The sequence below is a fragment of the Esox lucius genome, chromosome 7 (genome assembly GCF_011004845.1).
Source record: "Esox lucius isolate fEsoLuc1 chromosome 7, fEsoLuc1.pri, whole genome shotgun sequence".
In the NCBI taxonomy this organism is placed as follows: domain Eukaryota; kingdom Metazoa; phylum Chordata; class Actinopteri; order Esociformes; family Esocidae; genus Esox; species Esox lucius.
Window position 1 is genome coordinate 44,470,072 of NC_047575.1, and position 266,878 is coordinate 44,736,949.

The window sequence follows — 266,878 nt, forward strand, 5'->3', positions numbered from 1 at the left end:
AGTGTCACCACCCCCCACCCCCACCCCCACCCCCCCCGGCCAGCCCAGCCAGCCACCTTTGTGAGGCAGAGACACAGGGAGAGTGAAGCCCCATTCTTCCCTGCCTGCCTGCCTGCCTACCCAGCAACCCACCCCCACCCGGGATAAACGTAGCCTCTGCCCCCCCCCCCCCGGCCGTGGGGCCTTCACCCCTCGTCCTCTTCCTCCCGCTGCCATTCGGGCCACGTCAGGCCCCATCGGCTTCTGGGTCGTTGTGGGCGGGGACAGTTTGTGATGTGCTACTGACAGAAGCGGAGTCAGCCAGTCATTTCTCATCCCCTGTGGACAGTGGCTCTGTGACCAGCTGACCTGGAACTTGATTCATTAATAAATCCTGCTGTTAATCTAGTGATGTGCGTTGTCGATGTGTGTGTGTGTGTCTTCAAAACTCGTAAGTCATAACTTCCATTTATAATGGAAAAGGGTTGTCATGGAAAGGAGCTGTTATTTTTGTGTAACTCCACATATCTCACCAATGTTTTGATGTGAATCTATATATAGATAAATAGAGAGAGAGAGAGAGAGAGAGAGAGAGAGAGAAAGCAAGAGAGAAAGTGAGAAGCAGGCTAACTTATTGAATGAAGTTAACCAGGAACTGAAGGAGCTTGCTAATGTACTTTACTGTAAGGCAATACTCTCCTCTCCTTAGTCACTAAACAGTTAATTTCCCCATGGAAATACAGAGATAACATGGAGGCCATCAGGGTGAGATGGCCATCTCAGGATGTTTTCAGAATATGACTGTGTGATTTACGGTCATCTGAGACAGACGAGGCTTCGTAGCCGTCATATGGAGACAACATAAACAAAGAAGAAGGGAAAGGGAATCCACCCAAACAAAACAGGTTGCTTATCAAACTGGTTTAACAGAGAAGTAAGTGTCAGTGGTGCCTGTACAGAAATGTGTTTTGGATACATTTCGAGTTGAACTCTCTCGAATGTGAAAGTGCTGTTTTCTTTTTGCAATTAACTTTTCTTTTTAGTGGCCAGCTTCATTTTTATCCCAAACATGAAATTTTTTTGGAAACTGACACTCAGACTGTAAGTCTCACACAGGCTCAGTACACCAAAAATCCTCCATCTGCCCTGACCTAACAGCCGGCCCAAGAGGAGTTGGCCCAACCATTGTTGAAACCGTGTCTTGGATAACTAACCATCTAAAAAGAGCCTTGTGTGAACCACATCCTGGTGAAACACAGTCCCCGGGCACGTCTTTTGCGAGAGCCTTTTATTTTCTTTCCCATTCACTGACGTCCTCTTCGGCACAGCTCAGGTGGACGGGACAGAACAGAACAGGAGCATGGGAACAGGCTAATGGCAGCAGGTAATGGACCTCTGTCAACGGGCCGGCCCGTGGGGCCCTGCCCGGCCTGGCATGGGCAGATGGAGAGCCCACAGCAGGCCCTTTGATGGGCCAGGGGACAGTGCGACACGGGACACTTCCTGGACTGAATGGCTCCCCGTAACCCTACACCTGGGTTGTGGGGCTGCAGCTTGGCCCTGCGCCAGCCCAGCCAGCCACCTTTGTGAGGCAGAGACACAGGGAGAGTGGAGTCATCCGGACAGGTCCGTTCCCCGGAGGTTTCCCCAGGCACCCCTTCGCACCGCCACTCCACACCCCTTTTGTTCTCCCCCCTGCCCGGTCCGGCTCTCTCACCTCACAGAGGCCGCGCTTCATTAATGCCCCCCCCCCTCCCCATCTCCACCCCCACCCCACGAAGATATGGATGGGATCGTTAACGAGGACCTTCTCGGTTCCTTTCCTTTGGCTAATGATCAACAGCTGCGCTGCATAATAGCATATACATGTAAAAACGGAACAAAACTAACGTCAAAGCTGTTAAAGATTACCCAAAATATTATGTATCCCATTAACATAGACGATTCCTTAAAATGTTGTCATGGTAACAGCTGGTCAAAAAGACAATACATCAGTGTGTAATGAATGGCTCTTGTCCAGGCTGAGGTCACTAAAGCTACGATCACACAGGCTGCCTAATTAAGTTGGTGTTGCTGTAAACAAACAAAAGGAGGGGTTCAGCTTGGAATGTCCTACTTCTTTACTCTTTTATGGCTTTGTGATAAATATTTTGGGGTTATACTGGTGACAGTTGAAAGAAATATATATACAGTATCTCACAAAAGTGTGTAGAGTCCTCACATTTCTGCAAATAGAGGATTGTATATTTCATGTGACAACAATGTAAAGTAGTGAGTGTACAGCTTGTATAACAGTGTACATTTGCTGTCCCCTCAACACAACACAACAGCCATTAATGTCTAGACAGCTGGCAACAAAAGTGAGTACACCCCTAAGTGAAAATGTCCAAATTGGACCCAAGTAACCATTTTCCCTCCCCGGTGTCATGTGACTCGTTAGTGTTACAAGGTCTCAGGTGTGAATGGGGAGCAGGTGTGTTACATTTGGTGTTATCACTCTAACACTCTTTCATACTGGTCTCTGGAAGTTCAACATGGCACCTCATGGCAAAGAACTCTCTGAGGAATCAGAAAAAAATATATGTTGCTCTACATAAAGATGTCCTAGGCTATAAGAAGATTGCCAAGACCCTGAAACTGAGCTGCAGCACGGTGGCCAAGACCATTCAGTGTTTTAACAGGACCGGTTCCAATCAGAACAGGCCTCACCATGGTCGACCAAAGAAGTTGAGTGCACATGCTCAGCGTCATATCCAGAGGTTGTCTTTGGGAAATAGACGTATGAGTGCTGCCAGCATTGCTGCAGAGGTTGAAGGGGTGAGGGGTCAGCCTGTCAGTGCTCAGACCATACACCGCACACTGCATCAAACTGGTCTGCATGGCTGTCATCCCAGAAGGAAGCCTCTTCTAAAGATGATGCACAAGAAAGCCAGCAAACTGTTTGCTGAAGACAAGCAGACTAAGGACATGGATTACTGGAACCATGTCCTGTGGTCTGATGAGACCAAGATAAACGTATTTGGTTCAGATGGTGTCAAGCATGTGTGGCGACAACCAGGTGAGGAGTACAAAGACAAGTGTGTCTTGTCTACAGTCAAGCATGGTGGTGGGAGTGTCATGGTCTGGGGCTGCATGAGTGCTGCCGGCACTGGAACCATGAATGCCAACATGTACTGTGACATACTCAAGCAGAGGATGATCCCCTCCCTTTGGAGACTGGGCCGCAGGGCAGTATTCCAACATGATAACGACCCCAAACACACCTCCAAGACGAGGGTAAAGGTGATGGACTGGCCAAGCATGTCTCCTGACCTAAACCCTACTGAGCATTTGTGGGGAATCCTCAAATGGAAGGTGGAGGAGCACAAGGTCTCTAACATCTACCAGTTTCATAATGTCATCCTGGAGGAGTGGAAGAGGACTCCAGTGGCAACCTGTGAAGCTCTGTTGAACTCCATACCCAAGAAGGTTAAGGTAGTGGTGAAAAATAATGGTGGCCACACAAAATATTAACACTTTGGGCCCAATTTGGAAATTTTCACTTAGGGGTGTACTCACTTTTGTTGCCAGCAGTTTGGACATTAATGGCTCTGTGTTGTATTATTTTGAAGGGACTGCAAATGTACACTGTTATACATGCTGTACACTCACTACTTTACATTGTAGCAAAGTGTCATTTCTTCAGTGTTGTCACATGAAAAGAAATAATCAAATATTTACAAAAATGTGAGGGGTGTACTGTATATAGATGGTAGAGCTTTATTGTGAAAGCAACATTTGTAATATTGTATGATATTCTTTTTTTATGCATTGAAAAGTGTCTTGAATCAAAACCTTCTACTCATTTGAATCATGTGAATAATATGCAGATACAGAGGGGAAAGCTCACCTCATCCACAACCAGTGTGACACCCACATGGGAGACCAATTCATCGTGACCAATTCATGCCAGAACGTCTATCACACATCAGCTATGAGATAATAATACTACGTATTGGCTTTCTCACCCTGCAAGCAGTCCACTCTATTTGCTTGTGCTTTATTGTGATAGTTCCAGTGGTGAACAACTGAGAAGAGAGTTTTTGCTGAGAGAGCAATGGGCCAGATACAAATCCACTGAGAACATATTCACCCAAGGCGACGGCTATGACCTATAGACCAACCAATTCCATATACAGCTACTTTTTGTAAAAAATGTTAAACACTTTTGGTAATTGAGCAAAGCACTTCCAGAACGACATGCAATGGATAGTGATAGCATACATTTCCATACTGAACCCCCATGGGAAACACAACCATTGAAAACATTAATGGTTTCCACAATGTCGAGTTAACAACTTGTCTGACTAGATTTCAATGATTGTGCCCACAACTGTTGTTTCCATCATTACTTTCCTATCATTAAATGCATCAAGCTATTAATCTGTATGTGGTTTTTGGATTAATGGTAGCTTGCTATACCATCCTAAAGTGTGTAAAAAATGCATTGTTTAATTCAGTGGAGTTACTTAAAGATGATTTGAACATGAAACAGCAGTACAGTGCAAAATCTTGCGTTAGAATGAAATAAACACATGAAATATGTACAAAACTTACAGCTCTCTGTTTAAGCTGCCTTATGGTTGCATGGCAACCACAGAACCCATGGAGGTCTTAAAGTCACAGCACAGATTGGACAGTTGAGAGGATGTGGGAAGAATGGGAAGAACTCGTCTCCCGAACTTTCAGTATCAGAAATGTCAACAAGTGCCAGAAATTAGATGTTCCTTCAGGACCCAAAGAAAAATCCTTGAACACAGTCGGCTCTTGACTGAGAAACGATAACAGGGGAGCGAGAGAGTAAAAACAAGAGTAAAACAAAGCAGCTATGATTAAAGTGAGTGGAACTGAGTAGAAAGTGACAGGAGACAGATGAGGTGTGATTTACAGTGAGCAACCACAACACAGGGCCTAGCGGTGAACATGTGTGCTGGTGGAGGTTGGCGCCGTCCCCTGCCTCTAACCCGGAACGAGCAGCCAGGTCCTGGGTTTTCAGCTGCCTCTGCTTCTGGGGTCAGTGCTGGTCGGCGTGTCTTGCTCCTATCCCATTCTCTGGTCTACATTGCCAGACACACAGCGCAGTCTTCCTCTGCATGGGAAGGAAGGTTCACGGTATTGTACAAGTGACAAACCCATCAAAGTGGCTGGCTATGCCTGAATAAAAGGCCTTTTTATGACTTCCCTTCAAAGAGCAGTTAGGAGTTCAAAGCACACACAGAGAGAGAGGGAGAGGGAGAGAGAGAGAGAGAGAGAGAGTGGATAGAAAGTTCAGAATCATTCTGGGTGGGGTGGGGGGCTGAAGGGGTATTCGATATCTCTCGTGAAAGGTTTGGCCTAACCTGCCACACTCTGCCTTCCCCTGTGCAGTAAATCTTTGACCCCGACACGTCCGCATGAACGAGGCGGACACCTCGAATGCAAAAAAAAACAAACATAGGAAGAGGACATTCCCAGACGTTTCTTAAGAACCATTGTGCGCTGGCATCAACTGGACATTAACGCAAGTCCATGATAAGGCCTCAGTGTGACAGGGTCCATCCAGTTCGCTCCCGCCCTCCATTCTGAGGCTTTAATGGCAGGCTAATTTAGAATCAGATGGGGGGCCACATCCTTCCACTCTTTATACGGACAGGGGAATGTTGCCAGCATTGCATGGGGACCAGTGCAGATGTTCAACAACAACATCCCCAGACAACAAAGCAGGCCCTCAAGACATTACCTAATGTCCAGAAGACGTCAACAGCATAGCATGTGCCTGCAGAGCGCCCTTCCTGCGAGGATCTGTCTATAGTTGTACTGGTTCACACCATTTTCTTTTGCCACGATTCCCTCTCCAACTTAAATGTCCATAAACGACATCCCTTACTGTGTCACAAAGCTCTTCTGTCCACGTTTGCTCATTACCAAAAGACAGTGTGGAAGTAAAGCACTGAAATGATTGAATAAATAATATCTGTTGGTTATGACTGTGTGTTACGGTCAGATCAGAGCACAGTCACAGAACAACAGTGCTCATAGGTGTTCTTTTTCCTGTTGACAGCCTACTGATAATGACAGATCTGTTCAATTTTAAGATCATTCCTCACCCTGATCTAACACGTTGCAGTCCATACTAATGGATTCTCCCATTTGACTGGAGCATTGGAGAAACTAGAGTGTACTCACGCTTCCTACACAAATCAGTGTGTGTTTTCATTGGCTAAGGAGGCTGTAGATGATAGCCACAGCCTGATCCATTAGCCAGCTGAAGACAAGGGGCTGCATCCCCAAAAACATAGCCATGTTCACTAGGTAGTGTCTTCTTCTTTGACCAGGACCCTCCAAGGCAGTGAGCTGTCAATGGAATAGAGAGCTGTTTGGTCCTTATGGATGGCCGTGCGACCTGATGCGTTGGATTGGGTGTCACTGGTTCCTCGTCCAGTTCGCAGAGATGTCACGTCACCCCTGCCACCGTATAAATAGGGTGTTATTTCAGCCCAGAGATATATAATGCAGGTATCTCTTTACAGAGGCTCCACTTCAGGCCGGCTGAATTTCCTTCCTTCACTCGCTGTGCCTCTGAGCGAAATCCCTCAACCCTTAATCCCCTCAGCAACAAAGGTCTGTTTCTCTGCTTAGCATGAAGTAGGCCTCAGAGGCTGCGTGTACGCCTCGGCGTGTGGGCCAAAAGCCTCCTGTTTACAATTTCCCTATTCCTGTTTTTAATGTTGCTCCGAGAGCGGCCACAAAGGGCCAGGTCTGTCCAGCAAGAACAAGGGAGCTATTAGAGGAGAGATGGAGGAAGGAAGGAAGGAAGTTAGGAAGGGAGATTTGGCGAAGGGGTGCAGGAGGGATTAACAAACTCAGCAGCTGGTCCCCTGAGCCCAGGACATGAGAGACACCTAATACCAGGAGAGGGGAATACCTTTGAACATCACAGGAAAGATGCTGCGACTGGTACCATCACCGGTTAACTGGGACCAACACTGGTCAACTGGTACCAGTGCTGCTCAACTGGGGCCTACACCGGTAAACTGGTACAGACGCTGGTCATCTGGTACCAAGGCCAGTCAACTGGGACCAATGGCGGTCATCTGGTACCAACGCTGGTCAACTGGGACCAACACTGATTGGTCAACTAGTACCAACGGCGGTCAACTGGTGCCAACGCAGGTTGGTCAACTGGTACCGACGCTGGTCAACTGGGACCAACACTGGTCAAATGGGACCAACTTCGGTCAACAGGTGCCAACACCGGTCAACTAGTGCCAACGCTGGTCAACTGATACCAAGGCTGGTCAACTGGTACCAACGGCGATCAACTGCGACCAACGCCGGTTGGTCAACTAGTGCCAACGCTGGTCAACTGGGACCAACACTGGTTGGTCAACTGATACCAACGCTGGTCAACTGGAACCAACGCCAGTCAACTGGTACCAACGGCGATCAACTGCGACCAACACCGGTTGGTCAACTGGTGCCAAAGCCAGTCAGCTGGTACCAACACCGGTCAACTGGTACCAACGCCGGTTAACTGGGACCAACGCCAGTCACTTGGCCCTCGTATGAGGGGGCATGTCACTGGGCAGGACGTTTAACCTGATGTACCACTCAGCCGCTCAGTTCATATCCATCTCACTGTAGTGGCAGCCCGGGCAGATTATCCCCTAGGTGTGGTCGCTTGGTAGGGGGTGGAGTTAACAGGGTGTATCTAGGATAAGGGAACATAAAAAAGACCCTCAGACTGGAAGAGTATAAGATAACGTGTGGTACATCTAGAAAGACAAGGAAGTATAATGGACAAAACTGGACCTATTAGACTTTATTTACTGTCCTTTATAGATCAATTCTTGAAATGTGAATTTAAATCTTCAGTGGAATGATGTATGTTGATAAAGCAAGGATTATGCATGACAATCCTGGACCACAGATTGGCACCTAATCTTCTCCACACTATAAGTCCTTTAACATCATGAAAGCGCACACTTCTCAAACGCCCTGCAGGAAGCAAAAAATCCTCAACGCACCAAAAGTCACGCTCAGAGAAGTTATTAAAATTTAAAAAACTTAAAACACAAAAAAAATATGGGATGGAGAGTTTTCCATTTCTCCATGTGGCTGCCATTTCTCTAAGGAAGGCCTGACAGACATAAATTATATGTTTGGGGGGGGGGGGGGGAGAAGCAAAGAGCATTTCTTCTTCCACAGGGACAAGATCTCCAGGGGCCGGGTGTCCTTCACGTCAGAGACTAGGGGGAGAGAGGGAGGGGGAGAGAGGAAAGGAGGAACAGAGGGAGGGAGAGAGCGAGGAAGGGAGAGAGAGAGACGAAAGCAAGGAGGGAGCTAGGGTAAGTAAGCGATCACAGAGGTCTGGAGAACTCATGTACCCCTCAGTGGAACAGCACCAGAAAACCAAATCCATGTGTTTGTTTGGAGTTGACACCGTGGACTCCGGTCAGGAAATGACAGGAAGAACAGAGGGAGGAGGAAAGCAGGATAAAGTCGGGAATATTAAGACAGCCAGGGTGCTTTCTCCTTCCACCCAAACCTTTTGCCATTATGGATCATCTGAAACCAATCAGCTGTAAGCTAGGGAGACAACACTGAAGCCCAGTTACAAAACAAAACCAAAGAAAAAAAAACTCCCTCCTCCTCCTCCTCCTCCTCCTCCTCTCTCTGTCTCCTCCTGCATGTGCCTGGCCTGGCGGTTATGCAGCCTGGAGCAGAGCAAGGCCTCGACCGGGCCCTTCCGTGTGTGCAAAAGGCATCGTGATTAACATTCACCCAATTCTCTGAGGGACATGCATTCTAAGCCCTTCCTTCCTGCTGCAAGTGGAATTCTCATTAAGTCATAACTACTTTTCAAGTGCAGCATTCCTCGGCAGAATACCAGATCCTTCCAAGAAACCCCAGCCCCAATACGTTTGACTTAAATGGAAATTAATTACATACAATAAAAGAAAAAGAAAAACACGCACGGAGCATCGGTTTAGAGATTTGTCTTGAGATACGAGATTCACGCACACACGCACGCACGCACACACACACACACACATATACAGTTTGAAGGCTGAGCTCGTTCGAGAGCCAACAGAACGGGAGTTATTTTTGCTTACTGTGGGTGAGGGCTTTACACAGACAGCAGTTAGCCCTGATATCTTTCTGGATATCCTTCTTTCCTGCGTAATAGTAAACCATCTCTTCTATTAGATTTCAACAGAGGTGTATGATATCTGTTTGCATTGAAAGCCAATCTGTCAGGCCAACTCTCTCCAATGTCGCACTCAGAGTTCAGCACACACTCTCAGGGTCCGACTGTATTTTCCCTGGGTTGCCAAGCAGGAGAAAGGCTCACTTGAGTTTATTCCCTCTGGACTCTGAGCGATTAGCCTCATTGTGTTGTCTGAGAGGGGGTGCCGGGGCCACCTGGTGATCAGTTTCCCTCTCGGCGTATATGGATATGAGAGCAAGCTCACTCTCTTGTTCTGCCTTTCTCTTTCTCTCGTTTTGTCTCTTTCTCCACGGCTCCGTTTTTCTCCTTCTCTCTTGCGGTCTCCCTCCTACCTGCTGGTGAATGGGAGCAACAGGCGTAATTTTGATATGGTGCCACCCACTTGGTTCTCTCATTTAGTAATTTGTCTGGCTCCTTTCCTCCTCCCGGACGCTTCCTCTTGCCCTGTAAATTGATCACGCTTCCCCTCGCAACTTGATTTCAGCCTTCCCAAAAATGGATGACAATCCCACAGGAATCATTAGCAGAAAGGTAGGAAGCCTGGAGCCACTTAAACCAACCCGGTAACCAAAACAGTGAACCCCCCGAGCCTCGTCTAAAACGGCCTTTAATTAACAGGAAAACCCACAATGTGGCATGAATGGGCACAAATGACAGAGGAATGCACAGTCAGTCTGCAAGTACTGCAACACGGTCAACAAAAAAGAAATATATAGGCGAACGAAACTGACACGCTGATACGGATGGTGTACGGTAAACTCACGGCATGCAGGCAACACCTGAGATGAGACAGGCTGTCCAGAGCCAATGTCCTCCGACGTGTTCAGTGTCGTCGGCGTGAGCCACGGCTCTAACGTGATCCGAGCGGCTGTTCGGGGGCCTCTGTCTCAGTGGCTGCGTCCTCTCCTTTCATGGGGTCTTCCGCCGTCTCATTCAGAGGCATGTCCCCATCCACCCACGGGCAGGTTGGCACGGCAGCACGGGGGGGGGGGGGGCTTGGAGCGGAGGCACGCTTCCAGACTTGTGGATGAGGCGGAAAAACCATTATGGATTGTTTCGGTTGGTTGATCGCTCCCATTGAAAGGCTGAGCTGCTCACAAAAGGGTCCGGGCAGAAGCTAAAATAATGGGTCTCTTTTTCCCCACTCGCTTGCCCCATTTATATGATCACAAGGCACATTTTGAGGCGGGGAGGAATGTGTGTGCCCCCCAAACCCTGTCACTCCGTTCGCAGCAGTGATCAACAACAGCATTGGGGCGGCCTGCTACTTCCTGGGGTACACTTTCACTGTTGCTGACCAATCAGTAGTCAGCACAGAAAATAAGCAGTCAGCACAGAAAATAAGCAGCCAGCACGCATATGAATGAAGACCAAAATATAACTCCTGTTTTCCGTTACTAGGTCAAGAGGGTGACGATGAAGACAGAGGTATAGTCAGAGTGTATAAAGAGAGAGAGAGACAGAGAGCAAAAGATGGAGAGCAAGAGACAGAGAACGAGAGACATAGAGATAGACTGAGAGACAAAAAGTGAGAGACAGAGACACAGAAAGAGAGACACACAGAGAGACACAGAGAGAGACAGAGAGTGAGAGACAGAGAGAGAGACACACACAGAGAGACACAGAGAGACAGGGAGAAAAAGACAGAGAGTGAGAGACAAGGAGATGACAAGAGAAAACAAGAGAGTTATCAGTTTAGGATCTTAAGATACAATACATTTCTAGCCACACGTTTATTTAGGGTGTTTTAAATCATGCTATTGCATTGATTCTAACCATATCTACATTTCTTTATTTATTGCACTTATCTCTCAATCCCACTAATATAAAATTATTGTCACATTTTTCTAGTTTTGTTATACAACATGCATCTACTGTTTTAAGAAACTTGAAATGCGTTTATTCATAAGAAATATGCTATATAACTCAATCTTGGTTCATTGACAGAACAAAATACATCATGAAACACGTAGATGACCACAAACCAGATGTTGGGCAGATGAACATGGCAGCAAATGTTAACATTGTAAAGGCTTCTAACAATGTCTTGTTGAATCCTCACTCCTACCAAAATGTATCTGTGCTGGCAAGGGAAAGGAGCCATTATCTGTTAGAATACCTTATCCATTCTGTGTGTCCCGCTTATGTAATGTCTGTGATTACACACATCAACCTTGGTTGTTTCTGAGCTGATGAACAGACTTCTATAAACAGACCGGACCTATGTGTTATCATAATGTATTGTCATCCAGTAGTGAGAGTACGCCTGTGTCCTAATTGCCAGCCTATTCCCCTAAAACGGCTAGTGTACACTACTCTGCATCAGCACCATAGGAATGATGGGAAGAGAAGACTGATAAGAAATGGGGTTCAATTTGGGACAGAGTGTAATTAGGGTTAGGTACTCTCTGGATGACTCTCTGGGTGAAATGTATTACCGAAGCGTATTTACACGCACTCAGAATGGTGCTGTGGTACTGGTGATAACGGAGGAGACTGACTCACAGGCCTGACTAGCATTTCCCCCGTTTGCACGTAAAGGGAGCAAGTTGGATTTTCCACTGAGCAGTCGAAACTCACCGGCGTTGTCACCCGAACTGAAACTGATCCATTCGGGCTGTTCTTACATCTTTCGGGCATGAACTCAAACTGCCTGGCAGTAACTTCAGTTAACTCGATTTGTAACTGGAAAAACTAGACACCTCACGTCAATTCTCACAAACAAAAAAACGACTTTGTAGACCAGGCGTAGGTCGACATTGGTGACACTGAAATAACCCAGCCTTTTACTGGGCCTTTCCCCGCGATGTGCTCCACTCCACCATGTGCAAGGGTCGGCGCTCTGCCTGTGAGTGATTATGGCCCGGGGAAGGTAAATGAAGCTGTTGCTCCTTTTGGCTGAACCTTTGGCCCAGCTGGGAGACGATGCACAGCGTAGAGCCCAGTGCTCCGGTCCAGCCTCCGCCTCTCAGTAACAAGAGAACAGTGAGTGCTCATCAGCTGGACATGGCATACTGGACCGATAACACGTGAACCTGATTCCCTCCCTCTCTCCTTCTCTCTCTCCTTCTCTCTCTCCCTAGTTCTCTCTCTGTATCTTTTTGTCTCTCTATTTCCTCTCTCTACACAGTAGCACCGATAGCTTTTGGATTTCTGAATGGGGTGTCCAGTGTCGACACCGAAACTGTTGTGGGGTGCTGGGGGCGTGGCCAGTGTCGACACCGAAACTGTTGTGGGGTGCTGGGGGCGTGGCCAGTGTCGACGTCGAAACTGTTGTGGGGTGCAGGGGGCGTGGCCAGTGTCGACATCGAAACTGTTGTGGGGTGCTGGGGGCGTGGCCAGTGTCGACATTGAAACTGTTGTGGGGTGCTGGGGGCGTGGCCAGTGTCGACATCGAAACTGCTGCGGGGTGCTGGGGGGCGTGGCCAGCGTGACGTTGGGTCACAGCCCATTGGCAGGTCGTGTGTAGATGAAATATGCCAGCGCCCTGTTTGTTTTCACACAATGACAGGTTCACATAGTACAGTTGTTGCTTCCCAGGTGAAAGAAGGGGTTGTTTTGAGTGGTGCCCCTTCTAACACAAGCCCCTTACTGTGACTGTGGGAATACATATAAACAGTAAGCGGTATATGACAAAGGAGATACTACACAGAGATTTGTTTTCGCTACATGGTGAGATACTGTTAATCTGGTCATCAAGCCTGTAATTGTGTTTTAATGACTTTTGTCAAACACTTTGGATGTATGTAATGTGGTATATACAGAAACAAATCAACCATCCCATCTTGCTTTTAACATTCTCTCTCCCCATCTCCCTTTCTCACCCTGCCTCTCTCCTCCCTCAGTTTCTTTCTCTCCCTCGCTCCGTATCGCTGCCCTCCCAGTCTCTCCTCCCTCAGTTTCTTTCTCTCCCTCGCTCCGTATCGCTGCCCTCCCAGTCTCTCCTCCCTCAGTTTCTTTCTCTCCCTCGCTCCGTATCGCTGCCCTCCCAGTCTCTCCTCCCTCAGTTTCTTTCTCTCCCTCGCTCCGTATCGCTGCCCTCCCAGTCTCTCCTCCCTCAGTTTCTTTCTCTCCCTCGCTCCGTATCGCTGCCCTCCCAGTCTCTCCTCCCTCAGTTTCTTTCTCTCCCTCGCTCCGTATCGCTGCCCTCCCCGTCTCTCCTCCTTCCTCTGTCTGCCCAGATGAGGGGGTGACCTAGTAGATGATAGGGGTGATGTTATGTCTCCCCTTCCTGGTGATGTACACTCTGTTGGGGGTGGGATTAGAAGCGAGGGTACGGGGTGCTTGTGTTGGTGTTGAGGGGTAGTGGGTGCACTGCGGGTTACTGCCATCCACCTGGCTGCTCCACCTGGAGTGACCGGCTCGGGACGAGGGGAGATACTGTACCGGACGAAGACAATGAGGAGAGATACCATACCGGACCAAGGCAATGAGGGGAGATACTATACCGGACCAAGACAATCAGGGGAGATACCGTACCAGACCCAGGCATTGAGGAGAGATACCGTACTGTTTATATGTAAATCACCTTTCTGTCCCATTCTGACATTCAGTTTGGAATTCAGGAGATTGTCTTGACCAGGACCAAACGCCTAAATGCATTGAAGCAACTGCCATGTGATTGGTTGATTAGATAATTGCAGTAATGAGAAATTGAACAGGTGTTCCTAATAATCCTTTAGGTGAGTGTATATGTGCATGTGTTTTGGATGAGTTTTCCGTGTGGGAATCCCCAAAGTTCAGCCCGGGAGGGATGTCGCTGTTTTTAATGATGTGAATAACACAGCGGGTGATGTATGTGGGTCACAAGTACCTAAGACTTGCAGTTTATTTGCGTACCTTTGTTTTTCATGCTTTGTGTGGTAATCTAAACACTCATGGGCTGTAAAAGTAGAACACTTAACCAGCTTTAGCAGTAGTTCCATAGAATTCCCAGTGTTAGCCGCCATGTTTTAACAATGTTTTGACCGCCAGGCTGTCAGAGCAACCACGTAAACAAAACTATGAATACCCAACCACACCACAGCCCACCATCACTGCTCTGACCACCTGAGGACTCTGCATCTTGGCTGGGAAGTATCTGTTCTCACCCTGTGCCCTCTCTCTCGCTGCCTCTATCTGTCTCTGTTTCTCAGTCAAAAAGTTTGAATAGCAGACAGCAGTCCAACACCACAGCTGCTCTAATGGCCTTGGCGCGCCCCTGCCCTCCTCTGTACACAGGACGTCTGTGTCTCTATCTGCGGTCCGGTCTGTGGTTGGTCACGTGACTGCCATGTCTGCCAATTTGAAGGGGATTTACATGCTGGTACCTCCCCACCGGACAGCTGGACGGCCCGTGTTCAGAACTCTGGCGCATTGCTGTTCTGATCCATAGGTGCTGTGTCATGTTATGTTCTGGGGTCCGCTTCAGGCCGTAACTGATGGGGAGCCTAACAAAATACTGACATACTAAGAACATTAACGTCAATCTGAAAAGTGTTTTCCATTCTGACCTGATGTTTTCACATTAAGTCTCAGTTTCACATTAAATGTCAGCATGGGGAAACATGTGAGAGACATGCTTTTGTTATGTAGGCTAGATTTTCAAGATTACTCATTCTCTCTGTGTACTGGGAAAGGAAATGAGAAATTAGATATAGATCTGTTGAACTGAGGTAGACTCTAAGTGTATGGGCCATGGGCCCACAGTATACATGCATTCTCTCCTACGGTAGGTAATGATTTTTCAAATTAGATTGAACTGAAGGCTATCCAGCTAAAGTAAATATGCCCACCATGAAGAATGTCTGAGGGCAATCAGTATGTATATTATGGACATCAGATCACTCAGGACCGGAAGTGCGGGTCAAAAGAAAAACAAGAACATGTCTTACTGGGAGAACCTGTACACATGGCCCCTCTCTGCCTGACTGTCTGTCTGCATGTCTCTTTGCCTTTCTGCCATTCTGTCTCATTGTCTCTCTGCCTGCCCGGACTGGCCTGAGTCCAAGAGCTGTTGTCCTTTTCAATTCTAGCGTGGTGATTTTTCCTTGTAGCTGAACACTGAGCCCCCATCCAGGTGATTATGGCATCTCCTGAACACACCACCCGTCTCTGGACCTATCCCAGAGCCCCGTTCGACAGATATCTGATCCTACACAAACATGGCTGCCTCTTTCTTTCACTGGGATGTAGAAACGAGAAAATCTCTCGGTGCCGGCCCAACGGGGGTGGAAGTTAAAAGCCAGTCTTAAATAGTTTTGAGAAGGGGAAACGCGTCCGCCCAACACACACACACGCACACGCAAACACGCGCTCACACACGAGCACACTTGCAGGCCTCAACCTGCCCCATTATGGGTCAGCTCATGCCTCACGCAGATCCACTTCAAGGCCTGCGATTCTGCAGGAGGCCCGGACCGTCTCAGTCCACTTCCGGACCGGAAGCCCGCCCCTCCCCTGTCGGCTGCTTAGAGGCAACGAAACGGCAAATAAGGCCAGAAATCCCTCTCCCAGGGCCTGGATCTCTCCGCCTGCACTTGGCTCAGGAAACCATGGCAGGGAAAAGAACTATGGGAATGCCTGTTGTATCTGACAAGACCTCCATCACGCCTGTTCCCCTGACATGTTCTGGAGCTCTTTGTTTTTCGACCTCACTGAGACAGTTGACATTATACTTATACTTTTCCGGCGCGCACAAGGAGATGACAAATTATTACGACCTATTGTAGCATTTTGAAAACCTCTTCATCATCAATACCCTGTATTCAGAACACTGTCAGAAGTTCCTTGAGTTGAACGAAACTTTCTTTGAATATGACTATGTAATGATTAAATTTTTGGGTGAAATAATACAGCTGAAGACCTGGTGGTAAAAAAAAAGTCTGAAAATAACAAAAATGGGAAAAAATGGTTTCCACCTTCTTCGAGGCTCGCCTGCCTACACAGGTTTGCCTGAACCGGCTGTCTCACAAATCTAACGGACGAGGCAGTGGAGTTAAAGCCCCTCTCCAGAACGGCACTTAAAGCCTTTCACGTGGGTCCACTAATTCACACAGAGGATTCCGATTCCGCAGCGTTGTGCCTCAGAACCAAAAGCTCCGGCTGAAAGCTCCGACCTGGTCACGGAGGATGTGGGTGTGCAGGGCCCGTGTCAATGGGCATTGAGCTTGCACACACAAGACAGGAAGCACCGCTGAGAACCGCTAGCTCCCACCTCCTCCGCCCCTGTGCTGAGACAATGGCACACTTCAAAAGGCAGATTTGTTTGGACATTCCTGTTGAGGAGGGAATAATTATAGGAGCTCTCCTCTCCTTCGGGGTGAGGGGGGGGAGGAGGAAACTTAAAAACAGAAAGAAAAGAAGGTTGGAGAGAGAAAGGAAAGGCCTCCCGTGAAACGTTACCGTCATTGTCGTAAGAAAAGAAAAAGAAAATACTAAAAATATCCAAGATATCTGACATGTGGAATGCGAGGTATTTGCCAGAAATAGTCAAAGCCCAGACTGTTTGTTCTAAGTTGTACCTATTTTCTGCCCAGGGGGTTTTGACCAGAGAGAATGACAGGAAGGGGAAATATAAGAGGAAGAGATAACTTCACTAAGAAGGCCCTGCTTCCCAGAAATATTGTGCGGAAGAGTATGCAACACCATGGATAGATGGGGGCGTTTGCGTCTGCATACGCACCTGCCTTAAATAGACTGGTTCCATGACCACCTCAGAGGAAATGAAAACGCGCCCCCCCCTGAAAAAAGGATGTGACAGGAAAGTGATGAACTAGGTGGTTTTCCTCGGTTTATTCCAAGGTCCCAGTCTTGTATTCTGCGCTGTCTGTTGCTTAAATTAGGTTCCTTTCATTAACAGTTATTGAAAAAAATACCACATTTCCAGCCTTAGAAAAACAGGGTGAGAATGAACGACTTTGGTCTTTCATCCAATCGTGATGCTTTGTGCCAAATGAAAGCCAGAAAGCCTGGAAGCATTACTGCCCAAAAGTGAACTGCGCTTTGTGAGTGAAATATAATGGCTTTTGCCCATCTGAAATCTGGGAATATACCCACAAAGCCGTAGCTTTAGTTTGATATTGTTATGGTATGGTATGACGCACACACAGGCCTAAGAAAAGCACAGCACGTCAGGTTTCTTTGGCTCTGCAAGAATTTTATTTTCTCCCATTTTAGGCGTCATCAGTGTGGTCATTGGTGTGAGTAAGCACTAAGCAGGAAGTGTGATGTCAGAGCTGAGACGACAGGCGGTTCCGGTCACAGCAGCTAGATACTAACATATGTGATATGGAACGATAATGGATTGGAGTTCTCACGGATCTGACCCATAACGGAGACGCTACATCTATAACTCACACACAGTATGAGACCGACAGGACGAACAGACTCTTTGTTTTACGTCAGTCCTACTGGATGATAACATCTCACAGGTCCTTTACACCCAACTCTTCTAGTGTATCTGACATAATTTCACTGACGGTAGAATCCTTTAGTTGCTAAATCTATGACCGACACAAATGGGAGATTGGGGATTAATTATTATTAGCAACTGTCACCCAAAGTATCCTCTTGTTTTACTCTAATGTGGTAAAATAACATAAACAAACGATACATAGCCTTAAAATGTGGTTGAAAGTGTATATTCAATAAAAAAGTGTGATGTCGTAAGCAGCAGGCAGGGGACACAGACGCCTGGAGAGCGGATTACTTTAATAAAATAACAATGGGGAGAAACAAACGTGAAAACTATACACGAAAAACATGGGTGGCACAAGAATCCAACAATGACCAACAAGATACACTAGGGAAAGAGGAGCTGAAATAAAGACAGTGCTGAGAATCCCAGGTGAGGGCCATAACAACAAACAGGTGTCTGCGCTCCAAATCAGGGGGAGAGGGCGTTGGATCTCCTGCCGTGACGGGACAGGACACACTCTGTCATTATGGTTCATCCACTCACTGCTCTGTCTGAGATCTACTGCTCTGCTCTGTCTAAGATCCTCTGATCTAAGATCCTCTGATCTAAGATCCTCTGATCTAAGATCCTCTGATCTAAGATCCTCTAAACTAAGATCCTCTGAACTAAGATCCTCTGATCTAAGATACTCTGCTCTGTCTAAGATCCTCTGCTCTGTCTAAGATCCTCTGCTCTGTCTAAGACCCACTGCTCTGTCAAAGATCAACAGCACTGTCTAAGATCCACTGGCCTGTTGTTTTGTCTTTTACCAAAAGAGAGACAGGTATATGTTTTTTTTTATCATTTATTTGAATGGCTTTACCTTTAAGAGGAACTGTGCGCAACTCCCTACTGACCCTACCCAAAAATAGTGCGCTAGGTAGGACACATGGTGTCATTCAGGACATGCAATGGTGGGGCGAGAATTCTAAAATACCTGACCTCATTTAGAATACAACCGACCTGGCTAATGTAACATCTCACAGAGCACCATGCAGATGATCAGATTCCAACACCATGTGTTATGACCAAAACCATTTTTCAAGTATATCTTATTGATTAAATGTATCACGCGGAAACTAGTTCCAACCTCTGCCCTGCTGAAATGCCACAAAAAAAAACTCCCATGCAAACAAAAGGACACTTGGCCTGTATCCCAGTGTGGCAGTAGTTTCATTTTGTTTCCTTATAACTTCACTGTTATAAACATTGCTCTCTTCAGGATGTCTTGCAAAAAAAAAGGAGGAGGTGCACAAATCAACTATCAGCTGCCACAGTGATGAGGTTTCACAATCCATTAAAACACGTCTGTGCTGCACAAATCATCTGGGTAAAAAAAGAGTTGCCGAAAAGCTCAGTATGTGAGAGGTCCAACACAAGCCTCCTAGACAAACCATGGAGAATTCTCCGGCCTGTTAGAATGCTGCTCGCCTGGGGTCCCTGCCCCCCCCCCTCGCTCGCTCTCTCTCTCAATCCCTCTCTCCATCCATTTGCTTTTGCAGTTGCTGGGAACTTGGCAAAGTGCTAGAGCAGATGGAAAGCAGTGTCTTTAATTACAGTGCCATCAGCTAGTCAGCCTGTTCTCGTCCTGACCGGCTTCGGTAACAAGGAAAAGCATCCACACACAAATGTCAACAAGGCACCTCTGTTTTCATAACGAGAGCCTGGAGAGGAGACAAGAGGGGTCCACAGAGGTCCTCCAGGGGGAAATAATGGCTGGATTTCAGGGAGAAACTTAGAGAGAGAGAGAAAGAGACAGAGAGAGGAAAAGAGAGAGAGACAGAGAGAGGAAAAGAGAGAGAGACAGAGAGAGAAAGAGAGAGAGAGACAGACAGAGAGACAGAGAGAGAAAGAGAGAGAGAGAGACAGACAGAGAGAGAAAGAGAGAGAGGGAGAGAGAGAGACAGACAGAGAAAGAGAGAGAGAGCGACAGCACAGCAGGGGCAAGGTTACGGAGGACTGCTTAGGTGTTGAGTGGTTTTCCAGTGGACTTGTCCGCTGTCGTGACAGGAGTCCGTCAAAGTGTTTTATGGTGGCAGTCTGCAGGCTTCAGACTGTCTGGGGGGGTCCCAGAGGAAGCTATCGCTTGTTCATGTTACAGTGAAGGGCTCCCTTCCTGCTCCTGCACGGCCCTGGAGGCTAGAGGCCAGGGCGCACGGCTGTGTGTGTGTGTGTGTGTGTGTGAGGGACAAGAGAGGGGAAGGGGCCTGCTTGACCAGCCTGCCTGGGTTGTGTCTCATTGTCCAGTGAAGCTGTCATCAGCCACAGCCTTTAGCACATGGAGCTAACAGCAGGGATCCTGCTAAGCCATTTGGCCCAGCTGCTTGCTCTCACCGCCCAGCCCACACCACCTACCGGAGACAGTGCAGAAAGTCAGAGAGAAGACACGCCCCCCCCCGGAATGACCCAAACAGGGCAGCTCTGGTCCGCCTACTGGCCCCGCCCCATGGAGGGGGGCGCACATGAGCTAGACATCTCACTTCTCAGAGAGGAGGCGCTAAGTAGAACTGGAGTGCTGTCCCGTCCTGGTCGCCCCACCCCACCATGTCCCAACCTGACAATAATACGCCACTGAGGTGTCTCGTTCAGCGCAGGCTGGGGTCAACAGGAAGGGAAGAGTAGCCGTCTGGGTAAAAAAAAAAGAGTCGGACGTCTCTTAGTGGGATGTTTCCTTTCTGTCCTCTCTCTGCTCTCTACGCTGGGCAGTCATTCAGGGCAATACACACCTTACTGTTTTATTAACAGTGAACTTCTAGTCAAGTAGATGTTTTAGAATATTAGCTTTGTATGGTTAGACAAGACAGACAAACTCTGGACAACAACACGTTGTTAATGCAGCCGCAGATCCATTAAATCTTGAGTTATTGCAGTAAAGTTGCTGCATGGTGGTGATTGGATGACCATGTTATTGTCTCTCTGGCTCTTGTTGCCTAAAAAACTCACAGACATAGAAGACCTTTGCTTTATATTAATGGGAATGTACTAGGGGGGTTCTCCTATTACCTGTGTAATGGAAATCACTAAATGGGAAAGGCATAGAGACTGTAGATTATTTTCACAAGTAGAGATTTATTCAAGATTTGCAATCCTGGAGCAGTTAACAATTTCATTGTACTGTGGAAATTGAAACACACTACTATTACCAAACATTTTAATTTCATCACTGTTATGTACCAACAGGTATGTACTAACCATTGTGTATTTCAGTTGCAAGCGTCTTTCCTGAAAAAGCAGCATGAATTAAGAAAGATGCAATGCTGTCACCTTGTGGCCATAGTCGACATGTCAGTGTCCATAATCACCATGGCAACGCTGTTCCGGCCAGAATAGCTTCTTCCTATGTTCAATGAAAGAAATAGTTCTCCAGTTGAATATGTAGAACACCCCTATTTTGATTTCAGGAGGGGGAAAAAATTGTGTTCCAGGGAGAAAGTTATTCTTCCTGACAGAAACACCCCTCTCTTAGTGTCATGCTGTTTCTGACACCATTGTTGACACCATTCACTCTGACATTCATACATTGGACATCATTTAAAACATTTCTGTATAACATGAGATGCTTAAAAATGCAATAAAAAGTTTTTGCCAAAATGTAAACAAATAAAATCGTTTAAATCTGTCAGGGGACCTGGTACCAGTGCAATTGAGAAATAAAGTATTTAAAATAATTCCAGCCACAACTTCTTTTGTCTCTGTGAACTAACTCTTGTCGTAAAAAATAAAAATGGGACCATTGTATTCTCAAAACAAGAATGACAACCTTATTTAGCAACATTTTATTAATAAACATTAACAAGCATACATAGGCGAAACTAGACTACAGATAAGACTATCAATCTGATACAAAATGAATAAATTAAGTTCCATTAGGTCCATTGAACATAACATAACAACACGGTTATCACAAACACATCGTTTTCACATAGTTCTTGTTGACATTGGTTATCTTCGGTCTTCACATGGCGGTGCTGTCTACAGGCCGTGGTAGAAAATAGATGGCCTTCTGTCCTATCCTTGTGCTTGGGCCAGCTTTAGGTTGCCCGTTCCTCTTCAGACCCAGGAACCAGTTTTTATCCTGGTACTTCTGAGACCTGTATGTGTTGTAATGGTTCTCCTCCATCTTCTCCAGGAAGTAACATTCGTCTGTAAAGTTTTTCTGGAATACATAACAGCACATTTAAAACATGTGGGGGAGGATTCCCTGGACACAGATTAAACACGTTCTGGGCTAAAATTGAAAAACACTCAACATTCCTTCTTTCCTTCAGCATACCCCGTAAAGTTCTAGAAACCATTACACTAAAATCGAGACATCAAGACAAACAACACAAAGCAACCCATCTTAAAACCTCTGAACATATACGCTGTTTTATGTTTCGGTTCTCTTGATGATTGGAACTAACACAGCTGATTTGTTACAACAATTGTTAAGCTACATGGTCAAGTTGCCTAGCTCCAGCAGTGCAAGCTACATGGTATTTTCCCACCCTTTCATTAAGAGCTCTTTATTTCATTCAGTATTTTCCAAATGTTAGTAAGAGGGACTCACTGATCCGTAGAGATGACCTTCTTTATTCATTGCCAGGTAATGGCCCATCTCATGGCTCTTAATGGCCACCACACCGATCCCCCCAGCTTTCACCTTCAGGACATCTGGATCACAAACACACAGGAGTTGTTTCAAAACTAACAGGTTTCCATGGTGCCAGGTTCTCCCGAAAGCATAGAATGAAATAATAATGATAAAAGTCATGAAAATGAGGCTGCTCATTCTGAATCCTTCCTAAAGCAACGTGGATTTAGAATGATTTTAATGAAGAATAAAACAAACGAGGAAAAAAACATATCGACTTATTTATTATTTGTGAAATCTGTAGCCTATAATAGGCTATCCTAAATAAGTAATATAGTCAGTGTAAACAAGATAATTAGTCTGCGTGACAATCACCAACCAACACAAACAGGAATCAAAAGCATTTGTTTAGGGAGACAACTACAGCGCAGAATACCTCCCTAAAACAAATCTCACCATATTTATTTTCATCTCTGCCCCCCTGGACAGTTCCGTCTGGTAGGATCTGCAGGTGATGTCCTCCGTTCATACAGTAGAGCCGTCTGAGGTGTGTGTAGTCCGGCCGTATCGTTGGCTCCAAAGCGAGAAGAGTAATGTCCCCCTCTTTCATCCTACAGTGTTTAGCTGGATGCGATGTGGCAGCTAAATGCCCCCGTGGCTGGGAAGAGTCACAGGAAAATTGTTAATTCAGGAACTGCGAGTAATCTAGGGCATGCACTCTCATTTTATTCAAGGAAGTGAAAAAACTTGGGCCTAACTGGAATCCGGGATAAGACCGCCTCGTAATTTGATTACGAGAAACAGCTGTCTGCCTTAAATGGCCCTCCGGTTTGCGTATGAAATGGTGTGTGTAGATCTGGAAAAAATTAAGAGACCACTCCACCTTTTTCTTTCCTTTCCAGAAAAGTCAAAAAAGAAGGAGGAACAGAAGGGTTAAAATTAAGAGACCGCTGCAAATTGAACGCTTCTGTTCCTCACTCAAAACATTCCTTTTCAACTTTTTCGGTCTCTTAATTATTTCCAGAGCTGTATAACGATTCAGATAAGCGTTGTTTTTCACACTATTGTAGCAGAAAAATAAAGAAGCACCTCTTTAAAGTGACTTGAAAGGCATCAGAGTCATGTGTTTAAGGATATCAACATGCGTCTGTCTTCATCCAGGATGTAAAGACCACCACTCCAGGTGATGTCTAGTTCCAGCCAAATGAGTACAGGAGCCAACCTCTTTAGATGAACCAAGCACAGGAGCCAACCTCTTTAGATGAACCAAGCACAGGTGCCAACCTCTTTAGATGAACCAAGCACAGGAGCCAACCTCTTTAGATGAACCAAGCTGTGATCAAATCACCTTGCTGGTGTCCTGGTGTGGATCAGTTGGTGTCACCTTCATGACATCAGGCGTCAGTAGGAGTGACGACCAACAGTGAAAACCTTCATGATATCACGCGTCAGTAGGAGAGTGCTCCTCAGCACAAGGAGCCGGCGTCTGGCCTTTTTTATCGGTGGCCAGTAGTATCCCGCTTGTCATTAGCATCCTCATGAGCTAGCTACAGCCAGACTCCCAGTCCGGAATGTCTTGGAAATCTATCAGGAATGTGAGGTCTGTCCACGTGGAGCTGGTTTTTCCAGGCAGCAGCAAGGGAGGGAGGACAGGCAGTCACCCACTGAATTATGGGAAGTATAGCCGTGGTGTCAGACACTTCCCAGAGGTGCCCGGGACTAAACCGTAGGTGCGAATGACGTCCAGAGACAGGCCACGGAGTGGGCCAGGCCCGGAGCCCGCCCAGACAGAACTTACCTGTGAGAACGCCACGCAGCGGTGCTCCAGAGGGGCCAACATGTCTGCCTGCTTGCTTCTAGTTGAGTGTGAAGTGGATGAGTCTCTCGGGCGTCTCAGGCACGCCTCGGTGGTCAGTGTCCTGGCCGTCCGGGTGACCCTGTCTGTATTTGTAGTCCAGGGCCCCGCCCAGTGTCATTGGATCCAGCTGAGGCGTCCGTTGTCAGGTCTATATTTGCACCACCAGCTCAGGCAGTGACGTGGGGCCCAGTGTCTGCATCGAGAGGCGACTGGCTGTGCCAAATTCCAACTGGGTCTCGTAGAGACACAAAGGAGAGAAAAACGTCACATAAACAAGATCCACTTAAGCAGGAAGTGAGTGAGCAACCTCTTTATAACTCCCTCCATGGCATCTCACGGAGAGTAAAGCAAAGCTCATTAGTTCTATTTCGACCGTGCAAGGCCAAGCGGGGCAGTGATGGTTGCCGTGGAGCCACGCTGTCACAAACACAGCGCGGGGTGGATGAATAATTCACTCTGCCTCATGTGGACGGCGGCTTTTAGTATCGAAAGTGTGGCCTTTCCATAATTCATAAAGTGTCTTCATGTTCAATAATTGACCACAGCCTAAGTGAAAGAATGTTAAAATACAGCAGGCAACTTTACAGGCTTGCATAACAGGCAGGATGAATGGAGTAATTATGACCACAACACCACTGGTTGTTGATTTGAAATGTTGATTTTATAGTTGTAGACATGGATCCAGATTGACTAACTTGGTTCAGAGGGATCTTTTCTAGGAGCATGGGAATTGTATTCATTGTGATCATCACATTTTTACCACATACACACCTCTACATTTCTGCTTCACCTGTTCATTTACCACAGGACCTTTGCCGGGCCCCTTGCAGTACTTAGTTCAGCCAGCAGGCGGAACACAACACCAATGACAACACGGTCTCCTTATAACGCCTCAGAAATAGATTCAGTTCCAGGCACGTGCGACTGCACTTGCTCAGAAAGTGTTCTGTGACGGCATCATGTAGTGGCAAACCGAGACGTCCTATGGCGCCATTCATACGGGAATGTGTACAGGTCGAGCGGAATGACAGCTGTGAGCCACTAGCCTCTGCAGTGAGGAGAGCAGGGCAGGTTCATAAGGCTTCTTCCCATCTAGTCCTTGGAGCCTTGCCAAAATATTCCAGCTGTGAGATCACCCTCGGTGTGTGAGAGAGTTCCTGTGAATACTTTGAATACTTCCTGACTGGTTCTTTTAATCTCCTTTTCTCTGGAACCTACCAGGGTTATTTAGCTGTCCCTGTAGGAGAACGCTTTTGGGGTCCAGTTCTAACTTTTTTTTTTTGCTCCATGTACAACCATTTCTACAGAGGATTCAGCAGAGAATTATTCTACTTAGAACCCAAGTTGTTCTTCCTGGAATCATAAAGGGTTTTTCTTTGGGGACAGCCAAACAACCCTTTTGAAACCCTTTTCTTTAAGAGCCAAGAACAGATTTCTGACCCTACCAGCCTTCTGGGGGAACTGAAAGGCCCACTGTGAATTTCATAGTGGGCCAGAGCAGGATTACCCAGCCTTGCGGATGCCAGTCCTGCTTAGACAGAGGGAGAAAGGAGGACTTTCCCTCCCCAGCACATCAACCAGAGGGGGGACACTATCTGTGTGAGTCACTGGTTCAGTCCTCGGGGGGTGATGTACATGCTACACGGTCCCACATGGCTGATTACACACCACTCATTCAACAGGGAATTCAAAACAGTCTGGATCCTGGCTGATGAGTGCTTTCCGAGCTGGGCCGCGTTGGCTGTCACAGACATATGGTTGATTACACACCGCTCGTTCAACACGGGATACAACTGTGGATGAACCGTCTCGATGTTCAAAGTCGGCAATTACATTTTCAACTGATAGTGACTCCCATATATTGTAGGATGTTACGTTACGTCACATTTGGCGTAAAGGCTTGTTTTTGGTTCAGCTGAAATCCTCTGAACCAAACCGATTTATAAGACAGTCCTGTAGACTACGGTACTACACTTGGCTGTCCTTTAAGTCCCTTGACTGTCAGATCCCGTCGTGGTGTGTGTCACTGCTATGGGGATGACACAGCTGTTTTTCTCATTCACCTTCTGACACCCAGGTGGCGCCATGTGTCTCTGTCTGCCTGGTTGGGAGCTTCACAAAGTCCCCCTCCCAGGGTGCAAAGAACACTTACGTGACCCTGGCCAAAGCACACTATCACTTTTATTTATTTTTTTACTTCAAACTAGAGATTAGAGTACAAACTTCTTCATCACCCAGGAAGTGGTGCAGGTCCTCTACCAATCCCATCTATTACAACTCTCTGTGGGCAGGACTCAACGCTTGTGCCATGAAAGCCCTGCAGCTTACCCAGAAGGCTTCAGCACGCTGAGTGTTTCCACCCGGCTTCCACTTGAAGCTTGCATCCCCTACAAGACCATGGTGCTTGTCTAAAGAGCAGCGAGTGGCAGCCTCCACCTTCCTCCAGGTCACGCTCACACCCTGCATCCCAACACCCCACCCTGCCTCCTCCGGTCTCCTCCGGCCTCCTCCGGTCTCCTCCTGTCCCACCCTCAGCTTCGGAAGGGCCAGTTAAAAGCACCTTAATGCTGCGACGTGATGTGCTTGATTCTAAACGCCTTTCAAACCCCTTTGGGTGTAACAGAACCCAAACGACACACTGTTTGTTAACCCCTTTTCGTCTTGTGTATGACTCATGCAATATCTAAAGTGGTAGGTATGAAAGCGTTATATTGAAGTTGCAAAAAGGTCCTGCAAAGCCTTATTTGCACGCATCACAGAATTCTCCTTGTGACTGAGGAAGTTACATCTAAGTCTACAGCTTCCAATACAGTAACCACACAACAAAGGGCAACATGTATTTCCCTAATCTGCTAAAAATGTGAAAGAACACTATTCCCAGACATTCAGTTACAATTTATTACATATATGACTCTGCCAACTTGTATAAACAGTGCTTTTTTTAAACGTAGTTACCATTTAATTCAAATGTATTTGACATTATTGAAAGCACTGCTGTTTTGGTTAACGGTTTGTGTCTAGAACGCATGAGATCAGGTGATAAAAACGAATTGAGTTTTGAATGTTGTGTGTTGCTTGTCAGTGTTCAGAATGCTGTGTCTAAAAATGGAAATGAATAACAATTAACATTTTGGGGAAAACATTATGAACTGTCCCCTAAGACTTATGAACAGCCTTTTTTTTTTTAACTACTTTGACACACGTATCAGCGGGGATTAGAAGTGAATACGGGAGATGTCGACTGAGACCTAAATTGGTAAGCAGGGTACACAAGACGCAGGAAGTCACATCTAAGTCTAGAGCTGCCAAAACGTTAACCACACAACAAGCGGGGACATGTTTTTTCATTGCCCTGCTAAAGTCTTAAAAGAACATCAAGGACGCATGAAATTATGATTTCATTTACATGGACAAAAAGCACACGCGCACGCGCGTGCACACACACACGCGCGTGCACACACACGTACTCCCTCTTTCTATTCGTCTCTTTGTTTTATGTATAGTTTAAAGCTGTAATAAACAGTTAAGTATTTTTTTGGGGAAATTATTGATACCATTTCCATTTGCGTCTGCGCAGGTTAAAGTTCGGTGCGGAATTTGCCAAGGCTAAACTGGCTCTTAATTTAAACAGTTATAGATTAAACAACAACTTGCCCCCGCTAATCCTAGCCTGAGCAGGTTGATTTAGAAACCCCCCACCGAAATTCCCCGGTCTTCAGTGACATCACTGAGGCTGGTGCGTTTTATTAGGTTACTGACCAACCAACCCTTCATGTACCCACCCATCTCGTGCAACTGTATCAAAGTGCGCCTTGTCTCCTCCGACCGTTTTGGAACGCAGCAATACTATTGGTCTAGAGCCGCGTCCATCTAAAGATTATCCGTTTCGCGGTAGGTTGGTACGGACGCCAAGCTTGAGAGAAAGATCTTCATTTAAAACGCCCAGAAGAAGAATCCGCAACTACCGTGCCTCGTTTTTCTACTTTCCTCCCCTTTTCCTACCAGTGTGACGTTGTCATGAGGAATGCACAGGTTTACCTGGGAACTTTGACAGCCAAGAAGTGAATATTCTTTCAGCACTTCCCTCCGGTTCAAGCCCAGTTTTTCGAGTGCTAGTTTTAATGGGGATGCCGTTAGGATCCTATGCTAAAAGACGCCAGATTGAAGTCTATCTGAATGCATGTTGCCAGCGAGATTATTGGGTATGTAGTGTAATGTAGTCAAATACCTACATAGCATTGGCCACTGTGTTCTTCTACACGTATATAATTGGTTGCACATCAGTCAACGATTTCTTCCTCTACCGACCTCGGGTGCTGCGGACTGGAAAGAAACATGGGACTGCCCGCTCTGGAGTTTAGTGACTGCTATCTGGACAGTCCCCATTTCCGAGACAGATTGAAGTCTCACGAGCTGGAATTGGACAAGACCAATAAGTTCATCAAAGAGCTGATCAAAGATGGGAAGGCGCTCATCCAGGCGTTGAAAAGTAAGTCCACTTGCTCTTTGTGAGGGGAAACTGCCACACAGTCGCAGTGGTGTTGCACTTCATTGTGATGTTGCCTGTCAGCTAAATTCCTAAACTTAGAATGAAGACATTACCCATTATCCCTTTGTTTTTAAGCCTAGAGCTCTTAGAGAAAACGGATTTGAGATATAGTCCGCTACACATCGTTCCGTCTGCCTTGATCTTTTCATGTTGCTGGTGAGGCGAAGGATTTAGCCTGGTACTCGAACGTCATCAGTGACAGTTCTGATAGACTCGACTGCTTCCAGGTGCTGCACCAAGCCCTAAGTTGTAACTCCCATGTTCACTGGACATGATGTTTACCTTTAGCCGTGGTTGCCTCACGCTGAAACTGCATCACAATACGTCACTTTTTTTGTATTTCTCCTAATAGATGTTTAAAAGAGGCCAACGAACAGGGAGACCAATCCATGCTGCCATGCACAGTGCTCAGTCAGCTGACGTTGCCTTTGTGCACAGTTCCTCTTTTGTCAACTGGGGGACTTTTAGAAGTCCGACAGAATGACTTGTAGTAACCCTGAGTCCCAGAACTGAGGTTATGGATCGTCGGTTTTTGTCTTTGCCCGGTTGTGTAGTTGCTGAACCACAGGCTATAGAACTTGTTTTAATTGTATATTACAGGTCCATTATACTGTAGGCCTATAGTTCAGTTCTCCTTTCACATTATTTTTAAACTCCAATTTTTTTTTTCTCTGTGTGAATTAAATCCAGAAGTAACTCTCTGGGACAACTCCCTCTCTGCTGCCCTTGTTCTGGTTGCCTGGGGAGATTGCACAACAACCAGGACATGTTTTCAACCACTACATGTGTCACCTTTCATGACAGAGAGTAGAGCAGAAACTTCAGCAGGAGGGTCTCCAGGCTACTCTTCAGCCCCAGTTAACACTTGTGTCTGTCGCGTCCGAAACACCAGTGTCGTTTAGTTGGGTTGGTTGGCGTTTGGTTTCCGTGGCCAAGCCTGTACAGTCAGTTGCTGACTTCAGGCAGCCGTAGAGTACAGCCAGGCCCGGAGCAAGACAGATGTTCTGTAAGCAAAGGGCAACCTGTCATTAGTGATCCAGATGAAAAGTCTTGCCCTCAACTTCAAAACATGACATTACCGTAATCACTCCGTTGAACCCAAATTAGGGTTTTGCAAATGGGACAGCTGCGTATTTTGATATCTTAATTGAAATTAAAGGAAGTCTGTGTCCCTGAGTAAAGAGGTTACAATGAAAACCAGGGCCGCATTCACTTGCAAACAATTCTCAAACGTTACGGATAAACTACGCCGATAGAGCTGACATGATTACTACATGTTCAGTAGGCATGTAGGGTCTACATGTCATATTTCTATCAGAATGATTTGAACCCAATGGCTGCATGTGTGCTGTCCATTCTGCATTAGGTTGTCCTCTTCTAGAATGACACGGCGTAAAATAGCTTTGAGGATTTTTAATGCCGATTTCCAACCACCGACACGACTCCCAAGAAGGGATTGCAAATGAATGTGTCCGATTGCAGGTTTTTATGGACTGTCTTCTGGAGGAGGATTTGTCTTAATGTGGATCCATTTCTTATGGGACCTCTGTTGACCTATTCGGTTTCTGTCCTATAGCAGGATGCTGATGTGAGATCAGGGTGTTCATCTGCGTTTCCCCCTCACAAGCTCAGCCGTGGGATGTTTCTCATATCCAACCCTGTCCCCCTCGACTTACTCGTGATTATGTGCTCCTCTCATCCTGTCAACAAGCGGGGCACTCCGGTCAGATGACCACATCGAACAGCTATGGGATTTGGTGGTAACAGAGTAGTTACAGTTATAATCGAAACATCTGGGCTGTAGGTAACTAGGTGTTACCTTTTTTCATTTGTCTCATTTTCTCACAAAGCACTTTGTCCAGCAAGTACTGACTAATGGCTAACATTGGTACCTTAAAACAGAAGGAAGGGAGCCAGTGTTTGTGAAAGCTGTTGTGAAATGGATGCCTCTAGGAGGACGTGAAATGGGTGCCTCTAGGAGGACGTGAAATGGGTGCCTCTAGGAGGATGTGAAATGGGTGCCTCCAGGAGGACGTGAAATGGGTGCCTCTAGGAGGACGTGAAATGGGTGCCTCTAGGAGGACGTGAAATGGGTGCCTCCAGGAGGACGTGAAATGGGTGCCTCTAGGAGGATGTGAAATGGGTGCCTCCAGGAGGACGTGAAATGGGTGCCTCTAGGAGGACGTGAAATGGGTGCCTCTAGGAGGACGTGAAATGGGTGCCTCCAGGAGGACGTGAAATGGGTGCCTCCAGGAGGATGTGAAATGGGTGCCTCCAGGAGGACGTGAAATGGGTGCCTCCAGGAGGACGTGAAATGGGTGCCTCCAGGATGACGTGAAATGGGTGCCTCTAGGAGGACGTGAAATGGGTGCCTCTAGGAGGACGTTAAATGGGTGATGTTCCCGATGAAAGGGGAACCTTTTGGGAATCACAGAGCTATAGAAACATGTCCGAGGGGCCAAATCACACAAGCCCCACTCACCCTGTAAAAAAACGACGGCATATCCTTTTTTACAGATTTTTGTAGGTAATTGGTAAATTGATAAATTGATGTAAAACCTAATGATGTACTTCTTTAAGTATATCAACACCAATTTTGGTATAATTTAGGGCAATATTCAAACAGAATATAAATGATAATCCACACAGATTATCTGTGTTACAAATGTGTGAAATAGCATATTGTAATTTGATGATCTCTCTCGCTGTATAATGATCTTCTGGGAATATTTGTAATTGCTGGAATGAAAATAGTGGAGCCATTTGTGAGTCATAAAATGCATCAGAATGATGTAAGCTTAACAAACACTGATCACATTTATTTTAGGATATATTTATGTTTAGGCATTATACTGTGAGAATATAACTCCATTAGCACATGGCTAAACTAGTGTCACAAATGTGGACAGCACAGAGGAGTTGTGCTTGTCAAACCTCTTCTTATCAATTGTCTTTCGTATTTGATCTATTCCGGAGCTAGCGCACTGTGTTCAACTTGTCAGTTTAATTATCAAGCCCTTGACTAGGTTTGAGAGACACAGCAGAAGTCCACAATATAACAATAAAGTACAGAACTGTGTAAAGGACTGGGTCAGTAATGTAGAGTTTAGTGCAGTAGAGAACACAAAAGTAGATTGCATTATAGTTTACTGTGCTCTGCTGTACTGTATTACACTGCACTCTACTGAAAGTACTGGAATCACTGTTCTGCACTGTATTGATCTCCACTGTACTGTTTTAGTGAATAGTGTAGGATACTGCTTTAAACAACTCAAATACTGTGCTGTATTGAACTGCATTGTAATATACAGTACTACTACTATTTAAATGAATATTTACTGATTGTTGTTAGACAGTCCTCATCTTTCCGTGTAATAACAGCTCTGCCATGGATGATCAATATTTTTATATTTTCTGCATACTCTATATTTTTCCATGTGAATTAGAACAAGTGGAGGAAGGCACAACAATGCAAAGTCTCACTCTAGGTTGGAATCACCATAACTATCAAAATAATACATTTTCAAACAAAGTAGGCTTGACTTACCATGTCTACCTTTACCATGTCCACACTTACCATGTCTACCTTTACCATGTCCACACTTACCATGTCCACACTTACCATGTCTACCTTTACCATGTCTACATTTACCATGTCTACCTTTACCATGTCCACACTTACCATGTCCACACTTACCATGTCTACCTTTACCATGTCTACCTTTACCATGTCTACCTTTACCATGTCTACCTTTACCATGTCTACATTTACCATGTCTACCTTTACCATGTCTACCTTTACCATGTCTACATTTACCATGTCTACCTTTACCATGTCTACATTTACCATGTCCACCTATACCATGTCCACCTATACCATGTCTACCTTTACCATGTCTACCTTTACCATGTCTACATTTACCATGTCTACATTTACCATGTCTACATTTACCATGTCTACACTTACCATGTCCACCTATACCATGTCCATCTATACCATGTCTACCTTTACCATGTCTACCTTTACCATGTCTACCTTTACCATGTCTACACTTTACCATGTCTACACTTTACCATGTCCACACTTTACCATGTCCACACTTTACCATGTCCACACTTTACCATGTCTACACTTTACCATGTCTACACTTTACCATGTCCACACTTTACCATGTCCACACTTTACCATGTCCACACTTTACCATGTCTACATTTACCATGTCTACACTTACCATGTCCACACTTTACCATGTCTACCTTTACCATGTCTTGTCTTGACTAACCATGTCTTGTTGTGCCATGTCTTGACTTACCATGGCTAGAACTTTGTTGTTACCAATGAAAGTGACCAATGATTTGCTGCCTGACTATGAGCGTTGTAATGTCCAGTGTTGCATGTCATTTCAGAGGTGATGTGGGACACTTTTTTGATAAAGGCTCCTGCGGATACTGACGTTTAAAAACGATGTCTTGCTTGACGTGTTTTGGAGTGAAATAACCATTGATGAAGTTAGTTTGGTTCTGTAAGCTCCAACAACAAAATCAGGAAAAAAAATAATTTTGCTTTTGGGAAGGAACTCAAACTGGCACGAAACATTTCTTCTATTACCAGCAACAGCAGTTATTTGACAGGGAGCGCTGTGGGTCTGACGAAAGCAGCGTGGTAATATGTCGTGCCTTACCGTGCAGTGAAGTCCTCTGCTAGTCCTCTTGCTAGTGTGAATATGCAACAGTATGTTAATGATATGTGAATGAAATGTTTTTCACAACAATTGTTGTGGTCAAATAGGCTCTTACTTCCCTTGTAGAGGCATCTCTCTCCTCTAACAAGCATACTGGGAATCCCCCAGCCAGAGCTTGGATCTGCCTGTAGCATGCCCTGCTCGGGGGTCTCCTGGCGGGTTTTATGGGTAGCACTCACAGTAATTCAACAGATGAGCCCCACCTAATCACACTCTGACTGTGACCAATCTGCACTCCACTGACCCAGGGACTCTGCTTTCTCTGTAGGCCCTTTCAGAGGTGTCTGTCTGTGTGTGTGTGTGTGTGTGTGTGTGTGCGTCTTGCCTTTCACAACAGATTCTCCGTAAAGAAAAACCCAAGCACATTATTCCAGTCTGTATGTGAGAGAGGGAGGGAAGGAGGATCGGAGGAGTGTCACTGCATCTTGGGGCATTCCACTGAATGCATTGGAGGAGAACAAAGGACAACGTATATGTGTGTGTGTGTGAGTGTGTGTACAGTATTTCGGTGTGTCCAGTGTGTGTGTGTGTTCGTGTGGAAGGCGGTCGTAGGAGTTTGCATGGGCGGTGATCCTTAAGTTATGACGTTCAGAAGGAGGATTTAGGGCAGCTCTCTGATTCTTACCATGTCTTTGTCCCTGAGGCACGAGCGGTGGCAGCTCTGCGCTTCATTATCTAACCTCTGATGGGCCAGTCATGTGTTTGAGTTATTTTGGCATCTAATACAGCCAAGATGAGCTAACAAAAGAAATCCAGTTGGACATAGGTCTTTGAGCTTTAGAAGCTTTATTCAGTTACACGCTTGCTAATTGCACAGTAACCCAGCCACTCAGCATTTCGTATTCCAGCTTATTCTTTCGTGTGTTTTCACTAACGAAGCGTCACAGAGCTCCTTTCCTTCATGTGCGGCAGGTCTGATTCTCTCTATGGCCTGTCTGCATGTATGCGCATGTTGGGTTAACTTTAGCATTGAAACACAGTGGCTTTTTCCAGCACATTCCAAAGCTGTTCATTTTCTCTCCAGGCTAATGTTAATGAAACTCTAAACCATTAGCCAGCCCAGGACCCTTCTGATTCGTGCTGGTTGACGTCCTCCATAAATGTTGTGAGGGACACACTGGCTTCTCTCTCTCTGTCCAGGAGAGCACACTTGCTGCAGGCTCTGAAAGCGGCCTGGTGATAACGCCACTAAGCTCTATAGTTCAAGAGGAAATGTGCAGAGAGCTGAGAAAGACTGAAAAATGGGGAACTGAAACAAATTGATAAGCCCAGTTTGGTTAATTTTTAGGGCCTTGGTGTCCGTGTGGTTAAAGGGTGGCACAGAGATTTCAGTTTCTGGACGGACTTCCACATTCTACTTCAAACCTTAAAATATGAAATGAGATTAACATGTGACACATGGGGACCGGGGAGATTTACAGGGCTGACACCCATTTCACTTCTAAGGAAAGAAGTCCTATTTCTCTGTATTGGCTTAAATAATGTCAGTTCCCCATTTGGTTATAAACCAGAAAAGGAACCAGGCAAGCCTAGTTCAGCTGGCCAGCAATTAAATGAAATATGTTATTGCCCTCACTGGATTCGAACCCAGGTTTCCCACATGAGTGGCTGTGTCTTTAACCACTAAACCACAGTGCTATACAGTGGCCTTGTGTCGGTATAGCATCTTGACATTAACAACACCTCAAGTTTGAATATTTTGCTAGGCACCATTGAGCAATGTTAAACTGACTTTACCTCCCCCACAAATATCATCTATGAACTGTATGGCTTTTGCCACTTTAACAGCTTATTAGCCAGTAATAGGCCTACTAGTATCTAACTTACTACTTGGAACAGTCATAAGAATTGTGCCATTGCTAGCGAGACTGAATATGAATTTTACACTGCCAAAGCTATTTCAAGGCACTAAAACGTTTTTCTTTCATTCGTGAATGACATCGATACAATAACTATCAATACAGGGGGCAATAACTGACCTTTTCATCAAGTGAAAAGACGAGAGAATGGTGGAAACCGCTATTCTTTTACTGGCCAAGGGGTTTTGAGCTAGCCTATATTACCCCAAAAATGATGCACGGATGCGTACTTCAAAAATCCACCGGAAATAGTCACAATATAAACAGTTTTATTTTAGGCTTACTATAACGTATCTACTGAAGGGTGTAGCCAGCAACGTTTTTCTCTATTGGGAACAAATCCTAATGCATCATTTGCTCTGACGAGATTTAAACACGGGACCTATTAGTTTCAGGTCTGTGTATCTAACCGCAACGCTATTTAACCAGGGAGTCAGTCAGTCAGTCTACGTAGTCCGGCAAAAAGCTGTGTCCTTCAACTAGTGTGTTCACACGTACCTTACACACCCACACAAGCGTCGCCCACCGGCATCCATCCACAACAACAGTATAAGCCTTCTTTTGCATTTTAGAAATCCCACTATCGACAGCATGTGAACCAGGCTTCTGGTGGGTGTGTGCTGTGGTTGAGTCCAGCTGCCTGACCTCAGTAGTTGTCAGGATCCACATGGTGGTTCTGTCTGGCACTGTACAAGTCCTTATGTGAAAGGCAACCGCTAACGATATTATCACCATACTTAGTGTGGAAATGTGATCAGTCATGGAAGTGAAATCAGGCCCCTGTTTGAAAAGGCCTGTTGGGCACACTAGAGAGTGGAGAGGATGAAATTTGGGGCAAAAACGAGCGAGTTAAATGAAGAATCATGCTTGACTTTTCCTCATTGTTTTGTTCCTAAATAAAACAAGATTTAAATTCAAAATAAGAAATCCCCATTGTCGTTTTTGCAATATTCAGAACTCCGTGACCGTTATATGTTTTATTTGGGTACGTATTTCCTCATCAGGCGTAAAAAAAAAAAAATGCATGCGTCATATAATTGTTTCCTTATGCTACATTTTAGGTTTTAGGGTATATTAGTTTTTGTGTCTGTCAGTGACATTATATATGTGTAGTGTAGCACCGTCCAGCTGTTGTGAAGGACCGTGTTTTACTCAGGTGCTCTCCACACTCCCTGGTCTTTTGATTCTACCTCATTTCCACGGGGAGAATCACATTGAGGTTGGAGTCGGATGTTCAGGTGAGCCCTGCAGTAAAGCGCATCACAAACCACCAATATAAAAACGCAAATTAAAACAAAATGCTTACAGACACGTTGTCATTATAATGCATGTTAGGGCGCTGGACTGACTGCCCGGGTCTCACTGTTGACTTTGTCCTCTGTTACACATTGATTCCATCTGTGTGCTGATTTCTATCAGTCTCGCTGTGCGGGCCTATCATAAAAGGGAATTGAACAGGTCTCGAGACGGTTTACAGTGTTCCGGAGCTTATCTGGCTCATACTGTAAGATCATGAAGAGAGAACCAGGTGGCGGTCCTTTACTGCCCCAATGTCCAAAAGTTATATACAGGACAAAATACTCAATGTCAGTTATACGCTCCATTTAAAATACATTGAAACATCTCATTTTAAAAGGGGGTATAATGGCAAGACATAAAGAAACAACCAAAGTATGATCTGTGTCCTTCGTATTCTTACAGCACTCTTGAATTAGAGCTGTAGGAAGTGGACTGTTACGTTGATACTATGTTTAAGTAAAGGTCAAAATGTAATCTGTGTTGCTTTTATTCTTTTATGGAATCTAAACAACAGTCACAAGACTTTAAGAGGTAATAATTAAGATTATGAAGATAATCTTGTTAAGTAAGAGAGATTCCATGTGACTCATTCCCTGGCCTTGTGATGCTAAGAGGCGCACTGGTCCTTTTAAGAAACGTCATTATGGACATACCGGGGGATTTAACCGTTATCAAACTGGTACTCCGATGGTTACTGTCTACGGTATTGCTATATACAGATTGTAAAATATAAAAAGTTAGTTGTAATAAGTTATATTGTTGTGAAATCATAATTATTTGTGTTTCTGGGGGTAGTTTGACCCTTTAACAATAGAAAAGCCAACTGGGTCATGAAGAATGATTTGCCCCTGGTCTGGATTTATGAATTTGTGGCCCATTCCTTCATGCAGAACAGTCTTAACTCAGTGATTTGTGGAATTTTGAGCGACTGCTCATTTAAGGTCCTGCCAAATATCTCACTGACAGTTAGGTCTGGAATTTGACTTATTTTTGACGTTCTGATGTAGACTTTGTGTGTTTCACTGTCTTGCACCATGACCCAGCTTCATGCCTTCAGTTTCAGCTCACAGAAGGTAGAATGGAGGGCAGGGGAAGGGTTAAACGAGGGACACTACGGGCCTAACCTTTTCACACCTGAAGACCGCAAAGCTGTGGGGAACACAAATGGTCACTGACGGTTATAAGCAAAATAAGACCGTGGAGCGGAAAAGATCCCCATTAAATGATATCACTTTTCATCTTCCAGGATGTTTGTCTATGAGGAGTGCCTGTTGTCTGGGCTCGGGGGCAGGTGTCATGTTCAGCGACGCTGCTAGCAGAACAAGGCGTGGGCGGGGCCGGCAGCAGGTGCTGTTGCAAAATTGTCAAACAGATGTTGCTCATAAAGTACAGATCCGAGCAGGTTTTGTGTCAGGGCGAGCCGCGCTCTGTGGAACAGTAGCCTTTTCATTTGGGCGACTGTAGAAACGTGGTCAGTTCTCCCTCTGTGTCCGGCTCCAGGCCTTCACCTTGAAATATATCTGCGTTGGACGACCGAAGCCTTGACAGTCCGTGATAATGGCAGGGTGTAACACGCACACTCTCACGGATGAGTGGGATGCAGCTGTTAACCTCCGCGCTCATGTAAGAAATATCGACCTTGTTAAACAAAGGCATCCAGTGGCACGGCTAACTGTTGGCCAAGCGTTGGTCCTTCGGAATGATTCACAATCACTGTCGCGCCTGTCATCCTCGCCATCGCCACTATCGTCATAATCATCGTCTTCGTCACCACACTGAGAATGTGTTCTGCCTCGCTTCCCCCCCCCTCCTCTGAAGGCCCGCGGGTCAGCGTGGTTCCCTTCTCTGTCCCGTGGATGAATAGTGGGCTCTGTATGGGCAGGCCTTTTCACCCACTGCCATCTCATTGGGCTCTGTGTCTGCCCTGCTCTGTCTGCTTGAGATGGGCCTGCTGCCTCGGTCCAGTCCGTGAGGGCCGGGGGGGGGGGGGGGGGGGTTGTTGGCGGAGAGGGGGTGGATGGAGCCGAGAGAGAGACGGAGAGAGAGAGAGAGAGAGAGAGCGCTGAAGGCAACGACACAGACAGCCAGTGTTCCAGTCTGCCAGGGGGACAGAGAGGTGACAGACCCTGAGCTCTGCTGTCATGGCAGGCCAGCTTCTGGTTTTCTCTCTTTCTTTGCCTCTTGGTCCCTTTCAGTCTTGCTCTTTGGCTCACTCTCTTATTTCTCTAATTTTCTCTCCATCCCCTCCAGCCCATTGGTCCCTTTCCATGTCTCTAGTGTGGCAAACCTAGAAGTCGGTCTTTACCTCTTATTACGTCCTGCATTTTCAAAACCCTTGTAATACCAGAGAGGACAAGCCTGTAAATGTTTACTGTGTTCTCCTTTATAACCCTGAGACACGAGGAGCACTGTGGTAAAACCCACTGCCCTGTGCACTCCTACCTTCAACCCCTGCTGAAGGGACAGAACGCCTCCTCCTCCCAGCAGAGAATCCTGCAGCATCAGGCCACAGTTTGGTTTATACTCCATTAATGAACAACTCTCACTGTCCTATGACACCCCCCTAAACCCCTCTATAGAGCTAGCGTCTTGGGACGGTCTGGAGGACTGCTGCACGTGGTCTTGCATGTGGTGACCACGGTGTAGGCGAGTGGTGACTTTAAGGGGCTGAACAGGACGGTGATATGGAGGGAGGAAAGACAGAGCGTGTATTGATGTTGTTGAATAATTAACCAGAGGCCTCAAGTTCTTCCACGCTGCACTCTGAAATGTCAAGGTTATTGGAAGTATCCTTTTAGGGGTTCTTGACATTAAAACTGTGGGGGAACCCTTATTAGTTCTTGGAGAACAACTGAAAGGTTTTTGAAAGAACATGAAAACATCTGGTTGTTTTTTTGATGGGGGCAGGCTGTCAAAGTGAATATTAGAGGAGTTATTGAAAGGCGTTCTTAAACTACTGGAGGTTCCCCCAGGGTTCTATTGTGAAGGATCCTCCAAAATGACCAGAACTTCTTCAGAGGTCGTCTTATTCTGAAGATATTTCTCTCCCTATGTGTGCATGCGTGGGTGCGCGCGTGGTTGGGTGCACGTGTGTGCGCGCGTGTGTGGGGGTGTGTGTGTGTGTGTGTGTGGGGGTGTGTGTGTGGGGGTGTGCACCATGGGGGGGCTAAGGGAAGAGCCGTCTCTAGTGCTGCCCCGGCCAACTCAAACAAACCACAACACGCTGGCAGCCAAAGAGCGAGAGTGAGTGACTGGGCGTGTGTGTTTGTGTGTGTGTGCGTACGGGTGTGCATGAACTACTGGCAGTTTCCTCCAGCCAGCTCCAAAAATAACCCCCGCTAACAATATTTAATCCCCGGGCTGCCCTCTCTTTGCGGGGGTGAGTGGGGAGGTGCAGACTGAGATATTGTTAAAATTTAGGCTTAGCGGGTAATCTGTGTGGTGGGCCTAGCAGTGGCCCAATGTAGCCCAAGGGCTGATGGGTAAAGAAGGGGGAGGGGGATGCTAATGGGGTGAGGAGGTTAAAATGTCTCCTACATGTTAGACTGTCTGATCCTCAACATCTTTCTAACCACCATGTTAAACCTTTAATCTCCCAGTCAGTGTGACGAAACAGATCGGCCTCTAAAGTTTCCCTCTTCTACTGGCCTTGGCCTGGCCTAGCCTGGGTTCTGCTTTTAAGCCTTCATCTGGCCTTGGCCTGGCCTAGCCTGGGTTCTGATTTTAAGCCTTCATCCGACTGCTTCCCACAATTTCGTTTGTTTCTAGAATGGAGGACTGTAGCATTCGGCATTGTGGTGAAAAAAGGGAATTACAGTACATTATTCTGATCTGTCAAGGTGCAAGTTGCAAAAACCTGTGGCCACAGTTTGAAGTAACTTCTTCGTTGTTGTAAAATCACCAACGGATGTGGAAGTTTCCCCATTACGGAATTCAGCATGAAGCCGACTTCGTTATCTGTGGTTGTCATATAGTGTTTACACGGAGGCTTGGGATACAGCTAGGTTCACTGTTGATGTGGAACCTGTTAGACACTTCTTACACATTCTATTTTACAGCGTTAACCGTCTTGCTCAGGGACAGAACAATGCTGTTTTTCGTCGTGTTCAATCGGGGGGATTAAAGCCAGTGACCTTCCGTTTGTTAGTCCAACGCTGTTAACCACATGACCCTGCTGCCCCAACTGCACTGTCTGTAGCTGAGATAGTAGCCCTGTCTGTAGCTGAGATAGTAGCCCTGTCTGTAGCTGAGATAGTAGCCCTGTCTGTAGCTGAGATAGTAGCCCTGTCTGTAGCTGAGATAGTAGCCCTGTCTGTAGCTGAGATAGTAGCCCTGTCTGTAGCTGAGATAGTAGCCCTGTCTGTAGCTGAGATAGTAGCCCTGTCTGTAGCTGAGATATCTCTGCAGTGTACATTGTAGCTGTCTACGTTCAACGTGATACTGAGGTCACAGAGTGTCCATCTAGATTGCTGCGAAAGCCGTATACAAACTCTGTGGGTGGATATGTGTATACATTTGTTTTGCTCTTGGTAAAAACCATGAAAGCTTTTAAGATCTGATTGGGTTTGTGTTTTCGTTGAAGATGAATGACGTCCAAACTAAATATGGGCGATTGAATATCACCACAACTTGGATGTATCATAGTTTCTTGATGTAACAGTCTTGCTGTGACTTTGGGAATTGGTTTAGTCTTTCATATTCTGTGGTTTACCAATCAACGGTTAATGAGCGCTGTTGTATGGATGATTTAAATCTGGTTTACGTGCTTGGAATGTCTTTCTAATAATGAGTGACAGGAATTCTTCATAAAGGCACATATAAGGCACGTATAAAGGCATGTATAAGCACAGTGACATAATCACGATACTGGAAGGTAGTTAGGGCTCACCAACCGTTTGTTTTAGTGTGTGTGATGTGTTATAAGTGTCTGCTATCCTGTTCTTTTACTTCTATCCCCCCTTGTGTTTAGTATATTCTGTCTGACTAACTTACCTTTCTCTCTCCCAAGTTTGCACATGCATGACAGGTCTCAGTTAATGGTGAAGGTCTTTGGCCTCACTACACCTCTTTTAAAACCAGTGGTCATAAAATCACAGAATTCATCTTTAATGGTTTGACATATTGCTTAATCTGCTGATGCTGCGTAGTTTCTAGCTGAGAGAGGCACTGAGCTCGGTCCGGTCTGTAACACAGCCGCTGGGCTCTGACCCGAGCTGAAGGCTTCTAAGAGCGCACGCTAACTTCGCCACGTCCTGCCCGCTTTCATTTTCTCTCCCAGAGTGCTCGCCACAGTTCCTGTCCGTCTCAACGTCAGTACAGTAGGCGTTTTCCCCGGAACCCGAACGGCAGGTGTGTTGTCCAGCCAGGTGGGTAATGTTTTCGGTGTCTCTCCTTGGACCTACCCTGGCAACCTCCGCGGCGTCCAGCAGGCAGGGTTTGGAGCGCAGTGGGCTACGTGTGGCGTCGGTACAGACTGAGGCAGTGCGGAGAGGCGTGACACAGCATATGGTCTGGTGATGCAGTGGTTTCCAACACAGGCAGGCGGGTCACGTGCAGGGGAACGACGGCTACGGAGTGGGAGGCCCCCCCCAACATTGTCTGTTCCAGGCCAGATAACAGACCAGCCTGTAACACCGGCTGCTTAGCTCGAACGGCTCAACGCACAGGGCAAAGTCACGTGGTAACAGAGTTATAGTCAACTCAAGAGTTATTGGCACCCTTCATGGAATTCAGTAAAAGTGAATGCATAAAATTGAACAAGACAAACAATGTGTCATACATTGGGATCAAATGAGATCAAACATAAGGGGAAGCCCTGTACTTTTATTTCAGCACAATAATCAAATGGCAACGGCAACCAGGTTCTGCCCTAAAATATCCCAGTACTACCTGGAATTGATTATGCCATTTATCAACCATTTTTTACCATTTAAGTCCATGTGGATTAATAACAGGAAAACAGACCCAAAACATTTATGCCCTGCCACCATATTTTACTGTGGGTAGCAGGGGCTTTTTCTTGTATGCTGTCCCCTTATGTCGCCAAACATGCTGATGATGTGCATGGCCAAAAAGCAGAGGCGGCCAAGAAGAGCGAAGAGCGTTTCTTAATGACTGACTGACTACCCATTGTTAAGTAGCGTAGTGGTTAGAGACGTGGACTGCCACACAGGCGATCAGTGCTCGATCCTCGCCACGGACAAAGCAAATTAGGCATTAGGGTTTGTTCAGCATCGACTAAAACTTTGCTGGCTACAAGCTTCAGTAGCTACATTATAGTAAGTCTCAAATAAAACTGTTAATGGTTATATTGCAATGGATGTGCTGTACTGGCAACAAACACATTCCTCTTGATTTTGATCATGGAGTGACTGGAGTCATTGTTTTTATTAATGTATAGCTATTAGCTAGCCATCTACAGTAATCACTTATTAATTTAACACATTGAATGCAGTGTAGCGACCCTGTTATACCTGTTCTTGGTTTGCATGTTAGCTAATATAGGGAACTAGTTTTGAGAACTGTGGAATAATTTGTTTCTCAATGAGGAAGTAAACAGATACCACATCTCTGCACACACATCTCATGCAACAACGCCCGCTGTTTAAATAGCATAGTGGTTAAAGACAGTCTGTAGTCGCTATTTTAGTAGCGTAGTGGTTAAAGACACTGTCTGCAGTCGCTGTTCTAATAGCGTAGAGGTTAAAGACACAGACTGCAGACTGTTTCTTTAACCAATACGTTATTAAAACAGCGACTGCAGACTGTGTCTTTAACCTATACGTTATTAAAACAGCGACTGCAGACTGTGTCTTTAACCTATACGTTATTAAAACAGCGACTGCAGACTGTCTTTAACCTATACGTTATTAAAACAGCGACTGCAGACTGTGTCTTTAACCTATACGTTATTAAAACAGCGACTGCAGACTGTGTCTTTAACCTATACGTTATTAAAACAGCGACTGCAGACTGTGTCTTTAACCTATACGTTATTAAAACAGCGACTGCAGACTGTCTTTAACCTATACGTTATTAAAACAGCGACTGCAGACTGTGTCTTTAACCTATACGTTATTAAAACAGCGACTGCGGACTGTGTCTTTAACCTATACGCTATTAAAACAGCGACTGCGGACTCTGTTTTAATAGCGTAGTACTCTGCCACATAGAAAACCGCAAATCGAAACCAGCCTGGACAACAACATTCGTCCCTTCTAATCGTAGGCCGGCAAAACTGGGCTTGCCTGGTTCCTTTTCTTGTTTTTTCACATTATCTGTTGATACAAGTAGATAGAAGAGAAGATACAGTAGATGTCCATTAGAGAAATTCATATTTGGTGTATTTTGTTCTAGGTAATATTTTTCTAACTTTTGATGATTAGGCCTACCTGATCAGATGATAATATTTCTTTAAATCGCCCTGGATAAGATTGTCTGCTAAATGACTAAAATGTAAATTTACATGTCAAATAACAGTATGTCAAATGCTGTAGATAAGAAGGGAACACAGCCATGTTTGATTTTGTACAAAGTAAAACCATCTTTAAACCATCATAACTGTTAATTCAATCTAGTTACAATTACAAATATAACAACATCCATTAATGACCAGGCTGCTCTCATTTTATAGCAAGCAAGTTTATTTATATAGCACAATTCATACATCAAGCAATTCAATGTGCTTTACAAAGAAAGATATATGAAAACAATAACATAAAAACAAATACTCAAATGAAACCATCATAGCAAATGAATACATCATAATAATATATACACAACATCGACTGACTAAGAATGTATTTTATGTATTGCATCAAGTGACAAATACACACGCGATAAGTCGACGTAGACAAGTCGACGTAGACAAGTCGTCGTAGACAAGTCGTCGTAGACAAGTCGTCGTAGACAAGTCGTCGTAGACAAGTCAAAAACCGATTTCCCCCCCCCCCCGTGACTGTCACTTTGACAGTCTCTGCTTCTGGGTATCCCTTCCCCCATGTGTGCCCTCTGTTTGTCTCTCACACACACACACACACACACACACACACAAACACACACAAGTGAACGCTTAGGGGTTTAAAGTTAACCATCATGGCTTGCTGTAATAATGGGATTTCCCTGCTGACCTACTGTCCTCCCTGGCAGCCCCAAGCACATAGGGGGGAGGGGGGAGGGGGGGGGAGGATACACAGGCATTATTAGGAAATCCCAATCCAGTCCCCTGCAGCATCCATCCTTCTGGAAGTGAGATATGTTCTAGTGTTCTGTTCTTCTGGGAAGTGTGATATGTTCTAGTGTTCTGTTCTTCTGGGAAGTGTGATATGTTCTAGTGTTCTGTTCTTCTGGGAAGTGTGATATGTTCTAGTGTTCTGGTCCTCTGGGAAGTGTGATATGTTCTAGTGTTCTGTTCTTCTGGGAAGTGTGATATGTTCTAGTGTTCTGGTCCTCTGGGAAGTGTGATATGTTCTAGTGTTCTGTTCTTCTGGGAAGTGTGATATGTTCTAGTGTTCTGGTCCTCTGGGAAGTGTGATATGTTCTAGTGTTCTGTTCTTCTGGGAAGTGTGATATGTTCTAGTGTTCTGGTCCTCTGGGAAGTGTGATATATTCTAGTGTTCTGGGAAGTGTGATATGTTCTAATGTTCAAGTCCTCTGGGAAGTGTGACATGTTCTAGTGTTCTGGTCCTCTGGGAAGTGTGATTATATTCTAGTGTTCTGTTCGTCTGGGAAAAGTGATATGTTCTGGTGTTCTGGTCCTCTGGGACCACCGTGCCTGGCATCGCCTCAGAGACCTGCTGTTCCAGTGGAATTATGGCCTAGAGATGCAGTGAGTGAATAATTTGAATGTTAATGTCATCTCTCTGGCGCTCCCCCTGCTGTGAGAGAGGCGTGGCCCAACGGGTTTGAAGAGGATCAAAGTGCATTCTGATTTAGGCTATGTACTCAGGATCTGTTTGAAGTGGGATTCACCATCATTATCTCCTTAACAACTAATCATTTGCTGCTTCAGTAGAATTGAATCAATGAGCCATGGTGCCAGGGCTGGGTACCGCTGGAGATTGGAAACATACCAAAATGATTCCTTGGTTTCCATACCCCAGAGCAGTCATGTGATGCTGCTGGTTTAATCAGCTTCAGAGTGAGACAACTTTGTTGTCGTGGAGCTTAAGCAATAACAGTATTAGCTAAAGGTAGCATCTTAAATGGCATCGTGTTTTCTTAACAGTACATTACATTTGACCCTTAATAGAGTCACATAGGGAGTGGGGCATTCCGAATACATATGTAGACCCAGCGTGTTGGTCTCTGGACGATTATGATGTTTTATAGGAAGCCAGGACTTAAGACAAGATTGAGTTTGTGAATTTTCACCGAATTTACTTCATGTACCTTGTACGATTGTCACATTTATTTGAAATGTTTTATCCAATCCAGCATCAGTTAAATATCTTTTAGATTTTGGCCAATACCCAGGCTTTCTTTAATACTGTAATACTTCATATTTTGGTGTAACAAAGCCAAATGTGTATAGCTTGCCGCTCAACTAATGCTAGTCTGTTTATAATGATAGCATAAAATATTATTTCATTCCTGTAACATTCTTTACATTTATCTCCTGTGCTTCTGATAATGTTTCCTATTTATAAACAGTCTCTCTAAAGCTTGCTGCTGACAGTTGACTGGACGTCTGTTCTGATTGGCTGTGAGTGAAGAAATCACTTCCTGTGGTGTTTTTCCTGCTCTGGGGTGTAACATCCTGAGATTTTCGAGAACAGGTCTGATTAAATATCCCTGCATTGACTGCCTTGGATCTCATTTTAGTTTTGTAAATCTCCCACTCCCTCCCTCCCTCCCTCCCAAACCCTTACCCCTGGCTGTCTCCAGAACAGTGCTGGCTCCAGGATTTGAATATTAACTGGGCAGGACGCAATCACTGATGGGCAAAAAAAGACAAAACAAAATCTGAGGGACCTGGACCACTGAGACGCAATAACAGAAACCTATCGGCTATATTTTAAAATGCATCTAGGGCTGCAAAATCAATGTAATGTTTATCGCTTTCAGAATTTTGCTATACTAATAATTGACCGGCTTGATGTTGAGGGCAAATGAAGGGCTCAAAGTACATAAGTGAAGGCAATTCAATCAATTCTCTTCATGGTTTAAGCAGTATGTGGGCATTATGTAATGGCAATTACTTATAACATGAATCCCAATGCCGTGTAAAAAAATTTAATAATAAACTTAAAATGGCAGGTCCCTCGATGGTGAGCGGGTTAATCGCTCCGTTTGTCCCGGTATTTTCACCCTTTTGTTCCACCGATGATTGGGTTTCTAATCCCTCATGGGCAAGATGTGCCGCGGCAGTATGGGGAGGTTTTACCTGCACTGTCTGCTGTGTTCCCTCAGGTCGAGGTCCAGGGTGGCCTGGCAATGGGCTGCTCAGTGCATGCTCTTTTTACAGATTGAAATTGGCTCGTCTGTTTTGACAGCCTCGCGACGATTCAGGTTCATATTGTCAGAATAACGCGATTCGTGAGGGAAAATGCTCGGTAATTCGATGCTGAATACTAAATCACTGATATTCATATTCGCGGTGCCTTTGGTCTTCAGCCTCGCCCTGCTCTCTTAACCACTCCGACTCTCGGCTCTCTCTAATGTCAGTCGGCCTGACTCCTCCCCTGACTCCTCCCCTGACTCCTCCCCTCGGCCTGCTCTCCCCAGCGCACAGACCCTTTACAGGGACCGTCACACAGGGTCAGCCCACAATGAGAGCTGACGGATTGGGGTCAGGGGATGGCGTTGGCAGCCAATCAGCCTGGAAACGGATGCTCTCTTTTCAGGTCAAGTGTCACACAAAGGGCCATGGATGTCTGTGTGGGAATGCTGAGTAGTAGTACACCCGCACTGTTTCAGACTGGATCTTACAGCAGGTCAGGAGAAGCAAGTACTGTATGTGACAGAAGGTTCCGCAGTTGTATTGGATGCGCACACAGATGGAGCAAAATGATTGCGTCTCATCTCCTAAAGAAGCACACGATGACGAATTGCAAATGTCAAAGTGCAGCAGGTCAAAGTGCAGCCCAGAAGTTTAAACAGTCTGAAGGCTTAGAGGTAGAATCTTTTTTCCCCCCAGTCTTTTTGTCCTGGTTCTGATGCTCCTGAACGTCTCTGACTTTAGCAGTGTGTTGGCTGACGTCCATGATCTTCTAGGCCTTTCTCCTGCACTGTTTGGAGAAAATTTCCTGGAGCGCATGCAGCATTCCCTCGTTGCCACCCTGCAAATCGCCATATGGTTGCTTTGTGGGGCGGTAGTTGTGCCAGTCGTGCCAGGCAGGGATGCATCCCGAAGAGAACCGATTATTGTCACGGATTTTGTGTCATCATAAGACGTTGGAACCATCCACCAGGCATTTTCTTGCTGAGTATCTGTTTTTACACCATGCTTCTCACTTTTGACCCGGTCCATGTCCCCACTTTAATGACCCGATCCATGTCCCTACTTTAATGACCCGGTCAATGTCCCCCTCGTAATGACCCGGTCCATGTCCCCCCTGTTATGACCCGGTCCATGTCCCCACTTTAATGACCCGGTCCATGTCCCCACTCTTATGACCCGGTCCATGCCCCCCTGTTTTGACCCGGTCCATGTCCCCTCTGTTATGATCCGGTCCATGTCCCCACTGATATGACCCGGTTCATATCACCACTGATATGACCCGGTCCATGTCCCCACTGTTATGACCCGGTCCATATCACCACTGTAATGACCCGGTCCATATCACCACTGTAATGACCCGGTCCATATCACCACTGTAATGACCCGGTCCATGTCCCCACTGATATGACCCGGTCCATGTCCCCACTGATATGACCCGGTCCATGTCCCCACTGATATGACCCGGTCCATGTCCCCACTGTTATGACCCGGTCCATGTCCCCACTGTTATGACCCGGTCCATATCACCACTGATATGACCCGGTCCATGTCCCCACTGATATGACCCGGTCCATGTCCCCACTGATATGACCCGGTCCATGTCCCCACTGTTATGACCCGGTCCATATCACCACTGATATGACCCGGTCCATGTCCCCACTGATATGACCCGGTCCATGTCCCCACTGTTATGACGCGGTCCATATCACCACTGATATGACCTGGTCCATGTCCCCACTGATATGACCCGGTTCATGTCCCCACTGTTATGACCCAGTCCCACTCTGCATGTGTCAACAGCAAACTGAGAAGCCCTCCTGTATCCTTCTCCAATGTCCTAGAGTAATGCTTGAATGGAGATGCACAATGTGATGTGGAATGTGGTCTTTTCCTTTGTCTTTAGCACAGATGCATTTGCACTTTTTCCCCCACCTGGACTATTAGGCCTAGTCTGTTCGTGGTAGCTGGTGGAGATTGGCTCTTTGGGAATAATCTAATTTGTGAAATGCATCAGCTCATCTTTTGGCACATCTATTTTGTTGAGCGCCCAGTAGAGCCCCACAGTGCTCAACACAAGGAAAATCACTTTGACTGATGTTCCTCAACAGACATGCTTTGGCTCTGGAAGCTGTGTCGCGCTTTGAGAGATTTGGTTTTCCTCTCTTTAGTCTCTCTCCCGCGCGTCTCTCTCTCTTTTCTGTCTCTCTATGTTTTTGTGTCTTTCACAAGCTCTCCGCTGTCCTGGAACTGAACAACCTTTCTGACTTCCTGTTTTCAAGAGTGGAGGGGGGGTGGGGGGGGGTCATTGTTAAATGACGGCATTACCACATGAAACGCCATGGACGCACTGAGGAAATGGTCTGGCACTTTCTGTGGATCCCATGTTGAATGTTAATGTGCTGCTTTCTGCAGCGCCGTGTCTACAGGAGCTGCTGGATGATTTCATTGGTTTCCCTGCTTGCTGTGTCAGCGTCAGGCGTGGCAGAGCCAAGAACCCGGGGAGAAGAATTCCTGCTGCTTTGGGTTAGAAAATGAAAACGCCGTCCTGCTCTTCACGGTAGCACTTTTGTGCCCTGTTGCTAGGCGATGGGACGAGCTATGTGGCTGAACATTGTGCCCCATTTTGGAGAAAAGATTGTTCTACTGTGTTCTTGTCTTTCACTTCTGTCGTCCCCCTGCAACACTGAACTGGCTCCACCTTTTTGCTCCGTTCCAGTAACTGTCAGAAATTCTCCCCAGATATCTGGGCTTTCTAGCAAGCCATTTATGGTACCGTTTTGGTTTGGCCGTTGTCGAAAATCTTTGTTTGGTAACAATAAAGATTCAGTCTTTGATGAGGCTTTTGATTCTGTTTGTGATGTTTCAGTTTTTTTTCGGGCAACAGTAGCTGCTAATGGGGCAAACCTGACTGACTTCACAGATCACAGCCAATGCGTGTGTTTTGGCTCCTAAACAACGCACTTGATTAATTAAAATAAATTCCACATAATTTGTTTATATGGAGCCAAAATGATAACCCCAATGGGAGTCTGTGTGTATATTCCAGTTAAAGTAGCACTCTGGTCAGCACCATCTGTTTCCTGTTTGGGCAATGTTCAGCACCGGTGTTCAATACATTTCCAGCAGCAGCGTGGATTGACGCGGGTGGATGAATTTGAGTATGTGAGTGTCCTTGGAGAGTGGGTGTGTTAGTTAACCTCCTCCCTGTAGGCGGTCTCTAACCTCCTCCCTGTAGGCCGTCCCTGACCTCCTCCCTGTAGGCCGTCCCGGACCTCCTCCCTGTAGGCCGTCCCGGACCTCCTCCCTGTAGGCCGTCCCGGACCTCCTCCCTGTAGGCCGTCCCGGACCTCCTCCCTGTAGGCCGTCCCGGACCTCCTCCCTGTAGGCCCTCCCTGACCTCCTCCCTGTAGGCCGTCCCTGACCTCCTCCCTGTAGGCCGTCCCGGACCTCCTCCCTGTAGGCCCTCCCTGACCTCCTCCCTGTAGGCCGTCCCTGACCTCCTCCCTGTAGGCCGTCCCTGACCTCCTCCCTGTAGGCCGTCCCTGACCTCCTCCCTGTAGGCCGTCCCTGACCTCCTCCCTGTAGGCCGTCCCTGACCTCCACAGGCCAATGGCTGTGATGTTTGGGAGCCTCACCAGGCTGGCCTGGCAGGAAGCATAGGAACCAGTGGCTCAGGTTTTCATGCTTTCTGTTGATGGTGATAAGGTGAGCAGGGCGTGACCACGTCTTCCCACAGCCCTCTTTCATCACTCATCCATGTTTCAACAGATAATCACACACGCACATACGCACACACGCACGCCCAGATGCAGACAGAGACACGCGTGCTTTCTTTCTCGGTGCTGACACGTGCATTCGCGATGAAAGCCAGCTGTTTGGAGAGACACAGTGTGTGTTTCCAGTGTGTGTTCAGGGGCTCTCCTTTGTCAGCCACAGTGCTGTGTCATGAGCTGCGTTGGCTGCCATGGTAACCAATCCGACCTGTAGGTCACTGTGTTCCTGCCAGAGGTCCTGCTTTAGTCTGCATGTGTGGAACTACTGTCTGTGTGGGTTTACAGGTTTACAGGTTTAGTAACCAATGGCAAATCAGTAAACATGAGGGTATTTCGCCGGTTCTCTGTTGGATAAATTGGCTGTTTTAGGCTTTGGGTTAGGGTCAAGTTTGGGGTCATGATTAGTTTTAGGGTCAGAGATTAAGGAAATAGAGGACCCAAAAGGTCCAAGTATACTAAGACAAGCATATGTGTGAGCGTTTGTGCGTGTGTCCGTGTGTGTGCATGCGCATGTGTGTGCACCCGTGTGTGTGTGTGTTTTTGTGTGTGCGTGTGTGTGTTTGTGTGTGCGCAAACCAAGAGCCCATATGTGCCCGACCCTTAGAAACAACTTCTACAGTGAATCCACGCCCCCGGCACAGCCGTTCCATCACAGCCGTTCCATCACAGCCGTTCCATCACAGCCGTTCCATCTCCGGCATTTAGTTGACCGTTGATAACATTCCAGCCCTTTTCTTGCACCGGCTTGCATGTGGGACCTGTCGGGATGACATTCCGTACGGGAGAACCTGGATCCAACTGGACCGTGACGATCCGACAGGAGATCCTACACATGGTCTGCAGGAACGTTGGGGCCATTTTTCTGTGGTCTGTACTGCTCTCCCTCCCTGGCGTGGTTCTGCCCTCCCTCCCTGGCGTGGTTCTGCCCTCCCTCCCTGGCGTGGTTCTGCTCTCCCTCCCTGGCGTGGTTCTGATCTCCCTCCCTGGCGTGGTTCTGCCCTCCCTCCCTGGCGTGGTTCTGCCCTCCCTCCCTGGCGTGGTTCTGATCTCCCTCCCTGGCGTGGTTCTGATCTCCCTCCCTGGCGTGGTTCTCCACACGGCCTGCGGATGGGTCAGCGTGTCAGACGCCGCAGTCCAACCGCCAACGGGCGTGTTTACACAACTGCAGGCGATTAGCGTGTGATTGAGAGGTATGTGGAAATCCCACGCGTGGATCTGGGTCTGCGTGTGTCAGCCACACAGTTAGCTCCCATCCAGTTTGGCGAGGCCATGTGGTGAGGTTACTGATCCCCCCCCCACACACACACACACCACACCCCCCAACGCTGGACTGGGGTTCCGGAGGGGAAGGGGAGTTGGGCACACGAGGTTTTGGCAAGACCGGAGATGTTGAAACACGCTGCCCTGTACGTGGACCCTGGCAGGGGTTGATGGGAAATATGACTCTTTTATTCCATCTACTTCCTCTTTCCCTGGAGTCTGGGGTTAGAGTTACAGTGTGCTGTGGTTTTGCAGACAGGATCCGCTCAAGCAGGACCACAGGGAGAGCGTGGTGCCCTGGGTGTGATAGGGTGGAATGCAAAGGTCAGTCAGTGACACAAACCGGTCTTCTTCCGGGTCATTTCAGTACAAATAAGTCAATGTAATGATGTTGAATCAACTTTTATGATGTTGAATCAAAACAATACAGAGCAACGGAGGGATTTCTTTTCTCTCCTCAATCCAGTGATTCAGTGACATTTTGTCGTTGATTTCTCTTCTAAGTCAAATGAAACAGAACATCCAAATGACCGCTGCTCCCCCACTGGCCAGTTAGCGTGGATTGTTTGCATCAGGAAGTCAGATACTAAAGAGAGGGAGAATACAGAGCATGGCTGCTGTCACAGACTGGAGACTAGATTCGATTTTAGGATCAGAAAATCAACCCAGATACATTTAACTGCGAGTCTGAATGTGTATCATCAATGTGTCTCATGATAGGCTGAGATGGCCTACAGACATCACGCTACAGGAAGAGAAAAGCTCACCGGGTGGCCAGTGTGTTATATTGTCATTCAATGACACTTTGACCTGAGTCATCCTGGGGTCATTCAGGGGGATCTTCCTGTCCTTCACTGCTGGGGTAAGGAGAAGGTCGCAGGGCCTATAGAAAGAGAGCAGCGCAGAGCTGCTGGCTGTCTCTCTGACATATAGAGCTGACCAAGCAGGAGAGGAAAATAACCCCTAACCTCTAGCTTCCTGTTGACACTGGGTCATTGGCACATCCAGGAAGTGGAATATGGTCATTTCCACCCCGATTACCTCCCATTTGCCTCTGAGACGCGTCACAGGACCATATGTTGTCTGCCTCCACAACAGCGTTCTTTCCACATAGTTTTTTTTTAAACCATTACCTTATTTTGCAAGGAACAATTGATTCACAGCAACAACCTGTGAAGCAGGTCAAGGGCCTTGCTCAAGGACAGAACCACAGATACTTTCAACTTGCCGGCTCCGGTATTTGACCTAATCTTTCGTTTACCTGTCACCATTCTGAGAAACAGATACAGACCAAAGAATTTAAAACATGATGTTCTGCAGATGGAGGGGAAACGTCCTTAACTGTATCTCAAGCATCTCTGCTGTTTTCTTTCTTTCTCTCTCATTGTCCTGTTGGCTCTCTATTCCTCCCTCTTCTCTGCCCTCCCTAATTGGCCACAGTGGCTGGTGTTGTTTTTGAGTCAATTTCACAGCGCTGCAGTTTCTGCTTAGTTGGTTTGAAGTCAGCAAGATAAAAATAGCCTGGGTTCTGTCGATGATCATGTTTAGTAATGGACTTGAACTTTAGACCTGACTGGTGATAATAATCACGATGCATTATGGTCCTTTGTTTGACGGGACACAGGGGAGGGTTGGGTCAGTGAAAGGTGACGTTCAGAGAACCATCTGACAGATCAGTCCTCATTTTGGTTCATGTTGTACCTCCGTCTGGGCGATGGCAAGGGACACACAGAGGATCGTTTTCAGGAAATTCCTCATTGATAATCATCTGTGCCTTGAAACAGCATGTCCTAGAATGTCCCAGGGCTGCTAATATTTCCCATATTAGCCCAAAGACGGGCGCTGCCTGTCGTTGCTTTTATCCTTCTTGTTCGCACAAATGCACAGCCAAACCCTAGCTGAAGTAAGGTTACCGTAGCTACCTTTCACATTAACAAGGTTCTGTGATCGGTTTCCTCAGTAGAGGCCAGGAGGCCAGGGGTCCAGCACAGCTGCCGAAATATGCCTTTGTTTTTCTAAATGAATAGTGTTTCTGTTCCGATCTGTGTGTAACAAAGCTCTGTATGGGTCCCTGGGCCCTTGTGGACATCCTGTTGATATGGTTACCGGGCCCCAGCTTCATGAGGAGGGTGTCTCTGTACAGTCACATACACGCATGCACACACACATACAGCACTGTTGTTGATTCAGCTAGGCCAGCAGCAGCGTGTGCGTTCGTGTGTGTGTGTGTGGGCGTGTTTCTGTGGGGTGTACAGTAATCTACATCACAAAGACAGTGCTCACTGAGTGGATCAGGCCAAATGTGTGGTGAGCTGTGGCCTAGTGATGGGGGAGGCAGTAACAAGACATGTGACAAACCAGATCCATATCTCAGCTGGAACACATGCATACACGCATGCACACACACACACACACACACGCGCACACACACACTCCATGTCTGGGGCTCCGCACCCCATAATAGCCCTACTGGATACCCCCACACTGCTCTTAATACCCCCACACTGCTCTTAATACCCCCACACTGCTCTTAATGCCCCCACACTGCTCTAAATACCCTCACACTGCTCTAAATACCCTCACACTGCTCTGTATGCCCTCACACTGCTCTAAATACCCTCACACTGCTCTGTATGCCCTCATACTGCTCTAAATACCCTCACACTGCTCTGAATACTCTCACACTGCTCTGGATACCCTCACACTGCTCTGAATACTCTCACACTGCTCTGAATACCCTCACACTGCTCTGAATACCCTCACACTGCTCTGAATACCTTCATACGGCTCTGAATACCCACAGTGGGCTAGAAAACAGGACTGTGTTCAGGGGGCTAGAGAGAGGCACTTTGCAGCACCATTGTGTCCTGGGCTGGAGATCAGGAAGCAGAGAACTGTGCAGTAGAAGAATGGGGAAATTCTGTTTCTGAAGTGGGGGGCAGTGGGCTGGAGAGGTGGGTGTCAATGGGGTGGTTTATTTTCAGCCAGTGTCTGTGACTCCTGTTTCTCCACCGCTGGTCTCAGAACATCCAGTGGCCAAACAGCCTAACACTTACTTGACTGTTTCTCTTAGGGAAGCAGCTAACACTTACCGACTGTTTCTCTTAGGGAAGCAGCTAACACTTACTGACTAACACTGTCCTTTGAAGCTCAGTCATTGTGACGTGGCGCTTGTAATGCCAGGATAGTTGGTTCGATTCCTGTGACCATCCAGAAAATAAATACAAGCATGACTACAGGCCTTCCAGAGGATCCCAGCCAGAGGCACTAGGACCCCAGGGGTCCAGAGGAGTCAGAGACCAGAGACTGACATGTGAAAAGTACTTCAGGGGTACTCTGGGAAGTTGGTAGAGCAACCAAAGATGGCCAGGCACCAGCGCTTTAAATAGAGACCCATGAAGATCAACTCTTGACAGTGTTGCCAGTGATCCTGTCCGCATGCGTGAGTTCGACCGCCAAGTTCGACCGCCAAGTTCGACCGCCAAGGCACGTTTGTTCATGGTGTTTTCCTGTTGCCCTCTGATGGAGTTAGAGCACCTCTTTAGCAAAACCAAACTGGCCGCGGAGGAGATTCACATTATTTTGGAATGTACCGGATGGTCCAGCGTTATGGTTCTGGTTTGGGAAGACGCTGTGAATCGGTACGTGTTCATGCCAACACCCAGACACATGCCAGGGTGTTGGCACGATGGCCACGCAGTATTACTGTCCGTTTGCCAGAACCTACATAACGTCACCTCGGGTCCATAGATCGGACCCTTCCACAATGATTCCTACATGAAACCTAGCTAAAATAGTTGCCGTCATCTAAGCCTGGAATTAGAGCATTATGGTGGTGCCCTAACCCCCCCCCCCCCCACACACACACACACACACACACACACTGGGTTTGACCGAGAGAGAGGGAAACAGAACCATTGCCAGAGGCTCTCCTGGGGATGAGGAGTAAAGAAGATACCTTGTCTTGTTAACGACCAGCAGAGCAGAAGTTGTGTCACAGGTTCTCTCTTTCCATTTCCTGCTTTCAACTAGAACTTCTAGTTTGGGACCTAGCAGAGTTCACATTCAGCGGGCACAGTAATCCACCAGTCAGCTCTTCATGTCCCTGTGAGACAGTTTAGATTCACCGCATTTTAAAGGACGTCAGGTTACATTCTTTGGGGTATTTATTACCACACAAATGCATTCATTTTTGGGAAGTATAAGCTTTGTGAGGGAGTTCTGGAAGACAGTTTTATGGCAGCATACATTCTGGAACAGGCTGTTTTTAATGCTCATATAAACTGTAACATCCAATTCAAGTTTCAGACCGCCACGTCCATGCCAATATTCAGCCTTGAGGGACATGGGGCCAGGGGAGGGGGGCCCGAGCTCTGTAGGCCTGGCCAAGGTGCTCCATCTGGGGCTTACTTCTCTGTCATGTTAGTTGTCACACCGGACCCACAGTACATGTTGTCATGGAAGTAAAAGAAGGGTTGCTCCAATCATGTGTTGAATAAGGAGCTGGTCTGGTTTTTAGAATAGAATCAGGGGATACACGGCTGTGAGATAAGCTGTCAACGGTCTGAACTCCGGGAGAAGAGTTCCCTCTGAAGGGAGATTAAAGTGAGGAAGGGAGAGAGAGAGAGAGGGAGAGAGAGAGGGAGAGAGAGAGAGAGGGAGAGAGAGAGGGAGAGAGAGAGAGAGGGAGGGAGAGAGAGAGAGAGAGAGAGAGAGAGGGAGAGGGAGGGGGAGGGAGGGAGGGAGAGAGAGACAGTGACAGAGGTGTCCCAGGGTGGTCTGGTGGTCTAACCCTCTAAACCTCAAACCTTCAGTATAAATTTACTTCCAATCCAACCTACATCTCTTTCAGCAGAAAACGGCCTCTTCTATCTTTCACCACTTTCCTGTCCAGTAAAGTATAAAATTGCCTGAAAAGAAAAAACAAATGGCTGTATTCAAAAAAAAAAAAAAAAAAAAAGTGACCGAGCTAGAGGGAGAGCGGGAGGGAGAAGGACAGAGAGATCTTGTCAGGGACACGCTGGAGAGACGCGTGGAAAGGCCTCACTGACGCTATGTGAAGAGAAGGAGCATGACAGGACTGCGGTGATTTATCTGCTGTGGAAAAGTCAGGCCTCTCAGCTCCAGCTTCCAGCCCTTCTCCCATCCACAGCCCTGTACTGCCACACTGTCTGGGATGGCTGTTGGGCTCCTCTGCACGGTCTTCCATCAGATTCTCTCCTAATCCCCATTCAGCATCCCCCTTCTGTCTGTAGAAATGTCTGCGTTGGACAAACCTCTGACCACAGGAAGCGCACGTTCTCTGTTTGTGACTGTAGCGTGGTGGCTTAAATATGAGCAAAGACATTTTGACTCACTTATCAGAGAGCAAACGCTGAACCATTTGGCCTTTTAAAAGCCAGTTCTGAGGTCTGACTTCTCTGAGACGAGAGCTGACTTGACATGCTGAGTCATCCAGTATTCATGAATAATACAAGGTTTGAGTGCCTGGTTAATATTTTTGGGCTGGCAAGCGACTGCAAGTCTTTCTGCACGTTGGGCCGCAAGAAGGACTCCTGCTGTTTACACAAGCAAGGGAAATGTCTCCTCCCCTCTCTCTGGCTTTAGGAGAAGGGTTGACACACACATCACCTGTGCAAAGGAGAATCTGTCTCCAAGGTACCTTTAGCACCTCATGCAGTTTTTAAAGACAAACACACACACACACACACAAGCCTCCTTTCAGTAACAGGCTCTTTCCCTCTGTCCGTTGCCTTTCAGATCTCTCCACCGCTAAGAGGAAGTTTGCGGAGTCTCTCAACGAGTTCAAGTTCCAGTGCATAGGAGACGCTGAGACGGATGACGAGATATGTATCGGTGAGCTTGTCCGAAGCGGCTTGCAGATGAGCAACTTAGCTTCGCGCCACTTGGCTATAGCTCTCACACACACACACACACACACACTCATCTGCGTCCACACCCATGTCCTCCACACCACTGTGATGCTGTTACAGGTACCACCCCTGCACTCCTGCTCTGCCCTCTGTTCACATCTACTGAAGTAGGGCTGATGCGCTCCATTGCCCCGCCCCCCACTGGACACATCCTGGCCAGGCTGGCTTGCTCTGCCCAATTACGCTTTTGTTGCGCCAAATTGGTCTTGGAAGGCTGTCATGAGCTCAGTTGGGTTAAGTTGGGAGAAAGAGCCAAAATAAACGCGCGGCTACGGTTCCTGAGACGTGCTCGGGGCATTCTTGGAGTGCACGTTTGCAGTTAAGACTTGTCCACGTTCAGCGCGGGCTCTGTCAAGGGTGTGGAAGTGTTGGAGCGCACGTCGGCTCGTGGCGTCTGAAATGGAAACTTTGACCCAAAACAATGCAGTCATGCTTGGCTACATACAAAGACATGGACCAAGCAGCAGCTTGCTAGTTGCAGCACTGCTCCCAATGAACCTGGTAAACTAGGCAATTAAATAACAATGCTCGATGTGATGATGAATATGGCCCGTGACTGAATATTTACTGTAGTGTTCACTTTGTAACCCCTTTCTGTCTGTCTTCATCTCATGCACAGCCAAGTCTCTACAGGAGTTTGCTGGAGTTCTGCAGAACTTGGAGGATGAGAGAACTCGAATGGTGAATCTCACGTCTATAGTCTCTCACTGCTTTGGAATGAATGCGTCATCCAATGGTACTGCGTCATCCAAGTGATGTCCTTTGAAATGTCTCATTTGAGTTCACCTCTCCTCAGATTGAGAATGCCAGTGATGTTCTGATCATGCCACTAGAGCGCTTCAGGAAGGAGCAGATCAGTGCTGCCAAGGTAAGGCGACGTCATTACAGGATGTCCTTGAAGGGGGGGTTGGGGGGGTGCTAAACCCTACTACATCTTGGGATTTCACAGTTCCTTGTAGATTACGAGGGGAATTATAATCCCTTCTTGGTCATGGAGCCAATAGCCATATTGTAATCCCTGTTTAGCCTCGAAAGACCTAAAAAACCCATCTTTGTCTGGGGCATGTAGCTTAATTCCTCACACTGTAGCTTAACATGTTTTTAGGAAACGCCCCGATCAGTCAAATATTTGTAGTTTTCCCTTTATTTAGGAGCGTGAGATGACTTTGAACTGGTGTGCCTAATTCCAAAGCCATTGCATAAAAGTCCAATGTGCATTGGCTAGTGTCTGTAACGCCTTCAGTGCAGAGAATAGCATCTCTCTGTTAAATCACCGTTGATGACGGCATACGGAGAGCTCTCCCTGCTCTGTGCCTCTGTGAGGCCGACTGTCCCTGTCCTCTGTAATGATTGGACATCGCCATCCTCTGGTCAGTCGGGGTATAACAGTAAGGGCACGGTCAGAATACAACATGGTTGAATGTGGTGGAAAAATGAAACCGACATCACACAGAGAGGAATTTTCTAACCCTGTTTAAACCTTGATAATAACTGATGGTACCTCTCAGCAAATATCTATGGAGCCTAGTGATTAGAGCTTCTGACCAGTGACTTGGCTGTCAGATCGAATCTCTAAACCCACATGGAGAAAGATTCTGTCCCTGGAAATGGAAGTTAAAGCTAACTGCTCCTAGGTCTGAACGAGAATGTGTTCTCAGTTTTACGTTGTAAAGAAACGCTTGAGGTTTTGAAGACAGGATACTTGAACTCAAGAGAGTCCACTTTGAAATATGTCTCTATAATGCAGGTGCATTTTTTATGAAGAGCTAATAGAATGTCCCTTTGGTTAGTTCCATTAAAATGCTCCAGCCTGATGTGTTGAGCAGCTGTTCACTCTCGTCATTCTGTTCTGAGGACGGTGGGCTCTGCTTCCTGTGGAAACTGTGTGTCTGTGGCCGGGTGGACAGAGATAATCATATCAGCCAGTAGCAGGTGTGAACACATGTGGGACCCAGGGGGATGAATTCCATATCGTTAATACTACTGACACACCCTGCTCTGTCTGTCTGTCTGTCTGTCTGTCTGTCTGTCTGTCTCTGTCTGTCTGTCTGTCTCTGTCTGTCTGTTAGAGAGCCAGGGAAAGTCACACCCTGCTCTGTCTGTCTGCCTGCCTGTCTGTCTCTGTCTGTCTGTCTGTCTGTCTGTCTGTCTGTCTCTGTCTGTCTGTACGAGAGCCAGGGTAAGTCACACCCTGCTCTATCTGTCTGTCTGCCTGTCCTTCTGTCAGAGAGCCAGGGAAAGTCACACCCTGCTCTGTCTGTCTGTCTGTCCATCCGTGGATGACCTCAGGATCAGAGGTTCGCTATAAAGGGCTGTATTGTTTTCCAACCAGCTGTGGCTTGTCTCTTGGTTTCCGTAGCTCTTGTTTTTGCCATGTGTATCATCCAATGTTTGCCTCTAAGCTTGTCGGTGAAGTTAAGCCCTGGAGATACTAATAGATGGCTGAGTTTTTAGAAATGAGTTTCTGTGCGTCGGGCAGCAGACAGTCTAGTGGTTAGAGTGTCTGACTAGTAGCCGAAAGGTTGCAAGTTCTAGTCCCAGAGATGGTGACACGTCTGTCGTTCTGTCCCTGACAAAGACAGTTAACAAGTTGCTCTGGACTGTATGCCAAATTAGATGCGTTTATTATCATGCATGAGAAAGAGCTCCTACTTAACCCTAATACTGGTTAAATGGAAATATAAATTGCATTTTATGGTGTCAGGAACCTTTCTAGGAAACATCATTTGTTTGTGACCTTTTGACAATCCATTACAGGAAGCCAAGAAGAAATACGACAAAGAGACGGAAAAGTACTGTGCTGTGCTGGAAAAGCACCTCAGCCTGTCCGCAAAGAAGAAAGAAGCTCATCTTCATGAGGTAAACACATGCATACCACAACCTTGCTGCACTTCTTGTCCCCGTTGTTGGGGAGTTTTCTGATTATAATCCTGGTCAGAGGTCTGTTTGTGAAGGTCAGTCGAAACCCAATCTCTTGGCTGTGTGTGATGCAGGCAGACACTCAGGTGGACCAGGTGAGGCAGCATTTCTACGAGGTGTCTCTGGAGTACGTGTTCAAGGTGCAGGAGGTCCAGGAAAGGAAGATGTTTGACTTTGTGGAGCCGGTGAGTGAATGTGAAAGCTTCGGCCTGCTGTCTTCTACTCTATACAGGTTAGGGTTGGAACCTTTTACTACTTCTACTGTATACAGGTTAGGGTTGGAACCTTTTACTACGTCTACTGTATACAGGTTAGGGTTGGAACCTTTTACTACGTCTACTGTATACAGGTTAGGGTTGGAACCTTTTACTACTTCTACTGTATACAGGTTAGGGTTGGAACCTTTTACTACGTCTACTGTATACAGGTTAGGGTTGGAACCTTTTACTACTTCTACTGTATACAGGTTAGGGTTGGAACCTTTTACTACTTCTACTGTAAACAGATTAGGGTTGGAACCTTTTACTACTTCTACTGTAAACAAGTTAGGGTTGGAACCTTTGACTTAACTTTCCAGGTTATCCAGAAATCCTGGTTAGGTAGAATATGTATTCCTTCTCTATTCCAACTAGAAGTTCTGGAAACCCTGGAGAAAAAAAAAAACATTCTGGTACTGTCAGGCTTTTTCTCTGAGCAGATTAGGTTGATTTGATTAAATTAATTTGAAGGGATTTCAACCCCATTTCCTTTCTCTTCGGTCTCCCATTTTGATTTCTAGCTTCTGGCCTTCCTTCAAGGCCTGTTTACATACTATCACCATGGATATGAGCTGGCCAAGGACTTCAACCACTTCAAGACAGACCTCACCATCAGCATTCAGAATGTAGGAAACATGTCCACCCCATATCTCACAGCCTTAGACCTGCTCTCTGAGGAGATACGCTGCGTTGCCATTGAAAGACAGTCAACAACAGCAGACAATGTTACATATCCCAGAATGCAGGTGGGTAGGAATGGCTTCATCGTTCTGTGTCTCCCACAGACCCGGAACCGTTTTGAGAGCACGCGGTCTGAGGTGGAGTGTCTGATGAGGAAGATGAAGGAGAACCCCCATGAGCACAAGAGCGTCAGCCATGACACGATGGAGGGCTATCTGTTTGTACAGGAGAAACGTGAGTGTTTCACCTCTGACTCTGTAGTTCAGGCCTTTCTCGTTCTCCGTCTCTCTCATGCATTCATGCTTGGGCACACACGTCTTACACAAGCAATTAGAGTTAAGTGCCTTGCTCAAGAAAACAGCAACATATTTCCCTCCTAGTCAGGTTGGCCTTTTGCCTTCTGGCACAGCGCTCTAACCACAATGCTACCTGCCGCCCATCTCAGGCCCTTTCGTGTCTACCTGGGTGAAATACTACTGTACCTACCATCGAGACCCCAAGAGAGTGACCATGGTCCTGTTTGACCAGAAGTCTGGAGGCAAAGTGGTGAGTTACCCTGCATGCACCTCTTCTCAACCTTGTCGTTGTTAGAACAGAGAAGGAGGAGGATGAGGAGAGCTTGGCGGAGAGAGATGTTGGCATCGGCCTCCCGCTTGTTCTCACTTGCCCGCGACTACACAGCCGTCTCATCTTGGCACGAGGGCAGGCCTGTGTGCCGTCTTGCAGGGTTGGCACAGGGAGTGGGCAGCGGGCCAGGCTCTCCCACCGTGCCAGTCCCAGACAGTCATTGACACAGTGCCCATGGCAACCTGAACACCCTGACAACCATAAGTAATGCTTGACTACGACCAAGTTTAGGACACCCTCACTCCCCCCTACAGACCCTCACTCCCCCCTACAGACCCTCACTCCCCCCTACAGACCCTCACTCCCCCCTCACTCCCCCCTACAGACCCTCACTCCCCCCTACAGACCCCCACTCCCCCCTACAGACCCCCACTCCCCCCTACAGACCCTCACTCAAGCAGCTTGAGGCGGGGTCGGGCAGCGTGAGGCGGGGTCGGGCAGCGTGAGGCGGGGTCAGGCAGCGTGAGGCGGGGTCGGGCAGTCTATCCTTTTCTAAGACTTGATGTCATCATTCTCCAGGCTGGTATGATGCAGCCATGCTCTGGAGGGAGCCAAAACTCTGCTTATTCCACAATAACCTGTTGCATCTTGATATCTTGCATTTGGACTTTCCGACACTTTGACCTGTCAGCTTAGGAGTTTAAAATACATATTTGTAAAGTAGATTCAAGCTAGATATTAAATGACTGTACAGAGAATTAATAAAAAAAAAAAAAAAAGTGCAATTGACCCCAACCCTGAGACTGTAGGTATCAGCCTCCCGTTCATGGTTTAAGGCAGACACCCGGTGAGATCTGGCTGAGGTTGGACTGACCGCAGCACAGTGTTGTTGAAACAGGCGTCTGAAGGGCCGATTCTTTGGTTGCCTGACACCTTAGTGATCAAACTGCCTGCAAGGGAGGATGACCTCTCTGTGGTACAACTCTTCTACCCTCCAGTCCGCTCGAACCGACTGAGGAGTAATGTGGAAGAGCGGATGGCAGAGAGAAGGAGATGAGAGGAGAAAGGGCAGGAGAGGAATAGAGAGGAGGAGGAGAAAGGGCAGGAGAGGAATAGCGAGGAGGAGGAGAAAGGGCAGGAGAGGAATAGCGAGGAGGAGGAGAAAGGGCAGGAGAGGAATAGAGAGGAGGAGGAGAAGGGGCAGGAGAGGAATAGAGAGGAGGAGGAGAAAGGGCAGGAGAGGAATAAAGAGGAGGAGGAGGAGGAGGAGAAAGGGTGTGGGGTGAGAGGAGTTGCCATTCAGAACACATCAAAGCTCCCCCTCTCAGGATGGCTGCCCCGTCACTCAGGATCCAGTAGGCAAACAGAGGCGACACCTCCGTTGCCAATACACTCCTTCTGAAGGAGGTGGCAGTGAGGAGAGGGAATGCCATGGGGAGGCGGTGGTTGCACTGGAGTGACCTACATCTAAGCTTTCCATCTGTCATTCCCTGTTACCATTCAGTCGATACGTCTGGAATGTCATGAAATGCATGTTCACAGAGTTTTTGTCTTCCAGGGGGAGGAGGAGAGCTTCACCCTGAAGTCCTGCACAAGGAGAAAGACCGACTCCATAGAGAAGAGGTTCTGTTTTGATGTGGAGGCCATTGACAGGTGAGTCCTTGCTCCTGGTTAGTAGCCTGTTTTACCCGTTACAGCCACAAGGTGCTGCTCACGAGTCTTGTTGGGGCCAGGGGGCCGTGGCAGAGTGACTCCGATTGGAGCTCAGCGTGGAGGGCCTTAATGGGGACTGGCAGGCGCAAAATCCCAGTACACAGCAAATTGCCTGGGCTTGTCTCTTTAACGTCACATTAATTGCGGATGGATGGCGGTTTGAAGCGGAGGCTTTTTGTTGGGCGGTAAGCCGCGTCTGTCCCGTGTACAAGCTGCCCAGAGACAGACGGTAGAACCAGCGGCCTGGTTTTTGGGAAATGGGGGTGGAAGTCAGAGGAGAAATACTAGGTGAGATGCCTGCCACCTCTCCTACACAATTCCTGGCAGTCTGACCGCAGGTCGGTCCGCCAGTTACATTTCTGATGTTCATGCTATTGTGCTACAGTCTTGGTTCGTACCGTTCCTTCACCAGACCCCCGTCAGTTATTTATGGGGGTTGTGTGTCCCGTGTCCTCTGTGTGTGTGTCCTCTACAGAGGCAGTGTGTGTTGCTGTAAGGCTTGGCCCTTTTTTAGCATCATAAAAGTAAAAGCTGGCATCAACATGCTTTTGGCACGCAATAACGCCACAAAGATAAGACTTGAGTGTGCATGTTAGGGGGAGCGTTATGGTTTGTGTGCATGTGCTCGTGCTTGGGTGCTCGTGCGCGTGTGCGCGTGCTCATGTGCGTGTGCATGTGTCCATGGGTGTTCAAGGGGATTCTACACGTAAATGCATAATTATGGATATAAATGTAATTCTCCTCATGTTTGACAAGCTTCGACATCACAGTGTTCCACACCAGAGTACAGTACAGTAGAATAGAGAAGACCAGTATATTACAGTTCAGTCCAGTAGAGTGGAATAGACCAGTATATTACAGTTCAGTACAGTATAGTGGAATAGACCAGTACATTATAGTTCAGTACAGTATAGTGGAATAGACCACTGTATTACAGTTCAGTACAGTATAGTGGAATAGACCAGTATATTACAGTTCAGTACAGTATAGTGGAATAGACCACTGTATTACAGTTCAGTAGAGTAGAATAGACCAGTATATTACAGTTAGGACAGTAGAGTAGAATGGTATATTAAGTTCAGAACAGAAGAGTAGAATAGACCCATTATATTACAGTTCAGGACAGTAGAGTAGAACAGACCAGTATATTACAGTCCAGAACAGTAGAGTTGAATAGACCAGCATATTGTAGTATGGTACAGTTATGTACAGTAGAGTAATGTTGGGTGTAGTATGGTACAGTTATGTACAGTAGAGTAATGTTGGGTGTAGTATGGTACAGTTATGTACAGTAATGTTGGGTGTAGTATGGTACAGTTCAGTACAGTAGATTAAAGTTGGGTGTAGTGTGGTACAGTTCAGTACAGTAGAGTAATGTTGGGTGGAGTATGGTACAGTTCAGTACAGTAGAGTAATGTTGGGTGTAGTGTGGTACAGTTCAGTACAGTAATGTTGGGTGTAGTGTGGTACAGTTCAGTACAGTAGAGTAATGTTGGGTGTAGTATGGTACAGTTCAGTACAGTAATGTTGGGTGGAGTATGGTACAGTTCAGTACAGTAATGTTGGGTGGAGTATGGTACAGTTCAGTACAGTAGAGTAATGTTGGGTGTAGTATGGTACTGTTCAGTACAGTAGACTATAGTACAGTACAAGCAGTGTTCAAAAGTACAAAATTCAAATACTCTGTAGCTGTTTAGAGACGTTTCTAATGAAGCCCTAAATGACCAGGTAAGGGTTCATAACTGATCCATGTAATAACGAGTGAAAATGTATTTATTCATTCATTATTATTCATTGGTTAGTTGTTTTCAAAACTATTGAAATCTGTTTTGACATAAAATACTCTAAATTTGACTCTAAATTTAATGTGCATCAATGAACCTCTTCATCTTGATGCACATGGGTCCCCTACATGGCCTCTGTGTGTACTGGATGCAACACAAGGTTGTTAAGCGCTTCCCGTTTTAGCAACACAGAAGTAAAAGCTGGCATCAACATGCTTTGGCACGCAAGGACATCACACAGCCATCTTCTGAGCATGAATCTTTGAGCGATTTTGGGTTATGTTGTGTGTGCTTCTGGGTGCAATGTTGTACGCTCAGCCCTTTTTAACAGCATGGAAGTCAAATCCGGGATCCACATTCTTTATAAGCACGCAAAGACGTCTGAGAGATCATGAGTGTGAATGTCTATCACGGTGTGCGTGTGTTTTGTGTGTGCACGGCTTGGGGAATGACTGACAGAGGCAGCTGTGTGAGGCAGCTGTGTGAGGCAGCTGTGTGAGGCAGCTGTGTGAGGCTGCTGTGTGAGGCTGCTGTGTGAGGCTGCTGTGTGAGGCAGCTGTGTGAGGCAGCTGTGTGAGGCAGCTGTGTGAGGCAGCTGTGTGAGGCTACTGTGTGAGGCTGCTGTGTGAGGCAGCTCTCAGAGCCAGGTGAAATCTGGCATCGCTGGGGATTTGGACAGAGGGTGTGGTGGGTGGAGGCTTCAGGCTGTGTCAGTATGGTAGATGTGGGACCCACAGGTTGACGCTGAAACACGGCATTTTTTGTGGCAGTTGCTTCCTTCCTGTCATTCACATGATGTTTATGTTGCATTGTGGTTACTGCAATAGTGAAAAAAAAGATGACCTTTGAATACAGCAAGAATACCAGGCCAAGGGTGGCCCAACAGTCCGTGCTGTTGCCTCCGCTACATGTGAGCGTGGGGTTGAATCTGGTCCACACATTTCTTAGCAAGAAATCCTTTTTCCTACAGCCTCTGTAACTGAGACATGCAATGCCCAATACATGTATAAAAACATGAATATGGTGTAAATACAACCAGTTTTAGCATCAAAAACCGTTGGCGCTTTCTTCCAAGAGCATTCCAGGATCTGATGGTTTCGGGGCTATATATACTGGGACAGAGGGGGCGCTGTTTCACACACTTGAATGCTTTATCTGTAATTGACGTGTCTTTCTCTCAGTGCCTAAGTCAAATAAACTATGTCAATATTTATTTCTGACATTGAGGTACGGCAGGGCGGGCAAAGCCCCCCAAGACCTGTGTGAGACTGGGCCTGCAGTTCAGCCTGCAGTTCGGCCTGCAGTGGGCATGCAGTTCGGCATACAGTGGGCATGCAGTTGGCCTGCTTTCTAGAATCAGCAGAAAAAATGCAGTCCAAATTGTTTATTATTCAGTTTTTCTCCCTCCCTAGTATACTTGACAATGTAATAGCAACGTGCCAAAGTGACAAGGCGGCGATACTCAGAAAAACATGCGTAATGTACGATAAAAAAGAGCTATAAATACAAATAGGCAGCAAACTAAAATGAGTTTCAATCAAACGAAGAACAGGCTTTGAGTAACCAGAGTGTTATATCCTCTGGAGGTTATTCTTGGGGTAGCAGGTGTTAAAGTGTGGTGGGCATTCACGTAAAATAACTTCTAGATATGTTTGTACCAATGTGTCTGGCGTCGAGTGTGCAGTTAACCAGGGGCTAAAGGTCACGCGGATGAGTGTTGAAGGTTTCAAAGCGGATGGCAGAGTAGTACATTACATGTGTTACATCTAACTTACAGTGCTTTTTAGAGCTCCTCCATACGTCCTGAAGAGTACGCTGCCATAGCTGAGGATCGGTAGGATGGCCATTTTAACATTCTGCTGATTAAAAACTGTTAGTACGCTGGGCAGTAGGTGTGAAGGATGCCTTATTGTGAAACAAGAAAACCATTCTAGCTTTGTCTTTAGACTGGAGGTGGGCGATGTGGGTATTGAATGAGAGTGAGATGTAGTGGTTGTTGACATACTCCAACTTTAGGGGCCAAGCAGGTTGCAGAGGGAAAAAGGGGTGCATTAGGGTTTTTGTGTTGAAGGGTGGACAGCACAGTGTTCAGATAAGTCTACATGTTTGGTTCTGCTGCAACAAAAGTGTGTGTGTGTGTTGCAGGCCGGGTGTGATCACCATGCAGGCTCTGTCGGAGGAAGATCGCAGGCTGTGGATGGAGGCCATGGACGGAAGAGAACCGGTGCGTTGCCATGGTTACCGCCTTTCCTTCTGTGCGTGCGTCGGCGTGTGTTCACAGCCCTCCGCTGGGATCCGGACACAGCCGGTTGACCCCCCCCCCCACCCAATATACCAGGCGGTGTGAATGGCCGTCGTGGCTGAAAACGTGTTTTGTTGTTGTGGGTGAAAACATTGGGGGGAAATGAGACCGGCATGTTACCGTTCAGAGGGCGTGGGTTTTACTTTAAATGTCGCAGTGATCACAGGTCAATGTTTATTATGTACATGGGTGGGAAAAATCCCCCGTCACTCTGGGAACGTTCCCCAGGAGGACTCGATAGTGACTTGGTGCCCGTCGGAGCAGAAGCGTTGGCGGAGCCTGTGTGATCCAATGGTTCTGTCACTGCCGGGTGTTCGTGGAGCCATGTCAGTTGGGTCTGTGTTCAGCACACGAACGAGGGGTTTGTTGCGACTGATGGTGGCAGCGGTGACACTAAGCGGCGTAACCGTGGTAACGGGGTGTCTCTGTTCCTTCCAGGTCTATAACTTAAACAGGGAGAGCCAGAGTGAAGGCAGTAAGTGACACATTGCTATTCATTTGCTTTACCAATCCGTCCGTGTGAATGCTCACTGTTCATTGACGGGACTCATTTTCTGCTCTACGCTCGGTTTCTACCTCTCCTTTTGTTATGTTTCCTGTCTCTGGTCCTCACTCTGTTTTTCGTCCCCCCCCCGTCCCCCCGTCCTCTGTCGTCCCTCTTAACCGCCACTCAGCGGCCCAGCTAGATGTGGTTGGCTTCAACGTTGTGAAGAAGTTCATATATGCTGTGGAGACCCGAGGTAATGGACGTCCCTCACAGTAGATCTCTCTGAAACTGAAGTCAGTCAGTAGGTGTCTTCAGTCATTTTGACTCATATACAGTGGGGAGAAGTATTTGATACACTGCCGATTTAGCAGGTTTTCCTACTTACAAAGCATGTAGAGGTCTGTCATTTTTATCATAGGTACACTTCAACTGTGTATGAAGTTTTAAATTAATTTTCATTTTATTGCATGACATAAGTATTTGATCACCTACCAACCAGTAAGAATTCCGGCTATGTAAGGAAATCAGGGATAAAATTGTAGACCTGCACAAGGCTGGGATGGGCTACAGGACAACAGGCAAGCAGCTTGGTGAGAAGGCGACAACTGTTGGTGCAATTAATAGAAAATGGAAGAAGTTCAAGATGACTGTCAATCTTCCTCGGTCTGGTGCTCCATCTAAGATCTCACCTCGTGGGGTATCAATGATCATGAGGAAGGTGAGGGATCAGCCCAGAACTACACGGCAGGACCTGGTCAATGACCTGAAGAGAGCTGGGACCACAGTCTCAAAGAAAACCATTAGTAACACTACGCCGTCATGGATTAAAATCCTGCAGCGCACGCAAGGTCCCCCTGCTCAAACCAGCGCATGTCCAGGCCCGTCTGAAGTTTGCCAATGACCATCTGGATGATCCAGAGGAGGAATGGGAGAAGGTCATGTGGTCTGATGAGAAAAAAATTGAGCTTTTTGGTCTAAACTCCACTCGCCGTGTTTGGAGGAAGGAGAAGGATGAGGGCAATCCCAAGAACACCATCCCAATCGTGAAGCATGGAGGTGGAAACATCATTCTTTGGGGATGCTTTTCTGCAAAGGGGACAGGACGACTGCACTGTATTGAGGGGAAAATGGATGGGGCAATGTATAGCGAGATCTTGGCCAACAACCTCCTTCCCTCAGTAAGAGCATTGAAGATGGGTCGTGGCTGGGTCTTCCAGCATGACAACGACCCAGGGCAACTAAGGAGTGGCTCAAGGTCCTGGAGTGGCCTAGCCAGTCTCCAGACCTGAACCCAATAGAAAATCTTTGAAGGGAGCTGAAAATCTGTATTGCCCAGTGACAGCCCCGAAGCCTGAAGGATCTGGAGAAGGTCTGTATGGAGGAGTGGGCCAAAATCCCTGCTGCAGTGTGTGCAAACCTGGTCAAGAACTACAGGAAACGTATGATCTCTGTAATTTCAAACAAAGGTTTCTGTACAAAATATTAAGTTCTGCTTTTCTGATGTATCAAATACTTATGTCATGCAATAAAATGCAAATTAATTACTTAAAAATCATACAATGTGATTTCCTGTATTTTTGTTTTAGATTCCGTCTCTCACAGTTGAAGTGTACCTATGATAAAAAATAACAGACCTCTACATGCTTTGTAAGTGGGGAAAACCTGCAAAATCGGCAGTGTATCAAATACTTGTTCACCCCACTGTAGGTCCTGTAACATCTGACCTCTGACCTGCTCCTTCCACAGGCATTGATGAGCAGGGTCTGTACCGGATTGTCGGGGTCAGCTCCAGAGTGCAGAAACTACTGGGTCTTGCCATGGGTAAGACGAAGACACATTGGAGCTGTGTGTGCGTGCGTGCGTGCGTGTGGGAGCATTGCAGAGAGCCCAATATAGATTCTTAGGTTGATTTGTTAGCCCAGGACTATCTGTGTTGGCGAAATAGGCCCTTAATATTAATGCAGTAGTTTGGTCAGGTATGCAAACCTTTTTATATCTGCTGTATAGCCAGAAGCCCTCGCCTCAACAACGATGAGGTTACAGCAAGGCAGCAGAATACATTCCCATTTATACTTCATGACTCACTGTGGGGAATTCATGCACCTGCCTAAATAATGCAGAAGCAGTTCGTTGACTTTAGACATGCAACTGGAGAGAGAGAGATCTCTGAACTGGCGAAAGACATGGGACAAGGTTATCATAAAACTGATAGATTATTGGATGAGATAATGTATAATATTAATTCAACACATTTTTCTTTAGTAATTGTCACAAAAAGCTCATACAGGAACCAGGCCTGAGCCGCCAAGGACCAAGAAACACAAACACAGGGGATAAGTAGAATATTTTCATAAGGCATAAACATAGAAATAAAACTACTGAGAGGCCAGGTTCTGAAGGGGTTGGCTTGGTTTACCTAAATCCTTCCTGGTCTCCGTCACAAACCTTGCATCCAGCCAAGCTCCTGGAATGTCCGATGATGACGTCCGTCCTCTCCGTCTGACAGATCCCAAAACCTGTGCTGACGTGGAGCTGGACAGTTCAGAATGGGAAGTCAAGACCATCACCAGTGCAATCAAGTGCTACCTCAGGTACAGTACTGTGGATCTGTTGTCTGGGTGCACTGCACTGAGTTCTCTACAGCTGCAGTGACACAGGGCTGAGAGCATGTGGTCGTCCAGTGTGGGCCTGCTGGTCACAGAGGTTATATTCAGGGTAGTTTATGTTACGTTGTTTTTGGTTTAGGCCAGCCGCTAGGGGCAGAGTTGAGTGTATTTACAGCCGTGGTCGGTCTGTGTGGGGTTTATAAACATTATATGTTTTAGTAGCACTATGTAATGTATCCTTATGTATTGTGACAAATGTAACACATATAGGTAGATCTTACATTTACCCCAGAGAACAGGTTGGCTGAGCTGTGAAGTATCTAGAGGTAGTTCAGTAAACTAGAGGCAGTTAAGTAACTAAAGGCTGTGAAGTAACTAGAGGCAGTGCAGTAAACTAGATGCAGTTAAGTAACTAAAGGCTGTGAAGTAACTAGAGGCAGTGCAGTAAACTAGATGCAGTTAAGTAACTAAAGGCTGTGAAGTAACTAGAGGCAGTGCAGTAAACTAGATGCAGTTAAGTAACTAAAGGCTGTGAAGTAACTAGAGGCAGTGCAGTAAACTAGATGCAGTTAAGTAACTAAAGGCTGTGAAGTAACTAGATGCAGTGCAGTAAACTAGATGCAGTTAAGGAACTAAAGGCTGTGAAGTAACTAGAGGTAGTTCAGTAAACTAGAGGCGGTTAAGTAACTAAAGGCTGTGAAGTAACTAGAGGCAGTGCAGTAAACTAGATGCAGTTAAGTAACTAAAGGCTGCGATGATGTGATGAAGGTGGACGGGACAGAGAGGTTAGGGGGAGACTACAGGCAGGCACATACAGCTGATAAGGAAAGGGCAGAGTGGAGAAGTGGACCTGGAGAAGAGCCAGAGGAAAGGGATGAAGTCGTCCATGCAGAGCAGAAAGCTGGTATATGGAGGAGAGGAAAGGCTAGGACTGGGGAGACCCACACCAACAAAAAGCCTGCTTATTGGAGAGGAAGATCAGCTGTGCTCATTGGTCTGTCTGTCTGTCTTGTCTCTCCTCAGGATGCTGCCTGCCCCTCTCATGACTTATCAGTACCAGAGGAGCTTCATCAAGGCAGCCAGTGAGTCTTCCCTTTATACATCTATCTACAGTATATCATCTATCAGTGAAGGGCCCTTTTGTACCATGACTGAGAGGAAAATCGTAACATCTCACTTTACATTGCCATGTACAGCCAGACAAGAAAGAGTTGAGGGCTGGAGTCCAGTGGGACATGTCACTTTCAAATATCCAGATGTATTTCATAGACTCAATTAAGTAGCCTATTGAAAATACAGGATATTTGGCTACACAAAGCCGAATAAGTGGGCTAGTTACCTAATTTTCACAACAAAGGTAAAGCATTTCACAGTCAGAAGTTGTGATATTTGAATTTGAGATTTAGTAACCAAACCCTTCTAGGCACTTCTAGGTGAACATATCATAAATGATTGTCCCTTTCAAACTTTCTCTCAAAGCACAATGATGTCCATTTTGATTGGGTATAATGAAGATCTTATTACTCTTTAATCAGTAGGATATTAGGCTATAATCCATTGACAGGTAAGCCCATGGCCAGAACTACTAAATTACAAATGGTACATTTAAATATTTGTGTATTTTTTTTAACACCACTGACACTCACAATCAATTATTGTATGACCACATACATTTTCTGTAAATTTAACATTTTTCCTAAATATGTTGCTTGCATATGTAAGCTGACTTTTTTTATTTCAAAAACCTCAATGGAGACTACAGTAGTTGGAAAATGGTGTGGCTGCTACCTCGGAAGGTGGCGTCCAGAGCTAGCAATGTCTGCAAGTTTATACAACAAAATAAGATAGCAGCTCTCCGTCTCTGTCACATTCTTCTTGCTCTTTTTCTGGTTATCCCCTACTCTCTGTCTCTCTCTCTCACACACACACACACACACACACACGCATACTCTTTCTCTCTTCATTACAATCTGGTTCTACTAGTTTTCCATTCTTCCTGCTATGATTTTATTTTGATGACCCAGTCTGGTTTAGATTAACTCCTGCGAGCACTGGTGGCATTGACATGAGAAACAATAAGTAAAGACGTTTTTTTTGTCACACCATTAAGGAAATGGCTCCATTTGGCCAACTAGGATGACGAAGCCAGGAAATGCAGAAAGCAACTTCCTGCTCTCCAAACCCCCCCCCCCATCTGCGTAGTCATTGAATGCTGCTCCAATGCATCCGTTTCCTCCATGTGCTGCTACCAGGGGCAGTCTCAGGCCGTTGTCCTCAGACAAACTCTGTTTCACTCGTCCCTCCTGCTCCGCCTTCCTCCGCTCTGCGCTGGTTTGGGGAGGGAGGGCTGGGTGCCACCTGGAACCTGCCCATAGTATGATGCATGCATATTAACCCCCTCCAGACCTGTACACACACACACACACACACAGGGAATTGCCCCTCCTCTCAGTCTCTAAAAGCTGGGGCCTTGTTGTTGATGCTACAAGCTCCCCGTGTTTCAGTGTGATCTCTCTCATTTACTCTTTTGCACTGTCTCTTTTCTGTCCTCCATCTTACCAGAGGTTAAACAACAAGGTGCCGTCTTGACTGTCTCTGCCCTGGTTCTCTTCTTCCCTGAACTGCACCAGTTCACTCCATCTTCATCACGTCAATCTGTCTGCTCAAGTTTAGATGCCCCTGCCACCAGCCCCTATGCTTGGTGTGTTTACCTGACCCTGGGGTTGCTGGGTTTTGTCCAGAGGAGCAGTGCTGTGGGAAGGCTAGGGGAAGTCCACACACAGCTCCTCGTCCCGGCTACGCCTCATGTGCCCGGAGCCCCGGCCAATAGGTGGAGCTCTGCCTGTGCTTTAGAACCAGCATGAGACTGCATTCGGAGTGTCTGCCAAGTGTTTCTGAAAGCCTGAGTCATGGTGCGGCCGGAGGTGATCAACGCCGTGTGCTTCCTGGATGAAACGCCTTTGGATCTGAGCACGTAATCCAGTGCACTTTACGTGCGGTATAGGGACTAGAGAGGCACTTAGGACACTCCCTCAGATGGAGTAAGGAGGAAGAATGGTCTGTAAATGAATATCGAATGGCTTTTTCGTGCTTAGGGCGGGTGCCGTGAAAATAATTTACTTTGTTGGCCCTGGAATTCCCTCAGTTGATCAAGCTAGAGAGCACGGAGTAGAGAGTGGTAGAGCTGCTTTTAGCAACTGGCTGGATGTGTGTGTGTGTGTGTGATGGCAGAAAGTGGATTAGCTGAGAGAGGGGGTTTGATGTTGTCTGTCCGTCTCCATGGCCCTACTCTGGCTGATCAGGGATTATCTGTCATCCATGCTCTGACTGATCGGGGGTCATCTCTGGTCTGACTGATCGGGGGTCATCTCTGGTCTGACTGATCGGGGGTCATCCCTGGTCTGACTGATCGGGGGTCATCCCTGGTCTGACTGATCGGGGGTCATCCCTGGTCTGACTGATCGGGGGTCATCTCTGGGTCTGACTGATCGGGGGTCATCCCTGGTCTGACTGATTGGAGGTCATCTCTGGGTCTGACTGATCGGGGGTCATCTCTGGTCTGACTGATCGGGGGTCATCTCTGGTCTGACTGATCGGGGGTCATCCCTGGTCTGACTGATCGGGGGTCATCCCTGGTCTGACTGATCGGGGGTCATCCCTGGTCTGACTGATCGGGGGTCATCTCTGGGTCTGACTGATCGGGGGTCATCCCTGGTCTGACTGATTGGAGGTCATCTCTGGGTCTGACTGATCGGGGGTCATCTCTGGTCTGACTCATCGGGGGTCATCTCTGGTCTAACAGATCGGGGGTCATCTCTGGTCTAACAGATCGGGGTCATCTCTGGGTCTGACTGATTGGTGGTCATCCCTGGTCTGACTGATCGGGGGTCATCCCTGGTCTGACTGATCGGGGGTCATCTCTGGGTCTGACTGATCGGGGGTCATCCCTGGTCTGACTGATTGGAGGTCATCTCTGGGTCTGACTGATCGGGGGTCATCTCTGGTCTGACTGATCGGGGGTCATCTCTGGTCTAACAGATCGGGGGTCATCTCTGGTCTAACAGATCGGGGTCATCTCTGGGTCTGACTGATTGGTGGTCATCCCTGGGTCTGACTGATCGGGGGTCATCCCTGGTCTGACTGATCGGGGGTCATCCCTGGTCTGACTGATCGGTGGTCATCCCTGGTCTGACTGATCAGGGGTCATCCCTGGTCTGACTGATCGGGGGTCATCCCTGGTCTAACAGATCGGGGGTCATCCCTGGTCTGACTGATCGGGGGTCATCCCTGGTCTGACTGATCGGGGGTCATCCCTGGTCTGACTGATCGGGGGTCATCCCTGGTCTGACTGATCGGGGGTCATCCCTGGTCTGACTGATCGGTGGTCATCCCTGGTCTGACTGATCGGGGGTCATCCCTGGTCTAACAGATCGGGGGTCATCCCTGGTCTGACTGATCGGGGGTCATCCCTGGTCTGACTGATCGGGGGTCATCTCTGGGTCTGACTGATCGGGGGTCATCCCTGCTCTGACTGATCGGGGGTCATCCCTGGTCTGACTGATCGGGGGTCATCCCTGCTCTGACTGATCCCCGAGGTCTGAGAGGTCCAGAGGCAAACTGAGACCAGGGTCCAGAAGACTGATCCCAGGCCAGGACAACACTGTCTGATGGGGTTTGGACCTGCATGCTCCATTTCACACCAACACACTTGTACGTGTGTGGACTAATACAACCCCTGGTCTTTAATAAAACAATCAGTGAACTCTTATGGTATAGTATCCAGTACTGTGGCAAAACAAAACACTGCATGCAGTGAGGATTATATTATAGGCTTTTTTTGTTTTCTTCAAATTAGCAACTCCTGCCCCTGAGCAGTGTGAGCCTGCCTGGTACGTCGAGACTAGGAGAGCTCCACTGTAGCCTTCTGTATTGTTGGTGGTTTGAGGCAAACCTCTCTCCTAGAGGATAATTAGGGGAATTAGAGCTGCCTGCTGCAGCTTCATGCAGTACAGGTTGTTGCGGTTAGGATGTTTACCTCTCCAGAGGACCAGGGTTTTGGTTACATGTAGTGTGATTAGGTATTGTGGTAAGCTCTTAAACCAACACTAGTGATGTCACCTGTGTAGGCAGTTGAAGGAGAAAGCGTGTTATTATTTCAACCAGGCTTCTGGTAAAAGGAAGCGAGTTGTTGTGGTAATGTGGAGCGAGCAGGACATTCTGATCAATAATTCTTAGTGCGGTGATAGATTTTGAACCTCTGTATTTGACCGTGTAATGATTGCGACTGGTGTGGGACGGACCAAACGCAATCGGAATAGCTTTTATTCATTAGTTACCGTTAAAGGTGCTGTGAGGGGTAGAACATTTTGGGACAGAATACCCCACGTCTATTCACAGTGAACATTCATTTGTATGCAATAAGTGGTGAGTCTATGAGACGATGAGAAGTACACTTAACAAAATTATAAACGCAACACTTTTGCTTTTGCCCCTATTCATCATGAGCTGAACTCAAAGATCAAAGACTTTCTCTATGTACACAAAAAGCTTATTTCTCCCAAATATTGTTCACAAATCTGTTTAAATCTGTGTTAGTGAGCACTTCTCCTTTGCCAAGATAATCCATCCACCTCACAGGTGCGGCATATCAAGATGCTGATTAGACAGCATGATTATTGCATAGGTGTGCCTTAGTCTGGCCACAATAAAAGGCCACTCTAAAATGTGCAGTTCCATCACACAGCACAATGCCACAGATGTTGCAAGTTTTGAGGGAGCGTACAATTGGCATGCTGACTGCAGGAATGTCCACCAGAGCTGTTGCCCGTAAATTTAATGTTAATATCTCTACCATAAGCCGTCTCCAAAGGCGTTTCAGAGAATTTGGCTGTACATCCAACCAGCCTCACAACCGCAGACCATGTGTAACCACACCAGCCCAGGACCTCCACATCCAGCATCTTCACCTCCAAGATTGTCTGAGACCAGCCACCTAGACAGCTGCTGCAACAATCGGTTTGCATAACCAGAGAATTTTTGCACAAACTGTCAGAAACCGTTTCAGGGAAGCTCATCTGCATGCTCGTCGTCCTCATCGGGGTCTCGAATTGACTGCAGTTCATCGTTGTAACCGACTTGAGTGGGCAAATGCTCACATTCGATGGCGTCTGGCACTTTGGAGAGGTGTTCTTTTCACGGATGAATCCCGGTTTTCACTGTACAGGGCAGATGGCAGACAGCATGTATGGCGTCATGTGGGTGAGCGGTTTGCTGATGTCAACGTTGTGGATCCTGAGGCCTAATGTTGTACCGTTTATCCACAACCATCACCTCATGTTGCAGCATGATAATGCACGGCCCCATGTTGCAAGGATCTGTACACAATTCCTGGAAGCTGAAAACATCCCAGTTCTTGCATAGCAAGCATACTCACCGGACATGTCACCCAATGACCATGTTTGGGATGCTCTGGATCAGCGTATACGACAGCGTGTTCCAGGTCCTGCCAATATCCAGCAACAAACATTCCACAGGCCATAATCAACAACCTGATCTACTCTATGCGAATGAGATGTGTTGCATGGCGTGAGGAAAATGGTGGTCACACCAGATACTGACTGGTTCTTGGACCCCATTTGGCCCCCCCAATACAGTGAAACTGCACATTTTAGAGTGGCCTTTTATTGTGGCCAGCCTAAGGCACACCTGTGCAATAATCATGCTGTCTAATCAGCATCTTGATATGCCACACCTGTGAGGCAAAAGGAGAAGTGCTCACTAACACAGATTTAGACAGATTTGTGAACAATATTTGAGAGAAATAGGCCTTTTGTGTACATAGAGAAAGTCTTAGATCTTTGAGTTCAGCTCATGATGAATGGGGGCAAAAACAAAAGTGTTGCGTTTATAATTTTGTTCAGTGTATATCCTATACATTAATTTCCACTTACAGATGTCCATCTAGCTAGTTCCGTGGGTGCATCCATAGAGGAGTAGGGAGATGAGCAGTCTTGGGGTTTATATAGTTCCGCTGATTAGTTAGCAGTCAATAGCGAGGAAGTGTCTTGATGTGGTCACCATTGTCTTATGTTTCTCTGTGCGATACCTGTTTTTCCAGCCACTGTAAGTGGCAGGTTGGCTGGTGTTCCCCCTTGGTGGTCACTGTGACGTTGTCCTGGGAGATGATGGTCCCTGGGAATTTGAATGTTTCAGCTGAACTAACAGCTGAGCCCTCAATCTCAAGTGTTTCCTGAAGTTGATCACCAAATCCTCTATTTTATCTGTGTTAGGTTCCAGGTGATTTTGACCACACACACTAAACAGTGTTTTCCTGTAGCTAATCAGATGAACTTTTAGAGGTACAGACGATAGTGTTGAGTGTGTAGAGGGGGCGTGGCTGCGGCCTTGGGCCATTCCAGTGCTACAGGATACTGTGTCCGAAAAGTGTATGTCCATTGTTCTATCCAACTGGTCTGAAAATCAGTGATTAACCCAGCTGGGAAGTTTTTGTTGTAGTTGTTCTGAATGAATGCGTTATACAGAGATAGAGGTTATCCTTGTGTGTTTCTTTGGGCTGTCGAGGTGTTTGAAGAATGTGCTGTTGAGCCATGTTGATAGCATTGTCGACAGGCTGGGTTTTGTCGGCAAATAGCAGTGGTTTGACGAAGGTGCCATTGATGATGGGGAAGTGGTACAAGTCTGTAGTTGTTCAGACAGGATACATTTTCTGGGGGAATTTAACGATAAAGGGCCTTTGCCAACTCTTGACTCACGGAAAAAATAGTTGACTCACAGAGAGCATGGCCGCTTTGGTTGAAGTGTGAAAACATTTTCTACATATTTACACATTTTGCCGTGGAATGAAGTAAAGGTTTTGCCATTTTATGACTAATTTCCTGCAATTCTACTAATTTTGCCCTGGGAAAAATAGAATATTTAGCAATGTTATAAATCTGTATTGTAATATACTTTTCGTTTTTTTTTTATTGATATCTGAGTTATGATTTCCTTACTAAATGAATGGGGACAATGATTACTAGTAGGTTAGATACATTTAGACTAATTTGTCTCTCTAAAAAGATATCTCAACTCTACCACCTCCATCTCTAACCCATTCTGTCTCACCCTCTCTCTCACCCACTCTCCTTTTCTTGCTCTCCTTCTCTCTCCTTGTCTCTCTCGCTCCCTCTCTGTCTCTCTGTTTCTCTGTCTGTCTTTCTCTAGAACTGGATAATCAGGAGGCAAGGATCACAGAAATCCACAGCATCGTCCACCGTCTTCCAGAGAAGAACCGACAGATGCTGGACCTGCTTACAAAACACTTGGCTAAGTAGGTTGGGTTTTGGGCCACGGACCCTTTTTACTGTGCTACAAATCCCCGATGACTCCCACTGCTGCGACAAACCTGTTTCCAAATGACACATTTTCCTTAGGGTTCACAACTTATGGGCCCTGGTGAAATATAGGGTGCCATATGGGAAGTACACCATGTTAGGAATACCCCAACCACGCTCACCCACCCAAGCTGAGGGTCATGATCTCGCCTGGGAAAGGGAAAATAAATGTGCACATTCAACTTATGAGCAGGGCAGAAAAATTAATTAGAAAAGGATGTTCGCAACTCTGGTATGTCCACATTTATTTTATTGCACAAGAAACAGATGTTTCCATCCAAATGGGATCTTTGTCAGGTCAAACACCTACATAAATAACCCTTTTAGAGACAGTGTTCAATCAATCCATGAATACTACCAGTTAGTATTCAAATTAGTAGTAAACAGACCTAACTGAATAACACAGTAGACATCTTAAAACAGGAAATGTTTAAGATTCAACTTTGTATTATATAGGTCTGGTGGGCCTTTAATTTAGACACACTAAATTATTTTGTCAATCTTTATTCAGTATAATATATAGAAGGGAAAAATGGCATAAACAGTGTTGGTCTCCTCCTCTTCTTGGGGATGTTGTTGTCAGTTTGCCAGCTGTTTCTCATTGCGTCTCCAGCAGCAGGATTATGTCCAGTTGATAGTAGAAAACTGTCACAGAACAGCCCTAGTCAAGGACTAAGAAATGTAGACATCACTTGTGTCAATGTGACCGGGACTTCAACTCTTTGTCCAGCATATTAAAAGCATTATTATTATTTCTTTTATGGGATAGCTTTCACAGACGTATGTACAGTGGATATAAAGTCTACACACCCCTGTGGAAATGCCAGGTTTTTCTGATGTAAAAGAGTGAGACAAAGTTCATGTCCGAACCTTTTCCACTTTTAATGTGACCTATAATGTGAACAATTCAATTGAAACTGAAATCTTTGAGGGGGAAAAATGAAAAATAAAAACCTTACAATAACCTGGTTGCATAAGTGTGCACACCCTCTTATAACTGGGGATGTGGCTGTTTTCAGAATTAACCAATCACATTCAAACTCATGTTCAATAGATGTCATTACACACCTGCTATAATTTAAAGTAACTCTGATTAATCACAAATAAAGTTCAGCTGTTTTAGTAGGATTTTCCTGACATTTTCTTAGTTGCATCTCAGAGCAAAAGCCATGGTCCGCAGAGAGCTTCCAAAGCATCAGAGGGATCTAAAACTTGAACAGTTCAAAATACCAGGCAATATTTGCACAAAACCTTCAGGTGTCCGTTAGAAAGCTGAAGATGAAGAGGAGGTTCACCTTTCAGCACGACAACGACCCAAAGCACACATCCAAATCCACAAAAGCATGGCTTCACCAGAAAAAGATTAACGTTTTGGAATGGCCCGGCCAGAGCCCAGACCTGAATCCAATTGAACATCTGTGGGGTGATCTGAAGAGGGCTGTGCACAGGAGATGTCCTCGCAATCTGACAGATTTGGAGTGCTTTTGCAAAGAGGAGTGGGCAGATATTGTCACATCAAGATGTGCCATGCTAATGACTCCTACCTAAAAAGACTGATTGCTGTAATAAAATCAAAAGGTGCTTCAACAAAGTTTAAGGGTGCGCACACTTATGCAACCAGGTTATTGTGAGTTTTTTTATGATTTTTTTTTTCCCCTCAAAGATTTCAGTTTGTTTTTCAATTGAATTGTTCACGTTATAGGTCACATTAAAGTTGGAAACATTTCTTTGTCTCATTCTTTTACATCACAAGAACATGGCATTTTAGCAAGGGTGTGTAGACTTTTTATATCCACTGTATTTACATGTATTTACATTTGAGATGGTACGTGCTGTAATCTGAAATGTCAGAGTTTCTAAAGATAGAAATTGGCATCACCAAAAGCAAGGCTTCACAGTGTGATGCAATAGAGTGTTTTATTCCACCTTAAGGCCTCTGAGTTGCTGGGGATTACAATACATGTAGTCTGACACCCGGCCAGTAATAACACATGCAGCACTAAGATTGGACAGGGCCAAAGAGAAAATTGAATATTGATGGGAGTTTCGCTAATCTCACCGGTGCAAAACTCCCATCTGCGATTTCACTTTGATTGGGAAGAATGTGTGATGTCAAGGTAAATGTCAGCCAACTGGTATCAGAGCACGAACACGTCAGCGATTCTTCCTCCCTCTTTTGACGACCATGCTGATGTTATCCGGGTGTTTTTACCTTGTGTACCTTCGACCTTCAACTTGACACTGCAGGATGGATATTTCTACTTGTTGTACTCTGTGGACATGGCTGACTTTGATTCTCTGGACATGACTGACCCCCCAACCCAGTGTGGCCAGTCACCACCAGCAGAATCTGATGACCGTGGCCAACCTGGGCGTGGTGTTCGGACCCACCCTGCTGAGGCCCCAGGAGGAGACTGTGGCTGCCATCATGGACATCAAGTTCCAGAACATTGTGGTGGAGATCCTCATCGAGAACCATGACAGGGTGAGTAAGTCAGTCGACCAGTCAGTCAGCCAGGCTGTCAGTGTGTTAGCCGGTCAGTCAGTCAGCCAGACAGTCAGTGTGTTGCCCAGACAGTCAGACACTTCTCTGGTAGACCTCTCCGGTAGACCTGGTCTGGTAGACCTGGTCTGGTAGACCTGGTCTGGTAGACCTCTCTAGACCTTTCTATAAATATTTATCCTGAAACAACTAGGATCTAAATGTTTTCTATAACCTGAGCCAGCTAGGAATTATAAATAAAAAAGTTATTTAATAGAATCTCTACGGGCCCAACTTTAAATCCTTGGGTCCTTGCAGGGCCTCTCGACTCCAGGGGCCAATCTGCTTAGTGCTCCAAGCTACTTACTGAAGTCACTCATGGCAACAGGCAAATCAGCTAGCAATGACTAATGACCTGTGCATCACATGGTCCTTAGAGCAGGAAATAATTATTTATATTAATTGCTTGGCAGTTCTTTGACACGTTTCCCATGTAAAAAGAAAAGCCCTTTTAAATTGAATTGAACATAGAGATTCCAGTCCCCTTTCCCTGGTGTCAAGGCCTCCTGTTCTGTACTGTGCTGAATGACGGTCTTCTTCGGTCCTGGACTGTGAGTTATGTAAAGACACTTACAATGTTACCGCATGGACGGCTGTTTGGGTTTTCCTGCCCTCAATGTGACAGGGCGAGTGAGACTCCTAGAAGGTGGGTTGATAAAGGAATGGGGTATGATGAGGGATGGGTTATGATGAGGGATGGGTTATGATGAGGGATGGGTTATGATGAGGGATGGGTTATGATGAGGGATGGGTTATGATGAGGGATGGGTTATGATGAGGGATGGGTTATGATGAGGGATGGTGTATGATGAGGGATGGGTTATGATGAGGGATGGGTTATGATGAGGGATGGGTTATGATGAGGGATGGGTTATGATGAGGGATGGGTTATGATGAGGGATGGGTTATGATGAGGGATGGGTTATGATGAGGGATGGCCAGAGCAGGTTTCCCAGGCTGTACCAGTACTGCTTACTAAATGTGTCTGTAATAAGTGATGACACTGGTACTCGAGCGGTGGTTGATTGGCCAACCTCAGCGATTCCATGTGATTAAGGACCGGGAGCAATGTTGTCTTAGGAATGGATGCTGCTGACAGCCGTTTCATAATGCTGATAACGTCTGTGAATCACTGGAAGTATTATAGGAGAGGAGTGAGACAATTGAGCTGTCTGTAACTGGTAATACCAGTCTCCTCTCTCCGCACGAAGCCTCTACCTTAGGACTGTCTGCATGTCTGGCTGTGCGAATGCGTGCATTTTGTAAGGGCCTGGTAGCTGTAGTGTACTGAATAGGAAGGTTTACTGTTCCAGTCCTCTGTGTGCGTGTGTGTGTGTCGGTGCGTGTGCATGTGTGCGCGTGCATGTGCAGATATTCAAGGACATGCCAGTTCTGGGAGGCGGCTCGGCCAACCTGCAGCTCAACCTGCAGCCGCGGAGGAGGAGCATGGAGAACAAGGCCCCGTCCTGCAGCGAGAGACCCCTCACCCTCTTCCACACACCCACACACTCCCAGAAAGGTGAGCACAGCACACTCTTCCACACACCCACACACTCCCTGAAAGGTGAGCACAGCACACACCCACACACACACTCCCAGGAAGGTGAGCACAGCACCCTCTTCCACACACCCACACACTCCCAGAAAGCTGAGCACAGCACACTCTTCCACACACCCTGACCTGTCCTTGTGGCCGTTACATCCCTGTTACATCTCTCCCTGACCTGTCCTTGTGGCCGTTACATTCCTGTTACATCTCTCCCTGGCCTGTCCTTGTGGTGGCCGTTACATTCCTGTTACATCTCTCCCTGGCCTGTCCTTGTGGTGGCCGTTACATTCCTGTTACATCTCTCCCTGGCCTGTCCTTGTGGTGGCTGTTACATTCCTGTTACATCTCTCCCTGGCCTGTCCTTGTGGTGGCCGTTACATTCCTGTTACATCTCTCCCTGGCCTGTCCTTGTGGTGGCCGTTACATTCCTGTTACATCTCTCCCTGGCCTGTCCTTGTGGTGGCCGTTACATTCCTGTTACATCTCTCCCTGGCCTGTCCTTATAGCCGTTACATCCCTCTTTCCCTCGCCTGTTGCATAGCGGAGAAGAGGAACAGCTTGGTGACCAACTCGACTCCGGAGGCCCAGCAAGCGCAGGCCAAGGCTCCCCACAGCCTCCCCCCAGCACCGCCCTCCACCACCTCCTCCTCCTCGGCCGCAACGGTGAACCATAACAGCTGGACTCCACGTGGCAGCCTGACCAGCAGTGAGGGAGACCAGGAGAGTGAACCGGCGGCCAGGCACAACTCACAGAGCCGCCCAAACTCATTGTGAGTACCGCTGCACAAACACCAGAAAGCCTGCAAGTAAACGAGCGGGCACATGCACACGCACTCTCTCTTTCTCCCAAGAAAAGGAGTGACATTTATGGAGCCAAATTGATCTCAAATGTATTTGACCGTAAGAATAGAAAAACATAAGTGAAATATTTTTTGAAAATAAGAATAAAAGCAAGGTTAACAAGAAATATTTCATTGTATGAAAAAACTGAATTCAATCGTATGAAAGAAATAGATTCAAACGTGGTTAAAGTGTATGCTAAAATCATTAATAGCATTAAAATGTCTTTGTTCAGACATTCTTTTTTCACGTTTGGCTTCTTGCGATTACAATCTCTTCCCACCTTCGTTCGAGTCGTCGTTTCTCAAAACCAAGTTTTGAGCTTCTATTGGCGTGGAGGCGGGGCTTTATCTGGGCATTGAGTTCTTGCACCCAATTAGCCATTAATCACACCATTATAAGGTGGAAATCATAGCCTTTCAATGCACTGCTTTCCCAATGAAACCTGCGGAGAGAAATTTAAGAATTGTGTAAGCTAGGCTAAATGTGTACATTTAAACAGAATAATGAACTGTCATTCACAGGTTGCATCGATGTCACTGTTGCCATGGTCACAGACACAGATATTGATAAGAGTTTAACGTGTTCTCCCTGTGGAGGCATTATGTACCCCAACATAATCTCCACCCAGATTAAGGGTGACCAGGGTGACAGGAGTAGATAAAACACATCAGAATTATGGCTCATCAGGTCTGTCAGTGCACAGACTAAGGTGTGTGCTGTGGTTTATTTAACTTATTCATTACTATCGATTTTAAATATACTAATATACTATATATTTAATATATAGTTGTTCTCAATGTAAAAAATTGGGGTGGCAAAAAAATATATATTCAAATGCGGTAATAGTTTATACTTAATTAATTAACTAGATTTTCTTTTGCTGTGATGTTTCCAAACCATTAGGCTTAGAGCAAATGGTAATTAGCCCCTGTCTAACTTCAGTCACCAAAACCCGTCAAACTTTCATCAATATCTGTGTCTGTGACCATGGCAACAGTGATGTCGATGCAACCTGGGAATAACAGTTTTCTATTCTGTTTAAATCTACACATTTAGCCTAATTTATACAAGTCTTGAACTTCTCTCCACAGGTTGTAATGGGAAAGCAGTACATGGAAAGGCAAAAATCCAGAATTCAGTGGTCAGATAAAGCCCCGCCTCCACGCCAATAGAGGCTCCAAACTCATTTTTGAGAAAAGACAACTTGAACAAAGGTGGGAAGCAATTGTAATCACAAGAAGAAGCAAACGTGAAAAAAAACTTTTTAAGAGCGGTCGCGAAAATCCATTTAATGATTTTAGAATACACTTTTTCAACTACTCTGTGTGTTCAGCCATGTTTGATGGAATAAGGTCCCCTTCTGAAATCATAATGCTACTCGTGTGTTCAGCCATGTTTGATGGAATAGGGTCCCCTTCTGAAATCATAATACTACTCCGTGTGTTCAGCCATGTTTGATGGAATAGGATCCCCTTCTGAAATCATAATACTACTCCGTGTGTTCAGCCATGTTTGATGGAATAAGGTCCCCTTCTGAAATCATAATGCTACTCCGTGTGTTCAGCCATGTTTGATGGAATAAGGTCCCCTTCTGAAATCATAATACTACTCTGTGTGTTCAGCCATGTTTGATGGAATAGGGTCCCCTTCTGAAATCATAATACTACTCCGTGTGTTCAGCCATGTTTGATGGAATAAGGTCCCCTTCTGAAATCTCCAAAAGGGCAGACAAAAGAAATGTGTTCTCAAATCTGCCCCCCCCCTTTCTCCCCGCGCAACCCCCCCTTCCCCATTCTCTCTCCATCTCTCTCTCCCCACACTCTTTCGCCCTCCATAATAGCAGGAGGATACGGCAGATTGAATAAGAAATTGATTTTATCCACAAGCTGATGGCCATTTGGGACACACTTAATTCCCTCCATTAGCGAGAGTAGGACATTGGAGCAAAGTGGAGACAACATGTTGTCAGGATGTTGCTCTGAAGCCAGCGGCCATTCTGAACAGGTGTTTGAGGAGTCAAAATGGATCATAGTTTTAAAGACAAAATGGTGCAGTCACTGCAGTAAAGATTGATATATGTAAATAAACGACTAATTCGGCTACTTTTTGCAGTAGCTTGGTGGCAGTTTAATTTAGATCTAGAATTACAATTTATAGTTTTTATGGCTTTGGTATTGCAATAACTGGTTAAACTGTAGATTGATTAAATAATTGATTGGTTTGACCTCTTAAGCTTAACAAGTTTGGTTCTGTGCAAATCCTTGTTGGTTGCTCAATGAAAGACCAGACACAGCTGGGCACTATTTAGAAACCAAAAAGTCCCAAAATATCACAAATAATCAAACAAATATTGTACTGCCATGTACAAGTAAATTTTCTAAAATATTGTTTTATTTTTTATTTTATACACTGAACAAAATTTTAAACACAACACTTTTGTTTTTGCCCCCATTCATCATGAGCTGAACTCAAAGATCTAAGACTTTCTCTATGTACACAAAAGGCCTATTTCTCCCAAATATTGTTCACAAATCTGTCTAAATCTGTGTTAGTGTGCACTTCTCCTTTGCCGAGATAATCCATCCACCTCACAGGTGTGGCATATCAAAATGCTGATTAGACAGCATGATTATTGCACAGGTGTGCCTTAGGCTGGCCACAATAAAAGGCCACTCTGTTAAAGTCAAAAGAATAAATCCCAGGCCAGATTGAACACATCTTCTCTTACAATAAGTACCATAGGATATTTTGTAACCAGAGAGTTAGGATACCTGGTGAACATCCCATTCAACAGAAATAATCTGTGTCTTCCCTGCCCCTTGGGTGGGATCTTAAAACCAGAGGGAAGAGTTCCCTTACTGGCCAGCATCACATTTACTTAAACATCATTCAGCAGATGCTCATATCCAACTTACACTAGTGAATGGACCAAGTTCCATAATGTTTTGTCCTGGCCCCTCTGTGGGAACTGAACTCACAACCCTTCTGTTGTAGGTGCCATGTTTTACTAGCTGAGCTACATGAGATCCCACAAGATTTGATCTTCCAGCCAGGGACCTGTAGTGAACACCAAGACCAGAGTAGTGTGGGTCCAATTGCAGAAGTGCAATTGTAGATTTATTGTTTGTCGTACAAGGGAGTAGGCTAGCACAAGAACGATAAAGACAGGCAGAGAGTCGGTAACCGGAAGATCAGTCCTCGAAGGCGAAGGCACAGGCAGGAATGGACAGGGACGAGAAACCCAGAAGCAGGCAAGCAGGTCAGGAAGCCGGGTGATCAATCCGCAGAGGCAACAGCACAGGCTGGGAGAGACGGTAAGAGTATCCAGGGGCAGGCAGGTAGGTCGGCGTTCCGGGTAAGCAGTCCGTAAGGGCAACAACACAGGCAGGGTTAGGTGGGGAGAGACTCTACGGGGCAGGCGAACAGGTCAAGACGTAGGGTTCTGGAACAAGGAGATTGGACGGGACAGGAGGGTAGAGACACAACAGGCTGGGAGTCAAAAAGGCAAATACAGAGCGCGATTCGAAGGCTTGGCAGGTCCACTAAGAACAACACCTCACACTGGAGGGGAGGTAGAGCACGGGCTAAATAGAGGGATTAACAGGGCACAGGTGTTCAGTATTCCGGTGATTGGGACCTGGAGTGTTGGGTGCGTTCATGCGTGTTGGAAATTGAAGGTGTCACGGTGGCAGGTGAGGAGCGTGGCGGGGAGGAGTTGGATCGGGAATGACGCGAAAACCTCACAGGACCAACCAAGATCAACCCATGCTTAGCTTCATAGTGGTGTCTGCAGTGGGAATAAGGGTGCTCTGCTGCTTGCCGAAATGCATCAAATTATTTAAGTTAAGATTTAAGATTTCAAGATTTAAGTTTAAGAGTTTATGCAAACCTCAGAAAAAACTTTGGTTGGCTGCTGCAGTGACGCCATAACCAGGTCAAGGGCTTTTCCTCTGGACATATTAGCTCATATTGTTTCTTCCTTATCGGTTCTGTTTTCTTGAAAGGAGTGCTGTAGAGCAGAGGTTCACAACTGTGAAAAAACCACAAAGAAGAGCAAAAAACAACAAGTCCCTGGTGACTCAGAACTGAAACATTTAATGGGCGGTGGAAACGTGTCATCTAAATATTTCCTTTTCTCCTAGTGAAATAGTTGTTAACACAGAGCCATCTGTCAACATGGCGTGTTGTGGCTCAGCTAGTCTGAAAGAGCTAGCATTCTCTTTCCATCCGTCAACATGGCGTGTTGTGGCTCAGCTACAGTCTGAAAGAGCTAGCATTCTCTTTCCATCCGTCAACATGGCGTGTTGTGGCTCAGCTACAGTCTGAAAGAGCTAGCATTCTCTTTCCATCCGTCAACATGGCGTGTTGTGGCTCAGCTACAGTCTGAAAGAGCTAGCATTCTCTTTCCATCCGTCAACATGGCGTGTTGTGGCTCAGCTACAGTCTGAAAGAGCTAGCATTCTCTTTCCATCCGTCAACATGGCGTGTTGTGGCTCAGCTACAATCTGAAAGAGCTAGCATTCTCCTTCCGTCCATCAACATGGTGTGTTGAGGCTCATCTACAGTCATTCTCTTTCTCTTTTTTTTCTCCATCTCTCCTCTCAGTAGAATTGCAAATACTGTAGCAGAAATCCACCTAAGATTGGTTAATTCCATTCTGGTACTGTAACATTATTGTGATCATAGGCGCCGATACCGTGGGTGCTCCGGGGCTCGAGCACCCATGGAAAATAGTGAGCACCCACGGAAAATACCGAGCACGAGCACCCACGTGTGCCAGACCGCCAGTCCGTCAGTAGGCTACATTCATTTAAAATTAAACTTGCCGTTGGTGATATGTAAAGCGTCTGTCACACTGTGATTGGTTATGTCGATGTTAGTGACAGCGACATAACCAGTCGCCTGCTCCGGGTGCTCCCTATCCACCAATCACAGCGTTTCTCAGATGAAAAAATGCCACTATCAAAAACTCGTAGCAGAAATTAGGGAGAAACTCCCAGAAACTATATGTGTCGTTTTTTTTAATCGATATTTAGATAATAGCGCAAAACATTAATTTCCCCCGAACTGATCGCGGTTAGGCCTACGTGTCAATTAAACTTTTCATCTCCAATCCTGTATTTGTGATAAGTGGTACATTTTGAAAGATCTACTTTACGGCTTTATTAATAAGTAAATGAATAGGTGTGCGTAGTGCGTTTATATATGTATATATAGGTTTATATATAGGTATATATAGGTGTGTATATATAGGTATATATAGGTGTGTGTGTATATATATATATATATATATATATATATATATATATATATATATATATATATATATATATATATATATATATATATATATGGCGTGCGCCTATGAGCACCCACGGAGGAAAACATAAATCGGCGCCTATGATTGTGATTCAGCTCAGGATTCTAGGACTGTGTCAAAGGTGTGTCAAGGTGCGTGAAATAAGGGAGCCAAACGCAGGGAGGTAGTTACTCTTCTTTCTATTTAGAGAATAGGCACGCGTAAAACAAACAAGCGTGCAACTGCTACGCAATACAAACACCAAACATAGAACAATACCACACAAAGACAGCCAGAAACACAGGAACTTATATAAGCGATCTAATGAGGGAATGGACACCAGGTGTGTGCAATAACAAGACAGGACAGTGCCGTGGGAGGAGGAGCGGTGTGGCTAGAAGGCCGGCGATGACGCGCGCCAAACACCACGTCGGGAGGGGTGACGCGCGTCCTCCATGCGCGTCCTCGTTACAGTACCCCCCCCTCGACGTGCGGCTCCGGCAGCGCGCCCCCGCCGGCCCCAGGGCCGACCCGGAGGACGCCGTGCAGGACGATCAGGGCGCCGACGATGGAAGTCGGCGAGGAGCTCCGGATCAAGAACATCCACCGCCGGCACCCAGCAACGCTCCTCCGGGCCGTACCCCTCCCACTCCACCAGGTACTGCAGGCCCCCCCCCCCGGCGCCTCGAGTCGAGGATGGAACGGACCGAATACGCCGGGCCCCCTCAATGTCCAGAGGGGGCGGAGGGACCTCCCGCACCTCAGACTGCTGGAGGGGACCAGCCACCACCGGCCTGAGGAGAGACACATGGAACGAGGCATTAATCCTGTAATCAGGGGGTAGTTGTAACTTATAGGTTACCTCGTTCACTCTCCTCAGGACTTTGAACGGCCCCACAAACCGCGGGCCCAGCTTCCGGCAGGGCAGGCGGAGAGGGAGGTTCCGGGTCGAGAGCCAGACCCGGTCGCCCACTGTGTAGACCGGGGCGTCGCTACGCCGGCGGTCGGCAGCGGACTTCTGGCGAGCCCCGGCGCGCCGGATGTGCCGATGAGCTACTGACCAGGTGTCCTCGGCGCGCCGGAACCAGTCGTCCACCGCCGGAGCCCCGGTCTCGGGCTGGCTCTGCCAGGGTGCCAAGACCGGCTGGTACCCTAGGACGCACTGGAAAGGGGTCAAGGAAGTGGAGGAGTGGCGGAGCGAATTCTGGGCATACTCTGCCCAGGGCAGGAACTCCGACCACTCCCCCGGCCGGTCCTGGCAATAGGACCGCAGGAACCTCCCCAGGTCTTGGTTCACACGCTCCACCTGCCCATTGGCTTCGGGGTGGAACCCGGAGGTGAGGCTGACCGAGACCCCCAATCGGCCCATAAAGGCCTTCCAGACCCGAGACGTGAACTGAGGGCCCCGGTCAGAAACAATGTCCTCCGGCACCCCGTAGTGCCGGAAGACATGGGTGAAAAGAGCCTCCGCGGTCTGCAGGGCCGTCGGGAGACCGGGAAGAGGAAGGAACCGGCAGGCCTTTGAAAACCGGTCCACAACAACCAGGATCGTGGTGTTGCCTAGTGAGGGGGGTAGATCGGTCAAAAAATCAATGGACAGGTGAGACCATGGTCGTTGTGGAACGGGCAAAGGATGTAACTTACCCGCCGGAAGGTGTCTAGGTGCCTTACACTGAGCGCACACCGAACAGGAGGACACGTACACTCTCACATCCTTGGCCAGACCAGGCCACCAGTACTTGTCGGTAAGGCAGCGCACAGTACGGTCTATGCCCGGGTGACCCGTGGAAGGGGACGTGTGGGCCCAGTAGATGAGACGGTCACGGACATCCAGCGGGACGTACTGACGATCCGCAGGACACTGAGGTGGCCCAGGATCGCTGCGTAACGCTCGCTGAATGTCCGCGTCCACGTCCCACACAACCGGCGCCACAATGCACGAGGCGGGCAGAATCGGTGTATCATCTACCCGCCTCACACCCGCGTCGCACAACCGAGACAGTGCATCTGCCTTGGCGTTTTTCGTACCCGGCACGTATGACAGCGTGAAATCAAACCGGGCAAAAAACAACGCCCACCTGGCCTGACGAGGGTTCAGTCTCCTCGCCGCCCGGATATACTCCAGGTTTCGGTGGTCAGTCCAGACTACAAACGGGTGTTTCGCTCCTTCGAGCCAATGTCTCCAAACAGTCAAGGCGCTAAACACAGCCAACAGCTCCCTATCACCGACGCCATAGTTGCGTTCTGCCTCACTGAGCTTCCGCGAGTAAAAAGCGCAGGGGCGACGCTTAGGAGGGGTACCTGATAGTTGGGATAACACAGCACCTATCCCTACCTCAGATGCATCCACCTCCACTATGAACGGCAGTGACGGGTCGGGGTGAGCCAAAACCGGGGCAGAGGTGAACATTCTCTTAAGGGTGCGAAATGCCTCGTCTGCCTCGGCCGTCCAGGTGATCTGGCTCGGCCCACCCTTCAATAAGGAAGTGATAGGAGCTGCTACCTTGCCGAAGCCCCGTATAAACCTCCGGTAGAAATTGGCAAACCCAATGAACCGCTGTACCGCCTTAACCGTGGTAGGAACGGGCCAATTACGCACGGCTGACACACGATCAACTTCCATTTCCACCCCATCGGCGGTAATTCGAAACCCGAGGAAGGAGACGGCTCGCTGGAAGAATGTGCACTTCTCTGCTTTAGCGTACAGGCCATGCTCCAACAGTCGCCTCAGCACCCTGCGAACGAGAGACACATGCTCAGCACGCGTAGCGGAATACATGAGGATGTCGTCGATGTAAACCACAACTCCGCGCCCCAGCATGTCCCTAAACACATCGTTCACAAAGGACTGAAACACTGCCGGGGCATTCATCAACCCATACGGCATCACCAGGTATTCGTAGTGCCCCGTGGTGGTGCTGAAGGCCGTCAACCACTCGTCTCCCTCTCGGATTCTCACCAAGTTATACGCGCTCCTGAGGTCCAGTTTCGTGAAGAAGCGCGCCCCATGCATTGACTCGATGTACTGGGAAATAAGGGGGATGGGATATGAATAACGGACTGTCAGTTTATTCAGCGCCCTGTAGTCAATGCATGGACGCAAACCCCCATCCTTCTTCTTCACGAAAAAGAAACTCGAGGAGGCGGGCGAGGTGGAACGGCGGATCTGCCCCTGCCGCAGGGACTCGGCCACGTAGGTCTCCATCGCTGCCGTCTCAGCCTGCGACAGGGGATACACATGACAATAAGGAGGCACAGCGTCCCCCTTGAGATTTATAGCACAATCCCCGGGCCGATGTGGTGGCAAACGACTTGCCATGGCCTTAGAAAAAACCAGCGCTAAATCGGCATATTCCGGGGGAATGCGCACTGCGGAGACACTGTCTGGACTTTCCACCGAGGTCGCACCTACGGAAACACCTAGACACCTCTCCTGACACCCCTGAGACCACCCTGTCAATACTCTCTGCGACCAGGAAATAGTCAGGTTGTGTCCCGACAACCAGGGAAGACCCAGCACCACAGGGAAAGCAGGTGAGTGGATAACGTGGAATTCAATTTGTTCAGTATGGGTGTGCTGTACGATCATCGTGATGGGCACCGTGACGTGCTCAACGAGACCAGTGCCTAGTGGTTTGCTGTCTAAGCCCGTAATGGACCTAGGTTGAGACAATGGCACCAGCGGAATGCGCAGTTTCCGTGCGTAACCGCTGTCCATAAAATTCCCAGCTGCGCCTGAGTCTACGAGCGCCTTACACTGGGAGTTAGTAGGAAAATCAGGGAAGGCCACCAAAAGTGTCATGTGCTTCGCAGAGAGCCCTGACAGTGTGTGTGGTCTACTCACCTGACTCGGTGTAGTGGTGTCAGGCTTCCTCCGCTCAACCCTTTCACGCTGGAAACAGTGGGAGGCAGAGTGTCCCTTCCTCCCACAAAAGGAACACTCCCTAGACCGCACCGTCTCCCTAGGTGCGGCACCTCCCACTTCCATGGGTTCAGGTCTGGCGACGGGGTGTACCGGAGGGGGCTGATCATTCCCGGTGCGTCCGCAGGTGGCTAGCAGATTGTCCAGCCGGATCGCCATGTCGACGAGCTGGTCGAATGTCAACATGGCGTCCCGGCATGCCAGCTCCCTACGGACGTCAGGCTGTAAGTGGCACCGGAAATGATCAGTAAGTGCCCTCTCGTTCCAGCCCGACCCCGCCGCCAGGGTCCTGTACTCCAGGGCGAAGGCCTGTACGCTCCTTGTCCCCTGCCTGAGGTGCACGAGACGCTCGCCGACCTCCCTGCCGTCGGGCGGATGATCGAACACGGCCCGGAAGAGGCCGACAAACGCCCCGTAATGGGCCAACTCCGGCCCGTTAGTGGACCAAACGGAGTTGGCCCAGTCCAACGCGTTGCCCCTCAGGCAGGAGACAAGGGCCGAGACCTTCTCCCTATCCCCCGGGTGAGGGCTGATGGAGGCGAAGTAGAGCTCCAACTGGAGCAAAAACCCAGAGCACTGGGCAGCGTCCCCGCCGAATCCCTGGGGAAGGCTCAGTTGTATGGTCCTCCTCGGCGACGGTGGAGACGATGGCAGGGGCACTCCAGCTGGGTTGTGTGTCGGGGGTTGCTGCTCAGATGGCAGCCTCGCCTCCAACCGCCGCATAGCTTGGACCATCTCTGTCACGGCCTCCCCCAGGGACGCGATCATGCTCCCATGCTGATGGATAAGGTCGCTCCCCGCTGACTCCATGCTCAGGTGTGGTATTCTGTCAAAGGTGTGTCAAGGTGCGTGAAATAAGGGAGCCAAACGCAGGGAGGTAGTTACTCTTCTTTCTATTTAGAGAATAGGCACGCGTAAAACAAACAAGCGTGCAACTGCTACGCAATACAAACACCAAACATAGAACAATACCACACAAAGACAGCCAGAAACACAGGAACTTATATATGCGATCTAATGAGGGAATGGACACCAGGTGTGTGCAATAACAAGACAGGACAGTGCCGTGGGAGGAGGAGCGGCGTGGCTAGAAGGCCGGCGATGACGCGCGCCGAACACCACGTCGGGAGGGGTGACGCGTGTCCTCCATGCGCGTCCTCGTTACACTCTGTCCTTGGTTAGCGAAAGGGGGCAAGTCACAAAGCATTGCGTATATTTTCATAGGTTGGGAGATGTACCACAGTATGCTGAGAGCCGTCCACACATCACAAACATGCAAATGATGTTGTAATATAGTGGTTGCGTTCTTTGTGAGAACAAAGATGGCATTAATCTGCTGCTTAGGTGACTATTCCGCTTACAGTCTGGAGGGATTGGAGAGCAGTACATAGACACAAACAAATAGTATTTCAGTGTCAGGGTTGAAATTTCACATGCTCTGTGTAACGTTGAGCTCTCATTTATCATATGAGACAGTCACTCCCTAAAGTGGGCCCAAATGAATACAGTTCCACATTTACAGCCAAGAAAGCTACAGTGTTGGAAAACCTAGTGGCATCTGACCAGTAACCAAGAGGTAATTTCGGTTCAGTTTCCAGACCAGCATTGTGGAAAAAAAATTCATTCTGTCCATGAGTGAGGCAAATACTAATTGCTCCAAGATTGTTGCTGTGAATATGTCTGCTCCCTAATATTCCCACAATGACTCAAATATTGGATTGGATGTGAAAGAGTGTCACAAAATGCCTAATAAATAGCCAGAGGGTTGATGAATGCATGCAAATAAACATCACTATTGGTAATGGGATTGCATGGCTCTGTATGTGTCCTGCCCATGTTACATCTGTCCCAATGGCAGCGGAGTGACTCAGAGGGGGGCGGGGCCACACTGCCAAACTAATCTTTCCTTTAGTCTGGCAGTGTTGAGACCTTGTCTCATGAAGCTCTCTGGACCCGGCACACTGTAATTGAACCAGATTGATGGTCGGAGGGGGGATAGGGGGGGAGAGGCATGCTGCCCCGGGAAGAGGTGCCCCAAGATTTACTGCTAGCACGGGAATGGCAGAGATACGGTACATTAAAAACTGGGTGGTTCAAGCCCTAACAGCAGATTTGCGAAGGGCTGTGTTATACCAGATCTTACGTATCAATATTTTTCTACAGTAATAATAATGTTGTTAACCATTTTTTTTTAATAGTGATAAGACTCTTTGGGGTTTTATGGGATATGGCCACTATGCAATGGCTTGTGTCATGTGTAATGACAGCCCTTAGCGCTGGTGAATTGCCGATAAACCACACTCCCTTGGGCCTCTTTGCTTAAATACATTATGGTGTTGAAGATGGCATTCAAAAGATGCAGCTTTCTTTTAAACATGTTAGAAAAACAATGAGTTGTTTAGACTAGTAGTTTAAACCAAGAGACAAAAGGACAATGTAGGTGCACTGCTGCGTGTGATTTGTGTGTTTGAGTACATTTCTAAATTACTTAAGGTCATTGCCATGGCAACACTTGCTAGAATCACTGAAGGGATCCATTGCAGCCTAGAAATAACAGGATTCATGCGTATGAGATCCTTGATCTGTACTTTAGTGTGTATAAATAGGAAGCGTGTATAGCCTATGTCTAGGTTCTGTGGAGTAATTCTATATCTGAATCTATGGTGCACTCTTTGTGACTGGGGTTGTGGAGTTTAAAGCCTTAGGCAGTGTGTTGCTGGGATCAAGACAGGTGTCAGGTGTCAGCCCACAGTGAGTTGTGCGTGGGTGCTGGGTTAATGAGTGAGCCCAGTGCAGTGCAGTGCAGTGCACAGCCCCAGCCCATTACCACGTCCGTTTATTCACTGACTGAGTCGGATTTGCGTCAATATCATATTCCTTTGGAGGGAGAAGGAGAGAGAGAGATTTCATGATTAGAAGTGGCTAAAAAAAGGAGAGTAGTTTACTGGTACTTAATCAGATCTTGTCATGTTCTTATACCTCAGCACTGTAATGCCGCGTTTCCACTGGTGCTTTACCCCGGTACCAGGGCTACACCCAGGATGTATGCTAATGCTGGCTCCATTCGTCCCTGTTCCACTATACATTTGGTACCAAGGACTTAAACAGGGGCTCAGGTGGGGAGGGAGGAGTAAACTATCAACGCGATCTGGTTTTCCAGTTACGTAATATGAACAATAACGCCATGCTCAGTTTGTTTATAACACAGCGTTTTAACTTAATTAATAAAACACATTCCTTCCTCCAACTCCTGCAACCGGCTCCTTCACCTACACTTGTGACACAGCAAATAAACCAGTGCATCCATTGTTTAGATTTTTGTCAATGTATTTTGTCAAAACAATCTACCTTTAATAGAAGGATTTAGGAGAATTCTGAGGTAATTTTAAGTTGTAATTGATACGTCTTGGTCTCAGCACTCCATTATTCTATTGAATCAGAGGCATCATATCACCTTCGGTCGTTCCAACACTTTCCGTTCTGAGTCTTTGCTTCCCTGTACTGTTGCTTCATTTTCGTAATTTTTTCAGGGATCTGTTTGTTAGACTATTACGAGAAGCCTAAAGCAAACGATACACTTTTGCCATTCAAATAGAACAACATGTTGCGGTTTCAAACCACGTCACGCGTCATACCACAAACTCCGCCCTAAGGACATTAAGTCCTAATGTCCGGGGCTTGGCACCAAAGTGAGAGCCGGGCTACTCAGCCACGTCCTAGTGGCCGACTGGCCTGAGTCACTGCAAACAGAAAAACAATTCGGGACTTTAGGGTAAAACACCAGTGTTTCCAATGGAAACGCGGCATAAGAGATGGTGTTCTTTGGCAGTCTGTCTCTTCTAAGACGTCTTTCACAATCTGATTCTGCTAAGAGGAGGCACAACCATTACTATCTACTCTATGGTATTTGTGCCATTGCAGTGAATGCCCATGCCTACCAATATAAATTGATTTCTACACCAGAAGGTCGATATTTTTGAAGTGCTTCAGAGGCAGTATGAAAAGTTCACAGAACACCCCTGGGAAGTTGTATATTTTAAACATAATTTTGACATATGGATATGAAATCAACACATTTACATGTCAGGGGACAGATAAAGGTTACAAAGAATTGACTTTGAAATCATACATTCATCAAAAATCCAGATTTTCATAGTGCAGGAAATATAAGTACAGCCCTAGCTTCAGTAGCTGGTGTGGCCCCCCTTGATAGGATCTAGAGATCTAGGCTTTGAGTCAGTTATTCCATTACTCCTCATTCTTTTGTTGCTTTGCTTGTGCCATTTTTATAATTTCATTTTGCAAGATCCATGTTCGGTTAGCATTAGCTCTTTGCTGGACCGTGTAAGTGGAGCTGGCATAGAAGAGCGAATGTCACTTACTTACTCACTCACTCACTTACTTACTTACCGAACGAACTTAATAAGAAACATTACTCAGTTTAACATAATGGTTAATGGTGTCTAACGAAATGTTCGAACTCGGCGTGATAAAATAATATACTTTACTGATACCCAGTAAATGTACAGCTGTGTGGCGTAGTGGTTAACGACGCAGCCTTTCATGGGGGCAACCTGGGTTCGATCCTTGAGAGGGCAGCCACGATTAACACTTTTTAATGCAGGCTGGCTGAACTAGGCTTTCCTGGTTTCTTGTTTGACATATTTAGATATTATTGCACTGGCTTCCAGTCAGTTACAGAATAGATTTTAAAGTGGTGCTTTTATTTTATACATCTCTGAATGGTTTAGGACCCGAATACATTTCTGATATGTTTGAAGAATATAAACCGATCAAGGCTCTTAGATCCATGAACACAGGTCAGCTAATAGGGCCCAGAGTCCAAACTAAACATGGTCAAGCTGTGTTTAGCAGTTATGCTGCACACAACTGAAATAAACTTAGTCGTGCCCTAAACTTATACATCATTTCACGTGACTGAGCACTTAAACTTAACCGCAGTGTTTAGCCTTACAGCTTTTAAAGCTTCCTATGTTTTTATTCTATTTCTGTTTTCTTATTCTATGTTTTCTTATTAAGTTTTCATTTGAGTATTTGTTTTTGATGCAATTTTTTCTATCTATTTTCTTTTTCTTTGTAAAGCACAGTGAATTGCTTCTATGTATGGATTGTGCGATATAAATAAACTTGCTTGCTTGCTTAACAATTCTCTGGTATAAAATGGAATTCGTGGTTGACGCAATGACGGCAATTTGGCCAGGCCCTAAGGCAGAAAAGCATCCGCAAATCACGGAAAGTTCTTCCATTGAAGGACAGTGTTTTGTTTTTGTCCGTCGTGTTTTTAAATCATTTTTTGAGAGAAAGCAGAGGCTTCATCTTTCCTGACCTCCCTGTTGGTCAAGTTGGTGCAGTCTCATTCTGATAGTTGTGATAGACTCATGCACTTCGGCATCGACGCAGATTACACTAAGCATCTCTCGGTTAGCTCTTTGCCTGAATTTGGTGGGTCAACAAACCCTATGTAGATTGCCAGTGTTCTGGAATTTTCGCCATTTGTAGATGATCTGTTGGACAGTGGAATAATGTACTTTGAATTGCTTGGAAATGTTTTTATCCCCTCCCAGACACATGGGAATCAATGATCGTATCGTATGAGCTCTACCCATAAACAGGATCATGATATAATTTATCTCAGGACTGCTGTCAAATAACAAATATGGTCCATCTCTGGGGATGGAGGGATGACAGGTTGGATCGGGGGATGGAGGGATGACAGGTTGGATCGGGGGGTGGAGGGATGACAGGTTGGATCGGGGGGTGGAGGGATGACAGGTTGGATCGGGGGATGGAAGGATGACAGGTTGGATCGGGGTATGGAAGGATGACAGGTTGGATCGGGGTATGGAGGGATGACAGGTTGGATCGGGGGATGGAGGGATGACAGGTTGGATCGGGGGATGGAAGGATGACAGGTTGGATCGGGGGATGGAAGGATGACAGGTTGGATCGGGGTATGGAGGGATGACAGGTTGGATCGGGGGATGGAGGGATGACGGGTTGGATCGGGGGATGGAGGGATGACAGGTTGGATCGGGGGGTGGAGGGATGACAGGTTGGATCGGGGGGTGGTGGGATGACAGGTTGGATCGGGGGATGGAAGGATGACAGGTTGGATCGGGGTATGGAGGGATGACAGGTTGGATCGGGGGATGGAGGGATGACGGGTTGGACCGGGGAATGGAGGGATGACAGGTTGGATCGGGGTATGGAAGGATGACAGATTGGATCGGGGTATGGAGGGATGACAGGTTGGATCGGGGTATGGAAGGATGACAGGTTGGATCGGGGTATGGAGGGATGACAGGTTGGATTGGGGTATGGAAGGATGACGGGTTGGATCGGGGTATGGAGGGATGACGGGTTGGATCGGGGGGTGGAGGGATGACGGGTTGGATCGGGGGATGGAAGGATGACTGAGGGATTGGTGATAACAGCCACATGCCTGCTAAGTGGTGTATCTGTGTGGATTGGGGCTTTTCATGCTAGGCTGACATTGAGTTGTTGAAGGCTTTTCTCCTTTAGCAAGCAGAGCTAGCTATTTAGATAGTTATTCCTGGTTTTCCAAATATGACAGCACCTGCATGCACATTGGCCCTATATATGATTAAATACAGGCATCAGCAAGACTTAAATATAACTTTTGTATTATTAATTTCACTGTAATAACTGAAATCCATCTATGATTTCAGGCTGAACCCAAAGAACCGGACCAGTATCCCAATAAGGTATGGATGTGTTCTTTACACCTTTTTGTCACTAACCAATGACACGGATAGCACAAAATAACAAAAATAATTTAATAAGCATGAGGCAAGATGTCTTTGTGTTTTTTCCGTCACACATAATGAGTCACCTAAAATTAGTATAACAGGCACGTATAGTACACCCAAATCGTTGTTCAAAATCAGATGGTCTATTGAGATCGATGTATTGCATTGGATGTCATCAAACCACAACTACTCTATAACCACCAGACACTGGGTATATTCTCTATAACCACCAAACACTGGGTATAGTCTCTATAACCACCAGACACTGGGTATATTCTCTATAACCACCAAACACTGGGTATAGTCTCTATAACCACCAGACACTGGGTATATTCTCTATAACCACCAAACACTGGGTATAGTCTCTATAACCACCAGCCACTGGGTATATTCTCTATAACCACCAGACACTGGGTATAGTCTCTATAACCACCAGACACTGGGTATATTCTCTATAACCACCAGACACTGGGTATAGTCTCTATAACCACTAGACACTGGGTATAGTCTCTATAACCACCAGACACTGGGTATTTTCTCTATAACCACCAGACACTGGGTATAGTCTCTATAACCACCAGACACTGGGTATAGTCTCTATAACCACCAGACACTGGGTATAGTCTCTATAACCACCAGACACTGGGTATAGTCTCTATAACCACCAGACACTGGGTATATTCTCTATAACCACTAGACACTGGGTATAGTCTCTATAACCACTAGACACTGGGTATATTCTCTATAACCACTAGACACTGGGTATAGTCTCTATAACCACTAGACACTGGGTATATTCTCTATAACCACTAGACACTGGGTATATTCTCTATAACCACTAGACACTGGGTATAGTCTCTATAACCACTAGACACTGGGTATAGTCTCTATAACCACTAGACACTGGGTATAGTCTCTATAACCACTAGACACTGGGTATAGTCTCTATAACCACTAGACACTGGGTATAGTCTCTATAACCACTAGACACTGGGTATAGTCTCTATAACCACTAGACACTGGGTATAGTCTCTATAACCACTAGACACTGGGTATAGCCAGTCCATGTAGTCACTGTGTCTTAGTTGCCAGTGAGTTTGTTTGTGTCTCTCACAGCCCAGTCTCACCCAGTCCCACTTCACCGCGTTCCCCATCCTGGCCGATGTTCTCCGCATCCTCCAGCCCTCAGCCGGCCTCCTCCACCTCCAGCGATTCCTCCCCCATCAGGTCTGTCACCACCACATGTTGGTGCCACCCACCACGCCCGGCTTCGCTTGCACCTCCCTTTTTACAATGACAATTCTGGAGCTTCGATCTGCCGCGCCTCCTCACCCCCCCCCCCCCAGTCCTACCACTTAACATGTTCACTAACGGACAGGTCCTGATTTCTCTGAGGCTTATTTTTTCTCACAACAGACCTGAACCACACTCTTCTAACTCAGCCAACATGAATTCTCAACTGTAGCAGACATGTAGGCAGGCCAGAGCAGTAAAGCTCAGCTTGGCTCAGAAAGGGAAAAGGGTCTTAGTCAGGTGGATCAAGGGCTCGTCTCTGGTTAATCCAGGATACAACTAGACTATTAGACTTTAAGAAGTGCATGAAGCCAGGTAATTCAGATGAACTCCAGATTATAAATACTTTGAGTCAGGTCTCGAAAGTTTAGAATAACCGTGGAGCTTTTTGGGTAGTTGTGTAAGTAGTAACTCTCGCTGGCAGATTTAAAGCACATTCAATGCTGAATTTTGCTTCATAGGAACAAATACCCTTGTCCAACTTCATAATCACTGTATATGGTGGGAAAGGTAATTAAAGGCACACAGTGTTTGCGTTCCTCCATAACAGTGCAGTCTATGGTCCTGTTGAAGATACAGCCTGGGTTACTCAAGCAGTTACTAGCGGAAGGATCCTCAATCTGAGTTCTTGGTAACTGTTTATTCTCCTTCTGTAGCATTCCAGGCAAGAAGGCTAGAGCTCTCTACGCCTGCAAGGCCGAACATAACTCTGAGCTGTCGTTCATTGCAGGGACTGTTTTTGAAAATGGTGAGTATGGAACAGTGTTGATTGTTACGTAGAAGAAGTAAAACAATATGGGATGTCATTATTATCATTATTAAGTCTTCTATCAATGAGATGTGACGAGCCAGGGGTTTTCTCTGGTTCTAGTTAATGCAGGAGAGATTTATAAATGGATGTGTGCTCTGCCTAGTTCTACAAGACTTCAGAAGACCAGCCTATTCTCCTAGAGCGGGGATGTGTGCTGGAACTTTGGCCCATAATATAACATTATGCACTATATTGAACTGCATCCATTGGCTTTAATACAGTGACAACTGCATTCATGTACACAATGTCACAATAGGTTTTAAACTATGACGATATTGTCTGTATGATTGCAGCTGCTGCTGGATCAATGCAGTTCATCGTAGTGCATGAAGTTTTATTATGGATAAAGGTTTCAGAAAATGTTTGCTGCAATAGGCTGGTCCTCAGAAATCTTGTAGATGTTTGCATATCACCCTTTCAATATATGCTAACACCTTACTTTCTGTTGACAAACAAGCACAAGCAGACTGAAAAAGTCTTGGGGTGGCTGACTGGAGATTTTCTCAGAGGTTAATCATCTTTTCATTTTTTGCCCCTCAAGTCTACAAAATAATATTCTCAAAACTTAAAAACAAAATGATGCAAAGCCCAGATGAATCTTCAAAGACAGCCTCATAAGGAACGGCAGTGATTGGTAGATCAAATCAGACATTGAATTTGGCTTCAAGAATGGTCAACTTAATATATATACTGTAGATGATGTTATAAACCACCCAGAAGCTGCGCAGGGACTGATATCTTTCCAATATTCACTATGACCCATTTGTGATTTAATTAAGTCTTTATGCAAATATATAAACATCTCTGGAAAAATTTAAGAGACCACAGCACCTGAACCCTTCTGTTCTTCACTCAAAACCTTCCTTTCCAACTTTATAGGAAAGGAATGAAAAAGGTGCAGTGGTCTCTTAATGTATTTGATCCCCTGCTGATTTTGTACGTTTGCCCACCGACAAAGAAATGATCAGCCTATAATTTTAATGGTAGGTTTATTTGAACAATGACAGAATAAAAAACAAAAAAATCCAGAAAAACACTAAGTATTTGATCCCCTCTCAATCAGAAAGATTTCTGGCTCCCAGGTGTCTTTTATTCAGGTAACGAGCTGAGATTAGGAGCACACTTAACGGGAGTTCTCCTAATCTCAGCTTGTTACCTGTATAAAAGACACCTGTCCACAGAAGCAGTCAATCAATCATATTCCCAACTCTCCACCATGGCCAAGACCAAAGGGACGATGGACGGGGACATCTTGGGTGAGAACCTCCTTCCCTCAGCCAAGGCATTGAAAATGGGTCGTGGATGGGTATTCCAGCATGAAAAAGACCCAAAACACACGGCCAAGACAACAAAGGAGTGGCTCAAGAAGATAACACATTAAGGTATTGGAGTGGCCTAGCCAGTCTCCAGACCTTAATCCCATAGAAAATCTGTGGAGGGAGCTGAAGGTTCAAGTTGCCAAACATCAGCCTCGAAACCTTAATGACTTGGAGAAGATCTGCAAAGAGGAGTGGGACAAAATCCCTCCTGAGATGTGTCCAAACCTGGTGGCCAACTACAAGAAACGTCTGACCTCTGTGATTGCCAACAAGGGTTTTGCCACCAAGTACTAAGTCATGTTTTGCAGAAGGGTCAAACACCGTTATGCGTTTTTCTGGATTTTTGTTGTTGTTATTCTGTCTCTCACTGTTCAAATAAACCTACCATTAAAATTATAGACTGATCCATTCTTTGTCAATGGGCAAACTTACGAAATCCGCAGGGGATAAAAAAAAAATCCTCACTGTGTAAGTGTGTGTGTGTGACCATTATAAAATCATGGCTTTCACAAGGTCCCCAGTACCAAAAGACAGCAAAGCAACCACACAGCCTCATCTAACCTTTCCAATATTTAACTGTAGGTAGTGATGGCCATTCGAGGCTTCATTAGCGTTATTTTAGTATCAGGATATTATGCCGGTAGCACTCAGATTTTCTATATCACAATAAAAGCCATCATTGAAATGTATAAGGCAATATAGTATATATATATAACAATCTAGTCCGTGAAAAAGAACAGACAAGAATAACATTGGAACAGACATTAAACATAAAATGTAAAGACTAGATTAACTATATTACCTTATATATTTCAATGATGGCTTTTATTTTGAAAAAGAAAGTCTGAGTTAGCACTGCTAGCATAATATCCTGTTGCTAGAAGAACGGTAATGAAGACTCGAATGGCCATCACTAACTGTAGGTGCCTCTGCAATTATTTAGAATAAAAAATGTTTAACGCAAAAATGCTCAATTTCAGTTAAGACTTGATCAAAGACCCTCTACTTCTTTACTTCCAACATATTTTTGATGAAATTCAGGAACCAGTAAAATCTAGTGTATGTGTGCGAATATGTTGGACCGCAATTGTGTGTATATATTCACATATAAAACCCTGTATTTCAGAGAGAAGTTAATTGATTTCAAAATGACTAATGTCACCGTAAATCACGAATGACCAGGTAATTTGGGTTATTCCAGGCGGTGTGAGTCAGTCCACCAGCAGGTGCTTGGGCTCAATATTTCAGAGGGCTCTTGTTCGCTCTATGCTGCCTGAACAGCGGTGCAACCAGTGGAGCACAGCTGTTCCAGCCGTCAGTCTCAACTCAAACATTTGCTCTCAGCTTGCGTCTAAGTCTCTAACATCCTGTTGTGGTGCGCGAATAGTAAAATGTTCTGAAAATCTCAGCAGTGAGCATGTCTCTCAACCCCCCAGTACATCCCTCGAGGGAGCCCGGCTGGCTTGAAGGCACGCTGGATGGCAGGACGGGCCTGATACCGGAGAACTACGTGGAGTTTCTGTAGCCCTGGACCAGGACTGGTCTGAATTGGACGAACCATGCAGTGGAGCTGACTGGAAGACTGAAGCATGGAGGGGCCACTTCCTGGTGTGGATGGTCAGCATGTGTCGTTGGGCGTCATGTTGCGACGCTCTCATTGCCCTATTCAGACAGTCCTTTCATTGAAATGCACTGCCACTCATTTTAGCATCTATTATCAATTGAAGGTTTAGAAGGTATTTTTGTTTTGGGCCCAAAGATGGTGGGGATTTTGAAGTGCCCATGGTTTGGACTGCAGATCTACTCATCTTCCAGTGTACTGTCCGGTAGACATACGGAGCGGATTGTTAGAATTTTTAGCAGGAAATGATATGGTATTTTTCATTAAATACTACTTTACATGAGCACTTGTTGCCTTGCCATGGCAGCCCGGTATTCCCCTGATACTCCCCTAGACAAGACCGAACATGACAGCTGTATACCAACAGCTACAGCACAGTGGGAGCATCCTCAGTCTTCACCCGTTAGTCATATTTTAAAAGCAATTTTTAGCTCAAATCTACTAGAGAAAGTTGTCTCGATAAAACTGGAAAAAACGTTTTACCTTTAACTGTTTTCATTTAGGCCAATAACTGATCCCCCCTCCCCCCTCCTTAATAGGTGAACCATTTAAAAGGGTGAGAGTGTAAAAAAAACATTTTAATGTGAAACTAGACTACTTTGTTCATATGTAAACCTCTTATTTATAATAATTTTCAAAGATGATATCCTGAACTGGATTCTTTTGGGGTGTATTCACATTGTAAATACATGACATTTGATGAGGTATAATTTTTTAAGTATCAAATTTTATATTTTGTATTGTAGCGTACTAACTTAATTTGTTTTAGCAACTCAGTTGCTAAAGGTTTTGTGTCCTTTATTCTCCTTTGGCAGCCTTAACAGTCTCTGATCAAATGAATCGTGAACAAGGTTGTAAAAAATTATGCATTAAAACTCAACATTGAACAGGCAAAGCTGTGCTAGTTTCTTTATGTCTCGCTGACTTATTTTATTGACCTGTTAAATAGTAAAATAAGCATTTTTTTCAATCAACTTTTGATCCCTAAATGATGGGGAATTGTATCATGTAGTCAATTTGCAAGACCAAAATGCACCTAGGTTGTATTTGTTAGTCACCAAACAAGATTCATTACTCCCTGCTACTGGCAATGCTAAACAGTAGGGACATTATTATTTTTTTTGAATCTCCTGTCAACTTTTAAGTATGGCTTACTTTTTGAATGTCATCCAGCACAGTTAAAAGAAAAAAAAGGTCATCCATTAAGACACATTTAGAGGCTTTAGAAAAGTCTTGTGAATTATTATTTATTTTATGAGCAGGTTTATCTGGAGAAACATCTGATAATTATCTGAGGTCATAAAGCAAAGCTAGAGCAACCAAAGAACTACATTTTAGTCAAACATTTAATCAAATAGGTGAAAATATCAACTGACAGAGGTGTAATACAGAGGAAATACAAACGTTTTTAACAAACAGACAATATATTCTTTACACTGGATTACATTTACAGAACTGAAAAACAAACAGACTTTAATGAAAGCCATATACCAGTGAAATATGATCTGCCCTTAGTCTTTAAAGATAATATTTGCATGTATTTTATACAGAAAATAGACTCTTAACTACTGGGATTGAAACGACGTAATGAATAAACATAGTTGTAAATTCTTGGAGGCCAATTGTAATCTGAGACCAAAAAAGTTTCCAAAATCAATTAAATTAGAAAGGTTGATACAAGAGTTTACAATTTTTTTCACTACAAAGATTAAGTAATCTTTGTAGTGAAAAAAATTGTAAACTCTTGTTTCACTACAAAGATTAAATGCTGAATAAAGTCCAAATTCTCAGGTAGGTTACTTTCACACACAGTTTAAATTTTTTGTGTTTTTGAATAGACTGGTTATTCCTCACAGCAATAGAAAAGAAACCAAAGCCTAAACTGTTACAAAGTATATTTTTAAATAAAACAAGTACTATCATTTGATAATATTTGCTACTCTAAATGTAACTGCTTGAATACTTCTGTTTTCTCTGCTTTGGTCACTGTTGTACTATACAAAATATAATCCAGTCCCTTTTCCCTCCCCCTCCTTTTCTTAAACATATCTTTCATACTGCAGTCTTTCCCAATGATTTATAGAATTTATTTTTTACATACAAGTTAGACATGTTTTAACACTACAAGTACATGCAATACATTGATATTTGTCAAACAAACTGAAAAATTGTCTTACTCATCCAATGTACAAAAATTATTCATATCAAAGGATCCAACTGATAAATTCAAAAGTACTGAAAATATTGTAGTTTAAAAAGAGAGTTTATTTCAAAAGCATCAGTAATTACATTTTCCTGAATTTCAACCAGATGTTTTTATGGCTCGTTCACTACCTTTCCCAAGGCCTTGAGTGAAACTTTAGTTACAAAAAAAAAAGAACAACAAATAGTATAGGACTATACATATATATCCTTGTAAAAATATTTCGCTAAAAGTTGTCTTGAAATGTTATAATCAACACTGGTTCAATCTCACAGGATATGTTAAGCTCTGTATATATGGCAATGCAATAATCATTAAGATATGAATTGGATTTATCCAATCATAAGAAAAGTCCTCTGTTAAAACTGTATGTGAAAGTAAGCCAAAATATTTATGCCTCACCCAAAATACTCTTATGATTGACTGACACGTATGCAAAGAGGAGCACACAGGAGATCCACCTCTTGGTTATTCCATTGGTTTAAGAAAAATGACAATTTAAGCTAACATTTTATGTTTGTTAAAGTAACTGTGCAGTGTTAAGTTCAGTTTTTTTGTTCAGTTCTTAACCTAATGAGGAAAAGGCAACACCTTTATTTTTAACAGCTGGTTTGAGATACAATTTATATAAAAAATGTTTTTCTGCTATCTATGCTTCATCCATAAAACATTATTTCAGTGTGAGTTAGTAGTATATAAACTTTAAAAGTAAAATTTTCACTGGACAGTTACTTTAACATGACTTCCTGACTACAAAGGAATTTATAAAGGAAACAATGTTCAGGACACATTTTTGCTTAATCATTTTGGTTTCACATGGCATACCTGGTGTGTGGTGAGAGTACCTCAAAAATAGAGAATTTCTTTAGCAAGGACAGGGGACCTTTTTTTCCCCAGGTAAATGTGCTGGTCACCATACCTTAATAGCATTATAAAATACCATTGCAACTTCAAGAGTATACATCAAGAGGGTAAGTGTACAAAAGGGCTTGAAAACGTGATCTTGTGAATAACAATCAATACGTATATATTCTTTGTTAGCTGGTGTAGTTAATAATAATAACAGACCAATATTCATTTCATAAATGGGCACCCAGACGCATTTAACTATTGTGCCAGCTATTGTGAGGACAGCTAAAGGGATAATTGGACAGCAATAAGAAAACAATTCTGCTTTTTTTCAAATTGACATTATGAATAAAAATGAATTCATCTAGATTTGGCACTAGGATAATACATACAGGAGACATTAAAAAAGGCCAAACTTAACAGCTTGTGACATTTAACATCGTGTTTGCAACTCCCAGAGAAGAGTTCATATGCTCTTTATAAAAATAGGGTTGTGACAATTTTGAAATACATGTGAATGTAAAAAAAAAAAAAAAAGTTCTCCAGTTCAGGCTGTAACTTTCTGTACTTTTTGCTCTTACTGCACACCAATCGTATAATCACTAGTCACTGCTGCACCCTCCCATCCATCCCTCTAGCCCAATGCAGTCCATTTCCCTTTGCCTGGAAATCAAGGACGGTTTTACCATAAAGTGAGCCCACATTTTACAATTTTGGAGACTTAATATGATCAGATTTTTCACCTAGTGACTCATTTTCTCCTCCACTGCTGAATTAGGACATAACCTAATATACTGTATGTTATAAGCTCAGACATGGACAGGAACCTATCGGGACTAATATCAAGTATCCTTAAGAATCATTAATACCACAAACATCAATGTCCACTCTTCAATCTTCATATTGAGGTTTTTAAACAAAACAACCACAGAAAAGTTGCAGTGCAGGGTTGGGGATAATGTATGTCATTCAATTCCAGATATCAACTTTTAATGACTTCAACACACTCAGAAGGGGAATTTATTTACAGTGCCTTCCAGAAATGTTGGCCCCTTTGATGGAGATAGGTCAAAAACAGAAAAAGGCTATGAAAATATGTTGTAATTCAGCTTAGTCTTACACTTTAATTATTAAAAACTAACCTTTAAGTGATTTTTTTCGTCTCAGAAACATGATTTGTACCCCTGCATTTAGTACATTGTGCTTTTTTTCTTGTTAAGGGGGCATGCACTGTCTTTCACCATGTTTGATAAAGTGGAAGAACACACTTCAAGGGATCTTGGCATTCATCCATTCTGAATCTTTCCAGATCATTCAGAGTACTTCATTCTTACTTGTAGATTGAAGTACTCTGAAGGATCGGAGTACCACTTTTCTCACCCTACATGTTTTCAATGGTGTTTAGGTCAGGGGTTTGGGATGGCCAATGAAGAAGCTTGATTATGTGGTTAGTGAGAAATGTTTGTGGATCAGGAAGAATGCTTTAGATCATTGTCTTGCTGGAAGAAGACAATGACCACCCAGCCATATTCTCCAGGCAGATGCAACAAGATGATCCCAAGTATCCTTGGCATTCAGAAGCAAAACCACCACCACATAAGAGATTAGGGTTTCTGCATGACCATTCTTTTTATGCCAAATTCACCTTTGGTGTTTCTGGTCAAATAAGCTATTTTTTTTGTCTCATCTGACCATAGAAACAACAATCAAGTTCCAATGACCTGTAGCAAACTCCTTCTGGGAATACATCCAAACAGCTTGTAGGCATGAGGTGATAAGTACCACTAACCTACCCTCCACACTGTGTGGGGGCAAAATATCCTTGGGTCCTCTTCCAGGAAGGTATGCTACAGCTTCAATGTATTTAACTATTTTCCTAAAAACTGCCCAAATAGATGTCATTTCAAATGTGTTTTTGGACTCAGTTGTCTCCTACTGTATAAAGTTTGATGAGGTGGGGGAACTTACAGGAAGGGATTTGAGACCATTCATTCATACAGAAACTTTTCAGATCCTTCAGATCCAGAGTCCTTGCTCGTGGGCTATTCTCTTTGGCTCACCCCACAACTTTCCAATGGGATTTCAGTCAATAATGGACAATAATGGACAATAATGGACAATAATGGCTATTGCAAAAGCTTTAAATCTATGGTTGGTGTGCCATTTGTATGTGGATTTAGAGGTATGCTTTGGATTTTTATCCTGCAGACATGTTTTGGCATAAAATCTGCTGGTACTTGATGCCCATGACGCCATGTATCCTGCAAAGGTATATTTATTTTCTGCACGTTTATTGGCTCTTTTTACACCAAATATGCATCCAAAAAGCGACATGTTTGTCTCATCAGACAACAGAACCTGGTTCCACTCACATGAAGGCAAAATATAGTGTAGTTCTCTTCCACACAGGTTCATCACATCTCCAGTTGTTCTATATTACTTAATTATTGCCATTATGGTGGAGATTGGTATTTTCAGGTGTTGTCTGTTTTGTGAAGGTCAACTAAGAAAATCCAAATTTCACGTGTTCTCTCGGCCCTTTCTCATGTTAATGGGAAACTAACATACCATGTGTGTCACCTCAAATGTACCCCAGTGAAATGTGACGTCATAGATGGCAAATTAAACGTTGTCAAAGACTCAAATTTACTTAGATAGTACATTTTATACTCAGTTTAATGTTAGAGAGTTGTAGTATTTTTTGAATGCAAGTCCAAGCTAGTAAACAACAACATTTTCTTTGTATTTTTTGACTTATATCGGCAAAACGTTTGGAGGGCATTGTAGTAATACCCCAGTGAAACAGGAAGAACTCTGATGAAAAAAAATTTAAAATAGCAATGGGAAGATACTGTCTTTCACGTTTCAGTAAATAAAAAACCTAGGGGTGCCAATAATCATGACAGGTTTTGGGGGAAATTATTTCATAATTTCAATGAGTTAAGTGTACTTTTCCTTAGATTGCAGGTGTAAAATCAAGCTGAAAAACAACAACAATCTTATTTTATCACTATTGTTATCTCATCTCTCCCAAGATTGCCATCACCGTAGAGAGCAAACCATGTGTTTACATTTAAAACATTTACATTTGAAGAGTGCCATGATTTCCAACTGTTCCCCACCCTGCTGCAGAGAACGAAATTGAACACGAAGTTGGTTTTCATTTACATTAGTTCATTCTCACTGGTTGACTTCTGGGGATCTTTGAGCTGCCCACATTAAACAAGAACATGTCTGCTAAGAGAGAGAGAGCTGAAATTGCCAGTGCAATAACAGACACAATACATACAAAGGTCTTTATATTAGATTCCTATGCAAAATAATTGCTTTTAATAAAAATGGCTAGGATAGCCCGCAAAGCAAAAAGCAAAAAAAGGCACATTTTCCCTTTTCTGATATTCTTGCGTAAACATTTCAGCAGTGAGTGCATGCATAAAATCTATAGAAAATATTCCTTTCACTTTTCGTAGCTAAAATTTAAATCCTCCAATCTCCGAATATTTGAGTGTTTTTAAGTGATTCATGGTCTAAAGACGACAGAAGAGCAGAGCCCTGGTTTCATTCAAAAGGGTCAGTTTGGTTTGTACACTCACTCTGTCATTTTCTCTTCCGCTCTCACTCTGTCACGCGTTTTCTCCCTTTCTCAATCCACCTGGTTCCTCCGGGAACCGATTAGAGTACACTTGCACAACATTAATCCTTACGCGTCCTGGTGGGTTGTCCGCAGGGAAAACAGGCGGGGGGCTTGCTGGCTGGCGGGAGAGGAGGCTGGGGTTTTAAGGCATTTGGTCATGGTTTAAGGCATTATGAAACAGAAGTGGCTTGACACTCCCGTCTTTAAATTTAGGTAGCTGGTTGCTGATGATCTCGGCCAGCATGTCAGGGAACTCCACGCTCAGGGACTTATTCACAAAAGTGTAGAAGCAGATCTGCAAGAGGCCTCCAACCATCTGTGGAAAGATCCAGGTAGATTTAGAGGACTTTCAATGGGATCACAAAGGAAATGTCAGAGGAGCATGCTAGAGTACAAGCCGCCGCTCGGTAAAGGGCAAAGTTTCAGGCAAATTATTGATGCCATGGTGAACATCTCTGACATAAATATCATAGGTAGAAACTAAGCTTGTAATGAATCTGAATGGTCTCACACGAACATGAAGAATACAAAAACAGTCTTGGCTGCTCTCAATGCATGGTGAATCTGTGTAACTGGTATTCAACTGGTAACTGGTATTCATCCAGATTTTACTCTCTATTATAAAGTACAGTAGGAAACGGTTTGCTTTGTTGGTATCCTGATGAATAGAAGTGGCGATGAGCATGCCTGTTTAATTTTCATTTTACCAGATGGAGAACATCTCTCGTATATCATTCTCATTTAAAATGTTCTGGGGAGCAATAAGCATCAACTGCCTTGCTCACTGACAGAACGACAGACTTAACACTACGCCGGCTCACTGACAGAACGACAGACTATGCCGGCTCAGGGACAGAAGGACAGACTACGCCGGCTCAGGGATTGGATCTTGCAACTTTTTTTGTTTTACTGGATAAATGCTCTAACCACTGGGATACCTGCCCGTCTGTGCTAGGTTAAGTGTGCATACACATGCTCATTCATTTAAATGTCACTGTATTAATATACCCTAATCAACTAATTTAGTCTGTCTACCCTGTAACCCTTGAAACAAAGACAGTCCTAGGGGGTATTCATTCCACAGTTTTTATTGGAGAAATTCAGTTAAGGCAGTCCTCGTGTTTCATTACATCTGAGCCATTTTACAACCGAATCCTCAGAATAAACAAACACCTGCATTCTATAAGTTTTGCTGAGTGATTGTCAGTGGTCAAAGGCTTACCTCTTGCATGGAGTCCAAAAGCTTAGTAAGCTGGTAGAACCTATGCCAGTTCTGGCTGGAATTCTCTTCCCGCTTGACGATGGCCTTTCCTAGCTCCTTGATGTAGGTCATACGGATCTCATCAAACACAGCCTGGCTCTTCAATCCATCCTTTGGTACTGTTGGCGCAATCAGAGAAAGGGAACAAGGAGTCAAATGTAAACTCTTATCATGCCTTAATTCTTTTTTTAATGCAGCAGTAGGCTGTTTACATTAGGTTACATTAGATTTTTTGTGGCCAACCAAGATTCAACTGATCTCTTTGGCTAATCAACTAAACAAAATTTCTAAAAGAAAATTCTCCATAAATAGACACATCCTATATTTTAATAACACCAGGTAGTTTGATGCTTCATGACATCAAACTACCTGGATTAAATAATAAGGAACATATAAATAAGAGTGGTATTACATGTTTTTGTATTTCAAGATTTAGCCTCTTTAACATCTCCATGTTTTACTCTCCATGTTTGCCCTGATGTCATGAATACCGATAGGTTACAAAAACAACCATGTAGTAACTATTTGAGAAGTGAAATCTAAGTAAGATAACACTTTCTTTCATTGCATCAGATAGATGTCACATGGCTTTGCAACTCCTTGACCAAAAAAATTATCTGAATGGGATAATCCCTAGTTTATATTAATACAAATAAAAATATTTGACGATCTATGAAGCCACTCAAGGACACAAGGACATCTTACATTCTAGGTAGGCCTGTCACGTGATTTCCATAAGAGAAATAACAGCAAGTCTATCAACACAGTATGTCTCTGTCATGGTTTAAGTGTACTTAAACCATGAATTCAGTCAACATTAAATCTATTCATTTTTATAACTATTAATGATGATGTTGAGATGTTGTGCATTTATTGATTCACGTTTGATTTTGTGTTTTAAAATGTGTAAATGCTATCACTATAAAACATGGAATTCATTATTAATGAAAAGCTTGGGATTTTAAGGGCAAACCCTACTCATTCTATCAATATAAATCAAGATAATGTGACCTCAGAAGGGCAAAGACAGAAAGCAATCTCCAAGGTCTAGCTGGAACCCAGAAACCCCACAGTAACAGTCCCCTTATCCTGACACTTCTCTTTCATACAAAACACTCTCCCATCCAGTCTCAACCACACTTATGTTAACATAAAGTATGTAAGTAAAACAGCAAGTAACATCAAGGGGTTTTTAAAAAATCCCAATCTTTTCTGATGAAAGAAAGATGAAGGATCAACCCTGGAATTAAGGGTTCTGGGATCTTGGATTCAGGCCCAAGTAAAGCTTCAGTCAAATCAGAGCAGATTACGCAAAACATCAAAAGGTAAAAGGTCAAACATTCTCTGATTATCTTATCAGATTAGAGATCCAAACTGACTTGTATAATACTGGGGCTGCAACTAACAACTATTTTGATAATCAATTAATCTGTTAATTGCTACTTTAATTAATCAATTATTCGTATAGAAAAAAACAAATTCCAGAATTAAATGCAAGTCGACGATCACATTGAGTCTGGTGTTTTGCGAGTACTATTTAAGGAAGCTGCGAGTTGAGGACTTGTGAGGTGTCGGTTTCTCAAACTAGACACTAACATATTTTTCCTCTTGCTCAGTTGTGCGCCTGGGCCTTCCACACTTTTGTTTCTGGTTAGAGACAATTTGCACTGTTCTATGAATTGGCTCTAATAGTACCCATTGTTGTAAGAGATCTTCAGTTTCTTGGCAATTCCTTACATGGAATAACCTTAATTTCTCAGAACAAGAATAGACAAATGAGTTTCAGAAGAAAGTTATTTGTTTCTGGCCATTTTGATTCTGCTATCGAAACCCACAATTGCTGATGCATCAGATACTCAAGAAATCTAAATAATGCCAGTTTTAGTGCTTCTTTAATCAGCAAAACAGGTTTCAGTTGTGCTAGTTTTCAGTTGTGCATATCTGCAAAAGGGTTTTCTAATGATCACATAGACTTTTAAAATTATAAACATTGGCAAACACAATGTTCCATTGGAACACTGGACTGATGGTAGCTGATAATGGGCCTCTGTACACCTACGCAGAAATTCCATAAAAACCAGCCGTTACCAGCTACAAAAGTCATTTACAACATTGTCTGATCAATTTGATGTTATTTTAATGGACAAAAATAATATATTTTTGCCAGACAACGTAAGCGGAGCTGGCCAAGACCAGCGAATGTCTCTAACTGAATAAGTGACTACCCATTGTTAAATAGCATAGTGATTAGAGACGCGGACTGCCATGTTTGATCCTCGCCACGGACAAAACAAATTATGCATTAGGATTTGTTCAGGACCGACAAAAACTTCATTGGCTACAAGCTTCAGTAGCAACGTTATATTAAGTCTAAAATTTGTTTACGGTTATATTGTGACTATTTCTGGTGGATTTTCAAAGTATGCATCGATGCATGCTTTTTGGGGTAATATTGACCACAACTCTTTGTGCAGTAAAAGAGGATGGGTTTCCACGATTCTCTGGTCTTCTCTACAGTAATCCCTTATTAATTTAACACATTGAAAGCAGTGTAGCAACCCCTGATATACCTGTTGTTGGTTTGGATGTTAGCTAATGTAGGGAACTACTTTCAATTAGTATAGGTATTAGTATAGGTATACTAACATGACACTTATAGCTTAGCGGCGTAGTGGTTAAAGACACAGTCTTTCATATAGGAGACCCCGGTTCAAATTCAGCAAGGGCAACAACATTCACCCCTTCTAATTGGGGACCGGCCGAACTAGGCTTGCCTGGTTGCTTTTCTTGTCTTTCGAAAACAAGGCCATTTCTAAGTGACCTCAAACTTTGGAATGGTAGTTAATTTTTTTGCAATTAATCTACAGAGAATACAGACAGAGGAAAAGGGTTTAAGAATGAATTGAAAATGACAAATATTTTCTCATGTACATACATTTTCAGACCCTTGGTAAGAAACATCAAATTGAGCACAAATGTGTTCTTTGATCATCTTTGAAATGGTTCCAATACTTTACTGGATGCCACCTATGGCACATTCAACTGATCGGACATCATTTAGAAAAGACACACACCTCTCTATATAACATCTCACACTTCCAAGTGCATCTCAGAGCAAAAAAACAAGCCTTAAAGTCAAAGGAACTCTCCTTAGACCTCCGAAATGTTGTCGAGGCAATGATCTGGGGACGGTAATACAAAAAAGATTGCACAACCATTGAAAGTTCCAAGGAACACATTTGACAATCATTGTGAAATGGAAGAAGGTTGTAGCCCCCATTAGGACACTAATAGAGATTCAGAGGTCATCTCCAGAGATGGAAGAACTTGCCAGAACAACCATTTCCACAGCTTTCCATCCATCAGGTCATTATGGTAGAGCAGCTAGACTAGCGCCACCCCTACGGTGAAGAATGATGGAAGCATCATGCTATGGGGATTCTCAGCGGCAGGGCCTGGGAGACTGTTCAGGATTTAGGGAGATATGAACAGAGCAAACAAAAAAAGTCCTTGAAGGAAACCTGATCCAGAATGCACAGGAGCTCGGATTGAGATTAAAATGAATCTCTTAGATACAACAACTTAAAACGAAGACAACGATGGAGCGGCTTTGGGACAAGTGTGTGATTGTCCTTTAGTGGCCCGGCCACAGTCATGACATGAACCCAACTGAACATCTTGTGGGAATATCTATCACTGTTCATCAAGGCTCCCCATCAAATCCAACAGAGCTTGAGAATGGAAGGAACAGCCCAAAACAAGTTGTGTAAAGCTAGTAAGCCATACTCAAAAGACTCAAAGCTGTGATCACTGCCAAAAGCGCATAAAGGATCTGAATACTTTAAATTGTCACAAATTTGAACTGGACACAGCACTAAGTAACAACAGATCACTGGAGATACATGAGAACATCTTTTTAGGTTTTCCTTCAATTATGTGGGGTGGGACAGGAGAGCTGGGAAAGTGAGGATTCTTTTTTTTGGGGGGGGGGGGTGCAGGGATTTTTGTAGTGGAAAAAGCGAAGGGCAAGAATGAATTCATTTTCTAACAACAGTGAATAAGAAATAATATGATCATTTTCATTTAGTTGATTTATCCCTTTAAAATGAAAAAGATTGTTTATCTAATTATATTAGAACTACTGATGTTTCACTCTGACATACATTTGAAGTTTCAACTGGAAAGCATTAAAGAGCAAATCAAAATAAACTCTTGAATGTCTGTGCATTTTGTCCCCGGGGTAAGACAATTTCAGAAGATTGATCATTGTTTTTAAAAAATCAATGTAATGACATGTCATTTTCATTTCCATAAGAAACAATCAGAAGACTCCAAGTGTGCTCTTTCCAAAAGCACTCATTTAGAGTAATTTGAAACACCTAAAAGCTTTTTTCTAAGTCAACATCATTGCAATAAACAATACATTCTGCCTTAATATGGTTCTGTAATGACTTGACAGTCTGGGTTTTATTTGCTGAACCCTTATTTGTACAAAGCTAATCTAAAAGCTCAGGCTTCAATTGTCCGTCTGGCTTACATCCTCTTCAGTACTAAAAGACGGCAATACATTAACTGTACTTTTTTTTTTTCTTTTTTCTCCGGGTAAACTGTATTTTTTACATTATACTTCAAAAAGACAAAGCACTAAGAAAGCCACTGAAGACAAACTACACAATGAAGTTAAGCACGGTAAATGTGTTGTTCTGTACCTGTGCTGAGTAGAAGCAAGACTTTCATACACAGGAACTCATCGTAGGACACGTGCAGCCTCAATAACTCAGTGGAGATCTTCAGCATCTGCTCACACTGGTCGGTCATGTAGGGCAGCTTCATCCTCTCACTGAAACACAGTTACGATCAAAATCCACTTTCATCTCTGCAATAGCGTGTGACATTGACAGCCCTGCCTTTGACACAGCTGGAGACACAGTGTTGTGAAATCAGCTGCAATAGACCGGATGAGATTTGCCACTCTTCACTTTCACCCGTCATTCAAGGAATCAATTGTCTCCACAGAGAGACACTGAAACAATTATCCAACTACAGAAATCAGCCCACTACACCCTAGCTGACCTTTCATCTCCAGATCCCCGATGCCAGCTACAGCCCCTTAAGCTTTGTCCCTGACCCATCTTCAGTTTTGATTCTCTGGACCTACTCATTAATCACCAGGTCCGGGGCAAAGCACAACATGCCCCCGTTACACTGCTGGTACGAGCGCCAGCCGAGGCCAAACGACATGAGGAACAGCCAGGAGCACTGAAGCAGGGTCATCTGGTCATCCAGGTGAAGGTTCCGGAACCCTGTGCCAACAGGAAACGCAGAGCATTGGTTAGGAGTGTGGGCTGTTGTAACGCAGACCTACCGAGGAATAGAATGCTGCGACAGAACAATGGAGTTATTCGGGGTTCACATGCAAACCGTAAAGAGTCCCCTTGTCGTGCAAATGTGTACCATTGCAGCCTTAACACACACACACACACACACACACACACACACACACAGTCATTCAGGGCCCCAACCATCAAAGCCTTTGAATGCATGGTAGAACTAAAGTGTCATGTTTTGCAGCACCAACATATACAATGACGTCATATTAATAATATAAATATTCTTCCCTTTGGTTCTACCCAGTTGGCTGATCATAAGCATCAAATAAATGAGTAAAAGCACACTGTACTTTCCTTCAGTTCCAAATTCCATTATTATTCACGATAACATTATAATGTTCAAGCTTGAGAAGTGAAACAGGAAAATAACTACTGTGAAAACTAAAAGCGCCCGTTTATTGCAGTTCAATTGTTGCGACTTCAAAAGTGGAAGCGTTGAAAGCCCTTTCAGATCAAATTTGCTTAACCATGCAGGGGTTATGTAAGATTCATCCCCAAGTCCTTCCCTCACAGGCCAGTCTCTCTGGGAGGGACCGAGGCACAGAGGAAATACTTGGGGCGATTACTAAACCATGTGCCTCCTTTCTCATGATAAGAGCCTGGAGTCCACTCAATCCCATTCCACGATAAATAAAAAGTATATTAAAGGAACATATCATATATTTACACATGCATAAACACACGCACACACACAGTTGAAGTCAGAGGTTAACATACACCTCAGCCAAATACATTTAAACTCAGTTGTGTTGTTCACAATTCCTGACATTTAATCCTAGTAAAAATTCCCTGTCTTAAGTCAGTTAGGATCACCTCTTTATTTTAAGAATTTTACAAATTACAAACTCAAATGCCAATTGGTGTAGGCATTTGGCGGTTCTAGTGTTAATTTGGTTGAGCAGTGTATGTATATACATATGTGATGAATATCGGATCCAATTATCATCCAGGCTGACAATCGGTCGACCTCTAGCACACAAACACACGAACAAACACACAAACAAACACACAAACAAACACACAAACAAACACACGAACAAACACACGAACAAACACACGAACAAACACACGAACAAACACACGAACAAACACACGAACAAACACACGAACAAACACACGAACAAACACACGAACAAACACACGAACAAACACACGAACAAACACACGAACAAACACACGAACAAACACACGAACAAACACACGAACAAACACACGAACAAACACACGAACAAACACACGAACAAACACACGAACAAACACACGAACAAACACACGAACAAACACACGAACAAACACACTGTCAAATTCAAACAGAATAGAAGAGGCCAAGCACATGAAGGCTAAAATGGCAGATGTCGTCTGCGATTAGTGTTTTGATATTTAGTGCAGGAGAACAGTTCAACCACAGGAAAAAAATAGATGATCACTTAGCTTTTCTCAAATAATTTCAAAGTAACAGGTCCAGTCACACGCTTATATTAACATTTGATAGCAATTGCTGAACAACCCTTCAGCTGTTAGCCTCCTACGCACTCAGTGTGATCAGTGTTAACGGAGGTGTACGAGCGAGTCTCACCTGGTAGGGACTTAGCCCACTTGACAGCTGATATGACCTGCTGCCCTCCTAGCCTGTTGAGTGTGGTCATAAGGCGGGTAGAGGTGTCTGGGATGGTGCTGTCGTAGCCAGAGTAAATGGCCTCTGGCTCAATGGCTTTGAGCAGGGACAGCATGGTAGGCACCAGCTGGGGTAGGGACTTTGGGATGAGGGCAAAGGCCCTTTCATCAGGTGCAGGGAGGCTTGTCTCCGGGGAGGCCTGTTGGCCTTTCAACCGTATTAACTTCTTGTTTTTCCTCGCTGTGGAGAAAGAGAGCAAGAGGGAAAAAAAACGAGCTGATCATAAATTCCCCTTCCTGTTAAGTCAGGCCATCACTGCCAGAAAACATTTTGTCATAGTGCAAAAACCTGACTTACATTAGTAGTATCCTAAAGGTATTCTCAATTCAGGATAAAACCTTTATCCAAAATAAATAAAACATATCCATAGGGTTGTCAAATTGCTATAATAAAATGTTTGCCAACACTAATTGATTAGGAGTTCTAGAGTCAAGTCTCAAAACAGAGTCTGAGGCGAGTCTCTTGTACGAGTTGGAGTCACTAGTCCCTTTAGTTAAATCAGAGTCCCGGCCACTACTCTCTATTGCCCAAGTCTGAGTTACGATGCTTGAGTCCAGGTCCTAGAGTTCAAACGTGAGTCACAGGGACCACATTAACAAAATACAATGGGGAGAACAAGTATTTGATACACTCCCGATTTTGCAGGTTTTCCTACTTACAAAGCATGTAGAGGTCTGTCATTTTTTTTCAACTGTGAGAGACTGAATCTAAAACAAAAATCCAGAAAATCACATTGCATGATTTTTTTATAATTAATTTGTATTTTACTGCATTACATAAGTATTTGATCACCTACCAACCAATAAGAATTCTGGCTCTCACAGACCTGTTAGTTTTTCTTTAAAAAGCCCTCCTGTTCTCCACTGTTTACCTGTAATAAGTGCACCTGTTTGAACTCGTTACCTGTATAAAAGACACCTGTCCACACACTCAAACCTCTCCACAATGGCCAAGACCAGAGAGCTGTGTAAGGACATCAGGGATAAAATTGTAGACCTGCACAAGGCTGGGATGGGCTACAGGACAACAGGCAAGCAGCTTGGTGAGAAGGCGACAACTGTTGGTGCAATTAATAGAAAATGGAAGAAGTTCAAGATGACTGTCAATCTTCCTCGGTCTGGTGCTCCATGCAAGATCTCACCTCGTGGGGTATCAATGATCATGAGGAAGGTGAGGGATCAGCCCAGAACTACACGGCAGGACCTGGTCAATGACCTGAAGAGGGGTGGGACCACAGTCTCAAAGAAAACCGTTAGTAACACACTACGCCGTCATGAATTAAAATCCTGCAGCGCATGCAATGTCCCCCTGCTCAAGCCAGCGAATGTCCAGGCCCGTCTGAAGTTTGCCAATGACCATCTGGATGATCCAGAGGAGGAATGGGAGAAGGTCATGTGGTCTGATGAGACAAAAATTTAGCTTTTTGGTCTAAACTCCACTCGCAGTGTTTGGAGGAAGAAGAATGAGTACAACCCCAAGAACACCATCCCAACCATGAAGCATGAAGGTGGAAACATCATTCTTTGGGGATGCTTCTCTGCAAAGGGGACAAGACGTCTGCACCATATTGTGGGGAGGATGGATGGGGCCATGAATCGCAAGATCTTGGCCAACAACCTCCTTCCCTCAGTAAGAGCATTGAAGATGGGTCATGGCTGGGTCTTCCAGGATGACAACGACCCGAAACAGCATCTCAAGGTCCTGGAGTGGCCTAGCCAGTCTCCAGACCTGAACCCAATAGAAAGTCTTTGGAGGGAGCTGAAAGTCTGTATTGCCCAGCGACAGCCCCGTAACCTGTAGGATCTGGAAAAGGTCTGTATGCGGGCCAAAATCCCTGCTGCAGTGTGTGCAAACCTGGTCAAGAACTACAGGATCTCTGTAATTGCAAACAAAGGTTTCTGTACCAAATATTAAGTTCTGCTTTTCTGATGTATCAAATACTTATGTCATGCAATAAAATGCAAATTGATTCCTTAAAAATCATACAATGTGATTTTCTGGATTTTTGTTTTAGATTCCGTCACTCACAGTTGAAAAAGAACCTATGATAAACAGACTTCTACATGCTTTGTAAGGGGGAAAACCTGCAAAATCGGCAGTGTATCAAATACTCGTTCTCCCCACTGTATACACATAAAATAGGCTTAGGGAGTGTTGCGTGAACGTAGCTCTCTTCACGTCTATACAAATTACAGTTTGCAGTAATAAAATTCGAATGACATAACAGCAATTCTGTGCTACAGAGCTGATGAAATATGAACACTGTAATAGCATGTGTTAGACTAAGTTACAAGCTCTGGACATGCATCATTCATTATTCATTGAACTTTAATAGGATTTCCTTTTATATATTATTTGTCACACATGTAACAGGCTTCCTCCCCACAACTCTCCAGCTGATATCTACTGTGTAGCGCGAGTTTCCCATTGCAAAACACAACAGCTCTGACAATCTAGTGCCGCTAGTATAATATCTCCATATATCACCCATACGAAGAAATTGGAAAGTAAAAAGAAACAAGTTCAAGTCGGAGTCACCAATAGTTTAAGATAAGTCCAATTCCTACTCACTAATAATTGAGTCGAATCAAGTCCTGAAAATCCCCACTCGAGTTTGAGTCCTGACCTCGAGTATTACAAAACTGAAGTTCTATCCCCCCATGAGGGAAACATTTTTGTTTGTGTGTGAGGGCAAAAAAACAACACTACTTACAGCTCAAACAAAGCAAGTCACAAGGAAGATAATCATTAAAGACAAAGTAGTCTAGTCAAGGAAGTATCAATATATTGGCAAATAATATTTGTTACAGATCAAAGGAGACAGTTGGAAATCTACAGTAGTGGTTGACCTATTTTTTTTAAATACTTTTTTGGTGTACATTTAAGTGTGATCTTTGACAGATTCAACAGTGTGTTCCAGGATGTAATAACTGACTCCTGGGGAGAACAGCATAGTGATAATGTGTGCCAGGTTACTGTAGGTCTTCATATTAACTGGTCCACATTTTGAGCTGGAGAAATTATATTTGAACTGTTTCTAGTGTTTACAAGAATGGCCTCAATACCTTTTTGGATTTAGCTTTTAATGTTATCAAAAGACATCTGCATGCCTCCAGTTGATAGGGTTAACATACAAAACAATCCATCTTTTTTTCTTCTTTAATCCATGTTTCTATGGTAACTAAGAGCATATCTGGTACGGTCCCAGGTTTCGGTAGTCGGCCGCTGTACACACATCCGTCAATATTGTGTTCCTCTCCGATTCATTCAAACACATCAACAATTTTATATGCCACACCACAGTGAGGTAAATGAACATATATAAATAACATGAAGTGCATTAATGTGAACTATCGTCATGTCCATTTCCGTAGAGTGCTGCCTCTTGGTTAATGGCATATTTTCTTCAGTTCTCAACCAAATAGGCCCAATCTTTCAACAGTAAGTGTCCACAGACAGAACCAGGAAAGCTAATCTGAGCCTTGTATCAATATTTCTCTGGCTCAGGGATATGAAAGCAACTGATTCTGAGTGAATGATTACTGTTGATCCCTGGCTCCGATTCTCCTTTAGAACACTGGTTCAGGGAGGACATATTAGTTAGCTACTTTCAACATAAAATCCAGGAAACCAGGCCCCCTATTGGCTTCAGAATTCAAGACTTAATTATATTCCTACATGTAATCACAATTGCTTTAGATAAAACATACAGTGCTCTCATTTTTTGTCAGCTCAATACACCAAGGTTGCATTTGAAAATTTAATTATTTTCAACATTTAAAAAGTGCAACACTTTTGATAATACTGAACATCCGCCTATTTCATTGAGTCAAAAGTATTAGGGCAATAGGCATGACAGGTATTTCTTATCAGTCAGGTGTGTTTCACCAGGTCATTTTCTGGCATAAGAGAGCAGTCAATTTCTAGTCAATCCTAGGCTTTGCATTTGGAGTCTGCTATTGTTGTCTGCCACATTGATGAGCAAAGAGTTGCAATGAAAGTCAATTAAGCAATTGAAGTAGACTAATTTGTAAAGAATTTACCACAAATATAGCCAAACCTTAGGCTTATAAAAAAAAGAATATGCATTACTTCTTCTGGAGGTTTAAAAGAAGTCAAGCAAGTCAGAGAAAAAAAACATTCAAAGCAATTAGTTCAGGGGAAAAAATAAGTGAACCCCAAGCTCCTCTGGTTAAATCAAGTAGGTAAGTAGAATCAGGTGGGTAAATAGTTGGGTACCAAATGAACCAATAATAAGATGGAACTTAAGAAAACATTTGGGGATTGTGATAAACGCAAGAAATTGGTCAGTTTGGCGTTAGCTCTACAGGTGCAAAACACACCACGCCAAGAGGAAAAGATCTCAGAGGACATCGGGACAGGGTTGAAGGAACCGCAAAATGTAAAGTCCACAATTTACTTAGCAGTTAAATGATTCTTTACTAGTAAGTATAGAAATGTTTTCTATGTTCTTGTATTCTGTCTTGGAATGTTTATGGTTAACAGATGTTTTTGTAAGGAGGGAATTCAGGGACTAGCATGCTTGATCCTTGCGATAACACCTCTGTGTCACAGGAAGAGCCCCAGGAAACAGATCAGAAGGTGACACTGATTGATAATGGGTCTATTCTAAGGCACTGGTTTTGTGATCCTTAGGGCAGTTAACCAATCCCCACTACTTGAGTTTTAGGAGTCAAGGTGGAAAAGGGGCGCATGCTTCTTAGCTCTTTCAAACTTGATTCTCCAGAGAACTTTTATCGTGGATACTGTAATTGTAATGCTCTCTTTATAAATGCATTTGTTTAACTAAATCATTGCCTATTTGGAATGAATCTATAACGGGCAAAATCCAGTACCTTCAGGGTCATAGGACCACATCAATCTAGGAAAGGACATACAACCACTCCATCAGTACATTGAGAAAATGTATTTACAAGTGATGGTAACTTGGCCTTAGAAGTGGAGACTCCTCCAAAGATATCCTTAAGAGCCACAAGAAAAATAAAAAATCTAGTAAACGCCAACCCAAACATAACGTCTGGAGATGAACAGACCTTCAGTTGCTGCATCTCAGGTTCCTGCATATGCTTCAGCAATAAGAAGACTGAATTTGAACTGGGAGGGTTCATGAGAGGTTTTCTAGGAAGAAGCTTCTGCTGTCAAAACCAGAGGTCCTTTCTCTGGACAGGTGAGTCCAAAATAATTGTCATTTTTGGTCACAATCACAACCACTGTTTGGCGAAACCCCAACACTGACAAACACCAAAAAAAACAAACATGTTATCCCAACAGGCAAGCATGGTGGTGGGAATCTCTCTGATCTGGGTCTGCTTTTATCCTCTGAACATGCTCAACTGAACTTCAGAGGTATACTAGGACTTCCTTAAACAGAATGCCAGGCCATCAGTCAAGCAGATAAAGCTGGGGCAAAAATGGGTATTCCAACAGGACAACGACCCAAAGTATTTAAGGAATTCTACAAAGAATGGCTCAGGAGGGGAAAAAAATCATGTTTTCGATTGGCCAAGTGCAATTTTTGCCAGCTGCCTTGAATCAAGATGCTATGGCAGGATCTACAGTGGGCATGAAATGCCAGTCCCCCTTCAAAACTTAATTGGCAGTAAGCAGTGGGCAAAAATATCCCCAAAACATATTTGAAATCTAACACTAACCATTTTGTTAAATAATCATTGAAAATATATAATGTGCTTTTGTTTATGTCCTTTATTTGTATTGTCTGTTAAAAGGATTTGGATAAGGATTTCATGAGTTCATGTTTTATAGTGGGAAAGAAATAAAAAAATATATGAATGCACAAATGTGTGTTGGTGTCACTTATACCTTCCAGGTTCATCCCTGCTTGGAGACACTTGCGGAATCGGCAGGCCGGGCAGTTTTTTCTGCGCACCTTGTCTATGATGCAGTCGTTCCTCCCAGCACAAAGATAGTTGTGCTGTCCTGGAAATGAAGATGAGGTAGTTATTAGCGAGAGAATTTAAAGGTGGAATAAGTTAAAATTATATTTCTACAAATTACATTTCTGTTATATGTAAACATTTTAGTGATTAGTGAATGCCATAATGTAGTTGCCTTTTGCCATGTGTTGGCCAGGCAACCTTCCACATTTGCTCCCACCATGGCTAAAGACAATTTAAGAAATATTTTAATGTTTGAGCTGTTCACAAATGATCGTTCACAGGAGACTGTTCACTACCGACAAACATTTTTAAACATTTGTTGCTAAAGTTTGTTCATGGGAAATTGCCAGTATTGTTAATAATGCCCTTGAACAAGGCACATCTCTAATTGTTCCTGTAAGTGTCTTTGGATAAGAGTGTCTGTTAAATCAATTAAATGTACAAGTAATAGGTATGTGTATTTTTTTCCCTTCAAGCATGCATCAACACCATCTCAATAAATGGGGTCCAATATATTACAGTATCAAAGCTTTTAATTATAATTGTTTTGTTGTGATTCGGCCTGAGAAAATCTGTGATTCATTTTCTCATACACATAGTTGTTGTAGAAATACATAAGATATTCATTCCAAATAAGAGAAATAGGTCAATGACCTAACATCTCGAAGCTGATTGGCTATGTGTGTTTTTCACAAACACTGATAAACGTATCATTGTAGCAGGTAAATGTTTTGAGCTAGTTATGTGTAAGGCATGCAAGTAAAACGTAGCTATAACATAACTATGTAATGTTATTATTTTTAATACCACTGAGAAGATGGTTGCTCAAGAGATAATGCCCAAAAAGCTATAAACCATTTATACTTAAACCACAAACTAAACCTTTTGTATTTATCCATATTCAGGGCATTTACATAAAAGCACAACGTTATTGTTTTGAGGTTTTTACAGAAACCCAAAAAAGGATGAACAAGAGAAACTACACAAAGATCACCATAGCAATGCCACCCAGGAACAGGCAATATGAAATCCCATAATGCAGTAGGAAGCCATTGTAGTCACTCTAGGTTACACACTTGAATAAATATATCTAAAATCAGTTCTAGTGTAAGGTGCCCAGAAGTCTGGGTGCCACTCCCAACTACAAGTTTGAGCCACTATACATCAATACTTCATGCTTTAAATGTTTTCCATGGGTTCCATCGTTGTTTAATACAATACATTTCTCAAACTGACAAAACGTGCTCCATAATCCCGTTTTACAATGCAGGAGGAAGTTCTGACATTGTGCACTACCAATCAAAACTATTGTAAATATTCATTGTTTAAAGCATACTGTGTACCTGTGATTTTTATATTGTTGAGTCTGTTAGACTCCGATGCATTCAGATATGAATTAGTGTACAAGTATTGACCAAAAGTGATTATTGCAGTGGAGGCCAAACGCTTCAGGGAACATTGACTAGAACAGTGGTGAAATACGGCATACTGGGATGTAAACTAAAGCTAGAGCCAATGCAAACATCAGGGCAAACAAGGGTTGGGTAGGGCGTTCCATTTATTGGTAAATATTTGTGATCTAACAAAATACAAATCCGTAATTGGAGGGTGACTAGGGTGGCTACTAGCGAGTGAGCAAGTGATTCATTTGGTTGATGCAGTATGTTGACAGGCAATGCAGATTTGTGTATCACAACAGAATGGTAAACATCTTGCTCTTTCAACTATGCCTCAAATGTGTTTCCCCAAAAAGGCATCCTACTCTAATCTGTGTAACTCACTTGGTAAGAGCATGGAGCTTGCAACTAGCAGGGTTGTGGTTGGGGCGGCTACAAGAAACTAACTAAAAAAGTAATTGTCAATTAGTTAGTGTTGCTGATGCATGCACACATGAAGAGACAGCCAGCCATGCCACTTAAACAGAGTTTCATCTAGAATGCATGGTTGATCTGTGTATTAAATGTAACCAGTTAAACCGATGGTCTACTTGTGCATGTGAAATTTGTTGAAAGTCAAGCACACCATGGAATCAGGGATAAAGTCTAAAACAATACACATGACACACACATTTCATTACTTCCAATGCAGATTGCTGAATTCACAAGCCATCACCTTGAGAGCATAATATCCTAGTCTTAAAACCCATTATCATGCTGAAGTTATTCTGCGTAAGTGTGACATTGGAAAATTATTCTATCTTCCAAAAATGCCCACATTAAACATATTTATTCTAACCAATTTCCGGTGTAACATTGGTTAGTTGTTCTGACAAATGGACAGCTTACTCTATCCCGAGAAGGCAGTTATGTGTTATTGGGTTTTGTGCACAAATAAATCTCTGAACTCCACTAAAAAGTGATCATAAAAATACAATCTTAGCAGGAATTAAAATTTAAAGCCAAATTACATGAACAATCAAATCACAAACGCATGCATTGAAAAGGGCACAGGAGAGCCGATACACACACAATCTTGAATATTATGTTAGATTTACAGTACAGTGATTGAGGGACATGGATAAAGCAAAAGTGTTAAAAGGTAGGTTTATTTACCATCTGTGTTTTGTCGTGCTCTCCATCCTTCACCATAGTGACCAAAACCGTAGAATGGGGGAAGAAAGACAAAAATAACAGATAACGTCTTATTGCTGAAAGTATAGCAAATTCCATGTATAAAAATATATATATTGAAAAACAGTAAATATTTTAAATGGTAATTTTCATAAGTAAACTGTTGCAATAATACATAAAATATATAAACATTATGCATATAATTAAACAGTGCTTAAATATAGTTCTTTACTCAGTCTAACATCTGTTATTTTTGTATTTAACTCAGGGTATACATTTTTCAATATATGGGCCGTCAAACGGTGCCTTTTTAAAATAAGGACTTAAATAAAAATTATTTCCCATCACTCAATACACAATAACCATTGATTAAAAAAATATATATATGTATTTGCCAATTCATACACACAAGTATCTCATGTACATACAGGTCTCGTGTTAACATTTTAAAAGCTTATTAGCAAGTAATATGTCATTAGACCCCATTATATTGTGTTAAAATTAATAATGTTTCTTATTAAGTTTACCTCCACAAAGTATACCTGAACAAATCCTAATATCCACCAGAACCTTTTTTTATGATCGGCTTCCTATTACGTAGCTACGTAAAGTTGTAGCCAGCAAAGTTTTTGTCTGTCGTGAACCTCAGGCATAATGCGTTTTGACTGTTGTTTTGACCTGTTGTTTCAGAGACCGCGTCTCTAAACACTACGCTATTTTACAAGGGGTAGTCAGTCAGTCACTCACTCAGTAAGAGACATTCACTATTCTTAGCCGGCTCCGCTTACACGGTCCGGCAAAAATTAAGTATTGACCACAAGATTCAATTTTAAATGGTCAAATCCAACTTTTTTATTGTTAAATAAAGTTAGGAAAGTCTAAACCGTAGCTACATGCTTTTGTCTGCGCAGTGTAGGGAGTGTTGTGTAACTGGAAAAGCAGAGTTGAACTTTTGTGGATAACATGCATGTCCATGTCCTTACTTAAAATTGTTTTGCTTTCATCACACTTGTCCCTCTTGTAACTTTCCCTAATCAAACACCAAAACACCTAGCATGAGATTTTAAATCTATGTTGTCATTTAAGTCACTGTATGGGTTAAGATACACATTTTGGGGAAGAATATTGGAACAACTAAACATCTCAGAAACCGTAAAAACACTTCAGTCACATGTTCTTAAAAACTCAAAAAACATGAGCTGGCAGGGAGATTCCATCTCATTAGGCACGTGCTTATTCAAAAATATAATTCTAGCTAACACATTATATCAAACAAATAATTAAATTCAGGGTTTGATTTCTCTGTTGATTATATTTAAAGCTAATGCGACCTCTGATATAGGGATTCAGACCCTTTGCCATGACACTCCAAATTGAGCTCTTTGCTGCACTCAATCAATGAATCAATCAGGCCAATGAATCAATTAATGTGTGTGTTAGGGCTGCACGATATATCGTTTCAGCATCAACATTGCGATGTACGCATCCGCAACAGGCACATCGCAGAACGTGCGATTTAGTAAGGTAAACATAAATCAGTCTACACTATTATTTTCAAATGGAAAACTAGCATTATATCTGATATAAGGTAATTTCCTCTGACTTATGGGTTATTGGATACACAGTTTAATATTATTATTATTATTATTCATTAATTCGTTGCTGCACTTGGTTGACATGCAGGCTCTGCTTGCGTTTGACGAAATGATGAGCGAGGAACAGGCAGAAAAGACCAAAATGGAGAATTTGGTTGCAAAAAGAAATGCATTGTCAATTATATGGAAATATTTCGGCTACAGACAGGATGATGTTGACCAAAAAAAGGTATTTTGTCAAGAGTGCCTTGCAATTGTGGCCACAACACGAGGCAACACGACCAATGTGTTCGATCATTTAAGGCGGCACCACAAATCTTTGTATGACGAGTGCAAAGCATCTCAATGCCGTCCAAAGCAAAAATTTATTTCGGATGCATGTGCAGTATTACACCATACGAGAAAGGTTCCAAACGGCAGAGAGAAATCACAGATTCAATAACATTTCACGTCGCAAAGACATGGTACCAATTAAACAGTTACCAAAGAGGGTTTTAAAAACATGATCTGGTCGCTTGACAAGCGGTATGTAATGCCATCACGCAAAATTTTTCTCAAGTTGCCATCCCAGAGCTGTATAAGAAATGCAAGACAAGTTGAAAAAGAGCTGTCACAAGTGGAATATTATAAAGCAACAACAGACTTGTGGTCCAGCTGGACAACGGAGCCCTACATAAGTCTGACTGTATAATTTATTAATGAGGACTTCCACCTGAGAAGTCGCTGTTTGCAAACTGCATTTTTCCCCAGAGGATCATACAAATGAGAACATCGCTACGGGAATGAGAGAAGCTTTAGCTGATTGGGGCCTAGATGAGAGTCGTCTAGTCTGTATAAAAACAGACAATGCCACGAACATGGTGAAGGCTGTACCAGAACAAGTGGACCAGATTGCAGTGCTTTGGCCACAGACTGCATCTTGCAGTCGGGAAGTTATACCCAATTGCGCATTTTATTTTACTTCTGTTGCTTTTGGTATACTATCACTGTTACACTTGTCTTTGTACTCCTCACCTGGTTGCCGCTACACACGCTTGACACAATCTGAACCAAATAAGTGAATTTGGTCTCATCAGACCACAGGACATGGTTCCAGTAATCCATGTCCTTAGTCTGCTTGTCTTCAGCAAACTGTTTGCGGGCTTTCTTGTGTACAATCTTCAGAAGAGGCTTCCAATTTGATGCAGTGTGCGGCGTATCGTCTCATACATCTATTTCCCAAAGACAACACCTGGATATGACGCTGAGCACGTGCACTCAACTTCTTTGGTCGACCATGGCGAGGCCTGTACTGAGTGGAACCTGTCCTGTTAAACGGCTGTATGGTCTTGGCCACTGTGCTGCAGCTCAGTTTCAGGGTCTTGGCAATCTTCTTATAGACTAGGCCATCTTTATGTAGAGCAAAAATTCTTTTTTTCAGATCCTCAGAGGGTTCTCTGCCATGAGGTGCCATGTTGAACTTTCATTGACCAGTATGAGGGAGTGCGAGAGTGATTACACCAAATTTAAAACACCTGCTCCCCATTCACACCTGAGACCTTGTAACACTTATGAGTCACATGACACAGGGGAGGGCTAATTGGGCCCAATTTTGACATTTTCACATGGGGGTGTTCTCACATTACTTGGCAGCAGTTTAGACATTAATGGCTGTGTGTTGTGTTATTTTGAGGGGACAGCAAATTTACAAGATGTACACTCACTACTAAACACTGTAGTAAAGTGTAATTTCTTCAGTGTTGTCACAAAGATATAATCAAATATTTACAAAAATGTGAGGGGTGTACTCACTTCTGTGAGATACTAATATATATATAAATAAATATATATATAAAAGTTTGAGGTATTGGCAATCACATCCTTCATATTATATCCCTGAGCTAATTTAACTTGTCAATATAATTCCTATCTACATCCAGTATAACTTAGAGGTCATTTTCACATGTGAAATATAACTAGTGATTGCACAATGACTGGAATCCAACAGGAACTCCTAGAATTCTAGCTGTTTCTTCACACTTCCTGTCATTGCTCTAACACTTGTTAATATATGCCTTTCAATAACAGAGAATAACAAAAATGACTATAAAAATTGATGTTTATAGTGAGTGTGGAATAACTATGTAGACTGCAGTAAGAGAAAACATAAGACTCAAAACTATTCACCTGCCTTGGACTTTAACATTTTATTTTGTTACCAGATGAAATCAAAATGGATTTGAGTAGGAGTTGTTGCCACGGATGAACATAAGTCTCTGTGAAAGTCAGGAGGTCTGAAAATGGTTCTGAAATAATTTCAAATATAAAACAAACACACAAAAATTATTGAAATGTATTCATCCCCTTTGCTCATGTGATGTTGAATTAGGTCAACCTTTGTGCAATCAAGGAGCTTCACCTTATTTCTGGTGAAATACATCAATTTCTGGGAGGTTCCACAGTCCATTAGTAAAACTCGAATAAGGTTCTTCAAAAGCACTAATAAGGGGCAGGATAAAGATATTTCCAAGGCACAGAAAATACCCTGCAGCCAAGTACACTCAATTATTAAGCATTAAAAGCAGAAAATATGTCAGGAGTGTAAATCAATCTAAAACAGACAGCCCTCAAAAACTCTGTGGGGAGATGTGCATCCTGCAACAATAGCCGGGGTCCATCACAAAAGAGTCCTTTATGGGAGACTGGCAAAAAGAACAACTCAAATGTCGGCTAGAGTTTGCCAGAAGGCATTTTGGAGACCAAGTGTAAAAAGATTCTAGTATCTGATGAGACCAGAAGAGATTTTTTGGCTCAACACTTCAATTGAAAATGAGGAATGAGTGAAGATGTTCAATAAAGGTCCCCACCCAACGTGACAGAGCTTGAGCAATATTGCAAAAAGATAGGTCAAAAACATCTGTATCCAGCCAAGCTGAAAATTAACCAAATAGACTCATGGCTATAACTCCTGCCAAAGAAGTCTCTAACAAATATTGACTTGAAGGGTGTGAATTGTCATGAATTAATTATTTTCTGTTTTATATATTTGTACTTAATTTGGACATTAAACCAGTCATCAAATTGTTCAGTGGTCAAAACATTTTTAGTAACGGAAGAGTAAGAAAATGCTATACACTGTTCAGTGATTGAACAGTACTTACTGGCATTTGGAAGGCTTTGGATGTCTTTTTATATCCTTTTACATCTTTATAAGGTTCCATTACCTTGTTATGCAGGTCTTTCGACAGTACTTTTAGCTCCCCATGGCTCTGTATCTAGTTGGCTAAGTGCATCCACGTGAGAGCTAACAAACTCATTGACTATTTATACACAGACACTAATTGCAATTTAAAAAGACACAGGTGTGGGAAATTCAACTTTAATTGCCATTTTCACCGGTGTGTGATACATTGTGTCTCTGTAACAAGGCCAAACATTCAAAGGAATGTAATCAGGGCCCTTTGGGTGATTTCTGTTATAATTATGATTTAAAAAAGAGCCAAACTACTCTGTGTAAAATAATGGCTTCATATAATCACTATCTTTAAATAAAATAGATTTTTTTTAAATGATCAGTCATATTTTCAAAATCAATGCCAAAATCTCACAATATCTGACAGGGTATGGAAACTTATGAGTACAACTGTATCGCTGGATGATCTGAAAGGCTCAACACTGCATGCATTTTATGTGAGAAATGAGTCACGGATTCACTTTGTCACTTACATCTCTGCCAGTAGAATGGACAGGGAATGGACTGTTCATCCGGCCAACATTGAGTGCAACAGCAAAACTAACGAGGGAACCCCTCATTTATCATTCAAAATACACAAGAGGTACTTTTTACACAGTGCCAGAGAAAGTTATAGCACAATTTTTTTTTTTTTGTATCCAGCATAGTGTGACCACACAGAAACATAGCACAATGGTGCTAGTTCATTTATTCCCTCAATGTCTTGGCAAAATTACTACTAAAGCAGAGACTCAAATGTATCAAATAATATTGTGTATGCTATATATCAATTTTTTTCTGTGACAGAGCTTTATTTTTCTATTTAGTCCAGTGAGACAGAGCCTTGCTGATGATGTAACATGTGATGTTAGTCTTAGCAGTGACTTGTTAGACTAAGAGGAGTATATTCATATATTTTAGAATTTTTTCTTCATTACATTATTTAAGATACAAAAAAAACACAAAATAAACAATTTATTATATTAGTGTAATGTCGCTCCTCCCAATCTTAATTGTTGTGTTCAATAAAACAGTATACTCAAATGGAGCATGCAATTTTGCCACATTGACTACAACACCAATCGGTATGCTTTTGTCATTATATATATAAGCTAGAACATAGGTAAAAAGGTTTTCAGTGAATAATTGTACATTATAGCCTGTCGGTGGAGGGAAGACTACATGAATGGATTCAGTTTCAGACTCTGTCCTAACCTTCAACAGCCCTCTTGAAGAAGACCTTGCAGCTTCCACAGGTGAGGACTCCATAGTGGCAGCCAGAGGCTTCGTCCGAACACACCAGGCAGATCTTATGGCTCGGACCACTGGACTTGGCAGGGGCTGACGCTGTGGAGGTGCTGCCTTCAGGTCTGGCTGTTGAACTGCAAAGCAACAAACACCACAAAAAAGGTTCATATCACATAAATTCAAGTCAAGTATTTATACAGCCCCTCTAACATCGGCAATTTACACATGAAAGTCTCTGAAGTCCCTCTGTAATTATTGGGAGAGTAAAGAAATCTTCAAAATAACCACATGTGAGTTTCTGAATAACTTTACAGTGCTTTGAGATTGTTTATACAAAATGAAGACCACTGCAGGTAATCAAAAAACATTATTTTTGCTGAATTCCTGATGAACACAAGGTCATCCAGAGTCACATCTCCCAGTTTTGATAAGACATTCTCACTGAAGCCAACTTGGAAAGCTTGTGCTAGGCTAATACGGGTGGCATGCCCAAGCCCAGGAAAGGGGTTGGACTGTTGCTAACCCCAGATGTTTAAAGGAAATGTTTAGGCCTGGGGAGTAACAACTGAGGTTCATCAATCAATTGAATGTTACCATGAAACACTGCTGTTTAAGCCAAGATAAGTATCCAGCTCAGTGCAATTCTCTCGGACGACCATTCAAATTAAACTCACCACAGTTTGAACCTATCGAGACCTGCTATCAAATAGCAAAGCTGAACACAAAAAGTGAACTTAACATGGAGTATCACTTGTCAAATAGCTGACATGGCCACAAAATCCATAGGCAGATAATAAATGCATTAAAAGGTAAAGCCTTTACACCGTAGTTGGCTTTGGAGACACAACAGTATGACCTTATTTAACTTATGTAAGAAAGAAGGATGGGCCTAATGTCAGTCAAGGTATAAGGCTGGCTGTTATAGAGTCTAGGGCATGGCATTTATGGCATTTATTTAAGTCACGCGGCTCAGAGGCCAAAAGCATATGACCGAAATTCAAAGATCATTCTGCGAAGGTCATTGGGAAGGTGAAACTTGTTTACAGACGTGGTGGGGGCAAGTTGGGCTTTGGCAGGGAGCCACCACATTCACATTCTCAGCTAGGCTGCATTTCACGCCGACAACAATGCTGCTTGACGGCTCAGTTCATGCAGATATCCCCGGTTTTTCACAGTAGATGACACCAATTACAAATGACCAGCAAACAGAGTTTCTGTCATTGTAATAACAGCAGGGCCCCATCGCTGCTAAATTGGGAGGCGAAGCCACAGAAACTGAATATTTTGATAAAACTTTTTTCAAGCTGAATATAGTTTACCATTGCATGCAATTTACTACTGCACGAGCATCAGAGCAGAGCAACAACATTCTGCACCCCATGTTCAGGGTATCAAGCTAGCAAGTGAGGTCAGAGAACCATAACTGTCTGTGTTTGTGCACGCACACATTGTGTTGAACTGTGAGTAAGCATATGTGACATTGATATAAAGAAGGAATCCACCGTCTGAGTGACAACCAAAAGGTAAGAAGCAGGCTAGCTAACTAACTGAAACTTGAAAGCTACAAACGGCTACAACAGATGAGCATCATGCTGGCGACATTAGAGATTCAGCAAAAAAAAAAAAAAAAAGACCTTATTTTGAACCACTCATGAAAGACATAAAGGCATGTAATTCAGACAGTTGCCCGTGTTCACAGCCATACAGTAACTAAATTAGTTTTCCATCAGTGTTTTGAAGGGGCCTACTCCCGGCCTCCACCTCCAAGTCCCACTAATTCTTCCCACTGCACCAGGGCTCTCAGCCAAGCAGTGGCATTCAGCCATGCAGTGTCAAGCCTCATTACGAATGGCCCTAACAGCAAATGAGCTCACGCACTCAATAATAGACATACACACAAACACACCCCAAAATGTCTACAGGCCTCTGCACAAACACAAAAGCAATCCCACACTTGCAAAATGCAATACATATGAAAAAGCCGAATGACAAACATGAAACTGCACATTAATGACCTTGGTTAATCTAGTTCCACCTACACAATATTCTCACTGTGGGTGGCGCAAAAGCAGGAGCTGTTAGCTCTTTCATTTTAGTAGTGTCATACCGATGTTAACAAAATAGACAGTTTGGTTACACTTTGGTTTCACTTTGGTAAACAAAGAAACCTTTCTTGATTTTTTTTTTGATGTACCAGACTAATGCATGAACAAAATAAGATACAATAGTCTGGGTGGTAGAATACCAGGGTAACAGTACTCAATGTGATCAAAAACAAACAACGCCATCACCCATGCAGTACAAAGGGGCACCTCACGATGCCATTTTTATGGGAAAAGCTGTTCCAACGTAAACCCAGCTGTCTACCAGAAGGTCACCAAGCTGTCTCCACAACGCACCAGACTGGCCTCCAGAAGCATCTAAAGAGTAATGGTGAGTTTGAGGGTCCTGGATGTTGAAGAGCTTGTACATCGCCCACTCTTTAGTGATGTTCGGTTACATTTCAAATCCAAACGTATGCAGACACTCTTTACTGCACGTACGCAGTAAAGAGTATCAGGGCTTATCACTTGACAGGATCGGTGAGGCGCATCAGGGCTAAAAAGGCCACTCAACCACGTACAGGAGGACATCAGGAGCCAGGGTGCGGCAACAGGTCTCAGGGACTTAGATTACATTTAAGAAGGAAAATCACCCTGTCAAGTAGCTACTTCTCAAAGGTAGTTCTCACCAGTTTTTTGAAGGAGCTCCTCCTCAGAGTTGAAGCGCGGTGTCCTTTTTGACACCAAAAAACAAGTTTCCAATTGATCATTTCAGATTATCAAAGATAATGTTTTTCACCAAACCAGGGATGAACTTTGCCTGAGTGGTAGTGGCAGAGACACCTCAGTGTACCAGACACTGGGTAGAGTTCTGAGAAGAATGTCGTTTCACAGCATGCTAATTCAGGCAGGGTAATTCAGGCAGAGGAAAAAAAATTAAAAATAAAAATAAGGAAGTACTGTTATTAATTGGCTTTATGCAGCAAATCATTGCTAAACATACTTTATAAATAAACACCTTATGAAAATATCCCCTTGGTCATATCCTTACTTTCAATCACTAGTTTTCAAACACTTAAACCTCTATGATTAATCTCTCCGTCTAAGCCAGTGTAAATCAGAATGCTATTTAAATGATTAGATAAAATAAGGTACATTTCTCTCCAGACCCTAGACTAAAACATATTTCAGTCTATTCCTCTGCATCCCAGGGGTCCGGAAAAAGATCCTGAAGGAAGACAAAAACAAAACGACAAGAAAAACAGGACCCATGTTGACATAACCTCATAACGGGGTGAACACAACATGTTTGACAGGAGGGCAACCACTGTATCCAAGAGAAATGTAGCTCAATACACATTCATCTTCTCTCTCATTGTGAGTGTGACTACATTATTAGGTACCATACACACTTCCCTCCAGCTACTCTGTCCAAACCCCTCTTTCCATCTCACACCCTCCTTTATTCCTCCCCCTCTGCAGTTTTAGCTGGGCTCCCCAACATGGCTATTCCCAGCCAGTCCTGTCTCACTACAAGAAGAGTGTAAACGAGGTCAGGCAAATCACGGGATTATCCGATTCATCTACCCAGAGACAGACAGACACAAATGGTAGCTGTGTGCCCGGCCCTGTAAATTAAAGAAGGCCTTTGGCCACTGGGGAGAATCTGTATGACCACTATAAAAGATTCCCTTGTTTCCCAAATCATGTGGTGCATTCATTAAAGACATGCTGGGTAGAGTGGTGATTCTGAACTATTACTACTATTGTAAAGGTAGTGACTAAAAATAACTTAATTGTAGTCTATCAAAACCATACCAGTCTATTATATCTGAGAGAAATAATAGACTGAAATAAGTAAGCTGTCACATGTTTTAAAAGCATTTTAATCGTATTTTTTTATTTTATTCAGATAGCACATAATATAAATAATAGCCTAGATAATCTAATTTTAAAAAGATTGGTCTGAAATTTTCGAAGTGTTTCAAAATTGCAAATCGCAGTCATACATGCAATATGTAGGAGACAAAAAATTAAAATAATTATTGATATTCAATATTTCATCTAAACTGTTTAATTACATTCTAGAAACAAAAGCAAGCATTTTGTATAACTTTGTGTTTTGCCTCCTCTTGCACAATGCTCTATACAAACCAAATACATATAGCTGTATTATTTATTGTTTTAGAATTTATTCATAATTCCACAGTGTAATCAATGATCCGGTAAAGGAGAAACAGTGAATGATTTAACATCGTTGAGAACCTTGTAGCAGGCAGTTAACTGTAGACAACACCGACATGAAATAAATTGATTCACTGGCGATGCATTTTCCTCAGTTTCTACATCAGAGAAATTTAGAATTTTCAAACTGACAACATCATCCATCAGAAAAAGTGATGCTTTTCAGTACAGTATCTTGCATGGACGAAATATTAAAACATTCCAAAAGCACAAGAATGAACTAAGAAATTCCCCAACCAGAAGCAAAGGATGAACAGAGAGGTCCGACAACTGCTAAAGGCACGCAATGCTGCTTTTAGATCCGGCGATGCGGAGGCCTTCAGGCTCATCCAGGGACAACCTGAAAAGGGTATAGGGTAAGTATAGTGTATGTCCCTGGACATACACTATACTTAACACATGTAAACTTTCTGCCTTCCTCTTTTGCCCTAACTGCATATTTAGTATTGCCATTTGCACTGCATTTGCCTTCCACTTGTAATATACACTCACCTAAAGGATTATTAGGAAAACCTGTTCAATTTCTCATTAATGCAATTATCTAATCAACCAATCATATGGCAGTTGCTTTAATGCATTTAGGGGTGTGGTCCTGGTCAAGACAATATCCTGAACTCCAAACTGAATGTCAGAATGGGAAAGAAAGTGATTTAAGCAATTTTGAGCGTGGCATGGTTGTTGGTGCCAAACGGGCCAGTCTGAGTATTTCACAATCTGCTCAGTTACTGGGATTTTCACGCACAACCATTTCGAGGGTTTACAAAGAATGGTGTGAAAAGTGAAAAACATCCAGTATGCGGCAGTCCTGTGGGCGAAAATGCCTTATTGATGCTAGAGGTCAGAGGAGAATGGGCCGACTGATTCAAGCTTATAGAAGAGCAACTTTGACTGAAATAACTACTCATTACAACCGAGGTATGCAGCAAAGCATTTGTGAAGCCACAACACACACAACCTTGAGGCGGATGGGCTACAACAGCAGAAGACCCCACCGGGTACCACTCATCTCCACTACAAAGAGGAAAAAGAGGCTACAATTTGCACGAGCTCACCAAAATTGGACAGTTGAAGACTGGAAGAATGTTGCCTGGTCTGATGAGTCTCGATTTCAGTTGAGACATTCAGATGGTAGAGTCAGAATTTGGCGTAAACAAAATGAGAACATGAATCCATCATGCCTTGTTACCACTGTGCAGGCTGGTGGTGGTGGTGTAATGTGTGGGGGATGTTTTCTTGGCACACTTTAGGCCCCTTAGTGCCAATTGGGCATTGTTTAAATGCCACGGCCTACCTGAGCATTGTTTCTGACCATGTCCATCCCTTTATGACTACCATGTACCCGTCCTCTGATGGCTACTTCCAGCAGGATAATGCACCATGTCACAAAGCTTGAATCATTTCAAATTGGTTTCTTGAACATGACAATGAGTTCACTGTACTGAAATGGCCCCCACAGTCACCAGATCTCAACCCAATAGAGCATCTTTGGGATGTGGTAGAACGGGAGCTTCGTGCCCTGGATGTGCATCCCACAAATCTCCATCAACTGCAAGATGCCATCCTATCAATATGGGCCAACATTTCTAAAGAATGCTTTCAGCACCTCGTTGAATCAATGCCACGTAGAATTAAGGCAGTTCTGAAGGCGAAAGGGGGTCAAACACAGTATTAGTATGGTGTTCCTAATAATCCTTTAGGTGAGTGTATTACCACATACTTGTGTCACCCAAAGCGTCTGAAAAAACTAATACTTTCTAAAACCGACAATTTATTAAATATCCAAACCCATGATTTAGCAGCACGGGCGCCCCTGAGGTAGAACATTACAGCGCTAGACTACCCTAGGCCACACCACCACTACTGTCCTAAGTCGTGCAATATGGGGCCATTGGATTTGAAGCCTCAGCATAGGTGAGGGCATCTTGTAATGGAGCCGATAATTGTTGGGGCCCAGTGATAAAAGATGTCCAGTGCTGGAGACCCTGATTTGCTCCCCCAGATTCAATTTGGCCCTGACACCTCTTTTGTGCTAAATCAGATAGATAACACTGCCTCCAGAGAACAAAGCAACATTTCCCTGTTACCCTGATGGGATTACCTTTGATTTAGCACATTGATGCTTTAGCCATGGTCAGTGGAAACTTCCATTTTATTGTATGTGACTGGAGATATAAAAACACCACAGGCAAGACTTTGTGCTTTTGACTCTTGGCTTGACGCTAAGCAAAATGTAATGTCAATCGTCATGTTGATATATAAAAAAAAAAAGATTAGCCATGTGTGTATAACTGTAGCCATTGAACTTGTTTTTTATTTGGTTATTATGATACACAGAGTTAAGGCTGAGAAATATATTGAATTAACCAGAAATCGAATCATATTTTAATGCTAAGTTCCAAATGCCAATATCGACCGAATGTTTATTATACACTGAAGTGACAGAAAAACTGGTACACCAGTTTAATACTGGGTAGGCCTTCCACAGGAGTGCAGAACAGCAGAAATACGATGGGGCATGGACACAACGAGCTTGTGGAAGTATTCAGTAGGCAATGAACACCATACTTCCTGCAGAGCAGTCCACAATTCTGTTGTATGTGTGGCAGTGCATTGTCCTGTGGGAAGAGGCCAAACCCATCAGAATGAACGCCGGACATGAACGGGTGTAACTTGTCAGATGTACCAGGGGTTCCATTGAATGCCTGTTAAACAAACCCCATACCATTATGGAGCCTCCACCAGCCTGTACAATGCCCTGTTGACATGCGGGATTCATGGGGTTTTCTCCACACATGGATCCTTCAATTTTCCCAGAACAGTTGGAAACGCGACTAATCAGACCAGGCTACTCGTTTCCAGTCATCAAGGGTCCAGTGACCATGTTCCTGAATCCAGGCGAGGCGCGTAGCTGTGTGTCGAGTATTCATCAGGGGTACTCGAGATGTGCGTTGGATGCTAAAGCCCATATCCTGGAGGGAACTTTGCACAGGCCTCACGCTGATGTTTGTTGAGGGCCCAGCATTGAATGCAGTTATTTGAGGCAGTGTTGCACACCTATCAGGTGAAATGATTCTTGTCTTTCGAATACACTTGAGAAATCCGCAATGGGACTGAGCGCGAAATAGCTTCAGTGACTTCTTATAGTCCAGACCGCTGTCAGTCAAAAGGAGATGCAGTTTGACAGATCGTCAGATCCCCCAATCATCATGCAGAAGCCCGGAGTCCGGGCCAGCCCACTCCTCATTCACCCCCAGAGACGCTGAGCGTCCGTGGGCGGGACAGAATCGCAGCATTTATCCAATCACCGTCTACTTTCGGAGCACTGAAAAAACTGTTCTAAGTAGCCCCATTGAAGTCAATGGACGCTCGGCTTCAACAGGGAAATGCACTGTGATGCTGCGGGATTGTATGAGAAGAAAATCGAGTCAGCCGACCTGTAGCTGATTCTAAACTAACTAGTTTTAGAGATTAACGTGTTGTAACACATTTTTAGTCAATGTTTTCACAATAGTACATATTTGACCTTTTTTTTTTTTTTTTTTTAACATTATAGGGGAAGCCGAGCTTCCCTTGCAGTCTTAAAGAAATCCCCACTGCTTTATATATGTACTGCCTGACGCAACCAATGACATGCCTAGGTAGTGTTGCTATGTATTTTGTATGGGTTCGTCTGTACCAGTTTTTCTGGCACTTGTATAATTTGTAAATAAACGTTCATTAGGATATGTCCATGTGTTCATGCGTTCTGGTTTGATGGTCTCTGTGCATGTTCCCCTCATAAATTCCCCTACCAAAACGAAAGTGTCAATTAATTCATAGATGCTGTTTAGCCACAGCATCTATATACCACAGTGGTATATAGATGTCTAGTCTGTTTTTGACGGGGGGGGGGGGTTGCACTTCATCCATTACCTTGCCATTATTAATGAAGCCCATCTACTTGACACAAATCTTATGTACCGCCAGCTGGAATCTTATAGATCAAAGAAATGGCATGCAATAAAATGCAAATTAATTATTTAAAAATCATACAATGTGCTTTTCTGGATTTTTGTAAAAATTACAGACCTCTACATGCTTTGTAAGTAGGAAAACCTGCAGTATATCAAATACTTGTTCTCCCCACTGTACATTCAGGGAAAATTTTAACGTAATTTTTTGGGGATAATTTAACGGGTTTCATAGGGCCTAATTTATGGGTCCGAGAGACATGATTGGGTAAAAACATATCCAGCTAACAAATGTGTTACCATCACTGCATATAAAAAAAGAAAACACAGGTTTAGGAATTTAATTCTTATTTTACTAAGTCAGTGACTTTGAAATGCTTTCCCTTCCATATAGAGTACTTTGTCTGCAATAGTAAAAATATGTGCTTTCGTTTATCTCCGTTATCTGGGGGCAAAACTACAACTCATCCTTTTACTACACATTGTAACATTACTACTACAAATTTGGGCTGCCTAATCTGCAGGGACAGGCATTAAAATAAAAATAAAATACAAAAATACATACAGGAGTAGAAAAAGCATCCATCCAAACATCCATATTTATAACCAAAAAAATAAAGATGAAAAGCCTACACAAAATACAGAGTAACAACAAAGCAAGTGTTAAAAAATATCAGTCAATTTATTGAAAATAAAAACTAAATGTACATAATTCAGATCCTTAATTCAGCACTTTATATAAGCACTTTAGGCAACGATTACAGCTTCCCATCATCACGCTCCACAGTAGGAATGGCCAGGTAATGAGTGGTACCTTGTTTTTGCCAGACGGAGTGCTTGGCATTTAGGCCTAATAGTTAGATTTCATCATTTTTCCCCATGCCCCGAGAGTCTTTCAGACGGCATGTTATGTGGTCATTACTCAGAGAGAAGCTTCCATCTAGGCACACCATAAAGGCCAAACTGTTTGAGTGCTGCAGAAATGGTTGTCTTTCTAGCAGTATCTCTGCAGAGAAACAATTTCTGTTAAAGATTCCATGGACACAGTATGCATCGGAGCTCAAATCAGAATGCCAAGGCAAACTGTTTTATTACTTATGTACATGAGATAAGTCATAAATTTCTAAAGAATCCAAGGGCCGCATTTACAAATAAAACATTTTGGTGTGTGTGTTTGTGTTTTCCCTCTCCTTCTGCCCTAATCACAGGAGTCCCTCATGTTTCTGATTGTAGCTCATTGGTGTGTTGCCCTGTCCGTCATCAGTTAATTTGTTCCATTGCTAAGTGGGACACTCCTCCAGACTGCACCACCTGCTAATGTGTCTAATGCCCAATCACATCACAGGTCCTTTGGTTTAAAAACCTGGTCAGTTGAGGTTAACCCCAGACTCTTTGCTATCTCAAACATTTGGAAATGCATACTTTGATACAACAGGGTACTCAATCGTTCACACACACCACATAGTTTTGCCATTACATTTCACCTTGTCTTGTTCCATGTGACTATGTAGTGCATTGGTGTCTTGTTTACTGCTGTCTAGTCACTGTATAGTTCTGTAAGTTATGCTGTTTGTTAGTACCTGGGGAAAAGTCACCCACGGGCATACACAACCCATAGAAAAACTGTCTAAATACCAAGAAAATCAAAGTAAACAATTGAAATCACAGGCTGTTCCAACTTGTATGAATTTGATCATGGCAACTCATAATGTGACTCTGTAGTTTGTATGGCCCGCACATGCCCATATGCACTCCCAACAACGTCTGGGCATGCTCCTGATGAGGTGCCGGATGGTTTCCTGGGGATCTCCTCTCAGACCTGGATCAGAGCTCCTGGACAATCTGTGGCGCTACTTGGCGGTGTCGGATGAACCAATACATAACATCCCAGAAGTTCTCAACTGGATTCAGGTCTTGGAAACGTGAGGGCCAGTCAATGGCATCAATACCTTTCGTCATCCAGGAACTGTCAACACAGTTGAGGCCAGGCATTGTCCTGCACCAGGAGGAACCCAGGGCCCACTGCACCAGCGTAAGGTCTGATGATTTCATCCCAGCACCTAACAGCAATCAAGGTACTATTGGCTAGCAGGTCGAGGTCTGAGTAACCTTCCAAGGATATGCCTCCCCAGACCCTTGCAATAGCACATATGGATGTGCCATCCTGGAGAAGCTGGACTGCCTGTGCAACCAGAATGGGCTGCAGGTACTGCCTCATGCTACCAGTAGTGACAAGGACACCAGCAAACTAGAGAAGATTCATTCAGGAAGGACAAGTGGTCTGTGGCCACCAACTACAAAACCGTTTCCATTTTGGGGGTTGTCTTGTCTGTTGCCTCTCCAGTGCACCTGTTGTCACTTTCATTTGCACCAAAACAGGTGACACTGATTCACAATCACTTGTGCTTCCTAACTGAAACAATTGTCACTCTGAAGTTTAATTGACTTGTCTTACACTGTGATGATTACGTTTTCCCATAATCCTTCTGAGAAGTGTATATTAACTATTTCCTGCTGACGGAACTTCCTAGGCTCTTGCCAGGTTGCTTTGTATGGCAAGACAGCTCCAGGAAGTCAGTTCTTAGTGTTTTTTTTCATTTCATTTTACAATGGTGGAGATCACTGTGCTCTTGGTAACTTTCAATGCAGTAGATTACCCCAAATCTATGCCTCAACATAACTCAAATCTCAGAAGTCTACAGTGATCCTTGGACTTCATGGCTTGGTTTTTGCTTGGACATGCACTGTGAAGTTTGGGACCTTATATAGACGGTCAAATGCAAATGCAATCATGAACAATCAAATGCATTTGCCAGATGGATTCCTATCAAGTTGTAGAAAAACACAAGACTTGCCATATCACAAGGTGATACTCAAATGACATTTGATTATGACATCACTAACAAATGGTCAATTTGGTCTTTATCAAATGTGTGGAGGAGAACATCCCTCTCGGTTAGCACTATGGTGGCTTCACAAATACCTTGCCCTAGAAAGTAAATCATTCCATGTGCAGGGTTTTTTTAATGTGCAGGGTATCCTATGTATTCCTATGTATTTAATTCATAAGATACCTCTCCAAAAGCCCAAGCATATGGAAACAATAGTGTTTGTCTACAGAACCACCCACATTCCTACATCACTAGTGAGTTACATGAATCATCCTCCCTATTTTTATACTATTGCCATTCCAGATAACATTGGCAGAACCCAAGAGTTACCACCTGGGAGACCGCTAAAGATGTGTTGCATCTAACTTGGAGGAAATCCATGTCCTCAGTTGTCCTCTTTTAAAGCATTTAAGCATGGAAGTATTCACACTCCTGTAAATGCATGCAGTAGTAGGGCTAATTCAGAGCTGGTCATTTTACAAAGCTCTTAGATTGTACACCACAGTTGCTCAGAATGCAAAACTGTTCCGTTCATGAGATTTCAGTACATAAGATGAAACCAATCAAATATCAAGCTACATCTTAAACCAACTCCAAATGGCATACCATTTAGCTCTGCCTAGACCGCCAAATGGCAGAAAGGAAACTAGTGAAAAGCAGGTCAGGTGGCAGAGTGGGCGAAACAAAATGATTTACATCCACCCACCACTTCCGCATATGATTATTGAATTAGTGCCATGAAGGGAAAAAAAAGAGGTGGAAAGAAAATACTAAAAAGATCTAAACTACATTCTCTTTTTGTTTTTTCTTAGTACCACCTATGAACGATAGCAAGGAGAAATGTTTCTACCATATACATTACAGTACATCTGTGAGGAGCCAAGCTACACACATATGTAGGTCAGTGTGACTGTAAACCATAACATGGCAGACAGACAACAACAGTGTGCTCACTCATTCTGGGTTGTTGCACATTGTCTTATAGAGGACCTCATGTCGGAGTTTAACCCCCAGATAATGGAGATAAACGAAAGCACACATTTTTACTATTGCAGGCAAAGTACTCCATATGGAAGGGAAAGCATTTCAAAGTCACAGACTTAGTAAAATAAGAATTAAATTCCTAAAGCCTAAACCGGTGTTTTCTTTTTTTATATACGGTGATGGTTATACATTTATTAGCTGGATATGTTTTTACCCATGACCGACCCCCCTGACCCCCACCCCAACAGAAAACGGAATTATTTCTCTAGGCCTACTTGTCTTTAACTTTAGAATAATGAAATAATTTAGGTTGTTACAAAAAATAGGCCTACTTTTGATTATTTCTTTAATAAACCAAATTATGGAAAACGCTGCAATACTTTTGCAGACTTTATGGAATTTGGTTTTCCGCATAGTGGAAATCATAGGGCCCTACATAAAGACGTCAATAAGGGATTATCCGACATTTGGAATAATGTTCTTAAAAACACCTAAACCACCACTACTCTGGCACAGAATGACCAATCTACATGTAACATACTATGTAGCATCTATGAACAAGGTTCTAATTAATTTTGGGACGATTGAAATGGAAACACTGCTTTACAAAGCAGTCGAAATACAACAGAATGTGTCGTTGCTTGTTTCAAACTGACAATAGAATGTGATTAAGGATGCCCAAAGCTTTGTTTGATTAAATGCAGTTTTAAAGCTTGATGTAAAATGCAAGCTTACAAAGTTCTCAAATGTCAAGGAGCTTTTAAACACTGACCGCTACTGGACATCTTATTTAACCAATATGGGTACAAAATGTTTCAACAATTGCAGTGGGAACTCAGTGTCTAAGACTTAAAATAGTGGTGCGAGTAATGACAAGATCTAATCCAGTTAAAGCAAAAAGAAAACGATTTCCCTTATCATTCAAAACATTTTCAAAACATTAGAATATTTTGAAAAAAAAGGTAACCAGAGAAAGATGTGGGCTTTGAACCCACACTAACATATTCCTAATGTAAACGTACACACCTACTTTTTTCAACACCAGCCTCAAAGGTTTCAGAAAACTTTGGTTGCCCATCACGAGATCTAACAGCACTAAATCTTCCAGACTCCAGTATGGTTTCGTATGGCATAGAGGTGGCATTTTTGTATGAGAAATACCTAACATGCAAGCTTATTGGCTCATAGCGGCTAAATTGACTACGTAACATCACTGAAATTTGTGAAAAATACATTGAAATCCTATTGAATTATCTTTACATTGTTTATTTCTGATATTTTACAAAGTGGGCTAAGGAGCTGAAAAACAAGGAAATTATGGGGAAAGGCCCGGGAAATCTGCCTTGATTTTGGACACTGTTGTATCCCAGAAATGCTGCATACAGCTCTAATAATTTGAGGAAAGGCTTTTCATAAAGGCTTAGACTATGTTCGGACTACCTGAATTGAACGAAAAAATACCAAGCAGTTATCTGTCAGTTACATAACAAAACAGAGCAAATCAATAAAAACTTAGTTTAGTTGGGTGGGCAGTAAACTTTAGCCCACAGTCCATAAGTACAGCAGCCAGACAGGCAATTCATTCTAGATTTCAATGTACAGCCACAAGTCGTGTCTACTCTGATTTGCCACTGCCAATAATTAACCCAGACAAAACATAAAATCCACCCTGAGACATCACTTATCCTCCTCACACCAGCCTACAGTTCAGTGTTGCCAGGGCATTTACACTATCACCAGTTAGAGTGAGAACAGCAGAGAAATTATGTTGCATGTATTTCTAACAAAATTTCACAACACTGACGATATGTCAGGAAGAGGCCGGAAGAGTAAAAACAGAGAAGGTGATATAGTGAGAGGTCAAAAGCACAATATTTAAAGGGGGAAGGATATAGACACAAGTGAGTACACCCCTCACATATTTGCAAATATTTTATTATATCTTTTCATGTGACACTGAAGAAATGACATTGTTATACAAGCTGTATACTCATTACATTATAGCAGTGTTAATTTGGTGTCCCCTCAAAATAACACAACAGCCATTAATGTCTAAACCGCTGGCAACAAAAGTGAATACACCCCTAAGTGAAAATGTCCAAATTGGGCCCAAAGTGTCAATATTTTGTGTGGCCACCATTATTTAAGCACAGCACATACCCTCATGGGCATGGAGTTCACCAGAGCTTCACAAGTTGCCACTGGAGTCCCTTTCCAATCGTCCATGACGACTTCACAGAGCTGGTGGATGTTAGAGACCTTGCGCTCCACCTTGCGTTTGAAGATGCCCCACAGGTGCTCAATGGGGTTTAGGTCTGGAGACATACTTGGCCAATCCATCACCTATACCTTCAGCTTCTTTAGCAAGGCAGTGGTCATCTTGGAGGTGTGTTTGGGGTCGTTATGTTGGAATTCAGCCCTGTGGGCGGGGATCATGCCCTGAACATGTTGACATTCATGGTTCCCTCAATGAACTGTAGCTCCCCAGTGCCGGCAGCACTCATGCAGCCACAGACCATGACACTCCCACCATGCTTGAGTGTAGGCAAGACACTTGTCTTTGTACTCCTCACCGGGTTGCCGCCACACACGATTAACACCATCTGAACCAAATACATTTATTTTGGTCTCATCAGACCACAGGACATGGTTCCAGTAATCCATGTCCTTAGTCTGCTTGTCTTCAGCAAACTGTTTGCAGGCTTTCTTGTACGTCATCTTTAGAAGAGGCTTCCTTCTGGAACGACAGCCATGCAGACCAATTTGATGAAGTCGGCGGCATATGGACTGAGCCCTGACAGGCTGACCCCTCACCCCTTCAACCTCTGCCGCAATGCTGGCAGAACTCATACGTCTATTTCCCAAAGACAACCTCTGAACATGATGCCGTGCACTCAACTTCTTTGGTGGACCATGGCGAGGCCGGTTCTGAGTGGAACTGGTCCTGTTAAACCGCTGTATGGTCTTGGCCACAGTGCTGCAGCTCAGTTTCAGGGTCTTGGCAATCATCTTATAGCCTAGGCAATCTTTATGTTGAGCAACAATTCTTTTTTTTCAGATCCTCAGAGAGATCTTTGCCATGAGGTGCCTTTTTGAACTTCCAGTGACCAATATGAGGGAGTGCGAGAACAATAACACAAAATTTAACACACCTGCTCCCCAGTCACACCAGAGACCTTGTAACACTAACGAGTCACATGACACCGGGGAGGGAAAATGGCTAATTGGACCCAATTTGGATATTTTTACTTAGGGGTGTACTCACCTTTGTTGCCAGCGGTTTGGACATTGATGGCTGTGTGTTGAGTTATTTTGAGGGGACAGTAAATTTACACTGTACACTCACTACTTTACATTGTACTAAGGTGTCATTTCTTCAGTGTTGTCACATGAAAAGATATAATGAAGTATTAGCAAAAATGTGAGGGGTGTACTCACTTTTGTGAGATACTGTATATTTACTAGATGTGTGTGGAGAGAGCACACCATTACTCATATTAATGTTACTGTCAGCGAAGGGAATGCCCCTCATATGGTTTACTGGAAGGCAGAAAGATATGGGGACACCAGGGTTACAATTTAAAATTCCAATTTCCTTTGAGACGGGCAATGGACCATTAATTTGTACAATGATCTTTGACCTTGCCTAAGGGAAGAGGAGCGTCTCATGGATGTTAGCTTTCACTAAGGGGAACTCTGTGACTTCAATATACAATAGTAGAACACAGACTGGGCCAAGGACCTAGATAAAGTTACTAACAGTGAAACTACAAACAGCAGTGCCAGTCCCTAGGAGAGCCACCTAAATTATGCTAATTAAATTGCTGTAAGGAAATTGTGTCCAATAGCTGTCTGTACAGGGTTAGCTACTGTAGGTTAAACTCTTTGCCAGAATAAAATGTAATGCTGTAGTAGTGTAAAATTACAATGTCAAAAGTGACAGTGTTCTCCTTTTCCTGGTAAATCGTTATCAATGCATTACAACAAAAAAAGCAAACGTAATCCTTCCAGCCGCCCAGGAAGGCCCTCCTTTGCTGTTTGTAGAGACGGAGCACAGGACCACGTAAAATCCAGGCCAAAAATACAGAATACAAATCTGTATACATATATAAACAAGAACACACATATTGCTTTCTAAGAGTGGCAAACAGGGTTCATCACCTGTTTACAAAACTCCTGAAAAGGCTTTGACGGTAAAGGAGAAATATTGACAATGTTCTGCTTAGACATAACCACAATAAAGCAAAGCCTCTAACTAAGGTAGTCATCAGTAGTGTTTGTGTACATGAGTGTGCGCGGACACACAAACACATACTAGCTTAAGTGACTTTCCATGGCAACTAACACAGAAGTACACCTGCAATTATGGTGAAAGAGGAGCATTCGATGCTGCAGTCTTCAAACTGCAGCGGTGGCACGTTGCACTGTGGGAACTCAAATCAAGACCAAATGATCTAGATTACAAAAATACAAACAAAAACCAATTCATTGCATAAATAACCCCCATCCCCATGACAGATCTTAATGAGCAGTGAGGCGACCAAATGTCTTCAGAAATCAAGTTATTAGTTGAGTGGAGTCCACCTCTGTGCAATCAAGGTGTTTCACATGACCTCCATTTAAATACACCCACCTTCAAGTTCCCACATAAAACTGCTACATGAAGAAATAGGTACACTCAAAAGGAAATAAGGTTCTTATAAAAACACCAAACGAAAGAAGATTGAACGATATGAAGATTTCCAAGGCATTGAAAATGCCCCGGATGACAGTAAAGTCCATTATTAGGAAATGGAAAGAAAATGGCACAACAATCTGTCTAGAACAAGCAGTCTTCAAAAACTCTGGGCTATTGCAACTTTAAAGAACTAACAAATCTACCACAACTGAGCTGGGTGACACTGTGCATAACGCAACAAAAGGCCGGGTGCTTCACAAAAGTGACATTTACAGGAGAGTGGCAGAAAGAAAAGCATTGTGGGAAAAAAAAAAGATCAGTTTGTCAGAAGGCATGAGGAAGACTCTGAGACCAAGGAGAGTAAGATTCTAGTATTGTTTGAAACCAGTAGAGATTTCTGGAAAAAGCCTAACACTGCACAACATCCTGCCAAATAATCCTTTCAATTAACAGATTTCCTCTTAATGAACTGTAGGACAGTAAAATCTTTGTGGCATCCAATTGGTAGCATATTGAGTTCACATTTTTGTTTTGTATACTAGGAGCAAGGTAAGAAAAGAAAAAAAAGTATGATTTATTAATTAATTATTGTAAGGAATAATTAAGTGTTTACCTGCTTTGTTAAAACAGAGCAGTGGAGAGCCTACACACTAGACTTAAAAACACCAGCCGTTTCAGCCTGAGGAAAACATAGGGGTGCGGAATGTAATTAGTGGACAAAAACCCAGTCTACCAGCTGGAAAAAATGTGGAGAACAGAAAATAGATATTAGCGAAAAGGTCTCCAACTGTGCATCTCAGCAAGAGTTAAATTCTTCTAATCTGCTGAAGAAAAAAACGTCACAGAATCCTGACATGAATCATGTTTGAAGGGAAGCAGAAAATGGCAAACCAAATGAACTATTCAAGGAGAGAGTACATGCAGTTGAGAGGAGGATAAAGCATGTCATATACTACTGTATTGTTAAGAGGGACATAAATCTGTAAACATGTAATGCTAGACTGAAGTAGGTATGATCAATGCCATAGAATGTCTCAATATATATTGACTTTATGAACTTGGCCACTGTGTGTGTGTGTGTGTGTGTGTGTGTGTGTGTGTGTGTGTGTGTGTGTGTGTGTGTGTGTGTGTGTGTGTGTGTCCCCTGTATATATAACATTTTCCATTATTGTCTAATGTATATTTTAAAAAACGTCCTATTTCCATCCAGAAATATACATAATTCCCCAGTTTAGAAATGTGTGATTGCCAAGGACCTAACAAAAGAGAAACTTTATCAATAGCCCAGATAGAAAAATTTACCAAAAGTTTAAATTAAGTTGAAGAACATAGAAAGGTAACAGAAAGGATCCATGTGGGCCAGGAAAATCCCTCATTGCAAGGTTAGAAACAGAATAACTGATCCTTTGACACCTAACAGAATATAAAACAAGTTTAAGAGTTGAGAAAAGTATCTCACTTATTAAATATTGTAGCCTGATGAGTTGAACTTAAGTTGACCCTAAAAAAATATAAAATAATACTACCAAAGGCATACGCATAAGTTTGAGAATAAACAACAATACTATTTTTTTTTTGATTTTGAAAGACAAAATTATTACAATGAGGGGCACATTGATAAGTTCTGTGAACTTCAAATGAAATACAAACAGCCCACTGTACAATCTACCACCCTACTGTATGATGTAGAATAGAGTAACCAAACTCATAGGCTCAGGTCAGGTTGCCAATGCTTTAAGGCTAGTTCATGAAACAATTTTCAAAATGTTCTCTATCATTGCCATAAAGCGTATAAAAGGAAGAATTTGGACAACATAAGTCAAATTTAGAAGAAAAAAGCAGGTTGTGAAATAAGGCCTGTTTAAAAACCAAAAAAAAAGAAACTAACTTGCACAAACATTTGCTAAACAGAGAAAAATGAAAAGCCTCTTTACTTTTTTGTGTAAGCTTGAGATCACCTTAGTAAGCCTTTATGTTTACTATCCAGAGAAGTTTCAGAACACCCCACTGTGATTAAGTCCAAGCCAAACAACAATCAGGAGACATGAAGCAGAATCAAAAAAGTGTGTTTGAAAACACAGCTGTTTACTTTGAACAAGTATCAACTTCAGTGTAAGCAGCTTAAAAAAAAAAAAGCTGGATCAATAACCAAAAATCACCCCATGCTCTACTATACAATGGATGAAGATTTCAGCAATGAAGAATAGGAAAACACAAAAAATGCTAGAGGGGGGAGATAGGGGGCTTCATAGAAAGCGTCTTAAAACAAACAGCAAGCATTATCTAACCTTCAGCATAAAACTGCAACTTTAGTCCAACTGGCTTCTGGCCCATGTACAGTAAGCTGCTTTGCCACAACTACACCAGCTATACTGATAGACGGCAGGTATGCCTTTCTGGGAGCCAAAAAAACAGATGCTCTGCTCACTCCCGCCTGAATAGGTGAAAGTGGCAAAACATCAGCACACTTGAAAAGATGACTCCTTTAGGAAACTAAACATTTAGCACAATGGCCTACTGCCCCCATTTGGGCATTTACATCCTGAAAGCTGGAAGTTCAATAACAAGCCAATAAAATTGAGGAAATAAAACAAATATTTTGGCAACCCCATTGCTTAGCAAAGCATTTATCTACAAAATCTAAACTATACTGTCTTGCATTAAGCAACTTCCATTGACAGAAATATATTTACCTTTACACTAATCAGGAAACAAATGAAAAAATTTGATAAACAATTTCCTAGAATTTGCAATTCAGAGCAATGCCTATTGCAATATGATAACAACAAAGGCTGTGGGCTTTCAGTATGGAGACGTGTATGTAGTTTGTGCAATACTGCACTTGGCTAGAGTTAGTTCCTAGAAATCAGCACACGAACTGCCTGAATAAACTATCAAAGAGATAAAACAATATCAAATAGAATTATTATTATGACTGTCAATCTTCCTCGGTCTGGCGCTCCATGCAAGATCTCACCTCGTGGGGCATCAATAATCATGAGGAAGGTGAGGGATCAGCCCAGAACTAAACGGCAGGACCTGGTCAATGACCTGAAGAGAGCTGGGACCCCAGTCTCAAAGAAAACCATTAGTAACACACTACGCTGTCATGGATTAAAATCCTGCAGCGGACGCAAGGTCCCCCTGCTCAAGCCAGCACATGTCCAGGCCCGTCTGAAGTTTGCCAATGACCATCTGGATGATCCAGAGGAGGAATGGGAGAAGGTCATGTGGTCTGATGAGACAAAATTTTTGTTTTTTGGTCTAAGCTCCACTCGCAGTGTTTGGAGGAAGAAGAATGAGTACAACCCCAAGAACACCATCCCAACCATGAAGCATGGAGGTGGAAACATCATTATTTGGGGATGCTTCTCTGCAAAGGGGACAAGACGTCTGCACCACATTGTGGGGAGGATGGATGGGGCCATGTATCGCGAGATCTTGGCCAACAACCCCCTTCCCTCAGTAAGAGCAGTGAAGATGGGTCATGGCTGGGTCTTCCAGCATGACAAAGACCCGAAACACACAGCCAGGGCAACTAAGGAGTGGCTCCGTAAGAAGCATCTCAAGGTCCTGGAGTGGTCTAAGCCAGTCTCCAGACCTGAACCCAATAGAAAATCTTTGGAGGGAGCTGAAATTCCGTATTGCCCAGCAACAGCCCCGTAACCTGAAGGATCTGGAGAAGGTCTGTATGGAGGAGTGGGCCAAAATCCCTGCTGCAGTGTGTGCAAACCTGGTCAAGAACTACAGGAAATGTATGATCTCTAATTGCAAACAAAGGCTTCTGTACCAAATATTAAGTTCTGCTTTTCAGATGTATCAAATACTTATGTCATGCAATAAAATGCTAATTAATTACTTAAAAATCAAACAGTGATTTTCTGGATTTTTGTTTTAGATTCCGTCACTCAGTTGAAGAGTACCTATGATAAAAATGACAAATCTACATGCTTTGCAAGTGGGAAAATCAGCAAAATCGGCAGTGTATCAAATACTTGTATATAAACTGTTGTCATTTCTAAATGCAGAAAGCAATATACACAAAGTCTGCTGAACATAACACTAGAGTAATTCAGAAAGATAAACAGTAGACAGACTGCTGAATTCTCAGACATTTAATTTACATTTATGTAACAAAAAAACTAGACTTTTATCAAGGCAAGACATTGAGTCAAATAGTGTCAAACAGAACAATTCACAACATCGCAATTGGTCTTTCTGAGATTGCATTTAAGCCAATGCTTTGTACCCCCTAAGATTGTGTAAGATATACGATAAACACATTGCTTTTGATACTGGGTAACACATCTCACTTCAAAAACGTATCTGTTAACCTAGATTGACACAGATATGTGCACTTTTGTCTGTCTACCAGAAACACAAAGCAAAGCACACATTCAGTTAAGGCCCATGTCATAAAATCTGGTGCTTAGGGAGAAGCTAAGGTACAAGAAATGCTAAACCGGAAACCAAAAGAAACAATTTTGCAATTTGCACCTGTTAAATTAGTTGCTTCCTTTGTGAACATGGTTGCTTTACCATCGTGTCAACCGAAAGTGGATTTTGTGTGTTGATCCAAAAACCATGGCTGAAAATATAAATTCAGGCATACGTAATATTAACTGAATATTGTGGGACAATGCAATATAGCAATGAAACTTTGAGACCATTCACAGACACAGGAAACTTGTCACACTTGAAAGTCAAAATGGTCAGAGGAATACAAAAATGTTGATCAGACTTCAATATATGTACTGTCAATAGACTGTCATTTGAATCACACAATATAAAGCAAAAAGGCATTAGCTTGGTTTGAGGGGATGCTTAACAGGGATATGTCCTGCCTTAGAACCTGGTACAAACCATTCGGTTTCCAGCTGCTAACAACCATGTGCAAAATTCAACATCTCCCAAAAAGGCAAGCTCACCTTCTTTCAAACTTTAAGTGGGTCACTCACAACAGAATGGAAGGGCCACTCTCCTCATTCATATTGCCCAACTCCATCTGTCATTTGCCATTGTATTTATGGAGGTCAATGATCCTTCTATGGATAATATTGGAACTAGCATGTATGCATGATAGTCAGTAAAAACACTGAATATTTTCATAGTGACTGGAAGGAAAGAGTAGGTGAGTGAGTGGTAAGGCAATCAAGTGTATATTAATACAATAATTGATGCTATGCAGACACGCTGAATTATACAAAAAGGGTTTCACAGTGTTTTGGGGATAATTTTACACTGAACAAAAATATAAATTACATGTTAATTCTTGGTCCTAGGTTTTATTAGCACAAACCTGTATTGCCAGTTATGTTAATTCCAGAGATTAGAGCTAAATTAATTCATGTTAAGTACTGATTTCCTTTTATGAACTGTAACACAATAGCATAGAAATTGATGCATGCATATTTTTATGTACACTATGACAAAAGTAGAGCAAGAAATATATGAAACTAAAGAAAGTGTTCCAACCATCCTGCAGTGACTACTATGGTTCAGTACAAACAGTTCACAGGTGCCACTTCAATGTTCACTGACTGCCTACTAAGAGGCTGTGTCCTTAACCACTACACCACAGTGCAATAAGTTTGCCCAATGTCGGTATAGCATCTCGACATTAGACAACATTGTCACGCATTAACATCATGCCAAGTTTGAATATTTTTCTAGACAACATTAAGCATTGTGTTAAACGGACTAACATTTCTTAAGTTTACCTCCACAAATAGCATCTATAAAATGTACAGCTTTTGCCACTGACAGTTTTTAAAGAGCTTACTAGTACCAACTTACTACTTGGAATAGTCATAAGAATTTAGCAATTGCTAGTGAAACTGAAGATTAACTAGACACTGCCAAAGATATTTCATATCATGGCACAAAAAGGTTAGTTATTAATTCGTGAATGACACTTATACAATAACTTATCAATATAGGTGACGATAACTGACTTTTTCGCCAAGTGAAAAGATGAGTGAACCGTGGAAAACCCTACTCTTTTACTGCCAAATTGGTTATGATCTAGCCTATATTATCCCAAAAAGCATGCATGAATGCATACTTCAAAAATCCACCATAAATAGATGCACATTGTACAAGTGATCCATTTGTTGCAGAAAAACTATTCCGTGCCGCAGGGAATGTATTGTACGAAATACTTGAAGTAAGAAAGAGCGAGTTCTCTCCGCCAGCTCCACTTCCTAAAATAAAATGTAATTCAAATATGTTTACTAGTTGCATTGTATTGTACTAGTACTTTTTCTGAAATCACTTGCTAAAATAAACTTCAGAATGTTTCTTTTACCAATTTGTGTATAAAAGGAATCACAATAAAACTGAAAAAAATATATTTTGAAAATAATAATCACTTATCGTTAGTGATGGCCATTTGAGGCTTCATTACTGTTCTTCTAGCAGCAGGATATTATGCTGGAAGTGATAACTCAGATTCTTTTTCAAAATAAAAGCCATCATTGAACTATATAAAAGTTAATGTAGTTAATCTTGTCTGTACATTTTATGTTTCATGTCCATTCCAATGTTAATCTTGTCTGTTTTTTTTTTCACAGACAAGATTAACTATATTGCCGTATACATTTGAATTATGGCTTTTATTGTGCTAAAGAAATCTGAGTGCTGCCAGCATAATATCCTGCTGCAAAAATAACGCTAATGAAGCCTCGAATGGTCATCACTCGTTATCGTCACCTATATAGATAGATACTGTATTGGTCCTTCACAAATGCCTAGTTAGCTGTTAAAACGGGCAGTGGCAAAAGAGGATTTGTTCAGGATAAACAAAAACCTCGCTGGCTACAACCTTGAGTAGATACGTTATGGGAAGCCTACAATGAAACGGTTTACTATATTGCGACTAGTTCAGGTGGATTTTCGAATTACGTCTCAGGATTTGTTCAGGATAGACGAACACTTCACTGGCTACACGATTCTCTCGTCTTTTCACTTGGCGAAAAACTCTGTTATTGTCACCTATATTGATACAGTAGTTATTGTATCAATGTCATTCACAAATGGCTAAGGCGGTGTTAAAACAGCCAGTGGCAAAAGCCATATAGTTCATACATGCTATTTGTAGTGAAGGTAAACTTAAGAAATGCTACTCAGTTTAACACAATATAACAGGGTCTAGCGACATATTACTTGCTAATAAGCTTTTAACATGGCCAGTGGGAAAAGTCACACAGTTCATAGATAGTAAGTTTACCTCCTCCAGAAATAATAAGAAACGTTACTCAGTTTAACACTAGTTAATGGAGGAGTCTAAATATTCAAACTTGGCGTGTTGAAAATAATATAATGCGAAGAGGTTATATACAAATGCCCAGCATATGCACAGTTTGGTGGTGTAGTGGTTAACGAGAACGCCTTTCACGTATGCGACCCAGGTTCGATTCTCGAGGGGGCAGCCACGATTAACACATTTTATTGCGGGCCCTTTGAACTAGGCTTGCCTGGTTTCTTGTTAATCACAGCTTTCTTGAGTCTTGGAATGCTCTCCACCAGTCTGTCACATTGCTGTTGGGTGACTTTATGCCACTCCTGGCACAAAAATTCAAGTAGCTCGGCTTTTTCCTCTTCATCAAATTCCAAAAGTTTTCAACGGGGTTCAGGCCATGACAGGGTCTTGATCTGGTGGTCCTCCATCCACCAAATCAATACCCTGTTTGACCTGATTGAACTGGCTGTGTGGTATGGAGCATTGTCCTGCTGGAAAAAACAATTCTCAGAGTTGGGGAACATTGTCAGAGAAGAAGGAAGCAGGTGTTCTTCCAGGATAACCTTGTACTTGGTTTGATTCACAAAGACAAATCTGCCCGATTCCAGCCTTGCTGAAGCATCCCCAGATCATCACCGATCCTCCACCAAATATCACAGTGGGTGCGAGACAGTGTGGTTTGTAGGCCTCTCCAGGTCAGTCTAACCATTAGACGACCAGGTGTTGGGCAAAGCTGACTCGTTTATTTTACCTTACTCCATTCCTCTATGGTACAATCCTTATGGTCTTTTGCAAAGTTCAGCCTGGTTCTTCTTTGCTTCTCATCGATGAAGGGCTTTTTTCTAGCTTTGCACGACTTCAGCTCTGCCCTGATCCCCACGGATCAGGGCTGTTTTGGCGGCAAAAGGAGAACCTCCACGATATTACGCAGGTGGTCATAATGTGGTCATAATCGGTGTATATGTTATACTGGTTCACGGGTAAAAATTTCTAACACACAGGCCAATATGATTAGAGGTTAACCCTTTAAAAGTTTTGTTGCTAACTATATGTACATACAGCTCTGGAAAAAATGAAGAGGCCGCTCCTAATTTTTCTTAAATCAGCATCTCTACATGTATGGCAGCCACTCCATTCCGGTGTCTGTTAATTTCCAATACAGGCACACCTCATTCTACTTAATGAGGTACTGTTTGTGATTACCTGAGCCAGATCTAATTTAACAAGGAAAAGTATAAAAACCACTGCAGTGGTCATCACTATCCTCTTGCAATAGGACTGGCTGGATAGTAAAAACAGCTCCAGTAGTACCTTAAAGGTAATTTGAATTAAAAAAATAACTATTCAGCATGACAAAGAGTTGAATAGAAAAGCTTTGAGTGAGGAAAAGATGGGTTAAATTCTGGCTTTACTGGCAGAACATGGTCAAGCAACAGATATTAGGGACAACAAAGCTACAGCCTGGCAGTGGGTGAAAACGAGGTGATCATCAACTCAGGTGATCATCAACTCATTAGAATGTCGTGCAAAGCTAGAAAAAAGCCCTTCATCGATGAGAAGCAAAGAAGAACCAGGCTGAACTTTGCAAAAGACCATAAGGATTGTACCATAGAGGAATGGAGTAAGGTAAAATAAACGAGTCAGCTTTGCCCAACACCTGGTCGTCTAATGGTTAGACTGACCTGGAGAGGCCTACAAACCACACTGTCTCGCACCCACTGTGATATTTGGTGGAGGATCGGTGATGATCTGGGGATGCTTCAGCAAGGCTGGAATCGGGCAGATTTGTCTTTGTGAATCAAACCAAGTACAAGGTTATCCTGGAAGAACACCTGCTTCCTTCTTCTCTGACAATGTTCCCCAACTCTGAGAATTGTTTTTTCCAGCAGGACAATGCTCCATACCACACAGCCAGTTCAATCAGGTCAAACAGGGTATTGATTTGGTGGATGGAGGACCACCAGATCAAGACCCTGTCATGGCCTGAACCCCGTTGAAAACTTTTGGAATTTGATGAAGAGGAAAAAGCCGAGCTACTTGAATTTTTGTGCCAGGAGTGGCATAAAGTCACCCAACAGCAATGTGACAGACTGGTGGAGAGCATTCCAAGACTCAAGAAAGCTGTGATTAACAAGAAACCAGGCAAGCCTAGTTCAAAGGGCCCGCAATAAAATGTGTTAATCGTGGCTGCCCCCTCGAGAATCGAACCTGGGTCGCATACGTGAAAGGCGTTCTCGTTAACCACTACACCACCAAACTGTGCATATGCTGGGCATTTGTATATAACCTCTTCGCATTATATTATTTTCAACACGCCAAGTTTGAATATTTAGACTCCTCCATTAACTAGTGTTAAACTGAGTAACGTTTCTTATTATTTCTGGAGGAGGTAAACTTACTATCTATGAACTGTGTGACTTTTCCCACTGGCCATGTTAAAAGCTTATTAGCAAGTAATATGTCGCTAGACCCTGTTATATTGTGTTAAACTGAGTAGCATTTCTTAAGTTTACCTTCACTACAAATAGCATGTATGAACTATATGGCTTTTGCCACTGGCTGTTTTAACACCGCCTTAGCCATTTGTGAATGACATTGATACAATAACTACTGTATCAATATAGGTGACAATAACAGAGTTTTTCGCCAAGTGAAAAGACGAGAGAATCGTGTAGCCAGTGAAGTGTTCGTCTATCCTGAACAAATCCTGAGACGTAATTCGAAAATCCACCTGAACTAGTCGCAATATAGTAAACCGTTTCATTGTAGGCTTCCCATAACGTATCTACTCAAGGTTGTAGCCAGCGAGGTTTTTGTTTATCCTGAACAAATCCTCTTTTGCCACTGCCCGTTTTAACAGCTAACTAGGCATTTGTGAAGGACCAATACAGTATCTATCTATATAGGTGACGATAACGAGTGATGACCATTCGAGGCTTCATTAGCGTTATTTTTGCAGCAGGATATTATGCTGACAGCACTCAGATTTCTTTAGCACAATAAAAGCCATAATTCAAATGTATACGGCAATATAGTTAATCTTGTCTGTGAAAAAAAAAACAGACAAGATTAACATTGGAATGGACATGAAACAGACTCCACTAGACCTCTGAAGGTGTGCTGTGGCATCAAGACGTCAGCAGCAGATCCTTTAAATGCTGTAACCTTGGGGCTTCCATGGATCGGACTTGTTTGTCCAGCACATCCCACAGACGCTCAATCGGACTGAGATCTGGGGGCCAACACCTTGAACTTGTTGTTGTGTTGTTCAAACCATTCCTGAACCATTGTTACTTTGTGGCAGGGCCTGCTGAAAGATGCCAATGCCATCAGGGAATACCGTGCACACCGTGAAACAATGCTCAGGTAGATGGTACATGTCAAAGTAACATCCACATGAATGGCAGGACCAAAGGTTTCCCAGCAGAACATTGCCCAAAGCATCACACTGCCTCCGCCAGCTTGCCTTCTTCCCATAGTGCATCCTGGTGCCATGTGTTCTCAAGGTAAGCAGCACCCGCATATGGCCATCCACGTGATGTAAAAGAAAACGGGACTCATCAGACCAGGCCACCTTCTTCCATTGTTCCGTGGTCCAGTTCTGATGCTCATGTACCCACGGTAGGCACTTTCGGCAGTGGACAGGGTTCAGCATGGGCACCCTGACTGTTCTGTGGCTTTGCAGCCCTATACGCAACAAACTGACGCACAGTGTTCTAAAACCTTTATCAGTACCAGCATTAACATTAACAGCATTAACTGCTTTATACAGAGTTGGCATTGGCGTTTTTCTTCTATTGTCTTCTCAGTTTCAATGCAACATATAGCATGCAGTGAAAAGTTTGTATTCGATAGGATCTGAAGGAATACGAATAAGGGTGTGGTGGAATCCGAGTAGATGTATGTTTTTACAAAAAGGTAATTAATTTAAAGTTAGAGGGAAGCAGCCGATTGTACAGCATAAGCACAAAAATCTAATGAGTGGAAATGGAATACTTTAAAAAATCAAAGTATGTGGCTGTATTTCGACAGTCCCATCTGCATGATGAAATCCTGATCTCAACGATCACGCTAGCGGGCAGTGCCTAATCTATAGAGGGCCACCAGTCTAGCAACTACTCATCAGGGGCTTCAGTGTGAACGAATAAAGTTAATTCACAACACTGTTAAACCTAAGGCATTTTTACTCAAATATTTCTAGGCATTTCTTAATCAAAGTTGAACTCTGTTAATCAAAGTTTATGACTTAAATTGTTGCTAAACCATAAATGAAGATTTCCCAGAATGTTGCATCTCAGAGCAAAAGCCATGGTCCGCAGAGAGCTTCCAAAGCATCAGAGGGATCTCATTGCTGAAAGATATCAGTCAGGAGAAGGGTACAAATGAATTTCCAAAGCATTAGATATACCATGGAACACAGTGTAGACAGTCATCATCAAGTGGAGAAAATATGGAACTGGACATCCCTCAAACATTTATGAAAAAACGAGAAGAAAACTGGTCAGGGAGGCTTCCAAGAGGCCTACAGTTACGTCAAAGGAACTGCAGGAATTTCTGGCAAGTACTGGCTGTGTGCTACATGTGACAACAATCTCCCGTATTCTTCATATAAATGGGCAATGGGATAGGGTGGCAAGACGGAAGCCTTTCCTTACAAAGAAAAACATCCAAGCCTGGCTGAAGTTTGCAAACACAAACATCAAGTCTCTCAAAAGCATGAGGGGTCTAATGTGTTATGGTCTGATGAAACCAAGGTTGAACCTTTCGGTCATAAATTCCAAAAGGTATGTTTGGCGCAAAAACAACACGGCAAATCACCCAAAGAACACCACACCCACAGTGAAGCATGGTGGTGGCAGCATCATGCTTTGGGGCTGTTTTTCTTCAATTGGAGCCAGGGCTTTCGTCAGGATCGAAGGAATAAAAAAAATAAAAATCCAAATACCTGGTAATTTTGGCACAAAACCTTCAGGCATCCGTTAGAAAGCTGAAGAGGAAGTTCACCTTCCAGGACGACAACGACCCAAAGCACAAATCCAAATCCACAAAAGCATGGCGTCACCAGAAGATTAACGTTTTGGAATGGCCCAGCCAGAGCCCAGACCTGAATTGTGTCCAATTGTGGGGTGATCTGAAGAGAGCTGTGCACAGGAGATGTCCTCGCAATCGGACAGATTTGGAGTGCTAATGCAAAGAAGAGTGAGAAAATACTAATAGACTCCTAACCAAAAAGACTGAGTGCTGTAATAAAGTGCTTCAACAAAGTATTAGTTTAAGGGTGTGCATACTTATGCAACCAGGTTATAGTGAGTTTTATATTTTTATTCTCCCCCCCTCAAAGATTTCAGTTTGTTTTTCAATTGAATTGTTCACATTATAGGTCAAAGGTGGAAAATGTTCAGACAACTTCTTTGTCTCATTTATTTACAGTGTTTCTCAACCCTGCGCCTGGACACCTCCCTACCCTGCATGTTTTAGATCTCTCCCTGCCCTAACATACCTGATGTAGTCCTCATGAAGGACTTTGATGAGCTGATCATTTGAATCAGGTGTGACAGCGCAGGGAGAGATCTAAAATATGCAGGGCAGGGAGGTGTCCAGGCGCAGGGTTGAGAAATACTGATTTAACATGTCCTTACCTAAATAGTTCACAATTGGTGTCCAGTTACTCATTAATTAATTTACATTACTTCTTAGTATACTCGACATTCTCCATAAGAAACCACATCCAAAAGGTTTTTCCACCATAGATTTGCATTTTATTGCAATAAAACGCAAATTAATTATTAAAAAAATCATACAATGTGATTTTCTGGATTTTTGTTTTAGATTCCCTTTCTCCCAGTTGAAGTGTACGTATGACAAAAAATTACAGACCTCTACATGCTTTGTAAGTAGGAAAACCTGCAAAATCGGCAGTGTATCAAATACTTGTTCTCCCCACTGTAAATCAGACCTGGGCAAGATAAGGCCCCCGAGCCGGGTCTGGCCGGTTGAGTCATTCTATGTGGCCCGCAATGTATCCAAAACTTAAAAAAATATAAATACTTGAAGAGCTCTGCAGATTACTTCATTTATTTCTGCATATGTATTTCATTTCAAATTAAAAGTCTTGTGGCACTCCCAGTAGTATCATACTACTAAGTTGAAACAAGCTAATTGCATTGCTATGATAAGTAGCTATGGACCATCACCACAATCAATGCACATAAGTTCTCATTTGTTCATAACATATGCAAATGATGGCTAGCGATATCTGAAAATGAGCCTGTCTAAGAAAAGATGATAACGAAAGCAGGGCATTTAAATATATAATGGACAGAAAAAATATATACATTTACAAATGTTGCAGGTTAAGCAACTTGGTTAATATGTAAAGCTAACGGCACAGTTTTTAAACATTACAATTTGCAGAGGCACTTCCAGAGTAAGCATACAGTCAAATACAAAAACTGTCACCCAATGCTAAATTTCAACATTCAGAAATTCAATTCAAAAGTCCAAGTATAGATCCAGCCTCACTGACGAACATCTTGCAGCAGTACCACACACTGCTTGAACAGAAATTACTCCTGACTGCAATTGTCAACGCCCATATGAAGCTCTCCGGTTCATATTGAGTTGCCCTACAAGTTGATTCCTTGGGTCTGGGCTACTGGAACAGCTGTTGTTAAAAGCACGTAGTACAAAAAATATACTGTATGAAGTTAGATAATGGCAATTATACCAACATTTGCACTGAGTGAAAATCTTCAAGTGATTTCATAGACATACGCCTGCCCTAATAACTGTTGCAACAATATACTTTGTAATATAGCCTACTCTGTTAAGTCAAAATACAATTTTACGGCAAATGTGTTGCAATTTTTACGTTGAGTAATAACCATGAAAAGGGATTTCTAAGGCCTTTGCTTACTATAATAACTGTTTTTAACAGTATAAACTAAATTAAGTTAGATTATGAAAGTGTGTTGCATGGAATATAAATATGCATAAATATAATATGCAAGTAAACAGAGTTAGGTATGCTGTGTCTTTTAAGCATGTTGGTTAAAAAAGTAATTTGGCCCGCAATGCTCTCTGGCATTTTCAATGTGGCCCCCCAGTGAAAAATACTGCCCCATCCCTGACTTAAATCCTACATAGTCTACAAGTCATGACAAAGGAAACAAAAATGATGAGGGTAAAATACTATATATTTGTAAAAAAAAATTAATAAAAAAGATAAAATATGTAACAGGTTAATATGTAAAGAATAGATTTATTGCTTGTTATTTTGGTTGCTATTGTATTAAGGAGAACATGTGTGTGCATTAGCTGCTCAAGTGGACCTGGATAAAAGGGCAGTTTTAACATTATAATAGTTTTGTTTTTCAAGTGGCCAGATATTATTTAAAGTATATCACAGAAGGGCGTCCAGCAAAGCCTGAGGTTGTGAGGGTTGGAGTACCACCTTTGACCTGTCACCTGTGATATAGATTCCAAGATACTTAAAGTCCTTATTTCTCACTTGGAAAGGGAAATTCATATCTTTGGTCATGCAAAAATGTCCAAGTGTTAATGCCACAGATTTACAGTAGTTTATCCTGAAAAATAACTACATTTGGTAATTATTTGAATTAATGGAGACAGACTTTCTTGGATTATAAATAAACATTATAACGTCCTCAGCATATAACACTATTTTATGAGTTCTACTGTTTCCAGTCTGTCAGTCAGCTAAAGGCTCCATAATTAAAGCAAATAGCAAAGATGAAAGTGGGCATCCCTGTCTAGGGCCACTCCAAATAAAAAAAGGTTGGGAAGATAAGCCGTTTATAGATACCATGGTTTGAGGGTCAGTATATATTAACTTCACCCAGTCAAAGAATACGTCACCAATTGAAAAACATTGCAATACTTTATACATATAATCCCATTAAATTCTAACAAATGCTTTTTCTGCATCTAGTGCAACTACTAGAGCATCAAATTCAGTATTATTAGCATGCTGACGCATTCCCAAGAGTCTCCTGACATTAGCATAGGATTGCCTTCCTTGCACAAATCTAGTTTGATCTGGTGACATGAGAGGGAATAACAGACTTGAGGTGAATAGCTAATAATTTGAAAGGGCCCTGTACAAAGCTGGATCTTCAGGATCTTTGTTTTCCTTAGGAATTACCTTAATTGTAGCTAACTGTAGTGTCTTCGGCAACTGTTTAATAGATTGTGAATGGTCAAACTTTTTTAATAATAGAGAAAAACATTGTTTAAAGGTTTTATATACACAAGCCTTCCCCGATGATAAAGATTCAATCACTTCACTAATCTCTTGAATAGTTATTTCTATATTAAGTTGTACCTTCTCTTGTTCTATCACTCTTGGCAGAGTAATATGCAAAAAATATGAATTAATTAAGTATACACGTCCTCATAGAAGTCAGAAAACACTTTACAGTAGAATTCAATAGATTACCTACTTTATCTTTAATTTCAGGGTTATGTGCGGAACGATTATTAATCATATTTGCTAAATACTTTGCAGATTGAATGCCACTTTCATAATGCTGATGTTTTTGGCGCAATAAGTCCTCTTTAGCCTTCTGTGAAAGGATATTTGTTCTAGAAACATACGCTTTCACAATTATGCTTCTTTTTTTTTTATGTTCTAATATCCAAAAGTATTTGCTTTTCAAGTTTCTTATTTTTGGCACTCAAATATAATACCTCTAAGAAAAGCTTTGTTTCTTAGAGGGTCTGTCGCGTCATTGGTTTATGCAGGCCGCTGACAGTGTAGAAAGTAGCAATATTAACAGTAGCTATCAGTAGAAATAGTAGAAACTGTAATAATATAGAAGTAGAAGCAGGTAGTAGGAGGAAGATAGTACACAATGTAAAGAGTGGTGGAACACGAAAAGAAACCAGAAAACCTAGTTCAGCCGGCACGCAATTAGAAGGTATACATTTCGCCGCCCGGGCTGAATTCCAACCAGGGTGTATGTGACACGCTGTGTCTTTAACCACTACACCACTAAGCTGTGTCCTACATTGTTAAACCAATTTGTGAAAACAGTTCTCGAAACGAGTCCCTTATATTAGATGACAACCAAACCAACAGCTGGTATTACAGGGATGATACACAACATTCAACGCATTAAATGGGAAAGAGATTACTGTCGGAACCAATTGGGAGATACTACAGTCAAAATTGCGTCTCGACATTAGACCATTTTGACATAGATTAACATCAGGCCAAGTTTGAATATTACGCTAGACACCATTGAGTATTGTGGTTAACTGACTAACATTACTTTTATTTCCACCAGATGTAGCAATCTATGAACTGTATGGCTTGTCACTGCCCATTTCAACAGCTTGTAAGCCAGTAACAGGCTTACTAGGATCTACAAACTTACTAATTGGAATAGTCATAAGAATTGAGCAATTTGTAGTGCAACTGAAGATGGACTTTACTCTGCCAAAGCTATTTCCTGAAGAACACATGGAACAACGTAAATTTTTCTTTCATTCGTGAATGACATTGATACAATTACTATCAATATAGGTGATGATAATTGACTGTCAAGTGAAAAGACAAGAGAACCATGGAAACATCCTCTTTTACAGCGCAAGGGATTGTGGTCTATATTACCCCAAAAAGCACACACAGATGCATACTTTGAAAATCCACCAGAAACAGTCGCAATATAACCACCAACAGTTTAATTTTAGGTTTACTATAATGTACCTACTGAAGCTTGTAGCCAGCAAAGTTGTTGTTAAACTGGAACAAATCCTAGTGCATACTTTGTTCTGTCGGAGGCAAGGATCGAACACCGGTCGCACACATGGCAGTCCGCGTCTCTTACCACCATGCAATTTAACAATAGTAGTAGTCAGTGGGTCAGAGACATTCACTCTTCTTGGCCAGCTCCGGTTATGCAGTCTGGCAAAAACTACAAAATTCCTCATCTCCAGATATTATAGCTAAGAAGTATGACTTAGTGCATACATTTCTGTCTATCGGCTTCTGAAAGTATTGCATATTGGAGTCTCCAAAAACGTTTCATGTTGTGTTTTCTACCGTAACTAACATGTAAGTACCTTTAGTTTGAAAATAATTTTCTGACTTCAGATTACAGGAGCTAAGAACATGTACATAGACTACCATTCAAAAGTTTGGGGTCACTAACAAAAGTCCTTGTTTTCCACGAAAACATAGACAAAATGAGTTTGAATAGGAAATATAGCCATGGTTAGAAGTAATGATTTTTTTATTTAAAGTTTACTGCTTTAATCAAAGAATGATTCATTTGCAGCGATTTCAGCTTTGAAGACATTTGGCATTATAGTTGTCAATTTGTTGAGGTAACCTGAAGAAATTTCACCCCATGATTCCTGAAGCACCTCCAACAAGTTGGATTGGCTTAAGGGAACTTACATATCATATAGACCAAGCTGCTCCCACAACAACTCAATAGGGTTGAGATCTGGCAAATGTGCTGGCCACTTCATTATAGACAGAATACCAGCGGACTGCTTCTTTCCTAAATAGCTCTTGCATAATTGTTGAGCTGTGCTTTGGGTCATTGTCCTGTTGTAGGAGGAAATTGGCTCCAATCAAGCACCATCCACAGGGTATGGCATTGCAAAATGGAGTGATAGCCTTCCTTCATCAAGATCCCTGTACAAATCTCCCACTTCAACACCACCACCACCAAAGCACCCCCAGACCATCACATTGCCTCCACCATGCTTGACAGGTGTCGTTCTTTGTGATACAATTTGAATGACTGCTTATAATAACAGTCAAAGTAGTTGAAGTAGTGAAAAGTAGCTGGTTTGTGACGACAGACTAAAATCTATAGAATGTTGGACTAATGGCAGCTTTCAACAATGGGACCGGTTGAGAGATTCTAATGTTCCTGAGGTGTATTAAAATGTGTACTAAAAGTTAAAATGTTTAAAAACCACAAAAGATAAAATAAAAAAATACATGCAACTTAATCAGGACCAGTATACTTGTTTCAAAGAATGTAGCTTGAATGGTGTAAGAAGAGATAAGTAGTCTGTAGTCTGGTCTTTCCATTAAATCAGGTGGTTTTTCAGAGCGTTTAAACAGTCTTATGTTATGCAAACTTGCTTGAGTAGGTGTAAATGCTTCAGCAATGGACGTTTGCAATCTTGTGGAATCCTGATTGGGTACCAAATTTCCTCATCACTGTCAATAATCATTTTTAAAGACCATCCGGTAAGCAGACTTAAAAATATTCCTCCTTGATTGAGGCAACAATGGGCACACTTGGGGCTTGTTTACATCATGAGGGAGAGAATAAAACACTAGATAGACCTCTTAATCTGCATTATCATAACCATAGCGTTTTAATTTACAGCAGCATGTCCGAGACATATCACGCAGGTTTTTTGGCCTTAAAATCCTGACAAAATCAAGTGATACGTGTGCACGGCACAGAAACTTGATACAGTTTCGACAGAATGGTCTTCAGACTTGCAAAACTCTGGGGGGGGGGGCTCTACTGAACATGTGGCAAGGGCTACCTCAGAAGGCCGTGCCTCGAACTACCAATATCTGGAAGTTTCCACAACAAAATATGACCTAGAAAATCTACAAAAAAATATAAAAAAAGTAAACAATGGGGTAAAAGTACTGATTTACCACAGTACTTTTAACCCCATCCAGAAATGACATTGTACAATAAAAGGAGGCAGTAATCTCAAGCACTATGTAAGAGACAGGAGTGAATAGTGAATTATAGAGGTAAGGGGGATTTACAGCATCTGGCATTGGACTAGGTTCCTATGGAAAGATTGGTGCGTCTCGGTTTAGTGCTCCGAGCCCTGTTAATCATTATGTCAGACCGGTTCAGTAACCGCTGATAAAAATACATTGGCAAAGGGGTAATGACAACAATAAATCCAACCTGCCAATCAAGCGTGAATGAAGACCTCACAGAAACACAGCAGTATCATTTAGACAGGAATTCCCAGACATACAGTACGGTCAATACCCCAAAATACTCTGGGTGGAGGCTGACTATCACGGAGTACAAGAGTAGCATAGAGCGCCCTTGAGGGGGGGGACAAGAGGAGGCAGTCAGCCACCCTAAGCCATGTAGCGTGAGAACAGCACACGTTGCATGAGGAAATGCAGTCTTAAAAACAACATGACAAAGCAGTATGGCATGACAAAATTAGCAGTTTGTTTAAAATACAGTTAACAGGCTCACGCAGAAAAAACATTGATTTATGTTGTGATTTTGGACTGCCCATTTTTACTGTAAAAGCAGCCTCCAAATGTACTCAGTATTTACAAGATGTGAGGTTACTAAGCCTACTTGGATTTAACAAGCATACCTTTAGCCTATTTAGAGTAATACCCAGGGATCAACATTAACGATGACCCACTGACCCGGGGCCAGTAAGACGTAATAATCGGGCCAGTAGACAAAGACAGTCATGTGCTCAATTACCCCATTTAAATCTGTGATATAAATCAATATTCTGATATGATATCAGAATATTGTGGTAAACAGGTGGATGCCATGACACTTGGCACACTAATAAATCCATGAGGCAGGCAGGGTAGGACATTTACCTTTTGGTTCACCAGCCAGTGACTTGTGGATGCCCAAATTTTACCAGCCACTCAAAATTTTTACCAGACATTTTCACCTCAAACAAATGACAAAACAAACATGGATGCGTTCCAAAATCTTAAAATGTCATGTTTGTTCTTTGAAATGTATGTTTAACAGGCCGACATGTTGTTTTATCTACCTACAGTACCACCCCATAATAAGAATAAGAATGCAATGATGTGCAAATCATTTATCCCTATATTTAATTGAAAAGACAACATATCAAATGTTGAAACAGAAAATTCTATTGTTTTTGGGAAATAGGCAACAACACACTTCAGCAGCATTCCAATTATATTATTCAAAATTAAATGTGGTGTCAAATTATAGAAACATATTTGCTCTTATTCTTGGTCTGTTTTTTTCTTGGTTACCTTTGCTTGAAAAAAATATTGAAACGTGTGAGTACATTTTGAGAATTCTCATTCATCTATAGCAGTGTTCTAGAACTTTACTGGAGTCTAAAGGGTTAACTAGAAGAGGGCAAGTATAATTCTCTCCAGCAGCTGTTAATGTCAATTGCAATAAGCCAGAACCATAAAGAAAAACTATCCCTGATCCTGGCAGTTTATTTCCTTACCAGAAAGTAACGAACCTGAGTTAAAGAAATTGACCAGAGCAATCCATCTCCAGTAACCAAATCTTAACAATGAGACTTGAAAAAGTACATGACAGAATCCTGGTAAATGGAAAGACAGAAAAGCAGACATGCAATATTTCTTAAACTCCTTTTGCTTCTGAAATTTAAGCCTGTACAGGATACTACATTGATTTTCCAATTGAAAAAACATGCTAAACATAACCCAGAAGGGAAAATAAATGACATGGAGTGATTTATACACGACCATTATTAAATCAGAACCTCATTGAATTAGTCAAGTCCAACTACCTTCACAGCAGAGCCCCGTATTTTGGATCTAGCAAAAAAGTTGGCTTGATACTAACAAGTAGCACCAGTTTAAAGTATAAAATACAAGCAAAGTAGTCAGGTTACACCAAATAGAAATTCTCTCTCTAAGCAAGTTACACAACCAGTAAGGGTCTTACAACAAAACTAGAATTGCCAACGTTCTGGTTCCAAATAGGCACAAAAATAGCAAAGCAAGAGATTTACGCAATTGCAAAATAACTTTAATGGGTCAATACTAGCAATATTTAGAGAACAGTAAATAGGGAGGCATTTCAGGTTGTCAAACACACCTGCAGTAATCTGGTGACATTCTGTAAAACCTGTACCGAACTCAAGGAACAATACTTTTAAACCTTGCTAAACCTCTATAATAAGGGTTAACACAATGCAGATAAGTACAAGTAAGCTAAAAACTAACAAGCAACCCTACTTCCAGGGCAGACATCTCAGCATGAATTTAAACAAGCCAGTCATGCCACTCAGATGCCTGCAAGCACAAAAATTTGACAACATGGTTCTTAATCTAGTGAGAGACTCACTATTGTCACCAAGAGGAGCTTGGTTTAGCAAAACATGAAATAAAGTGTAAAGGATTTCTTCAGACAAGTTTGCTGATGGAACATTCCACTCCACTAAAAGATTAAATGTAGAATTTCACAATACATAAGCTAAATCTGTATATAAAAAAAAGTGACATGATACCTAAGCCTGAACACTTAAGATAACTAGGTTAAGAGTAACTTAATTCCAGCCACCAGTCATCCTCAGCATCATTCTGATTCTGGGCAGAAAAACAAGGGATCCAAGATCACTCAAATGCATCTTGATACAAGTTGTAAAACCCTCAATATCCTGGCTCCAGCAAACTGTCATTCAAAATGTATTTGCAACATGATTAACCACGCCAGGTCTTCACCCTTAAATAACATGGCATTCATATGAAAAATACAGACTAAGCTTAAATTGGGAAAGTGTCCTTTAATAAGTCATGAGTAAGAGAAAGGGTTGGTCGATTAGAGGGAGACTTTACCCTTCTGTTTCTTGGCTATTTACATTGTTTTTCCAATGATAATTTGAGTTTAAGGTCATCAGCAACTGGGACATCAGATTAGGTACTACAATTCAAGATAACGATCGGCGCACACATTTGTTTTTGGTTTGTGAATCCTTGTGCCACAAAACATTCTCAAAAGACATTTTACAGTGCAGCTTGACACCCACATGCCAGCCAACACTACCTTGAGGCACTACGAGTGAGGTTGATCATTACTTATACATATTTGCAGGAATGGTAATGTTAATAAGAATAAATATTGAATGTGGACAGTCAGGCAACTGTGTACATGTCTTATAACAGTGTAGATACCATTCCATAATCAAACTGATGAACAAGAACTGCGACAATGTACCTGTAAACTAATGGAGGATGAAAATGCCATCACTTACACTCACCATCCAGCGGCAGCTGAAGCTCTTTCAGGTACCATGGCAATGCTCGCCCACGCGCCCCACAACACTGCAACACAGCCTGTAAATTCTAATCTCACCCCCACCTAATTTTTCCTGTTGTAGGAGGGCAGAGAGGACGTTAGCATTCCAGATGTCTGTAACAGCGGATCTACATCCTAAGTGGTGTGGAAGATATCCCAGTTACCAGACCAGAGTCAGTCTGCTTCCACTCGCAGACACACTCCTGGGGTTCTACCAGGTCCCAGGTCGAGGCAGAAGTTTTTGAACTTGCCAGTAACCCTACCAAAGTCACATTTTCTCTCTTTATTAATAGCATAAGCCTCAGACCAATGTATATAGGATACAGGAGGAGGACACAGAATTTCCTTGGCTAAACAGTAGAGATGTAAAGACAGGTAATGCATCACAGAGTTCTACACTGACGTAAGTCCATCAGGGATATTTCCCTCCGGCGGTCTCGCTGACACCTTTCCAACATGCAAAGTCCCGACAGTACATATCCTAAAAGCATTTGAGGTCAGAAAATGAGGGTCCCTGAACGGTGCACTGGTCATATCACTGTCACGCAGTGGACCAAGCAAGCTCACTGGGATGAGGCTGCCCAATTGGTACTGCGGTACAAGTCTCCAGCCTGTTGTTTGAAAGTTACAACACCAATGCTACGCTGAATTTGAAGACAAAGCTGTGGGTGGGCAGGTTTAGGTTATCTTAAACTATGACACAAAAGGACAGAAAAATTAAGTAAATACACCGCACCAGGGGACAAAGGATGAAAACTAAGACATTATCCACTAGTTGTAGCATGCAGCACTATACAGTTGAAGTGACATTTCTGTTCATGCTCTGTTCACCTCATGTCTACATATTTACTAAGCATCGGATTTGATCAGCAGTAACTCTTAAAAGGCCATGTGCAGAGCAGGATATAAATTAAAATGTACAACTGCACTGAAATCCAACACTACTGTTGATTGCTCCATGGGGTTTAAGACCTGGGGTCTCTGTAAAGCACTTTGTGACAACTGCTGTTGTAAAAAGGGCTTTATAAATACATTTTATTGATTGCATAACACCCTAAAAACCAATAGAATACACACTACCCCTCTTAAAGTATAACATCATAACATAAACTGGCAAAATAAATAACATGAAACAAAGATTTCTGTCGAACACACCAACCCAGAATGTGTGGGTGGCTGGTCTCAGAGAAGAAACCGGATGTGCAAGTCCAGGAGAGCAGTTACATTTATAATTTCAAAATGTGTCCACAAGTTCAGTGTGTTTAAAGAACCTGTCAAATATAGAAACTAATCAGGAGTAATAGGGAACAGTAAAACATCACTGAAAACCAGTAGACAAAATTCACAGACAAACTCCCTACTGAAATCGACAGGGGAACCATTTTTCCCCCAGAGAAATATAGATATTTGCAAACTCTGACACTCGTAGCATGATCTATCAGTAACAGCGGAAACTTGCATTCATGAGCTCTGAAAGGAAAATAAATGCACTCAGATTAACACAACTGAGCACCCTGAAACCTGTCATCATGGCTCCAATATGTTCTAGAAGTTACTCGTTTGCCAGCCACATACGGGGTCTCGGTGGCACCGTTTACCACACAGAACATCAGCTACTCCACATTGCTCACCTGCCACCAGTCTGCTGATAGCTACTAGTGATTGGTCGTTCACGAACGGAGCCGTTCATTTGGTGCCTTAATTTCCATGTATTTTTCTGCTATAGAAACCCTTCAGCAGGTAGCCTAAACGCTAAAACGGCCCGCCCAAGAAGAATATGACAAAAATACATTGAAGTCCATCCATTACATCCATGAGAAAATATGCATGCAGTTAAGGAAAATGGTACCAAGTTATTTACGTTTAAAAGTTAGCTATTGTAAATGTGTCAGCCTACGTTTTAGTTTTAATTAGACAGGTAGCTATACAATGGGTTCATATTTATTCCTGTAAAACCATGGAAAAAGGCAAAACAGCGTAATTCTTTACTCTCAGAGTAAGATACCATGATTGGAAACTACGTTAGCAAGATGACCACAAAGCCTCAAGTACGTTTTTAGTTTTTGAAAATGTATTGTAAACTAGTGAGCCAGTGAGTTTCAGGTTAAAGGAGCAAGAAGAACCAGCTCACCAAAAATACTGCCCATCACGACTATTGACCATTCATTAAATAGCTGTTATTTGGCGACATTTACCTGGAGTAAGCAAACCTTTGGAGAAAAAAAAAAAACAACACAGATGGAAAGGGGGACAAATCACAAAGAATGTTTTGTGAGAAATGGAGGTTTGGAGATAAAGGGGTGGCACAAAGCTGGCTACTGTAAGATGCGGAGCCCATGAGTTCTGTGCAACAAAACGGCAATTTATTATTTTGGCCATGCGGCTAGTAAAAGACATGCGACTGGTGGATTTTTCATCTACCCAGCCCCTTGGCACGTGAGCCAAATCTTTGACACGGACGTCGCTCAAGTTATTGAGCTACCTCTGTGCAGCCGCCCTTGGCCCTCAATCTAAAAGACCAGATTGGATTTGTAATATAGTTTAAAACAATTTGGTGCAGTCATTACCCAAAATCCAGAGATTCAGATCTAATACGAGCTGATTTAGAGTGTTTGAGCATTGCACAACAGTTTTTACAGATTATCCTATTGCATTGTAGTCAGTTACAAGTGAGGACTGGGGGGGAAAACTGCATTCATAAGTAGACATTTTCTCTGCAACAAAACAACAGGGGAATGAATGACATGCACAGAAAGTGGAAAAAAAGGAAACATGTTGACATTCCTCTTCCTCTTTAAGCCATTGTGTAGTCTAAATGGCCGTTCATTCTATAAACTGAATTTGAGAAGGAAAAAGGGTAAACCAAAACAGGGGGGGGGGGTAACTTGAGTGGACAGTTTTACGAGAAAAGATTTGAACGAGGCAAAAAAGATAAAGTCAATACATGTACATGTCAATAACATTTGTTCAGGCCTAAACAAGGCAGTTCATCTGTATTCCAAAAAACAAACGCCAAGGCTTGTGCGTCCACAGTCATCAACACTCACGACCACATGAAAGTAATGCATAGTGGATTCAAAGCAGCTCAATTCTATTACTCACAACAGGTGTTTCATACAATCCCTGTTTGCAACAACAACAACGTAGGAAACACATGGCTTCTGTGCAGTCCTGACAAAAGCAGCTTTGATCGGCATCTAGATTAATCATGTGGTTCTATGTTAACTGACACTACAGTAAACAAGCCATCCTGTGACAGAGCAAAAAAAAAGAAACAGCTTGACTGACAGGTATCCTGCATTCCTACCCTCAACTAAAGAGCATTGTCATCAAATAAATGCACAATACTTGAGAAATGTATGCAGTTAAGTCATTACCTGTACGGTTCACTTCATGTATTCATGCGCGCAAGGTTTGAGAAGTCATTAGGGAAAACGTATTGCCAAGAATCAGTGTCAACGGCATCTTGTTTAACACACTAAAATGATCAACAGTTTATGCAGAAACAATTTAAAAACTTCAATCTGTCACTAGTACCTCAACAGTAAAAAGCAAATACAATACTTAATATATACCAATTAGCATACAGAATCAATACAACACGCTGCAGAATTAAAGGGGGAAATATTGTGTGGCAACCCCCCATCCCCCCAACACACACACAGACCCCTCCACCCCCCTCCAATACACAACATAGAACTGGGATGGCTACAAAATAAAAAAAACTTGACTTTTATGTCTAATTCTGACATATCATTCCGTTTTGTCACTTGAACAAACAACCTACTTTAAGGCTGGTGAGTTAGTCTAGATTTGCAAAAATCTGTGGAAAACAATTGTTTGCCTGATCCCCACTTACCAAGGCTTAAATAATAAAGCTCATTCAACCATTCAATTAGTAGTCAGCTCTGAAACAACTGTTGGTTTCTGCATTCAAGAACATTTCCAGTATCCTACTCAGTTAATAAAAACAATGTGTGCTGATAAAGGTACAATGAGGCCTAACAATGTGACCTTGAATGAGCTATTAAAGGAAAAATAGGCAATAATAAATGTAACTGTAACCATTTTTATATTTGAATGAGTAGTAACAGCAGGGAAGCATAGCAAAAAGACACCTTGTTTGCTCAAGGGCTCAATTACACATTCCGTATATTCTGGCCTCAGTCAATCAATTGTAGAACTGCACATTTTCACTGATGTAGTGACAAAATCGTTCCACGCCAGCATCCTGAGCCACAGTAGCAAAAGCTTCACACTCCGGCTGGGATTTGTGTGCCTTTTGTAAGAAATCTGAGGTGCTTACATGTTTGTGATGAGGTTTGAGGAGGCATGGCAGCACACCAAAGTAGATCTGTACACGTGGCATTCCAGCCATGAACCCATTATGCAAACTATGACCCAACTTTAGGGCATGTGCGAACAAAACATTAAAAGATATACGTAAAAAACGTACACCAACAGATTGAGACTGATGTCTCTTCTCTTAAATTACACAAAGAAACAAACATGGGAATTGCGTTGAAATGACAAATAACCCAGCCAAACTTGACACGTGATAAATCTAGTACAACTCCATAAAACCTTTTTGATGGCTTAAAAAGGTCCTTTAAAATATGACTTTTCAGACACACGGAATTGTATTTTACTTTAACAGATACTCTATATACCCAAGATCCACACCAATTCATAAAAATAAATAAACTTTCAAAAATGCAGTTTAACTAAAAACAATCCACAAGTTATGAGTGACCTACCTGCTAAAACCGACAGGAAAAGATGAGGCGGAAGGGCTCGACACCCCTGACCCATCCCTGTGTCCAGTGCCTGGGTTCCAGCCATCACTGACCGAGGACAGAGGGGGATACAGGCCAAAGACAGGCTTCTGATCTTGCTGTAGACTCACTGCACTCGAGGCGCTTGCTCCGTAATGATAACTCGACCCACTCAGGGTGCCCAATGAACTGTGGGTACCAGGCATGTCCAAGTTTGGCATTTGACAATAGCGTCGGCTCTCGCTCTCCTGCTTGATGACACCCGGGGTGCAAAGTTGGATGAAGGAGGAGTCCGTATCCATCTCAGTCTTGATTACAGGCTCCAGAAGCTCTTGCTGCTCCACAAACTTGACATTGGCACGTTTCCCCCCATTGCTGCTAACCACAGGCTTGCTTTCTACGTTGCTTTCCCCTGGCAGGGCATCATCCCCTGACAGAGAGGACAGGAAGGCGACCTCATCAGCAACGTAAAACTCATTCAGGTCAGACAGAGAACCAGGGAGGTCCAGATCCTGCAGAATGTCCATCGTATTGTCGCCCAGCAACCTGTCGCTGAGATCCAAGTCCTTCTGCGACTGTTCAAAGCTGACTCTCCCCGTGTCAAGCATGTCCTTATCCATAGATGAGAGGTCCTCATTTTTAAAAGAAAAAAGGTCATGGTGTCCAAGCACAGAGCTCCCCAGAGTGTTGGATCGATTCAAATCTGCAATACTCTCCTCCAACATGGCAAAGTTTTCAAAGAGTTGCTGTTGCGGATTCTGTTTGTCTGTGTGAGACTCTCTTAGGACCTTACCCCCTACCTTCATTTCAGCTACCTTGACAGTGGAAGCTGTCCCAGGCATGTCAAACTCGCCCTGAGCCATAAAGACATTCAGTCCATTGGAGGAATCGGTGGCTGAGGGCGGGGCTCTGGAGCCAGGCAGATGCATCCTAGAAGCTGCTGCGGTGGACTTTGAACCACCTGCGTCACCTGACAGATTTTTCTGTACACCTCTCTCTGGGCTGTCAGAAAAAGGCGAGCTGTTGTCCTGGTTACGGCTGCGTTTCAGTCCACTCTGATCCATTTCTTGACCCTGCTTGACAGAGAGATGAAGGCACTAGTTAAGAAAGTGGTTGAAATTCAATTAAAAAAAAATTTTAAAGAGAAAGATCATTATAAATACAATTCAATGAATGGCCACTTATTACACAATGTTACTACACTGAAAAAACGTTAAAAGATACTGTCCATTGGTCCCATATTTCAGCAAAATATGACCTACTTAGAAAATAAGTGAAATCGTTTGTTACAAAATGTATAAAAAGTACACTAAAGTGCCAGAAAAACTGCTCCCAGTGAGCCCATACAACATACATAGCAACGCTACCAAGGCACGTCATTGTTTGCATCTGCCAGTGCATATATGAAGCAATAGACATCTGTAGAAGCATCTAGAGACGTTTCCGCGGTGAGAATAGCAAGTTTACACGATTTAAGCGATTTTCAACACGTTTAATTGTTGGCGCTTGTGATATGGGCCATAGCATTTCGGAAGGTAGAGAAGTTTGGATTTTCACATACCACCATTTCAAGGGTGTACCGTGAATACAAGAATTTGGGCAAAACATCTAACTTAAGACAGCAGTGAGGCTATAAAGACTCTGGGAGAACGTGACCAGCGTCAGCTGGCAAGAATCGTTTCACCTGATAGGTGTGCAACACTGCCTCAAATAACTGAATTCCATGCTGGGCCCTCAACAAACATCAGCTTGAGGACTGTGCAAAGTTCCCTCCGGGATATGGGCTTTAGGAGCCAACGCCCAACTCGAGTACCCCTGACGAATACTGGACACACAGCTACGCGCCTCGCCTGGGCTAGGGAACACGGTCACTGGACCCTTGATGACTGGAAACAAGTAGGCTGGTCTGACTAGTCGCGTTTACAACTGTTTCGGGCAAATGGAAGGATCTGTGTGTGAAGAAAACCCCATGAAGCCATGAATCCCGCATGTCAACAGGGCATTGTACAGGCGCTATAATGGTATGGGATTTGTTTAGCTGGCATTCAATGGGACTTTTGGTACATCTACAAATGTCTCTGACAAGTGAACGCTGTGTGTGCATCCTTAGTGACGAGTTTCACCCGTTCATGTCCGGCGTTCATTCTGATGGGTTTGGCCTCTTCCAACAGGACAATGCACTGCCACAGGAACTCTAGACATGCCAAATTATAGTCAGAGGAACACACATCTGAGTTCGGGGTCTTGCCATTCCCACTTAAGTTACCAGATCTCAACTTTATCGAATACACCTAGGATGCCATTGCAACACGCTGTAGGAGACAGAAATCCTACACCTCAGAATACAACAGGATTGTGGACCACTCTGCAGGAAGTATGGTGTTCATTGCCTACAGAATACTTCCACAAGCTCGTGGAGTCCATCCCCCATTGTATTTCTGCAGTTCTGTGCTCCTGTAGGAGGCCTACCAAGTATTAGTATTTCTGGCACTTCAGTGTATTTTAAAAAGCAGCTTTTCTGCGTTGGTTGGGTGTTTTGAATCCTAAATGCTGATTGGCTGACAGCAGAGGTACATGAGACTGTTTTATACCAGCGGTATAACATAGATTTTTACTGTTGTAACTGTGCTAGTAATCAGTTTACAAAAGCAATAGGTCTTCTTGGGGGTTTGTGGTATATTACTACTATATCAAAACTAAGCTTTATGCCCAGGCATGCCACAATGCGTCGTGTCTAAGAGCAGTTCTTAGCAATGGTGTATTTGCAATATTTTGGTCTATTTGAGAAACAAGTTTAAGGTGCCGTTTTTGAAGAGGTCGCTCTCCAATTTATGCTTTGGCCACAAATACATGTATAGAATCAACAACAAACTAGGAATGAGTATTACTATGAACTTTAAAGTGAGATTGTCACTGAATTTTAAACCCCACCCAGTCACCACCCACCCCTCTGGAAATCTTCAGTTTAAGTTAAGCATCTAGATCACCGTTTCTTAATCCGTAAAAGGGGTGCACGTTTTTGTTTTTGCCCAAGCACTCGCAGACCCGTTTCAAATGTTGCCCTCCCACTTACTTGATTGACATAATCAACCAATAAATCAAGCCTTTAGTTTGAATAAGGTGAGTCCCAAGAACCAGGATTAAGAAACACTGATCTAGATCACATGTGCACATACAGAGAAGTGATAATCGCTCTTCCTCCTCAGAACACTCAACCAATTATATTGACAGCAGGGTTTTTCCTGCATTCAAAACTCAAAGGCAACCTTGCCAAAATCTCACACCGCCTGTCAGCATGGTAAAAGATTTTGCTCTCATACTGAAAATACCAGCAAGATACAGCATTGACTGTGACAGTAGGAGGAAACTTTCCATATTGGCAATGGTGCCAGATGGATAGGTTTCCCCACAGAATTGGGCTTTTTTGAATGACCTTGGGCAAGTCAATTCACAGAAAGCATTTCAGTGTTTTGTTTTTGTGTGGATTCCAGAGGAGAAAGGGCGGTTTACTGTCAATAAAATCTGACAACCTTGCATACACGACCACACCAGTCCTGACATTGCGGGATGAGTAACTTCAGAAAAACAAGTGGGTCTTCGTTCTTTTACACCCAAGCATGTCAAAATATTTCATTAAAATATAACCCCTAAACATCCAATCCACATAACATTTCTGTTACATGTCAAATTACTTAGAGTAGCCTAGAATTACAGATTCTTTAAAAAAGTTTACGAGACAAAGATGACTGGTGAAAAGAATCAGATTAGGGTATGTACTGCCACCGAAAACATTATATACATAATATACAGTGGAAAAAATATATACAATTACCATATTAAAGTCACTGACAATATAAATATATGCGCAAGCAGAAGAGCCAAGTACTGCTGAAGGCAGTTGAGATAGGGAGATAAACCATGTGGTGATGAAGAGAAAAACAACTACACGACAAGGCTGTAAAACATACAGCCCTGTTGCGTTTATGCAAGACACATTTTAAAATATAACATAGCATGAGAACAAAAAGACGAAAAATTTATTTTTTATGCAATCCCTAGATCCTCTAATAAATGGAGCCAGTGGTTTATACACTCAATGGCTAAATGTTTGAGTGGCTCAGATGTAATGAAAAGGGAATGACATGCTCTGTATGCTAGTAGCATTGTGGAGCAAATGTGATTGGGGGCTCAGTAAAACCCAGCAGAAACTATAGGCTGGATGCACTTAAATTCCAAAATGTCTACTAGTCACGACAGGCAAAGAACAACAAATAAACATGAGGGCAAAAACCTACATAAGTTATAGAAAATTTGAATAATTACATGTTAAAATGCAAATAAATATATTTAAAGAATAAATATATTGCTTGTATATTTTAGTCACTATTAGAGAGGATGTGGCGTGCATTAGCTGCTCCATTGGACAACAGGGCAAATTTTACATTATATTAGTGCTCTTTTTCAAGTGTGTAAACAGATATTATATAGTCTAAAGCATATTAGAGGGCGGTCTGATGAAACGCAGGGGAGCGGGGATGGGGTACCAACTTTGCCTAATTTTGAGCCAGGAAAAACCCTGGACATTAATACATAACATGATCGTTTCATTTCTGAATAGCTGAAATAACTTTGCTGCAATTTGACCAAATATCCCCCATAAATACAGGGTCTGTCAGACTGCAAATATTGCAATAGCAGAAGCAAAAAGCAGTCCACATTGTACCGTGAAAAAATATCAACATTGTTAAATATATTTCCAGCTATTGGTATACTGCAGATGTATTAATTAGTGTCTCACCCACTGGACTTACAAAACGTAACCTTATAATTTCATCAACACAATTTTGACTGATGGACTACGCCAGCTAGTCTGGCCGACAAAACCATGTGACTACACAAGTGCTACAGAAAAGAGTAGTCAACATGCTGGAATGAGATTGGTGCTACACGGCTATGCAACTGCTTGACCAAATAAATACAAATAAGTCACGCAAAAAAGTACCAAATAAATGGGGTCAGCCCTACCGCACAGAACTCTTAATTGCACTAGAAAAATCATGATTTATAAATGTGTACTTCTAAATATGATCATGCCCCATCTGTACTTAAAAAGTTTTGGAAATCAGTGGGAACAATAGCGCAGTTTTACAGTTACATGGGCTGTAGTATCATGACGGCCACCAATGAAGTAGGTAAGTCCTTAAGTAGGCAATTTCACGAGGTGTGACTTGCAAACGTTATGCTTTCAGTTGATATTTCGGTTAGCAAAAACTGGATGCAAAGTTTGCCTAATCACACTGCCTATAATGCAAAATGAAAATATGCATAATTATGTTATAAAACAATCTAGAGTGCTAACCACACAATTTTATCAGCATCTCATTCTGGATCATAACTCTGCACAAAATCAACTGTCTGCATCCATATTTCTGTAATAAACCGTATAATTCAAACTTAGATATATCACAACTATGTTTTTAAATATAGTGTAGAGGCAATAAACAAAAAGATTTTACAAGTTCTGCTGGTACAGGAAGCGTGAAAATAAGACTGTAAAGAGAGTTGGTAAACCCTATTAAATCTAGGACACTAAGGTCAAGCCAATAATCTAGACTGCCTCATTCACCTCGGAAAAAGTTTGACCCGTTCGATTCCAACCCTAATTAGATACATACCTGGTAGTAATTTGGGTTCAAAACGAAAAGCAGCAGGCTACGAACATCAAAGGGTAAGACTAGAATATCTGTTGGAGCCATTTGACACTGCGTTAACCTTAATATGGCACAGTGATAAACAGAAAATCACCCTGAGGCATTCTCAACTGTGCAGGATGGAAGCGTGCCATTTTCAATCGTCAGACTGTGGCATGCCCAGGCTTAGCCAGCGAAGTTATATAAAAGGAAAAACTACTAGAATCGACAAGTTAACATGACAGAAATGTCACCTTTGCCAACTAAAAAAAGATCAATTAGTCTACATAGCAACACGTGTGTTTTATACATACACATTACTTTTAGTGAAGACATCAAAAGTAGAATAACACACAGAATCAGGTAGCAAACAAGTGTTAAACTGATGAAAATACACTTCATATTTTAAATGAAAATACATTCCATTTCTTCAAAGTAACCACCCTCTGCCTTGATGACAGCTTTGCACACCCTTTATATTCCCTCAATCAGCTAGAAAGTAGTCACATGGAAGGCATTTCAAATAACAGGCATGCCAAGTTAAAGTTAATTTGTGGAATGTCTTTGTCTCAAACACATTTAGAAGGAATCAGTTGTGCTGTGACAAGGTAGGGTGGGTACACCATTATGCTAGTACTGTAGACCATACTAAGCAATTTTTAAGAAATTAACTGCACTTCAGATTGCAGGCCAAACAAACACCATCTGTTCAGAGACAGAGAGAATCAGGCCTTTATGGTCAAATTGATGAAAAGAAAAACAGACTTGCTTGGGCTGATAAACATGAGAAATTTGATATTAAACCAGAGGAAATCTGTCCTTTAATCTGTTGAGACACAATTTTGGATTTCTGTTTGCAACCGCCATGTGTCGTTGTAAGACGCAGAGGGAGTGAACAGATTCTCTGCATGAGTGGTTTCCACCATGAAGCGTGGTGGTGTATGGATACTTCGATCGTGACACGGCCTATAATTTATTTAGAAAAAGGCACACTCAACCAGCATGGCTACCAGAGCATTCTGCAGCAATACACCGTCCCATTCGGTTGGCGCTTAACGAGACTTGTTTTTCAACAGGACAATGACCCAAAATATATCTCTAGGATGTTGTACGGGCTATTTGAGGAGGAGAAGGGGCAATGGTGCTCCAAGCAGTAGATGACCTGGGCTCCAAAATAACCTGGATTTAACCAAATTGAGATGGTTGTTGGAGGGGTTGGACAGCAGAGTGGGAAGGGAAAGCATCCAACTAGTGCTCAGCATATGTGGGAACACCTCCAAGACAGTTGGAAAGGCACTCCAGGTGACGACCTTATGACGCTGTGTAAAAAGCTGTCATCAAGGCAAAGGGTGGCTACTTTGAAGAATCAAAAATATATGTGGATTTGTTTAAAAAAAAAAAAAAACTGGTTACTAAAAGATCCCATTTCATAGTTTCGAGGTCTTCACTATTATTCTACAAGCTGGAACATCATCAATTTTATATATTTATGTTGTATATATCATGTTTATATATTTAATGCAGCTTCACTTTCTGAAAATCTGTCAGACAGAACACCATTTATTTAGAATAATCAAAACGTGACAAACATGCTATACCGTCACTAAAACCCTAAGGATATTATCTGTGTTCTTTTTTGCCAGGTCATGTTTTTAACTCTCAGAGTGATGGTGTAAGCTGACTAAATATGCCTCATCAGAGAAGCTTTGTCAATTCATGTGGATCCTGTCAGATATCTTCTGGTATACATGATGTCAGCAAGACTGTTTGGTAATGTCAATACTTAATTTGAAAATGTTACCTTTGAATACTGTACGCATCAACGTTTGGTCGAAAGCCCAATAATGTTCCTACCAAAAGCACAGCATCCTATGTCCGATATGACATACCGGATTGTTTTACAATCTCACATATATAAAAACGATGCGCAACAATACAAATGTGGGTAAAATACGATACATCTGTCTCGTATTCGGTATTGCGCGTAACTATGCAGTATAGACGTATTTATATACACCCAGTGGGTTTATAAACATAACATTCATATTTACAAATATATAAATATGAAGCGCCGCAGTGGTGCAACCTGTTGGCTGCGACTGGCCATTGCAAGACCTGGAATGATAAAAAGTGATTACTGTATCGGACACGTAAATAATAAGGTATGCGCATGGAGATTGTAAACTAGGTTCGGCTAATAACAGTTTAAGGACTCATGGGTCGGAGTCGACACTGGGATATATCGTAATGATGCTCTAGTATGTCGCTGCATTTTACACTGACAAGTAGGGCGCCGAACGGCAGATTACACAAATGTATGTCTCCCCGTATCTTCCATATGGCTGAAAATGCAAAAAAGCCATGTAACAACTAAAAATATGTACCGTACTCAAATTACACTTTCAAATACTTAATTGAGACGAGTACATGGCTAACGAATGTTACCTGTATAATAAATAGGAGTTTTCCAAGCTAGTTCATCTCCAGGCAGTTCGAGTTGGCTGTTATTATGGCTTTCAATCCGTCTTCTCGGACAACGTATTCGTAGTGCAATGTAACTGGGTAACTGCAGTTAAAAAGTCTTGACCTAAGTAACTCTGGTCTCAGTAGCTACATATCTGGGACGGTCGAACGTTCAAAAAAGTAACGTTGGCTGCTAGATACAGTCAAATCAGATTGGTAATCTACTGACGTAGCAAGCAATCTCTAAAATCAGCTTGATATCTAGCTAACGTTAGGTGTGTGACAAAACACAAACGCGAAGATACATTTGATGACATGAAATCGAATGAACTTGCAGCTTGTTATGAGGCAGTACAGTAGAATACTTGACCGTTACATAATGTCATAGCTAGCTGGCTAACTAAATGAAATTGCTAGTAGTGCACATATAGTAAACTGGTAGATAGCTAGCTTGACATTTCATGGTAAACGCCCCTCAAACAGACAGGACTGAACTAAATAAGTACAGTATGTCAAAAACATGGTTATACACTTGTGGGCATCGAGACAATAAAGAATATAAAACGTAGTTAGCAAATAAACACGCAAACTTGAAAATCTAATTAAACTCAGTACAACGTTTAGTATACCAAAGTTACCTCTTCGCGTTTCGTGAAACTTTCCCGTTCTTTGCTAGCTACCAACGCCGTTAGCCAATGCAATGGTAGCTAACAATGTAGCTTAGGACAGTTAACTGTCGTTTTGTAACGTTAGTTGATAACCTTCCAAAACCATCACTTTTGTAAATAATTAGTCATTAGTATAAAACAGCACCAAATTAACACGAGACCACAACGAAAATATAATGTTACTTACAAATTACAACCCATTGCTAACGTTGGCTAGTCAACAAGTACGAAAAAATATACAGTGGTCAAAACGATAAACAGAGCGCGTGCCACTCAACTTCAATTCAAGGAAACTTTGTTTGTAGGCAACGTCCTCGAACTGCGTTTCAGGCGTCAACGGAGGTTTCTTTAAATCAGACAAGACACTGCCAAGTGCAACTTCAACCCAAAGCCAGGAAAACGGACTCTCGTACAGAATTTCAATGGCGTAGCACAGTCCGTGGATAGAGGGGCGAAGGGCACGTTGCAACTAACGACCGCTCTGTAAATAAACAAGACCGATATGACAGCTGGATATGGAACGCGGTTTTCCTTATCTTTCCCTGAAAGACTTGAAAAAAAATTATATTAACTGAAATAACATTTTCAATTACTGCAGTATCTTCGTTCGAACATAATATAATTGAGAGACTTTGAAACGCTCGTAAAAATGAGCCGCAAAGTGCTGACATGCGCAGAGGCTCTCATGCATGCCAAGTATTTAATTTATGCGTAAACAGGTATCTTCGTTATGTAAAAATTTTTTTTTACTGTTTGATTATTTCATAGTCTTTTTGTTGTTGTTGATAATCCGTCTGGATTAGCGAAAATACAATTACAGTACATGTACCCAGGGGCGTTGGACTGGGGGGAAAAGGGGTACTAAGTATATAGGGCCCTAATGTGTAGAGGGGCCCTCAAAAATGTTTGAATCTTGAATAAAGTGGGGAAGGGCCCTCAGAGACCGCCTATGTACAGGGCCCAGAATTATGTGCTACATCCATGCATGTACCTGTACATATAAAGTAGATAGAGAAGTTAATATTGTAAGCCAATTATGGAGGGGGGTCTGAATTGGGCTGTCTTACGGCCCTTTGCTAAGCAATGTACACGCAGCATGTAACAAATCCTTGGTGTATGTCTATAATTTTCATTCCCTGTGGGAAAGAACGAGGTGCCAATACGGGAATCACGCATGTGTCAAACATATCCATGAAAACAAATACAATCAAGCCTGACAAGGCCCTACAGGAAGAGATGGGCAAAGATACATCAAAATGTATTTTAAAATAAGATACCAAATAGCTTAATTTTAAGAGTATCAATATAAACTACAATCAGCCACACCATGTATCAAAATAAACTACTGTATTTTTGTATTTTAAAAATACTAAAAAAACTTTCACAAGGGAGCATGAAATCACTTCACAACCCTTCCATCTATCAGCCTATTTGATCTATCCCTTCACCAGTGCACTGACTCAGTTGATTAAGTAGACAATGTTAGATGGCAACAGCTTTTCTCTGCCTAACGAGTCATGCAACAAATCTGACATATGCAACCAGTTAACGGATCAAATATTCACATATCCCTGTGATCACCCAGGTGAAGGTTAGTTCTAAAGTAACCAACGGTTTTATGTTTAACTAACAGTTTGCCAATGACTCATAATTGTATCCTAATTTAGTTACTTGGTGTTTGGTAATGACAGGCCTACTTTGCATCAGCAACAATGACTCAATGACAAACAAGTAATAAATAAGAAGACAACTGATGGCACCTTTATTCATGACATCTAGTGTCTAAGTAATTATTCCTTTGATTGTTAATCACAAATATGATAATAAATTGTGTACGGCAGTCATTCATGCACTGGTATGCAAAATCATGATCTACTAAACAGCTATTTCAATTTGGGTAAAGTCTTGTACTCTATCTCGTATCTTCGTGCAGTACAGACGAAAACTTAACATAGGCAGAAAGTTGCAAGCTAATGTTAAATGTGAGGGCTGCAACTCGGTTCAAATAGTTAGAACATTACGTAAATTGGTAAACGATTTAGCCTATGCTACTCAAATGAACACCAAAACCTAACATGAACTCCTAAAAAGTGTAACAATTTATGACAAAATTAGATGGAAACCCACATGTTTCTTACCTTGACCTTCTTCTTCAGGTATTGATTAATTTTCTGTTCTGATCTCAACAAGTCTGGACAAATTACTGAGTTGGCACCAATCAGAGGTAGCACGTTTATGATGTCATCATGTAGACTTCTGACACTTTGTCAGAAGTCTTACAAAACACAAAAATATTTTGATACAAAATATGAAGCTATTTTCAGGCCTATTTTCACACTATCAAATACAAACAACAAAATCCTATTTTGTATTTGAAATAAACATTTGAAACACATACAACATAAATGTGCCACCTGAGAGTTACAGCTGCAAGGAGGATGCAGACAACTCACTCCTAGTCCTGGACATGCCAAAAATAGCCAGTTTACCATTGTGAGGAAATTAACTGGCATCAAAGCCTTGTTCAAGGGCAGGTGCAGGCCGTGAGGGAAAGACACCCAGGCCCACAGGTCCAACTGTTACGGCTGTGGCAACATTGGCTTAGGAGAGAATTTCTCATTATGCATACACCCATACACGCACACACACATAACCAATACTCACACACACAGTTACAATGACACTAGCTGAGTCATGTCAGCAAATTATTTAAATTAACAATTTCGATTTGGTCACTTATAACATGCTGTTTGGACAGTTGCTTGATATATATATATATATATATATATATATATAAATATGTAAAATGTAAAAAAAAAATCTACATTAAGTAAACAATCTTATTTCGCATTTTTACTACAACCTTTTTTCCAAAAAACTTGGGACGCAAAGCATGTTGTTTTCTAATAATATCAGAAAGCAAAGATGCGCAAATCATTTATCCCTATATTTCATTGAAAATGAAAGACCACAAATCAAATGTTGAAACTGAGAAAGGTTATTGTTTTTGGAAAAATACATGTCCATTTTGAATATGATGCTAGCAATTCAATTCAAAAAGGTTAGAACAGGGGCATGTTTAACCAGTGAGTTGCATTACCTGTTTGGGAACTGAAGAGACCAATTGCTTTAGTTTTGAAAGTGAAATGTATTCCCATTCTTGCTTTATATAGGATTGCAGCTCCTTAACAGTTTGGGGTCTCCTTTATCGTATTTTTCAATGCGTCAAATGTTTTGAATAGGGGTAGGTCTGGACTGCCGACAAAACAGTTTAGCACTCTGACTCTTTTACTACGAAGCCATGCCGTTGTGATACACGCAGAATATGGTTTGGCATTGTGTGGCTGAAATTAGCAAAGCCTTCCCTGAAAAGGATGTTGTCTGGATGGCATCATATCTTGCTACAAAACCTGTATATATTGTTCAGCATTAATGGTTAATGCACAGATGTGCAAGTCACCCATGCCATGTGCATTAATGCACCCCCATACCAACATGGCTGCTGGCTTTTGAACAATGCACTGATAACAAGCTGGATGGTCCCTCTCCTCTTTAGTCTGGAGGACGCAGCGTCCATGATTCCCAAAATTATTTAAAAAGTTGATTAGTCAGACCACAGTACAGTTTTCCACTTTGCCTTAGTCCATCTTAAATGAGCTTGGGCGCAGAGAAGGCAGCATTGGTTCTGGATCTTGTTTATACTGTGGATATAAAAAGTCTACACACCCCTGTTGAAATGCCAGGTTCTTGTGATGTAAAAAGACAAAAGATAAATCATGTCAGAACTTTTTCCACCTTTAATGTGACCTATAACATGAACAATTCAATTGAAAAACAAACTGAAATATTTTAAGAGAAAAAAATAAATAAAAATAAAAATACCCTGGTTGCATAAGTGTGCACACCCTTAAAATAATACTTTGTTGAAGCACCTTTTGATTTTATTACAGCACTCAGTCTTTTTGGGTAGGAGTCTATTAGTATGGCACATCTTGACGTGGCAATATTTGCCCACTCTTCTTTGCAAAAGTGTTCCAAATATGTCAGATTGCGAGGACATCTCCTGTGCAAAGCCCTCTTTAGATCACCCCATAGATGTTCAGTTGGAATCAGGTCTGGGCTCTGGCTGGGCCGTTCCAAAACGTTCATCTTCTTCTGGTGAATCCATGCTTTTGTGGATTTGGATGTGTGTTTTGGGTCGTTGTCATGCTGAAAAGAGAACCTCCTCTTCATCTTCAGCTTTCTAACAGATGCCTGAAGGTTTTGTGCCAAAAGCGCCTGGTATTTGGAACTGTTCATAATTCCTTCCACCCTGACTAAGGCCCCAGATCCGGCTGAAGAAAAACAGCCCCAAAGCATGATGCTGCCACCACCATGCTTCACTGTGGGTTTGGTGTTCTTTGGGTGATGTGCAGATTTGTTTTAGCGCCAAACATACTTTTTGGAATTATGGCCAAAATGTTCAACATTGCTTTCATCAGACCATAACACATTTTTCCCACATGCTTTTTGGGGACTTGATGTTTGTGTTTGCAAACCTTAGCCGGGCTTGGATGTTTTTCTTTGTAAAAAAAGGCTTCCGTCTTGCCACCCTACCCCATAGCCAATTCATCTGAAGAATAGAGAGATTGTTGTCACATGTAGCACACAGCCAGTACTTGCCAGAAATTCCTGCAGTTCCTTTAATGTTGCTGTAGGCCTCTTGTAAGCCTCCCTGACCAGTTTTCTTCTCATCTTTTCATAAATTTTGGAGGGACGTCCAGTTCTTGGGAATATCTCAGTTGTGCAATATTTTCTCCACTTGATGTTGACTGTGTTCACTGTGTTCCATGGTATATCTAATGCTTTGGAAATTAATTTGTACCCTTCTCCTGACTGATATCTTTCAACAATAAGATCCCTCTGATGCTTTGGAAGCTCTTTGCGGACCATAGGTTTTGCTCTGAGATGCAACTGAGAAAATGTCAGGAACATCCTACAAGAACAGCTGATCTTTATTTGGGATTAATCAGAGTCACTTTAAATGATGGCAGGTGTGTAATGACTTCTAATTAACATGAGTTTGAATGTGATTGGTTAATTCTGAACACAGCCACATCCACAGTTATACGAGGGTGTGCACACTTATGCAACCAGGTTATTGTAAGGTTTTTATTTTAAATGTTTCCCCCTCGAAGATTTCAGATTGTTTTTCAATTGAATTGTTCACATTATAGGTCACATTGAAAGTGGAAACATTTCTGACGTGATTTATCTTTGTCTCATTCTTTTTACATCACAAAAACCTGGCATTTTAACCGGTGTGTGTAGACTTTTTATATCCACTGTATATGGTTTCTTCTTTGCATGTTAGATTTTTAACTTGCATTTGTGGACGAAGCAACATAACGTGTTCACTGACAATGGCTTTCAGAAGTGTTCTTGAGTCCATTCTGTGATGTCCACTACAGAATCGTGTCCATTTTGAATGCAGTGCTGCCTGAGGGCCAGAAGATCACGGCCAAATATAGTTTTTCGCCCTTGTCCCTTGCATACAGAGATTCTGTGAGTCTTTTAATGATACTGTATACTATATACATACAGTGGGTCAAAAAAGTCTTTATTCAGCCACCAATTGTGCAAGTTCTCCCACTTAAAAAGATGAGAGAGGCCTGTAATTTTCATCATAGATACACTTCAACTATGAGAGACAAAATGAGAAAGAAAATCCAGAAAATCACATTTTAGGATTTTTTATGAATTTATTGGTAAATTTCTCGGTAAAATAAGTATTTGATCACCTACAAACAAGCAAGATTTCTGGCTCTCACAGACCTGTAACTTCTTTAAGAGGCTCCTCTGTCCTCCACTCGTTACCTGTATTAATGGCACCTGTTTAAACTTGTTATCAGTATAATTTTTTTACATATTACGCAGTATCACAACCATTTTTTAAACCGGGGTGTGTTTACATTGTATTTCTGCATATTACTTGCCTTTTACAGGACTAACCCTAAACCTCCCCTTTGAGACACTTATACACATGTCATAGGGGAAGTGGTTAATTTGGGATTTAGCCAAATGCCTTGATCAGTGGAGCACCAGATCTGTGAGCCAGGGGCAATAAGCAGAATCGATTTCACCCATATAAAAGAGGGTTGGGTCCCAAGTATGCCCCTGTCCTTATTTTTAATGACCCATTTTGCACTTAGAAACTGATATTGTTTGTGACTAACCAATCAAAGTTCTCATTTAGTATTGTATATTCAGCAAATGGATTCATACGAAATACCAGCAGACAGTGTTTTCTTTTGAAAATGTTTTCATGTTTACTGTGATGGTGCTGCTCATAAAATGTCATAACTCTAGTAAAGTGCCCACAATTGAAATTATATTTATTACGATATCATGTAAAAAAAAAACCATCTTGATTAAAAAGGGTACTTTTGAGTCTTTAATGATATATTTGTGTATCTTGAATAAATTAATCTGAAGAAAGAAATCAATGTACTAAAAGGATTATTAAGACATCAAAATGTTGTTTGTTTTTGAATATATTTTCTTCTTAAAAGCAGCTTAAGTATATCTGTATACAGTAGCTAAATCCAAACATAAAAGGCATGGCAAAATTTTTTCCTCCAAATGAAGTTCATACGTGATAACTGCCAGAACAGTTAGAAAAATATTTTCCATCCCTGCCTACTTGGAACCATTAAAATCTCAAAAAGCCCTGATACAACGACATAGTAACAATGGTTACAAAATGGTGCGTAGTCAGTTCAGGTTAACTAACGCAAACCATTTGTAATATTGAAAGCTTGTGGATGATTAATCTTAAAAACATGTTCCCATGTGACTCATTTCAATTGTGGAGCGGTCTTAGCACGTCCACCAACACTTACTGTCAAACCCCGGTGTGTATGGTGATACAGTTCCACCTACAGACCAGCAGCGTGTCATCCAACATCCCACCACTGGCTTTCCTTTGACACTCAGCAGCGTTGCACTCTTCCTTCTGGTCTGAAGATCAGATTGTAATGCCCCAGCACAGTGAAGGGGACATTACCCAGCACAGTGAAGGGGACGTTACCCAACACAGTGAAGGGGACGTTACCCAGCACAGTGAAGGGGACGTTACCCAGCACAGTGAAGGGGACGTTACCCAGCACAGTGAAGGGGACGTTACCCAGCACAGTGAAGGGGACGTTACCCAGCTCAGTGAAGGGGACGTTACCCAGCTCAGTGAAGGGGACGTTACCCAGCACAGTGAAGGGGAATTACTCAGCATACGGTGGGACGTTAAAATGTTGTCCTGATTCAGATGTAATCGGTACAATAATTTAGTACTTTCTGAATATAATCCAAATACTTTTTTCAATCTCAAGACAATATCATGCAAAAAGAAAGTGTTCCGTTGACTGAGACCACATTCTACACATCAGATACAATCTGGGTAATAGGGGCTGGAGATTGAAAGGGCCGAAGATGATTTGGTGGCCGTGTTATGAGGGCTAGATTAGGACTCTACAGAGGTCTTGTCTGAAAGATAACACCCTACACAGAGCAACGTCCCTGGAAAATTGAGATTAATTTACCAGGCGAAATAGTATCTCTTACTGGTAATACTAAAACATCCAAGGAACATCTAAGACCAACCCTGCTTTCAGAAGAAAGCCAGCCGTGTGGATGGAGGGTGCTACTTTTCTGGGTAAAACTATTATTATACAGTTTTTAGTTCAACAGGCTCGAAGATGAATGATAGCCATGAAGTATATCAATCAAAATAAAGTATTCATAATTTCACATCTTACATTTACTTAAAACACTGTGTGGTCCTGAAAGGCTTTTTCTGGACACACATTCAGTATACATCTATATGCGACGGGGGTCTGTTACAAAGCATGTTTTGTTTTTTTACAGCTGTTGTTTCACAGCAGAGTCAGGTGGTTGGTGCATCAGGGAGTCGGGTTGGGGTGTTGGAGAGGGGCTACGAGGCAGACGCAGGGCTCCATGCAAACCATTTGATTATGGCTGGCGGGTGTGTCACGCGCATGTGAATGGCTCATTAAGAGGGAGCAATGGCTTGAGAGGGGAAGGAGCATGGGCACCCACTGGGGCAACGGAGGGGAATAATCACACTGTTCTAAAGCAGATATGGAACACTCTGCTTGTTAACGGTCCGGCCAAAAAGGGCCCTTCCACAATTTTACAAACAATAGCGGTAGTCACACCATTTGGGACGAGATGGTGAAGATTGTCGAGGAGATTGTTCCATCCGAACAATCCCCTAACCAGTCAGGATTCAAAATAGGCCACTCCACCAAGACTGCTCTCTTCTGCTTGAGAGAATCTCTTTGCACTGCCCAGGCTAACTCTCCCTCCTATTTTCTCATCCTCTTTGATCTATTAGCTGCCAACACTGTGGTCCATAGCGTTCAACTTTTCACCCTCTCTAATTTCACCCATCTCAGGCTCCGAATACACAACACAGTACTGTAAGCCCATTGGCTAATTATTGTCGCGCTTTGACTGAATGTGACTTCCTGTGTACAGATGAACAGATATTCTGTTGTAACTTAAACATAACAAGCATACATTCACACAATTCTACAGTTGCTTTCGGCCTGGCAGACCGTTCCTACCAGGTGATGTGGAAAGTCCAGGGGATGGTTAAGGATGATTTTACCTCACACAGGAAGCAGCACAGATACTTTTCCAGGCACTTGTCAGCACATGTCTAGATACAGTTGCGCTCAAAATTTTGCATAGCCTTGGAGAATATTGGTAATATAAGTACCATTTGTAAAGAAAACCTGAGTAAGCAGGCAGAACACATGTATTTTATTTCTTATGGGATTCACATTCAACTGTAGGTCATAACAGAATGGCACAATTAAAAACAAAACATGGCAACAAAGAAAAAAATGAACTGACCCCTGTTCAAAAGTCTGCATACCCTTAGTTCCTAATATTGTGTATTGCCCCCTTTAGCATCAATGACAGTGTGGTATTGTGCTCCTTGAAACAAGCCTACCGTCTTTTTCTAGAGCAGCCTGTGTTTCTTCTGAGGTTACCTGTGGGTTTTTCTTTGTATCCCGAACAAGGCTTTGGATATCTTTTTATATCCCTTACCCATCTTTATAAAGTTCCATTACCGTGTTACGCAGGTCTTTTGACTGTTATTTTCTGCTCCCCATGGCTCAGTATCTAGCCTGCTCAGTGCATCCACGTGAGGGCTAACAAACTCACTGACTATTTATACACAGACACTAACTGAAATTTAAAAAGCCAAATGTGTGTCACCTTGTGTGTCTGTAACAAGGCCAAACTTTCAAGGGTATGTAAACTTTTGATCAGGGCCATTTGGGTGATTTCTGTTATCATTACGACGAAGTGATAATAAATGGCTTCAAATGATCCCTATTCTTAAATAAAAGACAATAAATCATTGCCAAAACTTCACAATTTCTGCGAGGGTATGCAAACTTATGAGCACAACTGTAACTGCTCAACTCACTCTTGGGGGGGGGGGGGGGGGGTCCCCGGACATGTGCAACCATGCACCTACAACACATTCAGATGGGCTGCAACTGGCCTGGTGTTCAACAGGGTCAGTTCCCGATCCACGCAGTCAAAACTCTTCTCTGCTCTGGCACTTCAATGGTGGAACCAACTTCCCTTGGAGTCTAGGAAGGCAAAGTCTCTACCTATCTTCAAAAAACACCTGAAAACTCACTTTTTCATAGACTACTTAAAATAGTTCCATCGCCCTCACCTCTATCTCAATCAAATGTATTTACAAAGCCATATTTACATCATAAGTTGTCACAAAGTGCTTTTACAAAACACCCGGCCTTAAACCCCAAGGAGCAAACAACAGTAGTGTTGAATTTCAGTGGCTAGGAAAAACTCCCTAAGGCCGAAATTTAGGAAGAAACCTCGAGAGGACCCAGGCTCAGAGGGGTGACCAGTCCTCTTCTGGCTGTGCCGGGTGAACATATTAAGAGTACAAATTGTAATCATTAATAAATGCATGTGGGCTGAGTCCAGAGTCTATTTAAATTTAGTCCAGGTTGGAAGCATGACCAGATGGACAAGGACAGGGACAAAACATGGGAGGGGGAGGTGTCAGCACAGTGGCAGCTGAAATCGTCAGGTATCGTACTGATATGCAACACAACCAGGAGGACTTGACAGGGACAGCAACAGGGTCCCCAAGCCAGGTACTCCGCAGGTGTGGACCAGGACCTCATGTCCTCCTAAGTTTAAAACGGCAGGAGACATGGAAAATGTATAGTGGAGAAGAAGACCTGACCCTACTTCCCCAGCACAATAATATAGCAGCATAAGACCTTAGGGCTGAGACGGGGGGTCCGGTGACACTGTGGCCCTATCTGGCGGAGGCCCCAGACAGGGCCCAACAGGCAGGAAATCAATCCACCCACATTGCCAAGCATCAACCAAAGGGACACCCACCAACTGTTGTCCTTGGTTAACTTTTTATGTTTATCATTTGTGTGGTCTTCTTTCCAACACTGAGTACTGCCAATGACTAATTAATTCATTACAATGCACTTCTTTGTGGTTGTTTCATCTACCTCTTTTAAAATGTATGCATTTACTGTAAGTTGCTCTGGATAATAGCATCTGCTAAAAAGTAAATGTCAATTAATTGATGGGACTTACCGCCACCCATCGAGTCATTATAAACACTTTTACCAAATAACATAAATAAACACTTGTAACCCATGTTAAAATATGACATAAGTATGAATAAATAGTTTAAAAGCATAAATAAGTTGGAAGGTAAAAGTGATTCATTTAATGTAAGTTAATAAAAAAAAAATTATAACAATAATTTTATGTTTAAGATTAAAAGTATGCCGATAGAAAATTAATGTCGCTGCCGCTTTAAGGGACTAGTGACGCTAGACGCACCTGAGTGACGCTTCAGTAGAGACCTGAGGGAGAGAGCGGGAGGAAAATCGGAGAAAACGAGTGGTGGCTAATAAGCAGGGAAAAGAGTAGAAAAGTTCATTTTGCAGTCGAAAAAAATAACTTACGTGGCCGGGAACTGACAGGGATTTTATGGTGTTGAAGCTAGGTCGGAGCGAAACAGGCGTGCTCAGTGAACTGAACTGAGAACTGATTGAATTATTATTTTTGGACTAAATCGAACTGAAACTTATAATTGAACTGAATAATTGAACTGACATTTGAACTTGAATTTAAGGTCTTATACTTTTTATAGTTCATATTTTTGAATGTGATCCGAAATAATTGTGGTCCACTTTGATTTGATTGTGTAATTGAAGGTATTCTTTCACCCTTAAAAGAAAGGAAAAAAGGAGTTATCTCAGGAAGAAAAATAGGAATTCTAAATTAGGTGCAATCTAGGAAAAAGAGACTGGTCTAACTTTGATTAGTTCGACTAAAATAACTTTGAACAAAAAGAGGGTCAAATGCCCTTTCATTTATTTAAAGGTTCTGATTAAGATTACTGTGAAACACAAATAAAAGCAGTGATATTCAGAACTGCCCTGGCTAATCTGCTCCTAAACCTAAATGCGGCCTGTTTACATTTGTAACCTTCCAGGCAGCAGCAGGAGTAAGATGCCATCTGTTTAAGAGGGAGTGTGTTCCTCTCTTTCAAAAATGTCCGGAACTTCACTGACCCAAATAATCAAGACACTCGGTTGCATGGTGGCCTCACAGTGTGTCTGAGAGTTGCTATTAATACAGCATGATTAATGGCACTTGAACTCGTCAGCCAGTCTCTTCCCCTGTATCTGATTAAGAATAAACTTCAAAATGGACAAATGTGCTGAGACATTTAGGGTGGTGAAATGCAGCAATGGAGGAGCTCAGCATGAAGAGGTGCAAACCAGGATTTTCCTGGTTGTCTTGTAAAAGATTAGTAATTGCGTAATTGTTTTTCATGAAAATGTGATTTATAGATCGGACAGAGAAGGCGTCCCTATTACAAAAACAAGTCTGGAAATTCTATAAAAATGTTGTTGCCCCTGTTTCACCACTGATCTTTTATCTTTTATCCAAAAAGTTACAAGAAATATAGATTTTCTTTAAAATGACCTCATCAGTACATATAATATAGGTTGATGGACCATATTGGCTCCCAAAATATTTACACTTTTGAACACTTTTATCCATATTTATAATTGTTTAGATTGTTTTGATTTTGCATCTAAATAAATATGTTTGAAAGAAGGCAATTATAGTGATGACTATATAATCTGTGGGCATTGTAAAACGAATCATTTACCTTCAATGTAAATAATTAAAAAATGCATAAACCCAGATTCTTTAAAAATATTGACATATGTTTGAGCTCCTCAATTTCTTTTGCCATTTTTGTGCTGTGCCCGCCATGGGTTCAGAGACAACTTGCTCTTAAATAAAAGGTGGGTGTCATTTAAATAATTTACCATTTACAGATTTTCAGATTCACCCATGAATATTCAATTTAGTTGACCTTTTTAACTTTAAAGTATTTTTTAAAGCTTTCATTGCCAAGATAATAGCAAAGCATGTGTCAAGTAAATGCTAAATCTATCCGCAGGAGAAAGCACACAGAATAAGATTATATGATTTTTATTTATTAATAAATGTTTTAGAGTAAGGACAGTCATTTTCAGGAGTAAGTCCTTCCTATTACTACCACAAATATGCCAAATTAAATTGTCATGTCTATTCTAGTTTTTTATGATTTCAGTAGGTTTTCTATGGAGGATTAATAATGTCCTTTAAAAGTATACGCCTTTCTTAAGTCAATTCAACATTGTCATGTGTACTCACATGTGTGCACATCTTTTTAATTCCCATTTAAAATACATTGAACTTCTTGAATTTCACCTGTTTTTACTGGCCCGTTTTCACTATCTGTATTTTCAGTATTTGTCAGCCCCCCCAACAGCAGACTATGAACAGAACGAAATTCTAATGTAATATTAATATTAGTGTTTTGAAACTTTTTAGAAAAGAACGAAGGACAAATTCATAATGCAGTTTGCCCTTGCATCTCTGACAGGTTTGGTCAGCCATGCACTGTCCTTTTTGTAAACTGTCCAATATGTGCCCTTCCTAACAAGACAAGAACATTTTTTGACATTACAGTCAAACTTTTCTCATGAAATTAACAAATAGATCCCTCTTCCTGCCGATACAAAGGTTTAAAGCAATGCACGACTGTCTGCAAGGAGCAACTCCAGCTTGACATAAGGTATGAGAAATAAAGAATGGTTTAAGGCTTTATTTTATCGAACTTCGATTTTTGAGGGGAAAACCTTGTTATTTTTCAAACAGTTTCTTGAAAACTATGTTGTCCCCTTGACATGTTTCGGCCGGTGGAGCTGACATTGTTTTTGTTTCGGCTCTGTCGCAGTGGGTAGGAGAATGTGGGTGCATTAAGATATTTTCCTCTGACATTCGGAGAGCCAAGGTCAAGCCGTTCCGATCAGGTGTTTGTGTAGGACTCCGTGGTGGGTGGCAGTGAGAGGATGAACAGAGCTCAGGTATGAGTCAGCGTTGCATAGTGACCGCTGCTGTTGGCCTGCTAATGGACAAAAATAGTTTGATAAAGGTTTCTCCTGACAATGATATAAAACTGGCCCTGGGCTACTTAAACACAATATGAGATATCCACTCACACATGTTTCCCACTTGGCGAGAGCCGTATGGATATCGTTCATATCTTCTTCATCTTCTTCTTCATAACCACCACAAACTTAATTCTACCAAAAGATATGCATATTTTAAACGTGTTCAGATACAAGGAGGCAAATTCCAACAAATACCACAATAAAATATTCTGGAAATATAGAACCTGCGGTGCCAGATCCAGCTCGCGGTCCGCCTGCTGAGTACGGCTGGTGTCTAAACTTTGGCTTGTCAGCCTGGATGTGAATGAGGAAAGTCGCCGTAATCATCCAAGACGACGTGTCATTTTTAATTCACTGAGAAACCATTGTGGCTTCCTCTCATCTTCCCACAACATGGAGAAAGACCACGAGGATGATGGATTCTGGGGGGGACTTAACATGCACGTGGACATCCGATCATTTACAAATGAGACAAGCAGACAGGTTGGGTCTGGTGATTATGCTATGTAGGCTAGAAAACATGACTAGGATGGACTTCCTTCTTTAAGCCAAGGGCTGTTCAGAGGAATTGTGTTAAGTGTCTAGTGGAATACATTTACAGGAGCCTGGGATTGCGATGAGGGTAAAAACACTTGAGTGAGACTCCATGAGACTCCAGGAGGGTTCCGCTTTCTCAAAATGCGTCTCTTTATGTATTATACTGTAAATCCGAATGCGTTCATTCATACTTGTTGAAGTAAGTGGATTCCTAATATATTTAAATTAGCACTCCTCGTTCTTCCCGCTACGGCCTACTGTTCAGTCAATCACCCCAATCTTATTATCCAGTAAGAGACATTATTTTTAATTCTTGCATTTGTCCAGTGAGATGTGTGGAAGACGGTTAATTACTGTCTTCAGCACACTCATTTATTACAGTTAATTAGTTATTTTCAGAACAAGTACGATGCTGTTGCATGTTTTACTATTTATGTGCAGTCATGAACAATAAAGACCCAAAACATCCAACAGCTAATCATAAAAAACAATGTGTGGTTCATGGCAGTTAGATGGAAAGACAGTTAGGACAGCATTCATCCTGATCGAGCAGGCTGCCTTGTGGTGGTTTGATATTTCCAATCCTGCAGCCTAGGCCAGTTCTCAGAGGGCCTGGTTTATACCCTGCCCTAATTTACAGAAACTATTTTGTTTTGTCGTTCTACAGTAACTGGATCCCCAAAGGACTGTGATAAGAAGAATATTCTGTTGCCTGTGAGCCATTGATTCAAACACTAAATGAGGATATAGTGTTGACGACTATAGTTTTGCTTACTGTAGCATGCCTGTCCTGTCAGCATCTCGCCCGCTGTAGAAAGAGCACAGCACAGGACCATGAAGAGTGTGCACTGGAAAAAAATCAAAAAGGTACCAGAACTTTCTCGAGGCTGCTGGGCGGGCCTGCTCCAACCTTCTGCACCTGCTGCTCATTAGGACTGATAAAGGAGGGACTAGCAGCCTCCCAGGGGTGAAATTATAGACACCAAATGGCTGTTTGCATAATGTTTAACAGACTAAAGACGGATTAAGCCACCTGAGCCGTTTTCCTTTTGTTTGCCAATTCAGTTCCCATTTGGTAATAAAACATCCCCCAAGCTCAAATGCTTTATCTGTCTCTGTGTCCATGCTCTGCTTTCCCCTGTTACCCTGGTGCAGGGTGGACGCAGAGGTTTGACAAGGGACCAAGGAGCACGAGTTCTGCTGTGCTGTGGATGTCTTGTTTTTGTGTCTTCAGTCAGCGTTGTATTGCGAGGAAGTATGTCGAGAATGGAGGAAGCTTTCCCGCCAGTTGACGCATGCGGCAGTCCTACAAAACCGACTGATCTCCCAGCCGGACACACAGGAGGATAGCTTATCACAGGCTCCAGTACCTCCTCTCCTGGCCCGGCCCAGAGACTATCATCACATTGCCGGCATCCTGCTCACCAGCGGCACTCCTTATGATGACGTGGAGCAGTAACGCCACGCCTTTAAGCCGGTGGAGGTGAGGGAGGGCCTGCCTGCCAAGTGGGGCCGATACGTCCTAATGATCAGGAACTAGGCCACCCGATGCCCGGACGCCATCACCCTGACAGAGGCCAGACCAGTGGTCGCAAAGGAGCTGTTACCACGGTTTAGCGTTCGGTGTGGGAATCCCCAAAGACCTGCTCACCCCTTTTGTTTCCTGGCTGATGATGCTGTTCTAGCTTCTACAGGGCGGTACCTCCGTCTGCTGCCTGAAGGTCTGGTTGGAGAGATCCTATAGAGGATGCTGTGGTGGCGGGTGGTGGTTGACGGCATGTGATGGCGGGCGAAGGCCGCAGCTGGCACCTGGGGATCCTGTACGGGTTTGTTGCTGTGCATGAGGTTCCCAGGCCTCCGCGTGGGAGAGAAACAGGGCTCCAGTCAATGGTGGGAGTATCGGGAGCTGGTGTACAAGTTCTCGGATGTGTTCTGTTCAACCACTGGCCGGACAAACATCATCCAACACCACCTTAGCACAAAGACAGCGGTTATCTTCCGCCAGCACCCTGACAGGATCCCAGAAGCACGGCAGAAAGCCACCGAAATGGAGGTAACATGAATGAATGCTATAGACATCATTGAGGAGTTCAAAAGGTAAACCAGAGAAAGTTGAGTGGTCTCAGGAAAGAGAGAATGCGTTCCACTACTCTGGGACTTCACCAAAAGGCCACTGACGACTGAACCTGTCCTCAAGCCCTGGATTTTTACCAGCCATTACATTTTCATTGGGTAAATGAAATCAATCAATCAAATTTGTTTATAAAGCCCTTTTTACATTAGCAGATGACACAAAGTGCTTTTACAAAAGACCTAGTCTGAAACCCCAAGGAGCAAGCAACAACAATGTTGAAGCACAATGTCTAGGAAAAAAGAGGGGCCGAAATGTAAGAAGAAACCTAGAGAGGAACTAGGCATCAGCAAGATATTCAATCCAGCAGAGAGCAGGTATGCAGCCATGGACACAAATGATATCACAATCCTCTGGGCTGTTGCTAAGCTGCACTACTAGCTCATGGCACTTCACCCTGGTGACAGACCATGTGTCCCTGCAGTGGAGGGCCCACACTAAGGACACCAACACCAGTGTTTAATAGACGTGAAGTACTGAGGACACTCATGCCCAGGGCCCACAGGTGAACTACCAGAGAAGGATAAAGCCTCCTGGGTTTGTATTTTCCTGTTGTCTGCCAATTCAGTTATAATTTTTTAAGGAAACGTCCCCGGGCTTAAACACTCCCCCTGTCTCTCATTGGTGGAAATCCTGGGGGGAGACATGACCCCTCCCCGCCGCCATCCTGGGAAAACTATGATTTGTCCACCCAATATATCACTCTAAACATAACTATGTAATTTCAATAATATTAATAACATGCAACGAAAGCATGTGTGCTGATTATAGACACTGATTATAGACACAATTCGCTGCATTGAATTACAGATCACACTGTTAGTTACAGTAAAACCAACCAGTGTTGGCAGCAGTTTGATTTTGAGTCAGTGAAAGAAGCTTGCAATGCAATGTATGTAGTGTTCCTTGGCTGGCAAGGTGACACCGTCTGAAAGGCACTCAATGCACGTAGCTAATATGAGGCTAATCTAGTCTGTTTAATGTTGGTAGGGTTCACTCACACTAGGTGAACTTGGAGAGCTACAGTAGTGGGCAAACTGACGGCGCAAACTAAAACAGCATTAGAGCACTACCACTGCTGGTGTCCCCCTCAGGAATTGCTCTAGAGAAAGGTTCATGTAATTGTCCCCTCCAAAGTAGATATCAGATTTTTGCCCCTGCTGTCTCTGTGTCCATGCTTTGCTTTTCCCTGTTACAATAACCACAATGCTTGCTATTCAGATAACCACAGTGCTCACTCCAATAAAGGTATGCAGAAACATCCAGTGTTTCATAATTCTGTACACTTTATAAAAGGTAACCAAGATAAGGCTCTGAAACTCGGTTAACCATTTCAATGGCAGTGTGCAGCAACTGGCTCTCAGCTATGCAAAAGATTAGCGATACTAGAGCATGCCAATTGCACGCTCCCTCAAAACTTGCAACACCTGTGGCATTGTGCTGTGTGATGGAACTGCACATTTTAGAGTGGCCTTTTATTGTGGCCAGCCTATGGCACACCTGTGCAATAATCATGCTGTCTAATCAGCATCTTGATATGCCACACCTGTGAGGTGGATGGATTATCTTGGCAAAGGAGAAGTGCTCACTAAAAAAGATATTGACAGATTTGTGAACAATATTTGAGAGAAATAGGCCTTTTGTGCACATAGAGAAAGTCTTAGAACATTGAGTTCCGCTCATGATAAATGGGGGCAAAAGCAAAAGTGTTGCGTTTATAATTTTGTTCAGTTTAACTTGTCTGCAGTAGTTGTAGGAAGTAACTATAAATGCCACTGTATAAAGATTTTGATCTACATGTGTCAACCTGACTGCCAAAAGCCAGGAGGGCCTGAAGACTGATGTCATTCTCCCATGACCTATTGTCACCTGCTTTGCATTGCCTACATGCTACGCTTCCTCTGAGACCTTAGGCCACCTATTGGAGGTGCATTATGGGAAGAAGGATGTTATTTACATTCCCTGCTCACCGGCAGCTCTGTTACCCATCCATCAGACACAAGGGCACCGCTGCTAAGGTAGAGCTATGCTTGACACCAAAACAGCAAACCCGAGGATCAGATGGGCCAATCTCAATGAGCGTACAGACGTTCCCCAACACAAGATCGTCTGGTGTCAGACTGTTACATAGAATACACATCTCTTGCGGTGTCCTAGTGGTTAGGGAATCTGAATAGTGTCCGAAAAGTTCTAATCTGGCTAATGTCCCTGGCTCTAATCTCCCAACCACCAAGGCAAAAATGATATGAAACAGACTACATATAAATTGGTTCTTCGTTGCCTTGAATTATTAAATAACAGTACGTTTAAATAAATGATGCCTTTGTAGAAACAATTAAATTACTGTTGAAATGAGACCAGATCTCATCTGAACATTTATATTTCTACAGTTATTGTTTTCCCGTCCTCCACGTCCTGGGCTTCAAGCCATCCCAGTGTACGCATCAAACGGAACATCAAGAATGGAACATTTATTCAGGATAGTGATCATATGAAGCCATTTGTTATCACATAGTTGTTTGGCTCCTTTTTAAATCATGATGATAACAGAAATCACCCAAATGGCCCTGATCAAAAGTTTACATACCCTTAAATGTTTGGCCTTGTGACAGACACAAGGTGACACACACAGGTGAAAATGGCACCTGTGGCTTTTTAAATTGCAATTAGTGTCTGTGTATAAATAGTCAATGAGTTTGTTAGCTCTCATGTGGATGCACTGAGCAGGCTAGATACTGAGCCATGGGGAGCAGAACATCACTGTCAAAAGACCTGCATAACAAGGTAATGGAACTTCATAAAGATGGAAAATTATATAAAAAGATATCCAAAGCCTTGCAAATGCCAGTCAGTACTGTTCAATCACTTATTAAGAAGTGGAAAATTCTGGGTTTTTTGATACCAAGCCACGGTCAGGTAGACCAAGAAAGATTTCAGCCAGAACTGCCAGAAGAATTGTTCAGGATACAAAGAAAAACCCACAGGTAACCTAAGGAGAAATACAGTCTGCTCTGGAAAAAGACAGTGTGGTTGTTTGAAGGAGTACAATACGATGATTCTTGGACAAAAATTAGCTGCATGGTCGAGTTGCCAGAAAGAAGCCCTTACTGCCTTTACTTTATGGTCACAACCATAAGCGTTATGTTTGGAGAGGAGTCAACAAGGCCTATAGAAAACAGAATACCTTACCCACTGTGAAGCATGGTGGTGGATCACTGATGTTTTGAGGGTATGTGAGCTTCAAAGGCACGGGGAATCTTGTGAAAATTGATGGCAAGATGAATGCAGCATGTTATCAGAAAATACTGTCAGACAATTTGCATTCTTCTGCATGAAAGCTGCGCATGGGACGTTCTTGTACTTTCCCACACGACAATGACCCTAAGCACAAGGCCAAGTTGACCCTCCAGTGGTTACAGCAGAAAAAGATGAAGGTTCAGGAGTGGCCATCACAGTCTCCTGACCTGAATATCCTCGAGCCACTCTGGGGAGATCTCAAACGTGTGGTTCATGCAAGACAACCAAAGACCAAGCTTTTGAACACAACTGTACAAAGAACACAACTGACAAAAGCAAAATGCCCTCATCAACAAAGCTAGTTGGTTGAATATGACACAAACTCACAGCCTCGTAGAACCGAAACCTCTAGTGATATCTGAAGTGTTACTCATAGGAGAAACCTCTAGTGATATCTGAAGTGTTACTCAGAGGAGAAAGGGGAGATCCACTGGAGGTGAACACAAACAAAACCAGTTTGACTTGTTGGACTGCTTTCATATAAAGTGAAACAGCCATGACCGTGTTTGTTTGAAAAATAAAATAAAATCACACAGGCTCGAAAAGATGTGCTGCCCTGGTGTGTTTTTTTCCCCTCATGAATATAACTACCCATGACGTGATCTCCTATTGTTTTTAATAAATCCGTGGTTCATCAGAATCAGAGGAGTCATTCTGTATTGGACCAGTCTAACAACTGGCTAGGAGCTGCATATTTCGCACAGCAAGGAAAAAGGAATGAGCTCCAATGTAAATTCGAAGAGCTGGATAAGCAATCGATAAGGGGGTTCAGTGTGTATTTGTTTATTCAACCCTTAGATGACATGCAACACTGACCAAACACATTGTCATTCCCGGGTACAGGTGGGGCATGAAGGGATGGTTAGGTGACCTTCACTGTTGACTGCAGGCAGTTTAGTTGTGCAGTGTCTTAGCCTGAGACTTGAATGGAGAAAACCCTTGAAGCCCTCACACAAGCAATGCACACAAGCCCCTTTGAATTAGAAAGTTGTGGTTGCAGAAAAATTGCAAACATTGACATAAAAGGCAACATTTGGAGTCCCTACTGGCTTGTGGAGTTATTTTAGACAGACAGGGTAGAGGAGGAGATTGACTGGGCTGAGGAGGAGGCGTGTATAATCTTATAGGCGTGAGATGGCAAAGTGACCAGAGTTAGCAGAAAGAGCTTGGGGAGGGAGACAGGGTTTAAGCATTGACTAGCAAGCATATTGTACCACAACTACTTGTTCTTGAGTAAATGTCCTTATATAGTTGTTATTAGGCACGCCTGTGTAACAAGTGTTGAATTTCATGTTGTATAATTAAACACATCTTAATATTTCCCATTGCTCGCTGGTCATAGACTTGAATGGGAAAAAGCTGCCGTGTAACTAGTCATTGACAGTTCAAGCCAGAAATGCCAAGTCTAGAAGGGGCTTTTATACATGTTTTTCATACCATTTGTACTTAAGAAAATCAAATCATTTTAAATGTGCACAAAAATTTGCTTGAACGAGAAGCATTTGGATTCCCCACCGTTTTTAAACCTTTTAAAGCTAATAACGAAAATATATAATGTATATGTGCATACAGACCTACCTACTTTTTCAAATATAGGTTGTTGGATGAATTTGTGTCTTTTTCTAGTGAGATTGCGTCGGTCTAGTCACTACCATTATGCAGTAACTACCACTAACTATAACACATAAAAACAAGCTGGTCATCTCACCACATTTACTTCAGTAAATGTCCTTTTCCAGTTTGGTAATGAAATCAATATCCCCTTCTATTTGGCCATCAATACTTGGGTGCGTCAGTGAGACACATATTACAGATAATGAATGTATTCCCCAAGGGCTGGTATTTTAAAAGTGATCTGATTGGATTACACCAACAGGATAGGACATTGTTGATTTACACAAGAAATGGAGCATCCTCTGGGTAATCCCTGTCTAAGCTGTAAAATGTTTTGATGGGTTTGGGTTTAAAAGCACTGTTGCAGGTTTTCTTAATACATTTATTTGAATCTTTTCCTGCCTTGTGTTCTTTATGCTGGTACAACATTGGAAAGATCTGAGCTGTGTTCACTAGTCCCTTTGTTGTGAACATTCAGGTAGAAATGTGCATTCTAGAACAAACTCCCCACCACCACACAGGCACATCCCAGCCGTGTTTTGACCTCCACTTGCCAGACGGCGGTCACCAGCAGCACCTAGAAACAGCCCTCTTAAGTTTTTGAGCCCAGAACACCAGGAAAGGGGAACCCCAGAAGACACAGCCTTGTCTGTGTCTCTAGCCAATGGCTTTGCCTGCATTCTTCACTAGTGTAACAGGGAGAGACACCGAGAACAGTCTAGAGCACCCACATCCAGGGGAAGTGCAACATTGAGGAAAAGGCATTCCAGTATCTCACTGCTGCTCTATCCTCCATCTGCCCGGAGCTGCTCTCCTCCTCACACTGACAAAGCCTGACTGGGGCCAGGTGTGTCTCATCGAGTGGTGGCAGCTGACTGGGGCCAGGTGTGTCTCATCGAGTGGTGGCAGCTGACTGGGGCCAGGTGTGTCTCATCGAGTGGTGGCAGCTGACTGGGGCCAGGTGTGTCTCATCGAGTGGTGGCAGCTGACTGGGGCCAGGTGTGTCTCATCGAGTGGTGGCAGCTGACTGGGGCCAGGTGTGTCTCATCGAGTGGTGGCAGCTGACTGGGGCCAGGTGTGTCTCATCGAGTGGTGGCAGCTGACTGGGGCCAGGTGTGTCTCATCGAGTGGTGGCAGCTGAGTTATTCTCAGGGGCCTCTTTTTGCAGTCCAGGGCCAGGTGATTCTCAACGGGATGTTGGTCCAATGTTGATACAAAACTAAAATTATAAAACAAACTCATGAACACACACACACAAACACACACACACTAACACACATGCACAAACACCCACCATAAAACACACTTCTTCACAAATTGTCCGACACATTGTCCTAGACATTGTTCTTCAGTTGAGTTGTTTGGATGTTGTTGTATTTAAAATGTCTGCGACTGTTTATGTCAGGGCATCAGTGTTTTGGGTTTTGTGTAGACCACAGGAAGAGCAGTTGTGCTTCAGCAAAAGCACACCGGGATTCAAATAAACTGATGGAGAAATGAATGTATTAAATATATCAGTGTTTTCCCTTGTAAGGCGTGCTAGGCTTACATCAAGCATGACAAACATTCCTCTACGACAATTACGTAAGAACAACTGAAACAGCTCCACAGCTAATGAAATGGGAAACATTCTGAAATTAATACCGAAAAATATTAAGTCACGGTGAATCAGAATTGCTTTAATTTGTTCCACATCGGAAGGATTGTAGGGTAGGCCCACTGTATTTGGAAGACCTTCAAGACACTGATACAATAGCTCAGACATTGCTTTTTCTGTTTGTACTGTGGTTATTGAATAGAGCCCCGAGCATAAGTCTGAATACCTTCTCCTACGGCTTCATCTGTGAGCTTCGTTGTTAGACAGTAGACACCCACAGCGATCATCATAGCTACGCGTCATCTCTTGGTATATGTACGATCTCTGTCTGTTCACATACTTTTCTAAACAGTATGTGACATCAGATCAGTAGAAACGAAATTGGCGATTTTGTTTAGCTGTGTTTTCAGTCCTGAAAGTACCGTTGAGAAGGAGGATATGATTATATGATACGGCTCATTTTCTAGGGTATTGCATCATAAATAATTAGCTGTTGATTCCAGGAAGAAGAGCCTAACCTAAGGACAAGGTCAGCTTCTGTAGAGCCATGTAAGGTCAGTTTCTATACAGCTTGTTTAGAACATAGCATAGTTACTGGCCTCTTCTCTGTTTGGCTCCATGGCAACACTGTCATTATAAATAAGACCTGGTTAAATACAGATTTAAAAAAATGCTGCTCATTTAACTGTCAGCCTAAGAACACAAGAGATTTTTTGTCATCCACTAACAGTGTGAATTCATTTTTTGTAAGGACAGATCATGCTGCTTAATCCATTTATAGAACCAAAGGTAATATAACTGTTCATCCACAGATTCCTTTGATGAAGTATATAACATTGTATTATACACTGGGCATCTTTTTAGAAACCTGACATTTAACCTGTATTGTTAACATTGATCAGATTCCTTAGGAATGCGTTATGAAAGGGGGGGGGCGCTAACTATTTTATCAACAGAAATAAAGCATTCACCCCACAGCCAGGCTGTTTGGCTGAACCACTATACTGGAGAGCAGTGGTTGTTCAAAGAAACATCTACCAACTAGCTGCATTGTGACAAATTAAAACAGGATTCACATGTGCAAGACAAATTCATTTTCCAAGTATATTTAATTGGCTAGAAAGTTCCTATTCAGGAGGGAGCTGATTTCTACCACAGGGGCAAATCATAGATGGGAATTATAGTTCTTACATCCCAATGTGTCCTCCATCATCCCTGGGACCAGTTCTGGAAAGTCAAGCCACTAAGAACTAATTATGATGGTATTTTGTACAGCAGAAACTTGCTCAACTTAAAGGACAAACAATACAGGAGGTGGGAATCACTTTTCATGTCTTAGTAATAGTGTAGGAACGCAATATGATAACCTATTTAATTTTAAAGCATGTTTTTTAATCAATGAACAAGAAAGCTAACTGGGTTAGTCAACATTTCAGAATTCTGTTTTTAGGTGAATGGTCAAAGTTAGTTTGCTACAATTAATTATGAATCAATTTTGTATGTGCAATAACAACCTTTTGGTCAAATAACGTTATTACTGCGTATATAATTAGCAGATTATGATGTTGGCTAAAATATAAACACATTTTGTAATTCAGAATGTGTTCTAATCCAGAGCAATTTACAGTAACAGCAATCTTAAAATAGCTTGGCCTTTCACTTGTCTTCCTCAGTAATACTGTTATCAGCAAAGTCAACACTGGGGGAAAGTACAACGTGAAGACCAGACATCGCAGACGGGCTCAGTTTGGGATGTATAATCTGAGCATTGGCTGACGATAGCTGGGGTTGTTCCCCTCACTGCTGAATGGTCTTATAGTCAATGCAAACTTTGACCAGAAGATAACAAGTTCCTGGATTATGCATGTTTTCAGATAACATAACGGTTGTTTTTGGTCATGCCAACATTATTAAGCAGTTTGGGAGAGCGACACTGTGGTGCAGTCAACTTTGATACAGAGGTCTTGGAACAGCATTTCTGTTTGGTGAACCAACAGCCAGGCCATGATATCAGCCAGGCACGCAGAGATGTAATATGGGGCCTCCTGGGCGGCAGAAGGGGGCAGGAAAGTATCAGTGCTCTCTCCTACAGTATAGCACTGATACTGTAGGAGAGACCATGAGAGAATATGAAAAGGTCAAGGTCGAAACAGACAGTCTGACATTGGAGGGGATTTAGCAGGTGGGCGGTCGGGGGTTCTTTCCCCAGAACTAAGTATACAGTATGCAGTGGTATCTTCATTTCTTTCCGGAGCTCTACTTTTTTTAAGTCATTTTTTCCTACAAGCCTAGGCACCAAGACCTTTGTTAGACAGCCTGACTTTAAACCAAAACAATAGAGAAATGTCAACTGTGACTTCTTGTTGGAGGTATATGGGGTGACAAACATGCCAGTCTCCCATAGTCATTTATCAACACGATGAGGAATGTGGTGTGCTCTATGTTGCTCTTGGTGACAGAGCAAATTACTCAAAAATCATCTAAATTCAGATCAGGGAACGCACAAATGAAATAAGACAAAAGGTTATGCAAAGGCTACAAAATACAACTACACCTGGAAATACCCTTCACCACTATTAGGGCAGTAATTAAGAATCTTGGGGTCATCAGATGTCATCAGATGTCCAAAACTGGACACCAACTCTATGACAACAAACAAGCCTGTATGTTAACACCTGGAGTTTGCCACACGTGATTGGAAGCAGGTTCAATGATCGATTTTTTCTGGCATGATGTCCAATTAGGTTGTTGGCTTGGAGATGCTATTAGATTGAAAACAATAGAGTTTTATTGCCTTTTTTGCTCTTTACCAAGAGGTCCAGTCATTCCGGTGGGTATTCTGAGTTTAGTGTAGCTCTGTATTTTGAAATATGATAAAAAATCTAATTGACACAAAAATAAGAAATTAATCTACATAATAATAATAACTTCATTTGTATAGTGCTTCTCTAGCCCAAAGCACAAAGTGCATCACACAGCAGTAAAACATCAAAAATATCAAGCTGTAGAAAAATAATACGGCAGAAATAAACCAAATACAATAAAATTACAATAAAACATTAGGAAAGGCCATCTTATAAAAAAAATGTTTAAGCATGATTTAAAAGAATAGGCAAGCTGTAACACATAGCTGTAATATATACAGCTCCGGAAAAAATTAAGAGATCCCTGCACCTTTTTCTTTCCTTTCCAAAAAAGTTGAAAAGGAAAGTTTTGAGTGTGCAAAACAGAAGCATTCAATTTGCAACGGTCTCTTAATTTTAAACCTTCTGTCCATCACTCAAAACTAGAGCTGTATTACATTAAACAGGTTTGGAGGACTATTCTGTCCCTGTGATCACTCACCTCAGCATCTACAGAATCTTTACTACATTACTTACAGAGGGGACAAATTCTACAAACATCGTGGTGTCACTCTGACCCCTCTGAAATAATCCAAGGTGACGAAACCAAGTTACTTGGTGTAAATAAGAGCGGGCCTAGAAACAAGCCCTGGGGGAGCCACTAATGAGTTCATTATGTGCAGACAATGATGCTCTCCAAGCGCTGTCGTCGGACCGACCTGCCTGGCAGTTGGCAATCCATGAGTGTATGGAGGCCGAAATGTCTAGCATAAAGACGGAGCTGAGGATCATTTGATGGTCAACAGTGGCAAGGTTTTGCATTTGGCAATAGATAAAACCAGTTATCAGATTATAACTGAGGAAGTTCAGACGGCTTGGTGCTGTTAAAAAGAGGAAATGACACAGTGTGGGGATAATTTACTCATTGTGAAACAACATGATTTACACATTCTGACACCATCTATTTTTACTGCAGAACAGGATTTGGGTCGGAAATGGGGTATGGGGATGGAGAGACAGGGAGTAGGGCTGGTTCAGGGGTATGGCGATGGACAGACAGGGAGTAGGGCTGGTTCAGGGGTATGGGGATGGACAGACAGGGAGTAGGGCTGGTTCAGGGGTATGGGGATGGACAGACAGGGAGTAGTGCTGGTTCAGGGGTATGGCGATGGACAGACAGGGAGTAGGGCTGGTTCAGGGGTATGGGGATGGACAGACAGGGAGTAGGGCTGGTTCAGGGGTACGGGGATGGACAGACAGGGAGTAGGGCTGGTTCAGGGGTATGGGGATGGACAGACAGGGAGTAGGGCTGGTTCAAGGGTATGGGGATAGTTAGACAGGGAGTAGGGCTGGTTCAGGGGTATGGCGATGGACAGACAGGGAGTAGGGCTGGTTCAGGGGTACGGGGATGGACAGACAGGGAGTAGGGCTGGTTCAGGGGTATGGGGATGGACAGACAGGGAGTAGGGCTGGTTCAGGGGTACGGGGATGGACAGACAGGGAGTAGGGCTGGTTCAGGGGTATGGGGATAGTTAGACAGGGAGTAGGGCTGGTTCAGGGGTACGGGGATGGACAGACAGGGAGTAGGGCTGGTTCAGGGGTATGGGGATAGTTAGACAGGGAGTAGGGCTGGTTCAGGGGTATGGGGATGGACAGACAGGGAGTAGGGCTGGTTCAGGGGTATGGGGATGGACAGACAGGGAGTAGGGCTGGTTCAGGGGTATGGGGATGGACAGACAGGGAGTAGGGCTGGTTCAGGGGTATGGCGATGGACAGACAGGGAATAGGGCTGGTTCAGGGGTACGGGGATGGACAGACAGGGAGTAGGGCTGGTTCAGGGGTATGGGGATGGACAGACAGGGAGTAGGGCTTGTTCAGGGGTACGGGGATGGACAGACAGGGAGTAGGGCTGGTTCAGGGGTACGGGGATAGTTAGACAGGGAGTAGGGCTGGTTCAGGGGTATGGGGATGGACAGACAGGGAGTAGGGCTGGTTCAGGGGTATGGCGATGGACAGACAGGGAGTAGGGCTGGTTCAGGGGTATGGGGATAGTTAGACAGGGAGTAGGGCTGGTTCAGGGGTACGGGGATGGACAGACAGGGAGTAGGGCTGGTTCAGGGGTATGGGGATAGTTAGACAAGGAGTAGGGCTGGTTCAGGGATATGAGGATGGACAGACAGGGAGTAGGGCTGGTTCAGGGGTATGGGGATGGACAGACAGGGAGTAGGGCTGGTTCAGGGGTATGGGGATGGACAGACAGGGAGTAGGGCTGGTTCAGGGGTACGGGGATGGACAGACAGGGAGTAGGGCTGGTTCAGGGGTATGGCGATGGACAGACAGGGAGTAGGGCTGGTTCAGGGGTATGGGGATGGACAGACAGGGAGTAGGGCTGGTTCAGGGGTATGGGGATGGACAGACAGGGAGTAGTGCTGGTTCAGGGGTATGGCGATGGACAGACAGGGAGTAGGGCTGGTTCAGGGGTATGGGGATGGACAGACAGGGAGTAGGGCTGGTTCAGGGGTACGGGGATGGACAGACAGGGAGTAGGGCTGGTTCAGGGGTACGGGGATGGACAGACAGGGAGTAGGGCTGGTTCAGGGGTATGGGGATGGACAGACAGGGAGTAGGGCTGGTTCAGGGGTATGGGGATAGTTAGACAGGGAGTAGGGCTGGTTCAGGGGTATGGGGATGGACAGACAGGGAGTAGGGCTGGTTCAGGGGTACGGGGATGGACAGACAGGGAGTAGGGCTGGTTCAGGGGTATGGGGATGGACAGACAGGGAGTAGGGCTGGTTCAGGGGTACGGGGATGGACAGACAGGGAGTAGGGCTGGTTCAGGGGTATGGGGATGGACAAACAGGGAGTAGAGCTGGTTCAGGGGTATGGCGATAGACAGACAGGGCAGCTGAGCCTGAAGCTGCATCTGTTGGGCCTGGAACCTTAACCACTACGCCACTCAACTATATGTGTCTGTATGTTTTTCCATTGTTAAACCAATTCGTCGAAACATAGCGTTACTTCAGGATTACTCCATGTCTGGTTTGTTTCTCTGGAAAACAATGACAGTTGAATAGACAACCGCCATGCTATGTGAACTACTATGTAAATCAAAAGCAGTGGCTGAATTTCTGATTACTTATTACATACTACGTACTACAAGTACATATTTTGCAAATGACGGTGAAGTATGTACTGTTTAGTATATAGTAAGCTAGTATGCCAGTATATGGACCAATTGGGACATGCTTCATTAGATTTTGTCATGCATTAACATCACACCATGTTTGAATATTTAGCTAGACACCATTAAGTATTGTGTGACTAACGTTTCCTATTAAGTTAACTTAATTTTATTTAATTAAATCCACGTCTCTAACCACTGCGCTATTTATGGGCAGTCGGGTCACTCACTCAGTAATAAAGAGACATTCGCTCTTCTTGGCGGGCTCCACTTGCGTGGTCTGGCAAAAATTGTCGCCCTTTCTTTTCTGTCCTCTCTTTCTTTTAGATTTTTCTTTAGTAAGCTGAGACATCACTGCTAATCCACCAGCACTTCTCACTTGGGGAGTTCAAAATGCGCAATACAGAGGCGTTCGCAATGTTTACTTTTTGCCAAAAACAAGCAAAGTAAATAGTATAGGTGGATAGGTTAATGATTGAATGTAAACTTTTTCTTACCTAATGTCTAATATTTTTTTTAGGGCCCCTGTTAGTCACAGCCCCTTAGATTCGTCCCTAACCCCCCTCCATACTGCACCTTGGCCTCCACCCACATTCCACACCAGATGGGCCTACCTCATAACCAACCCCACTACATTCCTGTAAGCGAAACATAAGCTTACTTTGCTCACAGGCAGTTTGAATGGGCATAGGAATACAAACCATGGGAACAGGGCAAAACACAAACCGAGACATTTCCACAATAGCTAGCACCATGCAAAAAGCACAGAAAGTTAATTTAAAAAATCTGTAAGCTTTCTGAAACTGAGTTTGTCTTGTCTCAGTAACACCAGGACAGTCTAGTCATGTGTTTATGATACATGTACTGTATGTATCTCATTTTTTCTTTAATTATTAAGACTGTACAAGATACAGTAATATTGTCTATTATGTCCATTTCATAACATTTGGTTTTCAAGTCCTGAATAGCATGCAGAGAAGAAGTCACTCAAAGTCTTTACCCTCTAATTGAGAGACAGAGGGATACTGGGTGTAGCATGCTACATGGGATATAGAGTACTGTTATTAGCCTATGTTTTTGTTTTCATTATATGGTTGTTTGGCAAAAAGCCTTCTGATACCAACAAGTTTGATGAAGGTTTAAAGCCAGAATCAGTGCTACTGAAAAAGTGCGCAATAATATTAATTCCCTTTTATCTCTGAAATTACAGATGTTAACACAATTATAACACAAATACAGAAATATTCAGAGCTTTTGACTGCACAACATTGCAAAATAAAGACTGGTTTTTCCGTCTCACCTTTCCTAATATTTTGAGGATGTTTTCTCAGTGATGTGGAAAGAAGAGTGGGCAAATATTGACACGTCAAGATGTGCCATGCTCATAGACTCCTACCCAAAAAGACTGAGTGCTGTAATAAAATCAAAAGGTGCTTCAACAAAGTATTAGTTTAAGGGTGTGCACACTTATGCAACCAGGTTATTGTTTTTAATGTTTCACCCTCAAAGATTTCAGTTTCTTTTTCAATTGAATTGTTCACATTATAGGTCACATTAAAAGTGGAAACATTTCTGACATGATTTATCTTTGTTTCATTCTTTTACATCACAAAAACCTGGCATTTTAAAATCAATCAATCAATCAATCAAATTTTATTTGTAAAGCGCCTTACAGCAGCCAAAAGGTGCACAAAGCGCTTTCCATTAAAAGCTTCAGTAGACAACAGAATATAAAAAAAATATTAAAACATATAAAAATATAAGATAAATAAAGAAAAATGTATATGTACATATATATACACATACACCCGCATACGCATATACACACACATACACACACATACACACACATACACATAAAATATATAAAATGAGCAGTCGAGTCAGAGATTACGTGTTAAAAGCCTGTCTGAACAGATGTGTTTTCAACTGCGCTTTAAAAACACTGAACACGGTAATGTTACGCAGGGATGGTGGTAAAGCGTTCCACAGAGTTGGGCCCTGAACTGCAAATGATCGGCCTCCAAACTTTTTGTATTTGAATTTGGGAACGACCAGAGAGGTGTGTTCAGAGGAGCGGAGAGCTCTAGCAGGTTGGTAGACCGTTACTAATTCGGCGAGGTAGGCCGGGGCCAGATCATTGATGGCCTTGAATGCAAACAGCAGGACCTTGTACTCCACCCTAAACCGCACCGGAAGCCAATGGAGCGAGCAGAGGACTGGGGTGATGTGTGAGCGTTTGGAGGTGTTAGAGAGGAGACGTGCTGCTGCATTTTGTACCAGTTGAAGCCGATTGAGGAGTGATTTATTAAATCCAGTGTAGAGGGCATTGCAGTAGTCAATCCTCGAGCTGATGAAGGCATGAATGGCTTTTTCAAGGTCAGCTTGGGACAAGAATGTTTTGACCTTACTAAGAAGCCTTAGCTGGTAAAAGCTCGCCTTAACAACCGCACTAATCTGTTTATCAAATTGCATACTTTTGTCAAAAATAACACCCAGGTTACGCACAGTGGGTGCAAACTGGGGTGTGAGAGGGCCAAAACTTGGAGAACTGCAGGGTGAATCCGGGCTAAACAGAATGTATTCAGTCTTACCTTCATTCAAGTGAAGGAAATTCTGAGAAAGCCACAGTTTAATGTCCTGAATTGAGTTATGGAGAGGGTCCAGCGCAGAACGATTGTTCAGAACCACAGGAAGGTAGATCTGAAGGTCGTCTGCATAGAAATGGAATTGAACGTTATGATTGGAGATGAGTTGACCAAGAGGCAGCATATAGAGTGAGAACAGAATAGGACCGAGAATGGAACCCTGAGGCACACCGGATGACAAAGGGGCAGCTGAGGAGGAAAAATCATTTAGCATAACTGAAAAAGTTCTATCAATAAGATATGAAGAGAACCAATTGAGCACTGCACCCTGCAGACCGACAACATGTTGAAGACGGGAGATGAGGATGGCATGATCCACGGTGTCAAAAGGGGTGTGTAGACCTTTTATATCCACTGTATTCCTCCAATACTAGCAACTGATTATTATTTAGTAACTGCTAGCTAACACTATTATCAGTTTGGTTTTCTCAGATCTCTGCGGTTGCTGTTGTTTGTCTGTTGTTACGTAGTCATGGTATTTCATTTAAGAGAATGAACAATGTTAATTTGTGTCTAATTTGAATGGAGGCCAGTAGTGGATTTTAAGGAATTTTGACTTTCTTACTTCCGTAGAGGGGTGTGACCTCTGTAAAACGTAAGTGCTGTGAGGATCTACATAGTTAACAGCTATCTGTTGTTATTAGAACAATATTTGAAGGATAAACCCATCGATGTGTGTGTCTGGTACAAACACATTCCATTGATTTGTTTTGTCGTCCCTTCATAACAAAATAATTCATGATGTAGATTATTATAATATTATAATAATGATTTCATTACCTGAGTAATTGTGTTTCTAATAGGATGCTTGTTTATTCATTCAGGCAATTTAATGTGGTTATTAGGGACTATTAGTGGGAGGGCCTTTTTAATCAGGGATTAGAATGCATCGTGGGAGATGTTTCTACGCCTGCTCTCTCTGTTGAACACATCTGCTCTGTGAGCTATGTTCTCTCATTTAGGGGGTCTGGCTAACAGAGGATTCAATAGCAAGTGATTGCCACCACAGCCTAAGCCCAATATTAACAAAAGAAGAGTAAAATGGCTGGAGGCTGATGCAAGTCTTCGTTATGCAAACCAATGTGTATGTGGAAATTGACTTTCACTTGAAATCATAAAGTGGGAGAATATGTGGTGTCTGCAGCTTAGCAATCACCTTCACTTCAATGTGTCGCATACATCAAAAGTCTGAATGTTTCTATACAAACAATAGAGGACAACCTCCTCAGACATTACATCATCAGAGGCTGCGTGAACTGGGTATACAGTTATGTCCAGAAATATTTGGACAAAGATTTTTTCATAATTATGGCTCTGTACATCACCACAATGGATTTGTAATTAAACAACTGAGATGCAATTGAAGTGCAGACTTTCAGCTTTCATTCAAGGGGTTGAACAAAAACATCGTATGAAACGTTTAGGAATTGGAACCATTTTCATACACAGTCCCAGGTGCCCAGTGCTACCAGATTTCTATGAAATATAATGTACTTCCAAATTCAGATAAATTGTTTATTCTGATAATATTTTATTAATTATTTTAAAAAGCAATTATCTTGTGCAGGATATGTGTGGGCGTACCCCAAACACAAAACAGTATGTTTTTATACAAGTCACACAATTCAGAAGAATGACCGGCTGGCCACAATTAATTCCACAACAAATTTAACTGTCTACCATTAGTGAAACGAGAAAAGAAAATGCTGAAGGCCGCATAGAGAAGAAAAATATTTAATTAGTTTATCTTATGAATGTTATTGATATAATCAATTGTTTAGAATCAAAGCAAACTTTTAAATCTGAGAATGAATGTTTTGGGGTGTTGCTTTAGTTGGTAAACAATTTTCATCCTGACTGCAGTGAAGAAATTATATTATGCCAAGCTTTACTCACAGGCGTATCAATTTGTTCCTCTGATCAGAAGAAAGAACTGCGAATGGGAGGAACAAATGTGCGGAGTGGACCCAGGTCATACAACCACACTGCACACAATCATCAGTCCACCAGACAGACAGAGGCAGGAAGGGGATTGGAGGGGAACAGACAGACAGAGAGGCAGACAGGCAGAAGCATTACAGGGCTTAGAGAGGAACAGAAAGACAGACAGCAGCATGAAGCTGTTACAGGAAAACAGACAGACAGAAGCATGAAGGGGTTACAGGAGAACAGACAGACAGAAGCATGATAGGGTTAGAAGAGAACAGACCGACAGGAAGACAGAAGTATAACAGGGTTTAGAGAGAAACAGAAAGACGGACAGCAGTATGAAGGAGTTACAGGAGAACAGACAGACAGAAGCATGAAGGGGATACAGGAGAACAGACAGACAGAGTGTTTCGTCACTCAATCTGTCTGCTTTGTACTGTGGTGAAGCAGCTAAGAGATCACATTAGAAAACATAGTGTTCTCACCTTACTTACCAAAACCGATAGCCCCAACAGCCGAAGCACTATAATTTAACAAAGTCTTAAACTGAATTTAGTGCAAGAGTGCCTGGTCCAGACATGGCTACAGTACCACTGAGTTTCTCTCTGTGCATCTATCTGTCATGAAAGAGGAGGGACAGAGAGCAGAGGTGAATGCTCATCCTGAAAATGTGAAATGGCAAAGTTTGTGCTGAGGCAAAAGGGGACCGATCAAACTGTTTACTCCTAAACCAGAGAGATTACCACACATAATACACAAACACATGTTTGGCTTTCTATCACAGCCTTTGATTCAGAGAACGGCCAGTGTGAGTCATTTGAGAGAGGAGTTATTGGTCTAGCATCTGAGCACATGTATTTGCAAGACCCATAACTGTCAAATCTTGCCTTTATCCTAATCTTAACCTGAGACTCACTCTAACCTCAATAAGCTAACTTTTATGCCTAAACTTAACCTAACCCACACACCTAATCATAAACCTAACCGATGAGGCTTTGACCTACAAGTAATCCAAATCTAACAGTAGGCCCAATTATATATTTCTCCTTAACCTTTCAGCCAATTTTATAGTGAAGACCGGTCAGGAGTGCTTGATGCCACCTGTCAAGCATGGAGGAGGCAATGTAATGGTCTGGGGTTGCTTTGGTGGTGGTACAGTAGGAGATTTGTACAGGGTAAAAGAGATCTTGAAGAAAGAAGGCTATCACTCCATTTTGCACCACCATGCCATACCCTGTGGACAGTGCTTGTTTGCAGCCAATTTCTTCCAACAACAGGACAATGACCTAAAGAATTGCAAGAAATACACTTTTCAAAAAACAATCATCACAGGTATATCAATCTGTTCAGTTAGGAGGCATCCCTGACCAGTTTTCTTCTCTTTTGTACCCTTCTCCTGACTGATATCTTTCAGCAATGAGATCCCTCTGATGCTTTGGAAGCTCTCTGTGGACCATGGCTTTTGCTCTGAGGTGCAACTAAGAAAATGTCAGGTAAATCCTACTAGAACAGTTTCACTTTATTTGTGATTAATCAGAGTCACTTTAAATGATGGCAGGTGTGTCAGGACCGGTGTTTGTACCTTTGTGCGAGGAGGAACAGGAGGAGCTCCTGGATGACCAAGACATAGATGCCATTGACTGGCCCTCATGTTCCCCAGACCTGACTCCAATTGAGGACGTCTGGGACGTTATGTATCGGAGCATCCAATGCCACCAAGTAGCACCACAGACTGTCTAGGAGTTCACTGATGCCCTGATCAAGGTCTGGGAGGAGATCCCCCAGGACACCATCCGCTGTCTCATCAGGATCATGCACAGACATTGTCTGGAGTGCATACAGGCACAAGGAGGCCATACACACTCTTGAGTCACATTATTAGTTTGAAATTTACACAAGCCGGAACAGCCTGTGATTTCAACTGTTTACTTTGATTTTCGGTGTGAGTATGAATCCAGCCTTCAATCGGTCTGTGATTTTGGTTTCCATTCCAACATAATTTTGCTCTCAACAAATTACACAATGTACATCAAACTTTATTTGCTTAAGAGAGAAACGGAATACGAGCAGTTGGAACTTTTTTGGGGGGATGGAGCGTTACTTGTTATAACCAGAATACACAGATGATGAATTGGCCGAATAGAAGCTTGGAAAGCAGCTAAAGGAGGAGCGATGGTGAACACGTTAATCCCCAACCCTAGAATAGTACTTACTGTATTATAACATAGCAATCAAAAGTATTACTTACAATATGTTTTTTCTCCACACGTTGAACTGGGTTACTTGATGGAATTGCATTTGCCTTTAGTCCTCTTCTAAGTGAACGTGGGGCACGATCCTCTGTATTAAAAATTGTATGTCTCATTGGCGAAGTTGCTCCATTGATACATTAATCCCACAATTCAAATACTGAACCAGCCTACCTACCAAGACTAACACCCTACCTCCTGCGCTAAGGAATCTGCTGCCAATGCCAAGTGACCAGTATCCTTTGGCGCCTGCATGCTGCTGTAGATGCACGTAGCTATCCGTCACGTTTTGTGTCAATTCTTTGGGTGGGTGTACATAGCCGATTAGCTGCAGTGTGGCTATTCTCAACCGGGTGCAAATAGTCACTCCATTTTTTTATTACTACAAAAAAAAGCAAAATTATTAAATCCTTTTCAATGATAAGAATACAAACTCGCTTTTCCACAAAATCCTCGTTATATGAAACAAAAACAGCCTATAGTCTGTATTGGATGCTGGACAGTTGGAAGCACTGACTGACTCCGTCAAGGCGTACTGAATTACAATTTAGACTATAAAAGATGGCCTTTGGCACATTTCTTATAGAGGGTATCCGTCCTGCATCAGACTGTGAATTCCACTGTATGCATCACTCCGATGACCCCGGCGCCCCTGGGTGGAGCCCAATGTAATGTATTCTCATGGGGCCCAAAATCCCTGGACAAGCCCCTGGCTGTGGGAGCAGACCGTAAGAATCAAGCCAATCAAACACATGGGAGGAGCTTCAGGAAGCATGAGGCGAAATCCCTTCAGACTACCTCAACAAATTGACTACTGGTATGCCAAAGATCTGCAAGGCTGATCGAAAGCAGAGTTTGAAGGACACAATTATATGAATTAAAAATAATTCATTATTCATCATTTCGGGCCTTGTCAGTGATTATATTTCTTATTCATTTATTTTTTTCATTTCATGTGTGTTTTCATGGAAAACAAGGAAATTCCTAAGTGACCCCAAACCTTTGAACGGTAGTGTATATTTATGAATGAATAATGAATAACTGTTGCGTATGTCAAAATCTCTTGTCCAATTCATGGATGTGCAGAAACAGGTCAAGTACGTAATTACCAAATAAGGCAAAAAAAGGTGGGTGCCTCTGTCACTAAGGTTACAACGAAAGCCTGCCTGTCAGGATCCACCCTCTCATCTGCCTGAATGAAAATAACTACAGAAATATGAATGTAATATAAAGTTATAGAATTGTTCTCATACAAGAATGACACCACACAACCCCTGAAGTCTTTCATATCAGTCCTCTCATGACCCAGATCGGCGTATGAAACATCCCCCGCACAGAATATGGAGCTATATCACCGTCATCAGGAGCAGCAAGGTCCACACTGGTACCACAGGCAAACAACACACACACAGTAGCCTCACAGAGAGGGGTTTTGCAGAGACAATCATCTTCACCGAAATGTACGCCCCCACACATGAAGCACAATGGCAAAACAAGAACGGCTCCTTACATTTACATTAGTCATTTAGCTGACACTCTCATCCAGAGTGATTTACTAATATTAGTGATGGCATAATTGTTAGTACAGATTGTACTTTTACTTGACCTCTTCTGCCAGTAACTACTTTTGTTGTATGTATGGCACAACAGAGACATTACCAAGAACTGGACATCCCTCCAAAATTGATGAAAAGACAAGACAAAAACTGGTCAGGGAGGCTTCCAAGAGGCCTACATTAACTTCAAAGGAATTGCAGGAATTTCTGGCAAGTGCTGGCTGTGTGCTACATGGGACAACAATCTCCCGTATACTTCATATGAATGGGCTATGGGGTAGGGTGGCAAGACAGAAGCGCTTTCTTACAAAGAAAAACGTCCAAGCCTGGCTGAAGTTTGCAAAAACAAACATCAAGTCTCCCGAAAGCATGTGGGGAAATGTGTTATGGTCTGATGAAACCAATGTTGAACTTTTTGGCCATAATTCAAAAAAGTATGTTTGGCGCAAACACAACACTGCACATCACCTAAAGAACACCATAGCCACAGTGAATCAGGGTGGTGTCAGCATCATGCTTTGGGGCTGTTTTTCTACAGCTGGAACCAGGGCCTTAGTCAGGGGGGAGGGAATTGTGAACAGTTCCAAATAGCAGGCAATTTTGGCAGAAAACCTTCAGGCATCCGTTAGAAAGATGAAGAGGAAGTTTACTTTTCAGCATGACAACGACCCAAATTCAAATCCAATTGAACATCTGTGGGGGGACCTGAAGAGGGCTTTGCACCGGAGATGTCCTTGCAATCTGACAGATTTGTAGCGCTTTTGCAAAGAAGAGTGGGCAATATTGCCACGTCAAGATGTGCCATGCTAATAGACTGCTAATAGAGTGCTGTTATAAAATCAAAAGGTGCTTCAACAAAGTATTAGTTTAAGGGTGTACACACTTATGCAACCAGGATATTGTGATTTCTTTTTTAAAATGTCCTCAAAGATTTCAGTTTGTTTTTCAATTGACTTGTTCACATTATAGTTCTGACATGATTTATCTTTGTCTCATTCTTTTACATCACAGGATGCTGGCATTTTAGCAGGGGTGTGTAGACTTTTTATATCCACTGTACATACATGTTACATGTTATCTGTCTCATCTGTGATCAAATTAGCAGAAAGCTAAACTTTTAATTGGTACCGTATTTCAAAGACCCTAGAATTGCAGGAAGGTATTTTATTCTGTGGGCGGAGAACCCCCAGAAGGCAGGGGGCCTAGTGATTCAGGTCCCCATAAAGGACAATTGGTATCAGCAAAAAGCACTCATGACCATGACCTTGCTGAACACAGTGGCAGGAGGGGTAGCCACTGTTTCACCAGCCTCCCGAATGCCACCATATTCCCTGTGTTGTACATTAGTTCTTGCCAGAGTCCTGTGTGCTTTGCCTGTTTTTGGCAAGATGGGATGCGGAGTGTGCAAAATACATTCCGAAAGATTCCAAGTGAAATCCTTGACTGACGCTCCTGAACAGTCTACTCCTGCCTGTGCAAACTTGAAGAGACAAACCTGAATCCCCAACCACACCTAACCATGTCCGTCTGTGATTGGAGCAGTATTCGTGTACGGTTAGGGGCCTCCCTTTCATATGCCAGTTGATGGGTGCTACTCTGCTAACTGTCCACATGGGCTGGCCAGGCTAGTCACTCATTTAATAATGTAGAACTCAGAGTTTATCCCATGCCACGTCAGAAAGGGTTTTTCAAATGAGTGCCTCCCAGGTCATCAGCCCCATACCTCACCTCCCTGATCATCAGCCTCATACCTCACCTCCCTGTTCATCAGCCTCATACCTCACCTCCCTGATCATCAGCCTCATACCTCACCTCCCTGATCATCAGCCTCATACCTCACCTCCCTGTTCATCAGCCTCATACCTCACCTCCCTGATCATCAGCCTCATACCTCACCTCCCTGTTCATCAGCCTCATACCTCACCTCCCTGATCATCAGCCTCATACCTCACCTCCCTGTTCATCAGCCTCATACCTCACCTCCCTGTTCATCAGCCCCATACCTCACCACCCAGATCATTAACCCCATACCTCACCTCTCAGCAGGACATATTGTGCTTTACTTCCAGGTTTCTGGAGTAGAAAAGGAGGGTCCACCCCCTGAGCTACTTTTAACTGATGTGTAATGACATAAAATAATAATTACGTTAGCCATTCCCCAGTGATCTTCTAGGCCTATTCCAGATTGAGAACAGATCAGAAGGTCTTTTATGAGGCTAGTATTAAATTGCATTACTGAAGGAACAGAATCATCAGAATGTATTTACATTATGTTACCTGTCATAAATATAGAAAAGACCACAGTGGACATAATTTGGCTAAATTATTCTTCACTCTGGGCTGATGATCAGTGGCATCCTACAGAACCATTATTATTAATTCATTCATTTATACCCTTTTTTTACCCAATTTTGTGAGATCTAATTTCAGCAAGTCTCAGCATCAAGACAGTCGGTGATGAGATATTTCTTATGAACACTGCTCACTCAACCAGGAAGTGTATACCAGAATCCTCATGTGACCGAATGAGTGCACTCTCTGACCATGTAGCTTAAAGGACCTCACAGGCGTCCAAGCATCCACAAGGACACACCAGAGCATTAACTAGCGGTAAGGCAACCATATTCAATTACAAATCCCCCAAATGGTGGCTAATTGCACTGCCTTCCATGGGACCCCTGGGTTAATCTGCAATTCACACCCTGTCTCCCAGTGACAGCTAACTGAGAGGCAGTGACTTTAACGCTGCGCCATTCAGGGGTCCTCTAGTGAACCATTATCTGGTTTGATAACTCACTTAAGGCTATTTCCTCTCTCAGATGATCCTCTATTCCCATTTGTTTCCTTTGTAGAGAGCTAATTCTGGAATTTTTAAATGGCCCTGGTTTTTGTAAACACTGCCACGGTCCCGGCCATGACTCAATCCTCTGCATGGTTTCCCTTCCTTCGGGCTTCTGTTACCTGCAACTGCTCACACCTGCCTCTCATCAGATCATCAGCCTTGCAGTATTTCTTCCCCAATTCTCCAGCCACTCATTGCCAGGCTATTCTGTCACGCTCACGAGGTAGCATACAGTGGGCAGAACAAGTATTTGATACACTGCCGATTTTGCAGGTTTTCCTGCTTACAAAGCATGTAGAGGTCTTTAATTTTTATCATAGGTACTCTTCAACTGTGGGAGACTGAATCTAAAACACAAATCCAGAAAATCACATTGTATGATTTTTTTTATAATTAATTTGCATTTTATTGCATTTTTGTTATTTCTTTGTTATTTATTGGATTATTACAATTGTGGGATTATTACAACTAATTAACAAACTTTTCAATAGCTTTTAATCCAGATGACATGTGCCTCTAAAATCACTTGCATTTTGTTCACTGACCTTCCTTGTCAAGAGTACACCCCTTTATATTTTCAATTTTCAAACTCAGTGAATTTACAGAAATGTATCTTTCAACAAATTTTTTTTCAATATGAGCTAAAGATTTACAAACACATGTGGTGTGTTCTTTTCCCCCTACTCTCAAAGGTACACCTTTAAATTTCTATACCAAATATTCGTGCTGTAATGAAAGATGCAGAAGACTGGAGTGGATCCAAACGCACAGCGTAATTTTTATGAACGAATCCAACAGGCAAAACGGGCACAACCTGAATATCTAAAATACACAGGGCCCAAGGGTAAGGCCAAAGAGTAGTCAAAAAATCCAGAAGCACACAATCAATAGCGAGAAAGAGTACCAAAAAATACGGAACAGAGTGCTCAGTATGTAGGCAACAGCTTAACAATAACTCACAAGAGACGACTGACAAGAACACCAACTAAATTCCCCCACAGACACTACACAGGTGCAAACAATGATGGCGAGTAGCTGATGTGGCTGACGTCAGTCTAGGGAGCGTTCCAGAGGCGAACAAGGAGCAGGTGAGCAGCAGGATGCAGTAATGTCCGAACACAGGAGGGCCATGAACAGCACAGAAACGTACACGTGTTTACACAACACAACTACATTTAACATTTTCAACTGTGGCCATTTTTCCAATAACAATAAGTGATTGACTTAGTGTAATTTTGTTCTTTATGTCCATGTTTGGTCTTGTTCTATTTCACATCAAATGATGAAGATTTTGATGATGAGTGGAGCATGTGACAGGTCCTGGCTGGGTGCCTCTAGGCATCTCTATGCGCCTGGGGACCACAGTCAGGGCCAGACCGCAGAGGTGCCTCTAGGTACCCACGTTGAGTCAAATTGTGGACCCTTTTGCTCTTCCTGTTGTGGATATTTGTTTGGGCCAGTTGTGTTGTGCATTAGTTTGCGGTTTGCCTCTCATTTTGTTGTTTTGCTGTTACAATTAAAAGGATGTTCCCCTGCTATACCTCTGCTCCTCGTGTCCTGCTTTCCTTCAACCGTGACAGTATATTTACATTCACATTTTACATTTTTTTAAATTTTAATATGGACGACAACAATTGAATCCACCAAAAGCAGCTGTAGTGTCAGAATTGATTGAATAGAAAAACAATTGGAGAATTAGGTATGTATACCTACTGCAGTCAACTTGGAATTAAACCCAGACAAAATAGTGGAGGTGGAAATTGACATCAGAAATTAACTCTTTGGCTAGAAATTGGATAAATAAATATCATTACTGAACATTGCCACCCTTGTCACCCACTTTTACTGCAAGGCAATACAGTTTGTAACTGGACAAATAATCAGAATAAACAAATAGTAAACAATATGAAAACAAGATGGTTCTGAGTTTCACATATTATTATTATTATTATTTTATTTATTTTATAATTTCTATTTTCTCTCCCAACACCACTGTACAACCATGTGCCGGTCCAATCAGCCGGTCTGCTTCTTTACACCCCCCCTCCCTTAACCATGGAGTCAATGTGAGCCGACACATTGGAGGAAACGCTCGCTCACATTGCCTCATATGCATGGCCAGGTGTGATGGTTACCTCCCCCCCGGCCATCCCAATATGCACCGCCCCACCGGCCACAATCGGCTGTGGCAGGACCGGGGCTCGAACCCACGCCCATAGCGGAGTCTCACATTTACAACTACTCAAGTGAGACACTAAGTCAAGTGAGACAATGAAATATAAACAAAAGCTGCAACAGGAGGAATGTTAACAAAATGGTGTTTTATTAATTCCATCAATACACTGCATTAACCGCTGGAGCAAAATAATAATTTCAAGTAGGTCCACAGGGTAAGAGGCACTGTGATCAATGGCTCCAACAAGGTAAATAAATGGATGAAATTGAATAAATGGCTTTCAGTGTAAGCATATTCTGAATAAACTAAAGAAAAAAAACTATTTACACACAAAGAATATTACAAAATTAAAAATTAAAACAATTAAAAAATGTTAAACATTGCACACATTTTTGTATGAAATTAAAAGGTGGACCTGTGAGAGTAGAGGGAAAAGAACACACCGCAGTTGTTTGTAGATCTCTATCTCATGGATACTGAGCTATTAAAAAATTATTGTTAATCACTGAATCACTGAAATAGAAAATGGCAAATCTAAGGGACGTGCTCTAGACAAAGAAGGTCAGTTAACAAAATGCGAGTGGTTTTTAGAGGTACATGTCATCTGTATAGGAACCTATTAAAAAAGTTCATGTTAATTAGGTTATATAATAATAGTAATAATAATAAAAATATATTTAAAAAAAATATGATAAAAAACTTGGAAAGAAGAAGAGGTGTACCTTTCCGAAAAGAGGTAACGGAACACAACACAGTCATTTGTAGATCTCTAGCTCATATGGATAGTGAGCTATTAAAAATACTTAATAGAAGGATACATTCTAATCTATGGTGCTTAGTATGGTGCGTACTCTAGAAGGAAGGTCAGTGAACAAAACGCAGGGGGTTTTAGAGCTCCATGTCATCCTAATTGGAAGCTATTAAAAACAGTTAATCAAAAATAAGGATAGTGAGCTAGTAAAAAATTGTCCTTTATCAGTACTTTTTTTTAGGAAAGATACATTCCTGTAAATTCAACGAAATTTAAAATGGAAAATCTAAGGGGCGTACTCTTGACAAGGGTGGTCAGTGACCAAAATGCAAATGGTTTTAGAGGTCAATGTCATCTGGATTGGAAGAAATTAAAAATAGTTCATGTGAATAAGGTAATAGAGTTGTAATAATGTATTAAGTAATAGAGTTGTAATAATGCATATTGTAATTTTTAAATAAAATCAAGATTATGAATTTGGAAAAAATAGGAGGTGTACCCTTCTGATGAGAGGTAACAGAACACACCACACTAATTTGTAGATCTCTAGCTCATATGGATAGTGAGCTATTAAAAAAGGATTGGATAGAAGGATAAATTCTGATAAAATCTACAAAACTGAAAATGGTAAATCTATGGGGCGTACTCCAGACAAGGAAGGTCAGTGAACAAAATACAGGTGATTTTAGAGGGACATGTCAACTGGATTGGAAGCTATTAAAAAAAAGTTCATGTGAATAAGGTAATAGAGTTGTAATAATAGATTTAAAAAAAATGTAATCAAGATAATAATTTCGGAAAAATAAGAGGTGTACCTTTCAAAAGAGAGGTAAAGGAACACACCACACTTGTTTGTAGATCTCTAGCTCATATAGATAGGGAGCTATTAAAAAATGTATTGTATAGAAGGATCAATTCTCATATAATCACCGAAATGTAAAAGGGCAAATCTAAAGGTCAGTGACCAATGTAGAAGTGGTTTTAGATGTATATGTCATCTCTATAGGAATCTATTAACAAGAATGGCTGCGTCATTAACCACTACACCACAAAGCAGTACATTTGCTGGGTGTTTTGTCTCTATCCTGAACAAATCCTCTTTTGCCACTGGCCGTTTTAATAGTTAATTGGCCATTCGTAAATGACAATAATACAGTTAAACTGACTAACGTTTCTTACTAAGTTTGCCTCCACCACAAATAGCGGCTATGTATGGTGTTTGCCACTGGCAGTTTTAACAGCGTATTAGCCAGTAACAAGCTTTACCGGTATCTACAAACTTACTGGAATAGTCATAAGAATTGAGCAATTGCTTGGGAGTCTGCCAAAGCTATTTCATTTCATGACATAAGAACGTATTCTCTTTTTTCATGGCAAAACAACATACTTTTTTCTTTCATTCGTGAATGACATCTATACAATAACTATCAATAAAGGCAACGATAACTAACTTTTTCATCAACTGAAAAGACGAGAGAATTGTGGAATCTACCAGAAATAATTTATAAATGTCGTTGCTCTCAATTGATTCGAAGTTGAGAGGCACTGTCTTTAACCACTACGCCACGGCACAAACCAGAAAACCCAAACATCGCCAAACACAAACTAGAAAACCCAAACAAATGGTATGACTTTCGGTCAGAAATGTTTAACCTCCTAAGACCTGAGCTTTGGTGCAGGAAGCCTAAAATGTCCACATATGAGGACATCGGGTCTCTGGAGGTTAAAGTCCATGACTTTGGCGTCCAAAAGTTGGAGACCAATTGTTTTGTTCTGTTTGAACTGGGAATTTTTTTTATATTGCATAATTTGGCTTCATCTGTAATTTCAGACCCTTGATATTATTTGTAATTATTAAGACAAATAAAGCCCTGTCACTGGATGAAACGTAATATATTCCTCACGTTTCCAGTAATTTCCTTTATAGGTTATGTGCTGGGTTTCACTATGAGGTGATGAGTGTTTGTCTGTGTTCATATTAGCTGCGTGCCCAATAACTCAGACATTCTGAATATGCTTGAATATGGATGAAAAGACTGATCCCTGTACCACGGGGTGAAATGCCTTCTCGCTTTGTAATGGGATACACACTTCCATTGTTGGGCGTGCAATCCAGACACCTCTGAGCTGTTTATGGAACAACATGATGGGAGTGTAATGTTATTCAACTGCACAAATAAAAAAAGGGCTGATTTATGATAACAGCCTCTTGTTCCTAGAGAAAAAGGTTTAAGAACCATCTGGGAATGAGGCATGTAACAGCCAGGATAATATCCTTCACTGGACCTTAATAGACTGAATGTTGTGATAGAAGTGTCATTATGGTTGATTAGGGCAAATGTTGTTAACTCGAATGACATACGTTAATGTCGACATAAATGCAATCTGCAACATGTCCAATTACTCAGACTCACCACTGAATACAGATAACCAGACCAGTGTTGTGGCCAGAACTGCTGCAATAAATTAAGATCAGGAAAATAATTTTATGAGGTCGCGGGGCACAGGTGAACATACAGTTCGGGTTAACTCAGCCAATAAGACCACCTCCCTTTTTCCCTTCATGGCAGACTAGGGATCCACTGATATATCCACCAGCACTCAGTATCAGACGATAACAGGCCAAAATGTAATAATCAGGATAGACCAATTGCTGCACATTTGGCCAACGATATTGGACCGATTGTGCTTTCATCTAATATGAGTCGAATATGCCCTTATTTTTATAATTTTTATAGTTTTGTTTTTTGCTGCAAATCATGTATCCTATCGTTTCATTGTTTTATTACCTTTTGCTGAACTAGTCTAATAACGTATTTACTCCATTTGGATATTTTGTAATAGTCATTCTGTTATTAACAAAATTTAGAAAGCTGACTTCTGAATTTCCATTCGTTGTAATCAGAAACACCACTGAACTTACAATGTAGGTCTCGACATCGGTTCATTGGGTTATATGAACACTGGCTATCGGCATCTGCTAAGTATTTTCTTATCAGTGTGTCCCTATAGTATACAATGTGAGTAGATTAAATCAAAAGCTACATATATAAATGTGTGGGCCTACATACATGTGTGTGCCAGTGGCCTTCACACTTGGAATAACAGCATGTGTACCAGGCCAGGGATAATCTCCCTAACCCGTCAGAGCTCCAGCCTGGACACACTTTGCCTGGGTGTTGTGTGTGACAGGGTTAATTGTGTTCTGAATCGACTGAGGGTCTGTGCAATGAGTGAGACAATTAGCCTAATGAAGTGCAGAAGCAGCAGGAAATCACACTCAGTGCTTGAGAAACACTGGCTGAGTGGATATTCACGGAGCTAGTGGTTAGGAAATACATAAGGCCTTGCGTCGCTGAATACCAATCACTGCATTTCCACCAAACACCGCAACTCCCCTGGGGCAAGCGCACTCTAATCACAATCATTTCTGAAATGTTTTGGGGGAAGCGGATATCTTCCACAAATTTAAGATCTACCATTGTTGTGATCAAACCTCATGCAGGCCTTTCTCCAATTCACATGACACCTAATGTGCTGGGGGTCATCCTACACAGTAGCAGTTTCTGTATCAGCAAACCCATGTATCACTTTGAGAGGAAATATACTGAGATACAGTGTGACACAAACTAGTCAACTGTCAGATCAGACAAATAGCATGACTAGGACAGTAGAGACAAAAGAACACGGTTGAATACATTTTTATTTCACTAAACGTGCATTGATTTGCATATGACAAGTAGTGACAGTTTAACTTGAAACTGACATTAAATAATAGCGGAGGTGGAGCAGTCCAGACTTTGCCTAAAATTGTGGCCTATTTTTCCTCTCAGTTACATTCTACAGAGTGGTCACGGTCACTAACAAATTCCAGCATGACGAGCAGCAAGCAACACATTCATCAGGCATCTTAAGAACTAGATTAATGGATCTTGATTTAGAAAACAAATTGGATATAATTTCTTTATGAAAAAGTTCTCACAGATTAAAAGTCAGGGAAGAGCTTCAAGACATTTGTTTCCCATTCATTAGTTGCCGACTAAGAGCAACCTGATGAAAGGGGTGTGAATTAGGGGATAAGGTTAATTTGCTCTGTGCACATTCAAATAAAATGTCAATTACTGCGCAGAATATGGACGAATTTCACAACGCTAAATAACATGGTCCATATTCCTCTTCAACTAGTTGGCCAGACACTGTATGACTCAACACTGCCACCCAGAGGCAAATGCATAATCTGCCAAGAGATTTCTTGGCTGTGGGGATCACTTTGCTGTTGGCTGTTCTGAATCTTTTGCAGGTCAGTACCCATAGAGATTAAAAAAACATATCCTAGCCCCTGTTATAGGAGATAGTATAGACATATAGTGTAAAATTCGTTATAAGAAGTCCTAGTCCTAAGTATTGGGACATACAACTGACTGTACTGTTAAACAGACATGTAGCTGTTAACGTGGGCAGACTTGCCCTCTGGAGTTGGCTGCCACCTACACACCAAACAATGACTGTTCCTCAGGGGGTTCTCTGGGAAGTAGTTTTATGCCATACTGTAATGATTCAGATAGCCCTTGGTCAATGCCCATTTTCCAAACCATTTTGCTCTTTACAGAACCACAGGGTTCATCAAATGTTTTGCCTTATGAGGATGGTTCCTAATTGAACGTTCAATACACCATTGTCTACTTAGAAAACCTTTTTTTCAGAGGAGGAAAGGGAACCCAGACAACTGGTTGCTGAACCCTAAATCCAACGCATGAATCATTTGAACATGCTACGGATGCGATGCAGTATCAAATGACCTCTGACCTGTCCTCAACAAACCCACAAACACAGGCCTAAAAAGCCAGAACATTCCGTGCAGGACAATGACCACTGAAAGCAAACCCTTTACAACCCCAACAAACAGACACTGGATTAAATATAACCAAATTCTGAAAATCAGTGCCGTGTTTGATGTCACACGGCACTGATAACCTCAGAATAAAAAAGAAACCCTGACTGTGAGTTCTGTGTGTGACACTAACAGCCACTTGGAAACAAAAACATGCAATGAATGTGTCAGTGTGAAGTGGAAATTTTCCTGTTAAGACTGAAAACATTTATAACTCAACAGACCGATAAAACAGCTTGTATTGAAACACTGACGTTACACAGTAATGGGTGAGTCCTTTCAGGCCGTCCTTAAAAGCACAAAGGTTAAATTGTGCTATAGACCCCACAAAAAGTATGTAAAAATTATGAAACACACCCTGTATTGTTGGCTATGCCCAATAGTTTATTGAAAGTTGCTGATAAAAACCAAAAAGCAAAGCATCTTGTCCTTTTATCAAAAAATTTCCATATGACAGAAAAACAACTGAAGTACAAATAATATACACTATAGAAATATGCAGTCATGAGAGCAGCAATTACAGCTCTTGGTAGCTTTAAATAGAAATGTCCTTCCAACAGAAAAGCACTTCATTTTGGTCTTTGCATTACTTACTACTCTAGATCAAATGGTATTGATTTGAAGAACACAGAAATGCATTGCTCATGTTTAGTACAAAACAAACCTACATCAAAACCAGGCACGATACTGACAACCAGAAAACCCTGTGCTCATTAACTGTGCCACTCCAATGAGGCCCTCGTCTGCAACATACACTGCCACATTGTGCAACACCTACAAACAAAGCAAAACGCCAAGACTAACTAGGACTGTGTCCCGCTGCCATTTCAGCTGGCAGCCAAAAAACATGCTTCTCAAATCCTCGCCTGCAGTGGATACATTCTGAACGGAAAGGATTGTTTAAGGTGGGAGACACTGAACATTTAAGATCTGTAATTTACCCATCAAAACCACACCAGACGAAACCCAGCCGACAGCCTCGGGAGACCCTTTCGTGTCAGTGCAAATGTGAACACAGAAATCTCCAGAAAGCCCCAGGCCAGAGCCCTGTGGGGCGGTTCACGTGATTCTGAAGGACAAACTGTCATTTCGCAATAGAGACAAAACGTGGCCGACAAGAAACCAAGACTAGGCCAAGAGGCTTCCCCACTGGTCAAGGAGGAAAAATGAAAAACCCACACAAATCTAATTGGTCTTTGTTTTGTTTTTTTTAATGGTTTTCTAGGAAACAGATTCTGTGAGTGTATGCATGTATGCGCAGTGTGAACAGCTGTGTCATTGCACAGGCACTTGGACTGACCAAAGTTCACAATCACACAGGCTACACAACCAACACACTAGCGACCACATGCAGCTATCTAAGGAGGCTCTTTGTCGGGTCGTGGGCTGAAGCCAGACCTTAAGAGGGCTGGAAAATGCAGTGGGGAGTGACACATATTCAGGCAGAGCCTTTTGTTCCAGCAATTCTAACAGTTCAAAGGTATGGATAAGGGGAAGAGGTCCAATGGAGTGAAAATGATTGGTCCATAAAACATGGCGGCAGAGACCCCAGAGGAACCAGACGTGCACGCGCGTGTGCGTGTGCTTGAGAGAGGGCCTTTGATATAACAGTTGGAATAAGACCATGTCACAGAGATTAACTACACTAGTTCAAGCGTCCTGTTTCAGTAGAATAAAATTGAAAATACCTGTGCAAGTTACTATAACTTCATTTTTTTTTTGTTTTTTTAAGAAGGCCTCAAAACGCACACTTTTTTTTTTCTCTCCAAACAAAAACAAACACGTATTATTAGAACAGGTTTTCCTTTAAATATGAGATTATGCGGTGGTTTGGTAGATTGGCCCTCCTCAGTCCTAAACGGATCACGTTTTGGAATTGACACCCTTGTGCCGAGTGAGCCGTTGACAGGTTTAAAAATGGAATGCGGCCGGCAGATGAAAGCCTGGCAGTGTCCACACCGCTGCGCTGCGATTTGGGGGGGGGGGGGGGGGGCAGCCCAGCGTCGCCTCACACTGGTCCAGAATTAGGCGGCTCTGCAAGGCGGCGTTGCTGCACGGTGCGGACGACATGGCGTGCGGACGACAGTTCAGAAGACGGAGATGAGGGCGAACACCCCGTAGAGGAGGGCACAGGGATACGCCACCAGGAGCTGCTGTCCGTCCATGGCCAGGGCTGAGATGAAGATCTTGGAAGCGGAAAAACTACACCAGCCAATTATCGTGGCTGCAATTATTATTCCCAGCATGCCTCTGAAAGGGGAAAGGAAATACAGACCTGCTAGTAAGATGTTCATACCATTTTCCTACCTTTTGGTTTTAGTTTAAGCACACATTAAGATCAATGTAACATGGTACAGGGTATTGTATATTTTTGTCAAATAACTTTTTTTCCTCCCAAAAATTGTAAATAATATTCCAGATGGTTTCACCATCAGTGTTATTTAAATTTTTTACTAGACTGTTTTGGTTAAGAACATTTGTACTATAAAGAAAGAGATCCATTTTACTGTAACAAAGTGTTAGAAATCTCTTGCCGGCGACTCTCAGCAAAATTTCACAGTCATCTCAGGCACAAAATAACATTTAATACCAAAATGAAAACTTGCCAATTTTACAAACGTCCTGAAGTGGGTGTTCTTTTTAAACATGAAAATCCTATGGTGTAAATAATACTTGAAAACCACAAACCTTCCAACCATTACAACATGGGCAGTCAACTCTGACCTTCGAAGCCAGTTCCACTACATGTTTTAATTGTAACCCCGTAATCAGGGATCAATTTAGACCAGGGACACCAGGTGGGTGCAATTAATGATGAGGTAGAACCAGCAGGCTCCAGCCCTCAACACTGCTTTACAGTATGTGCCACCTGTCCCCAACTAAAACCTAGCAAGCTAGAAGTCATAAGGTCAAAAGCTGCCCTTTCACAGCTAAGGCCCAGTTGACTGATTGGCCAACCAGGCAGATGCTAGGCCGGTAGAGAGGAAGCCACCTGACACATTCCACAGGTATGGCAGAACAAGGACAAACTACACTTCGATAACCTCTACTCCCAGAACCACGTCTGTACTTACTGTAAAGAGAAGAGGACTCCAAAGCTGGCGAGGAGGATCATGGGAAGCAGGCAGTAGCCCAGCACGCTGGCGACACATCCAAAAGACACACCGGTCATGCTCATTAGGTTGAGGAGACAATACATTCCCAGGCAGCCGATGGCACTGATCCCATAGACATAGCCAAACTGGATCTTTCCTGTCTGTAGCAGACGGACACATGGACAAACGATGTTGTTAAAATACACTGACACGTGTATGTTTTCCAATCCTATAGTGAGGCAGTTTCAGAATGATAGGTTGTTTTTTACAGATTAAAAGGGCCTATGATGCTGGACCTAAACCCCCCCCCACCACGACCACCTAAAAATAAACATTTAGGCTCCCAGCCTCAGCGATTCAATAGCCGAAAGATTACTTTAGTTCCTACCAGAAGTAAGGTGGCTCCGAAGGCCAGGCAAAAGACCATGGGCCCAGCGAGGTCAGTCTCGTTCATAATGTTACCGTCTGCTGCCTTCATAGGATGAAGCACTGTCAGGGTCTTCTGCCAGATATGGTCAAAGTTGATGCCCAATTCTATGCGGTAGGACAAAATAATGAAAGATATTAAAATGCTGACAGATGACAAATGTTGTGTTAAAATGAGGGACAACATCATAACATAGTCTGAAAAGATCAAGACCTTTAACTTCGGATATAATTTAACAAAATGGTAAGGTCCACACATGCTACAATTATTCCCTCCAGAAATTAGACCAAGCATGTTTTTGCTCTCTTGTCGTGTCTAGCCTCCCCACTACAAAGACTTGGAGGCAGAAGAAAACGTTCAGTAGGGATATTTGGTTTTTCAGGACCATATGTCAAAAGGGTATCAAATCTAGCATGAGGAGAATACAGAAGATCAGATTCTAAGAATCGAGTACGCTGAATCTTAAGATGTGAAAAAATGCATTAGATACTTGTATTTCTTTAAAGACAGGAATCCCTGTTTGTGTGTGCTAGTTTGTCTAAAATGTTCTGTAGCCATTGATACAAATGTTTTCCCAAAAACACTGTGAATAAGAGAACCCAATGCCAACGTGGCAGAATTACATCATAATCAGTGGGGATTTTGGGGGGAAAATAAGCATTCACATGGTAACAACAGAAACACAGCTAACCAAACAAGTCCCTTGTTGGTGGGCATTTCAAAGTGTAAGTGCATACAAAAATAGAATATCCATTTTGTTGGGCCATATTGCCCAGTACTATTCTCTAGCATCCTGATGTTAAATGTCCATTTAAGGATCTGGGGACCAACAAGAATAATCTCTAACTCCAAGATGAATTGTTTAAAAAAAAGAAAAGAATGTCATGGACATTGGTTTTCAATCTCTTTATTCAGTACTCGGGATATTTGGCAGCATTCTTGGATACGCTTCTAACAGCTTTGCACAACTTCCATTCTTACTTTCCCCGAAAACTTTGTCATATAGGATGGTGAGCTGTGATCTTCTGGTTTCCCCACAGACATCCAATGGGGTTCAAGTATGGGCTTTGGCTTGCCCACTTAAAGAAATTCACAGACTTGTCCCAAAGCCACTCCAGCATTGCCTGTATAATTTGGGTGATTATTGCACTGAAAGATTCATCTTCTGCCTGAGATCATGCGTTCTCCGGATCAGGATTTCTTCACTGTATTTCGCTCCATTCATCCTACCATACGGATCAGTCTCTCAGTCCCATCTGTGGAGAAACATCCCCATAGCATGATGCTCCCACCACAATGATTTACTGTACGGAATAGTATTAGCCAGGGGGTGAGTGAAAGGTTATTTTAGCCAGACCTAGCATGTGGAATTCAGTCCAAATAGTCCAGACCAGAGAATCTTCTCCATGCACTAAGGCATGTCACATGCCTTTTACTCAGGAGTGGCTTGCGTCTAGCCACTCTACCATAAAGGCCTGATTGATGGAGTGCTGCAGAGAAGGTTGACTTTCTAGCAGGTTCTCCCATTTCTGCAGAGTTAGTGGCCATTTGTCAGTTTCTTGGTCACCGCCATGACCAAGGACCTTGTTGCCAAGTTACTTAGTTTGGCCAGAAAGCCAGCTCTAGGTATAGTCTTAGTGTTTCACAATGATGGAGCCCACTGTACTCCTAGGGAACTGCAACGATGCAGATGTACTGTGAGGAAGGGACTCTGACCTCTCCACCACTTTGGAGGTCTGTCTTCAAGTGTTACGACAGAAACAATTGCACTGTGCTAAGAGAACACAACTCTCGGACTAAGACACATCTAAGTATCGGAAGACTGTAGCAGAAGTAGTACATGCCTCCAAAATATGATAACCTCACTTGGAGCCATTTATCGGCTTAGCAAGGTGGCCCTAGGGACTTATCCCTGACTGCTGACCCATTTAGATCACACAGCGGGATAACAGGGCCACGCTACTTGGCCTTTCTGTCAGACAGCAACAAGAAATTGTTACCACATAAAACAATCAAGTATATTTTTTCTGCAACAGAATATTCTAACCACGGCTGCAAAAGCCAGATTGAAAGCCTGGCAGAAAATAACTGACAGTCAATTTAAAGTGAATTGGCGTGATTTCATTACCAAATACGCCTACACACAAACTAAATTGTTGTGGCATACAGTATGTCACAATTGAAATGGTAGAACAATTGCATAGGTAATATACAGTAGTAAGCATTTCATTCAATCCATAAAGAGCATTTCATGACAACATGCATTCTATTTGTAGCAAAATAGACCCTGGCAGAAGATTAAAAGCAAATGATTAGATCACACAAATAATTAAATTAATAGTTCATAAAGAAAGTCAGTTTGTATACTAGGACCAGAAATGTTTTATATTTGTGCCTACATTTTCTTATTTTTTTTAGGTAATGTTTTCTTGATATTTCATTATGACTTCTTATTTGAAAGTAGTACAATTGGCTACTCAATTCTGCGCAGTGATGTATAGTAAAATGTGCGCCAGCAGGTAAACAAGAACATGAATCAGGCAAGCCTAGTACAGCCGGCCTGCAATTAAAAAGTGATAAACGTGATAACCCTCACTGGATTCGAACCCGGGTCACCCACATGAGTAGCAGCATGAGAACAAGGTAATTACTATAAAAACGAATTTAGTCAAAAGGTACTGAACAAACCTTTTATAAAAATATTTCTGTATGAGAGAGTTTGCTAGTAATGTAATGTTACCTGTAGCCTATTGTTTGTGGAGGCTAATTACTAGCTCAGCTCCTGCCACATTAGAAATCCACTTGTTCACAATTTCAGTTATTTTGTTTTAAAAGGAAAGATGAAATCTTGTTTCAAGTTGTACGAGCTCTTTATCTTTACTCCATCAGCTCTTATGGTGCATCTATGGAATGATCACGCAATTAACATTTCACAACCAATGAGTGCGAGAGTTGACTATCATTGAGCTGGGAACGCTAGGTACCAGGTCAGGTTCAGAGTATTTGTCCCGATGGTTTTGGATCATGCTATACTTAGCATATTTCTGATCATGCAATACTATATGAAATTCTGAGTTTGCTCAAGTTCTTATTTGGCAGATATCACTAATTGACTAATACAGCTTTATGGAATACCCAATTGGTCTGAGAGAAGAAAATCTAAAATCGTCATCTGCCTTCTGATTGGTCTGATGGAGCTCGCAAATCTCAGATCAAGAAAGGTGCCTAGGGAGGAAGAGGAAAGGTCTTGATTTGGGATTAAGTAAATAAGAGTTAACACTCTTTACCAGCTCTTTCACCCATCAAGTCTCACCACCAGATTATCCTTACCCTCCAGCAGTGGGGGCTCGTCGTCAAAGCTGCTGCTGTACATGGACTGAGCCGGGGAAGGTGTGAAGGCCGGTGTGGGTTGGTAGATCTGGCCTGTGTAGGGCGTCTGGGGTTGCATCATCCCTGGAGCTGCATATCCTACTGACTGGGAGTAGTCATACTGACCATATTGACCCCTGAGACCAAACAGACACACTTCTCAGAACACCTCCTTGGCTTTGTCAAAAACAAACATGCAGGGTCTCAAGATAGAAGGTAACACATGGGGAACAGAACTAGCAAAACAGACCCTTAAAAGTATCACAAAGGGAATTACTGACAGGTTCTGATGTTTATTCTCAGATCACAGTCAAATGTGCGGGTCAATTTTGGCATTGGCTGGTAGAAGGTCATACTAATCACATTGGCAGGGTGTCACACAACAGCTCTCCTAACCTAGTCACAATAATTTATGGAGAAGTAACACTTGACTGCATTGTCAGGTTGACAAAACTTACTGTTTGTAGGGGTCTTCTGTATTACTGTAGCCATATCCAGCAGGCTGTCCTTGGTCATCCACACTGTAACTGGACTGGTAGAAATCAGTGTTGAAGTTGTCAAACCCTGACCCAGACATTTCTGACCGTCTGCAAAAAAGAAATACTAATTGATATAAGCATTGCAATGCTGCAGAAAGAGTGTTAATGGTCTACAAGGAATAGTAAAGAACTCATATCTGGGATGTCCTTGTTATATATTCCCTGATTACACGCAAGCAGTTAGCTAACATTATCTAAGTTAGTTAAGCAAAATTATTTAGAAAGCAAACATCAGCATAAAGGGAACGCTATATCTCTATAATATGAATCCATCTGAAAAGTGGCACTGACTAATGTTATAGACCTAATAATCATACCAAACTATGCAGGCATTCGATTTTTTTTTGGTAGTAATAGCCAATTAGTTAACTAATAGCCATGTGGATAGCGAGCTAAAGGCTAAAAATACAGCTGTACCAAAGAAGGTGGTACTTATTTCCACTAAATGTTCTTAAACAGTCCTTGAGGTAGGTTTACCCTGTTTATTAGTTGCAGGGATACAGTGATACCACTTTTTCAGTGATTGAGTACTTAATTTTCATTTTGTTGACATGATTTCTGATTGCCATAATTATTCTACACGAGTTCTACACATTATATCTCAATATTAGCCTGTCATTTAAGGGGAACACTTACACTATTTTAACAGCAAATCCAACTAAAATGTGTTCTAATAAAATATTTGGATTGAAGGAATGAGTGACATATATAGGCCAGTGTCAAAGCAGATGTTCCACAACTCACTAAACTTTTCTGCTTTTGAATTCTTCATTCAGTACACTTGAGTGGTTCCAAAACCTCTCCTGGGCCTGAGCTCTTTCAAGTCTTCAATGTATTTCCGAGCTTTCACATATGAAACAACTTTTCAACTAATAATGAAGCCCTTAACTACTTGAATCAGGTGAGCAGGTTCAGGGGCACAACAACTGTGAGAAGGCTGGGGGTCCCCAGAATAGGCTTGAGAAGCACGTGCAGTACAGCACCCAACCGGTTGATCAAACCATTAAAACTAATCAAACGAAGCTCTGGTAACTACTCCCTCCGTACTCACCCCACCGCAAAAAAAAAAAAAAAAAATCCCCAATGGCTGCTCTGCGTCTCATTAAATAGACAGTTCCTTTTTCTAGCAACTGTACTTACAGTACCCACAGTACCCGTACAACGCTCATTGCCACGCATACAATTATAACTTTGCAAGTACAGTGTGGCTAAAATAAAATTCCGCAGTTTGATGTTACCACACCCGGCAAAGCATGAAATCAATGTGATGTCTTGTTTACCGTCCACACGTCGGTACATAATGTTTGTCGAGCTAGTTAATCAGCCTTGCAAGATGCTGCTGCGTATATGAAGAAATACGGAACGTATGTGCAAACATTGACATCCGTGTTCCTTAAATCTTGTGCTGACCAAATGTTTTCATTTAATACGTTTGTGTGCATTGGTTGGTGATTAATACAAAGCACATTTCGTGACAATCATCCATCGATTAAGTTGGCATAGGAGTGGTCATTATCCCAAAAAAATAATGACCACCCCTACTGGGTTAAATACATTTCTGATCAACTTTTCACTTCACCGGCTAGATCTGACAGCTTGTTAGTTAACAAAAATGCACAGTAATGCCAGTTAAAATAAAACGTTTGTGTTTGCTATCTAACATGTACACGTTCAGTTATATCACAAATACAATGTGCAATACAACGTAACGTTGAATTGCTATTGAGTACGTGTGGCAAAGGTACAGCAGCTAACTCGCTACACTACAGAATTGCAGCACCATGTAGCTAGCAGCCAACCTAGCTGCGGTAGCTCCGCGGCGTTATGGTTTACAGTACAGCTACTGTACTAAATGAGTGTGCCTGAACAATTATAATTCATCAAGCTATACACGTGTTTTATGTCATGTGGATTATACAAAGCAATCCAGCTAAATAAAACAGTTTCTACCTGCAACGTTGAACAATTCCACTCTTGACTTCACCAATCCAACTTCGTTGCTACGTGTCAAGAGAATAATAAAGGAATGTCTTCCGGGTCGTGCCAATGATGGGTGCACAAATGCTCAAAAAGGACAGCACATTTGTTAGCAAATACATTTTAGCTCCATCGTCTGGAAAGCTAATGTACTGCTAGAACAGAGAAAAATGCATTCCCAAAATGAGCGACTTCGTAACATTTGGAACCACAAAGATTGTTATTAATAATAAATATTTCTTTTTCCCTAACTGGCTTGAAAATAAACATTTCTGAATTGATTTATTTGATGAAGAAGGGAATTTTCTCTCGTATAATACATTCTTAGAAATCTATAAATACCCATTACATTATAACAATTTTATTTCTATAGGCAACCAATACCATCACGTCGAATTATTTTAATGAAATCACGCTTGTGCTTTGGGATATCGAGATAGATACAGAACGTTTGTTAGAAGGTTGCCCCTTATAGGATACAAATGAAACAATAAATTAATTAGAATAATCATTCCAAGATCAACGTTTAGAAGAAGGATATTCTTTTGGAATACACATATTCCTGAAATAGATTGGAATAATAAGCCTTAAGGCTTCCACAAAGATTATTATTATTTCAAATACAGTCAAAAAATATATTTTTATAAGTGTGACTTTGTAAAGTTGTTTTGGAATGAACTAAATAACTACATTCAATCCCATGTTTCTCTTTGTATTTTTCATCTCTTCCTGAATACATTTAATAAAAAAATATATATTAATACTGTATCAGGTTTGTACTGTAACATATTAGGAATAATATTGTTTATTAATGGGGAACACATTGTAAAGCCACTCCATATTACAACTGATGTAGGCCTAATAGAAGAGCTTGACTAGAGCTACCTTAAAGGTGTGTATAGACCATGTCATGTAATTTCTGTGCTGTTGTCTGTTTTTAGAACTTTTTATGGGCCACAGTGAGAAACATTTCAGGGGTGTGTTTGAACACATTTCAAATTGTTATGTTTAGTGTTTGTTAATTGAAGTTTGGCAATATTTACTATTTTAGTATACTTAATTAAGTATAAGCAGATGTCCCGCACAGACACTTGTGCATTTTGATTTAAGATGACTACAGATTGGCAACCAGTTTGGGAATGGCACTGATACAATAATTAGGTTAGAGTGAAGATGTGTTTGGGGTTGGTTGGTGTTTAGCGGAAGGCTGTACATGCTATTAGTAACAGATGGAATCTGACAGCCTTTCTCTCTGGCATCCCCTGAATGAAAACCCCCAGTATTTTTCATCAGGAGGATGAGATCAATGGCTCTGTGTGGTAGAAACTCAGAGGAAGGTGTGTTATTAGACACATGCTGTGGGAGGGTTCACCATTTGATTGGGAGAGAAAAAACCAGATGGATATGGTTTCTAATTGGATGCTTTACAGGAAGAGACTGAGGCTCATTGACAGTAATATTTGGATTACTTTGAACACTAATGTAAATGTATTTCTCCATATATTTGACAAGCATATAATTAATTTGATATTCATATGAGCGGGTCTCTTGGCACTGTGATTTTTTATGTTGCACTTTTACCATTATTTCACTGGGTAAGTATAATAGGAACATATTCTTATTCACACATCTAGAGTCTTGCTCAGGGATAGAACAACGTTTGACCTTGCCAGTGGTCTTTCATTTACTGGTCCAACATTTGTGGCCACTCCGCTAGCCCGCCACTCCAGATGTCACCTTCAGTTCAGGTTCAGACCTGGTGTAAACACTTGACATGCTCAGGCCTGGCAAAAGCATCTTCTAATACATCACTTCACACTCAACCACTGGTCATGTCTGAATACAGATACAGGATCAGTTTTTTTTTTCTCCCTGGGAAGATATAAATCAATTTGATACAGCAACTGAAATGAATTAGTGGGAAAAAACCCTTGACTAATCATGGCTGTGGAAAGATTTCCCCTCTAATCATTTTGAAACATTAAGAACATGTCTCTGCTTTATCCACTTAATGAGATAAGATAGGCAAAACTGTCAAGAGAATGGGAAAAATCTAGGTCAGAGCATTGCTATGCAGCAATAATAGCCTAGTGGTGAAGTATTTGCTTTAATCCTGTGTGTATGAGTGGATTACAACCATTGTTTTCATCGCCATCATCTCCGCCCTCTCTGTTCTTCTGACATGGAATATGTACTTGCGAAGTACAAAGAGTGCTCATTTTCATCATACTTCTGTTTCTCAGTGACAGCAGGTGGCAGAATAAACTGAACACACTCTGCAAAGCCAAGCTCAAATGGTAAATATTTTACTCATGCTCAAAATGTAGTCAATGTACTTCCAGATACTGCACACGCATTATACGCACGTTTCACAAAACGTTGGTCCTTTCGTAAATTTTTCAGCCGATTATGGTGCTCCTGTATGGGTCATAAAACAGTTAGCAGTGACCCAGGTGAGTGGATAGTTGCTGGGCGTGCACTGCCATTACCATATTAAGGGCATACCATATTCCAGCCTAAACCCAAGAAACGGTGGGAGTTGACTGTCTGTTATCTGCTGTTATGGCACAGCACTGTGAGAGAGCCACACCCCAAACAGGGGAGCAGTCATGTACACAAACAGACGCTTGAGCCACTGCCCCTCTCCCCTCAGACTCAACATCGGTGCCTGGATTCCATCCGCGTGACATGCATCATTCACTCAGGTGGGGAGATGGAGGGCATTGCGGAAGCCGACCGGCACATGGAAGCCGACGGGCACATGGAAGCCGACAGGCACATGCCATCCGTTCCAGCTACTGGCACATATCTGGGGAGCCCTTATTGCCTTTTCAGGCCGCGACCCTTGAAAGGTCTCCCCTGCTGGGGAGGACCAGGCGGTCCTCTGTGGGAGCTCCTGCATCTGATAGAACTACAGCTGGAAGAAATGAAACTCTACCACGACAGAACACACGACTCAGTGATACGCCATGATGATGACATAACACACGTTCTCCAGATCGGGTATGTCACTTCCCCTTTGACCCCCAAATAAAACATTGCTGTCACCCAGAATTCCTGTGTGTAACATGAATAAGAGCATCAGTCCAGCCTCTGTTGTAAGCATACATACTATGCCAGTCAATGTGGACTATTTCTGACTTTCTGACCCATTTACCATGGGTATCTAAAATAGGAGGGGCATTTGTCCATGTAAGCATTCTGATAAAACTGAAAATTACACATTCTATTGATGAAAACCTGATCAATGTGGTCTAACCACATGAGAGGTTAATGATGATCCGCTGCCACTAAAAACGACCTGGACCTTTATTGATTGGATGCCACTTCATGGTATCCACTACAGAGAGATTAGAAAGCCGTTGATAACCTCTGTGAAAACATGTCAGAGAGAAGGTAAGCTAAACAAACAGCCCTAACACAGATAGCAGCAATGTAGCCCCCAGAGTTTAATAGGATTTAATAATGGTCTTGTTTTCTCCAGCACTTCTCTCCCGAAGCAATATTCTATTAAGCAAATCAGATAAGCAAATTAGAAATGAAATACACACCCCTGACAGGGCTGTGGACCATACAGACATGAGATTAGACAGGGAGAAATAAGGGCAAGAAAACAGCCTCATAGCACTGATAGTAGCCCCATTCACCCTCCAGTGTAATGTTAAGAGCGAACATGGCAGCCCTGTACGTAGCAGTGTTGGTGCTTAGCAACATCTCCGCATGATTTACCAAATCAACAGTGCTAATGATCTGGAATCTGGGACGAAACCACTTCTCCAAATATGCATACACGCTGTTAAATGTGTTGAAAACTAGAGAATACAAGCCATGGCCAGAGTAGTCATGTTGTTGTCAACTCCCACATATTATATACGCTACCATTCAAAAGTTTGGAAATGTCCTTGTTTTCGGAAAACGCACAATTTTGTCCATTAAAATAAAATAAATCAGAAATACAATGTTAATTTTGTTATTGATTATTGTTGCTGGTAATGGCAGCTTTTTTATTTAACATCTACATAGGCGTACAGAGGCCCATTATCAGCAACCATCAGTCCTATGTTCCAATGGCATGTGTTGTGTTTGCTAATCTGGCCTTCATTAGACTATCTGAGTATTTGGAGCATCAGCAATTTCGTTTACAGGCTCAAGATGACCAGAAAAAAATAGCTTTCTTGTGAAACTCGTCAGTGTATTCTTGTTCTGAGAAATGAAGGCTATTCCATGCAAGAAACTGCCAAGAAACTGAATACCTTCACAGAACAATGCAAACTGTCCCTAACCAGAATAGAAAGGCCCCGGTGCACAACTGAGCAAGAGGACAAATACATTAGAGTGTCTAGTTTGAGAAACAGACGCCTCACAGGTCCTCAACTGGCACCAGTCTCAATGTCAACAGTGAAAAGGCGACTCTGGGATGCTGGAATTCTAGGCAGATTTGCACAGAAAATGCCATATCCCAGACTGGGCAATACAAATTAAACATTAAGACAGACAAAAGAACACAGTCACTGAACAGAGGAAGAACAGGGAAAAAAAGTGTTTTTGAAAACAAAGTTTGAGGTGTTTGGATCACAAATAAGAACATTTGTGAGATGCAGATCACAATGAAAATATGCTGGAGGAGTAAAGGCATCAAACATGGTGGAGGCAATGTGATGGGGGTGCTTTGGTGGTGGTTAAGTGGGAGATTTGTACAGGGTAAAAGGGCTTTTGAAGAAGGAAGGCTATAACTCCATTATGCAACACCATTCCATACCCTGTGGACAACTAGAATGACAAAGGTCTGCAGGGATGTAATTGCTGCAAATGGAGGATTCTTTGACAAAGGCAAAGTTTGAAGGACACAATTATTATTTCAATTAAAAATCATTATTTCTAACCTTGTCAGTTACTATATTTCCTACTAATTTTGTTATATTTTCTATTCAAACTCATGTCATGTATGTTTACATGGAAAACAAAGTCATTACTAACTGACCCCAAACCATTGAATGGCAGTATATGTTCTCCCTCTCCAACACTTCGCTCTCATATTAGTCAGTTTGAGAGGAAATCACAGACCTCACCAGATCATTCAAACAACCACAGACACCATAAGGCATGGGGGGGAACATTATGTAATCACCTCCTGAAATGTACAGCTGATGTGCAAAATGTTTTGATAACCGAGTGTAAACACAATTATCCGAGTACACAAGAGGCAAATAAGTATGTAATCATTACATCTAAATTCTGAAAAATATTGTATGCTTACAAGAGTTACGTCTACCCACTATGTATTCAGTGTAATGAATTATCCACAAGCCATCCCCCACCTCCCAGCCTAATAGAACACAATCACGCTGCAAGTGTTTCTAAACAGTCCTCTTGTCTTCAGCTCTGTTAAGAACGCCCTCAAAAGATAACATTCCGAATGTAGAGCAACGCTTAATGAATCACGTCACCCTGCTCAACCACGGCAAATTTGCAACCAAATTGATTTCTAAACCTGTGGGTTCCAAACCCTGCACAGAGAGGCATCAGATGGAGGTTGTATCTAACAGCGGTGGGTGTATAATCTCTTTTATTCCCTACTGGTTTTCTATTTTCCCAATCAGGTTCAGCCCCCGTTTCCTGCACCTGCAGCCGGCTCCTTCATTAGGCAGCATGATGATGGCCTTGTACTTGGTTTGAGAGAGCTACTGGCGCTGGGACAAGCTTTCCGTCTGGCGGCCCCCACTTATTTCACATCCAGGAGCGCCTGCCAAAGCCCTTAATGTGCACTAGGCTACATGTTGAAGCTTCTTCTCTCTGGGGACAGCCTTGGACCTACTGTAGTTTAGCAGAAAACACTGGCTGCCCGGGCCCAGAGAGGGACTGAAGGAAATACCTCTACCTGGTGCAGCCACGGTGTCTCAGGCAGGGTCAATACATTTCACTGTCTACAGTCTGTTGTGTGATGAAATCCGTTTAAATATGTTTTTATGATGGATCATGCTGGTGAACACACCACAAGAACTGGTCGTTTGTGAGAAATGTCAATATGTGAAATGAAGACGAAAACATAATTATATGAGAAAATAAGAATTTATAAGAGTACACACCTCACATTTCTGCACATTTCTGCATATTTGATTATATCTTTTCATGTGACAACACTAAGGAAATGACACTTTGCTACAATGTAAAGTAGTGAGTGTACAGCTTGTATAACAGTGTACATTTGCTAATTCAACACACAGCCATTAATGTCTAACCCGCTGGCAACAAAAGTGAATACACCCCTAAGTGAAAATGTCCAAATTGGGCCGAATTAGCCATTTTCCCTCCCCTGTGTCATGTGATTTGTTAATGTTACTAGGTCTCAGGTGTGAATGGGGAGCAGGTGTGTTAAATTTGGTGTCATCGCTCTCACACTCCCTCATACAGGTCACTGGAAGTTCAACATGGCACCTCATAGCAAAGAACTCTCTAAGGTCTGAAAAAAAGAATTGTGGCTCTACATATTTAGTATTTTACTGTCAGTCCATCAGAGTTTGTTTCATCATTATATTTTAATACGGCCACTGAGATACTGTGCCAAGAAAACACACAGTTTTTGGCCCTGAACAAAAAAATCCTTCTTTGGCCCTGAACTAAACCAGTTGAATCCGGATTTCAAAGAAATAAACAAATACTCGCTTAAAACAACTGAACCCATGCTGACCTTTACGGCTGGACACAGCTTTGACAGTTTGTTTGTAAAACTGTCTTCCAGTATAATTGTCACCCCAGAGCAGTAATAGCGATGTGGTGACCGGAATGCAGAGAGAAGTGTGGATGACTGACCCAGTAAGGCAAAGCCCCTCTCAAGACCTCTAATACCATGACAACTGCCGAGCTTATCGCACAGACACAACCCCCCCCAAGAACTCTTATCAGGTTTAATGATAAGTGCTAAATAAAGGGCCATGCTGCCAACTATCTCTTTCTCAGATCTTTAATCAGTTTTTCCTCAGATGGGGGGCAGTTGCCACTGAATCTCCACAAATCCCCCTGCAGTATGAAAGCAGTGCAATTAAATGCAGACACACACACACACACACACACACACACACACTCACACAACCACGCTGATTTCAACAATTACATAATATACTTAACCAACGGAAGAATCCCCGGATTTTCACTTCTAATCAGTTTCTTCGGTCGGCGAGATGCACGTAACTTGGTCCCGTGCGCGTGCAATATAAGACCAACAAAACCCAAATAAAAACAATTGTCAGTCTTGAAAGGATCAATTATTTAAGGAAAACATTTATCAAACACAAACTGGCCCTGTGTGAACCAGGGAACTTAATAACTGCTTGTGCCACCATTTAACAGCGACCAAATGCTTCCTACATTTGGAGGTCAGTCTTTCACAGCACTGTGGATGGATCTTGGCCCTCTTTTCTTTGCAGAATTGCTGTAATTCAGCGAGATTGGACGATTTTAGAGGATGAAATGCTAGTTTAAACTCCTGCCACTGTATCTTGATGGGGTTCAAGTACTTTGAATAGGCCACTCCAAAACCTTAATTTTGTTTCAATTAATCAATCAAATGTATTTATAAAGCCCTTTTTACTACAGGAGTTATCACAAAGTGCTTTTACAAAAACACCCAGCAAACAACAGTAGTGTTGAATTTCAGTGGCTAAGAAAAACTCCCTAAGAAGGCCCGAAATTTAGGAAGAAACCTAGAGAGGACCCAGACTCAGAGGGGTGACCAGTCCTCTTCTGGCTGTGCCGGGTGAAATATTAAGAACAATAATATTCAATTGGAATAATTAATAAATAATGTGGCCTAAATCCAGTGTCTAAATCCAGAAGCATGACCAGATGGACAAGGACAGGGACAACACGGGGGAGGGAGGAGGTGTCAGCACAGTGGCAGCTGAAATCGTCAGGCATCGTCTTGATCTGCAACACAACCAGGAGGACTTTGGACAGGGACAGCAACGGGCCCCCCAAACCAGGTACTCCGCAGGTGTGGGCCAGGACCTCATGTCCTCCTAAAGCTTAAAACGGGAGGAGACTGGGAAAATTCTGAAAATGCATTCCTCATATCAACAACGATTTATAGTGGAGAAGGAGAACTTAATGGGGAAGGAGAACTGACCCTACTCCCCAAGCACAATAGTATAGCAGCGTACTGTTTCTTTAGTGCGATTCTGAGGTGGACGTATTCTTGTGTTAAGGATCGTTGTCCTGATACTCCATAACCTGCGGCATACGCTTCACCTTCAGATCACAGGCTGATGAGTGGACATTGTCCTTCCGAATTTTCTGGTAGAAAGCAGAAGTTATGGTTCCTTCAGTGAGGGCAAGTCTTTCAGGCCCTGAGGCAACAAAGCATCCCCACACCATTCACACTTCCACCACCATGTTTGACTGTTTGGATGATGTTCTTAATGTGAAAAGCAGTGTTTGCTTTACGTAATACATAATGGGACCTATGTCTTCTAAACAGCCCTACTTTTGACTTGTCTGTTCATAGAACAATATCCCTTGCAAATGTACGACAAGCATGATTGTTTCTCTTAGTACGCAGTAGTTATTTCCATGTAAATCTCCCACAAATTCCATTTTTGCCCAGTCTCTTTCTTATAGTCGAATCATAGTCGAAATGCTGACTATAGCTAAGGCTAGAGAGGCCTGCAGTTACTCAGAAGATGCCCTGGGTGTTTTGTGACTTCCTGGATTAGTCATCGCTGCACACTTGGATTCATTTTGGTAGGCCTGCCACTACTGAGAAGATTCACCATTGTTCCAAGTTTTCTCCATTTGGAGATAACAGCTATCACTGTGGTTTGCTGGGGTCCCAGAGCTTAAGAAATGGCTTTGTTACCCTTTCCAGACTGACATGACGGATATATCTTCTGGTATTTCTTTTGATTGCAGCATGATGTGCTGCTTGTTGGGACATTGTAGCCTACTTCACATTCATGGAGAGGTTCAAACATGAGAGGTCATGTTTAGATTGAACAGTGCTGGCAGTACTTAAAACTGGGTGTGTCTGCTCTAATTGAATCCAGTGATCAATTAAATTGAGCAATTTAGGGGTCAATCCCTTTCTCACACAGGGACAGTTGATGTTGGATATCTTTTTTCCTTCAAAAAATAAAATGATAATTTTAACACTGAATGTTGTGTTTACTCTGGTTCTATTTGTCTTATATTACATTTTGCATTAAGATCTAAATCAAGAACATAAGAAAATACTGAATATTATAGCAACCAAATCAAGATGATTTTACAAGATTTTCCACAACTTTTAAACAAGAACAATAATTCTGATCACTTCCAACCTAGTTAAAAAATAATAGATAGGCCAATTACATTTTGCTTTATTCTCAGCAATTTAAATCTGAAATCAGAACAAAAAAATAACCGACCAAGTTAACATCTCAAGTTGCCAATATGTAATTATGAAATACTGTGTAAGTAACAGATCCAAGCAACACCTATTATATAATTCTAAACATTCAGACAAATCTCGAGGTCAGGGTTGAAACTGTTTGGTTACCATAACATACTTGTTGTTAAAGAGGAACTCCATGATTTTAAATAACTTCCCATTTGATCTAACTACAGCCAAGCTACTTCACAAACTCCCCCTTAAGGTCACATTTACTTCACCTTGGCCAAACATTGAGACAACAGATATGAACGCTCAAAGCCAATTCATGTAGACTTCTGCATGACACTTGGTTTCGCTCTTGCCTGGAAGGGATGATTCAATTTTCCACAACTGCCAAAATGAATGTCCTGAATGTGTACAAAATGTTCACAAAGCTACACACACACTGCTCTTAAATTACACCATATTTACCAACAGGATCATACACAGTGCTTTCGAGGGGCAAGGCCCAAAAAGGGCTCCTTGGATATACGCAGGCAGCAGAACTGACATTGCGCGCCATGCGCCCGCTGGCCTCCTCATGACTGCCAGCTTCCGCCATGCGCATCACGCAGTCGGGCGACGCACGCCTTTCTGCTCGAGTGACGCGTCACAGACGGACACTGCATACCCATCTGGAGTGAATGACACGTGTCACGCAGATAGAATGCGGGCACTGCATACCCATCTGGAGTGAATGACACGTGTCACGCAGATAGAATGCGGGCACTGCATACCCATCTGGAGTGAATGACACGTGTCACGCAGATAGAATGCGGGCACTGCTTACCAATGGGCATAAAGGACACGTGTTGAGTCTGAGGGGGAAATGGCAGGTTCTCAAGCCCCCCCATCGGAGCACGTGCCTGTAGAACAAACCCAAGGCTTCTCACGCAAAATGTAACATTATACGCAAAACCATATATATGTTATAGAAATGCAACTTTGTCCTCAAAGTATCAAAAGCAATGGTACTACTAAACACCCATTGCACACTTATAAGAGGAAACTTGAAAAAAATATGATAAAGAGGCATTAATGAATCAATACCCATAATGCATTCCAGATCTCCTCCTATGAATTTTGCACTTTGAATGATTTTATTGACTATAAGCAGGGTTGGGTAGGTAAATGTAATCCGTTACAGTTACAAGTTACCTGTCCACATTTGTAATCAGTAATGTAACTTTTTGATTACACAAACTCAGTAACGTATTCTGGAACATAGCTACATTCCCACTGGCTAAAAAATAAACGTATTTTGCCTGTGTAAAGATGGTCCCCCATCCAGTGCAAAAACTACGGCAAAATAGGCTTAATCGTTCATGCTGGTTTGTGTCGTAAAACATGTTTGTGCTGCTATAATTTTTTAGATATTAAATATTATTTAATATGGCAAATTAACTCAAAATAGGCTCAATCATTTGTGCTCCTTTTGTGCCGACAAAGTTTTGTTTTTGAGACTGCTTTACCGATAGTGACAGAGCTATAGTGGAAAGAATAAAGCCAGTGCGCTATCCAGTGGGAATGTAGATATGTACCTAAAACTGTAGCAGCACAAACAAACCTTTCAGCTGCACAAACGGAGCATACATGATTTAGCCTATGTTGAGGAGCAGGTTGTGGGGCTGATGACACCTAAAATTAAATGTCTAATTTATAAAATGCTCAAAGGAAACTTTTAACAGCACAAACCAGCACAAACGAACAAATTAGCCTATTTTGACTCAATTTTAATCATGTTAGGGGGCTTAGTGACGTAATCACCAATAGTTAAATGTCTAATATATATTATACCGAAACAGCAGAAACAAACTAGAATATTTTTGTTTATTTCAGAGGATGTTGGGGGGCTGAGTGACCTCAGAATGACCTACAAAATATTATTTAATATCTATAAAATGATAGCAGCACAAATGAAAATTTTAACGGCACAAACCAGCACAAATGGAGCACCATCGATTGAGATTTTGCCGAGGTTTTGCGTTGGGTGGGGGGCCAACTTCACGCAGATCCTCAGGTAAACTCTGAAAAACAATTAATGCCTACCCTGTGTATTTAGCCAATGACAGGCATTCCAGATTTAGCACCACCCACAGGGGAAAATTGTAATATCAGTTGTTTTTTCTGACTTTAGTGCAGGAACTTTTTTTGTTTTTTCTGAATAAACGAAAATGTTTTTACTTTTCATTTCGTTGTCCAAAGTAAATGAACAAACGAATGAACGAACGATACCAGGACCCACCAGGAAGGCCTATTGCCTATTATTGTTCTGAGAATTATGCGTCGAGTAGAACTAAATAAAATTGTATATGACTCGGCTAAACATATACGATTTTTTTCTTCAACCCAGTTCATAATGGCAAGTGAATAGTACTCATGGGTCGGGGTAAATTGCCTTCCTTTTGGAATTTAGCAAAATAGTTCTGTGTTTATTGTTCACAGAAACAATTTTTGTGTTAACAATTGTGAAAAACCATGAACGAAGACTGAAGCAATGCACAATGACTTCAGGAAAAACCCAACACTTACCCAACTAACAGCTATTCAGGATCACAATTTACAGGCAATGGAGGAATATAGCTGTGTTGTACTTGACTGCAGGTTACAGAGGCAGATAATTATTTAGTAGATCAACGGGGGAGGACAACAAAGGCTCTTCCTTTTAGGAAAATTAAGCTTTACATGTTGACATTTCATTGAGTCTTTTATTGAAAGTTTTTCAGTGTTTTGTATCATGCTGGTATGGAGATGTGAAGGTCTGTTGGATAATTGTGTCCTCAAGTAAAATTATGGGGTTGAAGGAGGGCCTAGAGGTCATCTGTGCAGAGTCCTGATTATGGCTCACAACATAAGAATGGACCCAGGACAGGGTATTCATCAGGTGATTCTCACTTATTCAAGTACTTTTTATACTTCTGTTACTCGTAATAATTCTATTACTTCCACCAAGATATGTTTAAATCCAGCCCTGCAAATTTTTATTCCATAGGAAATTACCATCTCTTTATGTGCCTACTGACTTCCCATATGTGGAGATACCAAACCTTACATGTGACCAGCGACCACTGACTGCAATAACGAGGTATAGTAATGCAGTAATGCAGTGAATAAAGAACAGAGAACTGGGCAAATTGAGAGGAATCCTCATCATTGAAATGAATCATGCAGAATCTCTCCACGGAAAAATTTCACAGACCACAACAGAAACCAAAGTCATAATATAAACTTCTGGGACTCAGCTAAGGGTATGTCAGTCACGGATGGTTACCTTTACAAGGTAGGTCTGCTCAGTCACTCTCCATCGGACTTTCAAACACAGTTGTGAGCTTTACAAGTGTGGGAGAAGCTTGGCCAGCTGCTGTATAGACCTCCCACTGTACATCTAAAGGGCTTAAATACTAAGATCTGTTTAAGTGAGATTGGGGTGGAAGTAAATCTTTACATTGATGGATGTTAAGGAAGTTTCTGATTATCCTAGCAGTGTTGTTTATTGTAAATGCTCTCTCCACTAACATAGGAGCTTTGCCCTATATGATTTAATCAGGCTGTAACACAATGTAAGTTTCATTGCTGGGGATTGAATCTAGCCCTGTGCTAGTCAAATATCTATACTTTTCATCATGGCTGTAAAGCAATATATAGAGTTCCTTGAGCTACCAGCATTTATTCCTGTTGTGCTTTTGCAGCATTTCACCATTGATGGATGCTGTGTTGTCTTAACAGTCAGCCATGGTGTCCCTGTGTCTTCCCAGATGGCTGTTTTGTGGCAGATTCTGTTTCCACTCTTCGTGTTTACTCTGAGCTCTGGGTCCCCCTAGTCGGGCTTCCCCTCTGTGCCTATTTAAAGCCTTCTCATACTCCCTGAAATCCACCAGATGCACCCAAGCCCGTTTGAAGCAGTTACTCAGCAGGTATGTAAAACTCTGTCAGTCTTCCGTTACCCATGGTCGGTCTTCTGGAGCAGAGGTAGTCACCCACCTCCTCAGGAATCCCTGGCGGAACTGGACTTGGACCCATTTTTATAGAGCTAACAAATCCATGTTACAGATTCATTTAGTAGGTAGACCGAGTATACAATTACATTACAAGTAAGAAAGACGGCAGAGATTTGAGATTGTATGACCAAAGGTGCATGCAGGTTGTGGGGGGTTGGTTAGCTAACCAAAGGAAGGATCGCCAGACTGTTCCCGAAGAATAGACCCCTTTATCAACTAGGGACACATTCACATCTGTTCTTCCTGGCTCCATTGGGCCAGTGTTCAGACAACAGATAAACCTGTAACACCTTAACATTCTAATGATAGCATATGACCAGACACACAGGATGTAGGACAGGGCAGAGACTGAGTACCTCTATAAAAATACCTACACTAAAGAATCACCTAATGTAGCATATGACCAGACACACAGGATGTAGGCCAGGGCAGAGACTGAGTACCTCTGTAAAAATGCCTACACTAAAGAATCACCTAATGTAGCATATGACCAGACACACAGGATGTAGGCCAGGGCAGAGACTGAGTACCTCTGTAAAAATGCCTACACTAAAGAATCACCTAAATGTAAAGTAAACATAGAAATTAAACATCTTTGTTCCTTCATCCCTGTTGTTTCCCAGAACAGGCATAGCTGATTCAATAATTGATTACCTGACAAGTCTTATCAGATGCATGTGCTAACTCTGGAATAGAACAAAAAGATGTAACAGCCAGGCATTTTTCAAGGACAAGGCTGAACACCCCCGTTCTAGATCCTCTTTATATCCAGACACAAAAGCTATCCTCCCAAACCAGAAGCTGTTATCCCAATGCACCCCCATTTGTCTTGTCAGAAGGAGGAGCAGTTGGATGACAAGCAGTTTGAGGACAGACATATGCAGTTACAGACCCTGCCATCCCTATCCAAAGACTTCCTCCACTGGCTTCAGATGAACGTGTGTGTGTGTGTGTGTGTGTGACCTGCATCACTGTCATTTATTAATGATTTAAAGGTATCACGGAGTAGGGGTGACATTGGATATGTTCTGATCTGTCCTGTGCAGGACTGGGAGCGTCTTAAGTGCTGCCTCTCAGGATCGCCACACCTTCTGGTCTCACCTGGACATGAAGCGAAGGGAGATGGAGGAGGCAGAGGTGGGGCAGAGGGCTGTACAGGAGATGAGAAATAGAAGAAAGGCTGAACACATCTGAGAGCATTCAAATAGACCTGTGGGATCTCATGAGAAAGGTCAGCCTTCAGGTAAAGTGAATATGCAATACACACAATACATGAATATATATACACACACACACACACACACACACACACACTTTGAGGGTGTTCACACATTCAGTGAGTTTATTCTTTTTATTAGTGCACAATGAATGAGGTCTTCCTGCTGCAGAGAGTAAGGTCAGTCAGTAGCTAATGCATGTCTACTAGGTGTATTCTGATCAACTCTTCCTAATTATCCTCTGTGGTGAACCACTCAGTCAGCCTTCCACTGAGCTCCAGAGTCAAGTCCAACTCTCCTCAGACTAGAGGTTCGGTGACTCCAGCTACATCATATTTGAGCCAACCTTACACGCTCTCGCCATTAGTGAAAGCACTTGTCCATCACATGTTAAGTAAAGTGTGAACACAAATATTCTGTACTTTACCATGGAACTGTTCCAAAGCCAAGTACAGAACGAAGGTGTTTTCCCCACTTATACCACAGTACCGAAACAACAAAATGAGCCAACATTTACTAGTGGAAATGACACCTGTTTTTTGTTCATATTTACAAGAAGTATTGGCACCTGTCATGAAATTGAGCAAAAGTGAATGCAAATATGCTGAGCCATATTCTGGGCTCAGCCTCAAGGGCTTGTATTAATTTTTGTCTCATTTTACCACAACACACAATTCCAACAGTAGTTCCAATAACGCTTCGCAACGTTCAGAAGCTGCAACCGGTGGGTTGGGCTCAGTATGGGCTTCTTTCATGCAACCCTTCCATGTAGGGGATGCCATGTAGGTGGCATCTAACAGTTGATTTTGAGACTTGCTGACCCCAAGGTTGCACTAGACTGTGCGGTTCTGAAACTGTGATCCTTGGATTCTTCTTTGCCTCGCTCACCATTTTTCTCACCATGCATTCGCACAATATGTACATACTGCTAGGCAAAATGTGCATTTTTTTTTAATTATCGCCCTAAATGTAATGCACGTCACAAATCTGTAAAATGTAGGTGACAAATTTTGTAACATTCACAAAAACAGGTTCATACATTGAAAATGGTCTTACATGTATTTGCTAATCATCCTTTGTTTTTGTTAGCAATTCATCATTTGTTTCTAGATTTTGACATATGTTCTATCTATTTCTTGACAGTGATTTTTATTGGACAGTTTATTGGACTCACTTTATATAATTGTGACTAGCTACTTACAAGTTTACAGCATTTTGATAGAAATCTATCTCCATAACTAGAGGAGTAAAATGTGATGTGATGACATACTCGTGGTATACAGTCTCACATATCAATCAATCAAATGTATCTATAAAGCCCTTTTTACATCAGCAGTTGTCACAGAGTGCGTTTACAAAACACCCAGCCTGAAACCCCAAGGAGCAAGCAAACAACAATGTTGAAACACAGTGGCTAGGAAAAACTCCCTAAGAGGTAATCATTTAGCAAGAAACCTAGAGAGGAACCAGGCTCGGAGGGGTGACCAGTCCTCTTCTGGCTGTGCCGGGTGAACATTTTAAGAGTACACGTTGTAATAATCATGCATTTGGGTTGTATCCAGAGTCTATTAAACCAGAAGTATGACCAGATGGACAGGGACAACCGGGTGGATGGGGGGGGGGGGGGGGGGGGTTATCTTCATCTGCAACACAGCCAGGAGGACTTTGGACAGTGGCAGCAACGTCTTTAGAGCCTGGTACTCGGGAGGTGTGGGCCAACACCTCATGTCCTCCTAAGTTTGAACGGAGCAGGAGACAAGAACATTTTGAGAGTGCATTCCTTAGGTTTACAAGGTTTAACAGTGGAGAAGGAGAACTGACCCTACTCCTCCCGACACAATAATATAGCAGCATAAAAACTTGGGGTGAGACACGGGGGTCCAGTGACACTGTGGCCCTATCAGAGGGAGGCTAGTAATTATTCTAGCAGCTGTGTGCAGCACAAATTGACGTTTATTTATAGATTCATCAGGGTAACTGGAAAGAAGAGCATTGCAGTAATCTAATCTAGAAATAACAAAAGCATGGATTTGTTTTTCTGAATCAGTTTTTGATAAAAGGTTTCAGAATTTGTAAATGTTACGAAGACGGTAAAAAGCAGCTTGAGATATATTTTATATGTTCATCGAAGGAGAGGTCAGGGTTGGGGGTAACGCTGAGGTTTCTCACAGTTTTCTGGGTTATGACAATACAACCATCGAGGTTCACTGTGACAACTGCCAACAAAACTCTGTTTCTTGTGTACTAAAACAATAATTTCTGTTTTTCTTTGGTTTAAAAGCAAGAGGTTCTCAGTCATCCACTTCCTAATATCTGAAACGCATGCTTCCAAAGTAGCAAATGTTGGGGCTTCTCCATGTTTCATGGAAATATACAACTGTGTGTCATCAGCATAACAGTGAAAACTGACATTGGGGTTCTATATGACATCACCCAGAGGCAGCATATATAGTGAAAACAATAATGGGCCCAAAACCAAGTGTTGAGGAACACCAAAACATACTTTAGATTTGTCAGAGGACATGCCATCCACACATACAAACTGATATCTTTCAGATAAATAAGACTTAAACTACTGACCTAGCACAGGAAGTGGCTCCTCAAGTAGTTTTGTTGGAATCGGGTTTAAGTTGACAATTTGTGGGTTTAGAACTCCTAACGAATGTAGTGAACGTGTATACCAGTATTGTCTGTCTACCAGGGAGCAAGTTTCTTGTTGTGTATTTATTTTGTTTTTAGTGGTGCAACCGTATCTAAAGTATTTTGCAGTGTTGAGTTTATATCCTCGATTTGATAGTTTGTGGATTTATTTACTCTGTTGTTGATGAGCGAGCCTGGAAGAATATCAAAAAATCTATTTGTAGTCTGAGAATTTATAGTATGGCTTTTGAAACTCATTGTTTGCGGAGCAAGTGGATTTCTTGTTTTAACGGTAAATGTAATAAGACAGTGATCTGATATTCCAGGATTTTGGGGAATTATTATAAAATCTACAATATCTATTTCTCGTGACAGGACTAAATCTAAGGTGTGATTGTGGCAATGTGTTGGACCTGAGACATGTTGGATAAAACCCATTGAGTCAATTATGGCTTCAAAGGCTTTTTGAAGAGGGTCAATGGACTTTTCCATATGAATATTGAAATCGCCAAAAATGTGAATACTATCTGCCATGACAACAAGGTTAGACAAAAATTCTGGAAACTCATTAAGGAAGATTGTGTGTGGAGGGGGCTGTAAATAGTAGCTATGAAAAACGATTTATCAGCCTGGTTAGCTTCATGAGTAAAACTTCAAAAGAATACAAACCAGTGATGTTTAAGAGTACATAAATTGTTTCTGTCATAAATATTAGCAACACCCCCCCCCTTTTCGGGATGCACAGGGGATATGATCACTAGTATAGCCAGGAGGAGAGGCCTCATTTAGGGCAGTTAATTCATCAGGCTTTATCCATGTTTAACACAGGCCAAAAACATCCAGTTTATGATCAGTGATTAATTAATTTACTGCAATTTCCTTTGAGTCCCATTTCAAGATGGGAGACAATACAGTCATTTGTATTAATGACCGAGGTGAAGGAAGGCTTTATCTTAATAAGGTTGCTATTGTTAGCACTACCATATTTAACTTTTCTCAGCCTGAAACCAGTCTCAATCTAAATAGGCAGAACTATGCCAACTGCTCCGGCTATGCTATCAATCAATCACATTTATTTATAACGCCCTTTTTACAACAGCAGTTGTCACAAAGTGCTTTTACAAAACACCCAGCCTGAAACCCCAAGGAGCAAACAACAACAATGTTGAATTTCAGTAGCTAGGAAAAAAAACCCTACGAGTTCTGGGAGAGTCCCAAAAAGAGGGCCAGTTATCTACAAACTCTGCTGCCACGGCCAAAACTCTGTTTTTAGCCAGCAAAGGAGTTGCGCATGTCTGCTGTAGAGCTCGTCACTACCCCTAGCTGGGAGGGGGCCAGAGACAATTACTTGATGCCGACACATCTTTCTGGCTAAGTTACACGCTGATACTATGTTCTGCTTTCTAACCTCTGTTAGAAAGACTGTTTCATCCTAACGTCATTGGTGCCAACGTCATTGATGAATAACAATATCTCTGTACTCCCCATACTTGCCAATTTTAGACTTCGCTAGCACCAACCCCAGATATGCGGCTATACGTAAGTGGCTCTGCCCCCTGGTAAACAGTGTGCGATCGCCGGCTGATTCTTTAGTAGCTATAACACTGCGGGTAATGGAATCGCTGATGACTAGTTTTCTATTTTTCTGGGCCCCCGGAAGAAAATGCCTGCCGATCATTCCCCTCCGAAGATGCCTCGGGTCTTGATTCCGACTCCAGTGGGGAAAACCTGTTGAAAGTCTGTCAGCTCTAGCAGTGACCCAGGTTTAACAGGTCGGAGGCATTTCTTCCCAGTGACCAAGAGAAAGTTCTTGCCTGGCTGCAGGGACTGTGCTGGGGGGCTAACAACACTATGGTTTCTTCCTGGTGGCACTGATGCTTTTTTCCCGTTTCTACTATAATATTATCCTTGCCTGACATTTTCGTCTGAGACCTCTAACGGGTTCTCCTTCATTTTGAAGTTACAGCAACGACAATGGGAAGGCATAATATGGTGCTTCTGGTGTTCAGGGGCGAGTAGCTCCATTTGCTATGTCCAAGTAGATTCCCGTGTAGAAAAGTTAGGTTAAAAATAATATGTTGGTAAACTTTTAAAGAAGAATTTAACCACTTAGTTCACATGAAGTAAATTCGAAAAAGTTTGGCCGTTGGCCAGGTAGGTAACAGCAAGTAGCGGACAACACGTCAACGATGCCAATGGAGTCACGTGTCAGAAGTTCAGAACACTTCCGGAGTGTGATAGTTGACATATCACGGCTACAGCCAATCAGCATTCAGAATTCAAACTACCTGGTTTATAAGGGACCACATACCATGGGTATGACATTACATCACTTTCTACTGCTGTAATTGTATTGGTAACTAATTTACAGAACCAGTACGGAATTTTGGCATCAGTGTTATATTGCCAATATATTACCAATTGTATATTGTATTGTATATTGCCAATATACCGCGCCTAAGCACTGTGTCCAGACACTCTGCGATGTGTCGTGCCTAAGAACAGCTCTTAGCCATAGTCTATTGGCAATAAACACCACACCCCCTTGTGCCTTATTGCTTACGTATACCATCAGCCAATCAGCATTCATGATTCTAAGCACTTAGCTTATATAACATTTTATCCCCTTTGTATTCCTTCCAGATCACAAACAGATTGACGTCCAATGGTGAAAGCAAAGTCCTGACTCCAGCCAGTATAATAGAAAAAGCCATCATACAGTCCTTGCTTCGTTATGAGTAGCAGCTGTTCCGGCCCTGTGCTGGCAGTCAACATGTTGACTTATTGCATCCTGCATAAGAACATTAAACTACTATGAATTGCATTTTTGTCCTTTTTTTCCTTTCTCAATAGCATTTTGAGAGATTTTGGTGCATGTATGGGAAATGATCATACTATAAATCTGCCCAAGGGGGTTGGATATACCGTACTGTAAAACTGTATGAATATTCATATATACTGAGAAGAGACAACCTAAAGGAAAAGCCATGAATAAAGAAAGTGTTAGCATCTCAGATGTTTCACATTTATCCACTCAGTGACAGATTTCAAAAGGATATTGACTTTTGCTGATAGAGCACTGACATTGGGCTTTATGGTGATCCTCTGAAATACTTCCCAGGTGCAGACCACACTATGACATTGAAGGAAGGTGTGGTTAATGAGAGCAGACAAAAGAAACAACAGTTTAAAAAAAACAATCTGTTATGCTTCCTTTCCCAAGATTATTTTAGGCAGTGTCTGAACAATAAACAATCCAGATAATAATAATTTTCTTCTTCCACAGCTATCCATGTTAGTCTTACACATCCATCCCCGTGAGCCTTACACATCCATCCCCATGAGTCTTACACATCCATCCCTGTGAGTATTACACATCCATCCCTGTGAGTCTTACACATAAACCCCCGTGAGTCTTACACATCCATCCCTGTGAGTCTTACACATCCATCCCGTGAGCCTTACACATCCATCCCCGTGAGCCTTACACATCCTTCCCTGTGAGTCTTACACATCCATCCCCGTGAGTCTTACACATCCATCCCTGTGAGTCTTACACATCCATCCCCGTGAGTATTACACATCCATCCCTGTGAGTCTTACACATCCATCCCCGTGAGTCTTACACATCCATCCCTGTGAGTCTTACACATCCATCCCTGTGAGTCTTACACATCCATCCCCGTGAGTATTACACATCCTTCCCTGTGAGTCTTACACATCCATCCCTGTGAGTCTTACACATCCATCCCCGTGAGTATTACACATCCATCCCTGTGAGTCTTACACATCCATCCCTGTGAGTCTTACACATCCATCCCCGTGAGCCTTACACATCCATCCCCATGAGTCTTATACATCCATCCCTGTGAGTCTTACACATCCATCCCTGTGAGCCTTACACATCCATACCCGTGAGCCTTACACATCCATGCACTGATTAATCTGTCCATCATCCCAAAAAATTAAATAATTAACACTGTACATTGGGGGTAAAAACTATGAGAGGTATGATACATCTAGGTACGCTCGTATGGAATATATTATTTTGAATGGCAGCTTGTGATAATAGGGGAGACTGCATGCAAGTGTTTATGATTACAGCCATGGCCTACTTCCGATTCAGGGCACTACAGAGCTTCAATGAGGCCCCCAGTATGGTCTCCAGAAATACCACAAAGAGACATTGAGTGGAAACCAAACATTTAGATTTGTATTTTTTACGCAGGGCAATTACATCGTCTCTTCTATTTCCTGTAGAGTATAATCCAAGGTCACACCAGAGTGGTTTTAATCACCTGTTCAAAGTTGCAGAGAGAGGAATCCAAAAGGATAGTGTTCAGAATGAGAAAATAGTATCACTTCTCTCAGCGTTACTGTGGGATTCTTAAGCAATGAGACAGGGGGGGCTTATGGGGGGGGGGGGGGGGGTTATGGGGGGGGGGTAGTTCACCATCGCAGTGCCTGGAAACTTAGATGTGGTATATTGGCAATATACCGC

General features: G+C 42.8%; 4 protein-coding genes across 10 annotated transcripts; 1 reads left to right on the forward strand and 3 right to left on the reverse strand.

Moving 5' to 3' along the window:
* Window positions 1-20,801: 20,801 nt before the first annotated feature.
* On the reverse strand, window positions 20,802-24,403 carry LOC105011240 (putative fibroblast growth factor 1). Of its 2 annotated transcripts, none has more exons than XM_034293229.1 (4): window positions 23,329-24,031; window positions 22,696-22,897; window positions 22,216-22,319; window positions 20,802-21,822 (listed from the first exon to the last, which is right to left on the reverse strand). In XM_034293229.1, exons 2-4 carry the CDS (start codon window positions 22,847-22,849, stop codon window positions 21,622-21,624), a joined length of 459 nt encoding a protein of 152 aa, XP_034149120.1. In that variant the 5' UTR covers window positions 22,850-22,897; window positions 23,329-24,031; the 3' UTR covers window positions 20,802-21,621. The 2 variants fall into 2 exon arrangements, with proteins under 2 accessions (XP_034149120.1, XP_010869414.2); XM_010871112.5 differs by lacking the exon at window positions 23,329-24,031 and adding an exon at window positions 24,038-24,403 and having other exon boundaries at window positions 20,806-21,822.
* Window positions 24,404-27,868: 3,465 nt separating this feature from the next.
* LOC105011313 (rho GTPase-activating protein 26) lies at window positions 27,869-106,547 on the forward strand. Of its 2 annotated transcripts, none has more exons than XM_034293227.1 (24): window positions 27,869-28,586; window positions 57,781-57,876; window positions 58,573-58,634; window positions 58,750-58,821; window positions 60,711-60,812; window positions 60,947-61,057; window positions 61,651-61,755; window positions 61,915-62,044; window positions 62,256-62,356; window positions 63,936-64,030; window positions 68,020-68,098; window positions 68,615-68,651; window positions 68,851-68,916; window positions 70,410-70,484; window positions 71,170-71,254; window positions 72,293-72,351; window positions 79,493-79,598; window positions 81,988-82,147; window positions 83,576-83,723; window positions 84,295-84,523; window positions 100,528-100,563; window positions 101,725-101,835; window positions 102,558-102,649; window positions 105,468-106,547. In XM_034293227.1, exons 1-24 carry the CDS (start codon window positions 28,433-28,435, stop codon window positions 105,554-105,556), a joined length of 2,400 nt encoding a protein of 799 aa, XP_034149118.1. In that variant the 5' UTR covers window positions 27,869-28,432; the 3' UTR covers window positions 105,557-106,547. The 2 variants fall into 2 exon arrangements, with proteins under 2 accessions (XP_034149118.1, XP_028976773.2); XM_029120940.2 differs by lacking the exon at window positions 27,869-28,586 and adding an exon at window positions 57,397-57,678.
* A 336-nt stretch (window positions 106,548-106,883) lies between these two features.
* On the reverse strand, window positions 106,884-188,528 carry LOC105011238 (glucocorticoid receptor). Of its 5 annotated transcripts, none has more exons than XM_020048032.2 (10): window positions 188,150-188,528; window positions 179,034-180,124; window positions 135,174-135,340; window positions 129,135-129,161; window positions 126,506-126,622; window positions 120,566-120,844; window positions 118,758-118,902; window positions 118,309-118,439; window positions 113,561-113,718; window positions 106,884-112,654 (listed from the first exon to the last, which is right to left on the reverse strand). In XM_020048032.2, the coding sequence occupies exons 2-10, from the start codon at window positions 180,113-180,115 to the stop codon at window positions 112,481-112,483; spliced, it is 2,280 nt and encodes a 759-aa protein (XP_019903591.1). In that variant the 5' UTR covers window positions 180,116-180,124; window positions 188,150-188,528; the 3' UTR covers window positions 106,884-112,480. The 5 variants fall into 5 exon arrangements, with proteins under 5 accessions (XP_019903591.1, XP_010869409.1, XP_010869410.1 ...); XM_010871107.4 differs by having other exon boundaries at window positions 188,060-188,528; XM_010871108.4 differs by having other exon boundaries at window positions 179,034-180,127; window positions 188,060-188,528.
* A 45,978-nt stretch (window positions 188,529-234,506) lies between these two features.
* Window positions 234,507-245,181, reverse strand: yipf5 (Yip1 domain family, member 5). The gene is made up of 6 exons (XM_010871106.5): window positions 245,093-245,181; window positions 243,062-243,190; window positions 242,565-242,740; window positions 239,196-239,341; window positions 238,787-238,968; window positions 234,507-237,962 (listed from the first exon to the last, which is right to left on the reverse strand). The coding sequence occupies exons 2-6, from the start codon at window positions 243,178-243,180 to the stop codon at window positions 237,800-237,802; spliced, it is 786 nt and encodes a 261-aa protein (XP_010869408.1). The 5' UTR covers window positions 243,181-243,190; window positions 245,093-245,181; the 3' UTR covers window positions 234,507-237,799.
* Window positions 245,182-266,878: the final 21,697 nt, after the last annotated feature.

Bases quoted from the DNA above. Each gene is read 5' to 3' on its own strand.
- LOC105011240 (XM_010871112.5), bottom strand. From the start codon at position 24,079: ATGTTGGCCCCTCTGGAGCACCGCTGCGTGGCGTTCTCACAG. The intron at 22,898-24,037 runs GTAAGTTCTGTC...GACTCTTCCCAG, and splicing joins GCTGCGTGGCGTTCTCACAG to CCACGGGGGCATTTAGCTGC. The intron at 21,823-22,215 runs GTGAGTCCCTCT...TATGTATTCCAG, and splicing joins AAGGTCATCTCTACGGATCA to AAAAACTTTACAGACGAATG.
- LOC105011313 (XM_034293227.1), top strand. From the start codon at position 28,433: ATGGGACTGCCCGCTCTGGAGTTTAGTGACTGCTATCTGGACAGTCCC. The intron at 28,587-57,780 runs GTAAGTCCACTT...GTTGCCTTTCAG, and splicing joins GCTCATCCAGGCGTTGAAAA to ATCTCTCCACCGCTAAGAGG. The intron at 72,352-79,492 runs GTGAGTCTTCCC...GTCTTTCTCTAG, and splicing joins GAGCTTCATCAAGGCAGCCA to AACTGGATAATCAGGAGGCA.
- LOC105011238 (XM_020048032.2), bottom strand. From the start codon at position 180,115: ATGGATCAGAGTGGACTGAAACGCAGCCGTAACCAGGACAACAGCTCG. The intron at 118,903-120,565 runs GTGAGACTCGCT...CTGTTGGCACAG, and splicing joins GTGGGCTAAGTCCCTACCAG to GGTTCCGGAACCTTCACCTG. The intron at 118,440-118,757 runs GTAGGTCCAGAG...ACTGTGTTTCAG, and splicing joins CCGGACCTGGTGATTAATGA to TGAGAGGATGAAGCTGCCCT.
- yipf5 (XM_010871106.5), bottom strand. From the start codon at position 243,180: ATGTCTGGGTCAGGGTTTGACAACTTCAACACTGATTTCTACCAGTCC. The intron at 239,342-242,564 runs GTAAGGATAATC...CCTACCGCATAG, and splicing joins CGAGCCCCCACTGCTGGAGG to AATTGGGCATCAACTTTGAC. The intron at 238,969-239,195 runs GTAGGAACTAAA...CGTCTGCTACAG, and splicing joins TCGGAGCCACCTTACTTCTG to ACAGGAAAGATCCAGTTTGG.